This window comes from Corythoichthys intestinalis, chromosome 15, assembly GCF_030265065.1.
Source record: "Corythoichthys intestinalis isolate RoL2023-P3 chromosome 15, ASM3026506v1, whole genome shotgun sequence".
NCBI lineage: Eukaryota > Metazoa > Chordata > Actinopteri > Syngnathiformes > Syngnathidae > Corythoichthys > Corythoichthys intestinalis.
Window position 1 is genome coordinate 34809633 of NC_080409.1, and position 217662 is coordinate 35027294.

The 217662-nt window shown below is 39.6% G+C and overlaps 6 protein-coding genes and 1 long non-coding RNA gene across 14 annotated transcripts; 2 read left to right on the top strand and 5 right to left on the bottom strand.

The window, feature by feature from the left end:
• The first annotated feature begins 10322 nt into the window (after nt 1-10322).
• On the top strand, nt 10323-33024 carry ahi1 (Abelson helper integration site 1). 2 transcript variants are annotated; one of them, XM_057860234.1, is made up of 24 exons: nt 10323-10549; nt 13873-13967; nt 14065-14441; nt 14527-14603; nt 15984-16170; nt 16246-16438; nt 16530-16625; nt 17080-17265; nt 17404-17556; nt 19278-19410; nt 19485-19608; nt 21611-21840; nt 21919-22022; nt 22109-22227; nt 22733-23004; nt 23779-23942; nt 24020-24053; nt 26417-26445; nt 28213-28305; nt 28623-28655; nt 28738-28900; nt 28966-29027; nt 29827-29915; nt 30460-33024. In XM_057860234.1, exons 1-24 carry the CDS (start codon nt 10519-10521, stop codon nt 30653-30655), a joined length of 3240 nt encoding a protein of 1079 aa, XP_057716217.1. In that variant the 5' UTR covers nt 10323-10518; the 3' UTR covers nt 30656-33024. The 2 variants fall into 2 exon arrangements, with proteins under 2 accessions (XP_057716217.1, XP_057716218.1); XM_057860235.1 differs by having other exon boundaries at nt 10323-10835; nt 30460-33023.
• Nucleotides 30926-46146, bottom strand: slc18b1 (solute carrier family 18 member B1). The gene is made up of 13 exons (XM_057860236.1): nt 45960-46146; nt 45271-45395; nt 37126-37221; nt 36953-37026; nt 35644-35791; nt 34848-35004; nt 34525-34763; nt 34355-34446; nt 33744-33839; nt 33600-33674; nt 32173-32266; nt 31922-31971; nt 30926-31561 (listed from the first exon to the last, which is right to left on the bottom strand). Exons 1-13 carry the CDS (start codon nt 45988-45990, stop codon nt 31507-31509), a joined length of 1332 nt encoding a protein of 443 aa, XP_057716219.1. The 5' UTR covers nt 45991-46146; the 3' UTR covers nt 30926-31506.
• Nucleotides 46147-48555: 2409 nt separating this feature from the next.
• Nucleotides 48556-76410, bottom strand: tulp4b (TUB like protein 4b). The gene is made up of 16 exons (XM_057860333.1): nt 76274-76410; nt 75697-75884; nt 68600-68869; nt 68398-68526; nt 62050-62211; nt 61800-61980; nt 61550-61657; nt 59487-59644; nt 58959-59183; nt 58649-58883; nt 58417-58540; nt 55926-56070; nt 55757-55850; nt 55442-55585; nt 52076-55263; nt 48556-50588 (listed from the first exon to the last, which is right to left on the bottom strand). Exons 2-16 carry the CDS (start codon nt 75712-75714, stop codon nt 50472-50474), a joined length of 5298 nt encoding a protein of 1765 aa, XP_057716316.1. The 5' UTR covers nt 75715-75884; nt 76274-76410; the 3' UTR covers nt 48556-50471.
• A 6095-nt stretch (nt 76411-82505) lies between these two features.
• Nucleotides 82506-94113, bottom strand: LOC130931187 (uncharacterized). Its single transcript, XR_009067170.1, has 4 exons — nt 94036-94113; nt 85551-85637; nt 85363-85470; nt 82506-85276 (listed from the first exon to the last, which is right to left on the bottom strand). It is a non-coding gene; the product is annotated as an uncharacterized LOC130931187 (long non-coding RNA).
• Nucleotides 94114-98158: 4045 nt separating this feature from the next.
• Nucleotides 98159-136992, bottom strand: syt16 (synaptotagmin XVI). 5 transcript variants are annotated; one of them, XM_057860015.1, is made up of 7 exons: nt 132517-132857; nt 120656-120904; nt 114487-114705; nt 114182-114414; nt 110551-111042; nt 110296-110473; nt 98159-104712 (listed from the first exon to the last, which is right to left on the bottom strand). In XM_057860015.1, the coding sequence occupies exons 1-7, from the start codon at nt 132560-132562 to the stop codon at nt 104399-104401; spliced, it is 1731 nt and encodes a 576-aa protein (XP_057715998.1). In that variant the 5' UTR covers nt 132563-132857; the 3' UTR covers nt 98159-104398. The 5 variants fall into 5 exon arrangements, with proteins under 5 accessions (XP_057715998.1, XP_057715999.1, XP_057716001.1 ...); XM_057860016.1 differs by lacking the exon at nt 132517-132857 and adding an exon at nt 136718-136992 and having other exon boundaries at nt 98160-104712; XM_057860018.1 differs by lacking the exon at nt 132517-132857 and adding an exon at nt 136718-136989 and having other exon boundaries at nt 98160-104712; nt 120656-120841.
• A 2238-nt stretch (nt 136993-139230) lies between these two features.
• On the bottom strand, nt 139231-146499 carry snapc1b (small nuclear RNA activating complex, polypeptide 1b). Its single transcript, XM_057859607.1, has 10 exons — nt 146249-146499; nt 144869-145025; nt 144645-144785; nt 144412-144516; nt 144184-144345; nt 144051-144110; nt 142216-142278; nt 142004-142139; nt 141850-141924; nt 139231-141100 (listed from the first exon to the last, which is right to left on the bottom strand). The coding sequence occupies exons 1-10, from the start codon at nt 146383-146385 to the stop codon at nt 141081-141083; spliced, it is 1056 nt and encodes a 351-aa protein (XP_057715590.1). The 5' UTR covers nt 146386-146499; the 3' UTR covers nt 139231-141080.
• Nucleotides 146500-146732: 233 nt separating this feature from the next.
• shprh (SNF2 histone linker PHD RING helicase) lies at nt 146733-188149 on the top strand. 3 transcript variants are annotated; one of them, XM_057859705.1, is made up of 29 exons: nt 146733-146880; nt 147217-147742; nt 147916-148045; nt 150546-150767; nt 150953-151031; nt 151209-151359; nt 156679-156781; nt 159956-160215; nt 160288-160803; nt 162939-163269; nt 164477-164640; nt 166117-166373; nt 168703-168824; nt 168943-169031; nt 172694-172786; nt 172849-172956; nt 176278-176420; nt 176492-176665; nt 179302-179364; nt 179428-179653; nt 180323-180460; nt 180633-180734; nt 180796-180867; nt 180934-181122; nt 182793-182885; nt 182965-183051; nt 183115-183293; nt 183378-183458; nt 187850-188149. In XM_057859705.1, exons 2-29 carry the CDS (start codon nt 147224-147226, stop codon nt 187947-187949), a joined length of 4791 nt encoding a protein of 1596 aa, XP_057715688.1. In that variant the 5' UTR covers nt 146733-146880; nt 147217-147223; the 3' UTR covers nt 187950-188149. The 3 variants fall into 3 exon arrangements, with proteins under 3 accessions (XP_057715688.1, XP_057715689.1, XP_057715690.1); XM_057859706.1 differs by having other exon boundaries at nt 150549-150767; XM_057859707.1 differs by lacking the exons at nt 182793-182885; nt 182965-183051; nt 183115-183293; nt 183378-183458; nt 187850-188149 and adding an exon at nt 181572-182751.
• Nucleotides 188150-217662: the final 29513 nt, after the last annotated feature.

The window sequence follows — 217662 nt, forward strand, 5'->3', positions numbered from 1 at the left end:
AATCAGTGTTGGGAATAACGCCGTTATAATAACGGCGTTATTTTTTCAGTAACGGGGTAATCTAACTAATTATTTTTTCCGCCGTTACTGTTAATGGCGGTCAAAAGCGATGCGTTACTTACCAAGGCGGATCTACTATTCAGGCGAAGTAGACGATCGCCTTAGGCCCCCAACCAGTAGGGGGCCTCCAACCAGCTGCCCTTGCCCCAACGAGCAACGGTTTGGGCCACCGGAGCCAGCAGCACCCCCAGCTATTCGTCATGTATAATTATGTCAGCATACCAAACAAAAAAATAACAAAACAAAAAAGAAAGCCATTTGAATGTGGAATTTATATTATCTCCCCCCCACACACATGCACTACAATGGACTGTTCCACGACGACAGACTGAGTATCAGTCGCTTAGCTTCATTTAGCGCTGTTTAGCATCGCTTAGCTCCGCTTAGCTGTTCGTTAGCTTCACTGAGCTCTCCCGCGGTTTTCACTCCACTAAGCTCGCTATTTTTACAGCTCACTTGCTACTTTGCACGTCGGCTATCGTTTATTTCGAACACATGAGCGAACGTGCTCTCCATTAGAGCCAAAGTGCAGTGAGGGAGAAGTTGAGAACAGGCCTGCCCTCTAATGCCTCTTTTAACTTTCTTCTTCTTCTTCACACGAACATAAAATACACGACAGCACACCCTGTGGCGAAACAATGTAGTATAGTTCCAATCAGTGACACAGTTACACTCAACAGCTGGTTAACAGCAAAAGCACGTCATGTTCGGCATGTAGATAATGATTTCTGGAGTTAATCCCACATACTTCCAGGGGTGAAAGTGGGCCGGAACGCACCGGATCGGCGTTCCGCCAAGAAATACGATGGCGGAACGCCGTTCCGGCCTAGGGTGCTTTGATCCCGAAAATATGACGGCAACTGTCAAAACCCAATGTTAAAAAAAAAAAAAAAAAAACTCCCACGCTGCCACACACGCATCTCCAATAAGAACAATCTACTAATGTCAGATTTACAAGTGTTAACAATACAAGCCTAATAAAGAGCTTGCTTAGCGTCATCCGTTTTCACTGATTTTTATTATTCATTTATTCTTCATAGTTCTCCCCAGCATCTCTCTCTATCTGACAAGTCGCATTGCCTGTAGCCCTTTTTACACATATTACCAGGGAATTTCCCGTATAAGGTAACGCAGCTCTCGTCATTGCTTTCGTGCATGAAAAGATTCCGAGAATGAAGCCGGTTGGACGCTTTCACAACCTTGACCTGTGTTGCCCACTGGCACTCTCTGTGCGTGGAAGGCTGCTGGGCGATTTTATAACCTGGACATTACGTCATTTTTGGTCAGCATTGTCACACAATGTTGGTTAAATCCTGTCGTGTTTTGTTCCGGAGGGAGCGTTCCCCGATGTGTAACTGCAACCAATTTAAGGTCATCAAGAGGTAAGATCGGGCCTACAAAAATCCAGCCCGACCCAACCCGGGTCCGCTGGTATTAATGCCCGACCCGCCTGAGCCCAATCAATTAACTTGATTTGCAGGCCCGAAAAAAACCCAAAATGTTATGTTTTATTTGTAGGCCCGAGCCCGAAAAAAAAAACGAAATTTTATATTTTATTTGTAGGCCCAAGCCCCAGAAAAAAACCCTCAAAATTCTATGTATTATTTGTGAGGAGGAGAGGGAAGGGATGCTCCAGTCAGACCTGGACAAATCACTGCTTGCTGCTTGGAAAAACAGACTGGTTGCGTTTTGCGTGATCACATTTGGTGGCAATGCCTGCGCATTAAAGCCTGTCTTTTGTAACGAATTCTCATTTGGCAGAAAAAAAAACGAGACTTTTCTTAATGTTTAAATAGCCTACAAATTTTTATGATCATTTTAAATGCATTGCACAACGAAATAACGCTGGAAGTTTGTAAAATGTAAATAAACAGATGCGGGTTTGCATCGCAGAGGAGAAAGAGTAAAAAGAGGGCGCATGGCACGCTCCGGCTCTGCAGTGACCATACAGCGCCTTGTCTTTTTTATCCAAATTATTTATTTGATAAGTATTCCTTTGTTTAACATCCATACATCGTTTTGGTATACGTACACAGTATAAATTTATATTTATTTTAAAAATTTAGCGAGAACCCCGACCCGAACGTAATGATTGACATTTTAATTTCCTTATGTTTTCAGTTTAATTTAGCCATTTCCAGCTTGCCACGTTTATAGCCCTGCTTTCACACACACCAGGAGAAAACCAACGTGTTCTCACCATGCAAACTCCACACTGGAAGGCCGGAGCCCGGGATTGAACCCTTGGTATCAGAACTGTGAGGGGAACGTGCTAACCACTGTGAAACCTGTTGTGTTTTATTGTGTGTTATATTTATAACAGTGCCAAAAGTTCTTGCATTTTGGTGGTTTTAGGAGGTTTAAGCCCCCCCCACCCACCCACCCACACCCCCCCCCACACACACACACACACACAAAAAAAAGGGCTCTGAGGCGAAATTTATGTTAGGGAGTTCCGGCAGGAAATTCCAGCCACTTTCACCCCTGCATACTTCAGAATTAATATTATAATATGTTGAGTAAATACTACATAATACAGATTCTACACTAAGAATAGCTTTCAAATGACACTCTTCATGACAGATATGATTGGCAATGAATAATTATTATAATTATACTACTACTATTATATATAGTAGCATACTATAATAATATTGCTAGAATTTCTTTTAAGAATTGTATTGAATCATGTTAGAAAGGCAGTGTTCTGAATCTGTTTACTTTCCATTCTTTTGCACTAGTAAATGCTATCAGCATTTAACCTCATTGTTTGTTTGTGATTAATTATTGTTATTTACATGATTATTTGTACTTTAATAAAGAATTTAAGTGTTCCAAAATAGTTTTGTGAATTAATAAGCGTCAACAAAAATGTCATTGCTAAATTATTTTAAAAAAAGAAAATTATTAGATTAGTCGTAAAACTAGTCGGCTGACTAATCAGGAGAAAATAAGTCGTTTAGGAGTACCAGACCCAGAACATATTTCCTCCATACCCTTCTCACCTTTTTAACCCCTGACCCATGAAGAGGGCCCCTGAATATGTTTGCCTTAGGCCCCAAAATTGTCAAGTACGCCACTGGTTACTTACTCTGAATAAATTGAAGAAATTACCAGCCGTAGCGAGTCTACTCTGCTGTTTATTTGTCATCCAAGACTTGGGGTGCGTTCAGGTTCGAGTATAGCGCACGTGTTTTGTTTTGTGCTTTTTCTTAGCAAAGATATACCACACAGGACGTGCTGGCACTCTGTTTCTTTAATAGCACGTATAACTAATATTAAGACAAATGTACGGCTCTCGGCAGGCCGTGTCTCTAACTCACTCCCGCATCATGTGAGCAAAACAATATTGGTGCTGTGTGCACTTTAGGGTGCCTCAGATAATTCTGTATTAGAATATTACAGCACGTACTTCTTATGACTCCAGGCTGTTTGTCCCTGCTCACTCAATTAGACAATGCTTTCCAAAGCTTGCTAACGTTTCTGTTTTTGCTACACCTAAATGCTTGCCTCGTTCCCATCCCCCACTGTCAGCCAGCAAGAATGCTGCTTCCATCTTGAGGACCTCAGACGCTTTGAGGGTGACGGAAGGAGTAGGGGGATGAGGCTACCTGAATGCACCAACTGGATAGATGCGATGGAAGTGATTGTGATTGGCTGAGGGTTAGAGTCATGTGTCACAGTAAGCCAATCAGAGCCGGTGTTTTCACACACAAACTTGAACAGCGTGTGTGGCAAACACACACATGCAAAACAGATGCAGAGGGATCTGATGGCAGAGCATTCAGAGGAAAATTTGTCCTTTACAAGGTGGAGATATAAACACTATTTCAAGTCAAAATACTGTACTTAAAGTACAGTAGGCTATGTCTACTTGACCAGTTGTCTCAGGTTGTGAGAGTTAGATTTAATTGATTAAACTCACTTTATATTGTTCACTGCTGATTGTTATTTTATTATATTGTTTACGTAGAATGCGTCATCTACTCCGGCACCAGAAAGAAAATTATCACAGATCAAGGCAACAACAAAGGCTCAAAGCAAAGTGCCTCAAGCTGCTGGAATTCTACTGGAAAATAGATTTACGCCACTCTCCGAGACTCCTGACCCAGGGAAAGTTGGAACACCCAGCTCGAAAGAGAGGTACGATGCTAATGCATGTGCTAGCAGGCTACAGAGAAAGCGACCCAATGGGCCCCGCACTCTGATAGTGGGCGACTTTGCTGTGAATGGGATGAAACACTTTTGTAGCAACAATACCAGAGTATGTTGTTTTAACAAAGCTACGGTTTCTGTTATTTTAGAGAATATCCTGAGCATTGCTGCTCAGCATCCAACAGCCACTACTCTGATAATACACACAGGAGCCCTCGATATTGCGAAGCAAAAATCAGAGCTTTTAAAGCAAGACTTCACTGAACTGATAAACAAAGTCGGAACTTTAAATACTGAGGTGTTTTTCAGTTGACCCATACCCGCGCCCAGGCTGGGGGATGAAGGTTTCAGCAGAGTGATGATGCTTAACAAATGGCTCAAAGCAACATGCGCTGGACAATCGATGTACTTCATTGACAATTTCAACATATTTTCAGGGCGCAGGCATCTCTTTAAGAACGATGGCCTTCACCTAAATAAGTCAGGAGTGCGGTTACTAAGCAGCAGCATGTTTTATCTCTCGAGGCACAGACAGTCTGCTTATCTCGAGGAAAGGAGGAAAGCTGTCCCAAAACATCGGATAAACATGGTGGCTGGGATGAGTGCTGAATCAGACAGTGTGCACGCAGGATCAATCTCTCCTTCAAAAATGGAGCCGATAGTCGCTGAAGTGGAAGTGACTAAGCCAGCCCTGCCAGGCTGTGACCAACCCTCCTCTGCTGAGGCTCCACTGCCTCAACGGGAGGAGACCCTGGTAGCAGGTGATCGACCCCCTTCAGACGAGACTCAAGAAGTGGCTCCATCAGCTCAACAGGAGGAGAACGACCCGACCGTGCAATCCTCTGCTGTCGAGGCCCCATCCAGCCCCAAATCCTCGCACTCCAAGACGCCCGCACGCCGCCGACTCCAGGCTAAGGCCCCATCCAGCCCCAAATCCTCACACTCCAAGACGCCACCACGCCGCCGACTCCAGGATAAGGCCCCATCCAGCACCAAATCCTCACACTCCAAGACGCCACCACTCCGCCGACTCAGTCAGGCTAAGGCCTCATCAAAGCCTAAATCCCCACAGTCCCGGAAGCCACCCCGCCGACGACTTAGTTTGGATGGAATAATGAGTCAACCTGATTGGGACTCCATGGATCTAGATAGCAAGGTTAACCAGTCTCTTGATCTCCTCAAGTTCATGTCTTCGCTTCCACCCTGTACCTGCCACACCCGACAGGTGCCAGGGGAAGATGGCAACAAACCAACCAGCCTCCCCTGGAATTCTCTCGGGGCAAAGCCAAAGCACTACAACTCTGGAACTACACGGTATTATCCTTCTATGGAGGAAGCCATGTTTGCGACACCAATATGATGTGCACCGGGTCCAGGCTGTGACAACATTACAAAGACTGTTCTGTCCCAGCAAAAGCCGGGGCCTGATGGGGTACAGTATGTATGCTCAACAATCCCAGTGGTGATAAACAACAAAAAAAGGGCTAGACTGGTGAGAAATAAAAAACGTTCAATCAACTCTTCCAACCTGTTAAGCATAGTATGTCATTCCCAAAACTCACCAGTGAATCCAGTCTGGCATCTCCAATTGGCTCTGCTAAATATTAGATCTTCAGCTGGCAAATCTTTCTTAATTAATGATTTTATCAGCAAACATAACCTTGACATGTTGTTCCTAACAGAAACTTGGTTAGATCAAGATAAGAGTTCGACAGTTCTGATTGAGGCAACCCCCACAAACTTCAATTTCTTTAGTGCGCCAAGAACCCATAAGAAAGGAGGTGGGGTTGCCAGTCTGATCAGGGACAGTTTTCAATGCACGAATATTTCATGTGGTCAGTTTGATTCCTTTGAGTATATTGTCATTCAGCTAAAAAGCCCTTGCAGAGCTGCCTTGGTAACAATTTACCGACCACCGAAGTATAACACAATGTTTTTTGATGAGTTTACCAAAATACTGTCTTCCGTCTGCATGGACTTTGATTGTGTTGTTTTAGTGGGTGACTTTAACATTCATGTTGATAATCCTGAAGAAGGATGTGCTAGAGAGCTTTTAAATATTTTGGATACATTTGGTTTATCTCAGCATGTCACAGTTCCAACACATAACAGAGGGCACATACTGGACTTAATAATATCCAAAGGTCTTAACATCTCTGAGGTCACAGTGAATGATGTTGCTCTGTCTGATCACTACTGCATTATGTTTAAAATGACCACCCCTGTCCATCCTCTGAAAAGGGAAACAGAGGTGATTAGGAAGCGTTACATAAGTGATAACACATGTGCGTTATTCACACAGGCCTATGCCTCATCATTAACCCCTACAATAGCTCCAGTGGAAGAACTTGTAAATAGTTTCAGTTCCAGTGTGATGACTGTAATGGACACTATTGCCCCGAATAAGACAAAAACTTTGTCAAGAAAGAAGAGGTCACCCTGGAGAAATGCCATACTAGCTATAAAACAAAAGCAAGTTTGTAGACGAGCAGAATGCAGATGGCGAAAATACAAACTTCTAGTTTTTTATGATATCTACAAAGAGAGTCTTCGCAAATACAACCAGGAACTGAAAGATGCTAGACAATCAAATTTTTCAGAGATTCTTAGTAGAAACACCAACAATACTCGCACACTATTTTCTGTTGTTGACAAACTGACAAACCCACAAGCATCAATACCTCAGGAATTGGCATCTGAGGTGTCCTGTAATAATTTCGCAGCATTCTTTACACACAAAGTACTAAAGATTAGACAGACTGTGTGCAACTCCGGATTAACAAATGTTACACTAAATGCCTCCCAAAATGTCCCCCACGTCAATCTTAGACAGTTTAGCCTCTTGGACTATGCCACTTTAACAGAAATTGTGTCGAAATTAAAGCCCACAACATGCTGCCTTGACATCCTTCCTTCAAACTTTTTCAAAACTGTTTTTCATTGCATAGCCCCAGACATACTTCAGATTATAAATACTTCCCTCCAAACAGGAGAGTTTCCTCAGACTTTAAAAACTGCAGTAATAAAACCTCTCCTAAAAAAACCTAATCTGGATGCCTCAACCATTAGTAATTACAGGCCAATATCAAATCTGACATTCCTGGGGAAAATTATCGAAAAGGTTGTGTTTGAACAGATCCAGACTTTTATGATCCAAAACAATCTTTTTAACTCATTTCAGTCTGGATTTCGGCCACAACACAGCACCGAGACCGTGCTTATCAAAGTCCTAAATGATATTCGTCGGAATACCGATGCAGGCAAATCATCTGTTCTGCTACTATTGGATCTCAGCGCCGCATTTGACACGGTTGATCACAACATACTACTCAGCAGATTGGAACAGTGGGTAGGGCTTACTGACACTATTCTTCAGTGGTTCACATCCTATTTACATGATAGGGATTTCTTTGTGTCAATTGGAAACTATCAGTCAGAACGAACCAAATTCACGTGTGGAGTCCCTCAAGGGTCAATTCTTGGACCACTCTTATTTAACATCTATATGCTTCCGTTAGCTCAGATAATGGAACAGTATGACATCTCCTATCACGCCTATGCAGATGACACACAACTGTACATTTCTGTGTCCCCACATGATTATAGTCCCTTAGTCTCTCTGAGTAAATGCATTCATCAAATCAATGAATGGATGTGCCAGAAGTTTCTCCAGTTAAATGTGGAGAAGACAGAGGTGATCATTTTTGGGCCAAAAAAGGAAAGGTCAAAGATAAGCAGCCAACTTAGCACAATGTCACTTACAGCTAAAAATCAAGTCAGAAACCTTGGCGTAATTATTGACTCAGACCTAAAATTTGATAGCCATCTAAAGTCCGTCACTAAATCCGCTTATTACCACCTAAAAAATATAACCAGAATTAAGGGGCTTCTGACTCAACAAGACATGGAAAAACTTATGCATGCATTCATTTTCAGCAGATTGGACTACTGCAACGGTATATTTACAGGTCTTGATAAAAAAATCAGTCAGGAAGCTGCAGCTAGTACAGAATGCTGCAGCCAGAGTCCTCACAAATACAAGGAAGCTGGACCACATTACACCGGTTTTGAAATCGCTACACTGGCTTCCAGTGAGTCAAAGGATAGACTTTAAAATACTACTGCTCGTCTACAAAACACTTAAGGGCATTGGACCGAAATACATGCTTGACTTGTTAGATTCCTATGAGACATCTAGACCCCTAAGGTCGTCTGGAACGGGTCTTCTGCATGTTCCAAGAACAAGAACCAAGCAGGGTGAGGCAGCATTTAGTTATTATGCTCCTCACCTCTGGAACAAGTGACCCGAACGTCTGAAGTATGCTCAAACTGTTAGCTCCTTTAAATCAGGGCTAAAAACGCTTCTGTTTAGCACTGCATATCCATAACTGTCTATATATTTCAATCTACCTGCCTTCTATTCCTCTTGTGCTTATCTCTATTGCTGATTTCAATGATTATTATTAGTAGTAGTTTTTTCTTTATTTTTATTTTTGTTTTATTTTTATTTATTTATTTTTAATCTGTGATTAAATGCAATCTTTTGTCTTGGTTTTTACGTTGTGTTGATTTAAATGTGATTTTTATGGTCTTCATGTGATGTAAAGCACTTTGAATTGCCTTGTGTTGAATTGTGCTATATAAATAAATTTGCCTTGCCTTGCCTTGCCTACTGTTTATTTTTGTTGCACTTCAAGTGTAGGATAAATCTGTTGCTGGCAGTGTTGTTAACGGCGTTAGAATATAACGGCGTTACTAACGGCGTTATTTTCTTCAGTAGTGAGTAATCTAATTAATTACTTTTCTCATCTTGGCAACGCCATTACCGTTACTGAGGCAGGAAAGGCGTGTGTTACTATGCGTTGTGATGTTGGTTGACTGACGCGATAAAAGTCTGAAAAAGATTGACTCACGGAGACGAGAGAGCCGAGCAGGAGTGGGGAGAAGGCAAGGGAGTGTAATGCCGTTGCAAACGCGATGCTACAATGCTAGGTGGCTCCAATAATACCTGACTGTAGCAGATAGCCTACAAACTACGCCCAGATGATGCTTCGGTAGATATCACATATATACAGAACTAGATGTAAATGACAGACACTGCTGCATCAGCAACATGTATAATAAAAAACTAGATGTGTTAGTAAACAGCCGCCATCTTAAAGCAGTAGCCTTCTCCAGAAGGCTCTGTTGTAGAGAACCTTCCTCGCGAACCTAAGTAACTTTTTATCTAAAATGCTCCTAAATCGGCAAAATCTTGACTTAAATTTATCTTTAGATAATGAAATAGTTTTAAAACTTACACATGTCAAAAGTAGACAGAAGGGAACTAATTCAATAAAGGGAGCCATTTTAACAACTTTAACGGTTGATTCACAACATTAAATGACTTCCACACATAGCAAAGGTTACTATCTATTTATCGCAATATCCGCAATACCCCTGTGTCTAGTTAAGTTTAGGGTAAAGAATTGGGCTAAGAAGAATTGTCCCAAAAAACCCTTTAAACTTCACATTGAGTGACCTTTTTTTTTTCCCCTAAGAAAAAAAAACATGAAAATTATCACGTTACTTTGCCAAGTAACTAATTACTCTTACATTCAGGTATGTGAGTTACTAAAGCAATTACTTTTTAGGGAGAGGTAATTTGTAACTGTAATTAATTACTTTTTTAAAATAAGATTAACAACACTGGTTGCTGGTGAGGTGCAATAAATATAACAAGGTTCTATAACACAACTACCTGTCTGTTCTTCTCTATTCGACTGACTCGAATACTGCTCAGAAAATTTCAAATTCTTTGACATACAACAACTTTTTTTTAAAAGTAACGGAAATAATTACTTTCCCTGGTAACTAATTACTTTTACTATATAGCCATTCAGTTACTAACTCAGTTACTTTTTGGAAGAAGTAGTGAGTAACTATAACTAATTACTTTTTTAAAGTAAAGTGCCCAACACTGTCAATAATACAGTGTTCATTCATCAACAAATACAAATTCATTAGCTTGCGTTGTAACGTGTAGAACTGTGCTTACATTTCTTATCCTGCTGAGGGCAGTAGTACAGTGAAGAAAACGTAGATGAAGAAACACTAGACAAAGAAGAAGAACCTCAAGGCGTCTATCGCAGCCATGTCAACGCCGCGGTGTTTTGCTTCTGTTGTTGCGCTACTTTTGGTCGAATAAACCACACGGAGACCGGGAAAAGTAATGGGAAGTTACGCCGGCAAACAATTGTCAAGTGTCGTCGAGGTGTGTGTTGGCGGGACAAGCGGAACGCCCTCGAAGCCTGCTGAAATAACATGCGTCCTAAACATCCGCTTTACATGCAAGGTGTTGTAAGTGCAGTGATTGATTTCAATGAACCGAAGAATTACACTGTTAGCACGGACAGCAACGAGTTTTTTTTTTTTTTTTTTTTTTGTTAACTTGTTAACTTAGCACTATTAATAGTAATTGTTTGACCAACTTTGGAAGTCAGCCGGGTCAGAGGTCACCTGAGGGTTGTTTTGAGCGCCTAAAGGGCTAGCTTTTGTCGTATGACGTTACTCCCGGCTTTTTGCTAAGGTTAGCACGCTAATGTAGCGAGCTAAATGACATTCCACGGTGATGCCTGCAGGTAAGTTTTGTGTGTCTCAAATCCAAATTTGTTTTGATGTTGTACATCTTCCTGTGACGTCACACTCTCCAAAAGCTTTGACTTCCTCCGATAGCATATCTGGTCAACAACCCTTCAATGTTATTGGACCTCAGAGCAATTGGCTTGCTGAGTAACAAGCTTATTAATTATATGCGATGCTAATATTAGCTTTCTCTAGTTTGAATATGTGGAGTATCAGCCGAAAAGGTGTTATGTCAGGATTCAAATGGGGAAATGGGATGCTGACTGTAATATTGTTTACCTTAAAATACTCGTGGGAATTGAGGTTTTGGCTAGTTACTTATTCTCCGCAAACCTGATGGAAATTCGCTTTTCCAGTCTTTACGTCCCTTAGAAAATGATCATATTCTCGAAGGCATATATTCAATAAAGTGCTGTACACACTCCTCACTGATTTGAGTCGATATCATGCTAAAATGACTTGTTTCCTATTGACCAGTGGTTCTTAACCTTGCTAAAAGTACCGAACCCCACAAGGTTCACATGTGTAATCACAGAACCCTTCAGAATTATCATCATTTTCTCACTATAAGTCACACCTGACAATAAGCCACCACCCACCAAATTTGGCACGAAAGCGGCATTCCTTCATAGATAAGCCGCATTAGACTATAAGCCGCAGCTGTCCTCACTGTATTATGGGCAGTGTTGTCTAACGCGTTACTAACTAACGCGTTACTGTAATCTGATTACTTTTTTCAGTAATGAGTAATCTAACGCGTTCATTTTTCTACACCAGTAATCTGATTAAAGTTAGTTTCCTTAGTGTCTCTGCGTTACTATTTTTTCATTGTCTCATAACGTATGTGGAATGAAGAATATTGTAGTCATGTACAAAAAGCATTTTGAATAGAAAATGCTAAAATAAAAGGTTCCCGGTACGTGTTTCCATGACAACCGCTTAGCTATTTCCTGTTTTGGTCTCGCGTCACGTGTTGTGGGACTGAGGCGGGTAGACATTCGCGCCGAGTATTGAGACGTTGCGAGGGAATGTTGATCTGTGGATATCCATGAATGAAGGAGAGTATTTTTCCTTCATTCTGGAGGGTATCAGCAAAAGGTTGGACCCCCTACATGCGCAGCCCTTTCGTAGCTCTGCCGTAACAACGACAGGCAGTCTACGCTCCAAGTTGGCAAGCTTTGTTTACATCATATGCGTGTTGCACATTCATGCCATGAGGTGATGTGTTCGTTTAGCATCTGTGGGATGTGTTGTAAGTCCAACTGAGTGTAAAGTGCTTAGTTGCCGCCACGTTTTGTGGCCAAATTGACCGCGTGTGTGTTGAGAGGGGTACTTCCGGGTTGTTAATGTGCACGGCTGCACACGCATCCGCGCCCGCCACCACCTTTGTGTTTATTGCACTGTACAATCCACTTGTGTGTTGTTGATTATTTTGCCGTCAGTTTGCATTGTTTTACATTGGCATTGATATGCTGTTAACCATAACCCGAAATTCTGAAGTTTTGACATTAGGCTTAATCTTAGAGTTAGCGGGGTTTAATTGGTCGTTGGAGTTGTATTTGTTAGTTTCAGGGCTCCGGAGTGGCTAAACTAGCGCGAAATTCTGATATTCCCCTTTAAATTCAGTCATCGGAAAGTCAATTACATGTGATGACATTTTTCTGTTGTCATTCTTATGTTGAGGCGGCAAAGGGAGAAAAATGGGTAAAAAGTAACTGATAGGTTACTTTTAAAGTAACTTATTTACTTTGATAATGAAGTAATCAGTAAAGTAACTAGATTACTTTTTTGAGGCGTAATCTGTAATTAAATTACGTTTTCAAGTAATCTGTGACAACACTGATTATGGGATATTTACTCCAAAAGATATTAACCGGTAACACTCTATTAATAAGAGCAAATGAACCACCATTCATTGCTTCAAGAAGCTTTATTTGGCAATCACTGCTCCCTTGGGGGAGACAGTCAACCTCTGCTGCCGCCTGCTGTCAACACTGTTGTTGTCCAACATGCCTCCCAGCATGCATTGCAGCGCTACAGATGTATATAACAATCAAAACTCATGTTCTGTGCTAAATATTTCTTCAGTTACTGTTTCAGTTGTTTCATTATTGCTAGTTATGTTATTTGGTACTACTTTATTTGACAGTGGCGCCATAAGGCTGTCATTAGACAATCATTATTAAGACATGGCAGTCATGAGCATTAATGAATGCTTATAAAAGATGTCATTTAGTGTTATCTGGCAAATTATCTCACTTTTGAATAGATGTAAAAGATCCAAGCTGGACCTAAATGGAGTTAGTGACATAATTTGCCGGATGACACTTCATGACATAAGCATTTAGTTATGCCCATGATCGTGTCATGTCATAATTATGACGGTCTTATGACGCCGCTGTCAAATAAAGTGTTACCTATTAACCCTAATAAATCAACTAATAACTAATAAGCTGCACTAGACTATAAACCGCAGGATTCAAAATGAAGGAAAAAAGTACCGGCTTATAGTCCGAAAATTACTGTAGATAAGAAAGCAATTTCTTTCTAATTCAAAACCGATATATCTAATTTAACAAGCTAATAATTTAGTAAATTCAAAATTCTTCTCATTTTTACAGCATGTTTTGTAAGCAGGTCAAAATTTGAGACCACGCTGCCCATTGGTCTGTTGTATTCCCTCATAGCAAGTGCGAGTTAACCTTCCACTGAGCAAACTAGTTCATCCTCGCATCAGATCGAGGACTAGCAGTTAAAAGAAATGGATTAAGCCTGTAAATTGGGAGCAAACCAGTCCAAAACCTGGTCTAAAAAGCCATTTTGCCTAGATGTAATCAGTGTACGAAAATAGGGCTCTGCATTTCTTTACCTTAGCCGAACCCCTTAGACTTACTCACCGAACCCCTGGGGTTCGATCGAACCTTGGTTAAAAAACACTGCTATTGACCTAATAACATGTCAGATGAATGTAATTAGATGTACTACCTTGTCTAGTAGTTGTTGACCACCCTGTGTGCTACATTTAAATTACAGGTGAGAGTACCTGGATAAAAACCGAGGATGAATTAGATAGGCCAAATAGGACAAAATCTAAGAAGAAAAACACCAAAAGTAAAGAGAGCTTTGAGGCAAGTCATTTTTTTGTATATTTGTCTGCTGTTTTCTTGCCATACGTCATGGTAGTTGATGTAAAAAGACGGGTCAGAGTATTTCCTCATTTTTCAGCTTGAGACTCTCAAAAACCTCCGTCTCAAGAAGGACGAGGAGACCGATGATGACACCACACATCATACGGAACTCAGCGGCAGTGAGTGGGAACGGGCTGCAAAAATCAACAATGGAGCAAACCAGGAGGAGACACTGCCATCAAAGTCTCAAAGAAAGCTTCCCAGTCAGCCTTTGCAAGACTCTGATGCAAGACGCAGGAGCAAGAAGGGAAAACAGAAAGATGACCCCAATGGAGACCACAACAAGGACGGTGATGAGCTGCTGCGGGAGTACCAGCAGCAGATGGCGCCAGATGAAGAGACACAAGTGAGTGAGGATTTAGGAAAGATGAAAAAGATGAAGCTGAAATCTGCCACAACGGAATCAGATATTGGGTACGTTTTTACTGTTTCAGTCTTGGTTAAGATTAATCATCCAATATTTTGTATTGATGTGATGGATTGTTCTTCCATCCATCAGGGATCATGACCAGAATAATGCTGCGGAAAGTGACATTCAGGACAGGAAGAAGAAAAAGAAGAAAAAGTCAAGTAAATGTACGTAATGATACGTTTTGTTAGTGTCTGGAGGCTATGAATATATTGTGAAAACGATGGAAAATTTTCTTTCATTATTATCGTCATTTATGAGGCAAAGGCTTTGTATTCTGTGAAACTGGTACTGTGGTTCCTCTACTTAGGTACGTCTCTACATATGGAATTTTCAACTCACGACACACCTTGGCTCATTATTATCTTTATTTATTAGGCAAAGGCTATGTATTTTGTAAAGCTGGTACAGTGGTTTCTCTACTTACGAATGTCTCTACATATGGAATTTTCAACTTAGAACTCACCTTAGCGGGAAAATATTGCCTCTTGTTACGAAAGAAAGGCAAAAGTACAGTATGCGCTGTTACTCGCAACCAAAGTTTACTGAACGTAACATTCTTATAGCTGCTCTGCTATTGGCTAATGCCTAGCATCTTCTTGGCATCCAATTGGCTAAGAGGGACCTCTACTGTGTGTGTATGCATGTATTCCATCGTCCTCTTCATTTGCCCCTCGGGCCAAGAGGTGTTCTGACAGCTTTACGTGAGTGTAACTTTTATCCGTGACTCTCTTTTTTTATTTTTGCATTAGGCACAACTCTCATTTTATTTTTATTGTGCAATAATATAATTTTGACATGTATTTGTTACATGTTTTGATGCATTTTTAATGCAATATAAAAGATTTATGTCAGAATTTGGGGGTTGTGGGGTTAGAACGGATTAGCGTCTACTTACGGAATTTTCAGTTTCCGAAACTACTTCAAGAACCAATTAATTTCACAAGTGGAGGTACCACTGTACTTCTATCAGCAATGGTGACCATCATCCACTAGATGTCTCTTGTTGAAAGAAAAACACACAGGAAAGAACAGCTGTCACAAGGCACCACATGACACAAACATATGGTGCATAAATATAACAAACAATTAATGAAAATGGATGAATTATAAGGTTGAGGAACACTGCAAAGTATGCTGACAATTCCTGCATTAATTTCAGCGTGTACACGTCTTCTTTATCGCTCTCATTCCCTATTTGTGTGGTGAATGATGCATTCAAGCAATTGAAAATGGCTGTCTTCAACAAAACAGAGAAAGACTTATAACTCACACGCAGCCACAAACATCAGTTTTTCCGTGTCACCCATCACTACGTTTTGTACCAAAGCATGTTAGCAGTTTCAATCTGGTGTGAATTTAACAAGTTCTCGTTTTATATAACCCTTTAAATGCTGTTACCAACAATAATTTTAACTCTTTGGCTGCCATTGGTCATTTCAGCAGAGCATGAAATGAATTGGACATAAATTCCCATTAATGTCACTGAAACGTGATTTTTCACTACCAGCACTTCCCTTAAATTGTGTACCTTATATTTTGGTCAGCGGTGGAAGGGAGCAACAACACTGCGCCAAAGAAGCCAGTTGCTTCCGATGAAAATGAAGGTCTGGTGCTTGGGGTATATGTACACCGAACAGACGGCCTCAAGACAGACGTGCGCATCTCGCATCCCATGGTGAAGATCCACGTGGTTGATGATCTCACAGGCCAGTACGTTAAGAAAATAGACAGGTGAGAAGGGGTCTTATATAGTTAACTATCTCATTAGCATCCAATGAGTTAATAGTTATTATGTTTGCACTTCAGCCATCGTCCCGTGTCGTCTTTTTACGAGCAAGACAGCGTGGACCACATCCTGCCCATCATGACGCAGCCATTTGATTTCAAGAAGAACAAATCAATCATCCCTGAGTGGAAGGAGCAGATCATCTTCAATGAGCCCTTTGTGCACTTTGTTGGGCAGGACCCCAACAGCCCTAGAGTTATTATTTTTTTTGAGGTGACGCGCTCACTAAATGCTCCGAATTGCAAAACTTGAGAAATATTTTTGAGTCGATAATTTAGTGCCTTCCTTTCTTACTTAATTGAAGATCCTGGACTTTCTAACCATGGAGGAGGCCAAAGCCAACGTTGATGTTGCAATACATGAGCGAGGATTCAGAAAAATTGCATGGGCCTTTCTAAAGGTATTTTGTGAGGCTCCAGTTTGCTATTAAAAGGGGACTTGCCATTGAAAATTCTGATTGGGGTATGTATTGCTAAATAGTAGATGAAGGGTCTTGGGCTAGTGTGGGAAAAAAAAAAGTTTAACTCGCTGGCTGCCATTGACGTCTACAAGTTACATTTACAGCAGAAGTATGAAAAGAGCCACATAATTGGAGGTTTATTCTTGTCAATGGCAGTGAAAGGCTAAATCAAACCCTTGCAGTAAAATGTAAAATACAAATATAATGTTGAACAACAAAAATAGAGCAAAATTTACATTATGTTTACATGCATACATACAATACATGTATATTCATTGAATTTATGAATGAGCGTGTTTCTGGTGGCCACCACCTGCGTTTAATGATGAATGAAAATGTAGAATGTGTATCTTGTGTTGTTTAGGTTTTTTTCTTTTTTTTCCCCCACTTTCAGCTAGTTGGTGCTAATGGCGTGCTGAACACCGGTGGGAAAATCCGCCTGCAGCTCTATGTACCCCCTACATGGGCTAAGAGAAAGCCCTGCACCATCGAAGTGGTAGAGTGGTGGCGACATTACCCCCGGGTCAAATATGCATCCACCCTCTATGTCACAGTGAAAGGCATTAAGTTGCCACAGCATGTAAGTGGGACAAAAATAATTGCTGCTTTTTGGGTAGGTTAGGTTTTTGGAAAAATTATTATTAACCCTCAAAAAGACTCAAAACTGCAGTAGACAACAATTTGACCGCCTATTGTTTTTGTTCTGAAAATTATTCAGGTGGATCCGAGTATTCGTTCCATGATGGCACTGCAGGAAGAGCGAGGCAGCATGTCATATTGCGAGCTGCAGGATGACGTTAACATGACGTCCACGCCTCACTCCAAAGAGAAGGGTGCTTCGGAGTGGAAGTGGAGCAGGATTCCTGGACAGGTTAATGTCAAGGAATACGGAGAACCTGTTTTTACTGCAATTAGAATACATTTGAGACTTATGAACACTGCTGTATTATGTATGAGTCTTAATGTTGACACTCAAGTTGTTGTTCTTGTGGACACTAACTTTGAGGCCTTCCTCCACTGTTATTCATGAATCAATTGTCTTGAAACTTGATAGCTATGTAGTATGGCCCAGTATCTACCATTTCTTCGAGCCTGATTTTTTTTTTTTTTTTGTATCGGGGCTGATTGATTATTTGTAGACTTCATGTTCTCTGTAAGTTGCGTGTTAGCTAGTAGAAGGCTTGTGTGCACAGCCTTCAGCCTGTAGTGTGCTGTAGCACAGGGGTCCCCAACCTTTTTTGCACCACGGACTGCTTTTATTTGGGTCTTTTTTTCACGGACGGGTGGTCTGTCAAATTTTGAATCCTTATAAAATTTTGCTCCCAAAGCTTTTGTGGCGGTAAAAAAAGCCCTCTTTTAAATTCAGTTAGACTCTCAACGTTATTCAACGATGCTAAAAAAGTATTTACATCATAAACATACATGCGCAACACGAAAATGGCGTAAATTAATGCTTAACGACACAGCGAAGTCGTTAAGTGAGAGAGCTGCATGCAGTAGTTGTGTGCAGCTAACATGGCAAACGTAAGTTTATATTCCTTTCTTTAAAGAAAGTTTGTAGTGTGTACTTTGGAATTGCTGCGTTCGCGGTCATTTATAACGTTACGCGGATGCCAAATTTGTCAGAACACCGGCAATGTGCGTCAGAAAAATGCAGCAAATATATAATAACATTTGTTTTTAGCCCCGTCGTGTTAAGTGCAGGGAAAATACAACTCACCCGCTGAATCAGTGGGAGGCCTGTGTGCTCTCCTGGCGATGTCAGGATATTTCGAAATGACTTTAATCCAGAACCTCGGTAGAGTTGTTGTCTCAAATGTACGTTTAAGGTCGACGTGATTTACGATCTCTACAAGCTTACAGTATATTCCTGTTGCATGGACATGCTCGAATCACTCGGTTTATTCACATACGGGTCACGAATAGTGATTGAGAAGTAGCATAGATTTTGTTTTCTTCGAGGTTGTAGGCTCATCTTCTGGCTCGTCAGGTTCCCTTTCCCCCGTAAAAAATCTGTCCAAAGACGTCTGTTTGTCAGTCATTCTAGAGTAGGGGCTACTTATTTCCGGGAACAAATGTGATGCGCCCGTCCAACGTCATACATCATTATCGAGAACAAGCGCACATAGGTCTACAAAATAAGAGATGTACTGCTAGCAGTCCAATCAATGGATTTCTATGACGACATTCTATCCTGTAGTATTATATATAGAGTAGACAAGGATATTGGTGTGTTAAGGGGCACACGCCAAAGTTAATTTGTCCAGAATGCAGTCATTGATAAATTATTATTTTTGTGCGGCCCGGTATCGATCCACGGCCTGGCGGTTGGGGACCCCTGCTATAGCACACTCGAGCTTGTTTAAAACTTGTATTGTACACTAGCACTATCCATAAAAAATGGTTCCTTTAGAAATGTCATTACTTGGAGGAAAAGCACTGTTTATTACAATAATTTATAGGTAACATTAATTTGTAAAACCACTTTATTCCTTTCTACTATTTTTAGACAATCTATTTTTAGCTTTGAATTACTGTTAGATCGCACATTTTTTGGGTGTCCAGGATTAATTTCAAGCCTTTTTTTGACAGGTGTGTCGGATTCCCAATAAGCCAATGCTAGTGTTCCGTGGAGGCCAGATGGGCTGCTTGACGTTACTCTTCTCTCATGCTGGGACGCTTCTCGCCGCAGCTTGTGCCGACAGAGATATGTTTCCTGTTGTAGGTGAGTGATGTGTTGTGTGTAAACCTCTACTGTCTTTGTGGAAATCTCACATAAAAATCTAATTTCTTTTGCAGTGTTTGAGATTCCCTCTGGGAAAGCTTTAGCAGTTTTCAGCGGCCATCTTAAAGTTGTCTACGAACTGTGCTGGTCTGCAGATGACAGACATCTTTTATCCGTCTCTTCCGATGGAACAGTCAGGTACCATTTTAAGACTTGACTTGCTCAAAAGGTATAGGTTGCAGTCAGAGGTGGGTAGTATCGCGTTTCATGTACTCCGTTACATTTACTTGGGTAACTTTTTGAGAAAAATGTACTTCTAAGAGTAGTTTTACTAAGCGATACTTTTTACTTGAGTAGATTTGTGAAGAAAAAACGCTATTCTTCCTCCGCTACTTTGGGCTACACAAGAGTCGTTACATTTTTCTTCTTTATTGTACATATTAGATTTTTTTTTGCCAAAGATACCAAGAGTAAGTCTACCAATGAGACGTCTCAACAATAATCACATGACTCCATTACACCAATTTGACGCAAGCTTGCCGTTCCATGATCATGCCAGCCTTTTCAATCACGTCGCGTCGTTAAAGCACCGTAAAAACTGAAGTACATAGTACTGAAGACAAAGGCTAGGTTCATACTAAAGGGTCTTAATGCACAAATCCGATTTTTTGTCATATCTGTTTTTTGGCGTGCCGGTTCAGACTGCCTTTGCCCATTGAGACCATTCAAGTATTACGCATGCGCACTAATTCGCAGCCCGACACGCGCTGAGCAAGAAGACCCGCCTGCGCAAAAGCATCAAAACAAATGACCACACTTGCTGGCTGTCATTCGTCATTCCAGGGATATCATATTTTGCTTTTCGAAAAAGAGGACACAAATAACAGACATAAATAATCCCCGTTTAGGCTTATATTCAAAGTTTATATGGCTGGATAGCATGCACGCACTGTCCGTACATGTCACACACACATATGGGCAGTTTGCCCCGACCCGTGTAAGCAATGTTAAAATATTGCTCATATAGAGCAGAGAGAAAACCGATCATTCTCGGGCTTATCCTCAACCCATTTTTATTTTTTTATGACTGTTGTCAAGCCCGGCCCTTCCCCAAAAGCCGTATTTAATGCAAGCTAGGCGCTAGTAACGCACAGCTGCACCGCTACCGTAGCGTCTCTCTCGCTCTTTAATGACGTAATTGCTGCATGAATTCCAATTTGGGATACTTGACAGTACAGACCGCCATGACATTCTGGAAAAATGTGGCCCAGATCGAATTTGAACCACATACGAAAGTGACCCAGATCGGATTTGAAATGGTCCAGTTCTATGCGATTTGTCACGTTCAGACCGTCAAGTTAATGCCTCACTCGAGTTGGAAAAACACGAAAAAACCGGATTCATGCATTAAGACCTGTAGTATGAACGTAGCCATAGAGCGCTGCCTACAATATGACTTGAAAGCGCAAATTTAAACCTCTCTCCCAGTTTTTATTTGGCACCAATTGACCATGGAAAACCGGAGATATAATCCTTTTAATTTCATAATAGTCACTATGAAGGAATTATTGACTATTGAAACTAGGAACTATTTTCTCCACTAGAGGGCATTCATGCTCTTTGGATGAATAATGCTTCATTACTGTCTTTTATTTTTCTCTTGCCGGAATTCAATTTTTTTTTTGTATTTCTTTGCTTTAAAGTGGTTATATAATGGGTTATTGTACAGTATCATTATAAGAGTTCGTCTAGATAAGTTTGTGCTGAGAGAAAAAAAATACCATTGTTTACAAAAAAAAAACTCAAAAATAGGCAGTTACTTACAGTGTTACTCATTACTTGAGTATTCTTTTCACTGGGTACTTTTTTACTTTTTTTGGATGACTACTTTTATTTGAGTAATATTATTTTGAAGTAACGCTACTCTTACTTGAGTAGAATTTTTGGCTACTCTACCCACCTCTGGTTGCAGTACCATCATTTAAATGTTACATATTAATAAACCCTAAATCATTCTTCTGTAGTGGCACCAAGGGTCTTCTCTTGACAACAAGTTGGCTTGTACCTGGAAATAACTCTCCATCACATGAATGCACCAATGTTATCAGAGTTACAAATCCAACTATGTGTTGGCCGATGCACTTTAAGTGTGCGCTACTACACAGAAAATCACCCTTTGCTTAATTACCTCATTTTGCAGGGAGTGGGATGTAGGACACTTCCTACCAACTGCGCGGAAGGTTCTGCCACACCCATCATTCGTATATTCTGCACGGTACCACCCAGCGGCGGAGCACCTGGTGATCAGCGGCGGCTACGACTGCGTAGTCCGAGCGTGGAGACTTGACGTTGACGACTTCAACGGCCTGCTCCTACGTGAATTTGAAGCTCATGGCGGATTTGTCAATACTATTTGCTTCGACACAACAGGTATAGCTCATTTTACTGTGATGCCCCACAAAAGATTGGTTTGGACCCTGAATGTTGTTGATTCCTGCAAAATCTAAGGACACAGGATGTTCTCGGCGGACAACACTGGATGTATCATGATGTGGAACACCTCAATATGCGATGACGAACAACAGCCTTGGCGTCACTGGTGTGTGGAGAAGGTATCAGAGAGAGCACATCATACTTTAGCTAGAGTAGGGATTGGTCTGTAAAATATGAATTAAAGCATGCTCAATGCGACTTACAGGTGCACACCGAGGCAGACCTCACGGGAGTGCCCATCAACATGCTGCAGGTCCATCCAAACGGGCGGTGCCTCCTCATTCATGCCAAAGACAATGTCCTCAGGAGTTTGGATCTGAGAATGTAAGATCATGTTTCAACCAAAATAAATCAGAAATCTATCACCGTCAACGGAAATTAGTTCTTTTATTTTTAGTTTTTACAAGATTGACGAAGATTTTAACGAGAAAAACATGAAGTTACATTTTCCACCAACATTGACAACTATTGATGATTATGGAATATAATATGTTGCGTTATCAGGACGTATTGAAATCATTGTACTGTATAACCCCATGAAACTTGCAAAGCCTGGTGGTACAGAAGCCCACCTTGTTTTAGATGAATTTAGAAAATGCTAATACAAACAAGCAAAAATACAACTTAAATAATTTAACTTTTTTTTCACTTAAACTCAATCCAAGTTAATCTGGCGGGGTGCAAGACACGTCTAGTGGCCTGCCAGGTTTATAAAGCACTGAGGGAAATCCTGCTGTACTTTGTATGAAAGCATTCCTATGCAGTTGATTTACAGCTGCTGGTCCTCTAACGTAACAGAATTTTCGGGGGTTTGTTTTTTTTATCTCAGTATGACAATGATTAAGTTCACCGGGGCCACTAATCAAAGAGAGAGGATCTACAGCACCTTCACGCCATGCGGCAACTTCATCTTCTCCGGCAGCGAGGATGGAATGGCGTACGTTTGGAACACTGAAACCGGTGATCAGGTGGCGGTGTACTCGGAGCTTAGCTACAGTTCAGCCTTGTGCGGCGTGGCCTTCCACCCTCATGAGAACATGGTGGCCTTCTGCGCCTTTGGGGAAAGTCAACCTGTGCATGTTTACCTGCATGACAACAAAGGTAGAACTGGGTGCTACTGCCTTTACTCTTTATGAAGCACTCAATTAACTTATTGGTTGCCATTGACAGCACTAGACGTCAAATCCTTTTTGAATGGAAGAGGCTGGCTGCGAATAATAGCTTTCAGTCCTCCCTGTCAAAATGGTTTGGACAGTGAAATATGAGCATTCACAGCTAGTCCTCACAGTTTAAAGGAATTGAATGTCTTATCGTTGACAATGAAAGGCAACAAGTTAATTGTAAATATCCTCATTTTTATATAGGTTCAGTTTTTTCCATTTGTAAATTTTTAAAAATATTTTTTTTTCAATTTTTTAATAGAAAGATAAAGCTGTGATTATTCTGTGTATTTCAAATAATAACTTTAATTTTTAAAATTTCAAATAAAAAAGGAATATTAAATTTTTTTTTAAATTATTATTTAGTGTTATTGGGATCCATCCCCATAGAGTATTTGTTTTATTCATTTTTAGTTTTGTTTCTATAATTTACAAAATAATATACAATTGTAAGTGGACACAATATTTTGAGTCAAATATGCCATACATATACAAAATATTAATATCGTGGCCCACTTGACCCAAATGGTGATGTCAAAGTACTGTATGTGGACATCAGGTCTTTATTGGCCTGTTTTTTTTTTTTTTAATGATCAAAAATAGTCAGTTGCCCTATAAAGGGATCAAATAGATTTGGCCTATTTTATTCTTTTTCTCACAAAAATTTGACTTAATTCAATCAAAAGCTATTTTATTATATTTTGTTTATTTACAGTGTCCCAGCTGGAAGTGCGCAAAATAAAGGAGCTCAGGTCTGAGTCAAACACACCTGACACGCTTAACAACACACCAGCATTAATGTCCTCGGATCAGTTGAGCCAAGCAACCAGACAGGCGTTAAAAATGCAGCGAGTCAAAGAGCAAATGGATTCTGTCCTTGTAAGTATGTCGTACAACCCACTCCCCCCCCTTTATAGACCGTTTAACATAGCGTGTTTTGTTTTACTTTTTTTAAGGAACCACATCACAGGTCTTCATCTTTTGAACCAGGTACCGTCCAGCAAAGTACAATATATCAGGATGTACGAAAGGAATATACTGTTCTATAATCCCAATATAATCTAATAAATGCTAGAACAAAGGATGGATTTTGGGGTTAATACGGCCGTCTTTATTGCAGTGTAAGGGTCATCTTTTCCTGAATGACAGATGTGATATTATATATACCGTATTGACCCGAATATAAGACGGCCCTGATTATAAGACGACCCCCTTTTTTTTCAAGACTCGTTTGAAAAAAGACTTTTTGGACACAAAATAAATTTTTATACAGAAAATAATTACAGTACATCCGAAAGAAATGATTATAACAATATATTTGAGAGAAAAAACATGTTATTTTGCCTCATTCAAATCTTAATATCTGAACATTTAAATATGTAAACTAAAGTGCAATCACATTCGTACATGAATGACTTCTGTTTTTTTAAATGTAAATAAACCAATCTATTTTGATAAAACAACAAAATTGCAATAACCGCATTAACCATCAAAGTGAAGTCTAACTCACTGTAGTCTTGAAAGAAATCTGAATAAGGAAAAACATTGCAATAAAATGATACAAACTGGTTAAACTTGAGCGTAGCTGAGATCTGTAATGACTAAGGGTGTAACGGTACATGTAATAGTATTGAACCATTTCGGTACGTGGTGCTCGGTTCGGAACGGACACGTACCGAACGAGTTTCTGACGTAATATAACCCTTACTTTTCGAGGCTGTGAGTCGATCGGGTTACAGTTTCTTTATGTAGATTATATTTACTCCGTCTTCTCGACTATAACGAGGACCAACACGGTAGGACAGTATAACCCAGAAACGTCAACTGCGCAACAACGTGGCCGCCGTGAGAACGCAGTGAAACACGGGCGTTAGAGTCAATCAGCCAATGCACAACAGTCGCAGTGCGGACGCGTGTTAGATGTGTCCCAGAAGTGGCTCAATGCGATGCATGCAAAAAGAACGGCAGAGTTTATTGTTTGACGCGAGACGCGGCCCTCCTGCGTCAATACTACTACTGGTAGCTAGGATCGGGCTGGAAGTCACTTGTGTACAAATACGGTGGATCTGGTCGATTTTCAAACTAATATGCAATCGTAACCTACTTTTTGAGTCCATCAGATCTCTTGAGTGGTAGATCGGGGCACAGTTGACTTGTCTTTGTTGATTTACTGCTGTCTTCTCTGCTATGATAATAATCAACACGGCCCCGTGTTCAATAAAAAACCCTCCTACCACAACAAAACAAGTAGAAACTAATATTCACATAGGAACTAAAATTATACAACATAAAATATACAATATAAATGAATACTACATCACATTTGTAAAATATAAACACATAATAAAATAAATAATAGACCATTTAAATAAAATAAATTGAAATGAGCTAAAACACCTGTAATTAAATAATAAGAATAATACACACATCCTGCTTACACAATTAAATGTATTAATTTCTGTGTGGTGCTTAAACTTCAAAAACTTCAAAATCCACCAATAAAGCTTTTGAAAACCGTCCATAAGAAAAAAAAAATGTTTCATTGAGGCATTTCATTTGTAAAATACATGTTAAAATCTTTGTCATTGGGATTGCTTTTCTCTTTAGCACAGGACTTCTTTTTTCTTTCTTTCAGAAAGAAAGCTGACCAATATGCGGGGTCTGAAAGGCAAATTCTTGTTGGATTATCTTTAAATACCTGCTACTTTTTGAGCAGAATTCTATTTTTGTATAGGCTAATGTTCCTATTGTTGAAAGCACAAAAGTGTGTAATAAACAACTAGCACATTTATATTTTGCATTTTGTTTTCTTACTATACCGAAAATGAACCGAACCGTGACCTCAAAACCGAGGTACGTACCGAACCAAGATTTTTGTGTACCGTTACACCCCTGGTCTTGACAGAACATCGCTTCAATGATATCTGGCGCCATCTGGCGTCATGAATGGGTATAATGTCTAGACCGCGAATATAAGACGACCCCCTCTTTTTCAGTCTTATTTCAATGCAAAAAACACAGTCATATATTCGGGCCAATACGGTAATCAAGTAAAATTTTGAAATTCATTTGTTACATCTCTTATTGGCTGCCACTGACAGCGCAAGACGTTCAATCCATTTTGACTAAGACAGGCTTGCAGCGAGTGATTGCTTTTTAGTTTTTACCCCAAGATTAGCATTTGTTGTAAAGCATTGTCTTTTTTTCATGACAAAATATGACTTAAAACAAATACTGTTTCAATTCTTTTAGTGGTTGCCCTGGCTCAAAAAGATACAGAAAGCCCAGTTTAGCCTACAAAATTAGCTTTTGTTATTTTAACTGAGCTAAATTTTTCTCTTTCTCTGTACTAGGAAGGAGCCTGTTTTCTGACATCAGCACGGTACAAATTTTCATTCTTGCTGCATCATGGAGAATGCACAATTGCGATATACTCTGTCATTTACATGATTTTAATAGCTTGCAATAGTGTACGGCAAGCCATCATTCTGTTTCAGACATATAGCTGGAATTTTAGTGTCACACATCACAGATGTACTGTCTACAACAGGGGTCCCCAAACTACGGCCCGCGGGCCGGATACGGCCTGCCTCTGCATTTGGTCCGGCCACCTGTACAATTTTTTTTTTTTTTTTTTACTTGTGTTATTTATTTCCTGGCTTTTTCTGTGAAGAACCCAGAGAGGGTTATTTGGTTATAATCTATTAAATAAATAGTGTTATGTTATATTATATTATATTATATTATATTATATTATATTATATTATATTATATTATATTATATTATATTCAGGGGTGCACATAAATGATCCGCATACGTACTGGATGTAGACAAACGCGCTGGTCCTCAACAGCTTCCATACGCTTTTGCGTACCGATGGCTGACCACTGTATTTGCGGCGGACACGAGAAAATCACTTCTCAAAATGTCAAAGAGGCAGCCCCACTGAGTAATTATTTCCATGTTCCCCCACCCCGTCAAAAGACAGACAGACGACAGAGACGTCACCGGAGCTACCAAAAAAAAGACTTTTGCTGAAAAGCGGCTGCAGGAGGTACCATGGCTAGAAGCAAATGATGCTCGCACAGAAATGTGGTAGAAAATTTGCCGTGAGAATCCCAATGTCGCTGATAAGAGCAGCGCATTTTATGTAGGGTCAAAGAATTTCAGCCATTCAAACTTTGAAAAGCACGAAAAAGACAGGGAGCATGTGGCAATTAAGCAAACTATCGATGTCAGACAGGACCCCACTCGCCCTATGGACAAGTGGCGGAATAAAGTTAATGAAGAACAGCGCCATGCACTGACAAACGTGTTTTTGCTCGCATTTCACAAAGCTAAACATGCACGTTCAATGACCTCTTATGAGGAGGACATCCCACTTTTACAAAGGCTTGGAGTTAATGTGGGAGCCGCATAATGCCTTTTATTTTGAATTAGTGCTTTTATGTTTATCTCTTTACATTTCACTTCAAAGTAATGGCAATTTTGTTGTGCCAGTTGTTAATCAAGCATTAATTGTTAATATAATTAATTAAAGTAAAGCTCTAAGTAAAGCTTGTCATAATTTTATCGCATCAGGCGGGTCTGCTCTCAAGCTCAATGAGGACCAAGTCACATCTCCAGGTCCTCCTCTGAGAACCTGGGCAAAAAAAATATGTGCACCCATGTCCATGTCATGTCATGTCATGTCTCTTTTTTTTTTTAATTTAATTTACTTTCTTTCCGTGAAGAATCCAGAAAGGGTTATTTGATTGTGGCTTTCTGAAAAACAATAAATTTTTATATTTAGGCACTCCTGCAATTTTCACACTTTTTCTGTTACAAACTGACCCCGGCCCCTCATCAGAGAAGGGAAAAGTTATTTCACAGGAAAATGTTTGGGGACCCCTGGTCTACAATCACAATAGTTGTCATGATACATTGTGTTGGATTTCACCAAATATGTACTGTAAAGCTGGAATGTTAGGGTGTCACACATTACAGATGTACTACAATCACAATAGTTGTCATGATACATTGTGTTGGATCTCACCATATATGTACAGTATGTGGTGGGTTATAAGAGCATAAAATTCAAACAAGTTGGAGCTTTACAATCAATACAACTCATTCTCTATGGAAGTAATTATTTCCTTATAATCTCAGATAAAATCCAACGCTTCCCTTCCTCCTCTATTGGGCGGCTTCAGTCCAGTCGGGCTGCATCGACAGGGGATGTCGTCTCACAAGCATCAGACGGTGAGGAGCCCATCTTAAATTAGAAGTATTTACAATTGCGGCCAATAAAATAAATGTGTTTATATGTGTGTGTGTATATGATTTCATTTTTGTTTATATATATGATTTCATTTCAAAATTGAAAGCGGACACTGCCTCGTGTGTATGTCACCCTGTTGAAAGATATAATTAGTAGCATCCTATTAGCCGGTTTTATTGCAATTTTGACAGTTGAGTTTTAGCAATTAGTCAAATTTACCTAATATACCCATTATATAAACTGCTGACAGTCTTACACGACATCTATGGCATCTAAATGTAATATTTGTCATTCACAGCCTCTTCCTAGCTACGACTCTACTCAACCTGTGGTAAGCTTGCACAGAAGCTACTGCTTGTAATATCGGTGTCTTACTCTATAAAATGGTCACCTGCTGTGGGTCTCTTTCCCAGGTGGTATCACTGCACGACTACAAAGCCAACCGCTCGGACGAGCTGACGCTGCGGCGTGGCGACATCATCCGTGTGCTGTACAAGGACAATGATAAATGGTGGTATGGGAGCTTGCCGGATGGACAGCAGGGCTATTTTCTCGTTGCCTACGTAGAAGTTAAGGGTACGTAGAGTACAGTGTTCTCTAGTTGTAGTGAACCGCTCAGCTGAGCTGTTATGTGCTCATAGGAGACGCGGTCGAGGAGGTTGCAGTGGCAGATGCAGCTGTGGAGAGGGCAACGCCGACCATGGTGAGCTGATGTTACAACATCATTGATACAAACTCTGTGGGCTTTGTGTTGTCCAAAAATTACAGGAATTAAAAAGTACTATACTAAATGAGAGTAATAATAATTTAAAATACATTATTAATATACGTAATTATTAAAATATTTTTAATATACCTAATAATTAACTCATTGACTGCCATTGACAGCATATCCATTTGGACTGGACTGAAGTAATTCACAGCAGAATTGGACGTCTACCGTCAATGGCACTGAAAGAGTTAATGATGACATCTCCTGATCCAACCCCATGTATTCATTTCATGTCACCTTTATTTGAAGATTTTATTTCATTTGAGAAGGTCATAGAACTGAAAGGCCGTTTTCCCCAGACCAGTCCTCATACTTAAATCACTTAAAACCAATGCCGATGTGAGCAAGTATGCAAGTCAATGAAATTCCTTTTTAAAATCTGAGGAAAAAAATCAGGAATAAAAACCCTTTCCAGGTTGTATGTGTCTGGTGTGTGTGTGTCCTCGTTGTGACATGCTGACGCAACCAAACACATTTTTAGTTGGGGCGAGTGGTTTCAGAAACCTTGCATAGACAAAAGGTGGTCGAATGCTCACTGAGTGTGGCTTACGCCCGAACTCATCTATCCGTCAAAATGTACCCTTTTGCTAAGCTAACGAGAAGAACATGTTAACCCATCCGTCCATTCAGTTTGAATGTATTGGATGTCTATCAACGTCAATTCCACAGAAAAAACATTGGTCGTTAAAATGAGAGAAAATAATTCAATGTTTTCCTGTGCACTTCCAAGATTTCCACTGCAATTACTCCTTCTGGGGAACTCCGGTTTCTCTCCGAGCCCGCTCTAACTGACACAGAGCCAGAATTGATGGAGGCCAAGTAAGTATCGTCTCAATTATTACAAGCACCTCCCGAAAATGATGCAAAACAGATACAACACCAATGTAACACTTTACAGAGCAAATGACTATTTTTGGTAAATTAAAGAGAAAAAAATTTTAACCCCATAATGACCCGGGGTCCACATATGTGAAGTCTGTATATGTAGATGCCTGGTCTCAATTATATATGTATTTTAATCATTTAGATTTTTTTATGATTACATTGTCAATCAAAGAAATGAATAAAATTAACATGAATAAAATCAGAACACCCCAAAGTTTTTTTCATAGTATTTAACTCATTGCCTGCCATTCACAATGATAAACGTCTTTTAAATTCATTTAAACTGGGAGGACCGATTGAACATTCTCAGCTTTCAGTGCCCTTAATGGTCCATTTTGGCTGGTTAGGCTGACAGCAATCATTCACCGCTAATTGCTGCACTGAGTTAAATGAGGGCTCTATAAAGGATCAACAAAAGTTTAAATGAATACAGTGATGTATTAGAAATTCATTGTGTACATTTCCTTTTTTGGCACAGACCCAAAAAGAAAAAGAAAGTGAAAAAGAATGTGGGAAAACCACCACCATCGCCACAGCTAACATCACCTCAGGCCACAGTTTCCGACACAGATGTCGGAAGCGAGTCGGCCGACAATAGAGTCCGACCCAATCGCCGCCCCCTCCCGAAGAGACCGACTAGGAGGCCCAGTGATGCTGTGCAACTCGACCAATGATGGTAAACTTTTTGTCATGATTTTATTCAAAAGACAATCCCTTTTTAGAATGATTTTTATATTTTTTTTAAAGTACAAAAAAAAAAAAAAAAGTTATTTATTATTGGGACTGAATGTCTCTACATATAGTGTAACTTCCAAAGTGGAAGTTCTAATTTCAAAAGAGTATGTACAAGTAAAATAAATGTTAACTCATCTGCACAGGTAATTGAAACAGTAATTTTATGTACCACTTTGGAGGTTGCACTAAAAATATTAAACATTTTGAGGCCAAAAAATGTGACAAAACTTTTTATTTCACATTTTTCAGACAGTCACATTAATACTGTATATAACACACAAGTTGCAACAGAATAGGAGTCGCATTTTTGAGGGACATTATTTTTCAAACACTTGACTAATACATTTCACAATGTAAAATCATTTTATAATAATGACTGAGTGAGTGTAGAGCATGTTAACGCAATGTAACACACCACTACACTTTTCTGTATGTAATATAGTTTCTACCTGGTCATGTTGGTCTGTGTGACTTATCGTCTGAAAAATATGGTAGATTTCTGATTTTATATGCAGTATTAAACTTTTTACCTTCATGTGCGTATCGTTTGTCATCTTTTACACCGCACCCAGGCAGTATTCCGTGTTTTACGTTTTTCAAAACCCATTTTCATATGCACTCTTACATGAAAGTATAATGAATCAGGCTTACCGTTTAGCATTTAAATATGTACAAGTTTTATTTAAAAAAAAAAAAAAAAAAAAAAAGATTTATCAGAACATCAAGTGTGCGATTTGACTTTCATGTAGTGATGATATAAAATATTGTCACTAAAGTTTCAACAAGGATTTTATTCATCCAGGAGTGGAAGAGTTTCGTCATTTTGTTGCCTCTTATCTGGAAGCCTGGAAAAAAAAAATCAAAAAGGGAATGATTCACAAATGATAAAACTTTGATTCACTCGCAGTTTTTCCTCAGCTTAGACAATGTTTTAAACCTAAAGGCTACAAGCTGTAATGCGTTACATTTATGTGCTTCTATGTTATTTCGTAGCATTAAGATAAGCACTTAAAATCGATGTTTTGCTCATCAGCTGCAACGAGACATCTAATCCATTTGAATGTGACGAAAGGCAGCAACCATATGCAGAAATGAGTGAAAAATGAATCTGCTGTAAATTTAAATATGTCCAATCCATTTGAACTGGGAAGCTTTGCACTAAATAAACTTACAGTATATCAGTAATGTCAAGTAAGATAATTTACCTTTGCGGTGTTGCCTGATGCGCGACATAATACAGCGCCAGGAGGAAAGCCTAAGGACATGTCACAACACCATCAACCACAGGTGAGTTTTACATCACCACCCTAAATGCTAAATGTATTGTATTAAAGGCCTGCAAATCCATCTGGAATTCCTCAGGTGAGGTGACAGAAATCACTTCTTTTGACTCATGAACTGCAATGTAACCTAAATGATTGGAGAGGCTGTTGGCAAAATTAAATGTCAAACTTACACCGATGAAAGCCAGGCCTCCTTGGATGGCAGCTGCCCACTCGAAGCTTAAACGCTGCGTGATGAAGCCACCCATGGTGGGCCCGTAAAACATCCTAGAAATGGGAAGCAAGCACTCATGTTTACACCAGATCTTTTTTTTTTTTTTTTTTTTTTTTTAAACCTCTCCTATTCAGCTGCTTAGACATGGAGAATAGGAATCTGACTGTCCATATGGTCTTAATAGTTTTAATGTATCAAATAGGTGTTTAATCTATAACCTGTAGCAAAAAGTATGGAATCACCACTCCCCGAGGAGCGAGCACTCAGACATTTTATTGTGTAGAAAAAACTCAAGATAAAAAGCTTGAAAAAATAATGAATTAGTTCAAAAGTGCAACTCCTTGGCATTCAGAAACACTAAAAGAAATGAATAAAAAACATTGTGGTGGTCAGTAAATGTTACTTCTAAAGAGCAATTGCAGGGAAATAAATATGGAATCATGAGAAACAAAGAAATAACAATCAAAACACATCTCTAATATTTAGTTGCACCACCTCTGGCTTTTATGACAGCTTGCAATCTCTGAGGCATGGACTTGATGAGTGACAAACAGTATTCTTCATCAATTTGGTGCCAACTCTCTTTGATTGCAGTTCAGATCATCCTTGCAGGTCGGAGCCTTGCTGTGGACCATTTTTTTCAATTTCCCCCACAGGTTTTCTATAGGGTTGAGATCTGGGCTGACATTGACTGGGTGAGTATTTCTCCAAGGAATGCTTCAACAGTTTTAGCTTTGTGGCATGATGCATTGTCATCTTGGAAAATGGAAAATTAATTATTTTTTCAAGCTTTTTATCCGAGTTTGTTCTACATAATAAAATGTCTGAGTTCAGTGCTCGTCCGAGACTGGTGATTCCATACTTTTTGCTAGGGGTTGTACTCCCATTGTGGTTTGTTCAAGTTTTATTTATTAGCAGAAAGCAGCCACTACGAAGGGATTATGTGGGACAGGAAGGAAGGAAGCAGAAAGAAGAGGAGAAAAACAAAAAAATACATTTTTACATCCGTACGCTACTTCTAAACATCATAGTGCTATCGTTAGCTAATTACATCTACCGGTGGACACCGTGGAAGGCCTGATAACTGAGGAGAAAGACGACGGGAGGTGAATCAAAAGGAAACATGATTAGGTGGGGTGGAGCGTACACAATTTAGCAATGTGAGGTGGGGAATCCAGTATTATGTATTGACATCCTATTCTATGGTACCTGATCGCTAATCCTGGCATCGACAATCTTTTTAGCTGTGTGTATCTAATTGCACCCAGATCATCTTTATCTGTATTTTTTTATATACTCTTGTACCACAAACTTATTTGCATAGTCACCATGCCTAGCACCATTCATTTCCATATCAATCAGACCTGAATAGTTTGACAGACTCACCCTGTGGACCACACTGCTCCAAACAACCCTGACACCATTCCCAGAGTGCTCAGTCCCTCCTCGTAGCCATTGTCGCTACACAAAACAGGGAACAAGGTGACCAAACAATTATCCTGCGACTTTTGCACCACAAAATTCACTCACTAGGCACATTTGATGACCTCAGGGAAAATGGGGATGGCAGTCATGGCCAGGGAAAAGCCAATTACTCCCAGCATGAAGACCAGCAGCCAGAGTTGTCTGGGAATGTAAATAGATGGTTATAGTAAAAAAAATCTAAACTCACTTTATAATAACAATAAAAGAACTTGTGGTTGCATTTACAGTACAATTTGTCCAAAAAGTTAAAACATTTAATGAGGGTGCAAAGGTTAAGAAGTAAGGTGTTGGTATGATATTATGACATTGCCTTAACAGTTACTTGTTTTCATAATTTAAGAACTAAATGACGCCACGTGGATTTGCATAATCCGATTTACCAGCAGATTTAACCTTTATTAAAAGCTTAAGGCCTACTAGGCTAACAAGCTATGCTAATCAGTTGCCCTTTTTTTTTTTTTTTTTTTTTTTTTAAGAGGTCAAAGCAAAGTAGAATATTTTATTCCAACATTAGTCACAAAGTTAACATTTGGGTACCATTCAGAAATGCTACTGCCTCACCTCTTAACTGAAAGTAGCCTGTGTAAGAGGGAGCACATAACTGATTCTGGGCTTCCAAAATTTTGGAATTTACTTTCCATGTAGTTGTAAAGTACCTTGGTAAGTTAAGGAAAGGGACAGGTCCCAGGAACATGAAGCCAAAAGCTGTGGCAGTGCCCCCGATCACCATGAACCAGCTCCTGGACGCCTGAAATGGAAAGATGAATGCTTTAAAAAAAATAATAATAATAACTCATGGGAAAATCTGATTTTTTTTAATACTCACAGGGTATTTATCAGTGAAAAAGCCCATTAATGGAGACCCCAGGGAGTATGGGAAGGACAAACCCAGCATGATCAGACCCACGTAGCCGGTGGACAGTTTGAACTGTTCCACGGCGTACAGGGACAACGTTGCATCCAGGAAACCCAGACCTGAACTTAGGGTGAAGATGACGTAGCAGAGCAGGATGATTTGAATATTTTTGAGAAGACTGAAGAAGGAACTCTTTGAGGCTGCGGCATCTGAGAAAGGATTGGGGGTTAACATTCCATACTGATCAGACCCAACCTGTGTGTGATGTCAATCAAAGGTAATTGGCTCAGTACCAATGGAGGGAAGGATGTAGATGTTGAGTGGTACCATAATCAAAAGGAAACAGCCGAGCACCATGAAGGGAACCTCGTATCCAAAGGACTGGTAGAACCAACCTCCTACGGGTGGTCCCAGGATGAGGCCCAGGCCTGTAAACACTTCCAAACTTCCCTGGAAGGAACAAGAAAATCATTTACAGGGTAACAACAACATGACCACAGCTTGGAGTTTCAAACTTTATTTGTCTCTGCTGTAAAGTTGGTGTTAACTGACTGAACATCTCTTTCTTTGGAAGAGTAAGGTTACATCACCAGCTACTACCGTAAAATATACAATGGATGAGGCGCTTAAAATAAAGGCGCTGAGTTTTTTTTGAACAGGTCTGTATGGGAAGGCTTCTAGGTAGACCTCGGTCCGCAACTTAGTAACCGCTGCCATACAGTATTCACATGCTTCTCATAACATTCTTTCCACATGACGCCTCTGACAACATACAATGGACAATAAGTAATAGAAAAGCGATCGGCTTCAGCTTGATGATCAATGCATGTTATCGCCGTCGAGGTGCTCCATAACACACAGTGACCAACCAGTTTAACCAAATCACGTTTCTAAAAAGCCGCCAAACACTGCTTTCCTAGTTGGGCCGATTTGCGAACTGAGTGCCTCAAGCAGTTATGCTTCCACAAAATTACCGTTACCCAAAGTCGCCCACAGGGAATGCGACGGTAGTTCTAGTGTGAAACAGGAGCGCTCATGATCCTGCCGTAAAAACATGCTAGACGCAGACAATTGGCTGTTCATACTCACCAAGACAGTGGCCACATTGTTTGGGAATACTTTTGCTGAGAGGGCAAAAGAAGAAGTCATGGCGGCAGCAAAGCCGACGGCATCCACAGACCTCACGATGATACACAAGGCAATGAAAACAGGACCGGCAGGAACTCTGTCCAGCAGCCTGTCAGATGAAATCAATGGCAGTTCTTCAAATAGGTGCTTAATAAAACAGCTTAATAAAATAAAATAGGCCAATCTTTTTTATGTTGAAAAGATGCATTCATGAGAAACAAACAATTTTTTTTAGTTTGACACCTCTAAATAGCTTATTGAAATCAATTTGTAGATTTTCTTCTTCATTCTAACAAATCCAGAGATGTAAAATGTCACATTTGTTGCAGTGCTACTACCCACATAAATGTGAAATGTATTCATACAATATGGTGTAATTTCATATCACCTTTAAAAATATATCGGTGTCATTTTCATATCGATGTACTGCCCGGCCCCAAAGTCTACATTATATTAACCTATAGAACAGTTGCCTTGGTCATGTTTTTTGACACAAAAAAAATTACAGTAATTTTGATATGTTTATTAATTTGATGCCAGTAAATTAACTCATCGGCTGTGACAGACGTTTAATCCCTGCCTGATTTTTTTGGTGAAGTAATATGACAAATCTCGTTAAGTTTTTATCGTGACAAAAATGAATATGACTTTTTTCCTTAAGTAACAATGCTAGACTTTTACCCGGTAACATTGAGGCTTTTTATCTAAAACCTTGTTTCTATTCTATTGTCTATAAGATTTTTGTAAAGGTGGCAGCTTTTTTTTCACGCAAAAAGAGGACTTTTTTCTCGTAAATTACGTAATGTGATTTTTTGCAATTATTCTCATTCTTATCAATTTTTATCCTGAACAAATACATAATTTCTTTGGTAAGGATTCCAACTTTATTTTGTATTGTTTATTTAAGCAACTTTATTCCTGCAAGATGACAACCATCCTGAAAAAAAGCTTTTTTTCTTGCATCTTTCTCTCATAAAAAAACTTTTTAATGTGAAAAATTTTCACAACAAAACAAATGCATTTTTTTAATGGGAAAAACTGCCCATCAAGAGGATAAGCAATTCGGAAAATTACTCATTTCATAAGAAAACGTTTTATGCCCATAAATGTGCATTTATTCTTCTAGAGCTGAGTTTTTTGTTGTTTGTTTGTTTTTAGACCTTTTTTAAATACAAATTTGCTCCCACAACATTATCTAAATATGTATACAATTTTTTAAGAACGCCTGGTTTTTGAGCCGATGTTAATTCAGAGAGAAAACGATCATCACCCAAAGAGAATGGTGCAGCCAGATGACACAAAAAGTCCTGTGATGAGCATCAACTTTGCGCCGATTTGCACGATCTGAAAAGAACATGAAGAAGCATTGGGGGGGTTATATGTTCTTTCCATTACGTGCATCTTGTGACGGGTGAAAAAAATTGCAAGATATCCTCTACTTACATATCGGCCCAGGATCAACGAGCCAATCAAATTGCTTACAGCGTAGCAGCCGAATATGACGCCCACCACTGTCTGGGTTGCGCCTTTCTTTTCTGCCTGGGACACAATCAATTGCAAAAATAATTGAACCGTGTGAGACAACGGTACAGCTCTTTTCAATCATGGTTTTATCAATTTGACCAAAGGGGATAACTTTTTGACTTATGCAGGGGTAGACAATAAGGGAAATTAGCCACGAAGTTCACTGGCCCAACTATCAAAACCACTGGACCTGGTCAACGCGTCAGTCATTGATCTCAATAATCAAGAAAAAGAACAATTTGCTGGAATAACATGCATAACATTTTCGGGGGGGGGGGGGGGGGGGATGTAGATTTTATAAAAAATGCAGCAAAACGGTGCAAAAACATGAATCTAGTGCAAATAATCCTATTCCAATTCCATATTCACTCCAGCATACATGAATGAACCCAAATCAACTCCACTGACGACTTACACATATTTTAATGTTTTCGGGAAACAAACAACACACAAACATTTTTTCTTGGGAGCACTAGTAGGAGGCGGGCCCACGGGAGTGCCCCATGCCTGGGCGAAGCTTGCCTATCTTCCCCTTACACCTTCTGGAAGGGCTCGGTTGTCGTGGCAACAATTTAGAAGTCAAAGAGATGACTAAGGCAATTATGGCGAACGATTTTCAAGCTAGAACGTCGTTATGACGATAGTTTTTTCCGTAGTCATGCGGATTAATTATCAAATGTTATGTTTATGCCATAGGTTTCATACTCGTTCGGTTTTCTCTAACGTACTTGTCTGCCTATGTGGGCACTGATCTGCACACCTCACTTTTTTTTTAGGGCTGCAGCTATCGAATATTTTAGTAATCGAGTCATCGACTGAAAATTCAAACGATTAATTGAGTAATCGGATAAAACATTATTTTTTAAGGTAAAGAGCAATTATAAATATACATGAGAAAAAAAACCAATCCAATATTGAACCATTTTCAGTCAATCAATGTCTTTGTTTTCTATGTACATTGCTGAAAACAGCCAACAATTGCATCTCAGATGTGACTAGAAAAAAAAATCACTGCTTTCACTCAAAAAACTTCTAGATCTAAAAAAACATTTCTTACCTAAAAATGTAATTACGCTTGATAACAACATCACTTGAAAGCTACGTGTTTTTCCCACGTGTTTCAATTGAATTTCCATTTGTGTCAAGCTATTTTTATGTTCTAGTTAAGTTTTAAGTTAGTCTAAACTGTAAGTACTGATAGGATTGAGTTTTTGCAGTGTTCAAAATAAATGGATGATACCTGCTGTATTGGAGCACATTAGGGACCAGTGCTACTTGGTGTTTTATTCAGCAATGACTACGGAGCTAAAACTAACAGTTAGCTTTATTACGTTTTAATGTTACACCCTCATCACTCTACAGCGCTGTGTTTTTACAGATTAAATAAAGCCTGTATGTAAGACACTTTAGCCACGCATCGACAGTGGTCATAATCAATAGAAACCTAGCCCTCCGAAGGGCTAACGTTATGTGAGCGAGTGACAGTAACATTATATTTATTAGCGCTGAGAAGTCTACTGCTTAAAGATGGCAGCTGTTTACTAACGCTGCCCAGACGCGGCCGAGTGTCATTTCGCATCTAGTCCTAAATGCATGCGATATCCATGAGACGCATCGGACACTACCTGCTACCACACTAGCATCATGCGGGCTAGTTTTTAGCAACGTCAGCGTAGTTTGTAGCGGCTGTCGGCTGCAGTAGATTTTTTTTTTTTTTAATTGCTTCTTCCTCTACGCACGTGACGTCAGCACGTTGTCCCAAATTAAAAGTAGTCCGGGCAAAACGTGATGCTTAGAGCTGGCAAAATTAAACGATTCCTCGAGGTGAATAAAATTACTCGGATCAGTTTTTAAACTCGAGTTGCTCGAGTATTCGTTTCAGCTCTACTTTTTTTTGTCTCATCGTAGCCGAGCCGATTCAAGCAGTCTCGCCACTGGGGCTGAAACTTTCTCTCCCTTAACCTGCTGGATTTAGCTTTCCCTAAACTCCTCTGGTGACTTTCTCTTACTTGAGTGGTCCTTTTTCCCCTTTGCTTGGCCGGTGCTGGGGGTTTCAGAAACATTTTGTCTTGTAGTATAACATTAGGTAGGTACTAGGATACTGACAATCGAGCGAGCGAAGTGTGTTTACACCCCACGGAGAGCAACGGCTGGCTGCATAGATTGTAAGGTTGTCTTTGATCAGGATAGCGTAACGTCATCAAAATACGAAACCACTGGGAATTAATGTGAAATAAGATTTTTTTTAATTTTTATTATTATTATTATTATCAACGCATTATTTTTACTGGCCACACCGAGCCAGTAGTTGGAGCATTCTGGTGGCTCAGGTGGTTTTAAAAGTACGTCCGGGCCACCATGCCATTCATATTGTCGACCCCTGTTATGTCCCTGTTTAAAATACGTTCCACATGTCATTTTGAGTCAAATTTAGAATAAGTTTAAAATCAGAAATTGGTTGACAAATTCTTGCTTTACTGAATTTCAGCCCAGTAATTAACAACATTATTTGTGCATTACATTTAAAATAATCTACATTTGATTTTTTAAAATGTTTTTGAAGAAGCTGCCATACAATTTTGGTTAAAAAACGGTAAATGTAGATGAAAATCACATGATCTTTGTTTATCAAATCATTATTTAAAGGTTAATCTGTTCTTCCATGGGTTGTGGGGGATGAACACAAAATTAAATTTTAAGAAAAAAGAAAAACTTAGTAATATTCACATTCCAAGAATAATGCAGATTTCAAACAATGTGTGTCTTCACCAATTTTTCAACTCAGACGGACTCTTATTTCAGGTCTACGACGGACATGCATATCCAAGGTAGCCCCAATTGATCAGAGATGACAACAAAGATTGATTTAATGGAAGGCTGACAGGAACATATTATTAATCATCTCACATGTCTATCAACTGCTGGGCAAGCACGAGGGCAAATTTCCCATTTGAACAACCATCTAGGAATCTACATTTACAATACGTGACACACGTCCTGAGTGGGGTCACATGGTGGCCACGGTGACCAATCGCAGCTCTCAGGCTTAATTTGGTGGAATTTTCTCCAGTTGATTAGCTTAGCCCACGTTTGTTTTGTTCCACTGAGCTCAGAAAGAAGTGGATGCTTAATGGGTTACACTCACAGATGCAAATAGAAAAGATAAATGTATATGTGACCTGCTTCATTTTTTCAATCCCGCTCACCCACCACATTACATCTTGTAGTATAGTTGCCTTCATTTAGCCATTCTTAAAATACATCCTATATGTATTACATTGCTGGCCAAAAGTGTTGGCACCCCTGCAATTCTGTCAGATAATGCTCAATTTCTCCCAGAAAATGATTGCAATTACAAATGCTTTGGCAGTAATATCTTCATTTATTTTGCTTGCAACGAAAAAACACAAAAGAGAATGAAGAAAAAAAAAAAAGAAAAAAAAAACATTAAAATTTTACACAAAACTCCAAAATTGAGCCGGATTGTATTGGCACCCACAGCCTAATATTTGGTAGCACAACCTTTGGACAGAAAAACTGCGAACAACCGCTTCCGCTATCCATCAGTGAGTTTCTTACAATGCTCTGCTGGAATTTTAGACCATTCTTCTTTGGCCAACTGCTCGAGGTCTCTGAGATTTGAAGGTTGCCTGCTCCAAAATGCCAGTTTCAGATCTCTGCAGGGCCGGCCCAGCCTATACGCAGATCATGCAGCTGCTTAGGGCCCCTGACCACTAGGGCGCCCCCAATCTGGCAATTGTTTAATTTATAATTCTATTTTGTTTACTAGTTTGCTTTATTTGACTTTTGTGAGTTTTGATACTTGATTACAAGCTTAAAAAAATAAGTTCTTCCTTTACGTCTTTTTTTCCTCTTTTAGAAAAAGGTTTGGCGCTATCTACTGTAAGTACTGACAATCATTTGGGGTGAGAAGTTTGAAGTATGCAGTGCAACAAAATCTGATTAATATACAAAATATGGACGTATGGGTTGGATTGCATGTATGAGTTTCACAGTACACTGTGACGAAATGCTGGGCCAAAAATATGGGCCCCTTTGCATTATTTTGCTTAGGGCCCCCAAATGGCCTGGCCCGCCCCTGGATCTCTGCACACGTGTTCTATGGGATTCAGGTCTGGACTCATTGCTGGCCACTTTAGAAGTCTCCAGTGCTTTCTCTCAAACCATTTTCTAGTGCTTTTTTAAGTGTGTTTTGGGTCATTGTCCCGCTGGAAGACCCATGCCCTCCGAGGGAGACCCAGCGTTCTCACACTGGCACCTACATTTTGCTGCAAAATGTGTTGGTGGTCTTCAGACTTCATAATGCCATGCACATGGTCAAGCAGTCCAGTGCCAGAGGCAGCAAACCAACCCCAAAACATCAGGGAACCTCCACCATGTTTGACTGTGGGGACAGTGTTCTTTGAAGGCCCTCATTTTTTCCCCCCTGTAAACTCTATGTTGATGCCTTTTCCCCAAAAAGCTCAACTTTTTTCTCATCTGACCAGAGAATACTCTTCCAAAACGTTTTTGGCTTTCTCAGGTACATTTTTGCAAACTTCCAACTGTCTCTGGGTCAGAAGTGGGGTCTTCCTGGGTATCCTACCATAAAGTTCCTTTTCATTCAGACGCCGACGGATAGTATGGGTCGACACTGTTGTACCCTCGGACTGCAGGACAGCTTGAACTTGTTTGGATGTTAGTCGAGGTTCTTTATCCACCATCCCTCCGCACAATCTTTTGTTGAAATCTCTCGTCGGTTTTTATTTTCCTTCCACATCTAGTGAGGTTAGCCACAGTGCCATGGGCTTTACACTTATTGATGACACTGCGCACAGTAGACACAGGAACATTCAGGTCTTTGGAGATAGACTTGTAGCCTTGAGATTGTCCATGCTTCCTCACAAATTTGCTTCTCAAGTCCTCAGGCAATTCTTTGGTCTTCTTTCTTTTCTCCATGCTCAATGTGGTACATACAAGGACAGAGGTTGAGTCAACTGTAATCCATTTTAACTGGCTGCAAGTGTGATTTTGTTATTCCCACCCCGTTATGTGCCACAGGTAAGTAAGAGGTGCAATTTCACAAATTAGAGAAGCATCACGTGATTTTTCAAAGGGTGCCAATACTTTTGTCTGGCCCATTTTTGGGGATTTTTGTGTGAAATGATAATGATTTATATATTTTTTTCCATTCTCTTTTGTGGTTTTTCATTGCAAGCAAAATAATTGAAGATATTACTACCTAGTACCTAAGCATTTGTAATTGCAATCATTTTCTGGGAGAAATTGAACATTATCTGACAGAATTGCAGGGGTGCCAATAGTTTTGGCCAACAGTGTATGTAAAAAACGTCCCTCTCACCCATCGTGGCGTGGTATCTGTGTCATCCCCAGCCTCGGGTTCATTACCAGAGGCCTGGGGGTTTGGGGGTTCTGCACAGTATCTTAGCTTTTCCCAGGACTCCATTCTACTGGACTGTGGCTTCAGATGTTGTTCCTCGGATCTGCTGGAGCCATTCTCCCAGCTTGGGGGTTACTGCCCCGTGTGCTCCCACTACCATGAGAACCACGCTAGACTTCAGCTTCCACATCCCCTCTACCTGCTCTTTCAGCCCTTGATACTTCTCCACGTTGTCGTGTTCCTTTTTACTGGTGTTGGCGTCAGCTGGTATTGCCACATTTATCATGTCAGGCTCTTCTGTTCTTTGTCCACCACCACGATGTCCTAGGAACAGCTAAGATTACTTCGCAGAACCCTCACACTCCCATGCCTCTGGTAAAAGACTCAAGCTTGATGATGATACGTATACCACCCCATGAGGAGTGAGAGGGACGTTTTTATATATAAAATATGATATATCTATTGTATGTAATGTGGTGTATACATCATTTTAAGTTAATAATTGTTTCACTATAATTAATAAAACTTTTTTTTTTTTTTTTTTAATTCAACCTGTAGTTTTTATTAAAGTACATACATACATATTTGTGCTGCAACGATTAATCGATTAACTCGAGTAATTCGATTAGAAAAAAGCTTTGAATCAAATTTTGCTGCTTCGAATATTCGTTTAATTAGAGTGGCTTGTAATGGTTTGTTTTGGAAGTGTTTGCATTCAGTTTTATTGATTTGGGTGGATACACTGTCCTTTAGTGGCAACAGTGAATATGACCTAACTCTTTGAACATGGCTGAATCCAGCTGCTCCCAGTTAAGACCAATATAAGGTAATTTTTGTTTGAGCTAGTATGTTTTTCATGCATTTGTAATTTGGTTTATTGGTATATTTAGCCGTTTTTAGGGGAATATGTGTTTGAACAAATTGTAAAGAGCGTTGTAAAACAAAAAAACGTTCGCATTTTATAGCATTTAAGTTAGCTGACGCTTGCTATGAAAGTTAGCCAATTCTTTTGTTGTACTGAGATCTTTTTTTTTTAATACCGTTTAAGGTTAAACTCAAGTATTTCAATTTATTTTGAAATGAAAGTGCAATTCTGCATAGTTTGAAGAAACTCAGGAATTTTATTTTGTATTTGCATTAAATGCTCTTTTGAAAGTGAAATCTTAGCAAGCCATTGTTTTACAGTACACCTCCTAAAATTGATTCTACAACGCATTAAATGTTCCTAATCCGATTACTCGATTATTCGAACTAACCAGTTGATAGATTAATCGACTACTAAAATAACCGATAGCTGCAGCCCTAATACATATACACAAACACACACACACAAAGTACAGTATGCATATTTTATCAGCATCCGGCAATAATGGAAAGCATAATGGTGACATTTTATGGTTGATATGTGAATAAAACTGTCTCAGCTGTCAGCCATTGCACTGAATTGCATGTTTTATTTCTTAATACACTAATTCAACCTGGTGCCTATTTGTAAAACTTGTTAATAAATGGCTTATAATAAACATAAGTCATAATTTTAAAATTCCTGTCAACCTAACATTTCTATTTTTATTTTTATTTGGAAATAAGAATCCACAAACATGGTAGGCCACCAGTGCACTTCCCTACCACCAGGCTTTGATTTTTTAAATTTTTTTTTGGGGGGGGGGGGCTGTATCTGATCGTGATAACACAGTTGGATGTGCAGGTCATTGGTCATTACCCACACTTTCTGATGCGTAGTAGACTCTAACATGAAAAGTTCGTAGGGTTATAAGAGGTCAGCCGACTTCAGTCCAAAGTGAATTTTTTCCAATTACACTCGTATGTTTCAATTCCATTTACCAAGCACAGTTGAATCTGGTAAATACTGGAATGTCCCTTTTAAAATTGCACTATTCCTCAACACTACCACATAAATGCAGCACCAAATTCAATAAAAGCTTCTCACATGAGCTCTTTGACGTTAGAGTAGTTGCGAGTTAAGTTTCAAAGGAAGCTTTAGGTTTTAAAATAAGAGTTTCTAGTTGGGTTTCCTAGACTGATTTAGGATTTTAACTGCTTGACTGGCATTGAATGATCATTTCCATTTCAAATGGATCAGATAGCTATCGTCATTAATGGCAGAAAGTGCTAGAAATAGGAACATGTAATAGTGTTATTCAAATTTCATTCATTCGTTTAGTCTTTGAGACATCTGAATTTTTACAGAATATGTTTGTTTTTTTTTTCTTCAACCTGTCCTGTTCAACTGCTTAAACACAGAGAATAGGAATCTGAGCGTACTTTTGGTCTGAACAGTTTTAATGTATCACATGGCAGTTTGATATACTCCTTTTGTTAGTTATGTTTTATTTATTAGGAGAAAACAGTGAGCAGGAACAGAATATTTTATATATCTTACAGTATATTTTAAAAATCTGCCATTTTCTGGTTGTAGATACAGTACAGCATTCCAAACACATACAAACTACAGTTTAGTCTTGAAACCTCATCACTTAATTTTTAAAATATCAACTATTCATAATATGACAACTTGAAACTAGTTGTGTATTTAGACAGCATTTGTGTTACTTGTGTTGTAGAAATCTATGGCATGTTTAACAAGTAAAACAGCCTTCCTGATCAGTGTTGTTTACAGAGAGTGTGTGTCCTATTTGTACCTCAACGGGAAAGAAGGGCCCCAGTATAGAGTAGCAGATCATGGAGCTGAAGTTGACGGACGCCATGGATATTAAGGTGAGGGTCTGTTTTTTTGTCATCCTTGTCGGAGGTTCCCTAAACTCCTCTTTTAGGGGAACAAAATTTAAAAGAAAAATACAGCATACATTCAAATATGTAAAATCGACTTAGTACTAGTACTCACTTGCTGTAATGTTAGTCATTTTTGTAGAGCATAAAGGATATACTATGCATGATGCTAGTACTATGTTGTTAAATACTTCAACATGTTTTTCCACTGTAAACTGGCTTGTTAACATGTCAGGATTTTTTTTTTGTTAAATGTTTGCATTAAGCTATTTCGTTGTTAAATACACAAGTATTATTTGACAGTAGATTTAAGCATGAATCATTTTTATGCCTACAATTTATTCTAGTGACCAATAAAAAAAGTTGCAGTATTTTTCCAAAAATATTCAATTATAATTTTTTTTTAAATAATTACAACTTTTAGAATATGACTACTGCTGTAATTCCCACGAATGGAAAATTAGAATTGGATGTTTTGGGACTGAATATCGAGCCCGTACTTAGAACTCTTGAGCCGCAATCAAAATTCAAAATTGTGAGACACTATCACTTTTCCAATATTCTACCCCATATTACAATGACATGTATAAACATAACCAACCTTGTGGCTGAAGATCCGCTTGAGGCTGCATTTTCGTTTCTTAGTTCACGACTTCCAGCTTGTTTGTGTCCATGTGATACGATTTGGAAAAAGACCCAGAGAGAACTTTGACATTAACAAGGAGACACACGCGCACCACGACGTTTGCCTGCGTTTCTCTCGTTTCCTGGTCAAGCTGCAAGAGCCTACTTCCGGTGACGCCTTCATATTAAAAGCGCAGGAGTGATTCAAAGTAAAGCTGTCATTTAAGTGTCGGTTTCAAACCAATATACTTTTTTGCCTAACAGTTGTGATACCTGTTTATCAAACATTCATTATTTTAAAAAAAAAAAAGTAATACAAATATTTAAATGGAAACTTTCAAATAGAAACGAAATACCCTAGTGTAAAAAATTATTATACTAAATGAAATCCTCAGTTTCAAATTAATAAGTGTACAGTGAAAAGTACAGCTCCTCCTCATTTACACCAATGGACATAAAGTTCATTTGCCATTTATAGTTAAAAAAAAAAAAAAAAAAAATTTTAATGGTATGCTGTATTTCTAAAGCAGGGACATATAATCATACAAATAAATACTGTGCATTTATTTTTAAATAATTTTAATTAATAATTTAATGATTGAAATTACTAAAATAACTTTAAAAAGTAATGAATCATGTCTTTTTTTTTTTTTTCTGGACTACAAGCTCACCCAGTAAATTTTACAAAAAAACGTCACTTGTTCTTGCACAAGAGACACCAGACATATAATACGATGTATTATGGAAAATTTACACCAAAGGACAGGCAGCTTATTAGCCTGTAAAAATCCAAAAAAAACTGGACAATAAACCGCATTGTTCAACAAGGGTGGTAAAACTGGCTGTTGATAGTCCAAGAATTGTAAGCTAATTACGAGTACATAGAGTGCTGGCCAAAAGTATTGGCACCCCTGCAACTCTGTCAGATAATGCTCAATTTCTCCCAGAAAATGATTCCAATTACAAATGCTTTGGTAATAATATCTTCATTTATTTTGTTTGCTATGAAAAAACACAAAATAGAACATACAGTGGGGAGAACAAGTATTTGATACACTGTCAATGAGAAAACCCGTTGGCAGTGTATCAAATACTTGTTCTCCCCACTGTATATTTTTTAAAATCATTATCATTTTACACAAAACTCCAAAAATGGGCCGGACAAAAGTATTGGCCCCCTCAGCCTAATACTTGGTAGCACAAGCTTTAGGCAAAATAACTGCGAACAACTGCTTCTGGTATCCATCAATGAGTTTCTTACAATGCTCTGCTGGAATTTTAGACCATTCTTCTATGGCCAACTGCTCCAGGTCTCTGAGATTTGAAGGGTGGCTTCTACAGCTGCTATTTTCAGATCTCTCCACAGGTGTTCTATGGGTTTCAGGTCGGGACTCATTGCTGGGCACTTTAGAAGTCTCCAGTGCTTTCTCTTAAACCATTTTTTTGTGCTTTTTGAAGTGTGTTTGGGTCATTGTCCTGCTGGAAGACCCATGACCTCTGAGGGAGAGCCAGCTTTCTCACACTTGGCCCTACATTATGCTGCAAAATTTGTTGGTAGTCTTCAGACTTCATAATGCCATGCACACGGTCAAGCAGTCCAGGGCCAGAGGCAGCAAAGCAACCCCAAAACATCAAGGAACCTCTGCCATGTTTGACTGTGGGAACCGTGTTTTTTTCTTTGAAGGCCCTTTTTTCCCCCAGTTAACTCTATGTTGATGCCTTTTCCCAAAAAGCTCTACTTTTGTCTTACCTGAGCAGAAAACATTCTTCCAAAATGTTTTTGGCTTTCTTAGGTAAGTTTTGGCAAACTCCAGCCTGGCTTCTTTATGTCTCTGTGTCAGAAGTGGGGTCTTCCTGGGTATCCGACCATAGAGTCCCTTATCAGTTGGACGGCGACGGATAGTACGGGTTGACACTGTTGTACCCCCGGACTGCAGGACAGCTTGAACTTGTTTGGATATTAGTCGAGGTTCTCTATCCACCATCCGCACAATCTTTCGTTGAACTCTCTTGTCAGTTCTTCTTTTCCGTCCACATCTAGGAAGGTTAGTCACAGTGCCATGGGCTCTTATCGATTACACTGCGCACAGTAGACACAGGAACATTCAGGTCTTTGGAGATGGACTTGTAACCTTATGATTGCCCATGCTTCCTCACAATTTTGCTTTTCAAGTCCTCACAGTTAGTTGGTCTTCTATCTTTTCTCCATGCTCAATGTGGTGCACACAAGGACACAGGACAGAGGTTGAGTCAACTTTAATCCATTTTAACTGGCTGCAAGTGTGATTTAGTTATTATGTTATGTGCCACAGGTGTGTACCAGGTACTGTTAATTACATAAATTAGAGAAGCATCACATTATTTTTCAAAGGATGCCAATACTTTTGTCCGGCCCATTTTGGGAGTTTTGTGTAAAATGATGATTTTTTCCCCCCCCCCCATTCTTTTTTGTTTTTTTTCATTGCACACAAAATAAATGAAGGTATTACAACCAAATTATTTTTAATTGCAATCATATTCTGGGAGAAATTGAGCATTATCTGACAGAATTGCAGGGGTGCCAATACTTTTGGCCAGCACTGTAAATAACTACGGTATGCTATGTTCCTTTTTCTTCATTGCTCCAGTATTTTCATTTGGAAATTAAATAAGACAAAGTGGAATTAGAAACGTTACGAATAAATCATTTTTGATTTATTTATTTGTCTTCAGTCCACAGGTCTATGTCAAATGTAAAGTTATGGTCCCATTTGGCTTATTTGTTTCTTTTCACAAATTGGAAAGAGAAAGAAAACTTTACAATATATAGAAAACAATATTACTGATCACAACCACACACACACACACACAACTCTATAAAGCAGCATGACATACTGAATAATATAGACACAGTTCTATTGTACATTAGCACCGGATCTAACAGTTCACCTCCAAAATCTCATTCACTCATTAACTGCCTTTGACAGGGATAAATGTCAAATCCATTTGAAATGGGATGGTTTCAGTGTTATTGATGGCAATAGACATCCAATCAATTTTTACTTGGAGGACCTGGCAGTGATTAATTGATGCTAGCCCACCCAGTCTAAATGGAATAAATGTCTATTGCCATCAATGGTAGCCAATGAGTTAATTTTTGAAATAACAATATAGGAGTTACGACAGTAGGAAGATTGCTGATGATACTTTTGTTTCCCTAGTTTCATAGTTGTAATTGGTAATATGCCAAAGTTACTGTGTAGTCAGTGTAAAAAGTTTATTTTTAGAACAGATCAAGTTTGTCTATCACCGACAATGGCAGCCAATGAGGTAATCAGTGCAAAAGTACAATTGTGTGCCTAAATTGGAACTGTACAGTTCCAGAACCTTTTTAAACCATGTCTAATTAAAAAAAAGGGCTTTGTTGCCATCTTGTGGCATCCCTAACTAATTGTGGATATTTCCAGAGGCGGTGGACAATTGCACATTTTCAATATTAGCCATGAATAGAGGTGATTCCCTCTAGTCCAAAAAAACAAAGCAGCAGCCTTTGATCTTATTTTGCAGTTTGCAGCACACATCTAGCTATTACTGACTGACACATTCAAATAGAATATTTCAAGTAGCGTCACAAGCACCTGGTCAAAACAACAGCAACACAAAGTCATCTCTTGCTTTGATTTTTTTTTTTTTTTTTTTTGCACGCATAATTGCACGCATGCAGCCATGACAATGATAAACTTAAAGCTGCGAGGAATGACAAGCATTCAACTTTCCATGGTATAGGACCAAAAAAAACTTGGCAATCTACAGTTGCATCCGACTGGGGATTGTTTGGGCCACTGAAGAGTTTTTCGAAGCACAAACTCTCGAATTTATGGCCCCAAAATACCCACCTCAAACCTGCACGGCTGGCTTGAGATCTGCTTTTGGGCATAACTCCTTGAAACCTTTTCGTGCATCACGTGGTGATAGACGAATCCCCCAAATTTGTTTTGATTGGTTAAGTCATTGGCTGCCACTGGATGTTGACTGCCATCAGTGGCAGCAAATGAACAAAAGGAGAATTTCAATTTCAAGATTTTATAATAAGACTGATAATGCACGCACCACTTGTTGTATAAATAACATGTATGGTGAAAAAAAATACAACTCTGGCACTCGTAAATACATTCATCATTGGGTGCGACCAACTTTTGAATAAATGAATCTCATCAATATATTTGCTATCTTGATAAAAAACAATATTTTCTTTCAAAAGTTCTCACGTATAATGCTATTGACTCTCAATGGAGAATTTGTAACACTGTGGCTGTTGTTTACATAAGTATATTTCAACCATTTACTGTAATTCTATTCAGAAGGTGCGTCTAGTTCAAATGTAGCTTATTGGTGGGAGGCTCGTTTTATATTTTGATGTTTCAAACATTCATCATACCATGTCAAAGTGCTCATGTTGTTAGTGTAGTCATGTGAATTGTGGTAACTGGACCTAAAAAAAAAAAAAAAATCACTTCAGACGTTGAGTAACATTAGCCAAGGCCACTGCGAACGCCTGCACCGCTGAGAAGGGGTACTGGAAATCCAGGATGTAGGCGTTCCCATCAATGCGTCCAAACTGCATCACCTAAAAATAAAATGTTTAGTGTATTAAAGAATAAAATTGTCAGAATGCAAAAAAAAAAAGCATGTCAAAACAATCACAGACAAGAATGTGGCTTTTCGTTTGTTCGAAAGCTATCAAAGTTGGCGGCACAATAATGTAGAAGTTAGTATGGCCACTACAAAGACTGTGCGTCTGGGGTCTGGATCTGTGTAGCTGTCATAGGCGGAGTTTGACTTTTGGGGCGGGGGTTTCCACAACACAATAAAATTAATTTACAAGAATATTTATAATAATAAGTTGACAATGAGCATTTTTTGTTTCCCATCCTTGAGGGGAATTCTAAATCGGGCTGTTTAGGCAATACTTTTCGCCAAGATCGTCATCCATTGAATATGGTTCGCCCACCGGTGTCGTGCCAATGTAGTTACCCCAGTCAAAAATTTTATCCCCTGGGCGGAGCCATATGGAGGTAGATTTGTGTCTTTATTATTCGATCAAAAAAAAAAGTTGCTTCAATAAAAATAAGTTGCTCAATGTGCAATCAAAATATATATTTTCAACCAAAAAAAGTCGCTTCAATAAATAAAATAAAAAAATGTGTTAGAATGCAAAAATAAATTTGAAACTCAAAAAACTCAAAAAAATGCACGTGAAAGCTATTTTTCTTTGATTTCTTTTTTTTTTTTTTTTTTTTTTTTTGATTGAAGTAATGTTGATTTGTGTTTGGGCCACAGTTTGGCTATAGGACATTTTTGTCTTTATTATTCAATCAAAAAATAAGTTGCTTCAAAAAATAAATATTTTCAAAAAGCAAAATCACTTTATTTAAAAAACGAGAATTTTCAATCATAGAAAAAGTTTTTGAATGCGAAAAAATATTTGAGGTTGAAAAATTTGCATTTGAACACTTAATTTTTCATTAAAAAAGATTTCTTTGATTGATGCAATCCTTTTTGTGTTTGGGCCATATTATGGGTAGGACATTTGTGTCGAAATCATTCAATCCCCCCCAAAAAAAGTTCAAAGAAAAAAATCATTTAAAAAATAAAATTGCCCTCCCTTAATTTTTTTTTTTTTTTAATTATATGCAAAGCAAATGCCTGTCTAAGTTGGTAGTCACATGATCTGTTCGAAAAATAATTTTGACCATTATAGAAATATTTTTTTTTGTTCATTTCATTCATTTTTGTTGCAGTTTTATTGCTTTAAAACTTATAGATAGATAGATACTGTATATAAGAACGTCAATTACATGTAGTGACACTTTTCGGCTACCGGGGGGCTGGCCCCCCCTTAAAATCTGCTTATGGTAGCTGTGTCTCCTAAATATACCTGTGAGGTTCATGAAACACTAACTTTCCAATACAGACCAGTAACGACAAACAACCATTTACAACCACGAGAAAACCTCTACCTGACAAAAACAATGCTAGAAATTTCAGTGGAAACCGGAATAGAAACATAGATATCCAGAACAAAGTATTCAAAAAAACAAAGCATTAGATTACCTGTCGTCCGTCCAACTCAATCTGGAAGTTCTTTGCGGACTCCTGTGTGACCCGACCTCCGAAATCCAGCTGGTAGACCTGCGTGGCTTCGTTCCACAGAGGCTGCTTGTTGGCCATCACATAGACAAAGCCCTGGCTACCTAAACTGCGATCCTCCCGTTCATTGGCCTTGCGGCACTTAATCTCCTCCAGCTCACTGGCCATTCGAAGGCTGCGCTTGCTCTTCCAGCTCTTCTTGCTACTTTGGTTCTGGTTCATCAGCTCATCGCCGTTGATAAAAAGCTCTGGCTCACTCTCCGAGCTGTCCTGAAACTCGTTGGTGGCCCTACTCATCTTTTTGGTTCTGTTGAGCTGCTCCCGGGGTCCCTTGGGCTTCTTCTTTTCTCTACTGCTCAGTCGTGGACTAGAAATCAGAGAGTTGAAATCTGACAGTGTGCGACCGTCCTTTCTTGACACCGAGGACATGTTGGCCTCTTCGGCTCGACTGTCCAGTCTCTTGCGACTTTTTTTGTTGAAGCGGTCTGACTCCTGTGGCACAGGACTTTCATTGAGGGATGTCGACTCAGGAAAACCATTGCCTGACTCAGACGGATCCTCGGAGGTGCATTTAGTGGAGAGTAACTCGGTGGGTGGCGGTGGTGGAGGGAGAGGGGGTGGTGGAGGTGGCGCAGTCGGAGGTGGTGGTGAGAGAATGGGCTTTTCTAAAATCTGATGAGTTTTGGTTGGGAGAGGGGGTGCGGGAGGGTCCTGCATAGGAGGCGGGCAGGGGTATGGGTTCCAGGGATGCAGGTTAACAGGGTGCAGCTGAAGTCCGGCGCAGGAGCTGGCTCCTGGGTACATAGGGGGCAGGGAGCAGCATGCCAAGTTAGCAAGACTTGTGGAGTACCCTGTCGATAAAACCAAATTCGAGTCCTGCTGAGCGAATGGGACAGGAAGAACTACTTCGTTTGGTGCACACTGTGGGGAGGAATTCTGTAAGGTCTGCATGGGGGGTCTACTGTGGCCCACACTGGGAGGGAAGGGGGAGAGCGATATCTGGTAGCCCGATGGAAAAGTTAGGGTGCTCGTGCTGGGATTAGATGGTGGCTTAGTTGTTAGAATGAACGGGAGCTGGGTCATATCCAAGTGCTGGGCCTGGCCAAGAATGAGAGGAGGGGGTTTGTGAGGAGGAGGTGGAGGAGCCAGCAATGTTTGCTCCGGGGCTAGCCAGAACTCCTCTGCAGCAGAGGCATCCCACTGGTAAGGTGGAGGGCGTTTTGCCGTGAGGCCGACCTCCCCGAGGGTCATTTGTCTTACTGATTTGTCCAAGTGACAGTGCTGACTCAGAGTCTCATCCTCCGTGAAGGCAGAGTTGACATACACGGTTCTGTCCCGGCTGGTTTCCATGGAACCCAGTAGGCTATAGGATGACTGGGAAGCGCTTTTAGAGTGCACAATGATTGTGCTGTGGTGTGCTCCTTTCCCTGGGGGGAAGTCCTGCCTGACTACCGTGCCACCCGCAATGCCACTACTGGATGTCCCACCACCGCTGACGCTAACACTCGTGCTGCTACTGTTGCTGCTGCACTGTGTGCAAGTGTACAGCGCTGCGGGCATCCTCTGCTGGTATGTCATACCTATGGCGCTGTTTAGCTTGGCCTTGGTAGGAAGTGTCCTAGAACTGTCTATCATAGCGGGAACTTTGAGTGTCACATCACGGCGGTCGCGGCGCAGAGTGGCATGAATCAGACTGCTTTCCACTCTCGGTGGTGGAGGAGCCAGGGTAGTGGGAACTGGATTGGACTGATCAGGATAAGGGGGTGGGTCGCCGCTCGGTATGGAATACCGTGGGACTGACAGGCGGCTGAGTGTTGCTGAGCTGTAGGGAAGATGAATCTTTTTGTTCTCAGAGGAGGTGACCTTGAGCGTGGCCGAACCATGGGCTGTATATGCATTTTGATTGCGAATGACGCGCCTCCTGGGACGGCAAACTTCCTCTACATTACCACTGCTGTCAAACGTTGTGATCCTTTCATACCCTAGAGGTGTGGGGTATTGTATGGTCACTGGCTGAAGCAAAAAGTCATCTTTCTTTAGGCAGGTGTCTGGAGCTAGGATGCTCGGGCTATCGCAGTTTGTGACCAGGGTTTGGGCTGTTGCCTCTGTTGTGGCCGGCACCGAAACTACCGTACCTGGGTATGGAGGAGGTGGATTTACCTTACGAACCTGAATCTCCACGGATCCAGCATCTCTGGTACTAAAAGAAGGGGGTAAAGTCCGGGGCAAGCTTGGCTTCAACATGTGATCTCGATTCAGTGCGGGCTCAGTGGTAGGTGGCGGAGGAAGTGGTGGCAAGAGATGTATCTGCTGTAGGGAGATGGTTGGGTAGCCAGTGGGTGCCGGGGGGAGCGTCATTTGCATCTTCAGCTGCTGCTGCATCTGCTGGTGCTGCCTCTGCATTTGCTGGTGCTGCTGCTGGATCTGCTGGTGCTGCTGTTGGAGCTGCTGCTGTTGCTGCCTCATCTCCTGAATCTGCTGGCGAATCTGTTGCTGCTGCTGCTGCATTTGCTGCTGCTGCTGTTGCATTTGCTCATGCTGCATTTGCATTTGCTGCTGCTGCTGCTGAATCTGCTGCTGCTGCTGGAACTGGTGCCCCCCTGCCACCAGTGGTGGATTCTGCAAAATTTGCTGGTGCTGCTGGACCTGGTGCTGCTGCTGATGTGATGGCTGCTGATGGTTCAGCTGCTGAAGATGATGCCGTTGCTGCTGCTGGGCCTGTAAAGTATGCACCTGCTGCCTGGAACTCTGCTGTTGCTGTCGAGGCGGCTGGGACCGTGGCTGAGGTGGGAGATGGTGAGGTGGTGGCGGGGGTGGCAGTGTACCGGGGAGAAGTGGGCCCATCTCCAGTCCATTGAAGATCACCTGTCCCGGGTTTGAATATCTGCCTGTAACAGGATATGGAGTAGCAACAGGAGGCTCCTGGCTGCGGTCGGAAACCGGGGCAGAAACGGATGCAGTCGCTGCTGCAGCAGCAGCTGCATTTGTTGTGGGGTTGGTGAGGACATCGAGCTGGATGTTCTGATTGGCAAGGAGAGACTGGACCAGGCCAATGCTCTGAGTGGGAGACATCGCCTGAGCTGGGCTATGGATTGGTGCGATAGGAATGTTGACAGTGCAGGGTGGGTTGTCTCCTGACGATGAGCCCATCACTTCACAGGGAGAGAAGTCTGTTAGTGCCTATTAGAAATTGATTCAGTACTTATACTTTTACCAGTAATTTCTCACTCAATTATCTGTGCTTGTACTTCAGTATATAGTATGACCTATGCCACCACTGTTTTTACAATCAAACATAAAAGACATATCAGATGTTGATCAATGATTAACCTGGTAAGTCATCCTCGTCCTCGCTGAACACATTAGGGTTAAAGACAGGCAGGCTCATGAAGTCATGTGATATCTTGCGCACTTCCGGGAGGTAAATGGTCATCTGCCGCGGTTGCAAGTGAAGCAAACTTGTCTTGTAGATGACTGAAACACAAAAACGCAGATTTGAATGGATTTGCTTTATCGTTGACTCAGCCTACTGAATAGCTGGATCGCTTTCTGAAAAGCAATAAACGGAAGATTCAATGAATGCATCACTATGTCACATTGGTATTTTTGGTTTTGGTATAAAGGCATAACTCTTACGGCACTTACCTGCGCCGAGATTGGTAGGCAAGAATGAGGCCAGTCCCACAATTTTGAACTTTGTTCCCCAGATATTTGAAGTGACCTGAGCCAGGTAATTGTGCTGGGGAGCATGTGACATGACAGTTAGTTATGTTAGTAGGCAATGTGTGGCTACGTTACTGCCAGTGTGTGGTACCTCAGTGAGTCCGTCCATTGAAAACTCCCTTCGTGTTAGGCTTGGGGATCGAGCCATAGGCTTCTTGGACGGCAGTCGTGGCGACCGCTGCCCCTCCTGGTGGGCGCGGTTTAGTTTTGGAGATTTGCGCGGTTCCAAGTTCATTCTGCCAAAAATAATGGAACTCATTTGTGTGTTTTACTGCCAAATATTTGCATAGGTTTGTGAACAGTAGATGCCCCTGAGCCTTGTCACACTAGAAAAGCAGTACAGTAATTGCTGTCCAGAGAATTTGTTGAACAGATTCAGAGCATCGCTATTGAGAGACCATTTTTGTACTCTTATTTTGAAAAGCAGCTAAATTTACATCGAGATTAAAAGATTAAGATGAGTTGGAAATGTTTTATTTTTGTTTTAACCAGAATGTGTGTTTTTTTTTTTTTTTTTTTTTTTTTAACTATTAATAAAAAATAAAACCTGAAAATGTTTGTGGGGGTTATTCCCTTTTAGTGGCAGAGCTCAGTCACTTTAGAGCAGTGTTTTTCAACTGGTGTGTCACGGCACACTAGTGTGTCGTGAGAGATTGTCAGGTTTGCCGCGAGAAATTATCCAATATCGCCTTTTTTTTTTTTTTTTTTTTTTTTTTTTTTTTTTTTAGCGTCGTCGGCCGGAGTAGCAGTTGGAAAAAGGAGTGCGGTCGTGTGCAGATGAGCGAGGTATTGCTCGTGTCGCATTCAAAAACTGCTCGGATTTCCAGCCAATAGCCACCTTCCTTCCGCGACAGTGTGGATCCCAGCACATCTACTGTACATCATTTGATTAGAATCGTCAAGTGTCGATATACATACACTTGGGTAACCAAACGTCCTCTTTTGCCCGGACAAGTCCTACTTTCACGTAGTATCCTCGTCGTCCGGGCGGGTTTTATAAATTCATAAAAATGTCCAGTTTTTATGATTTTTCACAGGACCAATTTGAAGAGAATCCCTCCGGCCGCTGAGTGGCAGCACCTGCCTGCGATGACATGGCTCCTAGTAGTAGGGAGGGAAGGAGTAGTTTTGTTGTTTTTTTTTGGCAGTTTACCCCTATCATGAGGCATTACCGCCATCTACTGGGTTGATGATTTGGCCACAACGCCTGCCCGGTTGTTAGGTTTTTTACGATAAATATGTATATAATGGCAACTGTTGACTTCTGTCGGAGCTTTGACTGTAAAATCCCGTTTGGTGTCGCATCGTTGCGCTGCCGATCATTGTAAAATTTTATAGCAAAGTTTGATTTTTGCCTCAGCTAGCGATCAGTAAGCTCAACCACGCTAGGCATTATGGGAAACGTAGTTTTGAACTGCTAAGTTTGGAAACATGCTGGTTGAATAGTTTGTCAGTTTATTTCGGTTATTGTTTGTGTGCAATCTAGAACATTGAATGAGAATATCAATTGAATGGGAATAACAATTCGTCAAGGACAATTGTCGTGATAGTAATTTATAAAAATGTTTAGTTGGCAGTTGGCACATAGCCTACTGTGTGTATGTGTATTGACTGGGCTATATTTCCATGGGTCTGCATTCTATATATATTAAGATTTTTTTTTTTTCAAACTGCATTTTTCCATCCAGAGTGAGGGGGCACACTGTAAATATATTAAGGTGATATAAGCATCTTTGAGTGAACTCCGAGTAAAATTCAAGTATCTTGAGGCCGGGCTGAGTGTCCTCTTTTTTGGAAATCAAAATATGGTCACCCAAACATACACAGAAATGTCATTTCCATTTTATCCATATGTAACGACCATCAATCCTCCCCGTGTTTTATACCAACACATTGTCGAGGACAGCAAGGTGGCTGATGGCTAAAAATCCGAGCAGTTCCTGAACACGACACGAGCAGCTACCAACAGCGCAATGGTGCCAAGCTAGCTTAAACGTCATTTACAAACTAAACACCCATCGCTTCAAAACAAGTCGATAGACTACTTTGTTTGCCTTCGTGAAAACACAGAAACAGGCAACTTATTTTTTTCAGAAAAACAACAAAGGTATATAAGAAAGCCCTCAAAGCCAGTTACCTTGTTGCTGAACTTGTTGCTAATTCCAAAAAGTCCCACACTGCAGCAGAGACATTAATATTACCTGCCTGCAAAGCCATTGTCAGTGACATGATGCGGTTAAAGACATAGCTAAAGTCCCCCTGTCTGATAATTCTGAGCTTTTCAAGCCTGCCATAAAAAAATAAAAAAATAAAAACAGAGAGCGACTGAGAGCTGATAAAAATTCCTGCTAGCATATTGGGTTTGTGTTCATCTAAACAGGCTTAAGTTTCAACTGAGTGAGTATAAATATTCAGAAATAATTTTATAATTAAATACATTTTACATAAAGTAATTTTGGAACATTTTTGGTTTGTGGTGTGCCGCGAGATTTTTTCCAATGTAAAAACGTCGTAACACAGAAAAGGTTGAAAAGATTGCTTTAGAGAATGTTCATACATATGTGCTTGATAGTTAGGCTAACCTGTTCCCTCGTGAGAACTTTGGTGACCTCTTGCCGACCCATTCATCACTTAGCTCCACGTCGCTAGAGTCGGAGCAGTTGCAGCTGTCGGCGTATGAGATCATGGAGTTGACGCACACTTCCTCTGACGGGGACCAACCAAAAATGATTGTGCATAATTTTATAATAAAACAACATTTGTAGCACTAGAAATAATCAATCTGTCGGGCTATTCATAGTTCACCTCTCTCACCGGTTTTGCTTTCAGTTTTGGGATCCATGATGACAAACTCAGGCCTCAATTTGCTGATGCGTCGGCCTTTCAGGATGGGCACCAGCCCTCCCAGGTACTCCAGATAGAGAGTGTAGCACGGGCCACCCGCTTCAGGGCTGTCCTCCGCCCGTTTCATGGTGCAGTGCAGCCGCTCGTTGCCTGTTGTGGGGTAGCTGACAAAGTCTCGGATATTGTTGGGGTCTGGAATTGGGGGCTATGATAACAAACAAGGGTCATATTTTACACCAAAATCATTTAATTAATGTCAAATAAGTCGGTCTGGTGGCACCTTGATGGTGGGTATGAAGGCGGTGGTGACATAGGAGCAGAGCAGCGAAGGCATGTTAAGCTTGCCCACATCCTTTTCCTCTCGGAGGGCACTGGCGATCCCCTGTTGGCACAGCAGCTGTAGACTAGCCACGCGGTGCTCCACGCGCACCACATACAGGGCTGGACCGCACGCCAGGAATAGGCGTGAGTCCCGGTGGCCCCAGCAAAGAGTGGTGATGGGCCTCTGAAATGAACGACACAACCCTGAATTTCTCATTTTAACAGCAATATGATCACCTCCTGCACCTGACAACGCAGCGCAATCTTACTGTGCTCAATCTTGGTGGAGTTTTTTTCCATTCAATTGCAGGGCACTTTACAATTAAAGCATCGATTCACATTTTTGGGCAATTTAAAGTATTCACTGAAACAAACATGCCTGTTTGTTCATCTGGGAGGAAGCCAGAGTACTGGGAGACCCGTTTGGTCAGCACCCTCAACCAGAATGCTGGCTGAAATGAAGTAGCTAAAGTGTTGACTTCGGTACCTGAGCAGGCGTTTCCAGAGTATAGATATGTTCCCCTTGGACGTTGTAGAACTTAACCAGAGCGTTCCTGTTCACGCCGGCGTCAGAGGTCAGCCCGTGTCTCTCCATGCCAGCTACAGCAAGGAGGTCACCCTGGGAGCACCACTGCGCTTCCACATCTGGGCACGGCGGGAAAAAAATAGTAAGAGAAAATTTCGAAACCTTTTAAAAGCATCCCATTTTTAATTAAGAAAGTTCTCAGCCTTTTGTTTAAAATTGTTTTCATGAGCTGCCAAACTGCAAGTTGTTGTGATCTGAATTGTCTCAACTTTTAGCAGGCAAGCAAACACTGGCCAAACAACAGCTCGTATCTTAAAATACTTGTAAACCAGAACACTCGTACAGTGGGGCAAATAAGTACTTAGTCAACCACTAAATGTGCAAGTTCTCCCACTTGAAAATATTAGAGAGGCCTGTAATTGTCAACATGGGTAAACCTCAACCATGAGAGACAGAATGTGGAAAAGAAAAATTGTTGTTTGATTTTTAAAGAATTTATTTGTAAGTTATGGTGGAAAATAAGTATTTGGTCAATACCAAAAGTTCATCTCAGTACTTAGTTATGTACCTTTTGTTGGCAATAACAGAGGCCAAACGTTTTCTGTAACTCTTCACAAGCTTTTCACACACTGTTGTTGGTGATTTGGCCCATTCCTCCATGCAGATCTCCTCTAGAGAAGTGATGTTTTAGGGCTGTCGTTGGGCAACACGGACTTACACCTCCCTCCACAGATTTTCTATGGGGTTGAGATCTGGAGACTGGTTAGGCCACTCCAGGACCTTGAAATGCTTCTTACGAAGCTACTCTGTTGTTGCCCTGGCTGTGTGTTTGGGATCATTGTCATGCTGAAAGACCTAGCCACGTCTCATCTTCAATGCCCTTACTGATGGAAGGAGATTTTCACTCAAAATCTCTCGATACATGGCCCTATTCGGTCTTTCCTTTACACAGATCAGTCGTCCTGGTCCCTTTGCAGAAAAACAGCCCCAAAGCATGTTGTTTCCACCCCCATGCTTCACAGTGGGTATGATGTTCTTCGGATGCAATTCATTATTCTTTCCCCTCCAAACACAAGAACCTGTGTTTCTACCAAAAAGTTCTATTTTGGTTTCATCTGACCATAACACATTCTCCCAGTCCTCTTCTGGATCATCCAAATGCTCTCTAGTGAACTGCAGACGGGCCTGGACGTGTACTTTCTTCAGCATGGGGACACGTCTGGCAGTGCAGGATTTGAGTCCCTGGCGGCGCATTGTGTTACTGATAGTAGCCTTTGTTACTGTGGTCCCAGCTCTCTGTAGGTTATTCACTAGGTCCCCCCATGTGGTTCTGGGATTTTTGCTCACCGTTCTTGTTATCATTTTGACGGGGTGAGATCTTGCATGGAGCCCCAGATCAAGGGAGATTATCACTGGTCTTGTATGTCTTCCATTTTCTAATAATTGCTCCCACAGTCGATTTCTTTACACCAAGCATTTTACCTATTGCAGATTCAGTCTTCCCAGCCTGGTGCAGGTCTACAATTTTGTCTCTGGTGTCCTTCGACAGCTCTTTGGTCTTGGCCATAGTGGAGTTTGGAGTGTGACTGACTGAGATTGTGGACAGGTGTCTTTTATACCGATAATGAGTTAAAACAGGTGCCATTAATACAGGTAACGAGTGGAGCCTCGTTAGACCTCGTTAGAAGACGTTAGACCTCTTTGAAAGCCAGAAATCTTGCTTGTTCGTAGGCGACCAGATACTTATTTTCCACTCTAATTTGGAAATAAATTATTTTTTAAAAAATCAAACAATGTGATTTTCTGTCTCTCGTGGTTGAGGTTTACCCATGTTGACAATTACAGGCCTCTCTAATCTTTTCAAGTAGGAGAACTTGCACAATCGGTGGTTGACTAAATACTTATTTGCCCCACTGTACCTCAGGACACCACCGTATCTTGAAATTAGGTTCTCATGCAACAAATTGCAATATAAGTGACTACTACCCATATACACTGTAAGATAAGCTTGAATGTTGTGGTACCTTTTAAACCCGAGCGAATGACGGCAGGAGAAAGGTCGTCATAATTGCTCATCAAGCTGATTTCCCCCGACAAGAAGGTAACAGTCAGCAAAGGCTTCACTCGCCTCACTAAACATAACATCGATCCACAGTTAATATTAGTCATTCCACCACCAACACGCATGTACAGATCTTATTGCGCGTGGTCTTCTGACTAACGCGGCAGCTGCCATCCCACTCAAACTGAACGCAAGCATGCGGGGCTCGCTACCTAAAGGCAAGAAGTTGTCGTCCGTGTCTGTGTCGCTCTCGGTGCTGTCCTCCACCAGGAAGTCGGGGCAATTCCAGGACATGCCCACGATCCCGTCCGACTCATGGAGCAGCACGTGCGCCAGCATGCGTCCGTGGCAATCCATCACGATCACCTGGCCATCGGCTGTGCCGAACAACACCTGGAATGCACTTCGTATGTTTGTATGCTTGTTTCATATTATTTGTAACATTATTATGTTTTTGTGGACCTGCTGGTCATCAGGCGTCCAGATGCCGCATGTGATCTGGCTCTCCAGGTTGATCTCAGAGGACCAGTGCCTCTGGCCGCTGACCGAGCCTACCAGGACGAAGCCATCGCGGTAAGCGATCAGAGCTTGAGTGCCATCGTGTGACCACGTGAAGTCGCTCACCTGCAGCACACGGTACAACACAGTAACATATACAGCAGGCCAGTGTTAGGTCTCCCCAACTCAAGGCCTCTCGAGTATGTCTGCGCACTGGGCCAAACTACCAAGCCAGTCGGGGAGATGTTAAACGTTTATCCTGCTTCTTTTAAGCAGTGCGATGGAAATTGTTCGATAAGATTCAAAACTGCTTGGTATCCATTAGTCAAAAATGTTCTTTCATTCCAGAAAATAGTAGGTGATTTCATTACCTGACAACACAACACAGGGGGAAAGAAAAAACAAACAAAACAAGAACACAGAGATATGGTGACGTTGCCCTACGTGATGGGAGTCAGGGAACGTATCCAAAGGGTCATGAAAAAAATACAACATAAATACACTGGTCAAACCACACACAACACTCTGGCAGATATTGGTCCATCCAAAGGACAAAATCCACCTAGAAAACAAATGTAACTCCATATATGAAATTCCACGCAAATCATGCAATAAATTATAAATCGGAGAGACAGGGAGGAGCTTTATTGCAAGAAAAACAGAACACGAGAAGGAATGTGAAAAGGAGACAACAATGAGACGAACAAGGGCAATAAAAGAACAATCACAACAAGAACATCACAAATCAGCCATCACTGATCACTGCAAAAGGGAAAACCACATCATGGAATGGGAAAAACCCAGAGTCATCCGCACCGACCAAAGAAAACAAACATCAGCGCTGGATCAGGGAGGCCATTGAGATCCGCGAGCGGAGCCCGAGGACTTTCAACAGGGACGAGGGGGCGTACATGCTCTCTGCGACCTGGACCAGCATCCTGGAAGATGGTCAGCAGAGGGCGTGACTCACCTGTCAGTCTGACAGGTGAGTCACACCTTCATCCATCAGCTGTTAAGACGCGTCACACCAACACCAGTGAACTGGTATTCAGGTAATTAAATCATCTACAACTGTCTGAGATAAAAGAAATTTTTTGGCTAATCTATATGTGTCGGCAAAATGAACCCAATTCAACTGCTTAGTATTAGGGTTGTTCCGATCATGTTTTTTTGCTCCCTATCCGATCCCGATCGTTTTAGTTTAAGTATCTGCCGATCCCGATATTTCCCGATCCGATTGCTTTTTTTTGCTCCCGATTCAATTCCAATCATTCCCAATAATTTTTCCCGATCATATACATTTTGGCAATGCATTAAGAAAAAAATGAATAAAACTCGGACGAATATGTACATTCAATATACAGTACATAAGCACTGTATTTGTTTATTATGACAATAAATCCTCAAGATGGCATTTACATTATTAACATTCTTTCTGTGAGGGATCCACGGATAGAAAGACTTGTAATTCTTAAAGGATAAATGTGACTTTGTATATTGTGACTAAATATTGCCATCTAGTGTATTTGTTGAGCTTTCAGTAAATGATACTTTAGCCATTTAACAGTTTTGCCCAAATGCATGATGGGAAGTGCAACCATGACTGTGCGTAGTGGCACCAATTGATATATCTTCTCTGCGTTGGGAAATAACATAGGGTGTTAAGAAAAAGATCAACTACTACCTTTCTTCCCACGGAATTTCAAATTGTTGAGGGAGGGATTTAAGGCTTTAGCCAATTAAAAAAAAAGGCTCCAAAGACTGCCAAAATCAACTCTACTCATTTCACGCTGCCTTTTAACTCTATATGTAGGTAAAACGGCGCCATTATAGATTGAACGCAACAATGCGTGAGTGGGACATGCAGCGCATGCGTTAATTGCGTTAAATATTTTAACGTGATAAATATTTTTAAAATTAATTACCGCCGTTAACGCGATTAATTTGATAGCCCTACTTTAAACCAAAACTAAAGACTCTGGAATAGTGTAAGACATTTTGTCTGTAACGTTACATACAATTAGAAAACGATTTAATTAAAAAATATACTGTGTATATATTAAAAAAAGGCATGTTCGATATTTTTTTGTCGATTCCGATACTTTGAAAATGACGTGATCGGACCCGATCGATCGGGACATCTTTACTTAGTATCTATTTTGGGGTTTTATTTTAAAGATTAAGTACAAAAATGCTATACAGTTTAGAATTGGAGTACAGTATGACGCTGGAATCCAATTCCTTCGTAATGTGATCAGTCCAGAGGAGAGCACTGCACTTCTGTATGGTGGGCAATGAATAATGTCCGTGACTTTTCCAAAAGGGCGGTTTTGAACTGACGTGGATTAGTGTGTTATCGTGTGCTTGAGTGCTGATATAAGGTAGTTCATATATAGTATAGTAATGAAATTACAGTACATGTTCAAAATGTTCATGTAAACTGTGAACAGTATAAGTTATTCGTTGATGAATTGACCTTTAAAAGTGCATACTACAGGAGAAAAAAGGTCTTAAATAGGATTATTATGTGAATTAGAATCATATTTTGAGATGATTCGACTATATACAACAATTTAGCAAAGTGCAGATGACGAGAAATTAGTCTTTTAATCTGCCGGTTAGCCACGACTACCATTATAGGGCTCTTGTCCCCAACAGGTGAATGACGTCAGCGGAGTCACGATTTCATCTGATTTAGTATGCAGCCCATTGAGGGGGAATTATTCACAACGAGGAAAACGCGACGAAGAGAGCTGCAAAATTTCAATTGTTTCAGTCTCTCTACTCCAATATTTTTACAGGATATTCTTTTTATCCAAGTATTTTTCCCCAATAGCTAAATAAATGGCTTGAGAAGGACCAGTCAGCCCGTTGAGGGGGAATTATTCAGAACGAGGAAAACATGACGAAGAGAGCCGCAAAATTTATTTGTTTCAGTCTCTCTACTCCAATATTTTTACAGGATATTCTTTTTATCCAAGTATTTTTTATCCAATAGCTAAATAAATGGCATGGTCATGACAAATAACAGTCTTGTGCAAAAATGGAATATGAAATAATAAAAATGCATTTATTCAAGACGACATGGTAAAATTACTCCATAATGGTCAAAACTGTCGACTTCACCTTTACTGTCGCACTTCCTGAACGATATTTTATGCCACCTAAATCAAGCTTATGTCATTTCCCTTCCCCGCCTTCGAAGAATGTAAACAAACCAAGAGGCGTGACAGCTAGCCGACATGCTAACCCGAACCGAGTGATGTTTCAAAGTCTTCGAAGTGGAAAATCACACATAACTAGCCCGGAACATTTCACATGACGACTGGGTTGTCGATTGTCTTTGCCGATTGGCGAAACGCCCGGCGGAGAGCAATTTACACCTTGTTCCCCTGCTACTACAGACAGGAGAGCTCCCCAGGGAAGCAGCTGGACAATGACCGCCGAACAAACTGGCCGACGTCAGAGGAGCGTGTAGCTGCCAAATGGTCAACACGAATATGGCAAAATAATGCTTTACTACACGGCGAAGTTGTAAACAGCGAGACACTCAGTGGAGGAGGGCGGCTGCAGTTGTTGTGCAGCTAACATGTGCAGCTAATGTGTATGAGGAGAGCTTTTTTCGGTACGTGCCCATCCATGATCAAACGTAAGTAGTCCTTTATTTAAAGGGTATGACAACACCTGGGGAAATGCTAATATTCCATCATTTATCCATCAACGCATGCCTTTTGAATTCATATCATGCCACTTCGTGTAATTACACAAATCGCAACACCAAGAAAATGATAGAAATTAGGTCGATTGTCAAGCTAAAAGGACCCGCCTCCGAGATGCCGGAAATCTAGCATATTGTGTGCGTGACGTCACTATAGGGAAACAACCGGCTCAGTGCTTAGTACTGAATGGCGGCGATGATGGCGGACAATTTTGTTTCTATTTGCAGTGACGAATCCGATGTAACGAACATTCTTCTAATGGTGACGAGGAGAGTTATGAACCTTTCTTTGGTGTTTTGGGTTATCAGTTTGAGCCCAAACGAAAGCCAATGCAGCCTAATGAAAGGATCATTGAGGGGAGCAATCACACTGATGAAACACCGGCGGCAACAGAATCACCGAATGGTTTGTTTTGCATTTCTTTTTGTGAAGCTGATACATCGTGACCGCAAAATAAAGTAACGTACAGAATAATTATCATTTAATATGCTATCATCGGTTTCGCTCTGCCAACCGACACAAATATGAATGGGATTAGAGCAGGGGTCCCCAACCTTTTTTGCACCACGGACCTATGTGATTTGGGTCTTTTTTTCACGGACCGGTGTCCCACTTTTATATTCAGTTGGACTCTCAATGTTATCCAATGGTGCTAAAAAACTATTTACATCACAAACATACATATGCAACACGGAAATGGCGTAAATTAACGCTCAACGACACGGCGAAGTCGTTAAGTGAGAGGGCTACGTGCAGTTGTTGTGTGCGCCAAACGTGGCAAACGTAAGTTAATATTCCTTTCTTTAAAGAAAGTTTGTAGTGTGTACTAAGGAATCGCTGCATTCGCGGTCCTTTTTAACGTTACGCGCATGCCAACTTTGTCAGAACACCGGCAATGTGCGGCAGAAAAATACAGCAAATATAAAATAGCATTTGTTTTTAGCCCCGTCGTGTTAAGTGCAGGGAAAAAAATACAACTCACCCGCTGAATCAGTGGGAGGGCTGAGTTTGTTTCGTTGAGACGAGATGGTCCCGAGATGGGAGAGTGAGAGAAGCTAGCATCACAAATACACGATGTTGGAAATTGTAGCACAGTTTTCAGCTCGGTCCTAGCGATGTCGGGATATTCCGAAATGACTTTAATCCAGAACTTCAGTAGAGTTGTTGTCTCAAATGTACGTTTAAGTCGCCGTGATTTGCGATCTCTACAAGCTGATATTCCTGTTCCACAGACATGCTCGAATCACTCGATTTATTCACATACGGGTCACGAATTCACTCCTTTGCAGTTCGTGGGTCTTTAGTGATTGGGAAGTAGCATAAATTTTGTTTTCTTTGAGGTTGTAGGCACATCTTCTGGCTCGTCGGGTTCCCGTTTCCCTGTAAAATTGCAAAATTAGCCCTCTTAGCACTGACGAACTTTACTCATTGTCTGCGTATTCCAGCTCTTTTTCTCGTGTTCGGGAACTCATGGGTACTACATTGCGACAAATGGCTATTTGTAAACCACATAGCATGACAGGTTTGAACCATTTTAGCGATTTTTTGATAAAACACGAACGCAACTCTCTCATCGATAAACAACGATGGCACCTGCCTCGACCTTTTGTGTCCTTGTTATGATGTCTCCACTCCATTCGGCTGTTTCCGGAACACTTTCGGAAATGTTTGTCATTTTCGATCTATTTTCGATAATTGCTCATTAATGTGATTGATTTTTTTGTTAACTTCATCAATATTTGTTATCTTGGCACATAATGGTTCTATTGATGTCTCACACCCCCTTTGCGTTTTCATACCCTTTAAAGAAAGTTTGTAGTGTTTACTTAGTAATCGCTGTATTCACAGCAATTTTTAACACAAAGTTGCAATTTCTGATCGGTCGGAAAATTTGACAGAATACCGGGCACATGAAGAGGGGAATAGGCCGAGTATAGTGCTCTCCTGGTGGGGGGATGAGCGACAAGCCGCCGGTCGTGGGCCAAGGGGACAAAGAGCATGTCAGCCACAAAATGCAAGCCACCTACATATTAAAATGATCCCAGTATTTGACATGATACAAAACACGATGTTTACTCACTTCCTCGTAAGTCCCATGGTCCCACAGTAGTAGGGCTTGTTTTGGTCAATATCCACCAGTGAATGGGAACCTTTTGAAACCCCAAAAAAGCGCACATGCCTCTCCCTCGTTACAGCAAGATTTTTCTGCAGCCGTTTGGCTGGTGTGATGCGAAAAATAAACATATTAACCTGCAAAATCAGCTGAATCCTTAGTCCTTTTCATACAACAGTACGGCTGTATAGTGAAGCGGACTCCTTCCTCCGTACACGTCACAGCGCCCTCTTTCTCAACTCGAGACTGTTGCCGGAAGTCACTCATTTTCACGGCGCAAGATTTTAAAAACTAAATAAATATAGCAATCGCTTCCACACACATCCAAGCGGTCCGTTTCATTCAGGAGCATAAAATACTGCGTGTATTATGAAATAAACATGCTTTTTCGTGTGGACCCTTAAGTTGACCCATGGATTTTGGTTTCTCTCTCTTATTGAAGCAACGGCGTGTGGACTTGGAGTGCAATTCTAGACTTACTTGAGCTCCTCTATCGTTGACAAGCTCCACTGACCATCTCCCTTCATATTGAATCCACACAAAAATTCCTCCTTCCATGTCACACGTGGCCAACTTCTGGAAGGGTTCATTCCAGCGCACCAGCACAACCTGCAACATGCAACAAATACAAAGATCATTGACATCTATACTCATTGTACAAGTACATGATAAAATGTTGTACCTCACTGTTGTGTCCTCTCAGGTTGAAGTTGATTCTCTGGGGGGTGCTCCTATCCCTGCGGCAGTGGCTGGAGGTAAAGGTGACGCCAACCACGCCGCGGCCATTGCCTGTGGCAAGCCATCCCTCCTCGTAGTAGCGGCGGCGGCATACCGGCTTGTCCTTCTCGCTCTTGGGCACGCGACCCTTCCACGACAGGCACAGGATGTTGGAGTCGCTGCACAGGATGGGACCGTGTTCCACCGCCGCCAACATCCCTACTGAGTGACCCGGCTGCAAAGAAACACACTACCTGTTATGATAGGCTCCTAGCTGGACATGCTCAAACATTCTAATTAGGGCTGTCAAATGATTAAAATTTTTAATCAAGTTAATCACAGCTTTAAAGTAGGGGTGTCAAACGATTAAAATTTTTAATCGAGTTAATTACAGCTTAAAAATTAATTAATCGTAATTAATCGCAATTAATCGCAATTCAAACCATCTATAAAATATGCCATATTTTTTTGTAAATTATTGTTGGAATGGCAAGATAAGACACAAGATAGATATATACATTCAACATATGGTACATAAGTACTGTATTTTTTTATTATAACAATAAATACACAAGATGGCATTACCATTATTAACAATCTGTTAAAGCGATCCATGGATAGAAAGACTTGTAGTTCTTAAAAGATAAATGTCAGTACAAGTTATAGAAATGTTATATTAAAACCCCCTTCATGTTTTTGTTTTAATAAAATTTGTAAAAATTTCAATCAAAAAATAAACTAGTAGCCCGCCATTGTTGATGTCAATAATTGCTTACACAATGCTCATGGGTGCTGAAGCCTATAAAATCAGTCGTACCCAAGCGCCAGCAGAGGGCAGCAAAACTCCGAAAAACACAACAAGTACACCTTTCACTGTGCTGACATTTTAATCTGTTTGAGCGGGGCATTTGTGCGTTAATTGCGTCAAATATTTTAACGGGATTAATTTAAAAAATTAATTACCGCTCGTTAACGCGATAATTTTGACAGCCCTACTTAAAAGTTAATTAATCGTAATTGATCGCAATTCAAACCATTTCTAAAATATGCCATATTTTTCTGTAAATTATTGTTGGAATGGAAAGATAAGACAAGACGGATATATACATTCAACATACTGTACATAAGTACTGTATTTGTTCATTGTAACAATAAATCCACAAGATGGCATTAACATTATTAACATTCTTTCTGTGAAAGGAATCAACGGATAGAAAGACTTGTAATTCTTAAAGGATAAATGTGAGTTTGTATATTGTGACTAAATATTGCCATCTAGTGTATTTGTTGAGCTTTCAGTAAATTATACTGTAGCGACTTCACTGTTCTGCCCAAATGCATGATGGGAAGTGGTGCAACCATGACTGTGTGTTGAGGCTGCAAATGCTATATCTTCTCTGCGTTGGGTACAATACAGGGTGTTAAGAAAAAGATCAATTCCTGTCAGTCTTCCCCACGTCGCGTCTCAAAATATCTACAGCTGTTGCGGGAGAGATGTCAAAGCTTTGCCAATTAAAAGCACTGGCCCAATGAATGCTTGTATCTACTCCACTCACTTAACGCTGCCTCTTAGCACTGTGTATAAGTAAAACGGCGCCATTGAAGGCTGTTTGCGGCACTGTGTGAGTGGGTCTTTCCGCGCATGCGTTAATTGCGTTGAATATTTTAACGTGATTCATTATAACAAATAATTACCGCCCGTTAACGCGATAAATTTGACCGCCCTAATTCTGATACATCTGAAACAGCTAAAGATCCGACAGAGTCATTCAAGTTCAAGGCTATGGATTTGAAATTTCAAATTTCAAATAATCGAATCCGAATTTGATGGCGAGGTTAGGATGTCAAATTTTCTTTCAAACCAGCTTTAAATTTTCAAATTAGGGTTTGAAGACAGCCTCAGGTTTTAAAATATTATTTCAAGCCAGTGTTAGGTTTGACAACGAAAAGTTAAGGTTTCAAGTTTGAATTTCTAGGGTAGATTAGAGTTTCACAATCGAAGTTGGAGGTCCAAGTTAGAGTTTTAAATGCAATTATGGATTTTGAAAAAGGGTTTCTAGCCTGGGTTTGGCTTACGAACTACCGTTTAATGTTTCAAACTGGGCTTAGGGTTTCAAATACGGAAGTGGAAAAGAAAATACAAATCAACACCTCACCCGTAATAAAAGCAAGAAATGGTTTAAGAAAATGTTGCCTTGGAGGTTGACAATGAAAAAAAAAAGTGTTTGACAGTGAATGACTAAACAGAACAATCACCATGGCAACGCAGTCAGTGTGGCTGAATTGGATGATGTCATCAACCACCCTCGTTCGAATCTGGTCAAGCAGACGGACGATCCATCTAATTTTTCATGGCTTCAACTGACCTCTATAAACTTTGTCATTTGGATTTTTAGTATAAGCAGTCTTTACGGGGGCACATTATAATACGGCCCCTTATCCGACTACATCACCCTCAGAACAGGCAATACTAGGGGTGTAACGGTACACAAAAATCTCGGTTCGGTACGTACCTCGGTTTTGAGGTCACGGTTCGGTTAATTTTCAGTACAGTAAGAAAGCAAAATGCAAAATATAAATGTGCTAGTTGTTTATTACACACCTTTGTGCTTTCAACAATAGGAACATTGGCCTATACAAAGCTAGAATTCTGCTCAAAAAGTAGCAGGTATTTAAAGATACTCCAACAACAATTTGCCGTTCAGACCCCGCGTATTGGTCAGCTTTCTTTCTGAAAGAAAGAAGAAAAAAGAAGTCCTGTGCTAAAGAGAAAAGCAATCCCAATGACAAAGACTTTAACATGTATTTTACAAATGAAATGCCTCAATTATTTTTTTTTTCTTCTTATGAACGGTTTTCAAAAGCTTTATTGGTGGATTTTCTCAAGTTAAAGCGCCACACAGAAATTAATAAATTTAATTGTGTAAGCAGGATCTGTGTATTATTCTTATTATTTAATTACAGGTGTTTTAGCTCATTTCAATTCATTTGGTTTAAATGGGCTATTATTTATTTTATTATGTGTTTGTATTTTACAAATGTGAAGTAGTATTCATTTGTATTGTATATTTTATGTTGTATAACTTTAGTTCATATGTGAATATTAGTTCCTACTTGTTTTGTTGTGGTAGGAGGGTTTTGTATTAAACACGGGGCAGTGTTGGTTATTATTAAAGCAGAGAAGACAACTGTAAATCTACAAAGACAAGTCAACTGTGCCCCGATCTACCACTCAAGAGATGTGATGGACTCAAAAAGTGGGTTACGATTGCATATTAGTTTGGAAATCGACCGGATCCACCATATTTTTACACGAGTGACTTCCGGTCCGCCCGGTCTGCTAGCTTGTAGCAGGAGGGCCGCGTCTCGTGTCAAATAATAAACTCTGCCGTTCTTTTCGCGTGCAATCGCGTTGAGCCGCTTCAGGGACGCGTCTAACACACGGCCGCACTGCGACTGGTGTGCATTGGCTGATTGACTTTAACAGCCGCGTTTCACTGCGTTCTCGCAGCGGCCACGTTGTCGCGCCGTTGACGTTTCTTACTGTCCTACCGTGTTGGTCCTCATTATAGTAGAGAAGGCAGAGTAAATATATTCAACACAGAGAAACTGTAACCCGACTCGACTCACAGCCTGGAAAAGTAAGGGTTACATTACGTCAGAAACTCCTTCGGTACGACTCCGTTCCGAACCGAGCACCAAGTACCGAAACGGTTCAATACGAATACATGTACCGTTACACCCTTAAGCAATACCAATCATTCATTAGACTATATTCAAAGACAGCCACATAGTTTTTCTTTTAATGACTTAATCATTGGTTTTCAAAGTGTGGTACGCGGGCTCCCTCTAATGGTACGCAAAAGATTGACTGAATTAAATGTTACAACAATTTTTTATTCCACTACAATGCATTAATCAAGTACACTTCAGTTGTATTCAATTTAAATCACAATAACATTTAAATGTATGTTTATGAACTGTTTCTTTTTAAGTATTTAGTGCAATAGCTTTTAACTCAACTAGTGCTGCAACGATTAATCGATTAACTCGAGTAATTCCATTAGAAAAAAAAGATTCAAATTAAATTTTGCAGCTTCGAGTATTTGTTTAATTAAAGTGGCGTTGAAAGTGTTTGCAATAGTTTTATTGATTTGGGTGGATACACTGCCCTCTAGTGGCAGCAGTGAATAGGACATAACTCATTTCACATGCCTGAATCCAACTGCTCCCTGTTAAGACCAACATAAGCAAAGTTTTTGTTTGAGCTAATGTTTTTTTTTTTTTTTTTAATGCATTCATAATTTAGTTTATAGGTGTATGTGTGTATATATATATATATATATATATATATATATATACATATACATATACATATATATATATATATATATATATATATATATATATATATATATATATATACACATATACATATATATATATGGCGGAAAACACAGACAAGACTGAAAAAGCAGTTTCTGCTCTTGCACTCCTCTTTAAAAGAAACTACAGTATTTTAAGCCAAAACAACTGTTGTGTTTGATAGAACAATATGTCTATATGCTGCCATAGCATATTCATGGTGCATTAAGCCTCAAACTATTTTTAATTTGTCCGTTTTACCCTGAAAACCCCCGTTTACAGACGTCGCACAACCGCTTTTGTTTCAAACTAGCCATAAAAAGAAGGTAAGTAATTATATTTATTTTTCAAAATGTCAGTCATTTTTAGCTTAGAATCATTAATTGATATCTAATATTTAGTTTAAAAAAAACAAACACTTAGAAAAATTATTCACTCGCATATTTTAAACAACTTTTAAACAAATTACGTCACAATGAAAAATTTGGCGTCTGTAAAAAAGTCACCCTTATTCCAAGTTCCTTTTTACTTATTCAGATTTGTTTCAAGACTACAGTTACAGTAAGACTTCACTTTGATGGTTAATGCAGTGATTGCAATTTTGTTGTTTTATCACAATAGATTGGTTTATTTACGTTTCAAGAACCAGAAGCCATTCATTTACGAATGTGATTGCACTTTAGTTTACAGATTTAAATGTTCAGATATTAAGATTTGAATGAGGCAAAATAACTTGCTTTTTCTCTCAAATATATTGTTATAATCATTTGTTTTGGATGTACTGTAATTATTTTCTGTATAAAAATTAATTTGGTGTTAAAAAAGTCTTTTTTTCAAACTTGAGTCTTGAAAAAGAGGGGGTTGTCTTATAATCAGGGCCGTCTTATATTCGGGCCAATACGGTAATTAATTTTCCCCTCAAAATAACTCAAAATATAGCCATTAATATCGAAACTCCTCGCAACAAAAGTGAGTACACCCCTTAGAAACTACATACATCCCTAAGTGTCCAAATTGAGTACTGCTTGTCATTTTCACTCCAAAATGTCACGTGACTCGTTACAGGAGTGCTGTCAGCATTGCTGTAGAGATTGAAGAGGTGGGGGGTCAGCCTGTTAATGCTCAGACCATACGCCAGACTCTACATCAAATGGGTGTGCATGGCTGTCACGCCAGGAGGAAGCCTCTTCTGAAGACTGTACACAAGAAAGCCCGCCCGTCTCATCAGACCATAGAACACGGTTCCAGTAATTCATGTGCTTTGTTTACATGTCTTCAGCAAACTTGTTTGCGGGCTTTCTTGTGTCTGTAGCAATGCTGACAGCACTCCTGTAATGAGTCACATGACCTTTTGGAGGGAAAATGACAAGCAGTACTCAATTTGGACATTTAGGGATGTACGTCGTTTCTAAGGGGTGTACTCACTTTTGTTGCCGGGGGTTTAGATATTAATGGCTATATTCTGAGTTATTTTGAGGGGAAAATAAATTAACTCTGTTATATAAGCTGCACACAGACTACTTTTCATTATGTCAAAGTGTAATTTTGTCAGTGTAGTCCTATGAAAAGATATATTTAAATATCTTCGGAAATGTGAGGGGTGTACTCACTTTTGTGATACTTGGTTTCACACAAAAATACACACCGTGTGCTTTGGTCAGATGAGACCAAGATTGAGCTTTTTGGCAACAAACACTCTAAGTGGGTCTGGCGTGCCACGAAATATGCGCATGCTGAAAAGCACCTCATACCCACTGTGAAGTATGGGGGTGGGTCAGTGATGCTATGGGGCTGTTTCGCTTCCAAAGGCCCTGGGAACCTTGTTAGGGTGCATGGCATCATGAATGCTTTGAAATACCAGGACATTTAAAATCAAAATCTGTTGCCCTCTGCCCGAAAGCTGGGTCGTCACTGGGTCTTTCAGCAAGACAATGACCCTAAACATATGGCCGAATCTACACAGAAATGGTTCACCAGACACAAAATCAAGCTCCTCCCATGGCCATCTCAGTCCCAAGACCTTGTTTTGTTGGCAAAAGGGGGTTGTACAAAGTATTAACTCCAGGGGCGCTAATAATTGTGACACACATTATTTGATGTCAAATAGTTTTTTCTTTATGTGGGATTTTTTCCCCACTGAATGAATGCACTTGTATTGAAGGTTGGATTTTTCTCTTTTTTTTTTCCATTAAGGTCCCATATTATTTGAATTAAAAAAATATATATTAGAAGCTAAAAAACACATCTTTTTCAGGGGTGCCAAAAATTATGGAGGGCACTGTATATGACATTACCAAAACTGTCATTTTGTTCATGATCAAACATTATTTTCTCCATTATGAGAGGTCTAAAATAATCATCTATTTTTCCAGAACATTTTGACCAACTTTACACTATAAATATTTTAACTTGTTACCTGTCATTGACGGCGATACACGTCCAATTTATTTGAACCGGGAGGACTGGCATCTTTCAGTGGCATTCGCTGGCTGCCAGCCTCCCAGTCGAAAGGGATTGGACGTCTAGCGTGAATGGCTGCCAATGACTTAATGATGACCCTGATTGTGGTACTCAGAAAGCCACATATTCTTTGAAGTATAGTAATAAGTTGCTGTAAAATGTTTGAAAAGCACTAGACTATGTGGACGACTTTGTATCTTAGCCAATTTTTAACAACTTGGCGTGCCGTTCATCCACCTCATAGCTTCTGGACATGTTGAGTCAAAAAGCCTCCGTGGAAGGCGTCCATGTTTCCATTCAGATGAAAAGCGCTGAGGGTGGACAGCGGTTGTCTGCTCTTCACTTAGTCAAGGATGGACGTGACGGGTGACCGTTTCAGCTCAGATTAGGATGCCACTGGCCCATCCCGTGATGTAGAGGCTCTCCTGTTGCAATGCATAATTGTCATTCAAAGGAGATGGGAACCAAATCCAGTTTACAAGATGAAGGATGCTGCTCTTAGGCAGCATCATTCCGCAGCATCATCCATGAGAGTCACTTTTTTTTTAATATATATATTTATATCTTGATATAAATTCATCCCTGTGCAACCGCAGCACTGCATTGACAGAACTGGCCCGTCTCCATGGGTACCAACGCAGTCTGATCATCCCATTCTCTTCGTCTCATACGTATACATTATCATGCATTCGTGTGTTGAGTGGAGTGCAAAACGCTACTAGGCTAATGCAGCAAGAAAAAAAAAAACAATAGACGAGCGGGATAGAGCTGTAAATGTGTATCGCGAGGACAAGCAGGGTGCAGTTGTACGTACCGGCGATGCGGATCTAGGCTGCAGCGAGCGTCTTGCCTTGCACTCCGCTCCCCCGTTCGTTTGCGCACTATTTATGGGAGAGAGAGGGGAGGGCTGCGCCCTCGGAACGGGTTGCCATTTACCATGTACAAGCTTTCAATGCACGCCGAATTCAATGCACGTCGGACTCATTGCAGCCGGACACTGACACGACACACACTACATAATTCAAGGGCGTAGGTTTGCATAGGTACGGTAGGGACAAAACACTACCAACTTTTCAGGATGCTGAAAGTGTCCCCACCAACTTTTAAGCAACCTTATTTTCATTATATTATGTGTTCAGTTATGTAGGTACTTTAGATTGTCTTCCTGTATGCATAGGTGGAGTTTGACTTTTGGGGCAGGGGGGGGCACAACATGTTGATGACCCCGAAACCATAAGCAGATTTTAAAGGGGGGGCAACCCCCGGTGGCCGAAAAGTGTCATTGCATGAAATGGACTTTCCTATATGCATAAAAGTTGTAAAGCAATAAAACTGCAACAAAAATGAATGAAATGAACCCAAAAATATATTTTTATAATGGGTCAAAATTATTTTTCGAACAGATCATAGTGACTAGCACCTTAGATGGTTATTTGCTTTGCATATAATTTTCACACACACAAAAAAAAAAAAAAAAAATAGAGGGCAATTTTATTTTTCAAATGATTTGTTTCCTTTGATTGAACATTTTTTGGGGGGGGATTGAAGCAACTTTTTCTGGGATTGAATGATTTAGACACAAATGTCCTACCCATAATATGACCCAAACACAAAAAGGATTGCTTCAATCAAAGAAAACTTTTTTAATGAAAAGCAAATTTTTCAACCTCAAAAATGTTTTCTATGATTGATTTTTTTTTTTTTTATTGAAGTCATTTTTCTTTTTGAAAATATATACTGAATTTTTTAAAGCAACTTATTTTTTGATTGAATAATAAAGACAAGAACGTCCTAGCCAAAATGTGGCCCAAACACAAATCAACATTACTTTAATCAAAAAAGTTGCTTCAATCAAAAAATAAATAAAAACGACTCCAATCAAAAAAAATATTTTGATTGAAGCAACTTTTTTTTTTTTTTTTTTAGGCAACATTTTTTTGATCGAATAATAAAGACACAAATCTCCATATCTCCATATGGCTACACCCAGGGGATACAATTTTTGACTGGGGTAAATACATTGGCACGACACCGACGGGCGTACCATTTTCTATGGATGACGATCTTGGCGGAAAGTATTGCCTAAGCCGCGTTATTTAGAATTCCCCTCAAGAATGATGGGAAACAAAAAACGCTCATTGTAGACTTATTATTTTGAATATTTTTGTAAGTTAATTTTATTGTTGACACTGCGTTTCTGGCATAGGCAGAGTTTGACTTTTGAGGTAGGGGGGGCACAACATGTTGATGACCCCGAAACCAGAAGTCAGCAATAAAATTAACTTACAAAAATATTCAAAATAATAAGTTGACAATATATATGATCTTTATTCCGGAATCTCACAGTGGGTCCATAGCACACACACACCAACAAAGAGAGAGAGAAAAAAAAAAAGAATACCGTACATACGGAGACATAATAATAAAGTGACAATGAGCGTTTTTTGTTTCCCATCATTCTTGAGGGGATTTCTAAATCAGGCTGCTTAGGCAATGCTTTTCGCCAAGATCTTCATCCATTGAAAATGGTACGCCTGCCGGTGTCGTGCCAATGTAGTTACCTCAGTCAAAAATTGTATCCCCTGGGCGGAGCCATATCGAGGTAGATTTGTGTCTTTATTATTCAATCAAAAAAAAGTTTCTTCAATCAAAATATATCATTTCAACCAAAAAATAGTCTCTGCAATAAAAAAAAAACTGTGTTTGCAAAAAATAAATGTGAAACAAAAAAAAAGCATGTGAAAGCTATTTTTCGTTGATTGAAATTTTTTTTTTTTTTTTTTTTTTTTGATTGAAGTAATGTTGATTTGTGTTTGGGCCACATTTTGGCTAGGACGTTTTTGTCTTTATTATTAAATCAAAAAATAAGTTGCTTAAAAAGATATATATATTTTTTAAAAATCACTTCAATCAAAAAAAAAATTAAATCATAGAAAACGTTTTTGAATGTGAAAAATATTTGAGATTGAAAAATTTGCATTTGAACACTTAATTTTTCATTTAAAAATTTTTCTTTGATTGAAGCAATCCTTTTTGTGTTTGGGCCATCTTATGGGTAGGACATTTGTGTCTAAATCATTCAATCCCAAAAAAAGTTGCTTCAATCCCCCCCCAACAAATGTTCAATCAAAGAAAAAAAATCATTTGAAAAATAAAATTGCCCTCTCCTATTTTTTTTTTTTTTTTTTTGAGAATTATATGCAAAGCAAATGACCATCCAAGGTGCTAGTCACATGATCTGTTCGAAAAATAATTTTGACCCATTATAAAATTATATTTTTTGGTTCATTTAATTCATTTTTGTTGCAGTTTTATTGATTTACCACTTTTATGTATATAGGAAAGTCAATTTCATGCAATTACACTTTTCGGCCACCGGGGGGGCCTGGCTCCCCTGGCCCCCTTTTAAAATCCGCGTATGCCCGTATCCGTATGTTGTAACGATAGAATTGACCCATTATTAAATGAATTATTTTCATTATGTTCAGACTTACATTTACCCGTTTTTAGTGGAAGTAATAGAGTTGGCATTACTATTACGATAAACTGTGAACTTGCTAACCTGAGTAGGAAGCTGCTTAGGTACAGTAGAAGTGTCCTCCTGTATGTGTTTTCCACTATGTTAATGATATTTCAACTGTGAGAAATATAGTAAACTCTGCTCAGCTGTAAGAAATGCAGGGAACCAATGTTTACACCCTGCTCCCCAGTTTTCATTTTTATTTTACTTATGTGGTCTTAAAGCGGCCCGAAGGCGCTTTCATTTTTTGTTGAGTTTGGCTGTGCTTGTGGACAAAAACGATAGTGTTAATCCTGACGGAAGGTTCAATTTTTATTTATTTTTGTTATTCCATGACTAAGAACTTTATTTGTTATATTTAACTGATTGAAATAAAATTTAAAAAAATTCCTGTGGAAAAACAAAACAAAACAAACACAAAAAAAAATTACCCATCTAAAGAGTATGAGCGCCCTCTAGCGGGAAAAACATTGTTACCTTTGAGTGGTATAATGGAGCATGTGGTTTTTGTTGCGACGTCTCATTGGTGAAAATGAGACAGCCTCTGTCGGCATCTCTGGCAAAAATAAAGTCAATATGTAGACTAAAGAGGGTAAATGTAACGACTGTAGTGTAGCCTAAAGTAGCGGAGTAAGAGTAGTGTTTCTTCTTCAAAAATCTACTCAAGTAAAAGTAAAAAGTATTGCATTGTAAAACTAGTGTGCATTTTTTCTTAAAAAGATTCTAAAGTAAATGTAACAGAGTAAATGTAAAGTGTTACTGCCTACTTCTGATACTGTGTAGTGCTGGCCAAAAGCATTGGAACCCCTGCAGTTCAGTCAGATAATGCTCAATTTCTCCCAGAAAATGATTGCAATTAAAAATGCTTTGGTAGTACTATCTTCATTTATTTTGCTTCCAATGAAAAAAAAGCTATCCATCCATCCATCCATTATCTTCCGCTTAGTCCGGGATCGGGTCGCGGGGGCAGCAGCTTTAGCAGGGAAGCCCAGACTTCCCTCTCCCCAGCCACTTCAGCCAGCTCCTCCGGCGGGATTCCAAGGCGTTCCCAGGCCAGCCGAGTGACATAGTGTCTCCGGCGTGTCCTGGGTCGACCCCGGGGCCTCCTGCCGGTGGGACATGCCCGGAACACCTCTCCAGGGAGGCGTCCAGGAGGCATCCGAACCAGATGCCCGAGCCACCTCAACTGGCTCCTCTCAACGCGGAGGAGTAGCGGCTCGACACCAAGCCCCTCCCGGATGACCGAGCTTCTCACCCTATCTCTAAGAGAGAGCCCGGACACCCTGCGGAGGAAACTCATTTCGGGCGCTTGTATCCGTGATCTTGTTCTTTCGGTCACGACCCACAGCTCGTGACCATAGGTGAGGGTAGGAACGTAGATCGACTGGTAAATCGAGAGCTTCGCCTTTTGGCTCAGCACCTTCTTCACCACAACGGACCAGTGCAGAGTCCGCATCACTGCAACCGCTGCACCGATCCGCCTGTCAATCTCCCGCTCTCTCCCACTCTCACTCGTGAACAAGACCCCAAGATACTAGAAAAAAAAAGCTAAATAGGAATGAAAAAAAAATTAAACCTTTATCATTTTACACAAAACTCCAAAAATGGGCCGGACAGAAGTATTGGCACCCACAGCCTAATAATTGGTAGCATTACCTTTAGACAAAATAACTGCGAGCAACCGCTTCCGGTATTCATCAATGAGTTTCTTACAATGCTCTACTGGAATTTTAGACCATTCTTCTTGGGGCAACTGCTCCAGGTCCCTGAGATTTAAAGGGTGCCTTCTTCAAACTGCCATTTTCAGATCTCTCCACAGGTGTTCTATGGGATTCAGGTCTGGACTCATTGCTGGCCACTTTAGAAGTCCCCAGTGCTTTCTCTCAAACCATTTTCTAGTGTGTTTTAGGTCACTGTGCTACTGGAAGACCAATGACCTCTGAGAGGAACCCAGCTTTCTCACACTAGGCCCTACATTATGCCACAAAGTTTGTTAGTAGTCTTCAGACTTCATGATGCCATGCACACGGTCAAGCAGTACAGTGCCAGAGGCAGCAAAGCAACCCCAAAACATTAGGGAACATTCTTCCAAAACGTTTTTGGCTTTCTCGGGTAATTTTTAGAAAACTCCAGCCTGGGTTTTTTATGTCTCTGAGTCAGAAGTGGGGTATTCCTGGGTATCATACCATAGAGTCTCTTTTCATTCAAACGCCGAAGGATAGTACGGGTTGACACTGTTGTACCCTCGGACTGCAGGACAGCTTGAACTTGTTTGGTTGTTAGTCGAGGTTCTTTATCCACCATTCGGACAAACTTTAGTTGAAATCTCTCTTCAATTTTTCTTTGCCGTCCACATCCAGGGAGGTTAGCCACAGTGCCATGGGCTTTACACTTATTGATGACACTGCGCACGGTAGACAGAGGAACACTCAGGTCTTTGGAGATGGACTTGTAGCCTTAAGATTGCCCATGCTTCCTCACAAATTGCTCCTCATGTCCTCAGACAGTTCTTTGGTCTTCTTTCTTTTTCCATGCTCAATGTGGTACACGCAAGTACACAGGACAGTGGTGAGTCAACTTTAATCCATTTTAACTGGCTGCAAGTGTGATTTAGTTATTGCCACCACCTGCTATGTGCCACAGATAAGTAACAAGTGCTGTTAATTACACAAATTAGAGAAGTATCACATGATTTTTCAAAGGGTGCCAATACTTTTGTCCAGCTCATTGTTGGAGTGTAAAATGATGATTTAAATTTTTTCCCATTCTCTTTTGTGTTTTTTCATTGCATGCAAAATCAATCAGATATTACTACTAAACCATTTGTAATTGCACTTTCTGGGAGAAATTTAGCATTATCTGACAAAATTGCAGGGGTGCCAATACTTTTGGCCAGCACTGTATATATTTTTCCCCGTGTAAACAAGTGCCCTATAAAGTATTAAGAATAAAATTCAGTTTGCGAAGAAGTTTCAACAGATTTATTTGAAACCCTCAAAGTTGTTGCACAGCAAACACTAGCAGGTGTGTCCCTGAAAGGCTTGAGACTTTTTTTTCTCTTCAAAATAATCATGTGAAAAAGCTGCAATGGTCAGAAAATGTAGCAAACATTTCATCAAAATATCTTTGTCTTAGATAAAATATATTGAATTTCTCTGTTATAATTGGTTTCAGCCACTTCATTTGTAATCAGATATACATTTAACAACAGCAGAAGACGTCTTGACTCAAAGCACAAACAGCATAAGTATTTCAACAAATTCAACACATGTTGACCTTTTTAAGAGGTTGCTTTTTAAACACAGTGAGAAAAACAACTAAATAATATTATACAGGGGCGTTACCGGGGGGGCAGGGGTGGGCAGTGCCCACCCACGGACACGCTCTGCCCACCCGAGGAAAACTGGATGTAGTACTAACGGCAGTCTGGGCACCGCGTATGGTATCCCATTCATTTAGTACTGATGTGTTCTAAGTTTTAACCTTTGCATTGTGACCTCCTCTTTCACCTTAAAAAAAAAAAAAAAAAAAAAAAAAATGAAATGTTGGTTTTGTTCCTAGGGGGCGCTATACACATTTACGCATATTTTGATATATATATATTTTTTTACATTTTATCAAAGTTTTCACCAGTGTTGGCTGGGTGGGGGCCGTGGCTCTGGGTTGGCGCCTGCGTGGCGTCTCCGCTCGTCTGCGTGGCTGTCGTGCGCCTGGATGTGATAGGGCGCGCTCGGATGGGGGGGTCACGGTGCCAGGATTGGCGATGGGGCGGCGTAGGGTTGGTCGCCAACGGGCTTACACTCACAAGGGATTCACACGATTAATGGGTTCTAGTTCACAGAGCTGATTTGTGTACACTCTACTCCTTTCAATCATTTAGCTTATAGACTCCCCCACCCCCGTCCCCCCTCTTTCCCTGGTCAACAGGGCCCCCACATGGTGTCAACCGGAAATACATCTAGCTGACGATAGCACCAACATATTAGTAATTGGTCTAGATGTTCAATGTATTTCTTGTTGTAGTTTGTGTTTTTCTTTCTTTTCTTGTGTTTCTTTTCTTCTGTTCCCCCATAACCCCTTCTTGTTCGCTGCTTTGTCATAATAAACGAGGTATGTTGAATGATCACAATGGGAGTATGTCAGACTCTCAATATGAAACATTAAAACTGCTCAGACTATCCGGGCACTTTAGAGTTCCATTCTCCGTGTCAAACAGCTGAACAGGACAGGTTTAAAGAAAAAAAAAAAAAAAGTTTTCAAGTTGTTGAGTTTGGTGAGTTTTGAAGCATTCTGAGAGGGTCAAAGTAGGGCTCAAAGCGTCGGCGGGACAAAGAATGACTGCTAGGGGGCGCTACATAGTGTATTTAAAATTTGTCTTTACACAAGAGAGTGCACCTGTCTTGACCTGCCTGCTGATTTTGGTGCATTTTGACGCATTCTAAGGCGGTCAAATTGAGCTCAAAAGGGCTGCGGAACAAAGAATAACTATAATAATAATAATAATAATAAGACCGAGGAACCACAATAGGTTAACAAAAAAAAAAAACCATTGTCACCTGGATGTCCATACTGTTCAGTTATGGATGTGTTCTAAGTCAAATCAAATCAACTTTTATTTGTTTCGACCAAAGGACAACAGTTATCTCAAAGAGAAAACAAAACATGTTTTAAGGTGCAATAGCCCTACGTTGGATTTCGACCTACTTGAGCATTGTAGCTTTTTTTTTTTTTTTTTTCATTTTATTTTATTATTTTTTGCCCCCTCAGGTAAGACTAATGCCCACCCACACCTGGCATCCTGGTAACGCCACTGATATTATATCTGAAAACAAAATTGAAATACATTTGCTTAAAAAAATCAACGACAAAATAATATTTAATGAAATACATTGTAAAACATCAGAATAGTCTTTGATAAAATAAACAATTAAACCCAATCAAAACCACCTTCAAACCTTTACAGGTCACTAATTTAAATACTATGAAAAAAAAACAAAAAACGATGGCCAGCGCTGGCTCGGCACCCCGATTGGCTGGGGAGGGGCTGTGGCTCTGGAGCAGCCTCAGCACAGCATTTCCACTTGTCTGCACAACTATCATACGTCTGATGGGATTCACGCATGACTGGTTGCAATTAGACACACCCAAATAGAGAGGATGCCAGTGCCAGGATTAGCGATAAGGCAGCATAGAATAGGATGATAGTGTTTCACATATTACTGGGTTCTACACCTCACATTTGTGTACACTCCACCACGCCTAATCGCATCTCTTTCTGACTCACTCCCCCTCCTTTTCCTCGGCCCCCTAAATGGTGTCCACAGGAAATACAATTAGCTAACAATAGCACAACTTTTTTTCATTGGTAGCGTTGGCTTTCAATGTATTTCTTGTTGTTTGTTCCTCTCCTCTTCTGTCTCTGTGTCTCCGCTTCTATTTTCCTTTTTGTTGGTTGAAAAAATAAAAATCGACTTTAGTGTAGTATTGTGGGCCATAGCCAGTTTATTCCTGTGTTCATCAATTTTAATTTTAATTTTAATAATTTTAGATTAATAGAAAATACAATTTAAAAAAATAATTATTATAATTGAGACCTAGCATCCACGTTCGTGGATGTCCACGTATGTGAACGCAAGGCTTTTATAGGGTTGTTGTGTTTTTTGGGGTTTTTTTTAGTTACCAAAAATAATCACGGGCGCTGTAAAGGATTAACAATAATTTTATAAAGATTGAAATTTAAAAGTAAACAAAATAAATGAAAGAAATCTGGAATTAAAATAATTTTCCACTAGAGGTCAGCAGAGCGCTGTTTTCCCACGGACAGGACAGCAAGCCGCGAATCACAGCGTCCAGGGCTGTTCACCTCAAACAAACAATTCCATCAGAGAACCACAAGAAACTTTGGGTGTGAGATGATTCTCTTATGTGCAGAATCTCCTCGAAAATGTCTGCCGGCTGCTGTTAACGCAGTCAGCTGTGCTGGTCCAAAAGAAGCATTCTGTGCTCAGGTTCGAGCATCTCCCGAGGCCTGTAGCACGGAATTAAACGGTAGCACTGGAATTTCTCCAAGCTCAATGGCGGAGACCCACAGTCGCCCACTGGAACCTTCACCCTCTTCCTCTCTGCCTCCTCTTCTTCTTCTTCTACCACCTCCTCCTCTTCTTCATGGTGGATCTTTCTGAGTAGGTTGTTGATGAGGACGGAGCGCCTCAAGTAGGCCTCGGGGTCCTCCAGGAACCGCAGTTTCTCCAGGGATAACTTGAGGATGCAGCTCCGGTCCTCCTGCAGGATCAGGTGCTACCGGGGAGAAACATCAACTTGAAGGCAACTGACAGAAAAACAGCCATACGTAAATCGACAATGCTTCACAGAAATAGAATTACTTTTTGAAAATATCCTCGTAGGCTTCGATGCAAAACCTCTTCCTCCGCATATTTCCTCTTGAAGTAAGCGACCTTCGACGTTGTTGAATGGTTTGTTGAAGATGGCGCCTGCACGGAACAAAGATGAATACAAGTTATTTAGTTGCGTAACATAAAAAAAAAAACTTTCTAAACACTACAATGCTAACCGTTTTCTGACGATCCACAGATGCTTCTATCTTTTATGATGCCGTTGTTTGTGAGACCGCATCAACCAACCTCCGCATGGTCTTGCACTTTGGAAGAAAATTCGTTAGTCGATAGACGTCCAATCCATTTGGATTGGAAGGTATGGCAGCCATCAAATGATAGTGAGTTAATCTTTTCAGGGACAGGACTAAAATTGACACTTAAAGTGCGTATGATACTAAAAAGCATGTTTATTTCATATTTCACGCCGTGTTTTATGCTCCCGAATGAAATGGATCGCTTGGATGTGTGTGAAAGCGATCGTTTTATATATGGCGGAAAACACTCAGGTGACTTCAAGTTCCGTTCTGAGATCCCCAATTTGGCCAAATTTAAAAATTGTCCGATATGCATGTGTGATACATCATTGGAAAGCTTAAAATCTCAATTTTCTGGGGGAAGAAAAATTTTGGACAGGAGGGCATTTAAAAAAAGTTTTTTAAACAGCAAAACCCTAACTGGAGGTGAGATCACGCGAGAGCAGAATTACAGACGCCATGACTTTAACGAGATGTTATCGCGTACTTATCTTGTTTCGATCCAAAAACTCCATGTCGCATGTATCACTGAGTGTCAAGACACAGCTGTAAATGGCCACCGCTGGATTTTTTGGGGATTTTATGGGTGAAACATGGTCATATAACAAGCGATGCAGAAATCGCAGACATCAAGGAGTGGTCGAGATGTTCTTTTTCATATATTTACCCTTTTAAATGTTCTTTTTCAATATTTCTTTGTTTGGATTGATTAATTATCATCTAACATATTGAGGAAAATGCAACTGTAACAAAAAAAAAAAAACAATTTAGCGATAGTTATGAGGTAGATATCCGTGACATTTTTACAGACGCCAATTTTTTCACTGTAACGTCATTTGTTTAAAAGTTTAAAGTCGTTTTTTTTTTTTTTTTTTTTTAAACAACATATTAGACATCAATTAATGATTCTAAGCTAAAAATGACAGAGATTTTGATTAATAAATATAATTACTAGGGTTGTTCCGATCATGTTTTTTTGCTCCCGATCCGATCGTTTTAGTTTGAGTATCTGCCGATCCCGATATTTCCCGATCCGATTGCTTTTTTTTTTTTGCTCCCGATTCAATTCCAATCATTCCCGATAATTTTTCCCGATCATATACATTTTGGCAATGCATTAAGAAAAAAATGAATAAAACTCGGACGAATATATACATTCAACATACAGTACATAAGTACTGTATTTGTTTATTATGACAATAAATCATCAAGACGGCATTTACATTATTAACATTCTTTCTGTTAGAGGGATCCACGGATAGAAAGACTTGTAATTCTTAAAGGATAAATGTGACTTTGTATATTGTGACTAAATATTGCCATCTAGTGTAATTGTTGAGCTTTCAGTAAGTGATACTGTAGCCATTTAATTGTTCTGCCAAAATGCATGACGGGAAGTGCAACATTGACTGTGCGTAGTGGTACCAATTGATATACCTTCTCTGCGTTGGGAAAGAACATAGGGTGTTAGAAACTACTACCTTTCTTCCCCACATTGCCTCCCACGTTATTTTTAATAGCTGAGAGAGATATAGTAAGGCTTTAGCCACATAAAAAATGGCTTCAAAGGCTGTCAAAATTCTCTCTACTCATTATACGCTGCTTTTTGGTGCTAAATATAGGTAAAACGGCATCTCTATAGATTGAACGCGACAATGCGTGAGTGGGTCGTGCAGCGCATGCCTTAATTATTTAACGTGATTAATTAAAAAAAATTAAATACCGCCATTAACGCAATAAATTTGATAGCCCTACTTTAAGCCAAACCTACTCTGGATGAGTGTAAGACATTTTGTCTGTAACATTAAATACAATTAGAAAACGATTTAAATAAAAAATATATGTATATATTAAAAAAAAGGCAGTTCGAAATTTTTTCGCCGATTCCGATACTTTGAGAATGACGTGATCGGACCCGATCGATCACGACATCTTTACAATTTAGCGATAGTTATGAGGTAGATATCCGTGACATTTTTACAGACGCCAATTTTTTCACTGTGACGTCATTTGTTTAAAAGTTTAAAATATGCGAGTGAATAATTTTTTAAAGTCGTTTTTTTATTTTTATTTATTTAAACAACATATTAGACATCAATTAATGATTCTAAGCTAAAAATGACAGAGATTTTGATTAATAATAATAATTACTTGTTTTCATGGCTGGGTTAAAACAAAAACGGGTGCGCGACGTCTGTAAACGGGGGTTTTGAGGGTAAAACGGGCAAATTAAAAATAGTTCGGGGACTTAATGAGCCATGAATCTGCTATGGCAGCATATACACATATAGTTCTTTCAAACACAACAGTTGTTTTGGCTTAAAATACAGCAGTTTCTTTTAAAGAGGAGTGCAAGAGCAGAAACTGCTTTTTCAGTTTTGTCTATTTTTTCCGCCATATTCAATTTTTGAATCCCGCGCCATGAAAATGAGTGACTTCCAGCTTCAGTCTCGGGTTTAGGACGAATGCAAATCTGACGTCACCTGGGTCAGCATCTCACAATCAGTGTTGGGCATGTTACTTTAAAAAAGTAATTAGTTATAGTTACTCACTACTTCTTCCAAAAAGTAACTGAGTTAGTAACTGAATTACTCTATCGTAAAAGTAACTAGTTACCAGGGAAAGTAACTATTTCCGTTACTTTAGAAAGAAGTTGTTGTATGTCAAAGAATTTGAAACTTTCTGAGCAGTATTCAAGTAAGTTGAATAGAGAAGAACAGACAGGTAGTTGTGTTATAGAACCTTGTAATATTTATTGCACCTCACCAGCAACAGATTTATCCTACACTTGAAGTGCAACAAAAATAAACAGATTTGAATTGCTTACCACAGATGTCGACAAAAGCTTTGCCCCGGGACATAAATTACACTTTACATGCACGTTCTTTCCTTGAATTTCGACCAACTTAAAATAGTGTTTATATCTCCACCTCGTACAGGACAAATTTTCCTCTGAATGCTCTGCCATCATATCCCACTGCATCTGTTTTGCGTCTGTGTGTTTGCCGCACGCGCTGTTCCGGTTTGTGTCTGAAGTACGTGCGCTATTAGGCTCGAGCGTTTATGTCACAGAATGGGGGATCACGTGAGATTTGACAACAACGCAGCCATATTGGAAGCAGGTCTGGCTCGCGGGACATTCAACTTTAATTTGCCAGTTCGATAAAGAGACAAACTCGTTACTAAGGCGAAGAACACATATGTGATCAAACTTAAGGATGTGAACAATGTTGACCCTTACGAGCAAGCCGAAGACAAATGGAGTAAAGATGTCGACGGGCTTCCACAATTACGCGAAATGGACATTCTGCTATATTTATTGTTTGGTGTATGTTACTAAACTCATCAGCGATTCCGAAATTACAAATCGCTAAAAGCTACGAACAGTTTTGCTGCGGATGGGTGCAGGACCAGCACATTGTGACCGTATCAAACGGCAACTCCATCGTTCTTTCAAAGGTAGGCTATGTGTGTTTATTATTTTTATTGCCATGAACCTGAACACACCCCAAGTCTTGGATGACAAATCAACAAAACAGGGTAGACTCGCTACGGCTGGTCGTTACTTCAAATTATTCAAAGTAAGTAACGCACTGCTTTTGACCGTCAGTAACGGTAATGGCGTTGTAACGGCGGATAAAATAATTAGTTAGATTACCCCGTTACTGAAAAAAATAACGCCGTTATGTAACACCGTTATTTATAACGGCGTTATTCCCAACCAGGGCCGGCCCAGCCTATACGCAGACTATGCAGCTGCTTAGGGCCCCTGACCACTAGGGGGCCCCCAATTGTTTAATTTATATTCTATTTTGTTTACTACAGTTTGCTTTATTTGACTTTTGTGAGTTTTGATACTTGATTACAAGCTTAAGAAAATAAAAGTTCTTCCTTAACTTCTTTCTTTCCTCTTTTAGAAAAAGGTTTGGCGCTATCTATTGTAAGTACTGACAATCATTTGGGGTGAGAAGTTTGAAGTATGCAGTGCAACAAAATCTGATTAATATACAAAATTTGGACGTATGGGTTGGATTGCATGTATGGGTTTCACAGTACACTGTGACGAAATGGTGGGCCAAAAATATGGGCCCCTTTGCATTATTTTGCTTAGGGCCCCCTACATACTCGGCTCATTGCCCTTTTTGTGTGCCTGGTGTTCTGTCAAATTTTTCAACCCTATCAGAAATTGCAACTTTGTGTTAAAAATGGCCTCGAATACTGCGATTACAAAGTAAACACTACAAACTAACTACTTACTTATGTTTGATAATGGACAGACATATAGAAAAGTTCTCAGACACATCCTGCCATGATAGCTGCACTAAAACTGCACGCCACTCTCTGTTTATGTCTTCGCCATGTAGTAAAGCATTTTACGTATCGACCATGTAGCAGCTACGTGCTCCTCCGACGTCGGCCGGTTTGTCCGGCGGTACTCTCCAGCTGCTCTCCTGTCCGTAGCAGGGGAACGAGCTGTAACTTGCTCGCCGCCGGGGGGTTTGCCGATCGGCAAGGACAATCGACAACCCCGCCGCCGTGTGATATGATCCGGGCTTGTTTTGTGTGATTTTTCCCTTCGAAAAGTGAAAATAAGGCTTTGAGACGTCACTCTGCTAGGGTTAGCATGTTGGCTAGCTGTCACGCCTCTTGGTTTGTTCACAGTCTCAGTAGCCGGGGCAGGGAAATGACAAAAGCCTGACTAACTACGGTAGCATAAAATATCGTTCGTGAAGTGCGACAGTAAAGGTGAAGTCGACAGTTTTGACCATTATAGAGTAATTTTGCCATGTCGTACTGAATAAATGCATTTTTATTATATCATTCATATTCGATTTAGTACAAGACTCTTATTTGTCATGACGATACCATTTATATAGCAATTGGGGAAAAAATACTTCGATAAAAAGAGTTTTCGTTGACTAAAACGAGACAAGACGAACACATTTGAAATGGCTAGAATATGACTAAGACTAATAAGTATTTTCGTCCTATAGGCTGAGACGAAAATTAAAATGGCTGCCAAAAATAACACCGATGTTGATGATGTGCCACTTCCTCCGTCCCCTTCGAGGAGGAGGGATATCAGATTTTTTTTTTTTTTTTTTTTGGTCAGCCCTAGCGACTGTAAATAATGAAAAAATACGCCAATGTTGTGGAGGTGGGGAACACACCACTAATTTTGCTACAGAAATTCAGACCTGCATCAGAGTTAGCATAACATTAAACTGTGTGAACCTGCTAACCTGCAAAAAATTCAAGTAGGAAACTGCTTAGAGAGAAGTGTCTTCAAGTACTGGTATGTGTTTTCTACTGTTAACGTTAATTAAACTGTAAGAAATGTAAGTTCACCCCCCTTTTCCCCAATTTTCATTTTTATTTTGTTTATGTGGTCAACCAAAAGCTTTCATTTTTTGTTGAGTTTGGCTGTGCTTGAGGACAAAAGCTGTAGTGTTTTACCTGAAGGAAGGCTCCATTTTTATTTTTTGTTTTTTTTCCCAGTTATATTTAATTTGTTTATTTAGGCAGTTAATGCTGAGTGGTCTTAAGACAAATGTTTTTTTTTTCAGTCCTGGATAGTGAAAAGTTTATTAATAAGTTTGTATTTATTGTGTGTTAATGTAATTTATGTTTAAATATTGCAATTTGAATTTGCTAATAAAATCCAGACATTTATTCTGGGAGTTTTCAAAAATCTTTCTTTAGTAGTTTTTGAAAACAAAGGTTTGAATCAAACAGTGTATCACCTGAACCAATAAACATGAAAGTTAGTATAAGGGCATAGGTTTGGTCTAAAGCAGGGGTGTCCAAACGTTTTGCATAGGGGGCCAGATTTGGTGTGGTAAACATGTGGGGGGCCGACCTTGGCTGACTAATTTATGTTGAACAATATATTTAAGCAAATTTTAGCGAGCCGTTATGTGTGTCACATATGCTTTATTATTTTTTTAATTTATAATTTCAACAATCTCGCAACTAGCCTTTGTGGCTTAGCCTTCAACTCTCGGGCTCGTGGGAAACACTACTGCTGTAACATTAAACTAGCTTCAAATTGCTTCAATTTCTCGCTACGTATCTTCCCTGTAATCTTGTCGTACATGTCAGTGTGTCTTGTTTGGTAAAATCGCCATACATTGAACTCTTTAAAAACGGTGACTGTCTTTTTGCAAATGAGGCAGACACAGTTGTTGCGGGTTTTAGTGAAGAAATAGTCCAATTTCCACCTGTGCTTGAAGCGTCGGCCGCCACAGTCAACTTTCTTTTTTTTTGTTGTTGATTGTCGCCATTTTAGAAAATTGGGAGTAAAAGGTCACACGGGGTAATGTTGCTTAGAGTAATGTTGCTTTTTAGTGGGTAAATGACCCACGGGGTAATGTTGCTTAGAGTAATGTTGCTTTTTAGTGGGTAAATGAGGAGCAGCATTTAGTGTGTAAACTACCTCATATGCTGGTAGCAGTACTGCTGACCAATTTATTAAGACTGTGTGCGGGCCAGACGTTATTGATTTTATGACAGAGGCTGGGGGCCGGATGAAATTTTACCACGGGCCGCATTTGGCCCCCGGGCCGGACTTTGAACATGTCTGATCTAAAGAAACTAAAAAAACATTTTGAAAACTTCCAAAATAAATGTCTGGATTTGATTAGCAAATTTAAATTGCAATATTTAATCCTAATTTATATCATCCTAATTTATATCAACATCAGTGCTTAATTTGTAAAGCATAAAATGCCGGAACCCAAAGTACATATGACAGCGCAGGGATGAAGAGACGGGCAAAGGTCCCGGAACATACGCAGAAAATGGTGCTGAAAACAACACGCAAATGCCCACTTGCCATGCTGTGGAACTTACAAGCCTCAATTTTAGATGATATCCATGGTATAAATGTTATGACAACAATTTACAATTTTTTAGGCTACACTGTACACAGCACGGGCAATTGCCCATATAACCACAGGTGGGAATTACAGTACACAGTCAGCAATTAGTTTTTCAACAGTTTTAACTTGTAAAATATATTTTTTTAAAAACAAATCAGACATTACAATGAATAACACAAACCCATCCTTTTGCGAGTTTCATTCCCCCGTCTTCTCTGGCCATCGAAGTGTAGTGTAGTGTGTGGCATGTTGAAATAAATAACGTTTGATCCTGGCTGCTTGCTCCCCAGATGAAGGTTGTTTTTTTTGTTTTTTTTTAAATGTCAGGGCGTGATTTATTGGTTCAGCTTTTCAGTGCATCAACAAATCTCTGACTCTTTCAAATGACGTTAAATGTTTATCAACAACATGCAATTCTTGGGATTTCTTCTGTAAATGAATTCATGCATATTTGATTTTATACATTTTTTAAAGACTTTTTTTTTTATATTATTATCCTTTTCTATACACGAGAGGTGCCTGATCTGCCCAAATAAGTCCCGGAACACAAGGAGGTCAAATTCAAGAGGTGCCGGATCTTGTTCCGGCAGGGATCCGGCATAATTTAACCCTAGATCAACATACACAGTAAATACAAACTTGTAAATAAACTCTTAACTTTCCAGAAATACAAAAAAATAAACATTTGTCTGAAAACCACTCAACATTGTCGGTCTAAATAAATAAATTAAATATAACTTTGTTAGGGTATAACAAAAACAAATGAAATAAAATGGACCCTTCCTTCAGGTAAAACACTACTGGTTTTGTCCACAAGCGCAGCTAAACGCAACAAAAAATGAAAATTTTTTACCTCGACTATAATTCATGCATGATTATCTGAAAACCTATTGGGTTTTGGTCCAATTCAGATCACGTCCTGTTGATTTTGGAACATTTCTGAATGAATTCCTGTTGATTTGGGGGGCATTTCTGGATGACCTGTTCATTTTGTGTCCCTTCCTTTTGGTTATGGAGCATTTTTGGGTCACCTCCTGTTGATTTTTGGGTATTTCTGGGTCACTAAATTCTGAATTTGGGGCATTTTCATGAGAAATAAACTCTGGTTATGACCCCGAATAACTAAAAATTCGATTTTCAATTTTTTTTTTATTATTTAAATGAATGCCCTGTAAAGGGTTAATTATGTCATTTTCTTCAAAACAACAGTTTTTGTTCAAATGTCAAACATTTCCACAACACAATTATCAAAAATGTCTCCAAATTGCTTCGTATCTTTTAACACTTTAGGTGAAATGTAACCGATTGTGTTAAATGTGTACACACCGATTGAAGAATAGAATAAATATCGTATCCCCATGAAATCGGTAATATACACCTCTAGAAAACACACGTACAAACACACGAACGGGCAACACACATGCAAATACACAAACGTGAAAACTGTTGAAACACACAAAAAAACACATGTAAACACACGCCAGCACACAAACACACAAATGCGTTAAAAGTAATGTCGGTTTTACCTGAAGATGAAGTATGCGCATCCGTGTTGTCTGATGTTGTGTGTGCGAGCGCGTGCAGAGCCTCCTGAAAGATGTCCAGTCGCTCACAGCAACAAGCACAGCGCCTGATTGGCCCCGGCGGAGGCAGATCGTGTTTGCCGTCGCTAGGAGACAAAAAGCAACTTTCAGTCCCAGCACTTTATTTCCTGTCTGGAAACGTCCACAAAATAAAAGCACACTTGATATATTTTAACACCAAACTTGATTACTGTCCTCAGGAGAGAGCGAGGTTGGTTGTCCCCGGTTATTTAAATGTCATTTTCTATTAACTCATTGACTGCCATTGACAGCAATAGACGTCCAATCCTTTTGAAGTGGGAACTTCTAATGGATTGAACGTATACTAGTGATGAACTCAATTCGATTCAAAGCAGGAGGATGAATAGCATAGGTGGAGTTTGACTTTTGGGGCAGGGGGGACACAACATGTTGATGACCCCGAAACGCAGTGTCAGCAATTAAATTAACTTACAAGAATATTTATAATAATAAGTTGACAATGAGCGTTTTTTGTTTTCCATCATTCTTGAGGGGAATTCTAAATCAGGCTGCTTAGGCAATACTTTTCGCCAAGATCATCATCCATCGAATATGGTACGTCCGCTGGTGTCGTGCCAATGTAGTTACCACCGTCAAAAATCTTATCCCCTGAGCGGAGCCATATGGAGGTTTGTGTCTTTATTATTCAATCAAAAAAAAGTTGCTTCAATCAAAATATATAATTTCAACCCCCCCAAAAAATTGCTTCCATAAAAAAAAAAAATAAAAAAAAATGTGTTTGAATGTAAAAACAAATTTGAAACTCAAAAAAACTAAAAAAAAAAACAAAACATTGCGTGTAAAAACTATTTTTCTTTGATTTTTTTTGGGGGGGTGAAGTGTTTTTTTTTTTGATTGAAGCAACTTTTTTGATCGAAGTAATGTTGATTTATGTTTGGGCCATATTTTGGCTAGGACATTTTTGTCTTTATTATTCAATCAAAAAATAAGTTCCTTCAAAATAAATTAATGTTTAAAAAGAAAAATCAATCAAAAAAAGAAAAAAAATCAATCATTGAAAAAGTTTTTGAATGCGAAAAAAATATTTGAGATTGAAAAATTTGCATTTGAACACTTAATTTTTCATTGAAAAAGTTTGATCAACTCCACTGAGTAATTAAACCCGCGCTAACTCGAAGATTAAACCTAATGTCAAAAATTCTGAACTTCCCCTTTAAGTCATGATCATTATTGTTAGTAATGAGTGTGCCCTCCCAAGCACCTCTGTGAGAGTGCCCTCTGTCCTCCAAACGTGCAACACGCCCTCCTGTGAACGCGCTGCGCCGACACGAAGGCGGCACATTAATTGAAGCTGAAGCAATACGAACAATTAACAGCTGCCATTCACGCCCTCTCCTTGCCCCTGCTTGCAGCCCCTACGCAGAGGTAACACATAATGAGTTGGATTTTGAGTATATGTGTATATGCCTTTGTCTGTGCAATTCTCTAAATTAGCCTGCTGTCCAGTCCCACCTGTTAAACAAGCTGTGTAAGCCACTCACCAATTCAATTTATTGATGTAACGAGGCGACCAGCACACAACCAGTGTCTGTAGAAAAAATGAATTATATATTACAGCTCAATATTTACTAATGTGTTTGCATGTTTAGTAATAGTACTGCTACTTTGGGACAATGTTGCTGCTTAACAAAAACTACAAAGAACCAAAATAAACGAACACAAAAATATATATTTGAAACTCCCCTGGAGGAAGTTAAACTAAGTATGTGTAGTAGTAGAAAGTGAAGCTAAGGAGGACGCTGTGACATGTACGGAGGAAGGAGTCCTCTTCACTATACAGCCGTACTGTTGTATGAGAAGGACTAAGGATTCAGCTGATTTTGCGGATTAATACGTTTATTTCTCGCATCACGCCAGCCAAACGGCTGCAGAAAATTTTTGATGTAAGAGGGAGAGGTGTGTGCGCCTTTTTGGGGTTTCAAAAGGTTCCCATTCACCGGTGGATATTGGCCAAAACAAGCCCTACTACTGTGGGACCATTGGACTTACCAGGAAATGAGTAAACATCGTGTTTTGTATTATGTCAAATACTGGGATCATTTTAATATGCGGCTTCCATTTTGTGGCTGACATGCTCCTTGCCCCCTCGGGGGCTTGTCGCACATCCCCCTGCCGGGAGAGAGCTATACTCGGCTTATTCCCCTCTTCATGCGCCTGATGTTCTGTCAGATTTTCCGACCGATCAGAAATTGCAACTTTGAGTTAAAAACATCCGCGAATACAGCGATTACACAGTAAACACTACAAACTTTCTTTAAATAAAGGACTACTTACGTTTGATCATAGATGTGCATGTAAAAAGTTCTCCTCATACACATTAGCTGCAGATGTTAGCTGTACAACAACTGCAGCCGCTCTGTAGTAGCAGAGGAACAAGCTGTAAATTGCTCTCCGCCGGGCGGTTTGGCGATCGGCAAAGACAATCGACAACCCAGTCGTCATGTGAAATGATCCGGGCTAGTTATGTGTGATTTTCCGCTTCGAAGACTTTGAAACATCACTTGGTTCGGGTTATCATGTCGGCTAGCTGTCACGCCTCTTGGTTTGCTTACATTCTCCGAAGCCGGGGAAGGGAAATGACATAAGCCCGATTTAGGTGGCATAAAATATCGTTCGGGAGGTGCGACAGTAAAGGTGAAGTCGACAGTTTTGACCATTATGGAGTAATTTCACCATGTCGTCTTGAATAAATGAATTTTTATTATTTCATATTCCATTTAGCACAAGACTGTTATTTGTCATGACCAGTGTTGTTAATCTTACTGAAAAAAAGTAATTAATTATAGTTACAAATTACTTCTCCCAAAAAGTAATTGCGTTAGTAACTCAATTACCTGAATGTAAGAGTAATTAGTTACTTGGCAAAGTAATTGGTGATAATTACTTTTTTTTTTTTTTTTCCTCAAAAAAAAACAAAAAAAAACATTGGCCACACTATGTGAAGTTTTTTGTGAAGGTTTTTGGTACAATTGGCCCGAGCCCAATTCTTTACCCTAATTTACCCTTTACCCTGAATCAGCTGTTAAAAGTTGTTAAAATTGCTCCCATTATTGCATTAGTTCCCTTCTCTCTACTTTCGACATATGAAAGTTTTCAAACTGTTTCATCATTTAAAGATAGATTCAAGTCAAGATTTTGCCGATTTAGAAGTATTTTAGATAAAAAGTTACTTAGGTTCGCTAGGAAGGTTCTCTACAACAGAGCCGTCCTAAAAAGTACTGCTTTAAGATGGCGGCTGTCTACTAACTCATTTAGTGCTATGTCTGTCATTTTGCATCTAGTTATATCTATGTACAGTACGTGTGATATCTATCATGTCTACCATGTCTACCATAACATGCTCGCGTAGTTTGTACTAGCTATCGGCTACAACATGTATTATTGGAGCTACCTAGCATCGCGTTTGCTCGGCGTCACAACTTTCTTGTCTCCTCCATACTTCTGCTCTGTCGTCTCGGTGAGTCCGTCTCCCTCAGACTTTTCGACCAATATAGTAACGCATAGTAACGCATGCCTTTCCGTCCTCAGTAACGGTAACGGCGTTGCCAAGATGAGAAAAGTAATTAATTAGATTACCCACTACTGAAAAAAATAACGCCGTTATATTGTAACGCCGTTATTAACAACACTGGTCATGACCATGCCATTTATTTAGATATTGGGAAAAATACTTGGATAAAAAGAATATCTTGTAAAAATATTGGAGTAGAGAGACTGAAACAATGACATTTTGCGGCTCTCTTCGTCGCGTTTTCCTCGTTGTGAATAATTCCCCCTCAATGGGCTGCATACTAAATCAGATGAAATTGTGACTCCGCTGACGTCATCCACCTGTTGGGGACGCTCGAGCCCTATATTGGTAGCCGTGGCTAACCGGCAGATTAAAAGACTAATTTCTTATCATCTGCGCTTTAGGTGTGTAGTAGGTGTACCCTATTTTAATGTCACCAAGCAGTCTCATACAATCTTTTTTTTTAAATTGTTAGTTTTATTCTATAAAATCTATTTTATTGTGAAGAAAAAGAAGATTAAACCTCTTGCTGTTGTTGTTTTTTTGTCGCAATAAAGATGTTGGAAGGAAACCAGCAGGCAGTAGATTTATTGGCATTCGCAAAAGAAAATGAAAAAGTACAAAAACATAACATTAATATACAAAAGAAAAAAAAGGAAGGAAAAAAAGGTACAAAAAAAGTGCTCCGAGGGCTATATACCTTGTATATATACACATATAAAGCTTCAAGTTAAATGTCAGAGTAGTTGTATGTACAGTCCTTCATTGTTTCTCAAAACAACTTTCTTGAGACTGGATGTAAACATTTAGAGGTCAACATCTTTATCCAAACCGTTCAGTACTTTCTATGAAAAAATGACTAAGTGGATGTCAAGAAGAGTTGCAGGCACTTTTTTTTTTTTTTTTACATTCATGCATAAACAGTCCATCATATTTGAAAAATTGGCCTTTCTTGTCATTCCAATCCGCTTTTACAACAATAGCTTATGAACGCTAGTGTCAAAATGAACCTTAAAGCTTGAAACACTTTGGCATACAATAAAAAGCTTTCTAAAAGAGCTGATGAATTTCCAAAACCCGAAATGACAATGTCACCCTCAACTCAATGGCTGCCATTGACAACCAATCCATTTGAACTGGGAGGGGTCCCAGTTATTTAGATTGGAAGTCAATTGCTTTAAATGGCAGTGAAAGAGTTTAAGTCCGAGATCAGAGAAAATGGTTTTCCCAAGAATAGTGTATTTGAACCCTTTATAAACCTGCAATGGCATCCACATACTTTGACATCACCTTATGGGTCACAATGTTAACATTTGGGTACAAATTTGGCCTAAATGAAAAAAATGTAATGTTCACATACAGTGAGGAAAATTGTAATTTTCATGGTAGATGCTTGTCCACTGTGAGAGACAATCTAAAGAATAAAAAAATCCAGAAATCACTGTGTATGACTTTTTTTTTTTTTTTTTTTTTTACAATTTATTTGTATTATACTGCCGCAAATAAGTATTTGAAATGTTGAACACCTGTCTATTAGCTCGAAATGTGAGCCTCAAAGACCTGTTAGTCGCCTTTAAAAAGTCCAACGAATAAGTGAAGTGGAGGTCAACTTTTTGAGTCTTGACTTTTTGACCTGTTTAAGGCGGTCAGCTGCATGTAAACATCTAAAGTGCTGGCCAAAAGTATTGGGACCCCTGCAATTCTGTCAAATAATGCTCAATTTGTCCCAGAAAATGATTGCAATTACAAATTCTTTGGTAGTAATATCTTAATTTATTTTGCTTGCAATGAGAAAAACACAAAAGAGAATGAAAAAAAATCATTAGCATTTTACACAAAACTCCAAAAATGGACTGGACAAAGGTATTGACACCCACAGCCTAATAATTGGTAGCATAACCTTTAGACATAATAACTGCGAACAACCGCTTCCGGTATCCATCATTGAGCTTCCTACAATTCTCTGCTGGAATTTTAGACCATTCTTCTTTGGCCAACTGCTCCAGGTCTCTGAGATTTGAAGGCTGCCTTTTCTAAACTGCCATTTTCAGATCTCTCTACAGGTGTTCTATGGGATTCAGGTCTGGAATCATTGCTGGCTACTTTAGAAGTCTTCAGTGCTTTCTCTCAAACCATTTTCTAGTGTTTTTTGAGTGTGAGTCTAGTGTTTTGGGTCATTGTCCTGCTGGAAGACCCATGACCTCTGAGGGAGACCCAGCTTTCTCACACTGGGCCCTACATTATGCTGCAAAATTTGTTGGTAGTCTTCAGACTTCATAATGCCATGCAGACGGTCAAGCAGTCCAGTGCCAGAGGCAGCAAAGCAACCCCAAAACATCAGGCAACCTCCACCATGTTTGACTGTGGGGACCGTGTTCTCTTTGAAGGCCTCGTTTTTTTCCAGTACACTCTATGTCAGGGGTGGGCAAACTATTCCACAAAGGGCCGCAGTGGGTGCCGGTTTTTGCTCATACCCAGGTCTCTGAGATTTGAAGGCTGCCTTTTCTAAACTGCCATTTTCAGATCTCTCCACAGGTGTTCTATGGGATTCAGGTCTGGAATCATTGCTGGCTACTTTAGAAGTCTTCAGTGCTTTCTCTCAAACCATTTTCTAGTGTTTTTTGAGTGTGAGTCTAGTGTTTTGGGTCATTGTCCTGCTGGAAGACCCATGACCTCTGAGGGAGACCCAGCTTTCTCACACTGGGCCCTACATTATGCTGCAAAATTTGTTGGTAGTCTTCAGACTTCATAATGCCATGCAGACGGTCAAGCAGTCCAGTGCCAGAGGCAGCAAAGCAACCCCAAAACATCAGGCAACCTCCACCATGTTTGACTGTGGGGACCGTGTTCTCTTTGAAGGCCTCGTTTTTTTCCAGTACACTCTATGTCAGGGGTGGGCAAACTATTCCACAAAGGGCCGCAGTGGGTGCCGGTTTTTGCTCATACCCATCATGAGGACAGTCTTTCACCAATCTGGTTTCTTACAGGTGCAATCAGTTGATTGCAGTCAGGTGCTTCTGGTTTCCACTGAAACCTCATTGGTTAAACTGTCTGTGCTGAATCAGTTAGAAAAAAGACCAGGAGCCACTGCGGCCCTCGAGGACCGGTTTGCCCACCCCTGCTCTATGTTGATGCCTGTTGCCAAAAACCTCTATTTTTGTCTCATCTGACCAGAGAACATTCTTCCAAAACGTTTTTGGCTTTCTCAGGTAGGTTTTGGCAAACTCCAGCCTGACTTTTTTATGTCTCTGGGTTAGAAGTGGGGTCTTCCTGGGTCATAGAGTCCCTTTTCATTCAGACGCCAACGGATAGTACGGGTTGACACTGTTGTACCCTCAGACTGCAGGACAGCTTGAACTTGTTTGGATGTTAGTCGGTTCTTTATCCCCCATCCGCACAATCTTTCATTGAAATCTCTCGTCAATTTTTCTTTTCCGTCCACATTTAGGGAGGTTAGCCAGAGTGCCATGGGCTTTACACTTATTGATAACACTGCGCACAGTAAACACAACAACATTCAGGTCTTTGGAGATGGACTTGTAGCCTTGAGATTGCCCATGCTTCCTCACGATTTTGCTTCTCAAGTCCTCATACAATTCTTGGCCTTCTTTCTTTTCTCGATGCTCAATGTGGTACTCGCAAGGACACAGGACAGAGGTTGGGTCAACTTTAATCCATTTTAACTGGCTGCAAGTGTGATTTCGTCATTGCCAACACCTGTTATGTACCACGGGTAAGTAACAGGTGCTGGTAATTAGACAAATTAGAGAAGCATCACATGATTTTTCAAAGGGTGCCATTACTTTTGTCCGGCCCATGTTTGGAATTTTGCTTAAATGATGATGATTTAATTTTTTTTCCCATTCTTTTTTTGTGTTTTTTCATTGCAAGCAAAATATATTGCTATTTGTAACTGCAATCATTTTCTAGAAGAAATTGAGCATTATCTGACAGAATTGCAGGGGTGTCAATACTTTTGGCCAGCACTGTATCCACCCCATACAATCAGTAAGACTCCAATTACTAACATGGTCATGACCAAAGAGCTGTCCTAAGATACCAGAGACAGAATTGTAGACCTCTACAAGGCTGGATACGGCTACAGGGCAATTGCCAAGTAGCTTGATGATATAAGATCCACTGTTGGAGCAATTATTAGAAAATGGAAGAAGCCAAACATAAGTGTCAATTTCCCTCGGACTGGGGCACCATGCAAGATTTACCTTATAGAGTCTCAATGATCCTAAGAATAGTGAGGAATCAGCCAAGAACTACACAGGCCTCAATGACCTGAAAGGAGGTGGGACCACCATTTCCAAGGTTACTGTTGGTAATACACTAAGTCGTCACGGTTGCCTGCTTAAACCAGCACACGTCCTGGCCTGTTTTAAGTTTGCCGTTGACCATTTGGATGATCCAGAGAAGTCATGGGCGAAAGTCATGTGGGAGATTTTCGGTCTGAATTCCACTCATCGTGTTTGGAGGAAGAAGAATGATGAGGACCAAGAACACCATTCCTACTGTGGAGCATTGGGGTGGTAGTGTCATGCTTTAGATGTGTTTTTCTGCACATGGGTCTTGACAACTACAACTTATTTTCCTTACTGTATGTGGGCGCATGGTTAAAATTATGTTTTTTAAATCATTATTTTTTTTATCAACAATTTTGTTGCATTGAGGTAAACTTAATTAATTTTTGGGTGCTGAATGCGCACCACAGTACGCTAAAAATTTTTCTGGTGCAAAACAAGCACCTAAAATATAGTCCAAAAGTAATAATATGCAGCAAAATAATACCTGTAATGCGAGGTTTAGACTAGCGCTGCACCAATTAATCAATTAACTCGAGTAATTTGATTAGAAAAAAAGCTTCAAATCAAATTTTGCTACTTCAAGTATTCGTTTAGAGTGGCGTTGTAATGGTTTGAAAGTTTTTGCATTTAGTGTTATTGATTTGGGTAAATACACTGCCCTCTAGTGACAACAGTGAATAAGACATAACTCGTCTAACATGGTTTGATCCAGCTGCTCCCTGTTAAGACCAACATAAGATTGTAAGATTTTGTTTGAGCTAATATGATTGTTTATGTATGTTTTTTGTGGTAATATGTATTTGAACAATTCGTTAAGAGCATTGTTAAAAAAAAAAAAAAAAAACATTTTTAAAAGCATTTTAAAGCATTCAAGCTAGCGGACTTGATATGCAAGTTAGATAATTGTTCTTTTATTGTTCAATTCTTCAATTCTCATTAATCTTCTTAGACCTTTTGAAGCTTACGTTGTTATTTTCTTTACTCATTTAACATTTTTGTTGGAGCTAATATGTTTTTTTTAATGCATTTGTAATTTAGTTTATGGGTATATTTAGCTGTTTTTTTTGTGGGAAAATGTGTTTGAACGATTTGTTAAGAACATTGTAAAATTTTTAAAAAATCATTTTATAGCATTTAAGATCACAGACATTTGCTATGCAAGTTAACCGATTTTTCTTCCGTTGAATTTATATCCTCATGTATTAATTTTTTATACTGTTTGAGGCGAAGCTCAGCTATTTTAATGTATTTCTAAGTTAAAGTGCAATTTTGCATAGTTTGAAGAAACACTCAGGAAATTTATTTTGTATTTGCATTTAATGCGCTTTTGAAAGTGCAATCTCCTAAAATTTATTATGCAACACATTAAATGTTCCTAATCCGATTACTCGATTATTCAAGTTGATAGATTAATCGACTACAAAAATAATTGACAGCTGCAGCCCTAGTTTAGACAACTGTACACATGAAGAAACAATGACAATGATGCCTGCTGTACTGCACTGCTGCCAAAGTGCTCCATTAGCTGATAATTTGTCAACTATGATAAGCTAATGTTGAGATTCAGAAAAAATGTATACAACTTTGCTAAGGAGTGAAAAGTTAAACTTGTATGAGGTGAAAATATACATTTTAAGAACCTGTATAAAATACCACTAATATAATTCCAAAAATGCCAATTGCAAGGAAAACCAAAGCAAAAAGAAAAAAATACCTGACGGCGTATTTGAAATCAGTGACCAAAAATTGTATAGAATGATTTCATGCAACAGAAAATGAAAATATTTATTGGCGTTATTTATATATATGAATAAACAAAACGATGAAGTAATAAAAATGTTCATAAAAACTAAATATAATTCAAATGAATTTAATCATAAAAACTAAATATAATTCAAATGAATTTAAACAAAAAAGTAAAACACTCAAGTTATGTGCCTCAATAACACTCTAAAATGGATTTTTCTTTGTTTTTATTTTTCTTTTAAATTTCATTGTATTAAACGCATTACCTGCCATTGATAACGATAACCGTCCAATTCATTTAAACTGGAGGGCTGACTGTGAATGCCCATCTTTCAAAGTCATTGACGTCGTGAGATGTCCAATCCATTTTGAGGGGGTGAGTTTGGCAGCGAATGAATTAAACGATTGCCTAATGAAAGGGTTATAAAAATGTATACAGTATGTTCTGTAACATTCATATCATACATTCAGTAACTCAGGTTTCCTTTAAGTGAAATTTAAGTACAAAAAAAGAAAGATTTAGAACATTTAGAACGGCACAAAAAGAGTCAAAATTTTAAATGTTTCCTTCAAATGTGCAAAAATTACAACAACAATTTACAATATTTGACAGAAAAAAGTCACATTTTTTTGTAGGAAGAAGACTTTTGTTTTTCCTGAAAACGTCACACTTTGCTAGCAGCAAAATTGACGGTCACGCTTCCAGGAGGACGTGCCACCTGCATACTTGCGTCCCGCGGCCGTCCCTCATGTCCCTCCAGTGAAGACGCTCCTCCTCGCCGCTGCTGTTCTGGCCCAGGGCGGCCCAGCCGATCATCTCCTTGCGCTTGAGGCTTCGCCGGCTGTACACGGACGCCATCAGCGTAACGTCCGACAGCTGGAAGAGTGCCACCTGGAACACGAAGGTCTCCTTGTACACCGGGTTGGGTTGACAGCGCCGCACGGATGTCTTGCAGCGTGAGATCTCATGGCCCACCGAGTTCAGAAGCGTCAACCGGGCGAATGTGTCTGAAACACGAGTGGGAGATTGCTACAACGAAAGTATTAAGGCCAAACAACAAAAAATACAAGAATAAGTCATGCATTGTGTTATTACGAGATTAAAATCGTAATATTACAAGTAAAAAGTTGTAATATTATGAGAAAATAATCATTATATTATGAGACTAAAATCATAATTTGTAATATTATGAGATTAAAGCCATAATATTACTTAATATTTAATGAAAATTTTTCAAATTAGACTGGTCTACAAAATTTGGGAAAATATCTGGATCCAGACTTCATTACCTATTGACATGACACTTCGCCATTCTTTGCGTCACGCCTTATCAGAGGGGGTCGAGCTTCATTTAGTTTAGTCAGGTGAAGACGGCACACGCTCATGTCTAAGATGGATTCAAGCTTGGATTTTTGAAGAACTACGAAAACTATACCGCATACAAACAGGAAGGATTGTCTCAGGAGTGATTTGTTCGAGGATTCAAGGTAAATATTATATTTTTCGTACCATGCATGCATTTTGAAACGTGGAAGAATTCAATGGGAGAATGGGAACCGCTACAGCATTGGCCGACATATATACGTAAAATAGATGCGTAACTGCCCATTTTTTGCTCTTTCAACAAAGAATCGAGACAGTTTTACGTCCACAATTTAGTGCGCAGAAATGTTCTTCTTTGTTTACACATGGAGGCGGCTAATTTTCGTAACTGACTTGCCTAATAGTTGGCAATATTTATGCAAAACAAATGCTACCTGCATGCTTTTAACCAAGAATCGAGTCTGTTTTACGTCCATATCGATAAAGAATTCAGGGATTTAAGCATTTATTCACAAGAATTTTCGTCAGAAAAGCTCTGTTTACGTCAGGCGGCCACTACCCTCAGTCGCTAACAGACTAGAATTGTACTTCGACATACAGTGCCTTGCAAAAGTATTCGGCCCCCTTGAATCTTGCAACCTTTCGCCACATTTCAGGCTTCAAACATAAAGATATGAAATTTAATTTTTTTGTCAAGAATCAACAACAAGTGGGACACAATCGTGAAGTGGAACAACATTTATTGGATAATTTAAACTTTTTTAACAAATAAAAAACTGAAAAGTGGGGCGTGCAATATTATTCGGCCCCTTTACTTTCAGTGCAGCAAACTCACTCCAGAAGTTCAGTGAGGATCTCTGAATGATCCAATGTTGTCCTAAATGACCGATGATGATAAACAGAATCCACCTGTGTGTAATCAAGTCTCCGTATAAATGCACCTGCTCTGTGATAGTCTCAGGGTTCTGTTTAAAGTGCAGAGAGCATTATGAAAACCAAGGAACCCACCAGGCAGGTCCGAGATACTGTTGTGGAGAAGTTTAAAGCCGGATTTGGATACAAAAAGATTTCCCAAGCTTTAAACATCTCAAGGAGCACTGTGCAAGCCATCATATTGAAATGGAAGGAGCATCAGACCACTGCAAATCTACCAAGACCCGGCCGTCCTTCCAAACTTTCTTCTCAAACAAGGAGAAAACTGATCAGAGATGCAGCCAAGAGGCCCATGATCACTCTGGATGAACTGCAGAGATCTACAGCTGAGGTGGGAGAGTCTGTCCATAGGACAACAATCAGTCGTACACTGCACAAATCTGGCCTTTATGGAAGAGTGGCAAGAAGAAAGCCATTTCTCAAAGATATCCATAAAAAGTCTCGTTCAAAGTTTGCCACAAGCCACCTGGGAGACACACCAAACATGTGGAAGAAGGTGCTCTGGTCAGATGAAACCAAAATTGAACTTTTTGGCCACAATGCAAAACGATATGTTTGGCGTAAAAGCAACACAGCTCATCACCCTGAACACACCATCCCCACTGTCAAACATGGTAGTGGCAGCATCATGGTTTGGGCCTGCTTTTCTTCAGCAGGGACAGGGGGTTAAAATTGACGGGAAGATGGATGCAGCCAAATACAGGAACATTCTGGAAGAAAACCTGTTGGTATCTGCACAAGATCTGAGACTGGGGCGGAGATTTATCTTCCAACAGGACAATGATCCAAAACATAAAGCCAAATCTACAATGGAATGGTTAAAAAATAAGCGTATCCAGGTGTTAGAATGGCCAAGTCAAAGTCCAGACCTGAATCCAATCAAGAATCTGTGGAAAGAGCTGAAGACTGCTGTTCACAAACACTCTCCATCCAACTTCACTGAGCTCGAGCTGTTTTGCAAGGAAGAATGGGCAAGAATGTCAGTCTCTCGATGTGCAAAACTGATAGAAACCTACCCCAAGCGACTTGTAGCTGTAATTGGAGCAAAAGGTGGCGCTACAAAGTATTAACGCAAGGGGTCCGAATAATATTGCACGCCCCACTTTTCAGTTTTTTATTTGTTAAAAAAGTTTAAAGTATCCAATAAATTTTGTTCTACTTCACGATTGTGTCCCACTTGTTGTTGATTCTTGACAAAAAATTAAAATTTTATATCTTTATGTTTGAACCCTGAAATGTGGCGAAAGGTTGCAAGGTTCAAGGGGGCCGAATACTTTTGCAAGGCACTGTATATACGTAAAATAAACGCTAACTGCACGGTTTCTTTGCTATTAACCAAGAATCGAGACTGTTTTACGTCCATATCTATGAAGAATTTGGGGATTTAAGCATTTATTCACAAGAATTTTCGCCAGAAACGCTTTGTTTAGCGGCTGCTAGCCTCATTTGCTAACAGTATATGGTGTATAATGATAATAAAAGGCTATTCAATTCTCTAATAAGTTATGATTGTATATAAAATTTATTAATAATCTATTTACATATTATTTATAATTGATTCTGCATGTTTTCCTCAAGTATTAAGTTTCTTATGTTAAATTGAGTGATTTATTAGCTGTTGAAAACTTGCAGTAAGTTAAAAAAAAAAAAATTAAGTTGCTATTTTGGTCAAAAACTTATATATGTTAAATATTGCTATTGATCCTGAAAATATAGGTGATTATCACTGCATTTGGTGATTTTTGTGGTCTAGTGTAAAATCTGAGAGGCTTATAGCCAGGGGTGCACATAATTTTTTTGCCCAGGTTCTCACAGGAGGACCTAGAGATGTGACTTGGTCCTCATTGAGCTTGAGAGCCGACCTGCCTGATGCGATAAATTTATGACAAGCTTTACTTAGAGCCAATTAACTTTAATTAATTATATTAACAATTAATGCTTGATTAACATCAACTGGCACAACAAAATTGCCATTACTTTGAAGTGAAATGTAAAGAAATAAGAAGCACCAAATCAAAATAAAGGGCATTATGCGGCTCCCACATTAACTCCAAGCCTTTTTAAAAGTGGGATATCCTCCTCATAAGACCTCATTGAACGTGCATGTTTAGCTTTGTAAAATGCGAGCAAAAACACGTTTGTCAGTGCATGTCGCTGTTCATTACCTTTATTCCGCCACTTGTCCATAGGTTCGAGTGGGGTCCTGTTTGACATCGATAGTTTGCTTAATTGCCACATGCTCTCTGTTTTTTTCGTGCTTTTCAAAGTTTGGATGGCTGAAATTCTTTGACCCTAAATAAAATGCGCTGCTCTTATCGGCGACATTGGGATTCTCACGGCACATTTTGTACCGCATTTCCGTGCGAGCATCATTTGCTTCTAGCCATGGTACCTCCTGTAGCCACTTTTCAGCAAAAGTCCTTTTTTTCGGTAGCTCCGGTGACGTCTCTGTCGTCTGTCTGTCTTTTGACGGGGGTGGGGGAACACGGAAGTAATTTAGTGATGGCCAAATGAAGCCTCATGAAGCAATGAAGCTTTGCAGCCAATTGGTTTGCACATGTAGCAAAGCTTCATGGTGCTTCATTTACCCTATGGCGCCATCAAGTGGTCTAGAAGCCCAAGAGGTCATCATTGTTAAGAATTCAATGGCTATTTGCTTGGGACAAAGATATGAATGTGCTTGTGTTAGTAATTTAGTATGTGAACAAAATACAACAAGTGCTAAGGGTAATTTGTTATTCATTTTTATTTAGAAATAATAGCTTTCCCACAGTGGCTGGCTTTAAACAGTTTCTTTTTTTTTTGGAAAATATTTCACCAGCTTTAGAAAATATTCTTTCACAAGGCACAGATGAAGCTGGGGTGCAGAGAAATGTGAGTGCCAGTTTATATAAATTTGGGTAGGTATTCTTTTGTGCCTCCCAGTACACTAATGGATTGTTCATTCTGTTGATGTTTGGTTCAGATAGGTACACACACACACTCACATTTATATTAAAGTAGTTTTTCTCCCTTACCTTATTGAAAGCAATCAAATAAAAATGTTCCCATACAGGGGAGGATCGCTCTTTTCGCGCAGGTTCCATCGCAAGCAAAGGACAAGGCTCGAAAAAAGATTGCACTGGTTGCACTGTTGCGCACAGATGTAACAAGTACAGGAGCCCGAAATCCACAAAATGTGAGATAACAGGCGATCGCCATTGCGTTTTGCAACCAATTTATACCGTAGTCTGTCCTGTTTTTGCAATGTGCGCCAAACGTTGGATCACTTCCGAAGCACTCACGAGATTCAGCCGGCCGCCGGCGAGGCTTCCCACGTCATCATTTCCGGGTTTTGCCGAAATGAAGCGCGCCACGCTACAAGCTTCGTGGAAACCCCCCTCCCATTACTCGACACAAGCTTCGGAACCTCGGCTCATTTCGTCCCATCACTAAAGTAATTACTCAGTGTGGCCTGCCTCTTCAAAATTTTGAGAAGTTATTTTCTCGTGTCCGCCGCAAATACAGTGGTCAGCCATCGGTACGCAAAAGCGTATGGAAGCCGTTGAGGGCCAGCGCATTTGTCTACGTCCAGTACGCATGCGCGCATGCGGACCACTTATGTGCACCCCTGCTTATAGCCATTTTAAGTTGTGTTATACTTATATAAAAAAATAATGAATTGGGATTTTATTAGAAAACGACTTTGAATTCTCTCATGCCGCTGCTCACGGAGACTCATAAATGCCTACGGGAGGTGGCTTTTTTGGTTTTAGGTCACTAGTGGCTTTGGTTTTGAAAATATTTGAATTTTAAGTTTTTGAAAATAGGCCCCCTACGAATCGACGCAGTTTCCCGTGTCATGTCAACAGGTTATGAAGTCTATGCTGCTTCCAAGATAAAAATGGCTAAAGCGTACTTGCTGTGATCACATAGATTGGAAAATAAAATATTTTAGTGCTGGTTGGCCAAAGTATTCAAGATATTTGGGTCTATCACTACCTTGATCCACTTCCCACAGCTCTTGTTAAAACCGACCTTCCCTCAGTTGCTTCCCTCATCACCAATATCATCCACTTCTGTCTCATATCTGGTATAGTCTGTCCATCTCTCAAAGTTGCTAGCATCACCCCTATTCTCAAGAAACCTTGACTGGATCACACCAATTTTAACCACGTCCTCCCCATCTCTAATTTAACCTTCATCTCGAAAATTCATGAAAAATTCATCACCTCTCAACTCCAAGACCATCTCACCAACAATACATGTGAAAACCCCTATCAAAATTTGAAAAATTAAGTGAAATTGGTTGAAATTTCAAGTTCTGCCAACTTTTTTTGACAGTGCCCGCCTACCCGGAGGTCTGTTGGCTGCCACGTTCCTGAAGTGGCTTCCCTTGATGATTTCCACAGACATCCTCCCAGTGGCGGCGCTGTACGAGAGGCCCATCAGGAGCTCGGGGACGGCGCCGTGGGTCAGCGACTGAGTAGATGAGGCGCCGTCACCCACCAGGCTCAGTTCTGAATCCAGGCTCTAGGGAGAACCACACAAGGAACACGTTGAGTCGTGCAGGGCAAGGGTGAAGAAGATAAAGCGTTTCCTCAGAACACCTTGATGTTGCAGCGAGGTTCAAGGACCAGATGGAGGTCAGAGGATCCTCCGGCCCGGTCCACGCTGGCCAGAGGCAGAAGCTTCTCGCCCATCATCCTCCGCCGGGCCATCCTTCCCTCCAGCGCATACATGCGAAAGCGGAGTGCCGACACCGCCAGCCGTGAGGCTTCCACGTGCGTCAAGGCGAAGGTCTGGCCGAAGACAAGCGGCGCCGGAGCGTCCGGGTGGCCCGAGACCACCCGCTTCAATGAAGTCTTGTGTCGCTGCTTCTTGGCTGGCATGAGGACCACGTGGACCTGCCATGCCTCCATCCCGCTGCGACGCCGGTCAGGTAGATCTCGCGCCGAAGTGACAGTGACCAGCAGCTTCTCAGTCGCTGCCCGGTACTCCAGCGAAACCAGCAGGTCGCAGCACTTGGAGACTAGTTGCCGTGGAGAGGAGACAGTCTCCGGCGGGGGGGTGGCGTCTTGTAGGCGGGGCTCCTGATGACCCTAGGAAAAGAAGCTTTGATTGACATCATCATATACTGTATAACACGCATATATTGAAGAAGATACGAAAAGTCAAACTCGGCAGCTTTAGTAAGCAGCGGCCATTTTGAAGCAGTGGACCTACGATGACTGATTTTCTCCATTAAACAACTCTCAACTCAGCAAAATCCTGACAGATTTTCCAAACGGTTCGGATTATAACAAACCATACTAGTGTGGCTATGATTCTGACTGAATGTTGAAATATATATATTTTTTAAGCATGCGGTTAAGTTAGTTCACGTAAAATCAGGCCGTTGGAAAATTTGAAGATTGAGCAATTTGTAGCAATTTCAAAGTACTCACTCCATTGAGTATAATGCATTTAGTTATATTTGATTGTACATACATTGATCCCTCGTTTTTCACGGTTAATGGGGACTAGAACATTGCCTGGCACGGCCAGACTGTTCTCCCTGTATTTATTAAACAGCGGGAGAACAGTCTGGGACCCAGCTCCTCATTGGCCTCTCAAGCCTGAACAAAAGTAACTGTGCAATCAGATTCGTTTATTTGCGTTGTGTTCTTAAGGAGCAATGTCACTCTTGCGTGTCAGAAGTCATCTCCACATCAACACAGATGGCGAACGGGAGAGCCGAGAATATGTTCCAATCCGCGGTAAATTCAGTTTTAAATGACCAAAAACACATCGAGTCGCTAAAACCAACAGTCTATTAGATTAAAGAGGCCTGTAACTGTCAACATGGGTAAACCTCAACCATGAGAGAAAGAATGTGGACAAAAAAACAGAAAATAACATTGTTTGATTTTTAACTCATTCACTCCCAGCCATTTTCACCAGAGCAAGGCCCTTTGCTCCTGGTCGTTTTTCTGGATTTTGAGTGATTTTGCAAGGCCCACAGAAAATTCTGTTCTATTGCTATAAAAACATAGAACCCACCAAAAGAAGGATTAGACTTTCTTCTTTCAGCAGAAAAAAGTAAGTTCATATCTTTTTCCATTCTTTAGAAATCAGCATTAGAAAATAGCTTAGTTTGAGCAATTTTCCAATTTCTGATGAAAAAACGGAGAAAATGAGCTTTTTGTAAACGCATACATTTCAAACATAACTTTGACTTTAACACAGCTATGTTTTGCATTAGTTACATCCCAAACATCTGAATAATGTTTTCCTTTTACAAAATATCATAATGAACAAGACAAATAGAGCTTTTGAGAGCAAAGTAACCATTTGTTTACACATGAGTACTGAGAGATGACGCCTGTTGTCTGCCGTGTAAACTTTTCCCTCATCGTTGTCTGTCTCAAAAAAATGGATTATTTTTTTATCTCTGTGGGGTCTGCTTGGCGAGCCCGCTGCACGGTGGTCTCAGTCGGTTTGTTCCGTCGTCCAACGCCTGGCATTCCAGGCGTCCTCTCGGTTGTTTTGTTCGGTCGTCCGCCGCCTGGCATACTGCCGCCAGTGCTCCGACCGTGCTGCCCGGCCTTTCATTGCTGTTGAATCGGGTTGCGGGTCTTTACAAAATGCGCGACAGCCCTCCAGCGGCCAGTTTTATTGCTTTAAAATGGGTTTGGAGCCTTGTTTTTTGTTTCTCAGATAGATCCCAAGCTATAGATTCTTCTTGTAAGAAAAAAAACGCAAAATACGTATAAATACGTTTTTGGGACAATAAAGCATTTAAAAATAGAACGTATTTATACGTTTCTGGGAGCAAATGAGTTAAAGAATTTATTTACAAATTAGAGTGGAAAATAAGTATTTGGTCACCTACAAAGAAGCAAGATTTCTGGCTTGTCCAAGAGGTCTAACTTCTTTTAACGAGGTTCAACTCGTTACCTGTATTAATGGCACCTGTTTTTGGTATAAAAGACACCTGTCCACAGCCTCAGTCAGTCACACTCCAAACTCCACTATGGCCAAGACCTAAGAGCTGTCGAAGGACACCAGAGACAAAATTGTAGACCTGCACCAGGCAAGACTGAATTTGCAATAGGTAAAAAGCTTGGTGTAAAAAATATCAACTGTGGGAGCAATTATTAGAAAATGGAAGACATACAAGACCACTGATAATCTCCCTCGATCTGGGGCTCCATGCAAGATCTCACCCCGTGGCGTCAAAATGATAACAAGACTGGTGAGCAAAAATCCCAGAACCACACGGGGGGACCTAGTGAATGACCTACAGAGAGCTGGGACCACAGTAACAAAAGCTACAATCAGTAACACAATTCGTCGCCAGGGACTCAAATCCTGCACTGGCAGACGTGTCCCCCTGCTGAAGAAAGTACACGTCCAGGCCCGTCTGCGGTTAGCTAGAGAGCATTTGGATGATCCAGAAGAGGACTGGGAGAATGTGTTATGGTCAGATGAAACCAAAATAGAACTTTTTGGTAGAAACACAAGTTCTCGTGTTTGGAGGAGAAAGAATACTGAACTGCATCCGAAGAACACCATACCCACTGTGAAGCATGGGGGTGGAAACATCATGCTTTGGGGCTGTTTTTCTGCAAAAGGACCAGGACGACTGATCTGTGTAAAAGAAAGAATGAATGGGGCCATGTATCGAGAGATTTTGAGTGAAAATCTCCTTCTATTCGCAAGGGCATTGAAGATGAGACGTGGCTGGGTCTTTCAGCATGACAATGATCCCAAACACACAGCCAGGGCAACAAAGGAGTGTTGCGCTGTGTCCGTGTTGCCCAGCGACAGCCCCAAAACATCACTGCTCTAGAGGAGATCTGCGTGGAGGAATGGGACAAAATGCCAGCAACAGTGTGTGAAAAGCTTGTGAAGAGTTTACAGAAAACGTTTGGCCTCCGTTATTGCCAACAAAGGGTACATAACAAAGTACTGAGAAGAACTTTTGGTATTGACCAAATACTTATTTTCCACCATGATTTGCAAATAAATTCTTTAAAAGTCAAACAATGTGATTTTCTGTTTTTTTTTTTTTTCCCACATTCTGTCTCTCATAGTTCAGGTTTCCCCATGTTGACAATTACAGGCCTCTCTAATATTTTCAAATGGGAGAACTTGCACAATTAGTGGTTGACTAAATACTTATTTGCCCCACTGTATTTATATATTTTCATTTAGGAATGGAAGATAAATAAATTTAGCAATATAACCGCGCCGTACTTGAGGGTCTAACGTGGCGTCGACAGCGGTTGTCTGATGGTGTAATGCCTCCACGTCTTCCGAATCACCATCCATGATTGGGAGTTCGGGGGCTGAGGGAGCGGGACTTTCCTCCACGGTGGCCAATGAATATTGTTGCTGTAGCTGTAGCATGGGTCCCTCCGGCACCCCCTGGAGGTCATCCAGACGGTTGTGATGATCGTCCGCCTCAACGACAGCCGGCGGGAAAACATCTGAGACCAAATTTGGATGTTAGCTAGACATCAACTGGCGACCAGTCCAGTGTTCATTCACCTGATATTTACCTTCAGAATCTGACAGCTCAGTGCTGGCGTCCCGTTGCTCCGATGAATGAGAGAACTGATTACGAAGTTCAGTAACTCGTGTAGGCTGTTCGCCGACTTTGGACGGCACTGATCGCAAACTCTGCGAACGCGACACGGAGATCTCAAAGTTCTTCATCACCTGGTTGTCGCTGTCTGAAGACGATTGGCCACCATCAGCGTCCGCGCTCGAGGTCCTGTCTAGACGTGTGCCGAATACGGGACAAACATCAATCAGCTTTGAGCACAAATGTTTTGCACCATGAGAACCTGCACACGGTCAAGTAGTCCAGTGCCAGAGGTAGCAAAGCAACCCCAAAATATCAGGAAACCCCTGCCATGTTTAACTGTGAGGACAGTGTTCTTTTCTTTGAAGGCCTCCTTTTTTTCCCCTGTAAACTCTATGTTGATGCCTTTTCCCAAAAAGCTCTACTTTTGTCTCGTCTTACCAGAAAACATTCTTTCAAAACGTTTTTAGCTTTCGCAGGTAAGTTTTGGCTAACTCCAGCCTGGCTTTTTTATGTCTCTGGGTCAGAAGTGGGATCTTCCTGGGTATCCTACCATAGAGTCCCGTTTCATTAAAATGCCGACAAATAGTACGGGTTGACACTGTTGTACCCTCGGACTGCAGGAAAGCTTGAACTTGTTTGGATGTTAGTCAAAGTTCTTTATCCACCATCCGCACAATGTTTCGTTGAAATCTCTCGTCAATTTTTCCTTTCCATGCACATCTAGGGAGGTCAACCACAGTGCCACGGGCTTTACACTTATTGATGACACTGCGCACGGAAGACACAGGAATATTCAGGTCTTTGGAGATGGACTTGTAGCCTTGAGATTGCCCATGCTTCCCCACAATTTTGCTTCCCAAGTACTCAGACAGTTCTTTGGTCTTCTTTCTTTTCACCATGCTTAATGTGGTACACAAAAGGACACAGGTTGAGTCAACTTTAATCCATTTTAACTGGCTGCAAGTGTGATTGAATTATTGCCATCACCTGTTATTTGCCACAGGTAAGTAACAGGTGCAGTTAATTACACAAATTAGAGAAGCAACACATGATTTTTCCAATACTTTTGTCTGGCCCATTTTTGGAGTGTTGTCTAAAATGAATTTTTTTTTTTTTTTCAATTTTCTTGTGTTTTTTTTATTGCAAGCAAAATAAATGAAGATATTACTACCAAAGCATTTGTAATTGCAATCATTTTCTGGGAGAAACTCAGCATTGTCTGACAGAATTGCAAGGGTGCCAATACTTTTGGCCAGCAGTGTAGGCACTTCCAGGAGTTAACACAACCACGCAGAGCACAGAAAATCCCCGGGTCTCTTCTACGTTGAGCTGGAGAATCCGTGGGTTCTTCTGGTTTGATTTGGCAGTTTAAAGCTTTGTCTACTTCAACCGCAGTTATTGGTGTTCTGTCTAAATCGGAAGTCCGTAGCGGACAATGTCAAAAGGAGGCGCCGCCCAACTATTGCTCAGGAAAGTTGTCTATAAAGTTTTTGTACAATTCTTTTGTCGCACGACCATTTCCTAGCAGGCACTTTTCTTGGCTTGCGCGTTGGTATAAGTCTAGCTTTCCCGCCTGATCCTTGATCAACATCTTTTGTTTTCCTTTTGCGTCGCCTCTGGCTGCCTGGAACACGACGATGACCTCCAGCCTTGATGCATCGTTTGAGTGTGTCGATGTCAAGTAAGCGAATGTTTTCTTTCAGTTAATACAATATTTGAAAGACATATCTAAGCATTTTAGATTCAGAAAATTCTAATGTCATCTTGCTTCCTGACTCAATTATGCCTCTCTATAGCAATACTAAAAAATAGCAAAACTTGGTGTCATTTAAGCACGATTGTAGTCCGCCTCTCCGCCATATCTAAAAGTCACAACACGAACCACATATCTGCAGAGGAGCACAGAAGACCAACTAAAGTACCTTGAAAAATGTAATTCTGTGTAATTTCAATGGAAATTGTTGCACAAACCAAGGTTGTAGAAAAATAATGTAAAAAAAATAAAAATAAAAATCTACTTCAGTGCCAATTTAAAGCAAAACGAAAGCATAATTGCTTCGACTGGTGACCATTCATTTACGGTTAGATTACTTTGATGAACTCATATGTTGAACGATAGCTAGAATTTTCAAGACGCCACCTACGTATGCCACTTACAAGCGTTCTGCCAGGGTTTGCCTTGAAGATGTAGCGTTCCCTCAAATATCTCTTCGGCGATTCACCTGGAGTTTGCGCTACTAGTCACCTCCGAACAAAGAGGAATTGCTGCTTGTTCAAACGGTTGAGATCCGTTGAAAACTTGCTAACAGCTTATATATTGTTTGCGGTGCGACCGGCCTGGCGTGTCCCGTTGAATATTGTCCGCCGTACTTGAGGCATGTTTGCTTTAAACCTTTTGTTGACTTTTTCGAACACACTTCAGCAGAGACAACGCCCACTTTTCCAAACTCACCATTTCCTCAAGTCTCAAAATGTGATCATTAAATTGTCCGTCCCAGTCAAAATAGATTGGACGTCTATCGCCGTCAATGGCAGCCAGTGAACTAATTTATGAAATGATATTAAAGCCGTAAGAAGGGTAGATTGTTGATCTACAGGTAGTCTCCGGGTTACGACGTACCCGACTTACGTGATTTCGACTTTACGACGCTTAACATTGTCTTGTTCACCACCTCAGCATTGATGGTAAGTACAGTATATTATTTTGTCATTCAATTTTATTATTTATTAGGTCTAATCTAAATGGTTGATCTCTACAGTAATTGCTATGCATATCTGGTATTTCATTATACTACAGTACAGTGCCCTCCATAATTATTGGCACCCCTGAAAAAGATGTGTTTTTTAGCTTCTAATATTTTTTTTAAAAATTCAAATAATATGGGACCTTAAGGAAAAAAAGAGAAAAATCCAACCTTCAATACAAGTGCATTCATTCTGTAGGGAAAAAAATCCCACATAAAGAAAAAAATACTTGACATCAAATAAGGTGTGTCACAATTATTAGCACCCCTGGTGTTATTACTTTGTACAACCCCCTTTTGCCAACAAAACAAGGTCTGGGGACTGAGATGGCCATGGGAGGAGCGTGATTTTGTGTCTGGTGAACCATTTCTGTGTAGATTTGGCCATATGTTTAGGGTCATCGTCTTGCTGAAAGACCCAGTGACGACCCATCTTCAGCTTTCGGGCAGAGGGCAACAGATTTTGATTTAAAATGTCCTAGTATTTCAAAGCATTCATGATGCCATGCTGCACCCTAACAAGGTTCCCAGGGCCTTTGGAAGCAAAACAGCCCCACAGCATCACTGACCCACCCCCATACTTCACAGTGGGTATGAGGTGCTTTTTAGCATGCACATCTTTCGTGGCACGCCAGACCCACTTAGAGTGTTTGTTGCTAAAAAGCTCAATCTTGGTCTCACACAAAAATACACACGGTCCCAGGCTTCAACATGGACCGTGTGCTTTGGTCAGATGAGACCAAGATTGAGCTTTTTCGCAACAAACACTTTAAGTGGGTCAGCCAGTAACCCTTTATTTGACAGCAGCATCATATGACTTTCATAAGACCAAACCATGAACCACCATGAAGCTTTGAACCAATTGGCTGCAAAACTCCATTGCTTTAAGAAGCTTTATTTGGCCATCACTGTTCTCTTGGGGCAGCCAACATGCCTGCTACAATGCATTGCAGCGCTACAGATGTAAATAACAAAATTCCTGTTATATGCTAATTCATGTTCTATGCTAATTATTTCTTCAGTTACTGTTCTTGTTGTTTCATTAATTGCTAGTTATGGAATTTGGTAACACTTTATTTGACAGTGGCGCTATTAGACTGTCACAAGACCATCATAATTATGACATGACACTGCCATTAGCATTAATGAATGCTTATGACAGATGTCATTTTGTGTCATCCGGCAAATGATCTCCCTTTTCCATCCATCCATCCATCCATCCATCCATCCATCCATCCATCCATCCATCCATCCATCCATCCATCCATCCATCCATCCATCCATCCATCCATCCATCCATCCATCCATCCATCCATCCATCCATCCATCCATCCATCCATCCATCCATCCATCCATCCATCCATCCATCACATACAATACATGTTTTTGGACAGTTATTTTGGTATTTAGCAGTACTTAAAGGGTCATTCCGACTTGCGTGGAAATTTGGGTTACGTCGCCAACATAGGAATGGAACTTGTTTGTAAATTGGGGACTACCTGTGTTTCTTTTGTTTCAAAATAATGTTGTAAGTGAAAGTATGTCTGTGGATGTCCTAGCCCACACTCACCTCTACTGGCTTTTATTGTTGTTACACTTCCTATTTTATGTGGCAACCTTGGCAGACCTGGGAGTGCACTTGCAGCTCATGACAATCAACACTGCTTTTAAGGAGCGGCCTGGGCAGCAAGCAAGTGCCAGATGATTCTGCCAATCAGCAGTGGTACATCGGCCAACTACGCCTGTACTTCTTGACAATCGTTTATCGAACTCTTGACTAATCTTGTTCTTTGCCATCAGGACAACCACCCATCAAGCCCTCGTAGCCATAGCCTGAGCCACAGCCATAGCCATTGTTCAATAAAAACCCTTCACTCCACTTCCGTTTCCTGGTTGCGCTTTGGTCCACATCGACTTTGCCAACTTTGCCGCGACAATGTCAAAATTACTGTGTGGTCAACAGTTCATTTTAAGAACAACACTGGTTTGTCTATCGCTGTCAATGGCAGCCAATGAGTTAAGAAATTGGAAAAAAAAAAAAAAAGGAAGTGGATGAGAGACATTTTTATTAATGCTAGTACTAATTTATGAAATAACATTAAATCCGTTAGAAAAGCAGGGAAGGTTGTTGATGTTTCCTTTGTTTCACTGGCAAAAGTTACTGGTAGGTGAAGGTATAAAGTGTTCCTTTAAAAAAAAAAAAAAGAAAAAAAACATATAGTTCGTCTACTTCCGTCAATGGCAGCTAATGAGTTAATAAGGAGATTTTTTCCCCCCATCTTTCTGCGTAACATCCGTCCATGTAAATACATTGGTACCTCTACATGTGAAGTTAATTCGTTCCAGCACCCTGGCGGTAAGTCGAAAAGGTTGTATGTCGAGCAGGATTTTCCTATAAGAAAACATAATTCCACTAATTCGTTCCACAGCCGGAAAACCTATAATAAATCTTTAATAAATATAGCTTGTACTATTACAAATGGCAATTACACATAGTAAAACAAATGAATTATAAATAAAAATTGGAATAATAATATAATAATAATAATTCCTGTAATAATGTAACGAATCAGGCTCTAATGTGGTGGACGTGTTTTGTGTGCTGTACCTGAAGGCCCTGCGTGGCAGAAGTGACAGTGAAAAAAGGTGCTGTAAAGATTTTACCTTCTCTTTTAACGTTTTGTTGTTGGCGTCAACTGCGGCGGACAGTAGGCTGTTGTTTTACACAAGTTCTGAAATAGATGATTAAAAACCTGCCGAAGATTTCTTTGGCGTTGTTACCAAAATAATAATTTATCAGCTTGACTTATAAAGACTGGCGAACAGAGGTCGGAGGAGGACCATGGAGATCGTAGACATTCTACGACCGTATTGTCGAGCCAGTTCCCGGATGCGCACACCACCCGCTCATATTATTCTATCATTTCCATCTTCATTTCAATGGTAAGCCTCACCTTTTTCCTTTTTTTCACCACCTGCACTAACATTCTTGTAACACGTTTGTTTATCTCACAAGAAAATCTGCCGTACGTCTGTCTTGCGGCAAGACAAAGAAACTGCGGCGCTGTCATAAATCGTCGTATTTCGAGCATGTCGTCGAATTTAGAAACAAATGGCGAGTCAAATTTTACATCGGTTGTCGAAAAGATTGTGTGTCGAAGTGGTCGTATGTCGAGGTACCACTGTAGTTTATATTAAAACATGGACAACTGCAAAGGTGTTTAAGGTGTCTTTTCTCTTAAATTTGATGACTTTTTTTTTTTAACCTGTCCTGTTCAGCTGTTTGACACAGAGAAATTTGATGTCATTTGAGTGTGGCTTATATCAGGTGCGTTTTATAAAGCAGTATTTACACTAAGTTAAACGCATCCCGTTATTTTGTCACGAGGCCCTCACCGACGCCTTGCCGTGCCAGCTGCGAGCGCTCGGTCCTGGAGCGCCGTCGCCGCTGTTGCTGCTCCAGACACGGGGCTCCGCCAACTTTGGAGAAGCAGAGCATCTTGTTGATGAAGAGGAAGACAAGCGCCAGGGCCGCAATGAAGACCCCCACCACCGACAGGAAGCCCACCGCCTCCGGCGTGACTGGTCGCAGGAGGAAGAGGGGACACACAATGACACACTGATCAGACCACACTAACAAACAACCTACACACACACAAGCACACGCAGCATGGAACACACAAACACAACAACACAAAGTCATTTAATTTCGAACTTATTATTCCAGACGGATCATAACAATTTCAAGAAAATAAAAAAAAGGGGGGGAATAGGCATGTGAATGGATGAACTAAGAAACGGGTTGAACGCTGTAAGGTCACGTTGCCTTCAGGTGCGCTCGTAAATCAGACTTCCTGCTCTCAGCTGCCGTCCCACCGACACAAAGAGGCCATAGTGCCACAGACCGGACGCGCCGGAACACACGCAAATGCGGCCAAACCTGAGAATAAGCGTTACCCTGGCAACAGCCGCGCTTCTCTATTAAAGTAAAATGAGTCATCTTTTCCCGCCCACGTTGAAGAAGGTCTCGTGTTACCATGGCGCCGAACGTCTGCCAGTTGATTGGCTGAGGGCTGTTGGCGAAGCTTTTCGGCTTTAGTCATTAACGTACAGTCAACGTTGCAACGCGACAACAACTGATTGGAAAAAGTGAAGATTTTCAATTCAGTTTGAAAACAAAAGCTGACTTACTAATGCTTCCACTGGTTGCCTCCATGGTGTCCAATGCAAAGCGGCTGACTGACTAACTTAATGACTGCTTGCTGCCGACTGTTTGCTTGGAGGAGAGGTCGAACAGGTGTCCCGCAAGCGTCACCGTTGAAAAACTTACACAATGAAGTCAGCTATATGTTTAACTCATTCAGTGCAAAAGACGGGTTTTACTGCTTTTACATTTTGTGGTTGTGTCCCAAGGCAGTGGTCTTAAACTTATTGACAGTGATCAACGTCAAATTCACTTGAACTGGGATGGCTGTCATTGTATGATCATCTTTCAGTGCCATTAGCGGCAATAGATGTCCAATACCACTTTTTTTAAATAGACAAAAACGGTCTTGAAACAACAAAAAAAAAAAAAACGAAAAAGGGAAAACATGCTTGAAAATACTTTTTAAAACAGAAAAACAGTGTTGTACCACCCTAAAATGCCATTTTCTCTTGTCCCACTCCTTAAATGACCTAATTCAATCTAAAATTAAATTTCAAATGGAATTTAAATGTTTTTTTTTTTCTTTGGGATGGGGGAGTGTAATTGGCCAAGCGGACTGCGGCTTCGGCGGTCGGCGAGGCAAAAACTCAGACATGGGAGGAGTTTGGCGAGGCCATGGAAAACGACATCTGGACGGCTTTGAGGAAATTCTGGTCCACCATCTGGCATCTGAGGAGAGGAAAGCAGTGCACCGTTTACACCGTGTATAGTGAAGATGGGATACTGCTGACCTCGACTCGGGATGTCGTGAGTCGGTGGGGAGAATACTTCGAAGACCTCCTCAATTCCACTGGCACGCCTTCCTTTGAGGGAGCAGAGTCTGGGGACTCCAAGGTGGGCTCTCTGAGCTCTGGGGTTGAAGTCACTGAGGTGGTTGGAAAGCTCCTTGGTGGCAAGGCCCCGGGGGTCGATGAGATCCGCCCGGAGTTCCTAAAGGCTCTGGATGTTGTGGGGCTGTTGTGGCTGACATGCCTCTACAACATCGCGTGGACATTGGGGACAGTGCCTCTGGATTGGCAGACTGGGGTGGTGGTCCCCCTTTTTAAGAAGGTGTGTTTCCATTATAGAGGGATCACACTCCTCAGCCTCCTCGGTAAAGTCTATTCAGGGGTGCTGGAGAGGAGGGTCCGTTGAGAAGTCGAATCTCGGATTCAGGAGGAGCAGTGTGGTTTTCGTCCTGGCCGTGGAACAGTGGACCAGCTCTACACCCACGGCAGGGTGCATGAGAGTTCGCCCAACTAGTCTACATGTGTTTTGTGGATCTGGAGAAGGCGTTCGACCGTGTGCCCTGGGGAGTCCTGTGGGGGGTGCTCTGGGAGTACGGGGTACGGAGCGCCTTGGTAAGGGCTGTTCGGTCTCCGTACGACCGGTGTCAGAGTTTGGTCCGCATTGCCAACAGTAAGTCGAATTCGTTCCCAATGAGGGTTGGACACCGGTTCTGTTCATGATTTTTATGGACAGAATTTCTAGGCGCAGCCGAATCGTTGAGGGGGTCCGGTTTGGTGACCTCAGCATTGCATCTCTGCTTTTTGCAGATGATGTAGTGCTGTAGGCTTCATCAGGCCATGACCTCAAACTCTCACTGGAGCGGTTCGCAGCCAAGTGTGAAGCGGTTAGGATATAGATCAGCACCTCCAAATCCGAGAACATGGTCCTCAGTCGGAAAAGGGTGACGTGCCCTCTCCGGGTCGGGGATGAGATCCTGCCCCAAGTGGAGGAGTTCAAGTATCTTGGGGTCTTGTTTACGAGTGAGGGTAGGAGAGAGTGGGAGATTAACAGGCGGATCGGTGCAGCATCTGCAGTAATGCGGACTCTGCACCGGTCCGTAGTGGTGAAGAAGGAGCTGAGCCGAAAGGCGAAGCTCTCGATTTATCAGTCTACGTTTCTACCCTCACCTATGGTCACGAGCTGTGGGTCGTGACTAGGGCTGCAGCTATCGATTGTTTTAGTAGTTGATTAATCGATGAATTATTAGTTTAAACAATCGAGTAATCGGATTAGAAACATGAAAAATTAAATTACACGAGCTGGGCCTCAAAAGGTATAATAAATAAATGAGTATCTATGCACAACAAAAGAACAATTGGCTAACTTACATAGCAAAAGTCCGCTAGTTTAAATGCTACAAAATGCTAACTTTTTTAAAATGCTCTTAAAAAATGGTTCAGACACATTCCCACGAAAATAGGCGAAATATACCTATCAACTAAATTACAAATGCATTAAAAAAAAAAAAAAAAAAAAAAAAACATTAGCTCAAACAAAAACTTATGTTGGTCTTAACAGTGAGAACCTGGATTCAGCAATGTGAAATGAGGGAAACTAGAAGGCAGTGTATCCACCCAAATCAATAAAACTAAACGCAAACTTTCAAAATAAACCATTACAACGTCACTTCAATTAAACGAATACTCGAAGCAGCAAAATTTAATTTGAATCTTTTTTGCTAATCGAACACTCGAGTTAATCGATTAATCGTTGCAGCACTAGTCATGACCGAGTTTTCTCCGCAGAGTGTCCGGGCTCTCCCTTAGAGAGGGTGAGAAGCTCGGTCATCCGGGAGGGACTAGGCGTCGAGCTGCTACTCCTCCGCGTTGAGAGGAGCCAGCTGAGGTGGCTCAGGCATCTGGTTCGGATAACTCCTGGACGCCTCCCCGGCAAGGTGTTCCAGGCATGTCCCACCGGCGGGAGGCCCCGGGGACGTCCCAGGACATGCTGGAGAGACTATGTCTCTCTGCTGGCCTGGGAAAGCATTGGGATCCCGCCAGAGGAGCTGGTTGAAGTGGCTGGGGAGAGGGAAGGCTGGGCTTCCCTGCTAAAGCTGCTGCCCCCGTGACCCGACCTCGGAGCAAGCGGAAGATGATGGTATGGTATGCGTGTGATTGGATTAATTGCTGTCTCTTATAACACGTTTCAAAAAGTGCTGTACGATGTGATTATATATTGCCAAAACGATACAAAATGTAATGTCGACATTTTGCATATGGTGGAAAACACAGACAAGACTGAAAAAGCAGTTTCTGCTCTTGCACTCCTCTTTAAAAGAAACTGCTGCATTTTAAGCCAGAACAACTGTTGTGTTTGATAGAACAATGTCTTTATGCTGCCATAGCAGATTAATGGCGCATTAAGCCCCCGAACTATTTTTAATTTGCCCATTTTACCCTGGAAACCCCCATTTACAGATGTCGTGCAACCGTTTTTGTTTCAACCCAGCCATGAAAGCAAGGTAATTATATTTATTATTCAAAATGTCGGTCATTCTTAGCTTAAAATCATTAATTAATGTCTAATATTTTGTTAAAAAGCGACTAAAAAATTATTCACTCACATATTTTAAACTTTTAAACAAATTACGTCACAATGAAAAAAATGGCGTCTGTAAAAAAGTCACGGATATCTACCTCATAACTATCGCAAAATTGTTTTTTTGTTACGGTCGCATTTCCCCCGATATTTTAGATGATAAATAATCGATCCAACCAAAGAAAAATTGAGAAAAAAAAACATTAAAAAGGGTAACTTTATGAAAAACAAAAACTCAACCACTCCTTGAGGTCTGCTATTTCTGCATCGCGACCCTTGTTACATGACAATGTTTCACCCATTAAATATAAAAAATTTCCAGCTGGGGCAATTCACAGCTGTGTCTTGACACTCAGTAATACATGCGGCATGGAGTTTTTGAATCAGAAAAAGGTAAGTACACGATAATATTTCGTTAAAGTCATGGCGTCTGTAATTCTGCTCTCGTGTGCTCTCACCTCCATGGGTTTTGCCGTTTAAAAAACGTTTTTGTTTTTTTTTTTAAATGCCCTCCAGTCCAAAATTTTTCTTCCCCAAGAAAATTGAGATTTTAAGCTTTCCAATGACATATCACACATTCATACCGGACAATTTTGAAATTTGGCCAAATTGGGGGTCTCAGAGCGGAACTTCAAGTCACCTGAGTGTTTTCCGCCATATCTATCGTCATTATAGCTATAGACAGTGCATATTTTCCCAGCAAATGGTGACCCATTTGCACTCACTTTTTCTATGCCATATGTCATTGTAGTACCACCAATTGACCTCAAGATTTCTAGCAAATTGGCTCCAACTGCTAATTTGTGGCAGGTCAGTTTCATGTAAATTCAAAAATAAAGTGAATTGGGAAGGAGCAGTCATACTTGTTGTATAATTTTTCACTGAATAATAATAATAATAATTTTTAAAAAGGATTATATAGTGGCATATCAAAATTATGATGCAGCCTGGATTGAATGTTTCACACTACCTCATGCAACCTGGTTATGTACATGTTATGTACAAGACCAGAGTTGACTTATTTACATACGGTAAGTATGTTTGTCCTCTTGGTCAGCAGTAACAGCTAGCTAGATAGCTATCTATTTTATCTAGAATGCAATAACTCTTCTTCTTGAGAAAAAGCTAACAATAGCACGGACTTGAATCCCTGTTACTGTAATTATGCTAAATATTGTAAATATCAAATAAATTATGTTATAAAAAAATACCATTGATCAGTAAACTGAGCTTTGATAGTTTATTACCAGGGGTGAAAGTGGGCCAGAACGGTCAGGAACTCAGTTCCGATATAAGATTCAGGGCCAGAACGCAGTTCCGGTATAAGATTCAGGGCCGAAATGCTGTTCCGGTACACGGTGCTTTGATCCCGAAAATATGACAGCAACTGTCAAAACATTATGAAAAAAAAAAAAAAAAAAATGCTAAGCTGCCACACATGCATTTCATCTTCAAGAAGAAAGCAATCTACCAACATCAGATTTACATACACAAGTGTTAACAACAAGCATAATAAAGTGCTTGTGTAGCATAATCCGTTTCCACCAATATTTATTATTGATTTAATTCCACGGACGGCATGGAGGTTTCCCCTGCTGCTGCAGTTATCTGAGACGATGATGAGTCACGTCAATGTGAGAATGCACGCCGCAAAGCAAAATGCCTAGACTCATTTATCCGTTACTTCAAGTGGCCGACATACAGACATGTGATCAGCAGAGAGGGTTAGCTCTGATTGGTTCAAATGTGCATGTTTTCTGGAACAGCAAAAAAAAAAAAAAAAAAGCTTGTTGAATTGATGCGACAAAAAAAGGGCAATGCAGCATAAAATGGATCAAATATTTTAGAGCAATGAAAGAATTGAGGAGGCTTATTTATCATATTTAGTTTTATTTGCTCTGAGGTTCAGAACATCTTAAATGTCAATGTGCACTTTGGACCTATATTTGTTCATTTATGTTATTCATTTCATTATGATTTAAAAAAGTCAATGTTTGCGCGATCTTCAAAATATATTCCACTTCACTCTGCATATGTCATTTGTACTTATTTTTCTGACTGTATGTTAGTTATATCTTTATTATTAAAAAACAAACAAAAATAAAGTAAATTTTTACATTAACTTCAAATTGAATATATATCCTATGTTCTTAAGTAGTTAAAATTGAGATTTGGCATTTAGTATGTGAGGAAATGAGGGGAAATAAAATTTAGGAGATGGAGGTTGGGGTTATTGCTGTTTTTGTTTATTTTTTCAATGATTTGCAAAATAAAAAAAAGTTCAGTTTTGAATGAAAAATAAATAAAATTTTTGGCTCCGTGGTGACCTTCACGTCGGGGAGTTCCGGCAAGAAATTCTGGCCACTTTCACCCCTGTTTATTACCCAGTATTGATGAACATGTACAAGAAACCCACCCAGTATTGATGAAAATGTAGAAGAAAACCAGATAAGTTTCCAGGCTTATTTAGAAAATAGAATTTTTATTTTGAGGCCTAAATGTCTTCCAATTGTAAAATGAAACATATTGGGAAAAAAAGTTTAAACAACACCTTTATGTTCTTAGATTATCATAATTCAATAGGTAGTGGCGAGGCTCTCATGACATAAATCTGTGTACATTCCATGTGAAGGCCTGTTTTACCCAGTTTGATCAATTTTGAAGTCGGAACCTGCAGGGCAGCTGCTCCGCCAGCCCCCCTCAAGTTCCGCCCCTGCGCAAGGGGGTCCACTTTTTCCAGCTACAAGCAGTCACTCAGCGTTTTCTTTCTTTTTCACAGTCTTAAATTCGAGTTAGAGCTCATGTCAAATTTGCAACCTGTTCTCAATTGAAGTGGAAAAACGAACAAGTACAACAACTAAGCCTCAAACAGAAGGAAAAATGAGAAACAAGCACAAGGAACATGGCGCCGACATGAAAATTCCCGATGATGAATACTATGAGAATTTAGGAAATTCCTTTGTATAAAATACGGAAATGGTGAAATGATGCTTTGAAATGTTAATAGGATATGGGTGATGTTCTGGCGCCATCTGCAGGCAAAAAGCTAGGCGTTATTGTGACGTCACAAGGCAAGTGATAGTGTTTTTAAAAATAGGTTTTCAAATTTCATTCCAAATAATATATTTAACAATGTTGGAGGTCTTCAATTTCTGTTATCATGCAATTACAACGTTCCAGTTAAAATGTCAGGTTTTTATCAACAGGCCTTGTTGTCGTGGAAGTTATGTCACTCCCATAACTTTTCCCCAAAGAAATCTATTATTTGGAATAACGAGTATGTAACAAGATGGAACAAATAACTCTTCATACATCATTGGGTTGATAAAAACATTATATACTTGAAAGATTTATTTAAAGGTAATGGACAGCTTCTTTCTAATGAAGAATTTCTCATACAAAAAGGATTTCCCATTAAATTTAAAGAATTTCATTATGTGATTAACTCCATCCCCAGTGGAATATTAGAATTACTGAAAGATTATTAAGATCAGAATGAGCAATCTGTTAATGTGAATATCCTTTACTTGAATGGTATAGATCTTTTGAGCAAAAAAATGTACGAACAAACATATAAGGGAATCTTTTTATAGAAATAGAAAAATTGTCCTTCGTGGGAAATTCTTATAGAATGCGCAGTTTGATCGTATTAAATGGAGAGAGGCATGGCTTGTTCCTTTTAAACTGTTTGTTTCTAACAAAGTAAGGGAATTACATTTGAAGATTTTACATGCAATATACCCAACTAATGTGTACTTGTCCTGTTTTAAGGATGTTGACAACAAATGCACATTTTGTGAGATTGAGCCTGAAAATATACCTCATTTGTTTTATGGTTGCCCCATTAGTGCAAAGTTTTGGACTGATCTTCAAAAATATGTTTTATTGCGTACTTTACCAAAAGGTTGGATTAAAAGGAAAAACAATTATTACCGTATTGGAATCCAAAGATAAAAATATATACACAATATTAAATCTTTATATATTGTTGCGGAAATATCATAATCATAAATCTAAATTTCAAAACGTAAATCAGAACTTTAAATTATTTTTGGTTGAAATTGAATCGTATTTCACATCACTTAATATGATACAGAATGCAAAATGCAAGTCTGTTCTACAACCTTATGCAAAACTGTTTGGTATATAACATGCTTTTTTTTTTTTTCCATATATATAGTTATTGTATTTTTGTATGTCTTACTATGCAAGAGGGAATATTGTTGATAAGGATTTTTTCAAGGTGAGCTGGTTTTTCTGTATTACTGTTGTTTGATATGTATGTTTATATGTATGTCTGTTTGTATGTTTATTATTCAATAAAATAAATAAATAAATTAGGTTTTCAAAAATAATTGTAATATGACATTAATAAAAAAATCAATTGAATATATAGTGATAACCCTACATACAAAGCTAATTCATTCCAGGACCTTGTTTGTAAGTCGAAATAGTCAAATGTCAAGCAGAATTTTCCCATAAGAATAGAGTAATAAGAGTATTCCATTAATTTGTTCCACAGCCAGAAAACCTAAACTAAATCCTTAATAAATGCTGCTGGTACTATTGAAAATAGCAATTACACAGAGCAAAACAAATAAATTATTAATAAAAATCGGAATAATAATATAATAATAGTAATAATAATAATACCTGTTAATGTAATGAATCGGGTTCTAAGGTGACATGTGTACCCGAACGCACCGCGTGGCTGACTTGACAGAGTGAGAGAGGACTTTTTACTTTCACTTTATATGTTCAGCTGCTGACAGTACGCATGTTGTGTTGCACGAGTTCTGAAATAAATGATTACCACAATAATAATTGTCAACTTAACTTTTAAAGACTGACGAACGGAGATCGGAAGAGGACCGTCGAGATCATAGACATTCCACAGCCCTAATGTCGATCAGTTTACGGACGTGCACACCATGCTCATATTTTTCTATCATTTCCATCTTCATTTCAATAGTAAGCCTCACCTTTTTCCTTTTTTCACCACCTGCACTAACATTCTTGGAACCCATTTTTATTTCTCTCACAAGAAAATTGTGAGTCCGTCTTGCGGGAAAACAAAAAAACTTCGGCGCTGTTATAAATCGTCATTTTTCGAGCATGTCATCAGATGTAGAAACAAATGGCGAGTCAAATTTTACATCGGCTGTCGAAAAGATAGTGTGTCGAAGCGATCATATGTTGAGGTACCATTGTATGTTAAAATGTGAAAATATAAAGTAATAAGACTAGGGCTGTCAAACGATTAAAATTTTTAATCAAGTTAATTACAGCTTAAAAATTAATCGTAATTAATCGCAATTAATCGCAATTCAAACCATCTATAAAATATGCCATATTTTTCTGTAAATTATATATATATTCTGTAAAATAATTTGTTGGAATGGAAAGATAAGACACAAGATGGATATATACATTCAACATACGGTACATAAGGACTGTAGTGGGCATTTCACTCTACTGTCATTTAAATCTGTCTATGCTGTCCTCACTCCGAAGCGTCTACTTTTTCCAAAGCTAGACAGCTAGTGAACGACGCCTTAATAATCAGACTTCTTCCTTTTTCATCTGATTTATTAATAAAATGGCCTCAAACCACTGTCCTCTTTAGACCGTAGTGAAACTACAAAAAAAAAGTACACAAGCATTGCATTAGCAACAACGTTAGCTTAGCACGCTATACAGGTTCACTAAACATAAACAAAAAGCGTCTCATACAAAAAAATATAACATTTCGCTTACTAACATAATATGTACATTCCTTACAACAACCATACTTACGGACAAATCTTGTCCAGGGATCATATAAGCACAACATTACAACGTAGGCGTCAGCCCGAGACGTCGTGCAGCCATATTGAACTGGCAAGAAAGCAATAAACCATGTCGCAAAGCGACCACAAGAGTTCGCTTTTAGACAGCACAAAAAACCTTTCTGTAAAACTTACCAAAAGGCAGAATACTGTCTGAGCGGGACATGTGCGTTAATTGCGTCAAATATTTTAACGTGATTAATTTAAAAAATTAATTACCGCGCGTTAACGCGATAATTTTGACAGCCCTAAATAAGACAAATAAAAATATTTTTTTCAAAACTTATTTATGTTGTTACAGATTACTACATTTTATTGGTCATTATTTTCTTCATCATAATGGGGCTTTTGAGCCATGCTTTGTCTGGTCTCTCACCTAGGACCTGTTTGCCATGGGTGACCCTGCCAGGGGCATAAAGCCCCAGGCAACCTAGCTCCTAGGATCACTGGGACACGCAAACCCCTCCACCACGACAAGGTGCATGGGAGTTCGCCCAACCAGTCAACATGTGTTTTGTGGATTTGGAGAAGACATTCGACTGTGTCCCGCAGGAAGTCCTGGGGTGGGTGCTTCGGGATTACAGGGTACCGAGCTCCCTGGTAAGGGCTGTTCGGTCTCTGTACGACCAGTACCGAAGTTTGCTCCACACTGCCGGCAGTAAATCTGATTCGTTCCCAGTGACGGTTGGACTCCGCCAAGGTTGCTCTTTGTTACCGATTCTGCTCACAACTTTTACGGACAGAATTTCTAGGTGCACTGGAAGCGTTGAAGGGGATCCGGTTTGGTGGCCTCAGCATTGAATCTCTGCTTTTTGAAGATAATGTGGTGCAGTAGCCTTCATCAATTTGATCTCCAACTCTCACTTGAGCGGTTCGCAGCCGAGTGTGAAGCGGTTGGGATGAAAATCAGCACCACCAAATCTCAGATCATGGTCTTTCAGTCGGAAAAGGGTGGCGTGCCCTCTCCGGTACGGGGATGAGATCCTGCCCCAAGTGGAGGAGTTCAAGTATCTTGGGGTCTTGTTCACGACTGAGGTGTAGGAGAGAGATTAACAGTCGGATCGGTGCAGCGTTTGCAGTGATGCAGACTCTGTACCGGTTCGTTGTGGTGAAGAAGGAGCTGGGCCAAAAGGCGAAGCTCTTGATTTACCAGTCCATCTACGTTCCTACCTTCACCCATACTCACGAGCTTCGGGTCATGACCGAAAGAACAAGATCCTGGATAAAAGTGGCTAAAACGAGTTTCCTCAGCTGGGTGTCCTGGCTCTCCCTTAGAGATAGAGTGAGAAGCTCCGTCATCCAGGAAGGACTCAGGGTCGAGCTGCTACTCGTCTGAGTTGAGAGGAGCCAGTCAAGATGGCTCGGGCATCTGGTTTGGATGCCTCCCTGGAGATGTGTTCCAGGCATGTCCCACCGGCGGGAGGCCTCAGGGACAACCCAAGACACACTGGAGAGACTAAGTCTCTCGGCTGGCTTGGGAAGCCTTTGGATCCCGCCAGAAAAGCTGGTCGAAGTGGCTGGGGAGAGGGAAGTCTGGGCTTTCCTGCTAAAGCTGCTGCCCCCGCGACCCGACCCCGGATTAAGCTGTAGATAATGGATGAATGGATGGTCATTATTTTATTTCAATCAATAATGCTAATAGATATAGCCCCAAGCCAGTCAAAACAAATAGAACATGAATAGCCGGTGAGTTCATTTTTGACATGCCATTAAAGCAGTTACGACATTGTGAAAAATAAAACTTACTATAAGTCATGCTAACTGAATAGTTTTGCTTATTCCCAACTCATTTGATCAAGTTAATACAGAATTGTGAACTTGATTAAATAAGTAGTCAGCCAAAGTGTTTAACTCAGTTGTCTGTGTGCTCGTCAACCCTGCCAGTTCAAGTCATGTGATCGTCAAGCTCCACCTACTTTCACCATCTGATGGTGGCGCCGTCGAATTGGGGTCCACACTCATGTCTTCAACTCTTCCTCAACAAGGTCTTCTTTTTCTTCCTCAAGGTCTTCTTCTCTCACACTGAGGAGCTTCTACAATACTTTCTCAAAATGTTCCTTCTCTCTTACTTTGATCATCGCGTAGTTCCCCCTCTTTGCATAGACCTCCGGCTGCCGTCGTTTCCGTGCGGCGCCGGAGATCTGAGGTTAAAGAGGGCGCGGTTGGCATGGGTACGTCACAACATCGCCTGCAGCTTTGAGAGCAAACAATGGCGCAGAATTTGTTTTCATCAGAACAAACAGTGCCATGCAAAATAAGCGCTTTCCTCCCTGCTTAGCCCAACAGGAAGTCGTCTACGGAAACGGCCAATCAGCAGCGTCAAAGAGGGGGAAGATGTGGAGCGCTATTGGGTTACCATGGTAACCTAAGAGTATCAGGCAGACGTGATTCAACTCAAGTACTATTTGCCTTGTTCATCATTTTGTGTGGCCTACAAAAAAATACATCATTTACATCGACTTGGTTTCTCACTAAAATAAGAATTTTAATAAAAATTTGTGTTAGAAATCTGAAAAAAAAAAAAAAAATTAAAATTTTTTTAATTAAAGAAACAAAAAAAATACCTTGTCATTTTTTGTTTCTTCATTTTAAAAACAAAAATGATACCTAAATAACCGTTTTTTCCTTTTTAATAAAAAATGTAAAAGAAAAAGAAAAATGAAAAATTAATATCAATAAGATTAAAAAATAATATTTACAGTCCACCCCCTAACTCCCATTTTATTTTGTGTGAAAAAAATACATCATTTGCATCGACTTGGTTTCTCACTAAAATAAGAATTTTAATAAAATTTGAGTGAGGAATCTTTAAAAAATTAAAAATTTTACACATATTTTTTAAATTAAAGAAATAAAAAAAAACATTTTTTGTTTCTTCATTTTAAAAACAAAAATAATAATTTTAAAAAAACGTAATTTTTCCTTTATAATAAAAAATGTAAAAGAATATCCAAAAATAATATTTACGGTTTCACGCAAGTTTTAATCTGAAAACAAATTTTTTAAAAAACTTTAAAAATGAAAAAAGGAAATATTTATTTCCCCCTTTTAAAAAAGAATATATAAATAAAATAAATATGTTGACTTTTGAGATCAATTCAGCTAAGTATTCATAGAACAATGGCCCTAGTCATTTCTAGACTAGACTCAAGATTTTTTGGTCAGGTTTTGTCATTTGGAGACAATGTAGGCTAAAATGCAGAATAGCAGATATACTAAAATGGAAAAAAAAATGTCGAAAAAGACAAAGTCAAAACTCAAAATGACAAAACCATGTTGACCCAGTTAGCGTGAGTAAAAAAAAGCACAAAAAAGCAGCACTGGCAAAGAAATGGGGCAGTAAATTGCCAAAAAAAAAAAAAAAAAATTAAATTAAAAAAAGAAAAGTGACAACAAGGCATATCTGAGAGAGGCGCGAGTAGCTTGAGCAGGGTTCAGCAACCCAGGGCTCTTTAGCACTGCCCTAGTGGCTCCCTGGAGCTTTTTCAAAAATGTTTGAAAATGGAAAAAGATGGGGGAAGGAAATATATTTTTTGTTTTAATATGGTTTCTGTAGGAGGACAAACATGACACAAACATTCTTCTAATTCATTATAATTGTAATGAAGTTAAACTTGAGGCAGCATCATACAACAGAGTAGTCACATGGTGCGTCATTCCCTATGGCACTGATCCCCAAACACCAGTAGGGGTCCGCTACCAGGCCGTATTGAAATAATAAATCATTTGTTAACGACCATAATCTGACCTGTGCCTCTTGACACATCAGTATGCCTTTCTACTCTACTGACTAATCTGAGTAGAGATTTGTCTATGTCGCCCTAAAAGTGGTTGGCAGCCATTATTGTGATGTTTACACACCTATAGCAGCCCAGCGTCAGTCTATGTAAACAGTAACGTTAGCTGCTGTTAGCTGTATTCTGCGGGCAGTGACGTCTTTGGACAGCTTTTCTACAGGCGTTACATGTACTCTGTTACATTTACTAGAGTAATTTTTTGAGAAAAATGTACTTTAAAGAGTACTGTAGTTTTACCACGCCATACTTTTTACTTTTACCTGAGTAGATTTGTGAAGAAAAAAACGCGACTCTGACTCTGCTACTTTGGGCTACAAAAGAGTCGTTACATTTTTCCTCTTTATTCTACATATTAGATTTTTTTTTTTTTTTTTTTGCCAGCGATGCCAAGATTAGCGCCACTAATTTCACCAAAGAGACGTCACAACAATAATTACATGACTCCATTAGACCAAGCAAGCTTGTCGTTCTATGATCACACCAGCCTGTTCAATCACGTGGCGTCTTTAAAGCACTGTAAATAATGAAGTCTTTGACCTAGAGCCCTGTCCTCAACAGGACTTGAAAGGGCGGATTTAAACCTCTCTCCCAGTTTTTTTATTTTGCACCGATTGACCACAGATCCTTTGAATTTCATAATAGTAACTATGAACCAGCTATTCACGATTCAAACTAGGAACTATTTTCTCCACTAGAGGGCACTCATACTCTTTGTGTAACTGGTACATCAGCTCTGCCCCGCATTCCACTCCACATCTTGACCAGGCTGGGATGCGAATTCACGCGCACACGGCGCTTCCACTCGGCAGGCGGGTATACTAACCGCTGTGCCATGAGCTCGAGCCAACAACACACCCGCCAGCGCACCCACATGAAGGAATCGTTACATTTGGACAAATAATGCTTCATTTCTGTCTTTCTCGCCGGAATTCAATATATATATATATTTTTTTTTGTATTTCTTTGGCTTAATGTGGTTATGTAATGGGTTATGGTACAGTATCATTATAACAACAGTTCACATAGATAAGTTTGTGCTGAGAAAAAAAATACCATTGTTAAAAAAAAAAAAAAAAAAGCATTTACTCACAATGTCCCTCATTACGTGAGTATTCTTTTCACTGGATACTTTTGTACTTGTATTTGAGAACATTTTTTGGATGACTACTTTTACTTGAGTAATATTATTTTGAAGTAATGCTACTCTTACTTGAGTAACATTTTTGGCTACTCTACCCAACTCTGGTTACATTTTCTCTGCACTTAATGTTCGTTTTTTAGCCCCGTCGTGTTATTTTATATTTACTGTAATCTGCCACATATCGCAGGTCCGTGAAAAAAAGGGCCACATCACACCGGTCTGTGGTGCAAAAAAGGCTGGGGAACACTGCTCTTTGGGATGCACTGCAGGGAAAATTTAATCATGAAGGCTCATCATGCATTTGTAGTTCACTTAGTCATTTTGATGGTAGGCTAATATAGATAAATACAGCATGTGTTGCCTTCATTATAAGGCTTTTAATTTTTTGCAGCTCTTTATGGTCCAATATGGCTCTTTCAACAGTTACAGACTCCTGAGCTAGGGGAAGCCAATTGGTCAAGCCAACAGCAGAAAACAAAACCCTTTCGAGAAAGACAAGAATATTATTTTTGTCTAACTTGTTATATAAAATTACTGTACGTAAAATCCAACAAAAACCCCAATGGAATTCGAAAAGATCCAATTGAATTATTAACCAATATTAAAAAAACAATGCGTACATTGAAAAATAGTGAATAAATTTCGCCCAAAATAAAGAGAAAAAAAACTGATAGTGTTCACTTTTTTGGCATGATAATGGAAATTTTATGGGGGTGGGGTGGGGGGGATTGATAATAGAAAATTTTGACCATTTTCATCCTATATGATTGAACTCTGAATATTGGGAGTCTATTGGCAATAGTTTTTTTTTTAAGCTCTATGCTTTAAAAAATGAATAAATAAATGAAAATAAACAGACGTGTTTTGTGAAGTTCAAAATCAAAATGCAGCTAGCATCATTTAGCCTTGATGGTGCAGGGCTAAAAATAAACACAGGAGAAAACTACCATAAAACCCGCTATTTTCATTAATAAAACGCTACGGTAAAATGCTAATGACGCAGGTGCACATCAAAATACAGAAACCGTTAAAAAAATATAATAAAATATAAAAGGAAGACGGCCTGATTGGTACCGCGTCAGATGTGCGACTGCTCCTCTAATTGCACACCGGCCAAGACACACCGAAAGGAGGTCAAGTGGCAAAGAAACGCCCGCTGGCTGGCTCGCTGGTACTTACTGTCAGAGGCCATAGCGGCTTCTCGGGCGGCGTCTCCGGCCTCCCGGGCGCAGTCAGCTGTGAAACGACATCCGGGACTCTCCGGGATCTGCGAGAGTGGGATCTGCACACCCGGTAGTGAGGGGCGCCTTCATGGACGCTAGGAAAATGGAAGTGTCGTCACACTAACAGTAAATTCTAAAATATTATTTGCTCTACAATATAATAACTAAAATCAGCACACACACAAAAAAAGAGTGCTTTAAAAAAGTTCAGGTTCCTTGAGGAACCAGATTTGCTTGAGGAATGAACTGTTTTTACATCGATCACACAGTAACTTTGTGAAATTACCCCCCCCCCCCCCCAAAAAAAATTTATAATAAGGATACAGATCAAAAACCTTCTTATTGCTGAAACGGATTTAACTTGTTAGTTGTCAATACGGCAATAGACGTCTAATAGGACTGAAACACGATCATTCAATGCCAGCCATCCTAGTTCATGGTACTATGAGATACTACAGCACGGGTCAACAGCCCATGGCTCTGGGGCCGCATGCGGCTGTTAAGTGCTGCCCTAGCGGCTCCCTGGAGCTTTTCAAAAATGTTTGAAAATGGAAAAAGATGGGGGAAGAAAATCTATTACATACTGTATATACACTACCGTTCAAAAGTTTGGAGTCACCCAGACAATTGTGTGTTTTCCTTCAAAAGTCACACTTTTATTTTTGAAATTAGTTTCAAAACAAATAGAAAATACAGTCAAGACATTGACAAGCTTGGAAATAAATAATATTTTTATTTTAAATAATAATGTTACTTTGCTTTTATCAAAGAATGCTCATTTTGCAACAATTTCAGCTTTGCAGACCTATGGTGTATTAGCTGTTAATTTGTTGAGAAGAAGAGAAAGATTAGAGAAACTTCACTCCACCCTTCAAGAAGCACCTCCCACAAGTTGAATTGGCTTGATGGGCACTTCTTGCGTACCATACGGTCAGGCTGCTCCCACAACAGCTCAACGGGTTTGAGATCTGTTGACTGTACTGGCCACTCCATTACAGATAGAATACCAGCTACCTCTTCTTTCCTAAATAGTTCAAGCATAATTTGGAGGTGTGCTTTGGGTCATTGTGGTGTTGGATGAATGTGACTCCAATCAAGCGTTGTCCACAGGGTATGGCATGGTGTTGCAAAATGGAGTGCTAGCCTTCTTTGTTTAAAATCTTGTTGATCTTGTACGAATCTCCCACTTTACCAGCACCAAAGCAACCCAAGATCATCACATTACCTTCACCATTGTGGACAGATGACATCAGGCACTCTTCCAGCCTCTTTTCAGTTGTTTTGTGTGTCACCAATGTTTTCTTTGATCCAAAGTCCAAACACCTCAAACTTTGATTCATCTGTCCAAAACACTTTTCCAATCGTCCTCTGTCCAATGTCTGTGTTCTTTTGCCCATATTGTTTCCTTTTATTGTATTTATTTATTCATTATTATTATCAGATAAAGCTTTTTCCTTTGCCACACTGCCCTGAAAACCAGCATCCCAGTCAGAGTCGTCTCTTCACTGTCGACATTGACACTGGTGTTTTACAGGTACTATTTAATGAAGCTGCTAGATGAGGACCTGCGAGGTATCTATTTCTCAAACTAGAGACTGTTATGTACTTGTCTTCTTGCTCGGTTGTGCAGCGGGGCCTCCCGCTTCTCTTTCTACTCGGTTAGATCTTGTTTGTGCTGCTCTCTGAAGCAAGTGGTACACAGCGTTGCATGAAATCTTCAATTTCTTGGTAATTTCTCTTATGGAATAGCCTTCATTTCTAAGAACAGATTGTCGAGTTTCATGTGAAAGTTGTCTTTTTCTGGCCATTTTGAGAGTTTAATCAAACCCCCAAAGGTGATGCTCCAGATACCCAATTAGCTCAATTGAAGATCAGTTTTATAGCTTCTCTAACCACCTAAACTGTTTTGAGCTGTGCCAACATAATTGCACAAGGTTTTCTAATAAACTATTATCCTTCTAAGGGAACTAGCAAGCACAATGTACCGTTAGAACACTGGAGTGATGTTTGCTGTAAATGGGCCTTTTTACAAAACTACGTTGATATTGCATTAAAACCGGACATTTCCAGCTAGAATAATCATTTACCACATTAATAATTTATAGTGTTTTTCTCAGTTTGTTATTTCCATTGAAAAAATCTGTGCTTTTCTTTCAAAAAGGAGGAAATTTCTCAGTGATCCCAAACTTTTGAAAGGTATACATCATTTTAATTCATTAATATTGTATTGAAGTTAAACTTGAGGCAGCATTGCACAACAGAGTAGTCACGTGGTGCATCATTCTCTTCACTGCAGGAAAAATAAACAATCATGAAGGCTTATTATGTAATTGTAGTCACTTTAGTCATTTTGATAGTAGGCCAATATAGCTAATATAGATACATACAGAATGTGTTGCCTTCATTATAAGGCTAATATAAGGCTTTTAATTTTTTGCGGTTCCAGACATTTATAAATCTGTCCTTGACTTATACTTTCATATACTGTATATTGGTTCAGGTGATACACAGTTCGATTCAAACCTTTGTTTTCAAAAACTACTAAAGAAAGATTTCTGTCTGGATTTTATTAGCAAATTGTAATTGCAATATTTGAACATAAATTACATTAACATATACAACAAATACAAACATGTTAATAATCTCTTAACTATCCAGAAATGCAAAACATAGCCATTTGCCACTCAACATTGTCTGTATGAAAAAATATTTATATAACTGAAAAAAACGTAGGGAATAACAAAAAATAAATAAAAATGAAGCCTTCCTTCAGGTAAAACACTACTGCTTTTGTCCACAAGCACAGCCAAACTCCAAAAAATGAAAGCTCCTTTTGGCTGCTCTAAGACCTCACAAATAAAATAAAAATCGGGAGGAGGTATAACTCGGTTCACTACATTTCTCACGGTTTAATTAACTTTATCAGTAGAAAACACATACAGGAGGACACTTCTGAGTAGCTTCCTACTCAAGTTTTGCCGGTTAGAAAAATTCACACAGTTAAATGTTAAACTAACTCTGATGCAGGTTGGATTTTCAGTAGCAAAATTAGTAGTGTGTTCCCCACTTCCACCATTTTACATTAGCTGCAGTGGCTGCTGCTGGCCGGAAAAAAAAAAATCTAATATCTCTCCTCTTTGAAAGGGGCGTAGGAGGCGGGTTGTTGTCGACATGTTCCATTTCTGTCAGGGCTCTTAATATGTGTTTGTGTGTGTGTGGTGGTGGTGGGGTGGGGGGGTCAAGTCATCAGCCAATCAAGCCTGCGTTTGAGGAAAAAAAATGGACTGTCGCATTCAGCAAGTGAGAAGGGATAAATGTAAGTCTGATCATTGTGAAAATAATTGACTTGTTAAAGGCAGGGTCAATCCTATCCTTACAACATATGGGAAGACAATCTAAATTAAACTACCTATTTAGCTGAACTCATATTAGCTAGCATGTTATCCATAAGCTTTATATTTTCATATGTGTTTCTTTGTTCATTCTGTCAATATGCAATAGTTAACGGTAACACTAGAAAGCTAGGCATGATCAATAATTAATTATGGATGTGACATCACCACCAAAATTGCTGAAATAGTAGGTGTTTTTTGACTGTCAACTCCCATTTTCTACATGTAATATTACATTAATCCAGGACCTTTAAAATGGATTTGATCTCCATCGCTGTCACTGGCAGTGAATGAGTTATTGCCACCTGAATGATCTCACCTTTTTTGGCATGTACAACATCAAGCAAGCATGTGTGTCAAAATTCGAAATGAATTTCATACCGTTGCTCTTTGGAAAACTGTTGTTAATTTCATATTTGTAGACAATGTACCCTTAGTGGACCCTTTGTGGATTTTTCCATAATAACAATTTAAAAATTTTAATCTTTCATTTCATCAATATTTAGTCGAAATCGAATAACAGCTGCATTCAACAAGGTAGACAGTAGCATGCTGAGGCGCATTAGGGAAGAATCGTCATATAAGTTTAAGGTCACTCTGTCGGTAGTGGACACATGGAGCACTTAAAAATAATAAAAATGATAATAAAAACTTAAAAGTATGCAGAATATATGAACCAAGCAGTTTTCTTCCCCCCCCCCAATTTTTAGGCCGTTTTTGGCAAATTGACAAAACATCTTGTATTGTAATCGCTTGCCCATCCAGATCTCACCAACGGCCAATTAGAGCCTAGTATTGACCCATATTAAACTTCAGTTCAACCTTCAGCACAAACTCGGTTGAGCTGAGATACTTCCTGTTTTCGTTCTTTGTCCAATTTACAATGTCATTTAAAATTCCAATTAAGTGGTCGGCCATGTCATTTTGTTATTTTTCTTCTTTTTTTCCTGAAAACACAAATAGATAACATGTCAGCGAGTTAGTGGTGTTTGACATCCAATTCATTTGAAGTAAAACTGCTGTCAGCCCTCCAGGTTCAAATGGATTGGATTAGGGCTGCAGCTATTAATTATTTTAGTAGTCGATTAATCGATTAACTAGTTAGTTTGAATAATTGAGTAATTGGATAAGGACCAAAAAAATTAAAGTACCTGAGCTGAGCCTCAAACGGTATAAAAAATATATGAGGATCTAAGTACATCAAACGAACAATTAGCTAACACACATAGCAAGAATCCGCTAGCTTAAATGCTATAAAATGCTATCTTTTTTTTTTTTTTTTTTTTTTTTTAACAATGCTCTAACAAATGGTTCAAACACATATTCCCACAAAAAAGTCCGGCGAAATATACATATAAATTAAATTGCTAATACATTAAAAAAACATTAGCTCAAACTAAAACTTCATTTCACATCACATTGCATTCAGCCATGTGATATGAGTAATGTCATATTCACTGTTACCACTAGAGGGCAGTGTATCCATGCAAATCAATAAAACTAAATTCAAACGCTTTCAAAACAAACCATGACAGTGCCTCTTTAATTAAACGAATACTCGAAGCAGCACAATTTAATTTGAATCTCTTTTCTAATTGAAATATTCAAGTTAATCGATTAATCGTTGCAGCACTAGATTGGATGTCTTTCGCTAATGGCATCTAATGAGTTCAGGTGATGATAAAGAACAAGAAACCTTCAATTTTGCAGCGCTGCAGGGTGACAAGACGATGGATTCGAGTGGTTGTGGACACTTCGTTTTTCAAGTGGCCTGACAAGTAAGAACAAAAACAAAGTCGCCCAAAACGTCTAATTTGTCCCCGAACGATTTTTGCAAAGGAGCAACTCACCCGTGATACAAAGGTTCTCTTGAGTTCTTGCTTTGAGGGACGCTTTGGCTGACCTGGCGGGTCTTTTTGGAGAAGCAGGGCCCAACAGATCGCTGGCATCTACTTCAACCTGTCGATGGCGACGTGACTTGGGAGCCTTAAAAGGAAAAAACAACACCAATTTTATTAACACAGAGAACCTTTAAGATTGCAGTATGGCGACAAGAACGAACCTCAGTTGCTTCTCCGTACGCTTTGGACTTGATGGACGACAGAAGTCGAGCTCTTTGGGAACTCTGAACACGACCAGGAAAAATTAGTTAAATACTCAACTGCGGCGACGTCTTGAGGTCTAAGGCTATGTTCAGACCGCAGTTCTTTTTTCGCCTTTATCTGATTCGAGCGAGACAATTTCTTGACCGTTTGAGTTATTAACATCAAATCAGATCTGGGCCACTTTCGTATGTGGTTTTAAATCCAAACTGGGCCATATTTTTCAAGAGCCTTGAATGAGTCAGAAAATATCCAGTTCTCTCTCTGGGCACATACTGTATGTTCTATCTTCCAAAAAGAAAGCGATGCCTTTATAGCTTTATGGGACAGTGGTCACAACAGTGGACAGCTATTCAAAAGTTGACGCTTAAGACCTTTAACCCTTTTACAGGGCAAGTGACTATTTTTGGTTATTTAAAAAAAAACAAATACAGTGGATCCTCATGATGCGAGCACCTCAGCTTACGAGTTTTTCATGATCTGAGCATCGTCACGAGAGAAATTGAGTCATCATGCGAGAAAATTTTCACCATACCAGAAAAGCCTCTCTTTCACATGGCGTGTCTGAGTACGTCAGCATCCCCAGAAGACTCCAGCCCTCATTGTAAGTGCTTGTAAATAAATAGCATTGTTTTTATACTTTTAATTTCTTTTTCAGATTATTTTGCCTTAAAAATTATGCCTTGAATTATTATTTAGGAGTAACATGTGGGAGGTCATAGCAAATGTTGCACGCATTAACTTATGGAGAAAAAACATGACATAAGCCCATTTACATTGCGAGCTTGGTCGAGGAATGGCTTATATTTGTATAATCAGAGTTCACTGTGTTACCAAATATTACTATTGTATTTAAGGATGTCCCGATCTGATCAAGTGATCGGAAATCAGGGTAATTGCACAATTTTTCAGAGGATCGGAATCGGGTGAAAAGGACCGTGTTTTTAATTTTAAAAATATATAAATGTTTTTCTGTTTTATGCTTGTACAGTGCCACTGTCACTCAACCTTCCTCCTGCTAAGCAGTGCGGCCAAACCATCCAGCTTGTTTGGTACTTAAAATTAACGATGATTGACAGGTTTGTAACTTTGATCTCACCAGAGAAGCTTGGTATGTCTACGATCAAAGGCACGAATCTGTCAATCATCATTAAACTTCACTTCCATTAGTGTGCAGTTGCAAGTCATTGTGTGAGTGAGAGGCTGTTCTCTGCAGCATGAGCATTATAGCGTGAGTGGACTCACTCAATGAAGCATTTAATAAGGACAACAGTAACATGTTTGGAACTTTTGCTTTAAAAAAAAAAAAAAAAAAATCGGTATTGGATCGGGACTCGGTATCGGCAGATTCTCAAAATCAGGTGATTCGGACTCAAAAATGCAAAAATATGCGATCGGGACATCCCTAATTGTTTTCTTTTGAAAAAAAAAAAAAAAAAAAATCATCATTAGTGTATTTTTTTAGTATTATTTTTCTAAAATCATAAGTGAATACAATGTTAATAATATGAATAGAAACAAATACATAGCCCTAAGGAACATTCTAAAGTTGATTTTTTTTTCATGGTATTTAACTCATTGCAAGCCATTCATGGCATTACAGGGAGTTACTGGGAGTAATGGCTTGAAAGCTCCTTTCGCTGCCATTGACGGCATTGGATGTCCAATCCGTTTTGACAGGGAGGGGAGAATGAACAGTCAAAATGGATTGGACGTCTAGCTTTGTCAATGGTGTGCCATGAAAGGGTAAAAAAGTCATAATTCATGCATGAAAGGGTTAAACTGTGCCAAGCACCTCTGTTTGTGAAGAAGTTCCCTCGCCGCAGTCATCGTTTTCTTCGTGCTCGCTCTCTTCCTGACAAAATACACGTGAACTGTTAAGACGTGCCACACAAAAAAGTCCAGACACACAAGTGCGTACGATCCACCTCTTGTTTCCTCCTCTGCCAGTTGTGGTAACTCAGGACATATCCTCGCAGCTGCGCGAGCATATTTTGGCGGGTCAGGTTTATCCCCAGGCGCTTCCCCTCCTCCACGGTGTAGACGGACGACTTGAGCTTGCAGTACAGATTGTGGACGTTGGACAGCTCCTGAGAGGAAAGCGGCGCCGTCACGCCAGGCCCCCGCAGCGGGCGATTGCTTTGCCCTTCACTCACCTCCATGGCGTCTCTGTCGATAAGCTCTTGTGGGCCACACGCTCTGGCTATAAACTTGTTAGACATCCGAGTTCGCATTCCCTTCTTGGTCTTCTTAAACGTCAGCTGGAAGGACACACAGTTGTTTTTTTTTGTTGTTGTTTTTTTTTATTAAAGTGAAGTGTTTTTATGGTTTCTGACTGGCTGTGAACACACCAGTCAGACTTGTGAATTTGAGTGTGTGTGAAGCTGACCAAAGTAGGCATGGCGGTGAAGTAGAAGGCTTTACAGAAGACCAGCTGTCGAAGGATGAAGATGGCATCCAGATGTTGAGATCCTAATGCGTCCTTCTCGAAGCTCAGCACGTAGTCCCAATCCTTCAGCGCCATTCGGATCTTGACACAGACACACTCAGAGATGAGCCATTTGGATGCAGAAGTAATACTAACATTTACCCCAACACAGAATCCTTACTCACCCTGACGGGTGGCGAGGCAGTCTGGCAGTGGTAAAGACTGTATATCAGGTAAAGTCCTCCCACTCGGATCTGGAAGCTGAAAGGAGGCATGAAGTAGCCGATGGCCATGTCCAACACCAGTCGACTGAATGCTCGCTTTTCACACCCGACGGTACCGCTGCGACGCCACAGAAAACATGCTCATATTAGCAAACTTGAAATTATATAATTATGTGAGGAATTGAAATATCGAAAGACGATGTGTGACATCTTTCACATGTTGACATAACAGTCGTGTGGAGTATTAGCTAGGGCTGGCACAAATAATTATTTTCATAGTCAACTAATCACTTATTACTTTTGCGATTCGTTGAGTCATCGGTTCATTCATAAATGTTATTAAAAGTTTTGTTTTGAAACCTGTCCTGTTCAGCTGTTTGACACGGAGAATGGAAGTCTAAGTGCAGACCGTTGGTCTGAACAGTTTTAATGTTTCACATTGAGAGTATGACATACTCCCACTGTGATCATTCAACATACCTCGTTTATTATGACAAAGCAGCGAACAGGAAGGGGTTATGGGGGAACAGAAGAAAAGAAACAACAAAAAGAAATACATTGAACGCCTACACTAACTATGAATATGTTGGCGCTATCGTCAGCTAGATGTATTTCGGGTTGACACCATGTGGGGGGCCTGTTGACCAGGGAAAGAAGGGGAGGGGGTGGCGAAGTCTATAGGATAAGTGACTGGGAGGAGTGAAGAGTACACAAATCAGCTCTGTGACCTAGAAACCAGTAATCGTGTGAATCCCTTGTGAGTGTAAGAGCGAGCGCAGCCCATCCCTCCTCCCGCAGCCCAGCAAAGTAGCCATCGTCACCCCCCCGGGAGTGGCGATGGCCACCCGCGCCCCCATCAACCGGCCTTCAGGGATGGGAAGTGGGGACGCACCACCAACCCCATGCCCACCTCCACCCACCCGGCCCACAGCCGCAGCCCCCCAACCGGCACGACACGGGACCCACAACGGCCCAACCCCAATGTTATATTACTATGGTATGGGTTTTAAATTTTAGCTGCAAAATGTGTATTGGAACAAAAAACTCCGCTGATAAAAGTTGGGATTTTAAATATCATATATTTATGGAATTGTACTTTGTATTATTCCAAAACAAATGTATTATTTAATTGAAAAACGATTTAAAATCACAATAAATTAAAAATATACTTAATTTTTTTAGAGGCAGCTAGATTTGTTGTTTTGGTACTGGTCTTGCTGGTGCAGAAACCAGAATATGACTTTTTTTTTTTTTTTAGCATTTTTTTTAGCAGCGAAACCAGCTTAACGTTATAACTCTGAACTTAAAAGCGTCCACAAATGTCCTTCAAATGTAACTTACTAAAATATTTGTCCCAACTTCTTTTCCCTCCATATTTTGGAGAAAACCTCAAAGCGGACGGAGTCAGTTTGTTGGAATGGAGCAAGCAACTCATCGAAGTCCGAACGCACTTGTTGATTCAGGCGGACCGAATTCATATTCGAGCTAAAATCACTAAAAGCAACTACAAGTTTTAATTTTTAAGCGAAATTAGTTTTTGTTTGGAAGCTTGACATCGCAGTGCAGTGCAATACGCTGTGCGCATGTGCGGTAACAACGGATCGCTATTAGGCGAGTACGGCAGCCGCAGGAGAACAAAACATGTGCAACTATAATATTCCCATCGCACCTGAAAAATAAACAAAATTAAAAGAGGCACATTCTAAACAATGTACTACACGTGGCATAATTATTTTGAATTTTAAGGCACTTCAATTGTCATATATACAAAACCAGTATTTTTTTAGTTGAAGGAGCAGGGGCTGGTCTGTGTCGTCACGTCCGGTCTAAAATGGCGAACAACAACAACAACACATTCAGTTGTATTAAATGAAGTGTTTCGTTGTGTTTCAGTCAAACAATGTGGGGTTTTGGCGACGTGAACTTATCGTATCCTGTCGGACTATAGACGACTGAGTGTGGCATCTAAAACTGTAAATATACAATTTTTTTTTTCCGGCATAAAGATCTTACTTCGTTATCATACTAAGCGATTGACTGTTAAAAGTGATTGTGAAACAGTTATTGAAGCCACATAAAATTCTTCCTTTCGAATCACCTCGGATTCGTAAATTACATCGATTACGCTCTTTGCGTAGCCCTGAATGAAAGCTAACAATAGTGAAATAAATATATTTGATCGAAAGTCGTGATATTTCATTTATCTTATGAATTCAATCTGTTTTACCTCGTGTTTTCATTTCTATGAAGCAATGATTACTTTTGATGGTCAATTACAACAAATGTAATTTGAATTTCTTTTTTAACAGTGTAACAATGAGTAATCGCAGAAAGAAGGTCCCCCCTGTAAGGGTGGACGAGGCGGCAAAACAGAGGTTGAACTGGAATATGCTGGAGGATCGAAAGAATGAGGACATCCAGGTGATGCCATCTTCCACCCTTCCCGTCCATCTGTCTTTGGGCATCTCTTTGGACGTCTTGCCGCCCCCGCCCCCCATCGAACTCCCTGGAACATCGACTAGCTGTCCCTCCACCTCCATGACACTCGCAGTGCTGCCTGCCACCCAGCTTGACCTCATTTGGAAAGCGCTCATCGGGGAGTTCTACATCCGGCCAGCCAGACTGCCGTCAGAGCATCGACAAAGTGCGTTTACGCTTCGCAAGTTGGCTGACCGTCTCTGCATCAGCTTTGGGAACACCGAGGAGCCCGACCCGGATGACGACAACTGCGCAGTCGAATGCAGCTTTGCTGTCATCCTGCTGGAGGACCTGGACTGGCTTCAGAAGAGACGAGTGGTACAGCTCTGCCACCAGCAAGAAGAGCACTCCTTCAAGGTATGGAAAAAATGTCCAAATTTTAAATGGCTGCATATGGTACCACTATCAACTATGAAGTGTCCCATATTGTTGGTTCACCACTTTGTAGTGCTGCTTGAATGTATTGTGATTAAAGGCTACAACTAAAAAATAATGTCAATCTTTTTTTTCATCCCAATTTATCTCATCAGGTTGGGATTTACCTGCTGGAAAGCGGACTCGGAAAGCCGGAGTTTCTCAGTGAGGGAAACGCTCGCTTGAAGAAAGCCAATCAGCTCATGCAGAAGATGATGGAGTATTTTTATGACTTCATCATTCCAGGTTAGTGAACTCATCACATGTAAGGTTAGGGTTACGTTATCTAGCTTTAGTAATTTGTCAGATATTTGCCTTGGCTGCCATTGATGGCACTGAAACTTGAGCGTTCACAGCCAGTCCTCCAAGTTTAAACAAATTGGACATTTATAGTGCTGGCCAAAAGTATTGGCACCCCTGCAATTCTGTCTGATAATTCTCAATTTCTCCCAGAAAATGATTGCAATTACAAATGCTTTGGTAGTAATATCTTTATTTATTTAGCTTGCAATGAAAAAAGACAAAAGAGAATTGGAGAAAAAATTAAATCTTTATCATTTTACACAAAACTCCAAAAATGGGCCGGCCAAAAGTATTGGCACCCTTCGAAAAATCATGTGATGCTTCTCTAATTTGTGTAATTAAAAGCACCTGTCACTTACTTGTGGTACATAACAGGTGGTGGCAATAACTAAATCACACGTGAATCCAGTTAAAATGGATTAAAGTTGACTCAACCTCTGTCCTGTGTCCTTGTGTGTAACACATTGAGCATGGAGAAAAGAAAGAAGACCAAAGAAAACTGTCTGAGGACTTAATAAGCAAAATTGTGAAGAAGCATGGGCAATCTCAAGGCTACAAGTCCATCTCCAAAGACCCGAATGGTCCTGTGTCTACCGTGCGCAGTGTCATCAATAAGTGTAAAGCTCTAGGCACTGTGGCTTTTCTACCTATATGTGGACGGAAAAGAAAAATAGACAAGAGATATCAACGAAAGATTGTGCTGATGGTGGATAAAGAACCTCGACTAACATCCAAACAAGTTCAAGATGTCCTGCAGTCTGAGGGTACAACAGCGTCAATCCGTCGGCGTCTGAATGAAAAGGGGCTCTATGGTAGGATACCCAGGAAGACCCCACTTCTGACCCAGAGACATAAAAAAGCCAGGCTGGAGTTTGCCAAAACTTACCTGAGAAAGCATAAAACGTTTTGGAAGAATGTTCCCTGGTCAGATGAGACAAAAGTACAGCTTTTTGGAAAAAGGCATCATCATAGAGTTTACAGGAAAGAAAAGAACACGGTCCCCACAGTCAAACGTGGCGGAAGTTCCCTGATGTTTTGGGGTTGCTTACTGCCTCTGGCACTGGACTGCTTGACCGTGTGCATGGCATTATGAAGTCTGAATACTACCAACAAATTTTGCAGCATAATATAGGGCCCAGTGAGAGAAAGCTGGGTCTCCCTTAGAGGTCATGGGTCTTCAAACAGGACAATGACCCAAAACACACTTCAAAAAGCACAAGAAAATGGTTTGAGAGAAAGAACTAGAGACTTCTAAAGTGGCCAGCAATGAGTCCAGACCTGAATCCCATAGAACACCGACTGTGGAGAGATCTGAAAATGGTAGTTTGGAGAAGGCACCCTTTAAATCTCAGAGACCTGGAGCAGTTGGCCAAAGAAGAATGGTCTAAAATTCCAGCAGAGTATTGTAAGAAAGTTATTGATGGATACCGGAAGCGGTTGTTCGCAGTTATTTTGTCTAAAGGTTGTGCTACCAAGTATTGGGCTGAGGAAGCCAATACTTTTGTCCGGCCCGTTGTTGGAGTTTTGTGTAAAATGATCATAATTTTTTTTTCATTCTCTTTTGTGTTTTTTCATTGCAAGCAAAATAAATGAAGATATTACTGCCAACACATTTGTAATTGCAATCATTTTCTGGGAGAAATTGAGCATTATCTGACAGAATTGCAGGGGTGCCAATACTTTTGGCCAGCACTGTATTCATATCAATGGCAGGCAAGAATTACTATGAAAATAAAAAAAATCAACCGTAGAGTATTATTGGGTGCCATAACAGGAATGAATTTCTGTTTTGAAATCTTAAAATTATTAATTTTCATTTTATTCAGATTTTATTTATTCAGAAATGTATTTCTCTAAAAGATATATTCAAAAACTATTTAAGAATGCGATTAAAAAATATATATATTATTCAAAGTTTTTTTTTTTTTAAAATGACCTAAAATAGGTACTTTTTTAGAATTTACCGCAGATTTCAATATCTTCTGCGGAAATCAAAACAGTCAGCAGAATACAGGGCATGGTGCAAAATACTACATTTTACTTGTTTTTCTCACAGCGTTAAATTCCCTGACTGAATGTTAGCATTTTTCAGCAGTCAGCAGTAATCTTTATAATAATGAATGTGGTATAAAATAATTTATACTTTGTTCTAATTGTTTTTTTCAATGCAATCTTCGGCACTTTATGTGTTATTTTTCTGTGCCTCATATAGGTGTGTGAAAAATATCGAAATGGGATATATCGTGATACTTTGTATCCCAAAAGGTTATCGATATGCTCCTGCCAAGAATCGAAATATCGTTTTAAAAAGGTGTCAATGTCTAAAAAAAATAAAATGAAAAGGAACCAACAAGTTGCTAACAAAGTCTTCCACCATAATAGTGTCTCAGTTAACTCTAAGGCTGCATTGACGGTGGACGTCTGTGCCATGTTTTTCTGCCAGAAGTGGTGGACAATGAGGAGGAGGAATGTGATACAGATCTGGAGAGGCAGAACGTAGAAGAGCTTTATGAATACGTCCGGCGCGTACATCAGACGGACGGCCGACGCGAAGGGACGTCTGATGTCCAGCACCAAGCTTTAGTCCCTGTGCTTCGTCCATATCAGAGCCAGGCTGTCAACTGGATGCTGATGCGGGAGAAATTCAGGAATACGTCTTTGAAAGGTAGAATGAGAAAAAGGATTTCACCTCTATCTTTGCCTCAGTTACAGTCAATGACTTAAAAACATTATGATTTGTTCTCCATCTCTTAGGTTGTGATTTAATGTAATTTTTACAAAGAAGTCAGTAAATTGATACATTTGACAGCTGTGTTTACTAATGAGGTTATCCCTGCCCCATTTTTGCAGAACAATCGCTGCATTTCCTGTGGCGGGAGTTGGTCACTTTGTGCGGCAAGAAATTGTTCTACAACCCTTTTACTGGCTGGTGAGGAACTCATCTTACCATATCACACCGCACCTCAACACATTTTTCTCATAAAAATTAAAAAATCATGAATTTCATTTTCATGCAATATCACCGAGTTTTGGATATGGGGTTCTGTAATAAATGTGGTTTTGTCACCGATTATTAAGTGGATTTATAATCATTTCATTCTTTCAGTTTAATTCGCGAGTTTCCACTGGCTGGCGTGGAGCGGCCCGGCGGCATTCTGGCTGACGAGATGGGACTGGGGAAGACTGTGGAGGTTCTAGCCCTGATTCTGTCCCACGGCCGACAGGACCTGGAGCAGCAGGCGCTCACTCTGCCTGTGGTGAGAACTACCATTTACAGATGAATATGATCATGTTAAAAAAAATAATCTACATGAGTGTTTTTTAAAACATTTTACCACAAGTTCCACTCAATCAGCTCTCCGAGTACCATCATCAAGGCCACAATTAACACACTGGCTGCCATTGACGGCGCTAGATGTCCAATCCGTTTGGATCGGAAGGGGCTGGCAGTGAATGATTGCTATTAGCCTTCCCAGTCCAAATTGATTGGACATCTAGCGCTTCCAGTGGCACAGAAATATTCACTGTCAGTCCTTCCAGTTCAAAAGAATTGCCGTCAATGGCAGGCAATGACTTAAAATTAATTTTTGTGTTAAGCCAAAATGTTGACAAAACAAGTTCAAAATGAACTATGATTGCCCTGCTTGCTCCCTAATGATCTCATTAGCTCAGAAACATGAATGTGTAATAATAACGTAATGTATCATTCCTTACACAAAAATTAAAAAACTGTGCTCTACTGATCGATGCGTATGCATCCCAAGAATATACCTACCAACTTTCACTGTAAGTGAACTAATTTCATTAGTTAGTTTCTTCACAAAGAACAAAGTCAGCAACAACTTGAGACCTTCGTCTGGTCAGTCTAATGAAAATGTGGAGGTTTTATAAGTTTTTTAAGCCACCTTTTGAACATCAACGATGTTCATGGATTTGGGGGAAAAAATGGTAATGTACACAATAGGGGTGCGCGATATCCATTTTTTTGAAACCGATATCGATAATTTCTTGCTCCTTAAGGCTGATACCAATGCGATTACCGATAATACATATCAAATTTTAAAATGTATATTCACCTGAGTTTTTGAACACTTGAACGTCAAAACTACTAGTGGTGGATTCAGCATAGATTTGCCTTTGAACTAACCAGATTTTTCATGATGACATTATTATTAGAATGAACAAAGCAAAGACAAGAACAGTTTTGACTTCAAATAAAGTACCCATATTTATTTTTTCAAATAAATATAATTTGAGTAGTGATGCACGATAATGCCGTTTTCAACCGACATCGATAACCGATAATTTCCTGCCCCTTCCACCCGATAACCGATAATGTCATGCCGATAATTCTATTCAAATATGTATGTAAAATTTCTAAAGTATACAAAGATCAAATGTTACTGTGCAAAAATGTAATTTAGTGCCATTTTATCCCCACATCAAATGTGAACAAGTAGTAAATTCCAACATCTAAACAATGGCAATGACATTGTGTAATGGTACGCTTTTGGCAACAATTACTTAGAGTAAACAACCAAGTTGCACAAAAATGCCTTTAAAAGTAAGCAATTCCTAACATATATCACATTACTACACTGCAAAAACACCTCCTTAAAACTAGCAGAATTGGACAAAACTGTTGATTGCGCACATTTGGAGGCTAAATCAAGTATATAATTATCGGATTGCATTATCGGTTGAATTTCGTTTTATATGGATTATCTGTGTGACGTCATAATTGCCATTATAGGCCGATAATTATTGGTGACCAATATTATCGTGCATCTCTAAATTTGAATCAGTCACAATCATTCAGTCAGTGTCATTGAACATGTGTTCCCCTGAACAATGAGCACTGAACTAAAACAAACTCAACAGGTATTGTGAAATGTCATCAGATAAAAACATTTGGTGCAACAGGAGAGGAGACTGTTGTGGTCTTGGTCCATGAAACAACTTTCTTAACCTGGCAATTATAGGAAAGCAAGCCTATCAATAACCAAAAGGCATCTCAATAACTCGTAAAAACAAGTCTTTAAAATGCAAACATTTGCCAATTGCAAAAGTAAGGTTCATCACTCAGCGATGGAAAAATAAGGCCACTAGAACAGTAACAAAACTTTGCATAAGCCAAGGCAAGGATTCAAGTACAGAAATACAAGTAAATGTCTGTATAAATCCAACTGAAACAAAAACTGCATGAAAACTCTTCACAGCATCAAAAAGTAAATAAGGCACTGAAACATGTTAACACTTTAGTGAAAACGCATTCCTCATTGTCAAAAATATGGTAGAACAAAAAGGATTAATGGCTTGCCTTAAAATAATCCATATTTATGGCAGTGAATGAACCAATTTTCAATAAAGCATGAGGTTTCTTCTCTGTACAGTAAGAAATCCTTGTCCAGCCAATGCGCCGCCAGACCAAGCATGCTGACATGACTAACATTACACGTCCATATGTCCATTGCGAAACTTATGTGCCGTGCATGGTTGCCGATCAAAGTATGGACGAGTGTGGCAATCTCATTACACTTTGCCGGTAAACATTCATCTGAAAAGTGGCGGCGGCTTGGAATGATAACCTGGGATGGGCAGCTTCATTCGCAGCTCGCGCGTCTTTGTACTGTTTTAAAACACCATCGAAGCGGTTGTGATCTTTTAAGTGGCTTATTAAGATGTGTTTTAGCCCGACACCTTTTTCCCCTTCTCGTGGAACTTAGGCTTTGCATGTGTTACAAATTGCAAGTGAGGCATTCTCCACCGGCAACTTAAAAAAAAATCCTACACTACCGACGCCATGCTTGTTGTTTACTAGCCAGCCGTGCTGCACACTGCCATCATTTGAGCATTACGTCACAGAAATGGAGCGCTTGATTTGTTGCAAAACTCCCTCTTCTTAAACCACACACAGTCACTGATACATTGTACTGGCAAAACAGGAATAGAAACAAACACACATCCCAATCCACCGACACTGTGCCAAAAATATTATATTATCGGTCCTATTAACCCTTTAAGGTCTGGGCCTATTTTGTCTTATTTTTCATGCCTTTGAAGTTGCCTTTATATTTCAAAGAAAGAATTGTTTACGATGGCCTGGTTTGGTCCCTTTTTTTGTGACACCTTGAACTTCATGTCCAAACTGTTGTTTCCTTCACTGACCAATTATAAATCATCATTTTGGGCCCAAAAAGACCAAAAATTCCAAAATCGTTTTGTCAAAATTTTTAATATTGATGTCCAATTGACAACCAAACATGCGTAACGAATCGTTTTGAAACTTTGTAATATTTATTCAACATGTTAGGATGAACATTCAACCAAAAAAACTTAGAATAAATAGTCTTATATTTGACAATTCAACATAAACAACAGGTATAGCCATAGGCGTTTTTTGCCTTTATACATGCTCTAGTCAAAACAGGTTATATACAGCAGACCAAACAGTGAAGAACAGTGAACAAATATATACCATCTAACACAAAAAATGTTTAGAGACCATCTCTATATGAGTTTAGGTATTGCGGCCCATCACCTGATGAAAACTATGTACACACAATCAAGCTTCTTGAACACACATTTATATACACAAATTGAGAAGACTGATTGTGGGGGAAAAAAAATATATATATAACATTGGGGAAAAAAGTATTTTCAAAAATATTTACAATAAATAACTTAAATTTTTTTCAGGCATGCCACTCCGAAAAGCAGTTTCGTCCTGGAATTAGACACAGGGCTACATCACACAGCCCACACTTCCATGGGGTGTCGGTCCTCTTTCCACCCTTCCATTTTCATTTCACTTTACTTTCATTGTCACTATAAATGTACATGAAAAAAAAGTCAGTATTTATGAAAATAATAAAGTATAAAATAAAAATATATACAGAAATAAATAATAATGGAAATCTATATGTATGACAATAGAAAGAATACCATAGCTGAATATGTGCTACATCCCTAATCTTCATATAGAAAGAAGACCACAAATTATACTTTGATCCGATATGCACATTTTATTATTATTTACACAAACACACACTTATATTGCATCAAAATTAACTTTGTCTTGCAATATCAAAAGAAACTTTCAAAAGAAACTTTTTCAGCAGCATAAAAAAAAAAAAAAGTGGGTTGGCTTACCTCTGCTCGTCGATGGCGTCACCCACGTGTTCAAATCCGTCACTATCTTCACTCGAGGACTCTTCCGAAGAAGACGATGATGACGAATTTGGACCATCCTCTTCCTCACGTTGATCAAAAAGCACAATTGCTTGCGCTAAATTTAGTTATCCGTTCATTCTCAAAGTCACACAAAGTCGCTCGCTCGCTCGATTCAAACGGCCGTCGGTCGTCACCTCGCTGCTTCAGAACACTCCTCCCTCTCGTTCGGTGGAACCTCGCACGGCAGTTATATTTATTAAAAAAAAAAAAAAAAACGCATGTTGTGCTTCCACTGTGACTTCGAAAGGGTTCGTTTGATTTGTGTTTTTTTCATGGAGCTTCCGTTTTGAAAAAGGACAAGAAATGATGGAAATATAGACATAAACAAATGATCCATGCAGCGTTTTAATGTTTTTTTTGAGAGGACAATAAAACTATAAAACTTAAATGACAATATCTCACGTTTTAGTTGGTCGATTGACTTCAAATAACAACGAGAGTAAACCGCAACTTCCACACTTTAAAACGAGACCAACCAACGGCATGTGGGTGACGTAATTAAAACGCGAGGGCGCTTCAAAGACGACGTGCGCTGAGGACGCGCCGGCGCGTCCTTCGACTCTCAAGGGTTAATAATGTTATTGGATTTATTGGGATTACGTCATGATTCCTATTATCGGACCGATAATTATCGTTCACCTGTAGTACGTAAGGCTTGCACTGAGAAGTTGTTCCTAAATATGTGAAAATAAACAATTCTCAAACATTCAATCCTAATCTTTTGTAGTTTAAGTTGAACCCAACTAAAATGTACTTGTTTAATGCAGAGTACCAGAATAAAAATAGATTGTTTGAACATTTCATTCAGTCAGTACCACTAGAGCAAGCCTGTGTAGTAGCGGTGTTTGGCAATTCCTTCCTACATTGCGAGACGTCTACACTATGTTCAGTGCGCTTGCGCAAGCATCTGCTTGCATGCGCACATTGGTTAAAAGCAGCGAGTACTCACTATTTTTGTTTTTATTGAGTTTTTATTACCTTTTAAGTGCCTTAAAATACTGCATGTATTTCCCTTTCATACTTTTAACTGTAGTGTTTTCTTGTGGTAGCTTTAAAGCAGTGTTGATCTGTTGACCACATTAGTCACGTAGCGTATTTAAACAATCCTTATTTGATATAACTACATTTAAGTAATTTTTTAAGGCATTTTTTTGTACGTTCTGCCTGTATGCATCCAAACAAAACAAGTTGTAGGCACACAATATTAATTTGGGTTTCAAATTCGCCTTGTGTTAGAAGTTTCGCAGATGTAGGAAATTTTTGCAGAACACCGGTGGTACTCATACCACACTCGACAACAACTCACCTAGGTTAAAATCTGCTTTTTTTTTTTTCTTTGTTAGGGGACGTCTGTGAATTATTTTGTGCCCCCGCCTCCGCTGGAGAGTGAAAAAGTCATTCAGTGCAAGCCTGAAGCGCAGCCGAAGATTAAGATATCTCACCCAGGTATGCATTTATCCCTCAAGAGATAGAATCCTCAAGTACTGTACTTCCCTGGCTTTTTTTGTTGTTGCTGAAAATGTTTAATTTTGACATTTTGATTGTCGGAAAAGTCTTATGTAAAGAAAATTTGATTTTGATACTTGATAATGCTTCATTTTAGGGTTGTTCCGATCATGTTGTTTTGCTCCCGATCCGATTCCGATCGTTTTAGTTTGAGTATCTGCCGATCCCGATATTTCCCGATCCGATTGCTGTTTTTTGCTCCTGATTCAATTCCAATCATTCCCGATAATTTTTCCCGATCATATACATTTTGGCAATGCATTAAGAAAAAAATGAATAAAACTCGGAAGAATATATACATTAAACATACAGTACATAAGTACTGTATTTGTTTATTATGACAACAAATCCTCAAGATGGCATTTACATTATTATCATTCTTTCTGTGAGAGGGATCCACGGATAGAAAGACTTGTGACTTTGTATATTGTGACTAAATACTGCCATCTAGTGTATTTGTTGAGCTTTCAGTAAATGATACTGAAGGCCATGCCCAAATGCATGATGGGAAGTGGAACCATGACTGTGCATAGTGCTACCAGTTAGGCCTGAACGATATATCGTTTAAACATCGCCATCGCGATGTGCGCATGTGCAATAGTCCCATCGCAAGGACGTGCGATAGTTATTTAATTTCATTTTTTTTAATCCACAAACGTTTGTTTTGAGGAAGGAGAGGGGAAAAAAGCGCACAGTTTCTCTTTCTCTCCAGCAAGTCATCGGCTCCTCCCCCTCCCCCTGCAACAGTGGAGTGGAGGGAGGAGGGGCCGAACAGCAGAGCGGAGGGAGGAGGGCCCGTTCTCAAAGTGAAAGCAAGCAATCAACACGTCGGAGGAGCAAGGAAGACTGTATCCAAAAGGAGTTTTGGAAGTATTTTGGCAAGAACAAGACTATAAGGGACAAAAAACAGCCCTGTCGACAGTGCCTCGCCATGTTTGCCTCAACAAGAAGTAATCTGTCAAACATGTGGGACCATTTAAAACGCAGGTATCTATGCATTCCTGCTACGAGCTCCCCATCAGAGACTTTTTAGCACAGGTGGGAACATTGTTAAATGCCAACGTTCTTTTCTCAAGCCTGCTATAGTGGATAAACTAATAGTCTTGGCCAAAAACCTATGAGACCCAGTTGAGAATTGCTGAGCAAGGAAGGTGGACGATATGCAGACAAATACATAACACAGCTGAAGGAATGTCTTTTCTTCTTTTTATTGATGTGACAGCTATCAGGAAGGCAGGAAATTTGGGAGTTAAAATGGTTCTGTTATTCATCACAGTTATTTGCAGTTATTCAGTTCAATTATTTACAAGTTCAATTGAGTTTGTTTCTTTTATATTTAAATTTATTGTAAACCGTATTTTTCAAATAACTATATATAGTACAGCTGCACATAAAGTTTTGATACTTAATATTTTTGTTGAAATATTTTTACAACTTTGTTGCCGTTTTGCAGTTTTATATTGTTATATTTTGTGTAAACAACTCAGGGGACTAATGCACTTGCACTTTTATTAGTCAGATTTAATATTTAAGTTCAAATATGTTGACAACTTTGTTGTTTAACTGAGGTTTTTATGTATTGTTATAGTTTGTGAACTCTTTTGTCATATTTAATATTTTTGTTCAAATATGTTGACAACTTTGTTGTTTTACTGAGGTTTTTATTTATTGTTATAGTTTGTGAACAACTCTTTTATTTGTCATATTTAATATTTTTGTTCAAATATGTTGACAACTTTGTTGTTATTTTACAGAAGTTTTTATTTATTGTTATATTTTGTCAAAAACTTAGGGGACTAATGCACCTGCTCTTTTATTTATCATTTAATGTATTTGCTGCTGTTGGAGTGTAAAATATTGTATTCAATAAATGATCTATTTTTTGCAGACATGACTTCCTGGATACCTTCATACAGAAATCTTCATCATTCACAAATTAAACGGTATTATATGAATACACTGTGGTCACGGTGTGTTATGTAAAGTATTTCCAAACAGCTATTCAAGTCATTTAGTGAAAATTTCTTTAAAAAAGATAGATCTTTTTTTTTTTTTTAATATCGCAATATAATATCGCAATATATTGCAAACCTGAAAAAAATCGCAACAATAGTTTTTTCCAATATCGTTCAGGCCTACTACCAGTTGATATATCTTCTCTGCGTTGGGAATAACATAAAGTGTTAAGAAAAAGATCAATTGCTACCTTGCTTCCCCACATTGCTTCCCATGATATTTTTAATCTTAGGGAGAGGGATTGTAAGGCTTTAGCCAATTAAAAAAAGCTCCAAAGGCTGCCAAAATTCACTCTACTCATATTACGCTGCCTTTTATCTCTCTATATAGGTAATACGGTGCCATTACAGTTTGAGCGCGACATTGCGTGAGTGGGTCATGCAGCGCATGCATTAATTGCGTTAAATATTTTAACGTGATACATTTAAAAAAAAATAAAAATTACTGCCGTAATTGGGATAAATTTGATAACCCTACCTTAAGCCTAAACTAAAGACTCTGGATAAGTGTAACATATTATGTCTGTAACGTTAAATACAATTAGAAAACGATTTGATTAAAAAATATATATATATTAAAAAAAGGCATGGCCTATATTCTTTTGCCGATTCCAATACTTTGAAAATGACATGATCGGACCCGATCGATCGGCATCACATCTCTACTTAATTTAATTATTTTGATTTTAATATTTGCGTATTTCTACTTGTACTTAATAGAATGCATTCTAACCTGCAATATAATGCTAGAAAAAAATTCCTATGACTTTGTAATTGTCAATTGCATACAGTTTTAGGCCACACATAGACTTCCATCAGAATGCTTATAATTTGCTTTATAAGATTTGGGGTCATTTATTAATTTTTAAATCATTGTTTTTATGTGGGCAGGATTGTGTGAAAAGCATATTTTGTAATCATTTAATAAATTACATTTTTTTTGTTATACATTGCAATGAAATATTTCTATGCGTGGAGGAAAAAGAGCTAACCAGTGTCCAGTTTCAATATTTAATATTCATATGTGTTAATTCATTTTCTTTTTTTAAATGTGCGGATTCAAGAATTGCAGTGACAACCATTGCTTGCTCTCTCGCAGCTGTACGCGTAATGCTGCTCACTGCCATCAAGGAGATGCGCTCGGGCAAAGGGGCCTCGGTCAACGCCGTGTTCACATACATCCGCGCCACCTACGGCTACGATCTGCTGAAGAACCGCAGCCACATTAAGAAGACGTTGGCCAAGCTGACGGATGAGGGTCTGGTAGAGCAGGTGAAGGGCCGCGGTCTGGCTGGATCATTCCGTCTGGGCAAGAAGTACAAGGATGCCAAGAAGACGCTTGCGGTGCCACCCAAATCTGTATGCAGAAAAAAAATGTTTTACACTTGAGCAATATGCTATTGTTTTCTCTAATTGGAGTCTCTTTTTCAGAATGTGAAATACCCTGAGAGCTCGCCTAGAAAGACATTCCAGAGACGTGCAAAGGAGAAGGCCGAGGCGGCTCTCCAAAACTCCCTTAGTGAAGAGTATGGTGACGTTAACTTCCCGACGGTAACCCGGGACGGAAAGGCTGAAAGTGACGCCACGGGGGGCCACACTTCCAACTCTTGGGAGGAGCCAAGACCGGAGCCGGAGCCCCTCGTCCGGGCATCGGTTGTGCCCTTCAATGCGGCCGACTACCGCTTCGAGTGCATTTGCGGCGAGCTGGGAGTGGTGGACTACAAGGCACGCGTGCAGTGCATGAAGTGCCAACTGTGGCAGCACGCCAGCTGCGTCAACTACAAGGAAGAGAGTCTGGACACCACGCCATTCTATTGCCCTCATTGCCTGGTGGCCATGACGCCTGTCTCTACCGGGGCCACGCTCATCATCTCACCCAGTTCTATTTGTCACCAGTGGGTAGAGGAGATCAATCGCCACGTCAGGTCCGCCTCACTGCGAGTGCTGGTGAGAGAGCTTTTTTTTAATGTAAATGCTTTATTACACAGGTGGTAAACTCAAGGCCCAGCCCATATCCACAAAATTCTGTATTGCCCGCAAAAGTAATCAATCTGCGTCGACTACATGTTTTCTCACTAAAATAAAATTCGAATACATTTTCTGTAGTCCTCAATGAAAGATCGAGTACTACAGAAATCCGAGAATATTTACCGTTTTTTTATTCCCTTAACACTTAAACGATGTAATGACAGTATTAACCACCATCACCCGTTTTTAAACTAAAATGAATAAAAATAAGAGTAAATGATTACTTTTCCTTTTTTTAATGTAACTAAAGATGTTAAAATAAATTAATTTTACAAAAGTAGTTTTTTAAGCATAAACAATAAAAAGACAGTATTAGCCATTCCTTTTGCGTTTTTAAATCGAAAAGAAATGAAAAGAAAGAATATTTACTTTTCCTCATTTTATTTTTTAAATGTAAACAAAAATGAAAAAAATAAAGATAACAGTATATCGTTTTTTCCTTTTTAAATTACAAATAAAAAGAATATTTAGTATTACCTTATCATACAACCGCATCGACATCCAATTCTTTCGACATCCGACGTAAAATTTGACCCTTTGACACCGTAGCAATTACATTGTTTTCCTGTGGGACGGACGGTGGATTTTCTTGTGAAAGAAATCAACATGGGTCCCAAGAAGGTTAGTGCAGGCTGTAAAAAAAACCGGTGACGCTTACCATTGAAATTAAGAAAGAAATGATAGAAAAATATGAACGTTGTGTGTGTGTGAGTGAACTGGTTCGACAATATGGCATGTCTCCGACGACCTCCATTTGCCAGTCTCTTAAGTTAAGGTGACAATAAAACTTTATTTTATTCATTTCCGATTTATTAACCGGTGCAACTACAACATGAAAAAAAGAAAACTTCTCACTCTACCACACCTCTCTCGCTCTTTCTCTCTCTCTCATCAGTCACACGGTACGTTCAGGAACGGCATGCAAAACACAACCGCCACATTAAAACCTGATTCGTTACATTATTATTCCAATTTGTATTTATAATTTATTTGTTTTGCTATGTATAATTGTTATTTGTAATTGTACTAGCTGTATTTATTAAGGATTTAGCTTAGGTTTTTGGGCTGTAGCACGAATTACATATGAAAACATATGACCATTTCGACTTACAAACCACTGAAACCAGGTCCTGGAATGACTAAATTCATCTGTTGAAGAGGTACCGCTGTACATACATACATTGCCCTAAACGAATTTCTATCCTTTCCACCAGGTGAAATGCCCGCTTTGCACACATTCTCCCTTTTTGATAGCAAAATTTTTTTCACACAATTGTCATTACCACTCTAGTAGCTACCCATTAAGTTGCCGCGTTAGCTTCCAGAGCGTGTAGACGTCTTATTAGAAAATCCCGCTCAACATACGACCATTTGGACTTACAAACCAGGTCCTGGAATGAATTAAAATTCGTATGTAGATGCACCACTATATTCTATATTTTTTATTTAAAAAAAAAACAACAACACATATCTGTCTGTATACAGTGCGCGTGTGTGTAAAAACGGGCAACTAAACTGTTACAAATTATTCAGCAAATCATCCATCCATCCATCCATCCATCCATCCATCCATCCATCCATCCATCCATCCATCCATCCATCCATCCATAAAGGATCACACGGGGTAATGTTGCTTAGAGTGCTGCTGCCTTTTAGTGGGTCAATGAGGAGCAGCATTTAGTGTGTAAGTTACTTCATATGCTGGTAGCTGTACTGCTGACCAATTTATTAAGTGCAGTCCATCCGTCCATCCGTCCATCCATCCGAGAGACAGTCTCTCCAGCGTGTCCTGGGTCATCCCTGGAGCCTCCCTGCTTGTGGGACATGCCCAGAACACCTCTCCAGGGAGGCGTCCAGGGGGCATTTGAACCAGATGCCCGAGCAACCTCATCTAGCTTCTCTCAACACGGAGGAGTAGCAGCTTGACCCCTAGTCCCTCCCGGTTGACTGAGCTTCTCACCCTGCAGCAAATTATATTTTTTCTAAAAAAACGATGCCCATCGCTGCTAGGCACTGAGACACGATTATTTACTGGTTTCTTCCCCATGTACCAGGTGTACCAAGGCGTGAAGAAGCACGGCTTCATCCAGCCACGCGTGCTGGCTGAGCAGGACGTAGTCATCACCACGTACGATGTGCTGCGCTCGGAGCTCAACTACGTGGATATCCCGCACAGCAACAGTCACGACGCCCGCCGCTTCCGCAACCAGAAACGCTACATGGCCGTTCCTAGCCCCTTGGTGGCTGTTGAGTGGTGGCGCGTATGTCTGGATGAGGCGCAGATGGTGGAGTGTCCCACCGCCAAAGCGGCAGAGATGGCGCTGCGTCTCGCCTCGGTCAACCGGTGGTGTGTCAGTGGCACGCCAGTGCAGAGAGGCTTGGAAGGTAAGAAAAGTCCCAACCATTTTGCTACGTCAACAACCAAAGGGTCTCGAGTGGTTGGTTCATCTACAACAGACATGTCCAAAGTCCGGCCCGGGGGCCAAATGCGGCCCGTGGTCAAATTTCGTCCGGCCCCCAGCCTCTGTCATAAAATCAATAACGTCTGGCCCGCACACACTTAATAAATTGGTCAGCAGTACAGCTACCAGCATATGAAGTAACTTACACACTAAATGCTGCTCCTCATTGACCCACTAAAAGGCAGCAGCACTCTAAGCAACATTACCCCGTGTGATCCTTTACCTCCAATTTTTTAAAATAGCGACAATCAACAAAAAAAGTTGACTGCGACGGCCGACGCTTCAAGGATAGGTGGAAATTGGACTATTTCTTCATTAAAATACACAACAGCTGTGTCTGCCTCATTTGTAAAGAGACAGTCGCTGTTTTTAAAGAGTTCAAAATGTGAGGCGATATTACCAAACGAGATACGCTGACATGTATGACCAGATTACAGGGAAGATACTAAAGGAAAATAGTCAATTTATCCTTGTTACAGGTTGTTTTATTCTTATAAAGAACAGGCGATGATGACATAGAATTCGGAAATAAAAAAGATCAAAGAATTGACACTGAAAGACACACAGACAGAATAAACGAGACATGGTACCGGACAAGACGAAAGAGCAAAAGTCCCTTCCTCTCTCCTCGGACTCTTTTTCTTCCCTCTGCTTGGGGGCAGGGACTAGCTAATATTTTCCAGATGTGCCGCTACTCGAAGGTATACACTGTCTTATGATGGAGAATGCAATGTCCACATATGATTATTGTGAATAAACGAAAATATATTCCTACAATACGCAGCGAGAAATTGAAGCAACTTGAAGCTAGTTCAATTTCACAGCAGCAGTATTTTGCAAGAGCCCGAGAGTCGAAAGAGAACCCCACAAAGGCTAATTGCGAGATTGTTTAAATTATGTATTAAATAAAAAAAAATAAAGCAAATGTGACACACAGATTGGGCTGCTAAAATTTGCTTAAATATATTGTTCTACGTAAAGGATGTCAGCCAAGGTCGGCCCCCCACATTTTTACCACACCAAATCTGGCCCCCTTTGCAAAAAGTTTGGACACCCCTGATCTACAAACTTCAACCATTCATCTATTTTTCCCGTTGATTTGACCATCGCCATCATAATAATCCCTGCAGACCTTTACGGACTGTTGCTCTTCTTGGGCGTGGATCCATACTGGGTGAAGCATTGGTGGGACCAGTTGCTGTATCGGCCATACCGCCGTGGCAACACAGAGCCCCTCTATGGCGTTGTGGCTCAGCTGTTGTGGCGCTCCGCCAAGAAAGATGTCATTGATCAGGTAAGATTTAAAAAATGTTTGTCAATAAATGTAAATTATAAGACTTGTTGAAAGACGAATAGTTTTTAAAAAAGCTGACGATAGTCAAAGCCACACTAGGACGGGCTGACAGTGAATGATTGTTTCATGGTGAGAGATGTCCAATCTATTACGACTGGGAGCAACTGGCAGCGATCATTGTAATAATTAAAAAATACTTTTGGGTATTTATTAAAAAAAAAAAAAAAAAAAGATTATTTTAATGTAATGTATTGTAGTTCTGCAACGATTAATCGATTAACTCGAGTAATTCGATTAGAAAAAAGCTTTGAATCAAATTTTGCTGCTCCGAGTATTCGTTTAATTAGAGTGGCATTGTCATGGTTTGTTTTGAACATGTTTGCATTTACTTTTATGGATTTGGGTGGATACACTGCCCTTTAGTGGCAACATTGAATGACATAACTTATTTAACATGGCTGAATCCAGCTGCTCCCTGTTAAGACCAGCATAAGGTAAGGTTTTTTTTTATGCATTCGTAATTTAGTTTATAGGTATAATTAGCCGTTTTTGTGGGAAGACGTGCTTGAACTATTGTAAAAGAACGTTAGCATTTTATAGCATTTAAGCTAGTGGACTTTTGCTATACAAGTTAGCCAACAGTTCTTTTGTTGTATTTCGATCCTCATTTATTTATTTTTTTATAATGTTTGAGGCTAAGCTCAGGTATTTTAATTATTGCTCTTGTAAAATAAATGTGCAATTCTCCATAGTTTGAAAAAACATTTGGGAATTTAATTTAATGCTCTTTGGAAAGTGCAATCTTAGGAAGAGTTTTACGTCTCCTAAAATATATTCTTCAACGCATTAAATGTTCCTAATCGATTACTCAATTATTGGAGCTTACTCGGTAATAGATTAATCGACTATTAAAATAATCGATAACTGCAGCTCTAATTTACTGTAACCTTTTAAATACATTTGTCATTTGTTTGAATTTGTCTTTTTGAAAAATACTTTTTATATGTATGTTAACTATGTCGTTTTTGGCTTACGTTTAAAATTTTAAAAAGTTTTTATTAAACTTTTTAAATGATTTGTATTGGATTTCTTGACTCTTTCTAAATAATTTAAAAGCAGTTTTTAAAATTGCTACTACATTTTATATTTGTAATGCAGCTTGTTGCTTATATATTTTTTTAAAAACATGACATTAAAGTAATTCAAACATTATATTAGAATATTATTCAAATCTTGAAACATTTCATATTTACTTTGAAAAATATATAATTTGAATGCAATACTTTTGAACCTCAACTCATTAGCTGCCAATGACAACAACATTTGAACTGGTCGCCGCCATTCCCTTCCAGTTGTCAATGGCAATCAATAAGTTAACATTTAAACAAATACCAGTCAATTCTCAAATCAATGATTGACCAATATATTTGCTGTTTTTAAAAAAAGAATAATAATAATTCTGTTCCACATTTCCAGATCCAGATCCCAGCTCAGACAGAGGAGGTGCACTGGCTGCATTTCTCACCGGTGGAGGGCCACTTCTACCATCGGCAGCACGAGGTATGCTCTCAAGACGTTCTCCTCAAACTGCGCAAGCTCTCTGACTGGACCCTGAAACTGGGGAGCCTTGACCGCCGCACGGTGGCCACCATCCTCTGCCCGCTACTCCGACTGCGCCAGGCCTGCTGCCATCCGCAGGCGGTGCGTGGAGAGTTCCTGCCCCTGCAGAAGAGGTGAACTTCAGTTCCCACCAAACCATTATTTTTGATTTTCGACCATTATTCTTGTCAAAAGTCGCCCATTCAGCTCATGTATATATGTTATTTACTCTTACCTCATTTGCTCTCAAAAACGTATACGGTAAATACGTTCTATTTTTAATTGCTTCAGTGTCCCAAAAAACGTATTTCTACGTCTTTTGCGTTTTGTTTTTCACAATTGGCATGTACACGTTCCCATGTATCTTGGATAGAATGCACAAATCTCAAAACCCATTTTAAAGCAATAAAACTGGCCACTGGAGGGCAGTAGCGCATTTGGTAAGACCCCCCCAACCCGATTGAACCAGTACAGTGTAGTTGTAACCGTGCTGCTCGCCTAGCAGAGCCCGGTCCGCAGGCTTGCCGCTCGCGTCCTCCGCACCCTCCAGTTTCCCGCACGGACATGCGCACAGCCAAACCAGTTCCCCCCCAGGAACACCTGGCGAACGAGGCAGTGGTCACAACAAAAGAAAGAATAAAAAAATCCATCTTTACGAGACAGGCGGCAATGAGGTAAAAGTTTAACCCCGCTGGCGCGGCCACCAAGCGTCATCTCTCAGTTAGGTATGTGTGAATAAATTGTTACTTTGCTATCAAAAGCTCTATTTGTCTGGTTGTTCGTGTTATTTTGTAAAAGGAAAACATTATTCAGATGTCAGGGATGTATCTAAAGCAAAAAATAGCTGTGTTAAAGTCAAAGTTATGTTTGAAATGCGTTTACAAAAACCTCATTTTCTCCGTTTTTCCATCAGAAATTGGAAAATTGCTCAAACTAAGCTATTTTCTAATGCTGATTTCTAAAGAATGGAAAAAGATATGAACTTACTTTTTTTTCTGCTAAAAGAAGAGAGAATATATTTTTTTGATGGGTTCCATGTTTATATAGCAATAGAACAGAATTTTCTGTGGGCCTTGCAAAATCAGTCAAAATCCAGTAAAACGGCCGGGAGCCAAGGGCCTTGCTCCGGTGAAAATGGCTGGGAGTGAATGGGTTACAAGGTGACCAGAAAAATGGAAACTTTCTAACAATTCAATAAGACCAAGAGTGACTGAAGGAAGATATTTTTTACATTGTAATTGAAACCTTAAAACATGCCATTTGAGAAACAATTGTGAACCTCCATTTAAAAATGATGTCCTCTAAATGGCGTCGTCCTGCATGAGTGCATTCTTGTAATCTGCTGTTGACCACTATTGAAAAAATGGAAATTTTTGCGTGTTGGCAGACATGAATAAGTGGGAGCACTGCGAGGCAGTGACCTTGAGCAAGTAAACAATGTGCCATTTTCGTAACCATGGTGAATTGAGGATGAAAATCACAGTATCCCAGCTCTGATTAGGAGTCTCAACAGCATATTTCAAGAATGCATTTGTACAGGAGGACACCATTTAAAGAACTTTTTTCTTTTCTTTTTTTTAATCCATCATTGTTTTCTAAATGGCATGTTTTCAGGTTTCAATTACTATAAATAAAATGTTTTTTCTTCCATCTCTCTTAGTTTTATTGGATTGTTAAAAACTTAATTTTTAAAATTTTTTTAGTCACCCTGTATTACTCGGGATTTTAGATCGAAGCTGAAAATGTGCATTGGAACCGAATTTTTTTAAAATGATTTTAAACAAAACAAACTGAAATCCACAAATAAAGAAAGAATATCTAGAGTTCCTATCTTTTTGTTGATTTTTAATATTTTTTATTTGCACTTTGTGTGCACTGTTGTTTTTTTTTTTTTCAATTAAAAAAAATTCAAATCAATAAATATTTGCTATTAAGAGATAATTTGCAGAATTTTAAGTCAACAAACAACAATTCATTGACAATCAAAACTTGTTATAAATTGGTTTGATATCACTGGACAAAAATTTGAAGAAAAATTCTGTATGGTTAGGTATGGCTACTGTTTTTAAAAACATTTGGATGTGGAATCCAAGACCGTTCTAAGTTTTTTTTCCCTCCACAGCTTTACCTACTATGTTTTTTTTTTACATGCGTACAACTAGCCATATCCATTGTAAAAACATTACAGTGTTAAACATCGCAGTCATATTTCATTTTATGTCACCATTTGATTTTTTTTTTTTAAACGAACAATAAGTATAGTTTTTCCGTATTTTTTTTCTTTTTTGGGGGGGGAGGGTCCTTTTGGTTTGGATTCCGCATCCAACAATGAATTAAAACCTGTTCCCTAGTGTGATAGATTAGTTGAATAATAGTGGCAGCCCTACTTCCAGTGAAAACCTTGGCGAGAATACATATTGTGAGTAAACGCAAAAGGTGAGATTCGTGATTGCTTCTTGACAGCACCATGACGATGGAGGAGCTCCTCAAGTCCCTGCAGAAGAAATGTCGAGTGGAGTGCGAAGAGGCCCACAGACAATTGGTGTGCGCTCTCAATGGCTTGGCCGGAATCCACATCATCCGAGGTAAAACCCTAATAACCCATGGGAATTGCTTACAAGCTCAGCTTTTGTGACCCATTTGCACATCTCAATAGTGTCGTAGTGATTGTCGATAATGACAACGGCTCCTCGCTCTTTGCAGATGAGTTCGAGCAGGCGGCCGAAATGTACAGAGAAGTGCTGCGGTCATCAGAGGAGCACAAAGGCAGACTAAAGACTGATTCATTGCAGGTAGATCACTATACACCATCTGCGGCTTCTTATGCACATCTTCAATTTACATATGAACAGGCAAAAACAGCCTCACACAATGCAGGGCCAAAATGATTCGTTAATGATTAGGTCCTGTGAATAAAGGCCGTATTTAATACTAAGTTTGACGTTATTCATTTCAGGATCAGAATCCATTTACACGTAGTCCCCGGGTTACGAACGAATTCCGATCCTACGCTGGCGACGTGACCCGAATTTTCGCGTGTGTCAGAATAAGTACCCCTAAATACACCCTAAATCTCAAAATAATTATCCAAAAACACGTATTATACATCATTGTACTGTCCACGCCAAGACATTGGAGCTAAGTCCTAGCTAGAGCTAAAATGTAATCTTTCCCCTCTCTCTCTCTCATCCGGCTGCGCGACTTCTTCGTGGGAGCAAATGCGCTCTTCTGCTCTTCCTCGTTATAGCGCGTGCGCTCTTCTTCGTGTGCGCAAATACGTTCTTCTTCGTGTAAGCATGTGCTCCTACTCGCGTGCAGAAGTACTACCTTCTCTACGCTTCCTCCGCCAAATAAAAGTATGTGTCACAAAACAAAAGTCAAAATTATAATCAAATACACATTTCGCCAAATCGCACTACAGTCATATAAATGAAATAAAGTAAAAAATAGGACACTGTGAGGTACAATGAGGTACTGTTTATGTAACTAAAAAAAAAAAAAAAAAAAACGACAAAACATGAGACAAAAAGACGGACGAGACTCTGGCGTCGTAAAGTCGAAATCATGTAAATCAGGTACGTCGTAATCCGGGGACTACCTACATTGTCATTGCACATTACTTCAAAGCAATGAAATTCATTTCCAGTTAGAACCCGCCAAAGGGAGCAGATACATCAAATACAGTGGGGCAAATAAGTATTTAGTCAACCACCAATTGTGCAAGTTCTCCTACTTGAAAAGATTAGAGAGGCCTGTAATTGTCAACATGAGTAAACCTCAACCATGAGAGACAGAATGTGGAAAAAAAACCCAGAAAATCACATTGTTTGATTTTTAAAGAATTTATTTCCAAGTTAAAATAGTAAAAATAAAGTAAAAATAGGTATTTGGTCACCTACAAACAAGCAAGATTTCTGGGTGTCAAAGAGGTCTAACTTCTTCTAATGAGGTCTAACGGGGCTCCACTCATTACTTGTATTAATGGTACCTATTTTAACTCATTATCGGTATAAAAGACACCTGTCCACAATCTCAGTCAGTCACACTCCAACCTCCACTACGGCCAAGACCAAAGAGCTGTGGAAGGACACCAGAGAAAAAATTATAGACCTGCACCAGGCTAGGAAGACTGAATCTGCAATAAGTAAAACGCTTGGTGTAAAGAAATCATCCGTGGGAACAATTTTTTGAAAATGGAAGACATACAAGACCACTGATAATCTCCCTCGATCTGGGGCTCCATGCAAGATCTCACCCCATGGCGTCAAAATGATAACAAGAACGGTGAGCAAAAATCCCAGAACCACCTAGTGAATGACCTGTAGAGAGCTGGGACTACAGTAACAAAGGCTACTATCAGTAACACAATACGCCGCCAGGGACTCAAAGCATGAAGCATGGGGGTGGAAACATCATGCTTTGGGGCTGTTTTTCTGCAAAGGGACCAGGACGACTGATATGTGTAAAGGAAAGAATGAATGGGGCCATGTTTCGAGAGATTTTGAGCGAAAATCTCCTTCCATCAGCAAGGGCATTGAAGATGAGATGTGGCTGGGTGTTTCAGCATGACAATGATCCAAAGACACAGCCAGGGCAACAAAGGAGTGGCTTTGTAAGAAGCATTTCAAGGTCCTGGAGTGGCCTAGCCAGTCTCCAGGGAGTTGAAAGTCCGTGTTGCCCAACGACAGCCCCAAAACATCACTGCTCTAGAGGAGATCTGCGTGGAGGAATGGGCCAAAATACCAGCAACAGTGTGTGAAAAGCTTGTGAAGAGTTACAGAAAACGTTTGGCCTCAGTTATTTCCAACAAAGGGTACATAACAAAGTATTGAGATGAACTTTTGGTATTGACCAAATACTTATTTTCCACCTTGATTTGCAAATTAATTATTTAAAAATTAAACAATGTGATTTTCAGTTTTTTTTTTTCCATATTGAGTCTCTTGTGGTTGAGGATTACCCATGTTGAAGATGTTTTTTTTTGTTCGCATCGCTTGCAAATGTGTTAATCCAGCGAGTTTTCATGTTTGATGTGTCACCTTTTAACCGCAATTTTTCGTTGTGGAGAAGACTGTCAATGTTTTATAGCAGACTTAAGAGGTTAGTACCTTGTCTTTTTTCCATTAGCCTCAATGTAGCAAAGCTAACATTTTACAATGTTTAATATAGAAGTGTTTCCTTATTTCGTATGTCTGAACTTTAATTCCACGGTGTGTTGATGGCCAATAAACATCTCTGAAAGCTACTGAATTCTCATATGTAATCAACACGCACGTGTGCCGAGTGCACGCGGCGATAAATCGCAGCTGGGAAAATTACCGCACTCATTTTCATTTACCCTGCGATAATTTGACTTATTGCATATCGCGACAGGCTAAACGAAACACCTCTTTTATAGATTTATTGTTCCATAATTATGAAATAAAAATCACCATATGGTAAAAAAAATCTCATTTTACAAAAGGTACTCCAGCAATACAGAAATGATCTCAAAACCAAGCACTTATTTCATTACCAGTTTTGGTAAATATGGTGAACATGGTGAATGCATAACTTACGTGTTTCAGTATAAAGACCGAGATTCTCATTTGCTAATTTTGTACCATTTTTTGTAATTCTATGTAGTTATGAGCTAAAATTGAGTAGGGGATGCGGATGAATATTCCATTAACTTTTAAGAATAGCTCATCGCTATCTGAAAAAGAACACTTGGCTAACTTACATGGCAAAAGTCCGCTTGCTTAAATGCTATAAAATGCTAACGTTTTTTTTCCAATGCTCTTAACAAATGTTTCAGACTCATATAACCACAGAAAACGGCTAGATAAACATATAAACTAAATTACGAATGCATTAGAAAACATTAGCTCAAAGAAAAACTTAGCTTACGTTGGTCATAACAGGGAGCAGTTGGATTCAGCCATGTGAAATGAGGCGGACCAGAGGGCAATGTATCCACCCTAATCAATAAACTAAATGTAAACATTCAAAATAAAACATTACAACGCCACTTTAATTAAACGAATACTCGAGGCAACAATATTTAATTTGAATATTTTTTTCTAATCGAATACTCGAGTTAATCGATTAATCGTTGCAGCACTACTGAAATGCATTAAAGTCATTATATCGTGGCTGACACATCCAATAAATTGTTCCTGTAGTATTTCCTTAATTTCTGTAGAAAAGTTTGGTCCATGTCCGGCCTCACTAATTAGCTGGCTGCAACGAATAAGTGACAAGTTGTTGTAAGAATTTTCGAGTCCATTTTCTCCTAATTTTGGAAATCCAAGATGCATGGACTAGCCAACTTCAAGTGGAAATTTTCCAGATATGAAACATCTTTGCAAAATGGTGATATGGAAAGCTGAGACTCTACCATCTGAAACCCAGAAGATAAACTTTCATGTGTTGAATTGATTATCCCTGATTGCATTTTTTTTTGTTCCAACAGAGACTTCACGCCACTCACAATCTGATGGAGTTATTGAATGCAAAGCATCCGGGAATTCCTCCCACTCTACGAGATGATCGCCTCAGTGAAGAGGTAACTTCTGTTTAAAGATTTCACGTGGTGTGATTATGTGGTTAATTTTGTGCCCTTTTCAGGCTGAGCAGCTACGTCAGCACTACATGACCAAGTACGATTCAGAGGTTGCCGACGCCCATCAAGCCCTGCAGCCGGTCTTGCAGAATATCAAAGAACTCAAGCGCAAAGTACACACTTTTAGATTTCATTGGATGCCATTAGTGGCGACAGACGTCCAATCAACTGGGAAGTGCTGGCAACTTTTTTTTTTTTTTAAGGAAAAATCCTATAAAGATTCTTCTTTGAATTAAAAAAAAAAAGTAATAATCTGAATTATTCAAAATATACACAAGGAGGAAAAAAGTAAATATTCTCTGACTTGTTCAATAAACTATAATATTATAAGCTAAAAAAAATCTCCAAAGTCTAAAAATGTCCAAATCTTATTTTTTGAGTGTCTTAAGGGTAAATATCCTTTTTTAAAGAAATATTATTTTTTAAATGTTTCATGTAGGATCCACATCGTAAAAAAAGCCCTTCAACCCGACACTTTCCTCTTCCGTCTCCCTCGCACACCGCTGGACAGCGGCGAAGAAAAACTCTCACGCCGCTCTTTATGTGTTCGTTCTTTAATCCAACAAAAAAACTACTCAACCGAGGGACATCCAGAAACGTAAACAAAAGCGCAAATGAGATCGAAAAACATCGAGAGTTAATGAGGCAAAGGCCAAAAAATTGTTTGGGCTCTTATGCTTCCTCCTTCCTGCCTACGCCAACTGACTCGGCCAAACAGCTCTCGCTGTGCATTTATATCGTATGATGTGACGTCACAAGCCCGTCCAACGAAACCAAACAAATAACAACTTGTTTTATAGAACCAAAAATAAATTATTCACAATTAACCTGAATAATTAACTCGACGTTATATAGGCACCTACATTTCCATTAATAGGGGGAAAAGAACAATTAAAAAAAAAAATTATTCCTTAGTATACATGAAATATAAAAAAAAAATGTGAATATTCAGATTTCTACGACGGAGGATTAGGGGCCAAATTACGCTGAAGGACGACAAGATTAAAGTCATACTGGTACTACGAAGAAAAAAAGTATTATTAATTAGGATAAACCGCTACGTACTTTACACTCATCTTAGTTGGGAGCTATGATGAAGCATCAATATAAAACCATCTATTGATTATAATTTGATGTAGATGAGCCAAAAGATAAAGGGTATCCATATTTATGACGCAGATTCTAAAATATAGACTTAAGAATTGCACAATATTATTCCAATTCGCTATTACGTCACTTACTGTATGTCGTAAAGCTACTAAGTAGCAGGGAGATACGACGAAGTGTTGTTAGCCTATAAATCATAATATTTATATTGAGTTGATGTAGATAAGCCAAAATATAAAGGATTTTGAAGGATGAAACACAAAATACTTTCAATATTATGGATTTCAATGGAGGTGAAGCACTGTGTAAAGTAAGTAGCAGCTTGTTCATCTACAGTGCCCTCCAAAATTATTGGCACCCCTGAAGAAGATGTGTTTTTTAGCTTCTAATATATATATATATATATTTTTTTTTTTATTCCAATAACATGGGACCTTAATGGGGAAAAAAAGAGAAAAATCCAACCTTCAATACAAGTGCATTCATTCAGTGGGGAAAAAATCCCACATAAAGAAAAAATTATTTGACATCAAATAATGTGTGTCACAATTATTAGCACCCCCGGTGTTAATACATTGTACAACCCCCTTTTGCCAACAAAACAAGGTCTGGGGACTGAGATGACCATGGGAGGAGCTTGATTTTGTGTCTGGTGAACCATTTTTGTGTAGATTTGGCCATATGATTGAGTGATTGATTGAATTAAGATCGAGCTTTTTGGCAACAAACACTCTAAGTGGGTCTGGCGTGCCACGAAAGATGTGCAAGCTGAAAAGAACCTCATACCCACTGTTTCGCTTCCAAAGGCCCTGGGAACCTTGTTAGGGTGCATGGCATCATGAATGCTTTGAAATACCAGGACATTTTAAATCAAAATCTGTTGCCCTCTGGCCGAAAGTTGAAGATGGGTCGTCACTGGGTCTTTCAGCAAGACAATGACCCTAGACATATGGCCAAATCTACACAGATATGGTTCACCAGACACAAAATCAAGCTCCTCCCATGGCCAGCTCAGTCCCCAGACCTTGTTTTGTTGGCAAAAGGGGGTTGTACAAAGTATTAACACCAGGGGTGCTAATAATTGTGACACACATTATTTGATGTCAAATAATTTTTTCTTCATGTGGGATTTTTCCCCACTGAATGAATGCACTTGTATTGAAGGTTGGATTTTTCTCTTTTTTTTCCCATTAAGGTCCCATATTATTTGAATTTAAAAAAATATACAGTGGGGAGAACAAGTATTTGATACACTGCCACACTGTATATATATTAGAAGCTAAAAAAACACATCTTTTTCAGGGGTGCCAATAATTATGGAGGGCATTGGATATATGCCCAACAAAATAATACTTTGATTCTCGTAGTAATGGTACGAGAAAAAAGTTATACTATTACTGAGAGATAAAAAGTCGAATTGTTACTACGAGAATAAAAGTCGTATTATTTTGTTGGGCTAATGTAGCTGAATAAAATGCTACTCGCTTTACGTAGCACATCACCTCCGTTAAAATTCACAGTATTGAAAGCATCTAGTGTTTTAGAATCCATTTTACAAATAAGGAAAAGAAAATCCTGCATACTTTGGCTTATCTACATCAAATCATTTTCAATAGAATGATTTATAGGCTACCAACACATCGTCATGGCTCCCAGCTACTTAATAGCTTTACAACGTAAGTGACATAGTAGCGAATTGGAATAACATTGTGCATCTTCCGAGTCCATATTTTACAATCTGCTTCATAAATAAGGAAATCCTTTATCTTTTGGCTCATCTACATACAAATTATATGCAATTGATAGCTTTATATTGGTGCTTCGCCGTAGCTCCTAGCTAAGGTACGTGTACGTAATGTGTGTAGCTGTTCGCCGTATGTAAAAATACGTTTTTTCTCGTAGTACCAGTACTACTTTAATTTCGCAGTCTTTTTTTTTTTCTTCTCCTTTATTTGGCCCAAATCCTCCGTCGTAGATTTCTGTAGTCCTTGCAGAGAGTACAGTACACTTATTATCTTGTTGACCTAAAAAAGTTTCAAAATCATTTTTTTGAGCCTCTTAATCTTCTATTCTTCCAATTTAAAAAACTACATTTGATTTTTTAATTTAATTAAGAATACGAATGATAAAAATATATAAACGTTATATCTACCTACCCTCCGAGTTGAAATATGTCACGTTTATCGCCATCAATGTTGCTGAAACATAATCATTCACTGCGAGACCTCCCAGTTTAAGAGGATTGGACGTCTTTCAACAATTGCAGCCAATTAGTTGCATACACAATGGTGACTTTGACGTTAAACATTTGCTCTTTCTTGATCAAGGTCAACCTTAGCTTGCCTTGGTGGGTGGAGGTCATCCAGCGAGCGATTCGTTGCTCCACCGACGACGACCTGGTGGGCCGCGTCAAGAACGAGTTGACATCCAGCTATAAACAGCAGGCTCACAAGCTCTCCATGGCCGACAAGTAAACTCTTGAAACAGACAAAAGTGGTACGCTACGTGGCAGGCTTTGACCCAATGCAATTTGCCTCCTAGGTTCCGTGATGGCCACGGTCTGCTTTTCCTGCTTACCACGCAAATGGAAGACCTGATGAAATCCCAAAACATTGTCCGGGAGGCGGTGAAGAACCTGGAAGGTCCGGCCTCCCAGAAAGTGATTGATGAGGCCACCATCTGTCACCTGAGGCCCATGCGACTGCCGCTTAATAAGTCAGAATTTTTTCTTATTAAGTGTTGAAGTTTCAAATTTTTTCACTAACTCCAATTATGTCCAGCTCAGATCTTTTAGATTCATTTAAAAGTGAGAAAATTTTCCGGATGACACTAAATGACATCCGTCATAAGCATTTATTCATCCTCATGACAGTGTCATGTCATTATTATGACAGTCTTATGACGCCGCTGTCAGGGGTTAATTTGAGCCGGTACACCTCTTGATTTTGGCCTCCCTGTGTTCCGGGACTTATTTTGGCAGATCCGGCACCTGTCGTGTATAGAAAGAAATAATAATATTAAAACGTTTTTTAAAAATGTATTTTAATAGCCCCGAATGGGGGGCAAGAAGGAGAGGAGTCGTTGATGGCTTTCTTCACTTTATATCGGAAACAAAATGAAAACAAACAAAATAACAGTGGACTGCCGCCACATTCGACCGCTAACTTTTGCTTCTCGCCCGTCTCCCCCTTGCTTCCTACTACCTCACAGCTCTCCATTCCCTGCATCTCTTAAATCGACCGTGCATAATTACGCACATTACGCTATAAAATAAAATAATAATATTCATAAATTCATTTACAGAACAAATCCCGAGAATTGCATGTTGTTTATAAAAAAAATTTAACGCCATTTGAAAGAGTCGGAGATTTGTTGATACACTGAAAAGCTGGACCGACAAATCACGTGTTATCCCAACGAGGTTGGTTGCCAGATAAATCTGGTTATAACAAGTTTATTGAGGAGTTGAAGGTGCTTTACGCACAGTATTGGCCCAAAGATGCAGATGTGCTGTATGGAGAGATGGAGGTTGAGTCGTTGTGGCCCACAGAAAGTACAGAGATTCAGATGGAAACGACACGCTTGATGAACTGATGGGGTTACATGTAGCTGTCAACAGTATTCCCATTGCAAGTGCTGAATGTGAGAGCGGATTTTTCAAATGAACTTTATTTGCACTCCCAACTGTGCGTCTCCACCATATCATATTTACTCTTCCTAAATCTTGTTGGACCTCCACTGGCTAAATTCAATCCAGTCCCATACGTGGGGTCGTGGGTGGCCAAAGGACACAGAATTGCCACTGACACACGCAGTAAAACCCGAAACATAGAGGGGGAGGAGAATCCGGACATGCTCGCGGTGTGGAATGTTTTGGAAAATGGAAAGCATACTTAATAGGCCGCCGTGTCAATCTTTTAAGCAATAGTACACGAGATACTGTTGTTTAAAATCAGTCATTAGTGGTACGAGAGTGCTGCGTACGCTGTACTGGACTACCACCAATGACGTTAAACGACAGCATCAAGTGTACTATTGCGATTATATAACGGACCACCACATTTAAATCAACATAAAATGTGTTCTTAAATATGATAGGATAAATATGTTTGAAAACCACAGACTCAAGGCACGAATATAATGGTGCAGTGATACATTTGGTGATGAGGCCCTAGCCATGTATTAATAATGTAGCCATGTTATATCGTGATTAATACACGGCAACTGACCAATCAGAGGGCTTCCTCAAACCCACCCGTTATTATAATAAACAATAATAATGGGAGATTTGTGTTATCTATTGTAATCTCTGATTTTTACAAGTTAGACCTGTTGAGAAACTAATTGCTGACTGTTTACTTTAAGCCCCACCTGTGGTTATGTGGGCAATTGCCCGTGCTGTGCAGAGTATATCCTAAATAATTATAAATTGTTGTCATAGCATTTATACGACGGATATTATCTGAAATTGAGACTTGTAAGTCCCACAGCATGGCAAGTGTGCATTTGCGTGTTGTTTCAGCACAATTTTCTGCTTATGTTCCAGGACCTGTGACCGTCTCGTCATCCCTGCGCTGTCATATGTACTCAGGGCCGGCCCAGGCCATTTGGGGGCCCTAAGCAAAATAATGCCAAGGGGCCCATATTTTTGGGCCACCATTTCGTCACAGTGTACTGTGAAACCCATACATGTAATCCAACCTATATGTCCATATTTTGTATATTAATCATATTTTGTTGCACTGCATTCTTCAAACTTCTCACCCCAAATTATTGTCAGTAGTTACAGTAAATAACGCCAAACCTTTTTCTAAAAGAGGAAAGAAAGAAGTTAGGAAGAACTTTTATTTTTTAAGCTTGTAATCAAGTATCAAAACTCACGAAAGTCAAATAAAGCAAACTGTAGTATACAAAATAGAATATAAATTAAACAATTGCCAGATTGCCCCCTCTCTCGGCCCCCTAGTGGTCAGGGGCCCTAAGCAGCTACATAGTCTGCGTATAGGCTGGGCCGGCCCTGTATGTACTTTGCGTTCCGGCACCTTATGATTTACAAATTAAGCACTGACCGCTGTCAAATAAATTGTTACCGGTTAATATCTTTTGGTGTAAATATCCCATACTACAGTGAGGACAGTTGCGGCTTTTAGTCCGGTGCCGCATATCTATGTCAAATTTGGTGGCTAGCGGCTTATAGTCAGGCCCGCCTTAAAGTCAGAAAATTACGGTAATTGTTAGAGCCGATCTGGTGCATCTGTCGCCATCAGTGGAAACCGATGAGTTAATTTGAACTGATTTCTTCGATAAAACATTTTGCTGTTACTAAAGCATCCTTTCTTTTCATCTACTAGCTGTGTTTTTTGCAAAGCCGATGAGCTTTTCACTGACTACGAGTCCAAGCTCTTCTCACACACGTAAGTACATGCCTGTCACCCACTTGGAATTGTTCACCACTAGATAAACCCTGTGCCCAACAGAGTGAAAGGCCAGACAGCCATATTTGAAGAGATGATCGAAGATGAGGAAGGCCTGGTGGACGACCGCCTACCCACTACCAGCCGAGGCCTGTGGGCAGCAAGCGAGATGGAGCGCACGCTCAAGGCCATCTTGACCTTCGCGAAGGCTAAGCGCTTGGACGGCGAGCTGGTCGAGGAGGGCAACGCCTTCATGGAGCTCTTTGAGACTTGGAAGAAGGAGTACAAGGTTGGCAGCCTATCAGTGTTGTTTTCATTAACCATGGTGATGATAATGAAAATATTACATTGACGACCCTTCTTTTCATGAGGATGACATTTAGACCATCCAATGAGTTTTTATGTACATTATTAGTCTTTGCAAATATTTTGTTTCATATTCATTTCACTTTCACTTACAATCTCGCAGCAATATACTATTATTGTGAAAATAAGTGTGTACTGTAAATGTTAATCCTATACTGGCGGAAACTTTATTGTTTTACAGGCTGAAGGCATGTCAAAGCGCCACTCAGATAGTTCTTGTGGAATCTAATTTTGAAGTCCTACTCCTCCGTCATTCGTGAACCGACATCTTTAACTTTGTAGATATGTAGCATGGGCCAGTAGATGTCCTGTGCACACAGCCTTTAGCCTGCAGTGCGCTGTGGCACACTCATGCTTGTTTAGAATAGACTAAAATCTTGAATTTTGTTTAACAGCTAAAACTTTTTGAGTATTCTTTGACTCAAAACTAGGCTAACACTAACTCATTTAGAAATGACTAAAATGTGACTTAAGATTATCAGGTATTTTTGTCCAAAGACTAAAATTAATGGTCTTCCAAAAACAACAATGCAGCAGATTTAGTTACATTCGTGTTTAGAATTCATATGACTCACCCCTCTTCTCCTGTCAGGTGCTGCATGAGTACTGGATGGTTCTGCGGAATCACGTGTCCGCAATTGACGAGCTGGGAATGGCCACCGAGCGGCTTCGCGTGCGTCTTCCCGATGAACCGAAGCCAAAACTGTTGCACATCATCGAACCGCACGAGGTACGTCGTCATGGCTGCGGCTTCTTTGCGTGCAGATTAAAAATTGTAGGCAGTCATAATGTATGTACGTGATAAAAATACACATTTTCAAATACTTCATTGTTTCCGTAATTATCGTTATTTTAAAGAAGTTATTGTTAATTATTTTTTTCCCATTTCTTTCTGCTCAAAGGTGGACCAGAACCGAGTAAAACTTCTCAATGACCAAGCAGTGGCCAAGTCTCAGTTGCAAAAGAAGCTCGGACAGTTTTTATACCTGACAAATCTGGAAAAGGTATTTCGCCTTTTGTTTCCGCCTCTTTCCCATACAGTGGTGTCAGTCTCCTCTGTTTTAGTCCCAGGACAAGTCCACCGGTGGTTTGAACCCAGAACCGTGTCCCATTTGTGCTCGGCAACTTGGACAGGAGGTTAGAAAAGAGTCTTTGTTGTGACGCTTCTTTGCTGTGTAGCATTAATTTTCTTTGATTTGTCAGTGGGCGGTGCTGACGTGCGGCCACTGCTTCTGCAACCAGTGCATCGCCATCATCCTGGAGCAGTACAGCGTGGGATCCCGGCGGCGTGCCATTAACTGTGCCATTTGCAGGCAGACCACATCCCATGCTGAAATCTCCTACGTCTTCACCACGCAGGTGTCCAGTCAAGACCAGGACATTCCCGTTAAGGTTGGTCCGCAAGATGCTTTTACCCCAGTTAGGCGAGATGCTTTAACCCAGAGTCTATACCAGACAAAACAAACACAATGAGAAACGGTTTCTTTTCAAGAGCTGTCATCATACTTAACGAAAGTTTGCACTGAAGTGTTACTGTCATTGCACTGCTAATGCCACAACAGCATCACATGCATCTCACTAAGTAATATGTTATCAGACATGTTTCTCAATCTGAGTACTGCATATATGCAATATTTGCACTGTTACATTATAGCATTTTTTTGCACTGTTGCATGAATATCTATGCACAAACTATCGTTTTCATTATCATATCAGGTCAGCCATCTGCTTTCTAATCTGAGTACTGAATATGCACTGTTATATTACCACTATATCACCACTGTTTTGCCAGTCGCTTTAGTCATAATCTGTCTACTCTGAAACCTGTGCTTTTATTTTAGCCTTATTCAGGGATGAAAGTGGGCCGGAACGAGCCAGAACGGAGTTCCGCCTTGAGTTTTTGAGGCAGAACTGCAGAACTTTGATCCCGCAAATATGACGGCAACTGTTCAAACAGCATGTTAAAAAAAATCTGCTAGTTGCCACACATGCATCTCCAAGAAGAAACATACACAAGTTTAACAACATTCCTAATAAAGTGCTTGTGTAACGTAATCCGTTTCCACTGATGTTTATTGTGTATTTGTTCGCGTGGCTCTCCCCAGCGGCTCCATCTCTCTCAGTGTATCTGACGGGTCGCATCAGCCAGAGCTCTGAGCGCAGCAAAACACCCTGGTGTCAATTGTCCCTTCAGTTGGCTGATAGACTGATATGTGATCAGTATGGATAGGTAGCTCTGATTGGTTGTAATGCACATGTGTCCAAAAAAAAACAAAAAAAAAACTTGTTGAATCATTTGAAATTGAATGCGACAAAACAGGATAATGCAATGGAAAATTTATGATATTTAAGAGAAAGGAGAGAGTTGAAGAGGATGATGAAAAGTGATGGAATAAAGTTTGTAAAACAACACCCAGGGATGATGAAGTAATCCAGACTCACAGCAGAAACCCTGCTAAAAGAAACAGCAGGAAAATGCAGGTACAGATAATGCTGCTAGCCATACTGCCTACCCATCTTTGTAGAAAAAAGGAGCAACATGAACAGTTCAGACAAAAAATGAATGGCTGTATGCTCAAAATGGGTATATAGGCTGCTCCTACTGTCTTAACGTGAAGCAACTGGCATACTTGGATGCTTGGAGACCCAGTATTGCTAATCGAGGGAAGCCCAGCTTAATTTACTGGCAAAAAAATGAAGGAACACAGGGACTCCACTGCACATGAAGAAGCAATAAAAATCACTGAGACTGCAAATCAACTGCTCAGTTTGAATGCCAGAAGTCAACAGTCTGCATTTGAGAGTTCTCCCAGGATATTCAGGAAAACATATTATTTTTACGTCATCTTAAAATAATAAAATTTGGAACCAGAATCAGTTCCTCATGTATGCTTTTGTTACAGTTGTGTCAAAGTGTAATGCAGTACTCTAGCCACTTTCACCGCTGGCCTAATTGTACCTTTGTTTTTTGTGGTGCACATTATGGCGAAGCTTTAAATCCTGTTGTACCCTGTATAATGACAATAAAGGCGTTCTATTCTATTCTCCTGCTTTTTTCCCAGGGTAGCCACTCCACCAAAGTGGAGGCGGTGGTGAGAACCCTGAAAAAGATCCAAATGTGCGACCCAGGCGCCAAATGTCTAGTCTTCTCTACGGTAACTCCAATCATTTCAACTTTCAATCATCACATTTCTGCTGAATGATCTGTCGTGAACCAAGTCGTCTCCATCGCAGTGGCAGAGCGTCCTGGACATCATCGCCAAAGCTCTGTTTGACAACAGCATGGAATTCTCGCAAATCAACGGAATCCAAAAATTCCAGGTCCGTAAAGGCTTTGTGCATTGCAGTTTCTCGTCGTGGTGTTGATTCCTACGGTTTAACTAGGAGAACCTGAGCTCATTCAAGTATGAGAAGAAGATCAACATCCTGCTGCTTCCTCTACACACGGGCTCCAACGGCCTAAACATCATCGAAGCCACGCACGTCTTACTGGTGGAGCCCATCCTCAATCCCGCTCACGAGCTGCAGGCCATCGGACGTGTGCACCGAATCGGACAAACCAAGTAAGCTGTCCTGTAGAAACCGTAGCTTTGCTGACTTGCTTGACGTCAAATGGAACATCATCCCTTCTGTCTCCATCCCTCCAGGCCAACATTCGTACACCGCTTCCTTATTAAGTCCACCATTGAGGAGCGGATGCAAGCCATGCTCAAAACGGCAGATAAGAGGTGAGAGATGGGTGTCATTTATTCAAAGAATAGAGAAAACAATGCTATCATGAAAGAGAGCTTGACAATTAGGCCCAAAAATATGCACTTTTTTTTTTTTTTTTTTTTAATTGTTCGATACAGATTGTTTTTAGGTAAAAGTAGGACTTGCAAACTGCAGGCAGCACACATTTTGCAGCATTTATATTCAGTGCACAGTTGGCTGATATTCTCCCAGACTATAGGGGTCAGTAAAAAGCGTCTACAGCATACCAACAACACTGACACATAACTGAATTCTTGAATTCAGCGACCCAAAATGTTGAAAAAGGCATATTGGACCGAAAAAGCAAATACAATAGTCTTGGGTTACGAGCAAGTTCTCTTCTTATGCTAGCGACGTAAATTGCATTTCCAAGTAAGTTAGAATTAACCCTTTAAGTACCCCAAAATAGCTATCCAAAAAGTCCAAAAGTATTATATTATGTTTAATGATGGAGGATACACTGCCCTCTGGTGGCAGCGTTGGGTCTGGTTGGACTGTCGCCTTATGACTGAGGAGCAGACTCTCGTCTGACACGGATAAAGGACAGCTGCACTGTGGTTTGGCCCACATAAGGCTGTAAGTTGTTTCAGCTAATATATGTTTGTGTATGCCCTTGTAATTAAGTTTACATCGACAGTTTGTGGCGTTACGTGTGAGCGATTTGCTATGAGAATGGTAAATACGTTACCATTCGTAGTAGAGCTGAAACGAATACTCGAGCAACTCGAGTAACTCGAGTTTAAAAACTAATCCGAGTAATTTTATTCACTTCGAGTAATGTTTATTTTGACAGCTCTAAGAATCACGTTTTGCTCGGACTACTTTTAATGCGGGACAACGCGCTGATGTCACGTGCGTAGAGGAAGAAGCAAAAAAAAAAAAAAAAAAAAACACTTACTGCAGCCGACAGCAGCTACAAACGACGCCGACGTTGCTAAAAACTAGCCAGCATGATGCTACGTTGGTAGCAGGTAGTGTCTGATGCGTCTCATAGAGATCACATGTATGTTGAACTAGATGCGAAATGACAGAGTCAGCGGCGTTGGTAAACAGCCGCCATCTTAAAGCAGTAGAGCGCTAAGCGCTAATAAAGAGCGCTAAGCGCTAATAAATAAGATTAACGTTACTGTCACTAGCTCACGTAACGTTAGCCCTACGGAGGGCTAGGTTTCTATTAATTATGACCACTGTCGATGCGTGGCTAACGTGTCTTACATACAGGGTTTAACATAACATAGCGTTGTGGAATGATGAGGGTGTAAAATAAAAACTTAATAATGCTAACTATCAATTTTCGCTCAGTAGTCATTGCTGGATAAAACACCAAGTAGCACTGGTCCCTAATGTGCTCCAATACAGCCTGTATCATACATTTATTTTGAACACTGCAAAAACTTAAAATCCTATCAGGACTTACAGTTTAGACTAACTTAAAACTTAACTAAAACTTAAAAATGGCTTGACACAAATAGAAATTCAATTGAAACACGTGGAAAAAAATCCCAACTTTTAAGTGATGTGTGTTATCAAGCGTAATGGCATTTTTAGGGAAGAAATACATATATATTAGTGCTGTCAAACGATTAAAAAATTTAATCTAGTTAATCATATGTCAACTGTGTGATTAATCATGATTAATCACATTTCCCTTGGGATAAATAAAGTTGCTCTTCAGGGGGAAAAAAATCGAGGAAAATACTATAATTGACTTAAAATTTGTTTTAAGATGAAATGTGTGATGTGTAAATGAATTAATACTTAACCAAATAGTTTTAAAATTTTATTTAACAACTCAGCTCGTATAAAATAATAAATAAAATAAATTGTATGATACAGCAAAGAGCTTTAACAGATTAAAGCGCCTCAGACTAACAATGTGGCTCAAGTATCGTTTGGCATATTACCCAAAATTAACTGCCAATTGAAATAGCAGACAAGCACAATACAGTAACAATAGCTAGTGTTTCAAAAAATGTGTAAACAACTTGTCTGTTAAATTGAACATTTCACACAAAGAAATACAGCATTTGCAGTTTTACACTAAATGGCCTGAAAGCTGTGTGAGATATAAAAAAAATAAATTGTCAATTTTCACACACTTAACTGAAAAACATTACACTAAACTGTGTGTAAAGGTGTTTAGAAACACTGCTTAAGTTAGCCAGTCATACTCTTTTTATTTTTTAAACCAACTGCATTTTTTCAACTTTTTTTTGCATGGGCCAGCTTACTGTGGGCACCACTGTGCGCAGACCACCACTGTAGTAGACATGAGTCCATGCTGGCACTGCCTTGTACCTGTTCAGTGGTTTGTCGTTGTTGTTTGTTGTCATTGGATTTTCAACGCCCTCGTCTTCGACTATGTTAATGGGTCTACACTCTACAGTCTCTGTCTACCCATGTAGCGATAGCAGTAGTCAACCTACTTGTTGTCTTTTGTTGACAAGTCTGAGTCCGCACTCTGCCAGCGTAGCTTGATGACTGCGGCTTGTTTCCCGCAGTGTTAGCGTCATTGCTAACACTAGCTGTGCCCGAAGATGGTACTTTAGGCTGGTTGAGCTTCGATCGAACGACAGTTCATTACATCAGTATGTGCACACAACTTTGGTTTTATCCAGATTTCCATTAGGCAGCTTTTTAAAACGGAATTTGGTCATCATCCTCACTCATCGTGGCTGGCTGCATTATGTCCTGCATTGCTGCGCGGAGAATGTAAACATCAGCGTGTGGGACTACGGGAGGCAGTTGTGGCCAAACTTAGTGTGGCGTTGCGTTATTTTTTTTTAATGCGTTAATATTTCCAGATTAATCATGGTCGTTAACGCGTTATTGTTGACAGGCCTTATATATATATATATATACATGTATGTATTTTTTTAATAAGATCTAAAAGTCTAAAAGCAATTGTTGGCTGTTTTCAACAATGTACATCGAAAATAAAGACATTGACTGACTGAAAATGGTTCAATATTAGATGAAATGTCTTGTTTTCTCATGTATATTTATAATTGCTCTTCACCTAAAATATATGTTTTATCCGATTACTCGATTAATCGATAGAATTTTCAGTCGATTACTCGATTACTAAAATATTCGATAGCTGGAGCCCTATTTTGTAGCATTTAAACAGCGGACTTTTGTTAGGCAAATTAAGCTATTTTAATCTACTAAATTTACATATTGATCAGAATAGATGGACGTTTGAAGACCAATTGTTTTGTGTCAAGTGTTTTATTGTTAAAATGTGTGTTGTTTTGAACATACAGTACATATGTGTGTCACACCTTTCCAAATTGTGAAAAATGAAGGAAGTTGAAAGCTTCAAAAAGCACAATTGTTTGATGTCTGTAAAGCTGAACAAGGACAGAACACATCATATTAATAAAATAAAGTAAAAAATAAGATACTGTGAAGTACAATAATGTACTGTTTATGCAACAACAACAAAAAAAACGAATGGAGAAAAAATGGCGGCCGAGACTTTGGCGTCGTAAAGTCCAAATCCTGTAAGTACGTCGTAACCTGGGGACTACCTGTACATGCCCTATAATGAAAGCAACACATGCTGTGTGTGTCTAATAGCTATATTAGCCTACTATCAAATGACTAAAATTGCTACAAATACGTAATTCACGATTAAATGTTTACGCATGACGCACCAGGTGACTACTCTGTTGTACGATGCCGCCTCAAGTTTAACTTCATTGCAGTATTAATGAATTAGAAGAATGTGTTATGTTTGTCCTACAGAAACGATATTAAAACAAAAAATATATTTCCCTCTCCTATCGTTTCTCATTTTCAAACGTTTTGAAAAAAGCTCCAGGGAGCCACTAGGGCAACGCTAAAGAGCCGCAGATTGCTTACACCGGTCGGGTGTAAAGATTTCATGACCGGCAGCAGCATTCTGGATTAGCTGCAGCTTCCTGACTGATTTTTTGTTGAGATCTGTAAAAACGCCATCACAATAATCCAATCCACCCCGACTGCATAGCATAAATACTACAACATATTCATTTTATAATTGCGCTTCACTGGACGGTAATAAACTGCTTTAAAATCCTTAAGATTGAACACATTTTGAAGGGTTTCTCATATGCTAAAGTAGTCAGGCTGCATTTGATCAAATTAATAGGTCATGACTGATCACCGAAATCCGCATTAATTTTTTCTCAATCTTCAATCTCATGAATAAAACCACCTAGGCCTAATTTGGCTGCAGCTGCTCAGTATCTTAATGCAACAGATTACGTTGAAAATTAACCAATTTTAATGGGGTAAATGGAGTTGCTCAACTGTTGGTTATAGAAGAAATTCAACTTGTAAGTGGGGTTGTATAACAGACATGTGTTTTGTGGTCTTGTAGTCACAGCAGCACCGCCATGAAGCACTCCGAGGCCGCCGTGCTCACTGTGGCCGACCTGGCCGACCTTTTTACCGAAGACGACGACCAACCTCTGCAGTGAAGTTACCCATTTTAAGCTATGTTTATGTTTGTATAGATGGATGGACATTCTGGGCTTTTCTACTCCAAAAAGAGCTTTGATGCACATTTGAAAATTCTTTTACTGCCACTGATAGCAATAGACGTCCAATCTTGACTGGGAGAGGCTGGTAGCGAATGATACTTTGTGGTAATAAAACACAGTTGGGACCAAAGCTATAATTGGTTTGGATTTTTCATGTGTTATTTATCTTTTTTCTAATTCAGTTAGTTTTAGAGTAGTGTGTTTAGCTGTGTTTTTAGAGAGCATTTGTTTGATTTTAGTTATTAGGGATGCTTTGAAAAGCAAAGCTTCCCACATATAATATTCGTTTTTCTTTCCCACCCACTTTTTCTTCCACTGCCAACACACTTTGACTAAATCTTACCATTCCAACTTTGAAATGTTCCAAAATTCATACTCCGCACTGTTTTGAGTGTAACGTTTTATACTTGCTTCAAAAGTGAGGGTCTTTCGACAAAAAAAATAAAATTTCCTGCGGCTAAATTTCTAAATGTATCTCGTCCTACATTTTATCAGATTCACATAACTTACACATCAAAAAATTTCCAATGGAAAAAATTAGCTCATATAAGCAGGAAGTGACCCAAAAATCCCCCAAATCTACAGGAATTGGCCTAGAAATGCCCTAAATCAACTGGCAATGAGGCAAAACGTACAGGAAGTGACAAAAGCATGCCCCAAAATGTCCAGGAACTGACTCAAAATCAACGGCAATAGCGTACCTCACGAATGGTATTTTTAGACCGTGACGTCGCCATCGCAACGCGGAAGTGGGACATTATAGACACACCCTCGCATACAACCCATATTATTTCTGCTTGTTTTCTCCGGTAATCTTTCATAAAAGGAACATGCTGATCAAACACTGCTGCTGTGGAACTTGTAGAAACGACTCTAGACATTACGACATATGAAGGAGTTTCTGAGGAAAAAATGTGAATAATGGATCAACTTGCGCAGGCGTCCAAAAAACCAGTTTAACGCCAGCAAGGTGAAGCCATTTACATTTCATATGCAGTAAACATTTTGTTGGGGGCCATGGTCCTTCAGAGGACGAAGAGGTAAGTCATTTTTAATATTTTTACTTATTTTTTTAGCGTGGCGTTTTGCTGTGCTGCTTCTGTCTGTGAAGTATGGGGGTAGGTCAGTGATGCTGTTGGGCTGTTTCGCTTCCAAAGGCCCTGGGAACCTTGTTAGGGTGCATGGCATTGTGAATGCTTTGAAATACCAGGACATTTTAAATCAAAATCTGTTGCCCTCTGTCCGAAAGCTGAAGATGGGTCGTCACTGGGTCTTTCAGCAAGACAATGACCCTAAACATATGGCCAAATCTACACAGAAATGGTTCACCAGACACAAAATCAAGCCCTTCCCACGGCCATCTCAGTCCCCAGACCTTGTTTTGTTGGCAAAAGGGGGTTGTACAAAGTATTAACACCAGGGGTGCTAATAATTGTGACATATATTATTTGATGTCAAATAATTTTTTCTTAATGTGGGATTTTTCCCCCACTGAATGAATGCACTTGTATTGAAGGTTGGATTTTTCTCTTTTTTTTCCCCCATTAAGGTCCCATATTATTTGAATTAAAAAAAATATTAGAAGCTAAAAAACACATCTTTTTCAGGGGTGCCAATAATTATGGAGGGCACTGTATTAGTGAGAAATGTGGCCCTGACGCCTGTTCACCCAATCTGTTTGGTTTTTCAATTTCCCATCCCACGCAAAAAGTGTACATGCTAGTTATGCTTCTATATTGTCCCTACCATTGTTGAGACAAAACCTACGCCCTTGCACTGGTCTAAATGGATCGGATGTCTAGCGCTGTCAATGGCAGCCTGTGAGTTAACAAGTAAGTGCCCGAAAATTAATAATGAAGTAACCATAAATTGCATTTTATAGTTAGAGGTTAATTTTTGTTTTAGTTTTTTATGCTTAGAGTTAACAATGTTGATAAATGTGCTATATAAGCTCTCTCCATTTACCATAAAAAAAAATAAAAAACAACAACAACAAAAGTAACTTTTTTACTAAGTGTATTCAGTCATTTTAAGCAACCAGCCATAACAATCCAAACCAGAGCTGCGTTTGCTGGGGGAAAAAAACAAACAAACAAAAAAACTGTTATTTGAAGAACCTGTCAAAATACTGCTTTTGGGGATCAAATGCAGGAAGTGTCCGTTTAATTTTTAGTTGAATTTTGTCAGTTTTATTTATTATTATACATGTATCGTTTTCATGTAATGAAACGGTTTTGGGAATTCTAATTTTTGTCATTTTTTCCTTAACGATAATAACCTGACCCGGCACGTTAAATAGCAGGCAGGAGCGAGATGGTTGTCTAAAACAAATTAGTGCCCCTTACTGGCTTTTTTTCTTTTTTACGTCTTCATCTTCCTTCTCTGCGTGTTTTGTTTTGTATGAAGGTGGGACAATGAAATCTCCAGATTCCATCTCTTGGAAACCAGTCTTGTAAATTCAAAGTCATAAAATTAGAGGGTATTTTGCTTGCTTCCCGTAGTCGTTTTCCTTTATTTAGTATTTTTTTGTGCTTCCTGTCATAGTTTTACACTATTTTGCAAGGTTTCCAGCTTGTTTTACACTATTTTGCTTGCACTTTGACCAGTTTTGAATGTTGGCCCCATTTTGTTGGCCTCCCTTTACCGGTTTTGTGGCCAAATTTGTATTTTTTTTTTATTGTTGTTTCGCAACATTTTTTGCATGATTTCCTTAGTTGTTTTTCTTTATTTAGTGTTAAGTGGCATTTTATGTGCTTCCTGTCATAGTTTTGCACCATTTTGAGAGATTTCTCACTTTTGTAGCAGTATTTTGCTTGCAATTTGTGCCGTTTTGAACGTAGATGGTATTCTGTTGCCTTTGCTTTACTCATATTGTGGCCATGTTTACGGTTTCTTATTGTTATTTTGCACCATTTTGCTTGATTTCCATAGTTGTTTCCCTATATTTAGTATTTTCTGTGCTTCCTGTCATAGTTTGACACTATTTTGCAAGGTTTCCAGCTTGTTTTACACTATTTTGCTTGCACTTTGACCCGTTTTGAACGTTGGCCCCATTTTTTTGGCCTCCCTTTACCCGTTTTGTGGCCAAATTTGTATTTTTTGTTGTTGTTGTTTCGCAACATTTTTGCGCGATTTCCTTAGTTGTTTTTCTTTATTTAGTGTTAAGTAGCATTTTATGTGCTTCCTGTCATATTTTTGCACCATTTTGAGAGATTTCGCACTTTTGTAGCAATATTTTGCTTGCAATTTGTGCCGTTTTCAACGTTGATGCTATTCTGTTGCCTTTGCTTTACTCATATTGTGGCCATGTTTACGGTTTCTTATTGTTATTTTGCACCATTTTGCTTGATTTCCATAGTTGTTTTCCTATATTTAGTATTTTCTGTGCTTCCTGTCATAGTTTGACACTATTTTGCAAGGTTTCCAGCTTGTTTTACACTATTTTGCTTGCACTTTGACCCGTTTTGAACGTTGGCCCCATTTTTTTGGCCTCCCTTTACCCGTTTTGTGGCCAAATTTGTATTTTTTGTTGTTGTTGTTTCGCAACATTTTTGCGCGATTTCCTTAGTTGTTTTTCTTTATTTAGTGTTAAGTAGCATTTTATGTGCTTCCTGTCATATTTTTGCACCATTTTGAGAGATTTCGCACTTTTGTAGCAATATTTTGCTTGCAATTTGTGCCGTTTTCAACGTTGATGCTATTCTGTTGCCTTTTCCTTACTCATTTTGTGGCCATCTTTACGGTTTCTTATTGTTATTTTGCACCATTTTGCCTGATTTCCATAGTTGGTTTTCTTTTATCTGTTTTCTGTCGTGGTTTTGCACATTTTGAGAACTATGTAAGCTTTTTTGTTGGCTTCCTTTTTTGTTTCTTGCAGTTTTCGCTCCCTTTCATATGCTATCTATAGTGGTTTTTGACAATTATGTATGCTTTCTTACAGTTTTCGCTCCCTATCACATGCTATCCATAGTGGTTTTTGACAATTATGTATGCTTCCTATAGTTCTTTTCCTCCATTTGTATGTGAAGAGTGTATTTTATGATCTGGTCCCGCTGCACACGTGCACTCTTAGCTAGTTTCTTTACTCTCCGACTCCCCCCGTTAGGTTTCCCGCAAACCCATAAAGATTTTTCTTTTTTAAAAGTCTGCAGACAACAAAGAGCGGTAGCGTTCATGGTTACCGCGGCACTTGTTGTTGTAGTAGCATGTTTACAAAAAGAGGAGTTACCTCGGACTCCCCTGGGCTCCCCCTATTCACGCGTGGAATCTCATTGTTGGCCCCTGAGGACATCATTCAAGCTGGTGTTTTAGGGCTCCCACTTCATTAGAGCTGTCCCGGGGGGTGCGAGCGAGGGTGCTACGTCTTGCGCCCGTGACAGCGGCATTCGGCGCCCGGAGGCGAAGGCGGCAAACGTTCCCAGGGGAGACGAGATGGCCGTGGCCAGTTTGCTTTGCGCCTGCTTGCTGCTCACCTTGACGGCCGTCTCCTCGCATCAAGGTGGTCTGCAGACATACGAGGAAGGTGAGTCCATTTTTGAAGTCCTTTTGCACAGAGTGAAGGTAATAGAATTCCCAATAACCCGAACTTAAACTAAAAACAAAAATGCTTGACTGAATTGCTTTTCTGAGCACGTAATTAGTTGTGCAGGCAAGTTTTTGTGAGTTTTTCTTAGTTATTTTTCACATCTAACTTTTTATTGGGGAAGTGATTATTTATGGTCATTTGAAAAACTCAGCCTCATAAAGACTGGCGTCCACACACAGTGTGTCGGCCACATGATTGCTATGTTATGTGGCCATCAGGTCTAAATGTTTTATTGTTAGTCATTATTTTTTCCATTCCTTTTCAAGAATACATCAAATTATACATGAATAAAATGTTTTTAAAAAAAACAATATGAGAAAAAACTAATACACATGGTTATAGGCCCCAAAACACTAAAGTTCATAAATGGAATGTCATTAATCACAAGAAAAAAATTTAAATTCCCTTTTTAAAAATAAACGAATACTGCAATTTTATTCTTAAGATTTTTTTTTCTAAAAAGAAAAAAGAAACATACTTTAGTACATGCGTACTTTTTTTTTTTTTTGCTTTTGTTTTTTCCCCCATTTTTATAAAAAAGAAACTAAAACAAGAGAATATTTACTATTAACACACTGCCCGCCATTGACAACGTTAGACGTCCATTTCATTTTTTTAAATTTATTTTTTATTTTTTTTATACCTGTCCTGTTCAGCTGTTTGACACGGAGAATGGAAGTCTAAGTGCCCGGATAGTCTGAACAGTTTTAATGTTTCACATTGAGAATCTGACATACTCCCTTTGTGATCATTCAACATACCTCATTTATTTTGACAAAACAGCGAACAGGAAGGGGTTATGGGGGAACAGAAGAAAAGAAACACAACAGAAGAAAGAGAAGAAATACAGACAACAACAAATACATTGAACGCCTAACTACACTAACTACTAATATGTTGGTGCTATCGTCAGCTAATTGTATTTCCGGTTGGCACCATGTGGGGGGCCTGTTGACCAGGGAAAGAGGGGAAGAAGGTGGGGGAGTCTATAAACTAAGTGATAGAAAGGGGTAGAGTGTACAAAAATCATCTCTGTGATCTAGAACCCAGTAATCGTGTGAATCCCTTGTGAGTGTAAGCCCGTTGGCGACCGACCCTACGCCGCCCCATCGCCAATCCTGGCACCGGGACCCCCCACCCGAGCGTGCCCTATCAAATGCAGCCGCACGCGAGCCCCACCAGACGCCTAGATGTCCATTTCAATTAAACTGGGAGGTCTGGCTGTGAATCCTCATGTTTCAGTGAATTCGTCACCAACCCCCTCAGTCAAAATGGGTTGGACATTTAATTCCATCGATGGCAGCCAATGAGTTATGAGTGATCTATAAAGAATAAAATTGAAGTTAACGCTTTAACTTGATTAACACATCAAAGAAATAATGTAAAGAAAATGAAGAATAATGAGTCATGAGTTTTTGTTTTTTTGTCTCAGTAAACATTTACCATTTTAACCAAATGAGACATTTTGTCTCTGCATTACCAAACTCGTCGTTAGTTGTACATCTGAAAACTTCTTTACAGTTATTAGCTGGAAGATCAGGCATGCAAAAATGAAATGAATAAAGTGGGAAATAAAGGTTCAAATAAATAAAATTGAAATGAATAAAAGTTGAATTTGTGATAAATAAAAAACGCCCATTTGGTCAAGTTTGATATAAACATTGAAATTACCCAGAGATGGAAGTTTAGGTTAATGAAAAAGTAAAAGTAAAAGTAAATGAAAAATGAAAAATAAAATGTAAATAAATAATACATAATTGACACTCTCACGTATATACTAATTATGTACTAAAAAAAAAAACTGTTACAGTGACCTTGTGTGCGCCAATTGTTGTCACCATGTACACCTCAGCAATGTATCCTTTTAAGAGACTTATAAGAAAAGCATTTTGAGTCGCTACTCACACCAGCTGTGATAACATGTCACACACATAGCCACAACAAAATGTTCCACAGCAAACAGATGCAAAAATGTCAGGGACATGACAAAGTCATAACCTTGTACGCCCTAAAATTAATCAAGCTGCTTGAATGGACGCTTAGTCACTAAACCCAGATTGTTGACTGTGTTATTCTACAGTTTTGATGTATGTTCCATGCCTGAATGTGCGTCGTTAGTTGTATGGGGAACGGGAAACTGATAAGCATATGCTTCATCTCGTCCGCCTTTGTCGTCTTCTTCGGTTTCTTCGGGCAAGTCATATCACATTTTGTAATTGTCAATGATTGTCAATGATGCCGATGATGATGACAATAAAATTACATTTTTAAAAAATCCTGACAAACACAAATTTATTGGTTTTTAAGACATTCTTTCTAGCTTAAAGTATATTTGAAAGAAGTGAGTTTATGTCAAAGTACTTCGATACCATTGACAGCGATAGACGTCAATCCGTTTGAACTTGGAGGACCGATCGATAGACACATAGTTCAGATTAAAATATTGAATAACAGTAAATGTGTAATATATTTACATTGAATCAATATTAAAAATAAAATTAATGAAATAAATAATTTGGGATTTCTGTTTTTTTTTTTTGTTTGTTTGTTTTTTAATCTAAATTATTGTCAACGTGATAATTATCCTGCTAATATTTTCAAAATGTACAGAAAATCTTTTTTAAAATAACGACGCACAAATCCTTTTAAATTAAAGGTTTTAGATTTTTTCTTAAATACAAATACTTTCACCATATTTATCATCTTAAGATGATTAAAGATATTTTCACTATTTTTATGACCAAAGCATGAAATAAGATTTTAAATTTCACATTTTAAAAAAATATCTGCAATGTTTTCCGTTTTCCCCCGTTTAATTCTTTCTACCGTAATTTTTGCACTATAAGGTGCACCTGACTATAAACCGCCATCCGCCAAATTAGGCACGAAAATGGCATTTGTTGATGGATAAGCTGCACTGGACTATAAAATGCAGCTGTCCTCACTGTATTATTGGATATTTACACCAAAAGATATTAACCGGTAAAACTTTATTTGACAGCAGCATCATAAGACCAAATGAACCACCGTGAAGCTTTGAACCAATTGGCTGCAAAGCTTCATTGCTTCATTTGGTCATCACTGCTCCCTTGAGGGAGACAGTCAACCTCTCTTGCCACCTGCTGTTAACACCCTTGTTGTCCAACATGCCTCCTAGCATGCATTGCAGCACTACAGATGTAAATAACAATCAAAATTCATGTTCTGTGCTAATTATTTCTTCAGTTACTGTCCCAGTTGTTTAATTAATTACTAGTTATGATGTTTGGTAAGTTTATTTGACAGTGGTGCCATAAGACTTTCATAAGGCCAAATGAACCACCATGAAGCTTTGAACCTTTTGGCTTCAAAGTTTCACTGCTTCAAGAAGCTTCATTTGGCCATCACTGCTCCCTTGGGGGAGACAGTGAACCTCTGATGTCAACACTGTTGTTGTCCAACATGCCTCCTAGCATGCATTGCAGCGCTACAGATGTAAATAACAATCAAAATTCATTTTTCTGTGCTAATTATTTCTGCAGTTACTGTTCCAGTTGTTTCATCAAATGTTAATTATGGTATTTGGTAACACTTTGACAGTGGCGTCATAAGACTGTCATTAGACAATCATAATTATGACATGGCACTGTCATGAGCATTAATGAATGCTTATAACAGATGTCGTTTAGTGATAACACCATTTACCATTTACCATTTATCCGGCAAATTATCTCACTTTTGAATGGATGTAAAAGATCCAAGCTGAACATAAATGCCGGATGCACTTAATGACATCTGTCATAAGCATTCAGTAATGCCCATGACAGGGTCATGTCATATATATTACGGTATTATGACAGTCGTATGGCGGCGCTGTCCAATCAAGTGTTACCTATTAACCCAAATAAATCAACAAATAAGCCGCACTGGACCATAAGCTGCAGGATTCAAAATGAAGGAAAAAAGTAGTGGCTTATATTCCGAAAATTACGGTACTTCTATTTGATGATATTAATAGTATTCACTTTATGTTAAGTACAATATTACAGAGGGCTTTTTTCCCCTCATGATGATACAGATTGCAGAAATGTTTAGCATGTTTTGTATGAGGAAAAATGGCATTACGAGCGGGTGTCATTTCTATTGTTGAAATTCGCCCCCCCCCGGCCAAGACGCACGGAAACAGCGACAGCCAAAACAAGTGCCGCTCGGTCGATGCTGCCTCGCGTGCGCCAACCGGGAAGGCAGAACTTCGCGCGTCCACCTCTGATATTAACCCTTTGTACTGACTCCATGTTCCAAAAGTTTGAAAAAGACTTGCCGAAAGCAGGTTGACAATTTATTCATCGACAATGGTCAAAAACAAGGCAAAAACAAACGACGGAGGGACAGTTCTGGATCCAAAACAAGGCTACATGTTTCCGAGCAGCAAAATCTGTGTTATCTCAGTGTCCAGTCTTTTTAAAGTCCTTGGTGAAGTGGGCCATGTCGAAGGTATGTCTGGGTGTTGCTTTTGGGTCTTCCCCTCTGTGGCCGGTTTTGGGCGGCATAGGTTCGTGCGCTGATGGGACGCCCGCTATCAACTTTGTTGTCCGGCCTGTCCCTACTTGTTTTAGGACAAAGCGCTTTGTCCTTGGAGTTTGCTGGGAGAGCTGATTGCAAGAGTTGGTGCGTTAATCTTGTTCGTGACGCACGCGTTGGGCTTCTGTGATAAGACGGCATTGTGTATCTCTTCTATTTCTTCTCATTAAACTATGGTGTGCTATTTATTTTATATTAGTAGTGCAGTCCTACAGTACCGTAAATATGAAAATGATACTATTTCCTGATTAATTATATTACGTGTGTTAGAGTAATGCAAACAGTTAGACGGTGCCTACGAGAAACTGTACCATTTTTCTCATCTCCCCCTCATTAGCCCGGATAAGGTGATTCACTTTACTGTGTCAAAGGGCATGTAGTGGAGTCTGCTTAAACAATAGTTAGATGAATGTGTTAGGCTAATGCAAACAATTATATGGTGTGTGCGATGACTGTACTTTTTCCCTTCACTATCCATTAGTGTTAAACGAAACGGTCATTTGCACCAATGACCACATGGAAGTGGTCATTCCCAGCGCCTTCTTCCTTCACAAAGTTCCTCCCATCAATGTAAGCCACGCCCCCTTCTACAATTCCACTTCAATGTAATGGAGAAGGTCATGTTGAATATGATGATTGTTTGTGTGTCCAGGCCTGGGATTTGCATCTCAATGACCCCGATTGCAGAGGTGTTGAAGTGGACGACCACTACGTCTTCAGCATTAAGAGCAATCTGTCTCACTGCGGAAGCGTCATGGTAACATTTAAAATCATTATAAAAAATTTTTTTCATCATTTGCTGCAGCCCATTCATAGTTTGAACACCCTTGTTTTTTTCTGCTCTCACAGACATCAGATGCCACTCACATCCTGTTCGTCAACTCCATCCACAACAACAACACGGACATCATCACCAGGAATTACATCAACATTACCTTTGTGTGCCGCTACCCCATCAACTACATGGTGCAGCAGCCCAATGGGGAAAACATGATACGTGTGGATGTCAGGTTAGGACTACTTATGTGCACGTACGACCAATGGTCTCTATTTCGCAGTTGACGGCAACTTTGCCATACGCTTGCAGGACCATCACGCTCAACACGGAGGATGGAAACTTCTCAGTGTCCATGTTGCTCTACAAGGACGAAGCCTTTGAGGACAAGTGGAACACCGTCCCTTCGCTCACTCTTGACGACGACATCTTTGTCAAAGTCTTTATGGTCAGACCGCCTACTATACAGTGCGCCCACTGCGGTAGTAGAGCTGCATTTTAAAAAATTAATAAATAAACATAGGGCAAGCGCATGGAAGCCCAAGTCACAATTTTTGGTAGTTAAAAAAAAACTAACCCTGTAAAAACCCCTGTAAAGATCTGTCATCCACATATGTGGATATCACATTTTGGGTCATGTAGGCTACAATATTAAAAGGGTTAGATCATTAATGGCAATGGGAGTGAATGAGTTAAAAGGAATATGCAATTTTTCCCCAATTTTAATTTTTGTCCCTTTAAAAAAAACTACATCAATTTCTTTAATCTGAAAAGTTGGTGCAATAAATGTTTAAAGTTTAGATTTTCATTCCCCAACTAATCTGAAATATTGTTTTGTCGTGAAACTGAAATATTTAGAAAATTTCAATTTTCATTCACTAAGAAAATCAGAAATGTTTTTTTTCCCTTTCCGTTTGAAAATAAACCCCATAATTTCAATCTTAAAGGGATCCATTGATAGAAAGACTTGTAGTTCTTAAAAGATAAAAGTTATTATGAGTTAAAATAATTTGATATTAAAACCCCTTTTTGATGTTTTCGTTTTTATACAATTTGTAAAATTAGTTTAACTAGAAGATCTCAATTGTTGTTGACGTCGCAGGGCGTTGACGTCACGTGATTACGCTGCCGGGCTTCCAGAGTATGACTCTAGTGCACTGCTTCTCAATTATTTTCTGTTACGCCCCCCTCAGGAAGACTTAAATGTTTCGCGCCCCCCAACTCTCCACCGCCAATGTAAATAGTGTAAATGTTAATAACGGCGTTAGAGTATAACGCTGTTTGTTATTTTTTTCAGTAGTCAGTAATCTAACGAATTACTTTTCTCGTCTTTGCAACACCGTGACCGTTACTGAGGATGTAAAGTATTGCGTTACTTTGCGTTACTACGATGGTTGAATGACACGAGAAAAGTCTGCGAGACACGGAGAGAAAAGAGCCGACAGCCTACAAACTATGTCCACATAATGCTACACTAGGTATCACATGTATATGCACTAGATGTCCGCTTAGCAAATATATAGAGAAGTAGGTGCGAAATGATACACAATCGGCAAAATCTTGACATGAATCTATAAATGATGAAACAGTTTTAAACTTTCACGTGTAAAAAGTACACAGAAGGGAACTAATGCAATAACTGGAGCAATGGATGATTCACAACATTAAATGACTTCCAAACATAGCAAAGATTACTATCTAGTTATCTCAATATCTGCAATACCCCTGTGTCTAGTTAAGTTTAGGGTAAAGAATTGGGCTAGGGCGACTGTCCCAAAAACCCTTTTAATTTCACATAGTGTTTTTTGAATGGAAAAAAACATGAAAAGTGAAACCAATTAGTTTGCCAAGTAACTAATTACTCTTACATTTAGGTAACTGAGTTACTAACTCAATTACTTTTTGGGAGAAGTAATTTGTAACTGTAATTAATTACTTTTTTAAAGTAAGATTAACAACACTGATCATTTGTCTGTAAAATTATTATAAGTACACCTCTGCCTTACATTGTGTCCTACAAAGATCAACTTACAATAATGTATAACTTTATTAACATTGCTTTATATGTAACAGAAAAGACAACTTGCCTGAATAAAAAAAAAAGTCACGTCCAAACTAAAAATACACTCTAAGTACACCTTTGACCATTTGATACTGACAAATAAAATTTAATAAAATCAATAATAATAATAAATTCAAATTGATTAGCCATATTAACTCATGAAATTTTCCCTAAAAATATTTTGTTCACCTAAGCCGGGGGGCTTATTATTATTTTAATTATTATTTCCATTCAACAATTTTAAAAATTATTTTCCTGCATAACATAGCTTTAGTATTTTCTTTTTCTTGATTATGACATTTCAGATTCCAGCACATCTGATGCTCCGCATGGAGAGGTGCTGGGCCACACCCACCAGAGACCCCTACAGCCACATTCAGTACACCTTTATTAGGGACAGGTGAGTCTTGTGCTGGCTGAAGAAGGATTGCCATCAATTTGTTGGCTGTCATTGACAGTGATAGACATTAAATAAATTTAGACTGGGAGCGCTCCTTTAACCTTTTATATATACCACTCATTCAACTCAGTGACTGCCATGAATGGTGCCAGGCGTCCAATCCATATTTACTGGGAGGTTCTCGCAGCAAACAGTGCTGTTAATAACGGCGTTAGAGTATAATGGCGTTACTAATGGCATTATGTTTGTCAGTAGTAAGTAATCTAATTACTTTTCCCATCTTTGCAACGCCATTACCGTTACTGAGGACGTGAAGGCGTGCGCTACTACAATTTGGTTGAATGACGAGAGATGTCTGAAAGACATGGAGAGAGCAGAGCAGGATGGGGGAGGAGGGAAAGGAGTTCTGAAGCAGTTGCAAACGTGATGCTAGGTGGCTCAGGCGCATGAGCATAGCATTCGAGTTCTTGCTAGCATTAGCATTTAGCGAGGCAAGCGTCACCTTAAACTCTCGGGCAACTTTTTTGCAAACAGTTCGTGACGTTCAGGTGGGTGCAATTAGTTGAAATAATGGACTGTTTTCCTGTTCAGTATTAAATATCACCATCAAGTTTCAAAATTGTCCTATATGCATGTGTGATACAGCATTGGAAAGCTTAAAATCTCAATTCTCTAGAGGAAGAAAATTTTTGAACAGGAGGGCATTTAAAAAAATAAATAAATAAACAGCAAAACCCTAACTGGAGGTGAGAGCAGGCGAGAGCATAATTAAATATGACCATCCTTAAATGAGCCGTTTCCAGTGGACTTCGTTTGAGGTGATACGCTGCCTTTCCGCTCAACCACGAACAGAACTATTTTTGACCATAACTCCCGCTCATCCATAAATTGATGACTTTTCAATCATATTTCCCGGTCAATCAAACATCAACTATTTGTCAATCTTATTTCATCAACTATAAAACAATGTTAACCCAACCATCGCCTGACACACCATAGATCAATATTGTTTCAATGTCACTCTCAGGCGTCATCGGTATTTGCAATGTTGATTCAACATTGTTTATTGTCGAAAATTTCAATGTCAACTAGGGTTGTTCCGATCATGTTTTTTTGCTCCCGAGCCGATCCCGATCGTTTTAGTTTGAGTATCTGCCGATCCCGATATTTCCCGATCCGATTGCTTTTTTTTGCTCCAGATTCAATTCCAATCATTCCCGATAATTTTTCCCGATCATATACATTTTGGCAATGCATTAAGAAAAAAATGAATAAAACTCGGACGAATATATACATTCAACTTACAGTACATAAGTACTGTATTTGTTTATTATGACAATAAAGCCTCAAGATGGCATTTACATTATTAACATTCTTTCTGTGAGAGGGATCTACGGATAGAAAGACTTGTAATTCTTAAAGGATAAAGTGACTTTGTATATTGTGACTAAATGTTGCCATCTAGTGTATTTGTTGAGCTTTCAGTAAATGATACTGTAGCCATTTAACTGTTCTGCCCAAATGCATGATGGGAAGTGCAACCATGACTGTGCGTAGTGGCACCAATTGATATATTTTCTCTGTGTTGGGAAATAACATAGGGTGTAAAGAAAAAGATCAACTACTACCTTTCCTCCCCACATTGCTTTCCCACGATATTTCTAATGGTTGAGAGAGGGATTCTAAAGCTTTAGCCAATTAAAAAAAGTCTCCAAAGACTGCCTAAATTCATTCTACTCATTTTACGCTGCCTTTTAGCTCTATATAAAGGTAAATCAGCGTCATTATAGATTGAACGCGACAATGCGTGAGTGGGTCGTGCAGCGCATACGTTAATTGCGCTAAACATTTTAACATGATTAATTTTTTAAAAATTAATTACCGCCGTTAACGCGATAAATTTCATAGCCTTACTTTAAGTCAAAACTAAAGACTCTGGATGAGTGTGAAACATTTTGTCTGTAATGTTAAATACAATTAGAAAACGATTTAATTAAAATATATATATATATTAAAAAAGGCATGTCCGATATGTTTTGCCGATTCCGATACTTTGAAAATGACATGATCGAACCCGATCGATCGGAACATCTTTAATGTCAACCATACCATACTGATGATTTTGAAGGAAATTCAATGTTTATTTAAAGCAGTAATGTGAAGTAAGGTTGGCCAACCATGTTTTTGAATAATATCAATGGCTAAACAGTTATAAGCATATTTTTGTTATTTTTTTTAACGCAACCCTTCCAGATTCTTTGTTTAACCCATTGCAACGCCCTTGACAACGAAAAGGCTTTTTTTCGGCAATCTTTGGAAATCTTCGGAAATTACGTCACACCGGGAAGTGCGAGGGAAGTCCGCCATAGAACAGTATTGTTTGTTGCATTGTTTCTCGGTAAGATGCTCGGTAAGATGGCGGTGTGTGGCGATGTTTTGTTCTCACTCAAACGAAAAGTTGTATGAGTGGCCAAAGGATAGCAGGGCACGTAAATGGCCATCTTTCATTCGCACGAAGCGAATGAATTTCACGCCATCATCGAGTAGTGTTCTCTGCTGCAAACACTTCGAAGATGCCTGCTTCCTTAACCGGTCTGCTTATGATCAAGGATTTGCCAAAAAATAAGTGTGACTTTTGGATAGATGACTGATGACTTTGTCAAAGCAGAGCTGCCAACTGTTGTGGAATGAACAGTATAAGCTAGCGATGTTAGCCGAAAGTTAACTCGTGGCAATCCTCTACCATAGTTGTTGTTGCGTTCGCTAGGTTAGGCGTGTTTAAATTTTGCGTCATCTACATCTCATTGTCCGAAAGGGTTAATCCACTGTCAATCGGGAAAGGGGTGTTGATGTGAATATAAGCGAGTCGGTGTCGCGGTAATTCACGGTCACGTTGCCGTAAGAGACACACACCGCCGGTGAGTTTGTCCACATTTATTTGTATTTGTATTATGTATTTCCACCTTCAAGCTTCAAGCATTGCATTGCATTTGTACGGTTCGGCGTTTCTTTCACGGTGATCGCTTGATAGCCTTCTAGTTTGTGTTTTACTGTACGAGAGCCGCTGACAGGTGACAGCTGACGAACAAGCATGTTGGTTTTAATGTCTGGCAGCGATTCAGCGAGCGCGCAGGTCACGCAGTGAATCATGGGAAATGTAGTCTCGGGACAACACTGAAGTGGTGCTTTGTAATCTGTTCGCTTGTGTGAAAAAACTATATTTCCTCACGCCATTAGACGCCACTTCCCCCCGAGAGCCCCGAGCTATGTTGTACTGTTAGCGCCATGTGTTAATAAAGAAACAAAGTTGTCAGCACGTCGTGTATTCGATAAATTTGTAAACAAAAAGCTAATAACAAGACACTATGCACGATCCGTTTAAGAGACGCTGGAGTAGTAGGAGGCGAGGAGGAGATCAGTGAGAAGCAAAACTTCGCGGTCGAATGTGGCGGCAGTCCACTATTATTTTGTTTTCTTATTGCCACAGTAAAGTGGAGAAAGCCATCAACGACTCATCTCCTTCTTTCCCCCCAACGTTTTTATATTATTATTTTATATGCACGAGAGCTGCCAGATCTGCCAAAATGAACATGAAGTCTGATTATTATTTTTTTAACAATGTCATCAGATAGACAAAAACATAAAATTATGTGCAAATGCCTGCATCTTCAAATCATGAAAATAATAACAGCCTATATCTTACCAATCTTGTAATCTCGATGGATCTTGTCTCCATTCCATGGCAGGTAGTCTAGGCATATTGTTTGCATCCTGATTAGCGTCTAGCTAATACATGTTAGGTCCAACATAAAATTCCAAGCTCCTCTTCTTTTTCCAACTCTTCAAAAACTTGGATCTCCTCCCTTGCGCTCGATCTATCGCTGTTTGAATCGTTGTTTGAAGGGCTTTGTATGGCGGCCGTATGTATGGAGCTGCCATCGCTGTTCCCGGTGTGACGTATCACTTCCGGGTTCGTCCCCTTTCAGGCTCGAACTTTGGAAACGCGATTATTTTGTCAAATATACAACATATAAATTATTTTTTCATGCTTCATTTGTTGGACAATTGCTTTAATTGCTTTAATTGTGACCCTATTTGGCATGTTATGAAATTACTTCACATTACTGTTTTAACGTCGGTCTGCTATATGGGATACCAAATATACATTTTGTGGATTACATGACCCAAAATGTGATGTCCATGTATGTGGACAGCAGGGCTTTATGGTTTTGTTTATTTATTTTTTTTATTACCCCAAAAAAAGTCAAGATAAGAGTTGTGTTTGTTTTGTGTCTTAACTCAGCTGCCCCGTGTTGACGAACGAGCAGACTCTGAGCGTGATGAAGAACGGGCAGGGCGCTGACGCCACCTTTAGGATCCAAATGTTCAAGTTCGTGGGTGGCTCCTACACTGATGTATTCTTGCACTGTAACGTCCATATCTGCCACAACGGTCCCGGACTCTGCCAGCCCGTGAGTCTACTCTGTATTAAATAAATAAATAAATAACAGCACTTGAATTTTAAAGTCAATCAGTTTCACTTTATTTACCTATTTATGTACTTTAACTTTAAATAAATTCCCTAATACCCACTTAATAACTTAAACTCCAAATTTGAAGTTACAGTGGTGCAAAAAAGTATTTAGTCAGCCAGCAATTGTGCGAGGTCTCCCTCTTAAAAAGATTCTAGAAGCCTGTAATTTTCATCATAAGTATACCTCAACTATGAGAAACACAATGAGGGAAAAAAATCTAGAAAATCACTGTGTCTGATATTTAAACAATTTATTTGCAAATTATGGTGGAAAATAAGTATTTGGTCGAGAACAAAAGTTCATCCCAATACTTTGTTTTATTGCCTTTGCTGGCAATGACAGAGATCAAAACATTTTCTGTAAGTCTTCAAAGGTTTTCACACACCGTTGCAGATACTTTGGCCCATTCCTTCATGCAGATCTCCTCGAGAGCAGTAATGTTTTGAGGATGTCGTTGGGCAACACGGACTTTCAACTTATTCCGAAGATTTTTTAAGTGGTTGAGATCTGGAGACCGGCTAGGCCACTCCAGGACCTTGAGATGCTCCTTAGGAAGACACTCTTTGTTTCCCTGGCAATGTGTTTGGGACCATTGTCATCCTAAAAGACTCAGCCACATTTCATCTTCAATGCTTTTGGTGCTAGAAGGCGGTTTTCTCTCAAAATCTCACGTTACGTGGCCCCATTCATCCTTTCCTTTACACAATCAGGTGTCCTGCTCCCTTTGCAGATAAAATGCCGTAAAGCATGATGTTTCCACCCCCATGCTTCACAGTAGGTATGGTGTTCTTTGGGTACAATTCAGCATTTTTCTCATTCAAACATGAGAAGTTGCGTTTGTACCAAAAAGTTCTATTTTTTTGTTTCATCTGACATGACATGGTCGTAGTCCTCTTCTGGATCAACCAAATGATCTCTAGCAAACTCCAGATAGGCCTGGACGTGTACTGGTTTAAGCAGCGGGACACGTCTGGCACTGCAGGATTTGAGTCACTGGTGGCGGACTGTGTGATAGTAGCCTTTGTTACTTTGGTCCCAACTTTCCCCAGGTCATTCACGAGGTCCCCCTATATGGTTCTGGGATTTTTGCTCACTGCTCTTGTGATCATTTTGACCCCAAAGATCTTGCGTGTAGCCCCAGATTGAGGGAGATTACCAGGTTTTTTTTAATGTTTTCCATTTTCCAATAATTACTCCCAAAAAACTGCTTACCTTTTGCAGTTTAAGTCTTCCCAGCGAGGTTCAGGTCTACAATTTTGTTTCTGGTGTGTCCTTTGACAGGTCTTTGGTCTTGGCCATTGGATTTGGTGCCAACTCTCTTAGACTGCAGTTGCCAGATCATCCTTGCAGGTCGGAGCCTTGCTGTAGACCGTTTTTTTCCATTTCCACCACAGGTGTTCAATAGGGTTGAGATCTGGGCTATTTGCAGGTCATGACATTGACTGGATGAGTCTTTCTTCAAGGAATGCTTTAGCAGTTTTAGCTCTGTGGCATGATACATTGTCATCTTGGAAAATAATTTCATTATCCCTAAACATATTTTCAATTAAGGGGTTAAGAAAGCTGTCTAAAATTTCAATGTGAACATGTGCATTTATTGAAGATTTAACTACAGCCATCTCCCCAATGCATTTGCCTGACATGCAGCCCCATATCATCAAGGACTGAGGTAATTTTAATGTTTTCTTCAGGAAGTCATCTTTGTAAATCTCACTGAAACTGTTAGGTTTTGTGTTGGTTTCTCCTAGTGTGACTTGTCCCTGTGATTACCCATTACTCTCACCTGTGTGTGTTCTCCCAGTGTATCCTGCAATCTACATCCACCTGTGTTACCCAGCGGTTCCTCGTCTCGTTACCCCTTGTCTGCGTATATAATGACCCAGTTTCTTGTCACTCCTTGTTGCGTCATTGTCTATGTCCAAGTCTGTCTACGTCCATGTCCATGCTCTGGTCAACATTCTTGCGTCTCTCCAAGCCCTTGTGTTCCCCTCAGTAAGTTTTTGATACCCAGCTTTTGTTAGTAACCTGAGTTTTGTTTTCCGCTGTGTTTTTTTAGAACCTCGTCATTATTTGTTGGTACTTTGTTTTTCGCTTGCTATAATTAAATCATTTTGCACCGTCAATCTGCCTCGTCTCCCTTCCCTGCATTTGGGTCCACACACAACCTGCCTGACCGCTTTTCCTGACAGAAACGACATCAAACAAAAGTTCCAGCATCATCACCTTGTCCAATGCAGATTCTTGACTCATCACTGAAAATAACTTTCATCCAGTCATTCACAGTCCATGATTGCCTCTCCTTAGCCCATAGCAGTCTTGTTTTTTTCTGTTTAAGTGTCAATGATGGTTTCCTTTTAGCGTTCTTGTATGAAAATCCCATTTCCTTTAGGCGATTTTGCACAGTTCTGTCACATACCTTGACTCCAGCTTCCTCCCATTTCTTCTTCATTTGTCTTGTTGTACATCTTTTGTTTTTAAGACATGGCCTTTAGTTGTTTGTCATTACGTTTGGATATCTTCCTCGGTCTACCAGTACGCTTAACTATAACAACCTTGCCATGCTGTTTGTACTTGGTCCAGATGTTTGATACACTGACTGTAAACAGACCACATCTTTGGCAACCATACGTGTAGTGTTACCTTCTTCAAGAAGTTTGATAATCCTGTCCTTGGTCTCAAGAGACATCTCTCTCGTTGGAGCCATGATTGTTGTGAATCCACTTGGTCCAGCAGCCCTCCCAGGTGTGATAACTGCACTGTTTTTAACTGCTGACCAACGAGCAGATCTAATCTGAGGCAGGGGCCCAATTAAGGAAATAAAATTGACTGGGTGTGTCTGTATTTTCTACTCAAAATGGAGTGATTCCATATTTTTTTCTTCAGAATGGAGTGATTCTATATTTATTTCCCTGCATTTGCTCTATAAAAGTAACATTTACTGAACACCACAATGTTTTTATTCATTTCTTTTAGTGCCAAGGAGTTGCACTTTTGAACTAATTCATCATTTTTTAAAGCTTTTTATCTGAGTTTGTTCTACATAATAAAATGTTTGAGTGAGTGCTCATCCGAGACTAGCGATTCCATACTTTTTGCTAGGGGTTGTTTGTAGTTGAGGTATACCAATGATGATAATTGCAGGTCTCGCTCATCTTTTTAAGTGAGAGAACTTGCGCAACTGGTGGCTGACTAAATACTATTTTGCCAAATTGTAACTGGATTTGAGTTTTAATTGGCTGCCATTGATGGCGATAGATGAGCTGGCAGCAAATGATGGCTGTCAGCCCTCCCAGTTCAAATGAATTGGATGTCTATCACCATCAATGGCAACCAGTTATCTAATACAGCATTTCTGCAATCTTTTATAAATTCATTTCCTTACCCTGATTGCTATTTGCATTGAATATTATAGAACTGCTCGGTCGAGGACGTCTTGACGAGGATGCGGCGTGACATCCCGCTTTCCCACACGGTGTCCTATGGTCCCATCAGACGACGACCAGACCACAGCGACAAACCCCGCTTCGGTAGTGTCATTTCTCCAGTTTTCGCCTTCCAAAAGCAGTTTGTCCGCGTTCTACTTTACATAGGGTGCTTTCATTTTTATTTTCTTCCACAGGTTTGGGTGGTCTCCCTCCAGTGGAGACCTTTATCCTCGGGGGCTTCCTGTTGGTCCTTCTTCTGATCGCGGGGGTCTTTGGGAGACTGTGGATTCGTTCCAGACGCTTCTACCCGGCGGCACGGGAAGCTCAGCTTACATTGTGCAACATACAGCACTTTTCCCAAGTGGCAACATGATCCAATAGTGTTGGGTCTACACTTTGATTTCAAGGTTTTTAACTCATTCACTACTATTGAGGGTGATTAGAAGAATCAGAGTTGCTTTAAAAATGAACTGTTTTTGCATTTACCGCAGAGTAACTTTGGAGTATTACCACTTACTACACTCAAACTCAGGAAACACATCAACAACCTTTCTTCTGTTTCATCGGCTTTAATGTTATTCCCTAGGGGTGGGACCTGATGACGCTTTGTAATTAATCGCATTGTAACTATTAGAACCCCGCATCGTAGTAATACATGAAAAAAATTTCACAAGCATGTGCCGCCAAATTACTGGTACGTATTTGTGTAACATGATGCGCGTGGTTACGCAATATATGGTAAAGGCAATTCCATGCCATTTGCTGCCGACATACGTTCCTCGTGTGATTCATAGGCCTAATACTTGGTAGTAGGGTTGTTCCGATCATGTTTTTTTGCTCCCGATTCAATGCCAATCATTCCCGATAATTTTTCCCGATCATATACATTTTGGCAATGCATTAAGAAAAAAATGAATAAAACTCAGACGAATATATACATTCAACATACAGTACATAAGTACTGTATTTGTTTATTATGACAATAAATCCTCAAGATGGCATTTACATTATTAACATTCTTTCTGTGAGAGGGATCCACGGATAGAAAGACTTGTAATTCTTAAAGGATAAATGTGACTTTGTATATTGTGACTAAATATTGCCATCTTGTGTATTTGTTGAGCTTTCAGTAAATGATACTGTAGCCATTTAACTGTTCTGCCCAAATGCATGATGGGAGGTGCAACCATGACTGTGCGTAGTGGTACCAATTGATATATCTTCTCTGCGTTGGGAAATAACATAGGATGTTAAGAAAAAGATCAATTACTACCTTTCTTCCCCACATTGCTTCCCACAATATTTCTAATCGTAGGGAGAGGGATTGTAAGGCTTTAGCCAATTAAAAAAAGGCTCCAAAGGCTGCCAAAATTCACTCTACTCGTTTTACTCTGCCTTTTAGCTCTATATATAGGTAAAAAGGCACCATTACAGATTGAACACGACAATGCGTGAGTGGGTCGTGCAGCGCATGCATTAATTGCGTTAAATATTTTAACTTGATAAATTAAAAAAAAAAAAAAAAAAATTGCCGCTGTTAACGGGATAAATTTGATAACCCTACTTTAAGCCTACGCTAAAGACTCTGGATAAGTGTAACATATTATATCTGTAACGTTAAATACAATTAGAAAACGATTTAATTAAAAAATATATATATATGAAAAAAAGGCATGTCTGATATTTTTTTTTGCCAATTCCGATACTTTGAAAATTACATGATCGGGACTCTACTTGGTAGCACAACCTTTAGACAAAATAACTGCGAAGAACCGCTTCCGTTATCCATCAATGACTTTTTTACAATGCTCTGCTGGAATTTTGACCATTCTTCTTTGGCCAAATGCTCCAGGCCTCTGAGATCCGAGATTTTCTCCAAACTGCCATTTTCAGATCTCTCCACAGGTGTTCTATGGGATTCAGGTCTGGACTCATTGCTGGCCACTTTAGAAGTCTCCAGTGCTTTCTCTCAAGTCATTTTCTAGTGCTTTTTGAAGTGTGTTTTGGTTCTTTGTCCTGCTGGAAGATCAGTGACCTCTAAGGGAGACCCAGCTTTCTCACACTGGGCCCTACATTATGCTGCAAAATTTGTTGGTAGTTTTCAGACTTCATAATGCCATGCACAAGGTCAAGCAGTCCAGTGCCAGAGATAGCAAAGCAACCCCAAAACATCAGGGAACCTCTGCCATTTTTGACTGTGGGGACCGTGTTCTTTTCTTTGAAGGCCTCGTTTTTTCCTTGTAAACTCTATGTTGATGCCTTTTCCCAAAAAGCTCTACTTTTGTCTCATCTGACCAGAGAACATTCTTCCAAAACGTTTTTGTCTTTCTCAGGTAAGTTTTGGCAAACTCCAGCCTGGCTTTTTTATGTCTCTGGGTCAGAAGTGGGGTCTTCCTGGGTATCCTACTATAGAGTCCCTTTTCATTCAGACGCCGACGGATAGTACATGTTGACACTGTTGTACCCTTGGACCGCAGGACAGCTTGAACTTGTTTGGATGTTAGTCGAGGTTCTTTATCCACCATCCGCACAATCTTTTGTTGAAATCTCTCGTCAATTTTTCCCTTTCCGTCCACATTTAGGGAGGTTAGCCACAGTGCCATGGGCCACTTATTGATGACACTGCGCACGGTAGACACAGGACACATTCAGGTCTTTGGAGATGGACTTGTAGCCTTGAGATTGCCCATGCTTCCACACAATTTTGCTTCTCAAGTCCTCAGACAGTATTCTTTGGTCTTCTTTCTTTTCTCCATGCTCAATATGTGTTTTCCGAAATTTCCAGGTTCGCGGTGAATCAGTAACAGGCACACTTTTGCTCAATAGACGATGTTTATTGATTAGAAAATGCAGAATAAATTAGATTTATTGATTAGAATCCCACAAAAGCAAGCAAACAGATATCAAAAACAAGCAAACAAATGGTAACGTGATGCTAGATTTGAGTTTTTCAATCTCAGAATCCCTGCGTTACGTTACAGCACAACTAGTTGTCCCTTAGAAATGAAAATCGCTTACCGTGACAAACGAGTGGGAAGCCAACAACACTCCAGTAAAGCGTCAGAAGGACAAAAGCCAGGCGATCTGTACGTGACCCGCTGGCGGACTTCACTGGTCGCCCGGAAATGTTCGGTTTTTATAGGGACGCACCCCTCGGAGGCGGAGAGGCCAACTTCCGCCCCCGAGCGGCGCGACCCCGTCCAATCACAAACATTTGAGCTACTTTTGGTTAAGCCCCCTTGAAAAAGGGCTTTTCACATGGGATAAATGAGCTGTGCTGCAACAGATGCCAACAAATGGTAAATATTATGGGTGCAAAAAAAGTTATCTCTATGGGACCCAGGCGTGTAACTATGGGATCCAGGCGTGTCCAAACAAGTTATCTCGTGAGATTCTCAAGCGCGTCTCCTAACTATAGGAACAAGGTGAAAAACAATAGAAGTTGTTACAATCTATGTCACAGAAGCAATCATACATCACAAAAGCATAATGCAGAGGTTGCGCTAGACATTTTCGTTGTCTGTCATTTTGACTGACAGGGTCATAAAAATCAGGTCATAATCTATTTTTACCCGTCACTTAAATTTTTAAAATGATAATGATGACATATTCAATAGTATTTAGTTTTCATTCATTTTTAATTAATATTGTACCGCTTGCTTGGCGGCGAAAAATTAGACACGGAAGTCGTGGTATTTTTCTCCCTCTTTTTACTCTGCTTACCATCCACTCGCTCTCGCTATATGATTGGCCGAAGAGTCGAAATGCTCTCCCGTGATTGGCCGAAGAGTCGAAATGCTCTCCCGTGAAATGCCTGTTTAAAAATGTTCCCGTTGTTACTTCTTGGGATCGCTTAAAAGTGCTCATTTAAAAAGGAAAATCGATGGATGATACTACACACAGAGCGTATTATTAACAAATGCTAAAGTTGTATATTCATATAGCGAGAATAAGGAACGTCAATGACAAGCGCAGGCCCCCCCTAGTGGATAGTGAGGGGAATAGGATAGTGCGCCTACGCCCCCAAAGAAAAAGAGGCAACTATATAGACCCCAATCACCAACGTCACACAATGATCTTAATTGTGGTTGTCAGCCCCAAATCTTCTAAATATATATTAAATGCATCTTACCTGGCACACCGGGTGCTCCAATAAGAACCTCGCGTTGATGTGTCAATCACGGTCCCGCCGCCAGACCCCGGTGACGCTACAATATTCTGACAGAATAGCCAACGACGTCATGCATTAAGAGAGACAATAGCTAATTAATATGCTCACTCGCCACCCTGTGGTCTGGGGTGTGAATTGCAACCTGTCAAAATGACGGACGGATTTCAGTTTTTTCCGTCACCGTTTTAAAAAACCGGTCAATGACGGAAAATATTCGGTTAACAGGACCCCTGGCCTAATGTAATATTTTCCCCAATCAATATGGTACACACAAGGACACAGGACAGAGGTTGAGTCAACTTTAATCCATTTTAACTAGCTGCAAGTGTGATTTAGTTATTGCCACCATCTGTTGTGTACCACAGGTAAGTAACAGGTGCTGTTAATTACACAAATAATAGAAGTGTCACATGATTTTTCAAAGTGTGTATACCTCTCTGAGACCCCCAATTTGGCCAAATTTCAAAATTGTCCAATATTCACGTGTGATACATCATTGGAAAGCTTAAAATACCAATGTTCTGGGGGAAGAACATTTTTGAAGAGGAAGGCATTTTAAAAAAAAAGTGAAAAATTCTAAACCCCTAAACCCTAACTCGAGGTGAGAGCATGAGAGACACCGTGATTTTAATGAGATATTATCGCGTACTTACCTTGTTTCAATCCAAAACTTCCGTGTAGCATGTCTCACAGAGTGTCAAGACACAGCTATGAATGGCCACAGCCAGACTTTTTGGTTATGGGTGAAACACGGTAATGGGTCGCAATGCAGTACTCACAGACATCAACAAGGGTTGCATGCAGAAATCGCAGACATCAAGGAGGGGTCAAGCTTTTCTTTTTCAAATATTTACTCTTTCGAACCCCCCCCCCCCCCCCCCCCCCCAATTTTTCTTTGTTTGTATCAGTTATTTATCATCTAAAATATCGGGGAAAATGTGACAGTACTAAAAAAAAATAAAAATACAATTAAGCGATAGTTATGAGATAGATATCCGTGACCTATTTACAAACACTATTTTTATCATTGTGACGTAATTTCTTTAAAAGTTTAAAATAGCGAGTGAATAAATTTTTTTTAAGGCTTTTTTTTTTCTTCTTTTCTTTTCAATATTAGACATCAAGTTATAATTCTAAGCTAAAAATTATGAATATTTCAAATAATATAACTACTTACCTTCTTTTTATGGCTTTGTTGAAACAAAAGTGGTTGCGCGGTGTCTGTAAAAGGGGGTCTCCAGGGTAAAACGGACGGATTAAAAATAGTTTGGGGGCTCAATGCGCCATGAAACTGCTATGGCAGCATATAGACATTTTGTTCTATCAAACACAACAGTTCTTTTGGGTTAAAATACAGCAGTTTATTTTAAAGAGCAGAAACTGCTTTTTCAGCCTTGTCTGTGTTTTCCGCCATATACATATTTTAATGTCTTGGTTGACTATATAGATTTGTTTGCAGCTGGCCAACAGTTGAAGGCTTAACGATGTAGCCATATTTGCCCCCAAAAGCTCAATTACTCTTAATTTGAAAGGACTTTGGTTTGAGAGAGAATCGAATATCCTCTGAAAAATTCGTTTCATTTCAATAGAAAAGAAAAGAATTACCCAGGCAAAAAAGATCTGAAGCAAAATTGCCATTGTAGAATTTTTTTTCCCGAAACAGCCTAACATTTAAATAGTAAAAAAAAAAAAAAGACTAAGAAATTGTATATTGTGCACATCTTTTGGCAGAATCAATCAATTTGGTAGAGCCGCAAAAATAATCGTTTCAGAGCCCTGAAACTGTATCCTTAACAAAAATAATCTTTAACCTTTAGACGTATTTTGACATCCATTTTTCAATGGGACACCCCATGGGTGACTTATGTAACGACGAGCACATTATATGTAAATATTTGGACAAACCCAATTTTTGGAAGGTAACCTGCAATTTAAATGCGTTTTTTTTTTTTTTTTTTAACTTGTTAAATCCTTTGTAATAGAGTCATCTTAATTGACGTGTTAAAGTCCCACCCTTGGTTATTTCATAAATTATCCCACTGACGGCAATAGACGTCCAATCCATTTGGACTGGGTGGGTTGGCAGCAATTGATTGCTCCCAGCCCCTCCTGATCCAAATGGATTGGACGTCTGTCGCCGTCAGTGTCACTGAAACATGGTATTTCAATGCCAACCGTCCTGGTTAAACTGGATTTGATCTTTTGCTGTCAATGATGGTGAATGAGTTAACAAAATGCTGTCTGAAATCAATACTCAAGTGAAGCACTGAAATACCTCATTGTAGTTCTTTCTGTATTATGTGTTTTTTTGCTGGCAGATTAGGAATGAATTCTCATGTTACCTCTCTTAGAATAAATGATCATTTCAAATCCCTTTTGTTTTTTATTGAACTAAGCTATAGTTATCAAGCTATACTACATACATAACCAGTGGTGGGTAGAATAGCCAAAAATTTTACTCAAGTAAGAGTAGCGTTACTTCAAAATAATATTACTCAAGTAAAAGTCGTCATCCAAAAAATGTACAAGTAAAAAAAATATTTGGTGAAAAGAATAGTCAAGTAATGAGTAACATCGTGAGTAACTGCTTACGTTGTTTTGTTTTTTTTAAATGGTATTTTTTTCTCATCAATTATTTATATGAACTGTTATTACTGTACAATAACCTATTACATAACTACATTAAGCCAAAGAATTTTTTTTAAATCATTGAATTCCAGAGAGAGAGAAAAAATACTGAAATAAAGCATCATTCTTTCAAAGAGCATGAGTGCCCTCTGGTGGAGAAAAGAGTTCCTTGTTTGAATAGTTGAATACAGTACAGTAGTTCCTTCATAGATCCTATTATTAAAAGGATCATATCTCCACTTTACCGTGGTCAATCGGTGCTGAATAAAAACTGGGTAAAATACACGCTTTTGAGCATTGTTGTTTTCGGCAGCCATTTTAATTTTCGTCTTTTGGACGATAATACTTATTAGTCTTAATCATATTTTAGTCATTTCAAAATGTGTTTGACTTCGTCGAGTTTTAGTCGACTTTAACTCAATATTTTTGTTTTTAAAATTCAAAAGTTTCACTCCATAAATATGTAAAAAAAAAAAAAAAAGGTTTCCAATTAACATTGACAGACGAGCACATATTGTAGCATCTACAAATCTATCAAATGATATTACACTCTCAGCAGGAAAACAGTAGGCTACATTATTTTCTTTAGGAGGACACTCGTTGTTAGCAAAAGCCGAATGCTAACGTGAATGTGAATGCTACACTAATGCTATGAGTTACATTTAGCACTCAGCAGACCTTTAAAGGCTAAAACAACATTGCATATTCTCTGTTGCCGAGATAAGAAGACAAATCTTACCGTGTGTGTCTCAAAACAAGCAATGGGGAGACTGGAGAGGACACCAGACTAGTAGGTGAGTTGGGGGGGTCGCAGCAGGTAACATGAGTAACACAACCAGGCAGGCTAACGACACATAAAATGTCACACATTGTGAACATGCGACATAAACTATGGCGCATTTTGGTCTCGTTCTCGTCTCTGGCAATATTGTCGTTAAGTTTTAGTCTCCCAAGATGCGTTTTTAGCTCGTTATCCTCTCGTCATCGTCATGAAAAAATTGTTCGGCAACGAAATATTTTCGTTATAGTCATCGTTGGCGAAAACAACACTGCTTTCGAGTCATGCTGAGGGCATTTTAACAGTGTTTTTTATTATTATTTTCATGTCAATTGTGTATAAAGTCCTTTGGCATCTTATGATTCAGGGCTAAAAATGTAAACTTGAGGGGAAAAAAACAAGAACTTGAATGGAATAGTTTTAATTTGCTGAACCATCAAATATGTCTGCCAGGGTAAAGCATGTATATTCATTTGTAAAACGGAAATAAAACATTTTTTTCGGACTATTAGTCGCACCTGAGTATGAGTCACACTAGCCAAAGAATGCACAATCAAGAGAAAAGAAAAACAAGTCGCATTTTTGGGGGCCAATTTTTTTCATTCATCATAAACCAAGAACAAACATTATGTTCAAATAATAATAGTAAAAATTAGACCAACAGGCTAAATAGGCACGTTAAAATACGTTTTTTTTTTTTTTTTTTTTAAAACTAAAGCCTAAAAATACAACATAACAGGCTTTCAGCAGTCAGTAAAAAAAAAAAAAAAAAGTCACCCTGTATTTTTCCGGATTATAAGTCATTAAAAATACATACTGTACAAACCATATACAGTATACACATGATTACACACTACATATAGAAATATAATCATTTGTTATGATAAACACATGTACTTTTGTGTGGGCCGTCAAGGTAAAAAAAAAATTAGGGCTGTCAAAATTATCGCGTTAACGGGCGGTAATTGATTTTTAAAAATTAATCATGTTAAAATATTTGACGCAATTAACGCACATGCCCCGCTCAAACAGATTAAAATGACAGCACAGTGTCATGTCCACTTGTTACTTGTGTTTTTTGGTGTTTTGTCGCCCTCTGCTGGCGCTTGGGTTCGACTGATTTTATGGGTTTAAGCACCATGAGCATTGTGTAATTAATGACATCAACAATTGCGTGCTACTAGTTTATTTTTTGATTGAAAATTTTACAAATTCTATTAAAACGAAAACATTAAGAGGGGTTTTAATATAAAATTTCCATAACTTGTACTAACGTTTATCTTTTAAGAACTACAAGTCTTTCTATCCATGGATCGTTTTAACAGAATGTTAACGTTAATGCCATCTTGTTAATTTTTTGTTATAATAAACCAATACAGTACTTATGTACAGTATGTTGAATGTATATTTCCGTCTTGTGTACTATCTTTCCATTCCAACAATAATTTACAGAAAAATATGGCATATTTTATAAATGGTTTGAATTGCGATTAAATATGATAAATTTTTAAGCTGTGATTAACTTTATAAAAATTTTAATTGTTTGACAGCCCTAAAAAAATGCATGACTTTGTAGGGTAGGAAATTACACAAATCCCACGTCAATTTTTTGGGGACTTTAAGCTGCTACCCTTTTTTTTCCCCGTTTGAACCCTTGGGATTGATTACACAGTATAAAGAAGCTGCTACTGTATATACACAACAATACATATATCAATATAAAAAACATGT

Bases quoted from the DNA above. Each gene is read 5' to 3' on its own strand.
- ahi1 (XM_057860234.1), top strand. From the start codon at position 10,519: ATGCGTCCTAAACATCCGCTTTACATGCAAG. The intron at 17,266-17,403 runs GTAAGTGGGACA...AAAATTATTCAG, and splicing joins GCATTAAGTTGCCACAGCAT to GTGGATCCGAGTATTCGTTC. The intron at 21,841-21,918 runs GTATAGCTCATT...GCAAAATCTAAG, and splicing joins TATTTGCTTCGACACAACAG to GACACAGGATGTTCTCGGCG.
- slc18b1 (XM_057860236.1), bottom strand. From the start codon at position 45,990: ATGCAGCCTCAAGCGGATCTTCAGCCACAAG. The intron at 35,005-35,643 runs GTGAGTATGAAC...TGTTCCTTCCAG, and splicing joins ACAATGTGGCCACTGTCTTG to GGAAGTTTGGAAGTGTTTAC. The intron at 32,267-33,599 runs GTGAGTCTGTCA...TCCCATTTCTAG, and splicing joins GGAGCAGTGTGGTCCACAGG to GATGTTTTACGGGCCCACCA.
- tulp4b (XM_057860333.1), bottom strand. The intron at 68,527-68,599 runs GTACAACATTTT...TGCATGTTGCAG, and splicing joins TGAGAGGACACAACAGTGAG to GTTGTGCTGGTGCGCTGGAA. The intron at 58,541-58,648 runs GTGAGAGAGGTG...GGTCCCCGTCAG, and splicing joins CAAAACTGAAAGCAAAACCG to AGGAAGTGTGCGTCAACTCC.
- syt16 (XM_057860015.1), bottom strand. From the start codon at position 132,562: ATGAGTGTGGACCCCAATTCGACGGCGCCACCATCAGATGGTGAAA. The intron at 120,905-132,516 runs GTAGGTGGAGCT...GTGTGTGTGTAG, and splicing joins GCCACCATCAGATGGTGAAA to GTTGTTTGTTAGTGTGGTCT. The intron at 104,713-110,295 runs GTAGGCGGGCAC...CTCGTGTTTCAG, and splicing joins GGCAGCCAACAGACCTCCGG to ACACATTCGCCCGGTTGACG.
- snapc1b (XM_057859607.1), bottom strand. From the start codon at position 146,385: ATGAATTCGGTCCGCCTGAATCAACAAGTGCGTTCGGACTTCGATGAG. The intron at 144,517-144,644 runs GTCAGCTTCACA...GTGTCCTTCCAG, and splicing joins TCACCGCCATGCCTACTTTG to CTGACGTTTAAGAAGACCAA. The intron at 142,140-142,215 runs GTTCGTTCTTGT...TTTCCTTTTAAG, and splicing joins CGTACGGAGAAGCAACTGAG to GCTCCCAAGTCACGTCGCCA.
- shprh (XM_057859705.1), top strand. From the start codon at position 147,224: ATGAGTAATCGCAGAAAGAAGGTCCCCCCTGTAAGGGTGGACGAGGCG. The intron at 156,782-159,955 runs GTATGCATTTAT...GCTCTCTCGCAG, and splicing joins GATTAAGATATCTCACCCAG to CTGTACGCGTAATGCTGCTC. The intron at 166,374-168,702 runs GTGAACTTCAGT...GCTTCTTGACAG, and splicing joins TTCCTGCCCCTGCAGAAGAG to CACCATGACGATGGAGGAGC.